We start from the raw sequence: 288358 nt of genomic DNA on the forward strand, positions 1-288358 counted from the left end.
TGAGGGGATGCCCTTCAATTGGGGAATGGCTGAACAAATTGTGGTATATGTTGGTGATGGAATACTATTGTGCTAAAAGGAATAATAAAGTAGAGGAATTCCATGGAGACTGGAACAACCTCCAAGAAGTGATGCAGAGCGAAAGGAGCAGAACCAGGAAATCATTATACACAGAGACTGATACACTGTGGTACAATCAAAGGACTTCTCCATTAGGAACAATGCAATGTCCCTGAACAATCTGCAGGGATCTAAAAAATACTATCCACAAGCAGAGGATAAACTGTGGGAGTAAAAACAATGAGGAAAAGCAACTGCCTGACTACAGGGGTGGAGGGGATAGGACTGAGGAGGGACTCTAAATGAACACTCTAATGCAAATACCAACAACATGGAAATGGGTTAGAAACGGGAACACATATGATAACCAGTGGAAACATGCGTCGGCTATGGGAGAGGGAAAGGTGGTGGGGAGGGGGGAAGAAAATGATCTTTGTTTCCAGTGAATAATGTTTGGAAATGACCAAATAAAATAATGTTTAAAAAAATATTAGTTCAGTATACTTATAGGGGTAAAGCAACAGAATATAACAATAGTTAAAACCCAGTACATTAAAATGATTCAGTATAACAGAATAGAATTGAATACATTAAAATATGAACTTAAAACCAACAAAATTAAATCTTAAAGCAATCAGCAAAATGCAATAAAATACAGAGATTTTTATAAAACATTGGAGTCTGAAAAGCCTTAAAAATATAACCTCCAGTCTCTTTAAAGTTCTTTTTTTTTTTAATCCATTTAGATTCCTTTTGTCAGTACTGTGGTATCTCCCATAGTGGAGAACATGGTTTTTAGGAATCTCAAATTGGGCAGGTCCAAATGAAAAAGAGTTGCAAGAAGATGAATTTCTCTGCTGAATCTCAGGTAATATAAGTAAAAGGATCAATGCACTCAAAAAATATCCTTTGAAATGGGAAATGCACTGCTCTCTCATAGAATACACCATACTTGTAATCAACTTCCTGTTTGGAAAAGTCTCTTCCTTCTCCTTGTTCACCCCCCCTGATGTCCCCTGCCACATGGAGGCTAATTATTGCCTAAGGAAAGAATACCCCAGTTTTTACCAGTTGGTTTGTGATTCCAAAGACATAGTGACAGCTATCAGCAGCCTGGGTTCTGAGGCTGACCTGGGTTGATCTGGATTGGAGGCCAGAGAGTTACTGGGGCTGGGGCTGGGGCCAGGAGCGTGATCTGGGTTATACAGGCCTGGAGCTGATGACTGGAGGCAGGAGAGGATGGCTGGAGCAAGCTGAATCCAAATCAGTTTTGCTGAAAAACCTTGACAGAAGAAACATGGCTTTAAAAAAAATTATCTAGTCTATCTTTAAAAAAAATTGAGAAGTTCTCATCCAATCTTGTGGTTGCTATTAACTGTAAAAATTAAATTATATCTCTAATAATAAAAATATTATATTTTATAAGGTTTATTAAGGATTATTAGAAATCAAGGATACAAAATAAAAACCACATGCCCATAGCTGATTAGCCAATTCAGAATCCTCACGCTTAGCTTACTGCTAACTTCCTACATCATTGCAATTGAAGAGAAGACAGCATGGGAGGAGATACTGCCAGTTAAATACCAATTGTGATCTCGCCAACGTGGAGACTCAGGTGAGATTATAGGGAATTCTGGGAAATACCAAGGACTTCTTGGGATTGAAGTCTAGGGTTCAAAATCTCCATTTATACAGTACAAATCCAGTACTCTTCTAATCCATATATGTATTGCCCAATTTATAGTATAGAAATTTTTTCTTAGATATTTAAAAGAAGGAGTTTAAGAGGCAGCTAAGTGGGTAGAGAACTGGATCTGGAGTCAGGAAGACCTAAATCCAAATTATAACCTAGGACACTTCCTAGATGTGTGACTCTGGATAAATCATTAACAAAAAGTATTCTGCCTCTGATCCTCAACTCAGGTTGTTGTAAAGATAAAATGAAATTACACTTGTAAAATACTTTGCAAATTTCAAGAGAACTCTATAAATACTGTTAATGTAATACAAAAATTAATGTATGAACCAAAGCTATCATTTTGATAAGTAATAATTATGGAATCTGATATCCAAAGATAGTTATTAGATTCTTTTATACTAAAGGAAATTAAATAAAAAACGACTGAAATTTGGAGTTGTAATACAGTCAAAATATTACGAATTGAAAAGAGCAAGAGATGACAGCAAAGTATTATCAGAAGAATACATGTCAGAAGAATCATTTCAAAATTCATATGCCTTAGTATTTGAACAATCTCTGATGGAGCTATTTCAAAATGAGTGAAATATATTCAGATGATTTTCCCCACCCAAAGAACCCGACTTAAGCAGATACAGGCTAAACCAATCCAACCTGTTTTTTCAGTACTCAGATCTACTGGGAAGCCAACCAAGAAGGAATAACAATCATTTAAGCTAATAGAAACAAAAGCATATAAGGCATATCCAGGCAAAAATGAAATGGAAAGGATCACCAGAGTATTGCTCTGAAGAAAAAACAGGCAGAGTTAGTGTGAGGCAGGCGGAACAAAAAAGTCAGTTTTTGATTTTGAGAAATGAAGAATGGAAACAGACAGCTTAAAGTATGTCTGGGTGGAAGAAAAAAAAAGGTGGATTGTCTTTTTGTTTAGTTTGTCCCGTAGAGGTGTGGTCTGACTAAATGCCAGAAATACCAAGATAAATTTCTGGGAATAGCACCTTGCCACTCTTCTGCCCAGGACTTAGTCCAGACTGAATGTCTAAATATGAAGTGTGGCTGTGTGTGTGTACAGAGTCAAATTAGGGGTAGAGAAATGTTTTAAAGGCCAAAATGACTCTCCAATGGCAATGTTAGGTTCTTTGGATAAGGAAAATTACCTGAATTATCTCAATAGCCTCAGAGGGTCCATTTGATCTCGAGACTGTCCTGCAAGTCTATTGTAGAGGCAATGTCAGGTTACTATCAAAATCAATATAAAGCTATATGCCCTACTAGTTTTTTTGTTTGTCTGTTTGTATCTTAGAATCAATGCCATGTTTTGGTACAAAAGCAGAAGAGTAAGGGCTGGCAATGGGGGGTTAGGTGACTAGTTCAGGATCACACAGCTAGGAAGTATCTGAGATTAATTTTGAACCCAGGACTCTCTGTCTGTTCTCAATCCACTGAGACACCTGATGCCTTCATGTCCTTCTAGTCTTAGTGAAAAACAAGGATCATAGATGTGATCCTAGAAATGACATAGTCTAGATTTTATAGATGAGGAAGCTAAGTCCCAGAGAGGTTAATTGATTTGCCTAAGGTAATTGACACAAGTAATAATTAAGTGAGTTGGATTTGAGCAGGTCCTTTGACTCCAAATTCAATTTTCTTTCCCTAGTACCAGAGACTAGTAATTTCTGATCTTAATATCTGGTCTTAAGATGTTAAAAATAATTGAGAACCCCTCACCTCCTCAAAGACATTTTTTTCTATATGTGATTTATTTGTCAGTATTTAGTGTTATTATTGAAACTTCTTAGTATTATTATGAAAATAGTTGTCAACTCATGTACCCTTTGACCTCTAAAGAACCCCAGACCACCCTTTGAGAACTGCAGCCCAAGACCATAGAGTTCTAGGATTGTAGTCTCTATGCATGCTAGAGTGGGAAAAATCTTTGAGATAATTTTGTCCAACCCTTAACTCATATATTTCTCTGTCTCTCTCTGTCTCTCTCTGTCTCTCTCTGTCTCTCTCTGTCTCTGTCTCTGTCTCTGTCTCTGTCTCTGTCTCTGTCTCTCTCTCTCTCTCTCTCTCTCTCTCTATATATATATATATATATATATATAAAGGGATCAAAATGTAATGGATTGGACTAGATTATTTAGGAGTAGGGTCGCCAGGAATTTAGTCAAATTCAAAAGAGATTTATTTTAACAGTTTATTTATAAAACATAGAAAGACTGAAAGTAAGAAAATCGGAGAGGATAGAGTAAGATATCTAACCTACGCACTAAGTCTTTTGCTCCAGCCCCTGGCTCAACCCAGGCAGGGCTAATTAGTCCTTAGCTGGAGGGGCCTTGGCCTTGAGCCAAAGACCTGGGGATGCAGGAAGTCTCTCTCAAGAGGGTAGGTCTCTCCTGAGGCTAGTCACTTCAGAAAATCCAGGAAAGGAGTCAGCCTTTTTCACTCACCCCAAGTGATAGTTCTAAAGAAAGTAGAAGCAGTCCGAGGTCTTCAGTTGGAGCTCCTACAAAGTCAAGTTGAAGATGCCAGACGAAAAAGCCAAAAAAGACTTCTTTACAGGAAGTTCTTGGCATTTTTAAAGACCATTTTGTTTTTGTCACTTCCTGTGACTTCCTTCCATTTTACATGTACCAATTACAGCTAAAGCTTTGCTTAGGACTGCCCGGGGGGGGGGGGCAGTCAGTTGATTCTGATTCATCTCCCACTATCACACACATGAGTCACAGAACTCCCCCACTCAAGTGTAAGTGGTATATATATGCTTCTGGTGATTAAATCTAAAAATAGACAGGGGAGAGTTAATTTAATCATATATGTGTGTGTGTGTGTGTGTGTGTGTGTGTGTGTGTGTGTGTGTGTTAACTGAGACAAAAGGAAGTTATGTGACTTACTTGAGCTACTAAAAACAAAAGACAGTAAAAGGTTAGAGCAGCAACTAGAATCTGGGTCTACCAATTTATACTTTGCCCTGTATTAAAAAAGTTTTAGATTTATAACATTATGTATAATTATATATATTATATTATCATATATATATATGCATATATATATAAATTAAATAGATGGTTGCTACATAGTGTTCACTGGGACAGTAGGGTCATCAGAAAGGACTCCCTGCAACAAAATAAACCCACAAAAATCAACAATGTTTCTGCATCACCACATAACACTGAATACCCCTGGCTCGAACTGCTTAAATACCAAGGAGGTTACATTTTACCCTTTCCCTAGGTTCTTCATGTCTTTAAAAGGGTTGGGAGTATTTTGGTCCTATACTAATGACTCCAACCCTTACAGAAAACATTCTCATGGGCCCTGGCTCTTTTTGGCCTAGTCAGGTTAATTTACACAAAAGAATATTTATTTTAAAAGTACAAAAACCAAATACACAAATAGCTTAATTTAGTTTCTATGGAATATATTTCCAATTCCAAGTCCAGACTCCACTGGAGGAGACACCCAGGGCTTCCTGCAGAGTTGATTGACTATGATAGCCCACCCACAATCTTAGCTCCAAAGCTGCTGTGGCTTGAACTCTCAGATCAGTAGGCATCTCCGCTGCCACCTAAAACTGAAAAGGACAAATGAAACAAAACAAGACAAACACCAGCAGGCCCATTTCTTAGCTGAGATAAAATATGGGGGAAGAAGGCATCCCCTTTTCCCAGTTTAGTCCCTGGTACCTATGCCATGGGTGAACTGTGGCATTCACCTGGATGTAGCTTGTAGGAAAGAGCGCAGGAAAAGAGAGACTGTCCCCAACATGGTTAGTTTTAAAAACAGAGCATTTTCTAGCCATGAAATCAATCAGAGAAAGCTACTCACGCCCACATAGTAATGGAACTCAGGGAAGCGGATTGCTTCCAATTTAGGTGATCTGGGCACACAAAAAAATAATATCTGTATGATAACAACAAAATCCAAGAGGCAATAATAGAAGGAAATAACAGCCCAGATAATTACAAAATGCATAAAATGTTTGAGAGTCAGTATAACAAAGTACATTCAATATGTTTTGTAGACTCAATTATAAAATAGTCCTTTAAAAAATAAAGGACAACCTAAGTGACTTGAGGAATATACAGTACTGATGGCTGGGTTGTGTCATTATTATGAAAATGGCCATACTACATACTACAAAGTTAACTTACAGAATTAATAGTAATACTATACCAATCTAATTATAAAGGTGATATGTTACAAAGCCATAAAATGGTAACAAAAGTAATTGGAGGTACAAAAGATCTAAAATAGGGGTTCCTAGACCTTGTTTTTCATCATGGACCACTTTGGCAATTTGATGAATTCTGTGGATCCTTCTTGGGAATTTTTAACATATTAATACATAAAAACAAAAAATAAATTTTAATATATAAAATAAAAACATAAGATTATAAGAAACCAATTTTATTGTAATAGTTATTAAAATATTTTTTACACAAGTTCAAAAACTCCAGGTAAGAACTCTCTGATCTAGAATGCCATAATAATGGTATTAAGAACAGTTTAAATTTATAACATGTAAATTAAATAGATAGCTGTCTAAATAGTAGACCTTTCTCAATGCAGGGCAAAATATGAATAGATACACCCAGATTGTAGTTGCAGCCCCAGCCTTCCAGTGCCATTTGTTTTTAGCAATTCAAATCACTTCACTTCCCTTCCCTTTGTTTCCATTTCTATATATAGATTTCACTCTCTGTCTCTCTGTCTTTGTGTGTGTGTGTCTATCTCTCTAACTCTCTATCTTTATAAAAAATGAAATCAATGCCATTGAAATAATTTTTAAAGGGTAGAAAAGAAAGAGGAATACTACTTCCAGATATCAAACTATTTCTCAAAGTAGAAATCCTCAAAACCATTTGTTACTAGTTTTTTTTAAGTAGAATGGTTTTTAAAAATATGAACAAAATACAAATCAGATCTCAGACACTTTTTAGATGTCTGACCCCTGGACAAGTCATTTAACCACCACTGCAGTGACCTTACTGCTCTTCTACCTTAGAATCAATACATACTACCTATTCTAAGACAGAAAGTAAGGATTTAATTAATAAATAAATAATACCAAAATAGACAAGGAAGAATCAGAAATCATGAAATTCAGTCAAGGATGCTCTGGAGTCAGGTCCTACAGACCTGAAAAATCTGATTATTACATATTCAGTGTGGGTATTTTCATGTAAGAAATTGCAAATGATACAAATCAGGGCTTGATTTATTGTTTTATTTATTGTCTAGAATTAAGATAGGGATGGGAAATGTTAATTAAGGAGATTTAACTTAAAACTGTGTGTTTTTTCAAAGAGCTGGTTATTAAACACCAACATATCCCTGAAATAGGACAGTATTCAATAAAACTGAAAACATAAGTTACTTCTAAAAGAACTTCTGATTTAGTAAAAAATAACTGAAGAGCAGCCTTTCACATTATACTCATATTAACATTTTATGCAAGTTCTCATAATAAATTCAAAATATATGTATATAACCCAAATATTAAAGATCATGAGAATATTAGAAAATAAGTTAATCATAAACCTTTCATAGCTAGGAGAAGAGTAATTTTTAACTAAATAAGAGATAGAGGCAGTTAAAAAATATAAGTGTTTCCCAACCCCCCTTATTTCTAATGTCTTCTTTTACTATTTATTCTTTATACAGTTTGTATATATTTATTTCTTGATGTTCTCCTCCATTAGACTATAAGTTCCTTGAGAGCAGAGACTGTCTTTTGTCTTGTTTTTGTATCCCTAGAACTTAGCACAGTATCTGGAATGTAGTAGGTGTTTAAAATATGTTTATTGACTGACTAGACAATTTTGATTATATGAAATTGTAGAGCTTTTGCACAAATACAAGTAATGCACTTAGAATAAGAAAGAAGTAGTCAAATGGGGGGAAAGTTTTATAAGTATCTCTAATAAGTATTTGTGTTCCAATGTAAAGAGAGACAAAAGAATATAACACCAAAAGTCATTCCTCAATAGATAAGAAATCAATGTCTCAAAAGAATATAAAACTACTAATAGCCATATAAAAGAATGCTTCCGATCACTTATAATGAGAGAAATTAATTTCATAACTAACAAATTGTTAAATATAAAAGATGAGAATAGTCAATATTGGAGAAATTGTGAGACTTGAGTATGCTAATGCTCTGTTAGCATTAATACAATTATTCTAGAAAGAAAATTGGAATTGTGAAAATAAAGTGACTAAAATGTCCATATCTTTTGACTTAGAAATTCCACTGCTAGTAAAAAAAAAAATGAAGTCAAAGACAAAAAAAAGTTGATATACACCAAAATATTTAGAGTAGCTTTCTTTTTGGAAGAAAAGAACTGGAAATAATGTAGGTGCCCATAGATTGCAAGGTGACTAAACTAAATGCAATGGAATATTACTAGAGTGTAAGAAAGGAGAGATGTGATAAATACAGAAAAACTTAAGACTCAGTGAGATTTATACTACATAGAAAGGGAACTAAATTATGAGCCTACTCTACTTAGTTTTGGAGATAGTATTAGGGAGATTATGCCCCCAAGGTGTTGGGAAGAAATGTTTGTGTTTTATTTTTCTTTTTGCTAAATCTTTGAAATTAAAAAAAAAAAGCTTAACTGTATTAAGTAGTTAAATTGAACTAGATCCTAACAATAGGGAGAAGAATTCAGTGAATGAGGACTTTAAAAAGCTCATGGCAGGAGAAATAATACTCCACAATAATTAATAATAATATAGCAGTTTAAAGTTTGCAAAGAACTTGACATATGTGAACTCATTTCATCCTTACAACAACCCTGGGAAGTAAGGTATTATTCTCATTTTACAGATGAAATGAGCGTGACTTGTCCAGAGACACATAGTAAATGCTTGATGGAGAATTTGAACTCACATATTCCTGACTCCAAATACAGCACTCCATCTAGCTGCCTAAAAAAGTGCTCAGAATGCCTTAGAATAAGAAAGGTAAAGAGTAATGGAGGAGAGGGTAAAGGTAACCTGTCTGGCCCTGGGTTAGAGAGGCCTGAGCATGCATGCGTCACCATTTTTCATAACTATAAAAGAGTATTCAATGGGGCTATGTTTTATATTGGGAATTGTCTATGGCATAAAAAAACAAAGGAAATCAGTCATTTCTAACAGAGTGATTTCAGCAAAAGGGAAAGGTCAGATATAAACTTAGGAAGAGAAGAGTTAAGTTGACGTTAAAAAATGTAGAGAAAGAAAAGTAAATAACTCCTTGAAGGTAGAGATCATATATTATATGAAAGTCCTTTTCTTTTTTGCTCAAAATGAAAGTTCATTGTTTCAAGGAAGAATGAAGACCATTCTATAGTTTCTCCATTTCAGGGACACCACCACATGATTATGTCTAAAATTCAAACACATAGGGGTCAGTTTGGTTCAACCACAAGCTTTATTGCAATTGGGAAAACTTCAGTGAGTCAATAAATTCAAAAAGACATTACACAGAAAGTCATCTAGGGAGAAACAAGTTGCAAAAACAAACTCTTTGGGTAAATTTTTACTTTATGCTCTCATTTTACTAGATTTAAGTTTATTTTAACTACTTTCAAACTCCTCATTATTGATGATATCTTCCTGCAAGCTAGAAGCTCTTTATCCAAAGATGAAGTTGCAAATCTAATTAAAATACAATTTTAGGACCCGGAAAGACAACAATGTTAGATGCAATGCAATCCAACTCATTTCAGTCAAGCAAACATTTATTGAGAGTCTAATGGGTATAATGTATTGCACAGTTTCTGACTATAAAAAATATGGCATTTAACTAGTTGTCATTTTTTAATTCTTTGAGTAATGCTAACCTTTTCTATGTTCTAGCTTTGGCCATGGCATAAGGAAGGTGCATAGATACACAAATCTGGGGCCTGAAAATCACATCTCCCTGGAGCACTTTCTTTTCCCTTCTCCAACATCAACAACAGAACTGTGGAAAGGTTTCCTTGGCTAGTGATAGATTAAGCTTGCTGTAGTTTATATTATTTATAAAGATAAATTTTTATAGATTTTGCTAGAAGCAAGAGCTTGGTATTTTGTTAACTTAGTCTAGTAAAAAGTCATTTAAAAAAACATCATCCACCTTTGCATGGTCTATTGCCCCTAAGCTAGACCCCCTACTAAAGCTTAATATACCCATGCCCATAAACTGTTCAAAGAAAGGGAAAATATGATTTGAAAAGAGAGTAGCCTCTGCTAAACACTTTTTAAAGGTAAACTTAATTATCATTCTCAGATTGATCTATTAAAATACATGTATGAGTTTTAGGGGGATTAAATGCTCCCCAAATTTTTAATTTCCTTGCTTCGTCTTCATAGCTACAAATGAACAAACAAAAAATGACACAAACACTTCTGGGACATGAAAGAACAGAAAATAAAGTATCTCAGGGCATCATGAGATTTTCATTGATTTATAGAAAAATCACCATAATCAGAAAATCTTGATTTGAGACCTTCCTCTGCCACTTAATAACAATAATAATAACAAAAAATAATTAATAATAATGTTTACTCAGTACCAGGGATCTGTGCTAAGTGTTTTATAAGTATTATCTTATTTGAACCTGACAACAACCCTGGGAGGAAGATAGTATTATTATTATCCCCATTTTATAGATGGGGAAACTGAGGCAAACAAATTAAGCAATTTGCCCAAGATAATGAAGCTATTATCTGAGGGGGCAAATTGGAACTCAGTTCTACCACTCTATCCACTGTACCACTTTGCTACCAAGTGCCAATGGTGTGACATTGATCAAATTATTTAATTTCTCTGCATCTCCATTTCCTCTCATCTGGAAAGAAGAGATAGTAATATTTATATTACTTACCACATAAGTTGATCTAAATTACAAATAACATGTAAAGTACTTTATATCTTTGAAGCATTATATGAATGCAATGAGGGGAGTTGTGAAGGAAGTCAGTGGCTAAGCAAAGTATTGTGTTCTCCTTGGGAACTACATTGTCCAGAAGACCATAGAAAGGCTCACAGAGCTATAGCAGTCTTGCCAATACGGGTTACAGAACCATGGAGTTTGAGGATACACGAGAGAATGGTGGCAGCAGGAAATCAAGGAAACCAGGGTACACCCACCAGATCAGAAGTGGGACTGCAAATTCCTAGGTCTGGGAACCCAGAGTTTATAGTCCTTTACATATGGCTGAATGATACTTATTGATACAGGGAATACTTAATGTAACTAGATTTTCCAAAGTTATCAATGATCTCTTAGTTGCTAAAGTCAATGGTCTTTACTTTCTTCTGACATTTTTCTCCTATCTGAACCAGAGATTTTATCTCCCTAACCTTGCACTTGCATAGATTATCCTCCTCTATCCTGGGATATATTCCCTCCTCATCTCTGCCTCTTAGACTCCTTGTTTTTGTTCAAGGGTCAGCTAAAGTGTCATCTCTTCTGTGAAGCTTTTCTAATTCCTTCAGTTATTATCATTCTCTCCCTCTTCAAGTTGTCTTGTATTTATGTAACTGTGTGTACATATTACATCATCCCAGTAAAATGTAATAAGCTCCTTGTGAAGTGAGACTGTTTCACTTGTCTTTATATCCCCAGTACTTATACCATTGCTTAAGGAATATCTGTTTAATTGAATTCAATTAAATCAAATCCATCATATCATCAGTGTTGGCATAATAAAACACCTTTAAACCTCACAATATGTTTTTTTTCAAAATGTTCTAATCAGAATGTTCACTCTTTCTTACCAACCTGTTGTTGAGCTTTTCCATAATTAATTAGTTTGGTCCCTAGATGAGATACACAGCCCCTAAGTGGTCCAGGATGGGAAAGCTTTCCAGCTTGGTAGTATATGCCAGAATCTGTATTGTACTGGCATCTCTTTCAAAATGCCAGTCCAGGGGGGCAGCTGGGTAGCTCAGTGGATTGAGAGTCAGGCCTAGAGACAGGAGGTCCTGGGTTCAAAACTGGCCTCAGACACTTCCCAGCTGTGTGACCCTGGGCAAGTTACTTGACCCCCATTGCCTAGCCTTTACCACTCTTCTGCCTTGGAGCCAATACACAGTATTGACTCCAAAACAGAAGGTAAGGGTTTAAAAAAAAATGCCAGTCCAGGAGGAGTCAGCAGAGTAGGATTTCAATGGAAGACTCAGTCTCCATTTATTCTGAAAAGTAATGAAATTTTCTGCCAGAATATAAGATGATACAACTTTATTTACTTTTGATCTATATTAAAATGTGATCTTAAATCATAGTGTAATTAGAAATATTTCTTTAGCAAAGCATTTTTGCATGCCATGTCTTAAACTAACATTATCTTCACTTCTTTAGTCCAGAAATTAGTTCTAAGACTCCAAATTTAAGCAGATTGTGCAATATGCTAGTTTTTTTTGTTTTTTTTTTTAGAATAGAAGATCTATTTAAAATCTTTTTTCTTCCAGCAGATATGAGTCATCTCTGGCCCAAATCATTTAAGTTTTAGCATACAAATTAAAGCACACATTCTACAGTTTGTTGTGTGGTTATTCTAATAATCTGATTTTTTCTTAATAGAAAAATAAAAATATATTGCATACAATCTAACAGTTTTCAATATGAAATAGTCAGTTTAGTAGGAATTAATGGCATCATCTATGGAATTTATTATAAGCAATGTATAAAAATTTGTAGAATTTGAATGAAGGGCAGGTGGTTCAGTGGATAGAGGGTTAAACTATAGATGAGAGGTCCTGGGTTCAAATGTGACCTCAGTCATTTCCTAGCTGTGTGGTCCTGGACAAGTCACTTAACCCACCACCACCACCATTTCCTCACCTTTATTGCTTTTCTGTCTTAGAATCAATATACAGTATTGGCTCTAAGATGAAAGATACGGGTTTTTTTTAATTATTTATCCATAAAATATCAAAACTCCAGAATAAATAAAAATGTATAAAATAATTTGAGGTTATAATTTAAGTGTCAAGTGTAATTATGTGTCATACAACATACAATATGTAATTGTAAGGAATTTTATATCTATGAATAACATTTGAGTAGCTCATCTCTTTCCTTTCCTATCCCCCTCAAACTCCTCCCTCTCCTGCTCCAATCAGCTAGAATGTGGTCAAAGAACAGAAGTTTTTTTAATCTTCATTTTCTCATTCAAAATAGCTCCAAAGTAAATGTCACCTTTTCTCATAGTCTCTGTAATATTACTTTGGTACTAGTATACTATTATTATGTAACTTCTGTCCCAAAGCCCATTGGTATGGGACTCGCTCTTTTTTGGCAGAGATGAATGCCCAGCCCTACTTGAGAGGCAGGATGGAATTGGCAACTGCAGGACTCTGGCTTTCTTGAGTCCTCTTCTGCACTCCTCAAGCTTTGGGTTGCTTTAGGATCATCTGTTTTCCAGCTCAGAAAGAGAAGATAGAAGAGGCCAACCCCATTTCAAGTTTCTGAAGGAAAAAAACTCTGGAAAAACATGAGGGAATCTGGCAGTCTCTATAATATTCCTAACCCAGCTAGCTACTTTTTTTTTTAAACCCTTACCTTCCATCTTGGAATCAATACTGTGTATTGGTCTCTAGAACTGGCTCTCAATTCACTGAGCTCCCCAGCTCCCCTCACCAGCTAGCTACTTTAGACATTTCTGGAAACTTCCTCTTGGGTGAAATCTAGATCTCTCTCTGGGTTGCGCTGAGTTATCTCTCTCCCAGTGGGGGAGCTCCTTCACTCTGTTTTAGCTGATACATATTCTCCTATGTATAACTTTTCTGATTTCTGCTTTGCTATGGTTTGTATAAATGGGTTTAATTCATTGTGAAATCGATATCTGGTAGGAAAGAGTTCAAACCTTGGATATAGATATTGGGGCTCTCCTTTCAATAATGTAAGACAGTGATCAGAAGTTAGATGGAACTCAATACCTGCAGACTAACAATGTTTAAGGGAGTAGATAGATATAACTGTAGCCTGGTAACCTCTCTCTGAGGAAAGCAGAGTGGTGACCACTGACCCTAACTTACTGCTTCCCCTCCTGGCAGGAATTAAAATCTTCCTGGGAGAGGATGGAAGGAAAAGAAGCCTGAGGAGCCTTTTCTGCCTCTTTTCTAACCATACAATGACAACCCCGCACCTACAAGGGAAATATCCCCTCACCATATATGAGTCTCCTTATAGGCAATTCTCTTGCCACAATTACATTTAACATTCATTAAGCATCAAAAAGAGAAAAAGGGATCCAGTCATGGCTAGAGAGCTGGCTTCAGTGAGAAAGACTTATATTTAAGTTTTAAGGCTAACACACACTGGCCAGGCAAATCATTTACCCTCTGAATGTTCCAGGTAGATTCTGAGTGAATTAGCAGAGAAAATTTCTTCATTGAAGATTCCCTATGCCGCTGAAATCCCAAGTCTCATAAAAATGAAAAGAAACAAAAACAAATACAGATAAACAAAACCCAAAGTAAACCAACAAAAATAGTGTCTGCCTAATTCTCCAGCAAAGATGGAACAAACATGCAAAAGGATGCACGGTGTATTGTTTCTTGTTGACTTCAAACTTTCTGATGCCTATTACTGACACCAAAGTGAGTACCCACAATGCTCCCAATATTGTGTATGTTACTCTAGCAACATGTACCAACACTTTTGCACATATAAGCATTCTCTAATACAAGAAATGATTCACAGAAAACAAAATTTTTATGCTCCAAGAGGCCATATAGCAAGGAGACAGCTAGGTGGCTCAGTGAACTGAGAGCGAGGTCCAGAGACAATAGGTTTTGGATTCAAATCTGGTCTCAGACACTCCAGACCTGTGTGGCCCTGGGCAGTTCACTTAACCCCCATTGCCCAGCCCTTACCAATGTAAAAATAGACTCGAATCCAGGATTTCAATCCCCAGAAATCCTTGCTCTACTTCCCCAGAATGCCCTCTAATCTCACTGAGTTCTCACCCTGGGCCGAGAGCAAGATGGGGTATTTAAACCTGGTTGTGAATAGGCTTTGCCTCTTTTGGACTTCCATTTTGGAGCAGACGCATCTCTTTCATGATGTGAGGTTATCTTGTCTAGGCCTCTCTGGCCTAGGCATGTGCTTTCTTATTCTGTATTTTCTTTAATCCTTAACCTTTAATAAACCTCATAAAAATATAATACTCCTTGCAGAGAGAGAAACTAATTTCTACCTGCCTCCGTCTCCCCTAAATTTTTAATCTTTACACCATTCTTCTGCCTTGTAAAGGGTTAAAAAATAGAAAGGATACAAGTCATTATATTTATTAGGGATAGCTCCATTAACATAATCTTGTTCTAATATACACAGATTTTTATTGGATTTCAGCCAGCTGTGGTACTCCCAGTAGATGTTATTGGGGTCTTCTGTTGTTCAAGGATTTGCTATTTCAGTAATTGCCCTTATCTGCTATTTTGTTTTGTCAAATATACTATAATAGCATGTATAGATGTTGCTAGGCAATGAATCTAGGAAGAAGATAGATAAATACCAGAGCTCATTGTAAAGTGAAGTGAGCAGAACACTAACAGTAATACTGTTACAATAATTTAACTGTGAAAGACTTAGCTACTCAAATTAATACAACGATCTACAATAAATCCAATGGACTGATAATGAAAAATGTGATCCATCACCAGACAGAAAACTGATGAATTCTGAGTACAGACTAAAGCATGTTTTTCCCCTACTGTTTCTTCTCTAGAGTTTTTATTTTTGCAATGTGACTAATGTGGAAATATTTTGCATAGATGCATATGTAGAATAAGTATCCTATTTATTGCCTTCTCAATGGGAGAGAGAGGGGATGGAGCAAGGGCAAGAATTTGAAACTGAAAATAAAATTAAAAAAAAATAAAAATAAATAAGTGCCAAAGCTCTTTTCATCAAGTTTGTGAAGAAGCATGACACAAAATTAACATTGGAATGGGAGGGAAAAGACCCGGATTCTAGTTCTGACTCAGCTTTCTTATTATTGTTTGATCATTTCAATTGTGTCGACTTTTTGTGATCATTTGGGGGTTTCTTAATGAAGATATTGGAGTGTTTTGCCATTTCCTTCTCCAGATTATTTTATAGATAAGGAAATTGAGGCAAACAAGGTTAAATAATCTGCCTAGGTTCACATAACTAGTGTCTGAGGACAGATTTGATCTCAGGTCTTCCTCTCTGTGGGGCTGGTTCTCTATCTGCTGGGATACCTAGTTGCCTTAGCTAAACTACCAACCAAGTATATGTGAGACTGAGGAAATGTTAACCTTCTTTAGCTCTAAGTGGTCAGACTAGATGACCCCTAAGATCTGACATTCTATGACTTTTATCATGAATATAGTTTAAGAGGTAGCTTCAGGAGAATAAGGTCTTTAAAAAAGGAAATCACTGAGCCTTCATTTTTCAGTTGAAGGTAAATGGCGAAACTGCAGGAAAAATGCTAAAGTAAATGTTAAGTTTTTCTTTTGGACCCTTTCAGCTACCTACAAGTCTCTTTTGGCTATTACCAGTGCCCTCTATCCTCAATTAACCTGTACTGTCCTGTTTTCCATACTTCATTAGGTTCTGATTCCCTTATTCTATAAATAAAAAGGAATTTGAAGTCAAGACATAGTTCAGAACCGTGGAAAAGGTACCAGTTTACCATATACCAATCAAATGACCAATGGGTAGCTTTATAGAACCAGACAAAAAAATAGTAAAATTCATCCTTGGGAATAAAAAATCAATACTGTCAAGAGAAATGATGGAAAAAATATGAGTGATAGGGACCTAAAATTATTAGATCCTATATTATAAAGTAATGAGCATCAAAACTTTCTGGTACTGTTAAGAAAATATTTGTTGATCAATGGAACAGATTAGGTAAACAGATCCAGAAGCAAGTTGATAAACTTAAGGAAAGCAACTACTGAAATAAGGATAAGATAATTCAACAAAATCTGCTAGACAAACTAGATAACAGTGGTAAAAATGAGGTTTCAATATCTCATGCTATACATATCCCACAATAAATACCAAATGAATATATGAACTAAAAAAAGAAAAGTTGATATCATTAACAAATTAGAAGACAAGGAGAGGAAATATCTCACGCATATGTGGTTACAAAGAATTTTTAGCTAAACAAAGGATGGAGGATAAAATGGACCATTTCAATTATATAAAATTTTAAAATGTTGCATAAACAAAATCAATGTTTGGTTTTATTATTTTATTTATATTTAATTTATTTTATTATTCATATGATTATGCCACACTTAACAAACTTGATGTTAAAAGAGCTCTGGTATTTTTATTTTATTTTTAGTTGCAAATTCTCTCCTTCCTTCCACCCATTGAGAAGCCAATAAATATGATAATTATTATACATATGTAATCATGTAAAATAAATTTCTACATGTCATGTTGCAATTTTTTAAAAAGCAAGAAAAGAAAGTGAAAAAATATGCTTTAATCTGTACTCAGAGTTTATTAGTTCCCTTTCTGGAAATGGATAGCATTTTTCATCATGAGTTCCTTGGAATTGTCATGGATTATTTTACTAGATATAAAAATAAATATTCACTATATTTATGTAACATAAATGTAAATAAATTTATTTTTAATTCTTACCTAGACAAGCAGCTAAGTGGCACCATGGATAGAGTGCTGGGCCTGGAATCAGGAAGACCTGAGTTCAAATGTTGCCCCAGATACTTACTAACTATGTGATCTTGGGCAAGTCACTTAAACTGTATTCATCTCAGTTTCCTCATTTGTAAAAGGAGGATAATATTAGCACCTCTCTCCTAGGGTTATTGTTTGAATCAAATAATCTATTTGTAATGCATTTAGCACAGCATCCAGCACATAGTAAGCATTATATAACTGTTAGCTATTATTATTAGGCAAGGAATACAAGGCATAACGGACAATTGTTACTATGTAAAAAAGAAAAGCTTTGGTATGAACAAAGAGAAATTGTTAACTGGGAAAAATCATTGTAGTAAATTTCTCCAGAAAAAGTAAGACATCCAAGATATATAAGGAATTGACTCAAAATATATAAATAAAAACAAGGACCATTCCCCCAGTAGAAAAGACGCCAAAAAATATAATGTCTGAACAGTTTTTAAAAAGAAGACAAACTATCAATAATCCCACAAAAATATTCCAAATCACTAACAACAAGAATGCAAATAAAAATAACTCTAAGGTTTTACCTCATACCTATCAGATTAGTAAAAATGACAAAAGAAGAAAATGTCAATTGATGAAAGGGCCATGCAAAGGCAAGCTTCTTTAAGAACTGTTGGAGGAGTTGTGAATTGATTGAACCATTTTGGAAAGCAATTTAGAACTATAACACCCAAATCCCTAAACTATGCATATCCTTTGATTCCACTACAAGGTATATAAAGAAGTTAGAAACGGAAAGAAAAGATCCATTTGCATAAAAATACTTATAGCATCATTTTTTGTTATTGATGTTTTTGTTGATGAAATAAAGAACTAGAAACAAAGTGGACCCCTGTCAGTTGGTGAATAGATAAGTAAATTGTCCAAGATGAATTTAATGGACTATTCTTGTATCATAAAAAAAGAAAAAATTACAAATTTAGAAAAACAGGGAGATGGATGAACAGAAGGTATAGGGAAATAAGCATTATCAAATGAACAGTTGAAATGATGACTTCAGTAATACAAAGGGAAAATAGTTCAAAATACTTCAGAAGTCCAATCAAACACTGGTCAACCTTGATTTCAGAAGATTGATAATGGAACATTCTACTTAGTCAGAGTGATGACTGACAAGAAATGGAGAATGATACATACATTTTCAGACATAGTCAATGTGATCATTTGACTTGCTTGACTATACTTGTTATAGAAGAGAGCTTGTACTTGGGATAATATTGAGTTAATAAATAGGAATACAGATGCAAAAAAAAAAGAATACAAAGAAAAAAAGCATCAAAATAATGATTTAAAAATTCACAGAAATAGTCAAATAAAGAGTAATTTTTGTTGTTATTTAGTCATTTCAGTCATGTTCAACTCTGTAACCCCATTTAGAATTTTTTTGGCAAATGGCTGGCTATTTCCTTCTTCAGCTCATTTTATAGATGAGGTAAGTAAAGCAAACTAGGAGAGACTTGCCCACAGTCACTCAACTAGGAAGTGTCTGAGGCTAAATAAATGAACTCAAGTTTTCCTAAGTCTAGACTTGACACCATCCACTGCAACACCTAGTTGTTCACAATTTTTTTACAATTGTGCTAAATTTAATATATGCTTAAAACACACTATATATGAGAAATTCTTTTTTCATATACAATTTTCTTTTTATTCTTTGTGCATTTAAATGTTTGTATTAGTTGATATTTGTTAAGTTTGTGATAAGAAAAAAAAGAAAAAATTTTAAAGGAAAGAAAACAGATTCTGAATTAAGAGAACCCACTTTAGATCCCACTTCTGATGACTTCTACCTGTGTGTCCTTTGGCAACTCACTCAAGGCACTCAGGTTTTTCATTAGCAAAATGAGAGAGTTAGACTAAATGGCCTCTAAATTCCTTCTAGAACTCTGATGAGATGATTTATAATTTTCATGAAATATAATGGCATGGCCAGTGGATATAGTATTGAAACCAGAATCAATGAGACCCAAGTCTAAATCTAGTTTCAAATGCTGATATAACTGTGTGACCCTGGAGAAGTCATTCACTTAACTAAATTTCACTATCTGTAAAATGGAAACACAATAGCACCTGTCTTCCATAGTTATTGTGAGAATCAAATGAGATGAATCACTTTTCAAACTTTGAAGCACTATATAAATGCTAGTCTTTATTATTATTATCCTTCAGATATACTGATGATTTATTGGTTTTAGTTTTATTGTGAGTGGGGGCAGGCTATAATGTATTTCTAATTATGACTTTTGATGGGAAGTGGTAGAAGGGATATTATTAAGTAAATATAAAATTGGAAATTGAAGTGGGCTAATTCTGTGCAATGAGCAATAAATAATAGATGAGGGACCAGAGTGTTGATATTCAATAAATTTTAAAAGACCTAGAAGAGGAAAGTCCACAGCACAGTCAGTAGATCCTCAGTGATGAGGATGAAGAGGATGGATCAGCATCACCAAAAACAGGAAAGCTTAGATGGATGTACAATAGTTTGCATGAGTGATGATAATACAAATATCAATAAGGCAATATATGAAATGAAGTAAAATATGTCTTTAATTATGAATTGAGAATGAATGACATTGTTCTTTTAATGAGCATATTGAGAGGAGTATTGGTCATTGAGTTAATAAGGAGATATTTTAGGAGGCAATGGGTAGTAAATATATTACTCTAAAACACAACTAGTACTCATCAAATACCTACAAAAATGAAAGAATCTCTAGTCAAATATGCTTAAATTTCTTTTTTATGTTTTTTTTCAGTTATGTATAGAAACAATTTTTTACATTTTAAAATTCAAATTTTTCTCCCTCCATACCTTTCTCTCCCTTCCCCTGAGGCAGTGAGTAGTCTGATGTAGGTTAAACCCATACTCTCATGTAATACATATTTCCATATAGCTCCTGTCATGATAGAAGACACATATACATACAGTAGAAATCTCATGAAGAATAAATAGTGGGAGATGGCATGCTTTGATCTCTCGGCTTCCAATAATTCCTTCTTTGGCTATGGATAGCATTTTCTTCATGAGTCCCTGGTGGTTTTCTTGGAGACTTGCTTAGCTAATAAAGATTTAGTTCAGCACAGTTGATCATTGCATAATATTTCTGTTACTGTAAAATTTTTTTCTCATGGTTCTGCTCAGTGTACTCACATTTCAAAAGGAGAAACAACAAATACATATATAAAAAGTACAAACATCAAAAATGCAAGGTGAATAAATACAAATTAGTAGTTAAATACAAGAACTTGGAAGGGATTTTGAGGGAGAACTAGCAATTGGGAAGATCAGAAAAGGTTTCCCAACAAGATATGGTCCTTGAGCTGAATCTTAAAGAAAGAAAATGAATCTAATAGGAATGCTTTCCAGGTATGGGGGCAGGGGAAGTATTTTGTGCAAATGCATAGAAATGGAAGATGGAGTGTAGCATGTGAGGAACAGAGAGATTAGTTTGGTTGGTTTGCAGAGTATGGGAAGGGGGTAATGTTCAATGACTTCCCAAAGCTAGAAACATAGATTGGGGCCAGATCATGAATGGATTTAAAAACTAAATATTGAAGTTCATATTTTATCTTGGAGGCAACCAGTGCAGCTGAGTGAATAAGAGAGTCACATGCTCAGATTTCTGTTTAAGGAAAATGACTTAGGCTACAGTACATATGATGAGATAGAGTAGTGGGGCCCTTGAGACAGGAAGATCAATTAGGAAGCTATTGTAATAAATCTAGGAAAGAAAAAAGATCATGAACCCTAAACTATGGTAGTAGCAGTGGGGGAGAAAAAAAAAAGGTTGGAAGGGAGGAATGTTGTGAAGCAAGAAAAAAATATTTGGCAACTGATTAGACAAGTGGAATAAAGGAGAGTGAAAAGCAAATGCTAGGTCTGTAGTGGTTAATCTATGACATACATGCCAAAGATGGCATGCAGAGACCTCTCTGTGGGCACATGTAGGCCCCTGGCTTGGCCAGCTGGGAGCCTGGCCCTTCTCCTCAATGCAGTGTTGGGTGGGGCACTGCATGCAATTAGGGGATGGGGCACACAGTTGTGGGCAGAGCATGGGCACCCAGAATTGGGGGTGAGGGGTGGGGCATGGCATCGAGTCCCTGAAAAGTTCCAAAAGGTTTGCCATCACTATACTAAGTCCATTATGAACTAGGAAGATCAGAAATATGTTTGTATCTTCAACAGAAATAAGTCTTGAAATAGGGGAAGGATTTGGAGTGAAAGATGATGAAGAGAATTTGGGACATGTTGAACTTGCAGTGTGTCCAGGGCATCCAATTAAAAATGTCCATTGGTCAATTAGAATGATCCCTGAAGCTCAGAAGGAGAAAATGGAATTTAGTGTGTGTGCCTGTGTGTGAGTGTTTGTATGTAACAGAAGACTAAGCACCCAATTCTGGGATTATGCACAGGGGACCCACATAGATGTTTGGGGAGTCTGTTTCTAGATATTTGTGATACTGTGGAGTTAAGTGATCTGGATCTCCACTTCAGAGCATGTACACAGCTAAGCCCAGTTCACCAGACCAAACATAAGCATCAACCTGCTTGACATAACCCAACAAAGAATCTACCCAGTAAATAGAGCAACGTGTTCCACAGAACAGGAGTAACTTGTCCAGCAGTTTTACCACATTTGATTGTGAAGTTAGTAGGGTGAACATGTTATGGCAACTGTTTTAAGTTCGAACCCACTCTCCCTAGGGACTGAATTAGTAGAGGGAAGAGTGTGGATGGTTTGAGGAAGATGTTTGTATACTTTGGTTCCTGCTATGCCTTTTCAGAAAATGTCTTTATAAGAACAAATTGATGTTAATTAGTTAAATTTATAGTGGGTTGTTTTTTTTTTCCAGGTAAACATGGTGGCAATCTAGACACAAGACTTGTCCTCTCCTCAGCACCCACCGATAAAGACTACCTCAAAAGACCAAAAAAAAAAAAACAAATTCATAAGAATGAAGGGACTCTACAGTAGGGCGCAGCATTGAAGGTACATGGGATTTGGGCATTACCACACTATAAGGGGGTGAAAAATCTTCCACCAAAACGTGAACTTATCTCCCTCCACTACCCCACCTACGGAGCCAGAGTCAGAGTCAGCATGTGCCAGAATCAGCAAGTATGCGAGGAGCACCTCTAGAGTGAGTAAGGGGCACTTCTAGGTCCTTGGGAGCTGACTAAGACCACCAAAGACCTACCCCTGAAAGCAGCTACACCTGAAACCCCAGAATGCTAAAGGGCGCAGACTGTGGGCACCCGCGGGGAGATAGCACAGAGAAGGGCAGCAAACAGCAGAAGCTACGGAGATTTGAGAGCTTGCCTCAGGCAAAATCCTTGTTCCTTAACTTCATACACAGAAAGCCTGCCCATCTCACTCAGATTTCTTACTAAAAAGGGAAGGATAAACCTCCACAATGATGGCAAATTGTACCCAGGAACAGCAATCTCCCTCCAACAAAAACAGAAAGAAGAGAATTACCCTGGAAATATTTTTTGGAGGAAAAACCCAGGCTACAGAGGAAATAGAGGAGGAAATTCAAATAAACCCAAAACCTTCCAAAAAAAAAAAAAGGAAATTGTCCACAAGCTCTGGAAGAATTTAAATTGGAGCCTATCAAGAAGATGGAAGTCTTCTGGCAAGAAAAGTGGGAAATAGTTCAAAGAGAAAATCAAAGATTATAGCAGAAAATCAAAAGATTATAACAGAAAACTAGGCCTTAAGGACCAGAATTGGGCAACTAGAAACCAATGATCCTGCAAAACAGCAAGAATTAATAAAGCAAAGTCAAACGACTAACAAAATAGAAGAAAACATAAACTATCTCACTGACAAGATGACAGATCAGGAAAACAGATCACAAGACAATTTGAGAATCAGTGGTCTACCTGAAAATCCAGACATAAACAGAAATCTTGACATCATACTACAAGAAATCATCCAAGAAAACTGCCCTGATGTTCTTGAACAAGGGGGCAAAATAGACATTGAAAGAGTTCATAGAACACCCTCTACACTAAATCCTCAAAAGACAATTCCCAGGAATGTAATTGCCAAATTCAAGACCTTTCAATCCAAGGAGAAAATTCTACAAGAAGCCCAAAAGAGCCAATTCAGATATCAAGGAGCACCAAACAGGATCACACAAGACCTGGCAGCTTCCACACTAAAGGACCCCAAGGCCTGGAACATGATATTCAGAAAGGTAAGAGAATTGGGTTTTCAACCAAGAATCACTATCCCCTCAAAACTGACTATATGCTTCCAGGGGAAAGTATGGGCATTCAACAAATGAAAGATTTCCAAGTTTTTGTAAAGAAAAGACCAGAACTAAGTGGAAAGTTTGATATCCAAACACAAAGATCAAGAGAAAAATGAAAAGGTAAATAAGAAAGAGAAGGAAAAGAGAAAAAATGATTTTTATTCAAATTTTCTTCTTTAAGGGCTACAACTAGATCAAATTATATATGTTAATATATGGGGGAAATGTTATTTGTAACTCTCAAAAATTATATTCACTATTATAATAATTAGAAGAATCATTCAAAGGAAAAGATTGGGGTAATAAGTGCTATAAGATGGTATGCAAAAAAAGAAAAAGGGGGAATCAAAGATGTCACCAAGAAATACTTGAAGAAATAAAATAAATAGGATAATCTTTGTCACACAAAGATACACATGGGAAGGGAAGGGGAAGAATACTCTTATAAGAAGGAGAAGAAGAGAGTGCTAATAGGTAATACTTAAACCTTACTCTCAGTGAAATCAATTCTGATAGGGAAGAGCATCTAGATCCAGTGGGGTCTTGAATTCTATCTTATCCTACATGGAAAGAGAGAAGGGAAAACTAAGGTGGGGAGGGGAAAGGAAGTACAAAAAGAGAGGGAAAGAGAGAGGGGAGAGAACTTAAGAGACCCTAAAAAAACATGAAGGGAACAAAAAGGGAGGGGTGAGAAAGGGAAGCATATCAAGGGAGGGGAATAGGGAGATTGACTAAAAGCAAACCACTGGTTTAAAAGGATATAGTAAAAGAAGAAAGGTCAGAACTAGGAAAGAATATCAAAATGCTAGGGAAATCAAAAGTGACAATAATAACTTTGAACATGAATGGGATGAACTCACCCATAAAATGTAGATGAATAGGAGAGTGGATTAGAATCCAGAATCCTACCATATGTTGTCTACAAGAAACACACATGAGGAGAATAGTTACTCACAAGGTCAGAATTAAAGGGTGGGGCAAGACCTATTGGGCCTCAAGTGACAGAAAGAAGGCAGGAGTTGCAATTATGATATCTGACAAAGTCAAAGTAAAAATAGACCTGACTAAAAGGGATAGGGAAGGTAAATACATCCTGATAAAAGGGAGTTTAGATAATTAGGAAATATCACTAATCAACATGTTTGCACCAAATGGTACAGCACCCAAAATTCTAATGGAGAAACTAGCATCCAAATTTTTAAAGGAGAAACTAGTGGAATTGAAGGAGGAAATAGATAGTAAAACTATACTAGTGGGAGACCTGAACCTACCACTATCAAATTTAGATGAATCAAATAAAAAAATAATAAGAAAGAAGAAAAAGATGTGAATGAAATCCTGGAAAAATTAGAGTTAATAGATATATGGAGAAAAATAAATAGGGACAAAAAGGAATACACCTTCTTTTCAGCAGCACATGGTACATTCACAAATATTGACCATGTATTAGGACATAAAAACATGGCAAACAAATGCAGAAAAGCAGAAATAATAAAAGCAACCTTTTCAGATCATAAGGGAATAAAAATAATTATTGGTAAGGGTACATGGAGAGCCAAATCAAAAATTAATTGGAAATTAAATAATATGATTCTCCAAAATCTATTAGAGAACAAATCATAGAAAAAATTAATAACATCATTGAAGGAAATGACAATGATGACATCCTTTCAAAATCTATAGGAAGCAGCCAAAGCACTACGCAGGGGAAAATTTATATCCTTGAATTCATATATTAACAAATTAGGGAGAGCAGAGGTCAATGAATTGGACATGCAAATCAAAAAACTTGAAAGTGAACAAATTAAGAATCCCCATAAGAAAACTAAATTAGAGATTCTAAAACTTAAGGAAGGAATTAATAAAATTGAAAATCCAAGAGCTATTGATTTAATAAATAATACTAGAAGCTGGTATTTTGAAAAAACAATCAAAATAGACAAAGTACTAGTCAACCTAATTTTAAAAAGGAAAGAAGAAAACCAAATTGATAGTATCCAAGATGAAAAGGGAGACCTCATCTCCAATGAAGGGGAAATTAAGGCAATCATTAAAAACTATTTTGCCCAATTATATGGCAATAAATATGCCAATCTAAGTAATACGGATGAATATTTACAAAAATATAAATTGCCTACATTAACAGAAGAAGAAATAGAATTCTTAAATGATTCCATATCAGAAAAAAAAATTGAACAAGCCATCAAAGAACTCCCTAAGAAAAAATCCCCAGGGCCTGATGAATTCACAAGTGAATTATATCAAACATTCAAAGAACAACTAATCCCAATACCATACAAACTATTTGACAGTAAGCAAAGAGGGAGTTCTACCAAATTCCTTTTATGACATAAATATGGTACTGATTCCAAAGCCAGGAAGGCCAAAAACAGAGAAAGAAAATTATAGACCAATCTCCCTAATGAATATAGATGCAAAAATCTTAAATAGAAAACTAGCAAAAAGACTCCAGCAAGTGATCACAAGGGTTATTGATCAGGTGGGATTTATACCAGGAATGCACGGATGGTTCAATATTAGGAAAACCATCCACATAATTGACCATATCAACAAGCAAGCCAACAAAAATCACATGATTATCTCAATAGACGCAGAAAAAGCATTTGACAAAATACAACATCCATTCCTATTGAAAACACTAGAAAGCATAGGAATAGAAGGGTCTTTCCTAAAAATAATAAACAGTATTTATCTAAAACCATCAGCCAGTATCATCTACAATGGGGATAAACTAGATTCATTCCCAATAAAATCAGGAGTGAAACAAGGATGCCCATTATCACCTCTATTATTTAACATTGCACTAGAAACACTAGCTGTAGCAATTAGAGAAGAAAAAGAAATTGAAGGTATTAAAACTGGTAATGAGGAGACCAGGCTATCACTCTTTGAAGATGATATGATGATCTACTTAAAGAGAATCAACTAAAAAGCTAGTGGAAATAATCAAAAACTTTAGCAAAGTTGCAGGATACAAAATAAACCCATATAAGTCATCAGCATTTCTATATATATCTCCAACACATCTCAGCAGCAAGAATTAGAAAGAGAAATTCCCTTTAAAAGCACCATAGACAATATAAAATACTTAGGAATTTATCTGCCAAGACAAACACAGGAACTATATGAACACAACTACAAAACCTTTCCACACAATTAAAACTAGATCTAAACAATTGGAAAAACATCAATTGCTCATGGGTAGGACAAGCTATCGTAATAAAAATGACAATCCTATGCAAATTAATCTACTTATTCAGTTCCATACCTATCAAGCTACCAAGAAACATTTTTTACAGAATTAGGAAAAACAATAACGTTCATTTGGAAGAATATCAAGGAAAACAATGAAAAAATGTGAAGGATGGGGGCCTAGCAGTACCAGATCTTAAACTGTACTATAAAACAATGCTTATCAAAACAATGTGGTACTGGCTAAAAGACAGAAAGGAGCATCAGTGAAATAGACTTGGGGTAAGTGACCTCAGCAAAACAGTCTATGACAAGCCCAAAGATCCCAGCTTTTGGGACAAAAATCCACTATTTGATAAAAACTGCAGGGATAATTGGAAGACAGTGTGGGAGAGATTAGGTTTGGATCAACACCTCACACCCTAAACCAAGATAAACTCAGAATAGGTGAATGACTTGAATATAAAGAAGGAAATTATAGGTAAATTAGGTCAATACAGAATAGTATACATGTCAGACCTTTGGGAAAGGAAAGATTTTAAAACCAAGCAAGACTTATAAAAAGTCACAAAATATAAAATAAATAATTTTGTTTACATTAAATTAAAAAGGGGTTGTACAAACAAAGCCAATGTAACCAAAATTGGAAGGGAAGTAACAAATTGGGAAACAATCTTCATAACAAAAACCTCTGACAAAGGTCTCAATTACTCAAATTTACAAAGAGCTAAATCAATTGTACAAAAAATCAAGCCATTCTCCAATTGCTAAATGGGCAAGGGACATGAATAGGCAATTTTCAGTCAAAAAAATATAAACTATTAATAAGCACATGAAAAAGTGTTCTAAATCTCTTATAATCAGAGAGATGCAAATCAAAACAATTCTGAGGTACCACCTCACACCTAGCAGCTTGGCTAACATGATAGCAAAGGAAAGTAATGAATGCTGGAGAGGATATTGTAAAGTCTGGACATTAATTCATTGCTGGTGGACTTGTGAATTGATCAAACCATTCTGGAGGGCAATTTGGAACTATGTCCAAAGGGCACTAAAGACTGTCCTTTGATCCAGCTATAGCACTGCTGGGTTTGTACCCCAAAGAGATAATAAGGAAAAAGACATGTACTAGAATATTCATAGCTGCGCTCTTTGTGGTAGCAAAAAATTGGAAAATGAGGGGATGCCCTTCAATTGGGGAATGGCTGAACAAATTGTGGTATATGTTGGTGATGGAATACTGTTGTGCTCAAAGGAATAATAAAGTGGATGAATTCCATGGGAACTGGAACAACATCCAGGAAGTGATGCAGAGTGAAAGGAGCAGAACCAGGAAAACATTGTACACAGAGACTGATACACTGTGATACAATGGAATGTAATGAGCTTCTCTATTAGTGGAAATGCCGTGAACCTGAATAACTCAGAGGGATCTATGAGAAAGAACACTATCCACATCCAGAGGGAAAATTGTGGGAGTAAAAACACCGAAGAAAAATAATTGCTTGATTACATGGGTCGAGGGGGGATATGATTTGGGATACAGACCCTAAATGAACATCGTAGTGCAAACATCAACAGCATGGAAATAGGTTCTGATCAAGGACACAGGTAATATCCAGTGGAATTGTGTGTCAGCTATGGGAAGGGTGGGGGGAGTGGAGGGAGGAATAGAATGTGATTTTTGTAACCAAGGAATAATGTTTGAAATTGACCAAATAAATAAATAAAATTTATAGTGGGTTGCTAATTAACAATATCAATTTTATTGAAGAGTTAACTGGTGACTGATATTGGAGAAAACACACTAGAATGTGAGCTTACACCAATAGCATTAGAAGGGCAAATGACTGCCCTACAGTATTATGACTAAGACATTAAGAATGAGATGTAGCTGCTCTTCAGTGACCCAAATCATCTGTGTAAGTGGGAGATTAAAAAAAAAAAAAACTTCAAGAGTCTGGGTTATATATTTAATACCTAAATCCAAATCCACTCTATAAACATATTTTCTTCTAATTATAGCATCAAAGGACCTCTGCTGCCTTCATTGCCATTGGAACAAATTGTTCTCATCCACCCATTCCACATGAGAAAGTCTTTACATGGTTGGGGTATACATCCCCAAGACATTGATGAGTTTTAAACCTGTAGATTACCCCCAACTTGATTTAGTCTGCCCACTGCAATTGTTTTCCTGGAATATAGCCACTGGGAATGCCACAGTTTCTTGGAGTCACAAGTGAGAGCTGGATGTAAACTAGACACCAAAGATAGATAAGCAGCCCTGAAAAAGTTCAGCAAGCTCTCACACCAAAGGTGCCAGTCCTCCCAGAATACCCCATATACCATATTTAAAGCAATAGCATTTACAAAATTGGCATGGTAGGAAATGTAGTTACAAAATATTGCCCTCAACAACCCGTGGCTCTCTCTCTTCAAAAATATACACAGCATCCACAGGGAGAGAAGAAACAATCAGTAAGTACACAATCAGTAAGGCATACAGAAAGGAAACATAGCCAAGGCAATTCATATCTATAGTCCTAAAAGACTTTGATGTTCTTTGTCTCATTGTGACCAAGCTCTAAATGTTCCACAGTGCCTGCTTCATCTGCCTTTGTTGCCATTAGAACAAATTGTTCTCATCCACCTGTTCCACAGAAGGAAGTCTTCATAGGTTGGGATAGACATTCCCCTAAGATACCGATGAGCTTGAGACCTGCAGATTACCCTCAACCTTGTTTAGCCTTCCTGTTGAGACAGTTTTCCTAGAATATAGTCACTGGGATTGTCATAGCTGATTGAAGCACTCAATTCTCAATTGCATGAAGACTTCTTAGTCAATAGACAGCTCAACTCATTGCTACTAAGTCTAATACAAATCCCTCCAGCTCTTTTCAATTTACTATGGTTTACCTACTCCTCCCATATATAGTTAAGCTAACCATTGTCTCATTATTGTTGTTCTATGCAAAGAGTTTGACACAAGTGAAGGATTCAACAACAACAAAATGCAACATTAGGAATATATAGGGCCCCTGTGGCACTGGAAAAGGTATAGCTATTAGTACCCTTACTGAAATTCAGATGAAAGTACTAATGTCCTAGTCATGGTATCAGCAAAGGGCAAGGACAGCAATGTTTCTTATATTGTTGCAATCATCATCAGACATGTCTCTCCATCAATCACTTTCTTGGCATTTTCCCCATCCCTTAGACAAGTTCCTAACTGCCCATCAGGATCATCGTCTTTGTATCTGGGTCTCAGACTGGCTTCAACTCCAGAGAACAAGATGCCCCTCCCAAGTTCAGTTCATAATCTCTAATCTTATCACTATGCTAACTCAAGCCTTGACTAATACCACCTCCCTCAGCCTCCTAACCTCTCTGATTGGAGAACTTGAAGGTGGAGTACCAGGAGTAACCTAATGCCTTATACTCCATGATATATACTCTCTTCTTTCCATACTTTCTTTCCATCCTCCTTTTGTATGTTGTCTCCCCTATTAAATTTTAAGTTATTTGAGGGCAGGGACTGTCTTTTTATTAATTATATCCCTAAGGCTTAGTACAGGAACTGGCAAACTGGTAGATGAGCAGTAAATGTTTATTGGATTATTGGACTAGAAAATGTTCAAATACCTGGAGATTCCCACCCAACCCATCTGAGTCAGAAGCATCTCAATTAGTTGTATATTGTTTGTCCTTCATTTTTTAAAAGAACCATTGACATCACAGGGTGATGTCTTGATCTGCTCATAAACTGGATTTTAAGTGAGGCAGAGTTGCACAAATTTGTCACTTTGGCATCTTTTATTGTTTGATCAAGCTCTAAGAACTTCAGCTGCTTTCTTGACCACTGGAACATCGAATGGTGTAATCGATGGAATATTTGGTCTGGAGTCAGGAAAACTCTGAGTACAAATCTGACTCAGATACTTATTAGATATGTAACCCTGGTTAAGTCACATAACTGTGTGCCTCAATTGATTATAGAGTCAGTTTCTGAGTCTCATACTGCAAATAATGAACTCCCTTTGGTTATATAGCTACTGCTTGCTACAAGCTGAATATAGAGCTGTCTCTGCAACTAGAAAGAAGGACTTCAAAACATACTATCATTTCTATGTGCCAAAACACGGCTTCATGTGAGGCTTAAAATGGATTTTCTTTCTTTAATTCAAGAAAAACAGAATAAGTTGGCACACAGGAGTTTCTACTAATTGTCTTAACAACTTCAAAATTGAGCAATGTAGGAAATGTAGACATCATACAAGTAGGTCTTCCAAGAGTAACAAAGAATGTTCTATTACCCAAGGCCAAACTGTTTTGGAAATGAAATTAAATTAAAACTCAAGTAAAAAAAAAACTCAATTAGATTTCTAGCTTCTGTGTAGCACCCTAAATTAGCTCTACTCATTAAAAATGGACAGATAAGAATTAACCCAGATCTTCTCCCTTCAGGGTAAAAGCATATTTCTCCACACCCAAAGTTAATCATAAAAGTTGCTTAATAAATATGTCATTTACAAAACCAGAACGGTACCAGACATTTCTAAAATGTTTATTTAACAAAATTGTTTCCTTAGCCCAAGTTAAGAAAGTCTTCAGATAAATAAATTCAGTAAGGCAAATTATAAAGTATAGCTCCTTTGAAATTTTAAAGAATTAATTTTCAGGCTTTATGAGCTTAATTCTATCTCTTCCTCATGTTCCATTTCCTACAAATGGTAATAGATTGCTGTTCAGGTACTTTGGGCATCTGAGTAAATATTTCTGTGCCTGAAAGAATTAATCTGAACATGGACTGGAATCCCCGAAGACCTCTAGTTCAATCCTTTTTAACAGCATTCCTAAGAAATGGCCATCTAGCCTATTTAAATATCTGACAGGGAACTTATCTACTAAGGAGTCCATTTCACTTTGGGATAGTTTTAATGTTAGGAAATTTTCTTTATATAGTGGAAGCTATTCTATGTTCTTAGATACCATTCCTAGGAGCTTGGTATGGAGATAAGTACCCAAAATGATTACAGAGCTAGAGGACTTGATTCCCTGAATGTATAAAAGGAAGTGTCTTCCCTCTCACCTCAAGCTCTTCTCTTTCTAATTTTAAATCCCATCAGAACTGTTTTAAGATACTCCTCAAGGGTCTGGTTGGGGGGGAGGGGAGGAGGGAAGAAGGGAAAAGAGCAATTTAAGGCCAGGTTCCTTGAGATTGAATGTGGTTTTACTGTGTGCCTGAGAACAAGTCAGGGGCTAGGTACAGGAACTAACATCCTCAGAGCCCAATAGCAGTTCCTCAAGGTTATTTTGAGCCAAAATATGCATCCCTACAACTTCTACCTAGTAAGTAGAAGTAACCAGGTGTGTTGGACATATAAAAATTTGAAGATGATTACCCTAAGTCTCCTTTTCTCCAGGACAAACAGTCCCAACTCCTTTAATCTATCATGGTATGAATAGTATGAATTTAATATAAGTAGACACACATGCACACACACGCACACTCACACACACATCTTTTGGGGGACCATGTCTGTGACATAAGTAACCAATGAAGAAATTTCCAATGTCATATGACTTTGCATCTTAGTCTTTGAGAGTTGCCTGGGACATTGAGAGACTGAGCAATTTATCCTTGGTTCACACATCTAGTATGAATCAGTGGTGGAACCTGAACCTGAGTCTTGCTCATGACCAGACTCTGCTAATTAGTTACAAGGTTGTTTTTATTTTTTGTTCTTTTTGGAGTAGGAGATAAAAGGTGAGGTGTCAGGGTGGATGGTGGATAGTGGATGATGATGATTAAAAATAACAAAGTAGCATTAATCGATCCTTTTAAAAAATGTACACTAAAAGGGAACAGAAAATAACTGGAGACAGTCATCTTTGAAACTGTATTTAATTTATCATGTATAAACAAGATGAATATAATAGAGATTCAGTTTCATAGAAAATTATTTAATCTTTCCTTTATATATAGAAATGTTTATATTTATTTTTCTAAAGTTCTAAATAATAAAAAATGCAAATTAAATGTCACTTTGTGTTGATTTTCAGAAGTTACTCCAGAATTCACCAGTCTCGATACTACAGAATAGTACAATTATGTAAGTCTGTGTATGTATGTGTGTGTGAGTGTGCATGTGTGGACACTTTTAGATGGAGTGCATGGGGTTTTGAAGGAGGAATAGCACCTCTGGTGTGAGAGCTTGCTGAACCTTTGCAGAGCCGCTCATCCATCTTTGTTGTCTGCCTTCTCATGCAATTCTCATTTGTGACTCCAAGAAACTGTGGCAGTCCCAGGACCATCTCAGCAGGCAGACTAGACTACATTGAGGGTAATCTACAGGTCTCAGACCCTTTGGTGTCTTAGGGGAATGTCTAGCCCAACTATGTGAAGACTTTCTCCTGAGGAATGAGAGGGTATGAACAATTCGTTCCAATGGGCATGAAGGCAGCTTAAAGCAGGCACTGTGGAACATTTAGAACTTAGTCTGATATCAAAGACACTAAGGTCATCTGATGCCTCCTGGCATCAGTTAAATAGTCTTAACTTTTGTCTTGCCATTAGACTTCAATGATTTTGGAAGAGAAAGTGTGACTGATGACTTTGTGCAACTGTCTCACTTTAAATCCAATTTAAGAAGTCAAGATATCACCCTTAATGTCATTGATCCTCTTTGAAATGAAGGACAAAAAACAATTCTAGGAGAACAAGTAAGTTTTGAAGTTTATGTGACATCTTCCATCTGGGTGTCATGTGACAATATTCCAGGAGCCCAGGAGTTTTTCCTTCCTACCTCTTCCCTCCCAATGACAAGTTATTCACTGAATTGTAACCACTGAAGCCAATGAATCAGACACTTGCTGTGCTGAAAAATATGACTGGTGAAATAATTGAAGTATCCCTTAGAGGCATTTTTCTTCTGTCTTGCCTGCTAGTTGGAGAAATACACCCCCCCCTCCCCATTGAGTAGCTTTTCACAAGGCCTTCTTCCCTGAGGGGAAAGGAATCTAAGCAAAAAATCTTTTTTCTGCTCCTGTGGTCCGAAGAGATTGGCCACTGTTATAATCCAACCAATTTTGTTCCTTCATCCCTCTCCTCTCTTTTCACTTACTGTGATATCAATTCAATTTTATAAGGAACAAACTAGTAGTTACTCTTATTAAACATCAGTACTATCTTCAAAGGTTGAATCTGGAAAATGGGTCAGACTGTGAAAAGCAAGAGATGTATCCTGCCCCTAATGAAAAGCATATAGAAAGGTAGCAAAGTAAACATTTATCCCACAGAAGATCACAAACCTTAGATCATGCTAAAATCATATTAATTATCCAGCTCAAAGATGATTTATCAAGAAAGTTTAAACCAAGAGAGATTAATAACCTAAAATGAATAAATAAAATCTACTAGAAGTAGAGATCAACCTTCAGGACAAGGAGCAGCAAGCTTGAAATGAAGAGGAAGGGTAGATCCCTATTTCAAACACTACCTAAATCTCATTTTAGCTTCCCTTTAAGCTATATATATATGGTCATTGCCTTATACCTTCTCTGATCTACATTTCACAAGTGGGTAAAGGTAGATAGATGCGTGTGAGTGTATGTGTATATAGATAATGAGGAATTCCACTTGGTCCTCTCAGTCTTTATCCAATGCCCAACATCTCTATTTAATTTGCACATGTATATATTATATGTTATGGCTATTTCTATAGAATTTTATTTTCAAAAGTAGAATAGAATAGAACATAATAAATGCATGGCATAATATGATGTAAAACATGACATGGCATAATATAATTTTAATAGGAAATTAAGATGGTTTGATGCTATTTTTAATAAGTCCGAGCACTATTCAGTGAATTAATTCATTGAATATCCAGAGGATCCAGAGCACCACAGTAGTTAACACATAAACAACAATGAATCAAAGGAAATCTAAGGACCTATCCTTATCTTTGCAACTTGAACTATATAAATATTTATAAAGCATACTTTGAAAAAATTTTAGTAAAACTTTGGTGTGTCTCCTGTATGTGTTAGTAGTGTGTCATAGGCACCAAACTTTGCTTGTGGCTGGGATCAGATGGAGTGTATGCTGACCACCCTAGAGGAGTGTGGGATCTGTGAGAAGTATATTTGCAAGTAGAGGAGTCTGACTCCCAAAATGACGCAAAAAATATTTAACCTAAACAAAGAAAATGGGATGATCAGAATAATATAGTCCTAAAACTAGAAGGAACACCAAGAAAGCACATGTTGTTTCTTGGATTCAAGTAGATAAAACATCCTCAATTTTATAGATGAAGCAACAGATGCCTAGAAGCCCAAGGTCACTCTGCTTGTAAGTAGAAGAACCAGCTGTAAAATCTAGTACTCCTTCTCCTAATACAGTGTTACTTTTCCATCATAGGCTACATTAAACAATGTTTAGTGTCCAAAGGGAAATGATAATTCCATTATCACCTTGTCAAGCCACATCAAGTACACTGGAGTCAGTTCTAAGTACCATACCACAGGAAAGATGTTAATTAAGGTGCCATTAAAGCATATAGACCAGACTTTAAGAATTGGTAGCACTATGAATACAGATAGTAATCCTGTCATTCACCCAGAAATATGCCACACTTCTGTGAAACAAATTCTTTTCCTGTTAATATAACATAAATTCAATAAAGAAACTAAAGATAGCATTGTACATATCAGCCCCTCTCTTCCATTATGAACTTGAAGGAAGATCAAATTCTAGGAAGGGATCAAAGGAAGACTCTTCTGTCCTCTATATATATCTGTGCCCTCCTGGACTCAGAGAAGACTAAATCTTCATGAACTATTTATTGAAGGCCTAGGGTTCCACTAAAATACTGGATCTATTGCTTCCATTTTTCTGAAAAGCCTTAGCTGGATCTCAATAACAATTCAAAGTATAAGGAGTTATAACTGCTATCTACACAGTCTCTACAGTGCCTAAGGGCCTCCAAAAAAGAATTTTCTTAAGGGAAAAAAAGATTTCTATAAGGATAACAAATTTTAGCAAAGAGGCCTTAAAAAAAAAACCTGTGTTTCAAACCCAGAATTTAAATGCACAACACTGATTTTAATTCACAGAAGTAAAAATTAGTATATATTAAAAAACAAATATTATACTTTTCCACTTTGATACTATTATATAATAAGATATGTAGAGTACTCCTTTCAATAAATGGAGATCTATGCAAAGCATATTGTGAATGTCTGTTGTACAACAGATTCACACATGATCTGAGACATCTATATAACATGAGTTTGGATGCTAAGGCTACCATCAAGTCATGATATTATAGGCCAAAATATGAGAAAAAAAGCAAACACCACCTATCTTATACCCACCCAGAATCTCAGTCAAAAAGTTGTTGAGATACAAGGAAAATCCAAGATTGGGCAGAAACAGAGCAAACAGGGTATAAGCAAGAGTATTGGTAATCAACACAAGTCAGAGAAGGACACCAATTCCAACTTAAAAGGACATATTGAGTTCTTATTTAATCAATCGTGCATGTCTTCTGTATTTTATGGATCAGTTGGCCCTGCCCTTTTATTGGGCTTTGAATACACAAATGTATACTTCAAGTAAGAAACCACTAGGAGGAATTCTGGGCAGCATGAAGGTATGGATTTGGGGAAATATGTCAGCTATAAAAGCCACTCAAAAAGAATTGACTACTTTGTGTCAAGTTCACAAGATCCAACCTCACACAACTCCTTAAATATGAGGCTATGGTGAGTCACATATCATCAGCCTTATGTGAAGGGAAATAAGGATTTTTGAGAAAGGACTCATAAGATGACCTGATCCTAGCGTATGAGAGAAGAGAACCAGAGTAGATTGATTTCAAGGACTGCAAAGTAAAAATATCCTGTGTCCTAAGACCATTGTTATTTTTGGTAACTAACAATATTATCAGAAGAGCTACCTACTTTCTTCATTGAGGTTCTGTTTAAAAATGCATGTGTTCTGTTAAATTTTTTTTTCTTTGATTATGTTGTCCACAATTTTTTCCAAATCTTTATAAAAGTGCTTCACAATGCCTTTCAGCATGAATTCTATGTCAGGATGGAAATAAATGTGAAAATATCTCCTCAAACAGAATTTTTGCTCTTTAGCTCTATAGATGCTAGGTGGTTTTCACTCAATGGATTGTAGAGGAAATCATTTTTACTATGCTACTGACATATTTAAGTCTCATAATTACTTGGTTTATCTCTAGCTCACAGATACAATACTTGCCTTCCAGGTTATTTATACCATCAATACAGTCTCTATACTTCCCACAGCAGATGTATTCTTGAGCTTTAGACTACTCTGTTTCTACCACTCCCACATCAAATTTATCCTGAAAGAGTACCTTTGGGTGAGTGTTGAGGAATCATTTGATAGTACAGTATTTGTTTATGGGGTTTTTTTATTCACAAATTCTTGTACTTAATATCTTGTAGAATATAATTCTCATCTTATAAAAATTTACAGTCATATTCTGAATTGCGGTTGAGGATGTCTAAAACTAAGGGTCAATATGAAAGTTGCTCCAACCAACTAGCATTGCAGCCTTTCTACTTATTCCTTTTCTTTCTAGGACAGAATCTCATGGCAGATGGGAGGGAAAGAATATGAGGGTCAGGGTAGAGAATAGGGGAAATAGTAACAGTGGCAAAGGCTTTGGAAGTTCTGGGACTTGAACCATAAAGACTCCACCTTGAAGTCTTTAGATCTAGGTTCTCCAGATCTTCAAGTCAGTATTCATTTCCTTTCCTTTCCCTCTTTGTCTTTCCCAATGAGAATTATTAGAATGAAGCCATACACGTATGGCTTTTGTATTCCATAGATCTACACGTTTCACTTTGTTCCGTGACCACAAGTAGATTCCCCAGTCAAGCCAATCAGGATAATGAAAGAAACCAAAGAAGGGAATTTGGATGAAATTCTGCATACCTATCACCACTTCTGGAAAATAATTTAAAGCTGAGACTTTTCTAATCACTTCTGGAATGGTAACATCGTCCTAGTGTATGAGAGAGAACATCTGAGTACAGTCAAGATAGAAGCAATCTAACTAGCTAAACAGAGAGAAGTTTAAGACTGGGAACCATGCTCTTTTTTGTCTTTGTGTCCCAACCAACAGCCTTTGTTTCTAGGCACTTTCCCAACAATTAAGAAAAGCTTGGATACTCTAGCAGTGAAATCTTCAGACTTAAAACAAAAGATCAGAGACATCATGTTTTCTTGTTTCTGGTATTATCTCTTGTATCTGGTGTTATTTGAAGCATGGTGCCAGGGATACCTTTCTGTATTTTCATTCCCATCCTCCTTTCCTGTTAGGCTATCTTTGGATCCTCATCTTCTGTGGACAATATTTAATTATGTAACTAAAGTATTTAAGTATAATTTTTTCAACTCTTTATGCTCTAAGACCTCTGTTAGTAAAATTTCCATAAATTTTATCTGTTAATCGTTAAAAATATGATACAGTTATAAATGTCCAAAATGTCTTTCAAGAAGAAAATCCTATATGATAAAAAGTGAGACTTTGGGGGGAATCGGGGAGGTAGAGGGACATTTGTTTAACAATATTAACAAAAATGCCATTTATTTCATCAATGTGGGTCCTCCCTTCAATTCCTGTTACCATTAATATTAATATCTCTGCATGCCTTCCTAAACTATGATTCTTATTTGTGTAGCTCCATAGATATTCCATAAGACTTCACGAAGTTTTTGTCATTTTGACTCAGCCATGTAGGAAGCTTGTATGTGAGGACTAATGGGACTAATGCTAGACACGCTGAAGGAAATCCTTTTATTTTTTTAATTGAATGTTAGTCTTGGAAACAAAAAACTGCCTAAGTTCAAAAACTGCTTCAGACACTTAAAAAATAAGGGGTTTTTTTTATGTGTTTTGTTTTTATATTACAAGCATGAACAGATTGCTTCCCACCCAATGAGAGGTATCTTGTAACAAAGTTAGAAAATAAGCAAAACTAATGATTCAGTAACCTCAACTGAAATTGCAAGGTAAAATTCTGAATCTGAAAGCAAGCCTCTATAGCTCTAGTTTTAATTTGTTAAAATATATCCTTTTTGTTCTCCTTCCTACTCCCATATTCTATTGAGGGTAAAAAGAGGTAGCGAAAACAGTCAAGCAAAAAAAAAAAATCATTCATTAGGTTTAAAAAAAAAATACTTATGCCTCATTTTACACTCTACATCTGCTACCTCTCTGTCAGGAGATAGCATGCTCATCATTTGGTCCTCTAGAATCATAGATTGTCATTGAATTGATCATAGTTCTTTTAACTTTCAAAGTTGTTCATCAGTATAATGCTATAATTATTTTGTACATTCTAGTTCCACTCATTTCATTCTTCATTTCATTTAGGAGTCTTCAAAATTGTTTCCTTTTGTAATATTAATATTATTGAATAAATTTTCCCATTTTTTTACTTCAGTTTGCATCAGTTCATACAAGTCTTTCACTGTCTCTTTGGAATTATCTGTTTCCCCATTTCTTACAGCTAAATAGAATTCCATTGCCTACATTTTCCACAACTTATTCAGCCATTGTTCAATTGATGAGATTCCTTTTAGTTTCCAGTTTTCACAAAACTGAAAACAAAATTGCTCTTTTAAATGTTTTTTGTTCATTTAAGACTGTTTTTCTATTGTTCAATCTCTTGTGCCTATCTGGGTGTAGCCATGGTTTACTTGAGACAAAGAGCACAAACAGTTTAACTTTTTATGAATATTTACAAAATCAAAAATAGGCATCCCTGCCTATTTTTCCACATCCCGTCCAACATTTATTCTTTTCCTTTCTTGTCATCCTTGTGAAGTAGAATCTCAAAATTGCTTTAATTTGTATTTCTCTAATTAGTAATGTTTTAAATTATTATTTTTTTCACATGGCTATTGATAGCCGGGGTTTCTACCCTTGAGAACTACCTATTCATATCCTTAGATCATTTGTTAATAAAGGAACAGTTCTTATTTTTATAATTCAGATATTTTGGAAATGCTTCCATTATCATAGAAAATTGATATATAGATTTTTCCCACAGTTGTTTCCCTCTTACTATTAACTTTATTTTATTTGTTGTACAAAAATATTTTCCTTTTAAGTAACTGAAATTGTCCATTGATCTTCTATGATCATCTATTTGTGTTTATGGTTCCTGAGCTTTTCTCCTTTCCAAAGCTTTTCTTGTATTTCTTTAAGTTATTTATAATGTAATCTTTTATATCTAGGTTACATATCAATTTGAGTTTATGAGGTGTGAGATATTTGTCTTAATCTAATTTCTTCCACCTTGCCCTCCAATTTTCCCACAATTTTTTTTTGTCAAGTAATGGATCTTTATCGTAGTAGCTGGAGTCTTTGTATTTATCCTATTTTAAGATTCTAGATACATTTGCTTCTTTGTGGTATGTAAGTAACCTGTTCCATTGATCAATTTATTTTTAGCCAGGACCAAATTGTTTTGAGAATTATTGATTTATAGTATTGTTTGAGATTTGAGATTATTAGGCCCCCTTTGTTCCCACTTTTTGTCATTATATCCCTTGAGATTTTTGGCATTTGCTTCCATATGAATTTCATTTTTTTAAAGCTCTAGAATGTAATCCTTTGGTAATTTGATGAATATAGGTTTGTAGCTATTTATTTACATAGTTGTATATCTTGGTAGGTTAGCTCTCAAGTATTTTATACATTCTATAATATTTTTAAATGGAGTTTCTCTTTCTATCTCTTTCTTAGGGATTTTATTAATTCATGCTGAAATATATATATGCTGATGACTTGTATGAATTTATTTTATATCTCATAAGTTATTCATTACTGAAGTTGTTTCAATTAGTTTTTAGCTGACGCTTTAGGTATATCATCATACCATCTGCAAAAAGTAAACATTTTGTTTCTTTTTTATCAATGTTTATATCCTTAATTTCTTTTTTTTTTAGTCTAGTGCTTTATCAAATAGAAGTGATGATAATGGACATCCTTGCTTCACCCTTGATTTTACTGGAATTGATTCTAGTTTATTTCTTTTTTTTAGGATAAATTCATTTATTCATCAAGAAAATGAATATTGGGCACTTTCAATCTATGGTCTAAAGCAAAGATTTCAAACACAAATTAGATTAAAATATAATTAGGAAATACTTAACTAAGTGAAAATGCAATAGAACATAGTGTTGGTATGTGGTTATTTTAAGTCATTATTCAGACTTAGGGCATCCTTAGATCACTGATCTAGACCAATGTCAAATTTAGGTATAAATTGATACCTGTAACCACATTTTACCTTAGAAAGCCACAGATTAACATTTTCTATGTTGTACTTCATTTGCATTTATTTTGTTTAATATTTCTTAATTACATCTTTTTTTTCCTTTTAAACATTATTATATTTGGTCATTTTCAAACATTATTCATTGGGGGAAAAAAAAGATCATTTTCTTTTCCTTCCCCCCCCTCCCACCAGCCCTCCCATAGCCGACACACATTTCCACTGGGTATCACATGTGTCCTTGATTTGAACCCATTTCCACGTTGTTGGTATTTGCATTAGGGTGTTCATTTAGAGTCTCTCCTCAATCAAATCCCCTCAACCCTTGTAGTCAAGCAGTTGCTTTTCCTTGGTGTTTTTACTCCCACAGTTTGTCCTCTGCTTGTGGATAGTGTTTTTTCTCATGGATTCCTCCAGATTGTTCAGGGACATTGCATTGACACTGATGGAGAAGTCCATTACTTTCGATTGAACCACAGTGTATCAGTCTCTGTGTACAATGTTTTTTCCTGCTTCTGCCCCTTTCGCTCTGCATCACTTCCTGGAGGTTGTTGCAACCTCCATGGAATTCCTCTAGTTCATTATTCCTTTTAGCACAATAGTATTCCATCACCAACATATACCACAATTTTTTCATCCATTCCCCAATTAATGGGCATCCCATCATTTTCCAATTTTTTGCCACCACAAAAGAGCGCAGCTATGAATATTCTTGTACATGTCTTTTTCCTTATTATATCTTTGGGGTAGAAACCCAGCAGTGCTATGGCTGGATCAAACGGCAGACAGTCTTTTATCGTCCTTTGTGCAAAATTCAAAATTGCCCTCCAGAATGGTTGGATAAATTCACAACTCCACCAGCAATGAATTAATGTCCCAACTTTGCCACATTCCCTCCAGCATTGATTACTTTCCTTTGCTATCAGATACAAGACAGCATCCCTGTTTCAAAGCAGCATACTATTATGTTGTGTATGAGGTGTTGGGGAAGGTAAGATACCTAGGACAAGGAATCAGTTAAGATGAGAGTTACTGCAAGTATCTGTACACTGGAGGCACAGCATGCTGAAGAACTTCCTCAAATTGTCTCAGTGTATTAGGGGAACCAATTATACTGGCTCTCCATCTGTTGTCTGTCATCCTTGTCATATCACCAACTTGCCTCCTTTCCCAGCCATGCATTTTCCTCAACAATATCTTTTATATTAATTACTTCTATGGTGTAACTCCTTGATAGCCTACTTCTCCCCATTTTCAGCCTTCTTTGTTCTTTGGATTATTTCTAATTGGTAATAGCTAATAGCTAACATTTACATAGTGCCTTAAGGTTTACAAAGTGCTTTACAAATATTATTTCATTTTATCCTCACAACAACACTGGGAAGAAGATGCTATTATCATCCCCATTTTACAGATTATTTTGATTCATTTAATTTATTTAAGCCTTGATTTCTTCAGCCATAAAATAAGGATATTAATGCCCATATGCATATATCAGAGGATTGACATAAGATTGCCATGAGATTAGATATGTAATGAAATTTGCAAACATTAAAGTGATAATAATATGAGTATGATGATAAATATAAATTATATTTATGTAATGCTTTAAAGTTTACAAAACTCCATACATACATTATCTCATTCGATCATCATAATAACTGTACACTAGGTACAATTATTTTGTTCATTTTATAGGCAAGGTAACTGAGAAGGTTAAGCCATCTACTCTGGGTCACATAATTAACAAAGCATTTGAATTTGGTTTTGAACTCAGGTCTTCTTGAATGCAAGCCCAGCACTCTTATCTATTGTCACACATATATAAATGTCATTATTTTGTTGTTATTATTATCTGTTCTCTTCTTTTTTGATGTTCAGATGAAATGCTTCAGGCACTTGTCACTGTCTTGCTATTATATATATATATATATATAATTTTTATATATGTGCATATATATATACACATATATATATATTTTTAAACCCTTGCCTTTTGTTCTTAGAAATAATACTGGTATTGGTTCCAAGTCAGAAGAATGGTAAGGACTAGACAATGGGTATAAGTGACTTGCCCAGGGTCACACAGCTAGGAAATATCTGCATATTTAATGTTGTACAGATTATTGCATAGATAGATAAAACAACTGCCTTTGCAGTTGAATAAAAGTGTTAAGATGTGCACTTATCCTTCCAGGCTCATGGAAAGCATTCTCAGTACAACTGGAATGGCCAACAAAACAAATTGGGCTGATGTATATCTTTCTGTTTTCACATAATTCTGCTCTGTCAATTTCTATAGTTTGGAATTCTTTCATTCGGTGTAGTTTAGAGAATGAATTCTTGATTTGGCAACATCTCTTTAAGACACTATTGCCAAGTTTTCAAAGGATCAATGTGATATCTGAGTGGCTGAGAGGCAGAGTTTTGTCTCTGATAATGATCTGATTCCATTACAGTTAATGGGTAACATCTCCAGAATATTTTGAGGATGATATTTGTAGTAAAGGGTTTTACCACCTGTCAGCTTCCTATAATTATAATGTAGGCCTTAGAGGTAAGATGCCTTGTTTTAGGAAAGCTTTCAAAGTTATATCTTTTTTAAAAGTGACATAAATAAATGATAAACCTTAAGCTGAGGGGTAGGGGAGGAGAGGATCAAGAAAAACTTCACACAGGAGGCTACAACTGAGCTTAACCTTGAAAGGAACTAAATATTTTAAGAAGCAGATGTAAGGATTCTAGAAGGTAGAAATAAAAAGAAAATGCATTCTGGGTATGAAAGGCAGCCTAAAAATTGGAGTTATCCATAGCTACCATGTTTCCCAACTTCATGAGGTAATTTTTTACTGGAGTTGGTAGTTTTGAGGCCCTTTCAGACTCCTTTTATGGAGGCTTTTTTCTATCATCTAAACTCCTCTAAGAAAGAGCAATATCAAATTCAATGTATTTTTGACCATTGCTCATTTTCAGAAGGCACAACTTTATCAACCAGAATGTTTTTCTTATTTCTCTTCATCTACTGAATTTCTATTACCATTCCTACACCTATACAAATGCTACCTCCTCTACAAAGTATAAAGGCAGCAAAGTGATGCAGTGGTTCAACTGCAGGACCTGGATTCAGGAAAACCTTATGACTTGTGCAATCCCAGGTAAGCTACTTAGCCTGTGTTTGCCTTGGTATCATCTGTAAATTAACAATAATAATAGTACAGATCTCACAGGATTGTGAAGACCAAATAAAATAGTATTTGTAAAGTGATAAGTACAATGCCTGGCATATAGGATGTACTTAATAAATTCTTGTTTTCTTTCTTATTTACTGATTCTATTGTCAGTAATAACCTTCTTCCTTAGACTTGACACAGCACTTTGTTTTGAGCCTCACTAATATATTTCTCCATTAGTATTGTTTTTGTCTAACTGCTTAGATAGAAAGTTCCATGAGGACATGGATATGGTATACAAGCATGCTTCAGAGATATAGTGGGTTCAGTTCCAAACTACCACAACAAAGTGAATATTAAAATAAGTAAAGTCACATGAATTTTTTGGTTTCCCAATGCACATAAAAGTTATGTTTACACTATGCTATAGTGTGTGATGGTGTTATATCTGAAAAATGTGCAGAATAATTAAAAAATACTTAATTTCTAAAAATGCTGACCAATATCTGAACCTTCAGAGAGTCACAATCTTTTTGTTGGTGGAGGAGCTTACCTGGATATTGATAGTTGCTGTCTAATTAGGGTGGTGGTTGCTAAAGGTTGAGGGACTACCGCAACTTTTGAAAATAAAACAACAATGAAGTGTGCTACGTGGATTGACTCTTTCTTTCACTTGAACACTTAGAGACCAGTGTACAGTTATTAATTTGTCTAATTTCAATATTGTTGTATAAAAGGGAATAGGGAAATCCCAGGAGAAGGAGAACAATGGGGGGAGGGGGATGCCAGTCAATGAAACAATCAAAATACACAAAACATTTATCAATTAAATCCACTGTTTGATATGGAAAAATTCATAGGGCCCCAGAATAATTACAATAGTAACATCAAAGATCACTGATCACAGATCACCGTAATAAATATAATAATAAAAAATTTGAAATATTGTGAGAATTACCAAAATATGACACAGAGACACAATGTATTATTGGAAAAATGGAGCCAATAGACTTGTTCAAATGGGGTGCCCCAACCTTCAGTTGAAAAAAAACATAATATTTGTGAAGCACTATAAAGTACAATAAAATGAAATATGGCTCTCTAACTTCTGGATCTGCCCAAATGTTTGTTAAGTGGAATAAATAAAATGTCAGCAAGAATGAAACTGCTTCAATTACATGGAATGTCTCTTCATTGTTATCTTTTCATCTTTTAATTTGGTATTTTCAAATGCATTGTTTTCTAATATGGAAAAGAAAAGTCTATATAACAAAAGTAAGAAAATGGTACTATGAATGAGAATTGTGTTAGTGCAACAACTGATCATAACAAATAGGATGTTTCTGAGAAAAATTAAATTATAAATGCCCACAAATGTCCCTTTGTTTTTGGTCCATTGCTCCAGATTTACAGTTTTACTAAGACTTTCTCGAGAAAATAATCACCATCTGCCTAGTTAGCCTGTTTCCTTGGTATCCTGCCTATTCTAACTATTTCAGTTTCTGTTATGTTTCAAGTTATACACTCATTAGGGATGGTCACAGCTGTCATCATATGAAAAAAGTGCAGATATTCAAAGATCATATAATAACATCTTAGTGTTTCATTAGCTGCAAAGTTGACCTCTTTATTTTTACTTAAAGACACAAAAACTATCAAAAGAGACAAGAAGATGGTGAGAATAAGTGTAAAAATTATATAAATATAAGCTCAGAAACTTGAGTATATCTTAATATAAAAGTGAACACATGTTTAAACAGACAGACTTTTTTTCAATACCTTAGAGTAAATGTGGGAAAAACTACTTAATGCTGGCAAACTATCTCTTTGGAATTTAAAGTAGATATATTAGTCTTTTCTGATGACTTTTCATATTTGCTTAGCCGTTAGTATGTGGCACCTATAGAGGGTCAAGAAGATTCATAAATGCATATCTTTTCTTAAAAGCTATTATATAATGAGTTCTTCAAAAATAAGGAAAAAACAGTTTTTTGTTTCTTTTTCCCTTTCTTTGAATGTCTAGTTTCTGGAACATTGATAGCACTTCTTAATAAATGCTTGTTAACTTGGTTTAACTTTGTCACTATTTAGTGAAATTTAGATAGTTTTGTATTGGTGAGTAAAACCAGTGCTCTTGAAAGTATAAATTGCTCAGTTACCTGTGGTTACGACTTCCTATGCATATGCATGTTAATAAAACAAAGGGGAACATGTTGAGAAAAGATCAATATAAATATTTTAAGCCATTCGACTCTAAAGACTCTGAATTAGATATAAATTCAGAAAATATGTAACGTGAATGTGAAGTAGAATCTCAGTCAATTTTCATTTCCTGATTGGTAAAGGATCAATGAAGAAACAAACTATCCATCTCTGAAAGAAGGGTACAGAATTAGAGTACGGAATGACCTATTTTTGAAGTCTTTTTGCAAAGAGCTATAGATAGTTTAGGTTTCTTTCTGCCCTTGAGAACTGCCTGTTCATATCTTCACCCCATTTATCAAATGGGCAATGACTCTTATTTTTTTCAAATTTGAGCTAATTGCTTATCTATCTTGGGTCTTTATCAGGGAAACTTCACACTTGTTACTTGCAAAAATGATAAATGTTGATGAGCCTATGGAAAAACAGGTATATTGACATATTCCTGGTCTACTTATGAATGGAATACAATCATTCTGGAAAACAACTTGGAATTATAGGCAAAAAGTTATTAAATAATCCAAACCCTTTGATCTAACTATACCACTGTTGCGTCTATATACAAAAGAGATCAGTGAAATAGGAAAAGGTCCTATAGTGCAAAAATATTTAGAGCAACTCTTTTTTTTTTAATGGCAAAAAAGAAAACTGGAAACTCAAGAGAAATCTACCAGTTAAGGAATAGTTGAATAAGTCATTATATAGGAATTTGATGGAGTTTTACAAGAAAATAGATGATTTCAGAGACATTATTTCAAAGATAATATGAACTGTTTTAGAGTGAAGTAAGCAGAAACAACAATTTACACTACGTCTTCAGTATAATTAAAAGGAACAATTCCGAGGACTTTTGTAAACTGAAAAAGAATGAAATGAGCAGAACTAGAAGCATTTATACAATAACAGTAATACTGTAAAAACAATTTTGAAAGCTGTGAAAACTATGAAGTGTCATGTTTAGGATTCAGGACTAGACACATATTTTTGTACACAGGCAGCGAAGGAATTTATTTGCTTGACTATGCATACTTATTAGAACAGCTAGGTGCCAAAGTGAATAGAGAGCACTTGGTCTTCAAATCCAGACTCACACATTTACTAATATATGGTTCTGGACAACTCAATTAACCCTGTTTGCCTCAGTTTCTCATCTGTAAAATAAGCTGGAGATGGAAATGGCAAAGTACTCCAATATCTTTGCCAAGAAAACCCCAAATGGAGCCATGAAAAGTCAGATACAACTAATAATAAAAACAAAAAAATGCACATTACAATGAATTTTTAACAACAAAAAAGCATTCAAACAGCTACCAATACACATCTTTCTTAATTAAAAAGATACTCATTCTTTTCTCTTTTTAAATAGTGTGGGAAGTGAAAGGGAGGGAAAATAACTTTCTATTAATTTTCTTAAAAACAATTTTTTTTAAATTGGAAAATTCTGTTTGTACAAAAATATTTGTAGCTGTTCTTTTTGTGGTGGCAAAGAACTGGAACTAAAGGAATGTCCCTCAGTCAGGGAAAGGCTGAACAAATTGTGTCATATGCTGGTGATGGAATATTATTGTGCTATAAGGAATGATGAACAGTATGATTTCAGAAAGAACTGGAAAGGCCTGTGAACTGATGCAGAGTGAAATAAGCAGAACCAGGAGATCATTCTACACAGTAACTGAAATGTTGTAGAATGGCCAAATGTGCTAGACTTTGCCACTAACAACAGTACAATGAGCCAGGACAATTCTGAGGACTTATGAAAAAGAATGCTATCTACCACCACAGAAAGAACTGTTAGAGTAGAAATGCAGATGAAAACACATGGCTTATCAGTTGTTTATTTGGGTATATATTTGGGGGGTTTAGTTCTATAAGATTATTCACTTACAAAAATGAATAATATGGAAATGTGTTTTGTGTGGTAATACATGTGTAACCCAGGTTGAATTGCTTGTCAGCTCCAGTAGGTGGGAGGGAAAAAGGGAGAAAGACAATATGGATCATATAAATTTTAAAAATTTATATGGAAATTTGTTATTAAAATAAAAAAATTAAAGGGAAAATAATTTAAAATAGAGAGGTATTGAAGGGGTACTATAGATGTAGAGTTATATGTATTTTCAGATGAAATCCCTATAGCATTAATTTTACTTAATTGTTTTTACTTTGTTACAAGAGATCTCTCACAGAATGGAAATGATCTTTATTTGTCTATAATGCAAAAACAAAACATTTTGGTAAACCTTTTTAAAATTACATACATATAATTCATCCTTACCGATGTGTTGTGTTAGATAGTTGACAAATTAAAAAGCTAAGAGACTGATGTAACTTTTAACACAAAATTAGTCAGAGGTTTAGTCTACATAGTCACATCTATCTAAATATTTCAAGACTAAATTCCATGTCTCTACTGAAACACTTTTTTTGAGGAGTAAAAGGAACTGTGACATCAATATACAGAATTCATGCGGTGGGAAGGTTTTTTTCTACTTGTAGCTTGGAAGCTATCCTACAACTCATAGTCTTAGAGAATTGCCTAGGGTTCTGAGAGGTTGTGTGGTTGGTTATATTTCATAAGCAGAATTTGAATCCAAGTTTTCTTTACTCCAAATTTAGTCCACTGTATATTGTGCAGTACTGCCCCTTATTTGCTGAATATTTTAAGGAAACATGCTTTTTGGTGGAAACTATCATTAAAACTAAACTTGTCTAAAAAGATAGAGGAGGAGGATAAATTGGCATGTGAAAGTGCTTTGGGGAAAAGGAAAAATACCATTAAAGCACAAGATGTTATTAAAATCATAATTAAAATCTCTTATTTATATTAACTGAATCACCAAAGTATCACTAAAATTTCTCTTAATTTTTGCATTGTATAGGCCAATTTCAGGTCAAAGAGAGCAATACAAAAGTTAATTCACAAAGAAGTGCAAATTACTTTATCTATTTCGTTTACCTCACAATGAATTTAAAATGCATTTTATCAAAACTATCATTCTAAAAATGTTTTGTTTACTGGAAACATTTAAATAAATAATAAATATGTGTATGCACACACTTATATAAGTCTATAATTTCACTTTTGAAACAAATAGCAGGCTAATAGCAACATACACATCTTCCTTAATTAAAAACAAAGACATTCAATTCATTCATTTGTTTAAAGGGATAAAAATGCTTATTTAGGCTTAATTAATATCTCAACTTCAATTTATATTTTAAAGATTTGACCAAAAAGATGATCAACTTGCAATTAGAAAATTGACAAATAATGGGACAAAGGTTATGGTTTGTCACTGATGATTAGTTGTCTGACAGAGACGTTTTAAAAACATTTAAAACAACAATAATATGATAGTCACCTAGATATGAAGCCACATCACAGATCATTAAAACTACCATTTGGATAATTAGAGGAAAAGCAGAGTGTAAATTGGGGTCATTGGCATATGAATGCTCATAAATAGAAAATGATAAGAAGCATTTAATGTGTAGGTAAAGGAGGATTTCGATTTTAATAAAATTAGATGTGCAATTTAATCATAAGCCCTAACCCTGGAATAGCATGTTCAAATTAGAAAATGTTTTGTGTCATTAAAAATAGTGTCACAATCTGTGAATGTTTTTTAAAGGAAAGTTGAAAATTACAGAGAAGAAATATTTAAGACTTGTTAATTTTTGCATGCTTGTTAGTAATCATTTATTAAGTAATTACTATATACAAGGTGAAAGGTAGTGTGGTATTTGGATAGAGAAGCAATCTCAGAATAAAGAACCCCTGGATCCAAGTCTTGTTTCTGATAGGTTCTGGCTTTGTGACTATGAACAAGTCAGTTCCCTTCTCAGCACCCCAGGCAGCTCTCCTAGATTAAAAATTATAAACACATTGCTCATCTATATCCATAACAGCAATATTAGAGAGTTCTCCAACTGATGAAATCACAGGGCTAGATATCACAATATCCCATCCTCCACACCCCCACAAAATGAGCAAAGCTTTGAATTAGGCATAAGGATGAAAAGGCAAATGAAAGCTGGTACCTATGCTCAAAGACATTATGTTCTACTGGTAGGTGGAGGGGTGAAATATGATATTCCACATGTAAATGAGTACAATCAAAGTTATTTGAAGAGGAAGAGTTTTCTAGAGAGCTCTAGGATCAGGAAAGATCGGCTATAGAAGGTTATACCTGAATGGAGCTTTGGAGGAATCTGAAAACTCAAGGAAGGAAGGAAGGAATTTCAGGTAAACATATGCAAAGACACAGTAACAAAAAACAGAATATCATATATAGGAAAGAACAAATCATCTTGTTTGGAAAATATGGAGTATGTGGAGTGGTATGAAATATTTGGAAAGGTAGGCTGGAGTCAGAATGTACAGGCTTTGAAATATCAAATTAAAGAGTTTGTATTTTATCTAATAGGTAAGAGTGAACCAAATGAAGCTTCCTGAGTAGTGGGGGAGAGAAGAGGGGTATGATACATCATTTTTTATATTCGTTTAGGAATATTCCTTTATTCTAGACAAAGATTGGGCAAAGGTTGGATCTGAGAAGGAAAGAGACTTGAAGCAGGGATACCAATGAGAATACTTTTACAATGATTACATTAAAGTGAGTGGTGATGGGAGCCTAAACTGGAGTAGTTAAAGTTTCATATATTGTTAAATATAGTTATTCATATCAGTTAAAGTTTCATATATTGCATTACAGAATGGTTGTGCCATTTCACAGCTTCACCACCAATGTATTAATGTATAAATATATCCACAACACCATCAAAAATGACCATTGCCAGTTTTGGTCATTTTTTCAATTTGCAGAGTGTGGGGTGAAACTTCAGGATTGTTTTAAATTGTCTTTCTTTTATTACTGGCAATTAAAGGATTCTTTCATATAGACGTCAATATTTTCTAATTTTTTTGACAATTGTTCATGTCCTTTGACCACTCATTTATTGGGGAATGGTTATTATTCAGATATACATATATCTACATATGTGTACAGATGTGTGCATACACATGTGCATTTGTATATACAAACTGTTTATATAGCTTGAATATCAATCCATTATCAGAGAAATTTGGCGTAATTTTTTCTCTCATTCTACTTTTTCCCTTCTTATCCTCAGTATGTTAATTTTGTCTGTGCGGAACTTTTTGAATTTCACATAATCAGAGTTAACCTATTTTCCTTTGTAATTGTTTTAATCTTTGGTTATGTCTTTAAAAAAAATAAGAGAGGGAAGATTTTGTACCCTGAGGGCAGTTTGGGCTTTAGGTATGGAGAGGGGGAAAGGGAGGAGAACCCTCCTTCCACAAAGCAGGGTTCAGGGGAGACAGTAGATGTAATGGGTTGGCTCAGAGAGAGGAGAGAGGGTTCGAAGATTTTCCCCCTTCTGCATTCCCTCCTTAGCTAAAGCTGCTCTCCCCAATTCGCTCTTGTCCTTCTTGTCCCCCCTCCACTACTTGAGACCAAAAGGTCTCCCCTTGATCCATTCACTAATACTCAGCTTGGGGAACAGATAACTTTTAATGTTAACTCAATCAGGTAATACAAAAGGAATAATGGACAGGGAAGAATGGGAAAAGTAAAGTGGAGAGAAGGGGTCCCTATCTCTATCTAAATACTTTTCCCTCCCTCCTTGAGTTTGGGAGGAACTCAGGCCTTGGTAGCCTGAGCCCCCTGAGAGAAAGTCAGGTTGACTCACCCCTGGGCAACAGGAGCTGAGGTAAAGCCTGCTCAGGTTTCTCTTCAGAAAGTCCCTTCATTTGGGAAGTATTGGGGGGAAAGATTTCCAGTCACCAGCAGGAAAAATGAGTAACCTTCAGGAGAAATTCTTTTTCCCACCTTCTCTCTTAGGCTTCTCAAGACTAAGAGACCCTCACTGTTCTCCAAGCCAGAGTTTTCTCCTCCTTCGGAATCCACCCCTGGGGCCTCTCCCCTGTCTAAGTGATCAATTTCACATACTCTTCAGTCTGGCACTTTTTCTCTAATGCCAGCCTCTGTCACAAATCCTCCATTTCCTGTTGTTCATGTGGTAATATCCTGGCCCATGCCAGTTACTTATCTTCTATGTCTATTCTAATCTATCTATGCTGCTTATTGTTCCCATCTAACCTCCCCCCTCCCAAACTAATAAATCTTATCCTAATCTGTCTATTTGTTAATCTAATTTCCTATCTTATGCTAAGACTGAGTTGTGGGAAGAAGGTTAGGATTATGTGCCAACAAAATTTTCACAATATAACAATTTCTTAATACAAAAGTCATTCCTATTGCAATCAATATAAAATTTAAATCTTAAGTAAAACTGAACTATCCTATGTCTTATATGATGCTAATTCCAATGTCACAATTCATAACAATTATAGGTATATATATATATATATACATATGTCCATATATATATATAAATATTTACTTGTATCTAATGAAATCTGATTTATTCTGTCCCTATGTTACCTCTCTAGTTACAATATTCCCTTTTTCACCCTAAACTATGCTGTCCCTGTCTATTAATGGTTAGTATTTTAACTCTTCCTTCTATCTATATTGCTGGATTAAATCATTATTATGCTATATATGTATATATATATGTCTGCTATTTGTACACATTTACATGTCACATGTTATTTATATACATATATAAATATATATCTTCTGGTACTAGAGATCTATTTACAAATATACAATTTATGGGTTGTCCTTATTTATGGCACAGCCCCTAACATCAGTATAAAATTTGTTCATGTTCTATATATGTCAAGGTGGATGCATATTTATTCCAATGTGCATGTGGATGAACTTCCCTATATGTGAAGTTGATGTGATCGGAGATTAATCTTACATGACCCATTTTCCCGAAGTTCATTCCCCATAATGTCTTTGATTCAAAGTTCTATCCAATTATCTATGTATCTTGTAAAGATTAAAATTTAGGGGAGATAGGGAGACTAAGGCAGGTAGAAATTAGTTTCTCTCTGCAAGGAGTATTATATTTTTTAGAGTTTTATTAAAGGTTAAAGATTAAGAATATACAAGTAAGAAACATGTGCCTAGGCCAGAGGCCTAGACAAAATAACCTCACATCATGGAAGAGACGCCTCTGCTCCAAAAACGGAAGTCCAAAAAGAGCCAAGCGCCCCCTCAAAAGCCTTGAATGAGCTTAAATGCCTTCTCGATCTCGGCCCAGGTGAGATTACAAGGCATTCTGGGGAAGTGGAGCAAAGGCTCATGGGGATTGTAGTCCTGTATTCGAGTCTATTTTTCACAATCTTCCGTCCTTTGGTATTGCTTGAAGTTTGTCACAGGTCCGGGGTGCCTTCTCCTTTACAGGATACATACTTGCCTATTGTCTCACCTTAAAAGATGATCTCAGGTATCCAGAACTACAGGATCATGCATGTGTGTAAGATTAACATGATGAATGTGAGTGAAACTTTATATAGGATGTTTGTGCCATCCTCATGTGTGCAAGCGAGATTCTTTTTTTTTTTAATGTAATGAATGTAGGTATCTTTCTTAATGTGTAATTGTAAGAAGATTATTCTATTCCTATGTGGTTGATTGTAGAAGTTAATGATATTTTAGTTTAGGTTTGATATTGAAATTCATATATAGGCTTAATAATTCTAAGGCATTCTAAATTCACCCAAATAAACTCCCAGGTTCTGCAAGGAACTGCTTCTCCTGTGTTTCACAGGCAATGCTAATCCTCCCTGATCTAACTAACCCAAATTTATACTATCTGTCTTGGGCATTATTCTGTTTCAGTTTCACTGTCTCTGTTCAGTATCTCTATTTCTTCTTGTTGGATTCATGGGCTCTATGTTTATTTATCAAGGGTTGTTCTTGGGGCATTTGTGTTTGAACTGATTCTTGGGCTTCCATTAAGTTGTCTTTCAGTATGTTATCATGGGCATAGTGATGTTTAACATGAGATACATGAAGCCAAGAATCTCTTCCTACTACTTTGATTGATGTAGGAGTGGTGAGAGCTACATCGTATGGACCAATCCATCTGGGCTCTGTGGGTTTGTCTTTGGCAAATTTTTTTACATATACTTTGTCCCCTGGTCTTATGTTATGTAATGAGAAATCTAGCGGGACCCTTTGCACTAGTAGTCCTAGCCTTCTCAGTTCTTCCAGCCTATTTTGCATCTGTGTCAGATAGGTGTATAACTGGTATTCCCCTCCCAGCATGGAAAGATAAGATGGTTTAGTGGTCCTTCCTATCCATACTGGCTGTCCATACAATATCTCATATGGGGAAATATGTAAGTTTCCTCTGGGTTTCATCCTCAGATAGAACAGTGCAAGTGGCAGAAGCTCTGTTCATTTAAGATGAGTTTGAGCACAGAGTTTAGCTGTCGTGGTTTTTAACTCCTTATTCATTCTTTCCACCTGTCCTGAACTTTCTGGTCTATACGCATTATGGAAATTACCCTTTATTCCCAGAGACTTATACACTTGTTGTAAAATGCTGGACGTAAAGTAACTTCCCCTGTCTGAGTCTATGGCGTCTGGAATGCTATATCTAGGAACTATTTCTTTAAGCAATGTTTTCACTACCATGCCAGTGTTGTTTTTCTTTGATGGATATGCTTCTGTCCATCGAGTGAGTCTGTCCACTATGACCAAAACATATTTATATCCTCAGTCCCCAGGCATGTTAATAAAACCAATCTGCAGACACTGAAAAGGTGTATAAGCTAGGGGTCACTCTCCCAGTGACTTGCATTTGAAATGACCTTGATTAAACTTTCTACTGATGCCACGTGTCTGACATACTCTTATAGCAGTTGTTGATATCCCTAGAGCTTCCAAAACTGGTGGACCTCATCCAGCATGGATTGCACTCTGTAATGACCTCTGGAGTGAATCACATTGCATAGATGTTGGTACAGCCTTTTGGGCAAGATGGGCTTTCTGAAAAACAATTCTAAGGGACTTATGAGAAGGAATGCTATCCACATCCAGAGAAAAAACTATGGGAGCAGAAACACAGAAAAAAACCCAACTACTTGATCACATGAGTCGATGGGGATATGATTGGGGATGTAAACTCTAATTGATCACCCTAATGCAAATACTAATAATATGGAAATAAGACTTGATCAATGACACATGTATAACCCAATGGAAATGAGAGGTGGCTACAGGAGGGGAGATGCGAGGAGGGGAGGGGAATAATAAGAATCATGGAACCATGGAAAATTTTTCTTCATTAATCAATTAAATAAAACTAAAAAAAATCTTCTAGGGGCAGCTAAGTGGTTCAATGTATTGAGAGCCAGGCCTTGAGATGGAAAGTCTTGGGTTCAAATGTAGCCTCAGACTTACTAGCTGTGTAGTTCTGGGCAAGTCATTGAACCCCCATTGCCTAGCTCTCACCACTCTTCTGCATGAGAATACACAGAATTACTTCTAAGATGAAAGATAAGAGTATTTTAAAAAATACATTTATCTATGTCTATGAGAGGCATATGATTTCTTTCCTTTCTAATGATTACTGAGGTAGGGTTTTTTCTTAAAAAGCCCTTTCTCTTTTATCTTAGAATCAATACTGTGTATTGGTTCCAAGGCAGAAAAATTATATAAGCTAGGCAGTGGGGTTTAAGTGACTTGCTCAGGATCATACAGCTAAGAATTGTTTGAGATCAGGACCTCCCTTCTCTATGCCTGGCTCTTAGTACAATGAGTCATTTAGTTTCCCCCTAGAATTTTTAATATTAAGTTACATATCCATTTAGAATGTATTGTGGAATATGGTGTAAGATGTTGGCCTACGCCTAATTTCTGACAGACTATTTTTCAGTTCTCCCAGGAGTATTTAATCAAATAAGTTTTTTCCTAGGTAATTATCTTCAGTAATTTGTTTCATTTATTTTGAGTTAGAAGAGATTCTAGTAACCATTTGATTCAGTCTCCTAATTTTTCAAATGAAAAAGTTGAGGCCATGTTAAATAACTTGTTTAAGATTAAAGGAAAATGGCAAATGTTGAAGGGGATGTGGGAAAATGGAGACACTGACATTCTTTTGGGTGAACTATAAACTGATCCAGCCATTTTGGAGAGCAATCTGTAATTATGCCCAAAGAGTTATAAAACCGTACATGCATTTTGACCCAGCAATAGCAATATTAGGTTGATTTCTTAAGGTGATCAGGAAAAAATGAAAAGAACCTATATATTCTAAAATATTTATAGTAGCTCTCTTTGTGGTGGCAAAGAACTGGAAATAGAAAGAATACCCATCCATTGGGGAATAAGTTGTGGCATACAATTGTGATGGAATACTACTTTGCCATAAGAAATGATGAGCAGGATAATTATTTTAAAAAACAAGGAAAGACCTACATGAAATTATAAAGAGTGAGCAGAACCAAGAGAATATTATATATAGCAACAGAAATTTTCACTTAAGAATGATATCTGTATGTCCACCTTGTAAAGATTAAAATTTAGTGGAGACTGAGGCAGGTAGAAATTAGTTTCTCTCTGCAAGGAGTATTATATTTTTATGAGGTTTATTAAAGATTAAGGATTAAAGAAAATACAGGATAAGAAACACATGCCTAGGCCAGAGAGGCCTAGACAAGATAATCTCACTTCATGGAAGAGCCGCGTCTGCTCCAAAACGGAAGTCCAAAAGAGACCACAAAAGCCTTTGCAATCAGATTAAATCCCTTCTCGATCTCAGCCCACCTGAGAATTCAGTGAGATTACAAAGCATTTTGGGGAAGTGGAGCAAGGGCTTGTGGGGATTGAAGTCCTGGATTCGTGTCTATTTTTTACAACCTTCAGAGAAAGAACTGATAAATAGAAATGAGCAAGACATAATTTTATATATACATATATCTTTTTGTTAAATGAGGCCTTCTCTAATGGGGGCAGGGGAGGAAGAAAGGGAGGGAGATACATAAGAACTGTAATGTGACAAACAAGTAAATTTTTAAAAAATGTATCAGAAAGGTAGTAAGTTGCAGAGTAAGGATTTGAACTTTGACTTCAAATCCAGTGAAGTTTTGACTTTATCAATAAAGAAAGAAGATTGGTGCAAGAAATATGGAGATAGAATTAATAAGATTTTATGAATGGTTGAATAAGAGGAAGTGACAAAGTAAAGTTTCCTTATTTGTAAAGTGAGGAGATAATTCTTAGGCCCATTCCAGTTTTAAATCTATGATTCTGTGAATCAAAGATAACTCTGAAATTGTGAACTTGTGTGACTAGGAAGAGAGAAACAGGAAAGCTTCGAGGAAGAATGGGTTTATCTGAGATAATAATAAGTTCCATTTTAGATATAGGTAGCTTGAGATGCTTACGTTTGAGATATCTAGTAACCAGCTAGTGATGCAAGACTATAGCTTATGAGAAATATTAGGGAAATAATAACTGGACTAAAGGAAAAATCACAAGGTTTCCAAGAGGGAGTGCAGAGAAATAAGTGAACCCAAACAGCCTTGGATACAAACCTAGGGTAAGGAGTCAGGAGATGGATGATGATGATACAAAAAAGTAAATTCAAAAGGAATAGTCAGACAGGAAGGAAGAGAATCAGGTCAGAGAAGTATCATAAAAACTCAAATGACTAGGGACGTCTAGGTGGCTGAGTGGATTGAGAACCAGGCAAATCTAGCCTCAGACACTTCCTAGGTATGTGACCCTGTACAAGTTACTTTATCCCCATTGCCCAGCCCTTACTGCTCCTTAAGAAAAGGCTCAAAGAACAGAGTATCTGGTAGTAAATGGTCAATATTGTCAAAAGCTTTATTGAGCTAAAAAGAGGAAAGGTTGGATGGATGTCTTTAATTATTTAATTTAATAATTAAGTTAATTGGATTTAATCACTTTAATCACCTACTGTGAGAACATTGGTCACCTTAGAGAAAGCAGGGTCAATTGAGTAATGAGGTCAGTAGCTAGATCATAAGGGATTGAAAAGTAAATGGGAAATTCAACATGATACAATCAAAATGAATAAAAAATAGAAATAATTTTACTCATATTATGCATCTATTTTTATCTTAACTGTTCATTTTTAGAGCTACAATCTTTCAGATTTAAGGCAAGTGACTCAACACCAAAGAAGTACAAAAATGTCCCTGTTCTGTTTTCAAAAAAGGGAAGTAAATAGAATATACAAACTATCCCAGCAAAGTTGACTTTGATTCCTAAAGGGAAGAATAGAACATTTTATAAAAACATAAATGGCAAACATTTAGAAAGAGAATCAATAATCACAAAAAATGGGCATGACCTGATGAAGACAGCTCATGACTCTGAATCCATCATCCCTGATAAAGCATCACACCAAGGGCTACTAGATCTACCCCTACTGCCATTTTCCAAGGAAATACCCCTGTAGAGAAGTTATGCACCATATTTACCATCCCTAGCACTACCAACTACTACTGAAAGTTCCTGTGGAGTCCCTGCCTCTTCAACAGTCACAGCTACTGAAGAAAAGAAAGGAAAAAAAAGTTCTCACTACCAAATCCCTGGCATTGTCAAATGGTTCAATATCAGATATGGATATGGCTTTATTAATGGAAATGAATTTAAGGAAGATGCAATGTCATATGTCTTGTTGATGTACCATAATAACTACTTCCATTTCCCCTGCAGCTGAAACCCATCTGTGTTGTTGTAACCTCCTTGAGAGGATGAAATTTCTCATTTTTCTATTTATACTTCCAGTGCTTACTACAATGCTTTGCTTATTATAAATACTCAATAGATTTTTATATAAGAAAGTGAATTTACTCATTCTTCAAGAAAAGATCATTACAAACTAAACTTATTTCCTATTTTTTTTGGACAGAGTTACTAAACTGATGTCAATAGAATTATGATTAGATTTGCTTTCCCATATTTAGTATAAGGTGCTTCATGATATTTTTATGGAAAAAAATTAGATAAATATGGGCTATTTGACAGTTCAAAGTGAGGGAACTGTATATGTGCTAAACATAGTGCCAGGTACTATGCTAAGTGCTTTATAAAAAAAATACCACGCGATCCTCACAACCCTGGGAAGTAAGTACTATTATTATCCCTACTTCACAGTTAAAGAACTGGAACAAAGGTAAAGTGACTTTTCCAGGGTCACAGCTAGGAAGTATCTAAATCTTGATTTGAACTGGTCTTTCTGACTACATTCCCACTACCCTATCCACTGTGCCACCGAGTATAATTAAATGGATTTGGAACTGGATGAATGTCAGACTCTAAGAGTAATCATTAATGGTTCTTTTAAATGTCTATTTATTGTCATTCTGAACTTGAAAAATTCCATAGATACAAGCATTAAAAAAAAACAGAAAAAGAGGAATCTCAGATCTCAATTATCTACAGTTTATTTTTTTAAAGATTATAATCTATTCAATGTGTTCATTCCAAAACGTCCATTTTCCTCTAAACTGCTTTCTTACTCTTTGTACTTTTAAAAAATGCTTCATTGACCATCCTCATTTTTTGATGCTTCATTGACACACATCATTATCATTACCCTCTTTTCCACTGCCTACCCCCAAGAAGCATAGTCAAGTAAAATAAATCTATGCATTGCCCATGTATGAAAATCTGACTCATTCTTCATCTCCAGTCTGTCTTCAATAGGGTAGTACAAGGATTTGTGTTAGGCCTACATTGCTTAATATTTTTATCAATGACATGGAAAAAAATGTGAGGATTATCCTTATCGAATTTGCCTAACCACTGGAAATATAATTAGAAAAGTAAGATGCCCCAGATATCAACAGTGGAAAATAGAGAATGAATAATGCAACTGACTTTGGCATAGACAATCACCATTTCCTATGGATGATTAACTAATACAAAAAGCAGCTTTGTGACTAGAGAGCTGAGTCAGGAGTCAGGAAGTCATGAGTTCAAATCTTTTCTTAATTACTCACTAGCCATGTGAACTTGGACAAGTTATAGAACCTCTGTCAGCTTTAGCTGATTCATCTGTAAAATAAGAATAATAATAGAAGCTACTTCTCAAAGTCATGAGGCTCAAAATGAGATAGTATTTGTGAAGTGCTTCACAAAACTTAAAAGCAATATATAAAATACTGATTTGTATGCTTTCTTTCTCACCTCCATGAAATATTTTTTAGAATAATCTATATATTTGTCAAGAACATCTTTTATGAAAAGATAAGAAAGGAAAAAGTGGGCCTGTGTGTATGTATAATTATAATAAAAAAGTCTAGAAGACACAAAATAAATGAAAGCCAAGGATAACCGCACTTTATTTATTTTATTCATATTTTATTTTTCCCTAATTACATGTAAAAACAATTTTTAACATTCATATTTTTAAGTTTTGAATTCCAAATTCTCCCCCTCCTTTTCACCCTCTCCTTCTAACTCTTCCTTCCCCTCCCTACTCTCTGAAATGGTAAGCAACCTCATATAGATTTTACATATGCAATCATGTAAAACATTTTTCCACATTAGTCATTTTGTGGAAGAGATCTCAAACAAAAAAGAAGAAGAAAAGTGAAATATAGTATATTTCAGTGTGCTTTCAGATTCCATCAGTTCTTTCTCAGAGGGCAGATGGCATTTTTCATCACAAGTGTCCAGGGTTGTTTTAGATCACTGCATTGATGAGAATTACTAGGTCATTCACAGCTGTTCATAAAAAAATATTGCTATTACTATGTACAATGTTCTGGTTCTGCTCATTTCACTTTATATCAGTTCATGTAAGTCTTTCCACTTTTTTTAATCCTCCTCCTTGTCATTTCTTACAGCACAATAGCATAAGAATGCTATAGCACAATGGGGTACAGTAACTTGATCAGGGTCACACAGCTAGGAAGTATCTGAGGTCAAATTTGAACCCAGGACCTTCTATCTCTAGACCAGGCTCTCAATTCACTGAGCCACCTAGCTGCCCCCTCTGCTTTCCTTCTAATTGTAGTTGTATTTGCTTTGTTTGGACAGAAATCTCTTAATTCAATATAATCAAAATTATCCGTTTTAAAATTAAATTCTTTCCTTATCCACTGATCTGACAAGTACTGGTAAGTACTCCGTACTCTCCTAATTAGCTTATGGCATTAGCTTTTATTTAGATCATTTACCCATGTTGAACTTATCTTGGATATGGTATGAGATGTTGGCCTATTCCTAGTCTCTGTCATATCATTTTCCAATTTTCCTATTTGTCAAATTTCCAATTTGTCAAATAGTGAGTTCTTGTCTCAAAAACTTAGTTCTTTAGATTTATCATCCACTAAATTACTATAGTCGTTTATTCCTGAATTTTGTGTAGCTGCTTTATTCCATTGATCCACCACTCTTTTGCTTAGCCAATATAAAATTATTTTGATAATTACTGTTTGGTAATACAGTTTGAGATCTGGTACTTGTAGGCCACCTCCCTTCACTTTTTTTTTCATTGATTCCTTTGCAATTCTTGACCTTTTATTGATAAATTTTATTATTATTCCTAGCTCTATAATATAATTTAGGGGCAGTTTGATTGGCATGGCACTTAATAAATAAATTAGTTAAAGTAAAATTGTCATTTTTACTATATTTGCTTGATTTACTCATGAATAATTAATATTTTTCCAATTGTTTAGATCTGACTTTGTGTGAAAAGTATTTTGTAATGGGATTCATACAATTTCTGGGTTTGTCTTGCCAGGTAGATTCCCAAGTATTTTATGTTATCTATCATTAATTTAAACAGAATGTCTGTTTCTCTCTTGCTTCTGGGCTTTTTTAGTAATATATGAAAATACTAATGATTTATGTGTTTATTTTGAATCTTGTAATTTTGCTCAAGTTGTCGATTATTTCATCTAATTTTAAATTGATTCTCTAGGATTCTCTGATTATACTATCATAACATCTGTAAAAAGTGATCATTTTGTTTTTCCACTGCCGTTCTAATTCCTTTTATTTCTTAGTCTCTTATTGCTATAGCTAGCATTTCTGGTACAATCCTAAATATTAGTGGTGTTAATGATCATTCTTGCTTCATTTCTGATCTTATTGGGAAGGCTTCTAGTTTGTTCCCATTAAAGATCTAACTTGTCCCCATTATAGAAAAAACAGTTTAAAAATATAAATTTATTTGTCAAACATTATGGAAGAAGATGTAGAATATTGTGAATAATTTTACCTCAGATAAATATGGAGAAACAGTGAAAGAAAAAAAAGTTATGGGAAGTTTGGTCAGATAACCAATTAAGACAGATTTAGACGTGAAATTAAAAGGAAGAAAAGATACAAACAATAAAAGAAAAATATCTGTCAATGGTTCCAAAATTTTTTTATTAATGACTTTGGAGTTACCCCATCTGGACCCAAATATCAAAGCTCCCAGTGGTTTCATGAGAAGATAGGAATGGGACTAAAATGTATAGAAGACTAACAGCTGTTCTAGACCAAGTATGGACAGAGAGGTCCATGTAGAAATTATCAAAATTTAAGTAACGTTGAAAGACTAATTCAAAACATCTGTAAAAGGAGACGATATCAAATAGTTGATATCAAATTGGGGAAAGACTATGTTAGATTACTATACTAGAAGGTGATCAATTGATATCAATTAGCTGCCAATCTAAATGCCTTCTTTCCCACCTCTATAAAATATTTTATAGAATAATCTATATATGCATCAAGGACATCCTTTATGAAAAGATGAGAAAATAATAAGCAGGCTTTCACAAAGAATATTCTGAAACAGATCACATTTTTACAGTTACACAAATGGATTGAAAGATACAGAGAGCACAAGACCCTTTTACAATTACTGTTAATTTATTATTTTTAAAAAATAAACCCTTGATTCGGGTAATCAAAATATGTTCTTAAATCTCTTCAATCAAAGTATCCCCCATATATAATGCCAATTATATTTTAATAGCAATTGCATACATTTCAAATTAAGACCGTAGGATTTAAGCAATCCCTAAGCTCAAAACTGAGGTGGGAAAACCAGTGCCTAAAACATTAGATTCCTCTGATTTTGTCCTAGCACAGACACATCAGGACTAAAATCAAACTTTACTCCTGACAGTGAATGACTAAGATCTTGGCTCTAGTTACTAACGAATAAAACATGAAAGGAAAATAATTCATAAGGAATAAACAAAGGGGGGAAATATAATTGTTGACAAAATAACAACCATCTCCCAAAGTCAGGACAGTTGTGATATCACCAAGATCATAAACAAGTCACAATGGATCCTGGGGCCTTAGATAAAAGCAGGTCAGTCATTCCCCCAAAACTCTTACCTCTACCAGATTATCATGTTTAACCCTAGTAAGTTTCCCAGGAATTATAGCTATCTGATTTCCTACATCCAAAAGATCCCTAAAAATCTGAACCTTGCTTCTCACTCATTAAAATGTCACCAGGACACATGGCTTCCAATCTCCTTTCAGTATGATGGTAAAAAAATCAAATGGTTTGACAAGCAACTTCCCACCCCTGTCATTCTTGAAATTCCATAATATCAGAATACAAATGAGTTGCAGAAAAAGGAGGCCACTTTATCCTCTCTTCCTTCCTATTCTCCCAATATTTCCTAGGTGCTAGGTGCTAGGCATGCTAAACATGTGGCCACAAAGCCCTGTTTTAGCAATCTAATTTTTAAAATTATCAGAACCATTAATCCCAAGAAGACAGAACCTCCTATCTATTCTTCTATAGGAAGGGTCAACTGGGAGGAGGGGGTAGTACAACACTACTTGGGCCTTCTTAGTATCAAAGAGGCCCACTCAGCCCCCAATATACACTCTGGGTCCTACTTATAAAGAAAGGTAGGGGCTGGCAGCAAGATGTATGGTGAAAGTAAATATACAGAAATCATCCTTCCTTTAGTATCTTCCTTCTTCCTAAATCTCATCTCAAATAATTTACATTTCTGGAGCAATAGAAAAAAAAGTTCCTACCATCTAGACAAAGGATTGTGAAGGTGAATGGACTCATTTAAATAGGCACAGAAGAAACCCATGCTAAAAACAAAACAATTTAAAAGGTGCTCAGAAATGGATTATCAAAAACCTCAAAGAAAATTTTCAATAGAATAGAAAAGATCATAGATAGTATTATTTTCCATAGACTACATTTACCAAAAGAACACAATGCACCAACCTACCACCTGTTGCAATTACTCCCCAATCCCTTATCTTAAGTGCAAGGTTTCTAAACAATTTTATTTCCAACTAAGTCTCCAAGGGAAGAAAGGAGGGGAACAAGCATTTATTAAGTGCCTAATATAGACACTGTAAAAAGTGTATTACAAATATTATTTAATTTGATTCTCATAACCATACGAAGTAGGTCCTGTAATCCCTATTTTATAGTTAAGAAATTTGAGGCAGGTGAATTAAGGAACTTGCCCAGGGTCACACAGCTATTAAGTGCCTGAGCCTGGATGTGAACACTCTAAAGTCTTCCTAACTCATGACCCCTGGCCCACCTTTCTCTATCCACTATGCCACTTGGCAAGGAGAGCAAATCTTGTAGAGAATGGTCACATCAACATCAGGAGTAGCACCAGCTGCTCCTTCCCATATGATCCGGGCTCCAAAGCCATCATAGAAAGAATTAACCTTTTTGGAGACTCGATATAGAAACTGTCTCTAGAGGTATTGCACTTCCTCACATGATAAGTAGATTTATTTACTGAAGATTCAAAAAAACAAAGTCCACACTATCAAAGCACATCACAATGTCAAATGGTTCAGCCTTAGAAAGGATACAATTTATCTGAGAAAATGGTATTCAGGAAGATGCATTACCTTTTGCTTTGCCATGATTCCCTAAGATCCACTGGGTTTTTCTCTCTGACTTACAGATGAAATATATTTTCTATATACCAAATACACAGAAAAATCATTATATAGATATATATATAGCACATTATACATAATATAATATATGATCTCTCCTTGTTAGAATGTGAGCTCCTAAAAAATGGCACTATCCTAAATATTTTATCTATTCTTCAGTTGTTAGCACAGTGCTTTGCATATAGTAAATGCCTATTAAATGCTTTTTCATTTATTACCCTTGAAAAAGCAACTGAAATGCTAGGAAATCTCAAACCATATGTTTTCTTCTCATGTAGTCAGTTCTGTATCAATTGTCTATAAAGTCATTGAGGATATCCTTGATAAGAAGGAAACAGACTTTCATAGGCAATTTTGTGATACAATTCACTGCGAGGAAAAAACTTGAAATGCTAATGTGTTTGAAAAAAGTATTTATTGATAAAACAAAACAAAGCCTGTTTTGCATGTTTTCTACTTATTAAGATGTCAAGATCATATAAAATTTCCTTAAATATGTCAATATATGTATATCTTCATTCAATGATCTTTTGAATTTCAGCATCAGGCAAAGTATAAATCATGTATATGTCAAAGGTATTCTCTCAGTATTATAGTGGACACTTCAGTGCAAAGTCCAAATGAAAAATAGATTCCCTATAAGTGGGATGGTTCTTCAGATGATCCTATTTGCACATAATGTTGTGTTGGTCATATCAATATCCAGCACAACACAGGGCCTCCTCAAAAAATTCTATAATTATTCAAAAGGCATTGGCTTATTCATCCACATAAGATAAATCAGATGAATGCAGAATATCTATCTACCAGATTATGATAAGCAGCTAGATTAACATTTCATTGAATAAGTCCATCAATTTGTATCTCTTAGAGATATATCTTATAGATAGATAATAAATGGTAGAGTTAAATAATGATAATAATAATTTTAATAGCTAGTCTTTTCATAGACTACAGTTTGCAAAGAATTTTACATGAGGTACCTCATTTGATCCTCGCAATGATCCTTAATGAAGGTTATATTTTACAAGTGAGGAAACAGACAGTGGTTAAGTAACTTTCCCAGAGTCACATAGCTGGTATTATTTTTTTAGTTTAGTTGCCAAATAGAAAGGGATAGATTGCATTTGGAATCTGCCTCCTTTCACAAAAAATCAATAATTTTTTAAAAATCATTTTTAGCATCAGGATTGTCCTAGTGATACTATCTCTATAGCTATGAACTATATAGCACCAAAAACTCAGGAAAATAAAAATTTCAGGTGGATCTGTTCATGGGCATGAGGGCTATAAAGCAGGTTGTAACATATTGCCAACAATGATCTTCATGGGAAAGTGGCTTAAAAGATAATATGAAGCACACATTTATTAAAGAAGATAGACTAGTGATAGAATGAGAACAAAGGATAACAACTGTTTAGTGTGAGTGTGACTAATATCCATGAAATATTTAAAGAACCAAAATTAGATCTCGAGGGCCTTGGGATACATTCTTTATAGAGGATTTATGGAAAATAAATAGAGAATGCATATAGCCAAGAATCACACAAGATGAGAAGAATCTGATGGGTTCTCTTCTGCACTGATGAAGGGAATATCCACATCGATGACATCATGTATTCTTTGAAGAAACAATAATAATAACCAGTATTTTTATTAAACTCCACACACATAAAGTAGTTTGAATATATGATCTCATTTTTATTTTGTAAAGTAGGTTGGGCAAATATTATTATCTCTATTTTTACAAAGAGAAAAATAGGCTTAGAGAGGTCTTGTTCAAAGGTCAGACAACTAGAAGTTGAAGCCAAAATCCAAACTCATGTCTTTTGGCTTTAAGTCTAGAGAAGCGTCTTTTCAAATCACAATACCTCTTATGTTGTCAGGAATATATTGTATGTTGCTATAATCATATGACATTGTTGGGGTCATCATTCATCATGACCTCTTCAAGCAAAGAGTGGATATATTATTGGGGAGATCATGGTGGGAATTCTTGTTTAGGTATAAGCTTTCTTCCCATTAGAAGATCTTTCAGAGAGATATTGCTACGATTCTGTGACTTGACAGGTGGTTAAAGCCATATTAGATGTGTTTGAGCTAAGGGTAAATTGAAGTCTCCCTCTCTTCCACCCCACCCCCAAAATATTTATATATGTTTAAATTAATGAGCAATTGCTTGACTGATTAAAACATCTTACATTTCTGTAGCACTTCAACCCTCAGACATAGACAGTTTAACAGTGGTAATCCTCATTTGTATAATGAGAAAACTGAGGCCCAGAGACATTAAGTGACTTCATAACTACTAGAAACACACCTGAAATGAAGTCTTCTGAGCCAGGATTCATTATTCTTTCTGTTATATCAAAGTAAATGACAATTCAAGGAAGATTTCAAAGGTAAAAGAAACCACGAAGGCAAGAAAGAAGGCTGTTGCCAGGCAGCCAGCTATAATCTACTGAGGGAATTTAGAAGCTGGTTGTATATACTAAAACCTTGGATTTTTTTTTCAATATGTTAGAAAAATTATTTCTTCTTTATCTGCAGTCCCAAATAATGGACTCTGGTTGGGATTTGCCATGTTTTAGGGATACCATAATAAGCTATGCCATAATAAGGTTATACCATAATGATAGCTTAGCCTAATAGAAAATAAAGACCATTGTCTTTGAATTCTCAGTGCCTACCATAAATCCTTGTACATAGTAGGTGTTGAATAAATGTTTGTTGAATCCTTTTGGGAGAAAACATTTCTCTCCTGAAGACTAATTGCAATTAAAAAAAGAAAAGGTTCTGAGTAATAGAAAATTTATTACGCTATTTCATTTTGGCACAATACTTTGAAATGACTCAGCTGTCAATTTTGAGAAATGCTTGGTAATTGTTTTAAGAAACTCTCTTTGGCACCCTTAATAATTTCAAGAAAAATAGCACAGTTTATATTAATGTCAGGGTACATTTTGCTAATGTATTAACTAATTTTAAATGAGTGTATGTCAAGTTTGAGGAATAGAGTAATGTTTAAAGAGTATTGAATGCAAACATGTCTTTTGTGAACATCAGGCAAACTGTTTCAGACTTTGTGTTCTTTTCATTTTTGTTCAATTATATCCCTATTGAACCAAATATGTCACTTGATCATTTTGAATTCTCATCTACTCTGCCTTAGCAACATAAAATAATGTGGTAGAGGCAAATAACATCTTTGTTGATAAAAAGAAGGATCAACAGTTATGATCTAATGCCTGGAAACTTGGGGTGTGACACTTACTCATTACCACAACAGGAATGTCACCTTAATGTAGTGCTGTGATGCAAGCAAAAGAAATATTTACTGAATTGAATGGAATGGAATGTAGCATAGTGAGGAGACATTGTGTCATTAGAACTATCTGAAGATCTACTTAATACTCTCTCTCTCTCTCTCTCTCTCTCTCTCTCTCTCTCTCTCTCTCTCTCTCTCTCTCTCTCTCTCTCTCTCTCTCTCTCTCTCTCTTCCCCGCCCCCCCTTTCCCCTTATTTGCAACCAACTGCATGAGAACTATAAATAGGACTTTTTAAATTAATTCAACAAGCATTTATTAAGTGTTCACAAAGTGTTAGTCACTGTGTTGAGTGCTGGGAATACAATCAGCAGATAGTCCCAACTTCAAGGAGGTTGCCTTCTAATGGGAAAAGATACACAATAGGGATCCCAAAAGATGTTGGGAGTATAGAGGAGGGAGCTATCCATACAACAAAACTCTAGAGAGTCAGAAGTGCAGCCTGGAGGGAAATGAAGTTATAGGAGGCCTGAGAGTCCTTTTTAAGTTGGAGGTTCTGAGAGGGAGCCAATCAAAGGAAGAGACCACAGAGACAACATTGGAAGAAATTAAGGGGAAAAGAAGCTTCCAGAGTGTCAAAATCTCTAAGGCATACATGAAAAAGAAAGTCCAGCAAGTTATGAGTGTGGTCTAGATAATACACTAGACAACAAACATCTCGGGCATCTAGTCCAAAAGTTAGGACTAGTCAAATGAAGTTTTATATGGTGCCTTCTCCTTCTTCCAGTTTCCTATTTTGCCTCTGTTTTTCCTTCATGACAACTTTTCTTCCTTGCCTCAGACAAGTAAATGTTATCATCAGTATTATAATTGACATATGTTTCAAAATTTGTTCTCTGGTTCTTAATTCACTTCAGTTTCAATACTTCTAGGATTCATTATTTTGTTCATGGCTACTCTTTCCACTGACAGAGGTCACTACCTTTCCCTGTACAACTTAGTAGATGGTTTTTGGGTGTTACTGTAGCTAAAAAATTAATCATCCTGGAGTCCTTACTCTAAACAATAGACAGTCTGTTACAGGGCTTTTAACTCTAACCCTTGAGCTTATGAGCCATTGGCACAGTCATTAAGAACCAGGAATACCTTTTACACTAGGAAAAGGCATAGAGTAGGAATTCAGTAGAGGTGATTAATTTAATTTACACTAAAGTACATATGAGGGCTTAAAATCTTACTGTTCCCAGGGGAATTTTCATAAAAGGCTTAAGTGGCAGAATTATAGACTTAAGCCAGGAAATAGGGAAAGGCTTTGGAAAGGAAGAATCAGAATTCTCCTATCTTTCTCTTGCTGTAGTATATACCACTAGACAAGAGCCTATTCCAACAATCTCTAGATAAGTCTGAAACTCTCTTTTTAGCCCTACCCTTAAATTTGCTGATTATTTCACTTGAGACTACAAGGGAGGGAAATGAGTTACTGATTTTTTTAAAAATGTGGTGCATCAAATCCCCTCTATCTTAAATTAAGACCCTTGCCTTGGTTAATGGAGATAATCGCAGAGTATGAAATAAATTGTCCTCTCTACTTTTAAGAAGGTGTGGATTCAGAAATAGTCTTACCTGTCAGACACAAGAAAGAAAATTAGTATCAATACCAATCACAGAATCCCAGAATTTTAGAGTTATAAGAAGCCGCAGAGATCATTTAGTCCATTTATTTCTCCCAGGCCTTCCTGTCTCCATTTTATGGACTAGTAAACCTGGGCCTGTGTAGGCAAAGTACTTAGCCTAAGATCATATGATAAGCAGCAGATCTAGAACCAAAGTTATCTGATTTCAGGTCCACTCTTCTTTCCACTATATCAAACCTCTTCATATATTGCCCCCAGCCATTACAAAAATATTATCTAAAGGGAGTGAAAGCAGAGACAAAAAGAAAAAGAAACATTCAAGTCAGGGACCGTTAGGCTACAAAAGAAAGAAAGTCAGCAATGGTACTTCAAAAAGGTCATCCGATATAGCATACACATGTCTAGGTCATAATTACCTGCATACCATGGTTATTCTTGGAAGTAGCTGATGCTCATGAGATTTATGGAAAGTACGGGGAGTGAGAGAGAGAAGTTCTTGCTCAAGCAAGTCTGGTTTCCTCTCTGATTTCATAGGCAGAGAAATGATAGGTATTGAATAATGGGAGAGCCTAGACGAACCAAATAGTACTAGGTATGGAACAAGCACTGGGGATGGAAGCTTCCATAAAATGTCAGCACAAGGATGTTATACAGATAAGGTGGGGGGGAGGGGGTAGAGGGAAATGGGGCATGCATGCCTAGCTACATGGGATCTTTCGGGAATATATCACTACCTTGCATTCATTGGTATTCTGACTCTATTTTGAGTTCAAGTCTTAGATCCTCTGAGGTAGTCCAGGACTTCATAATTCTTGTCATTCCTATTTCTGGTGAAAATACACAACTAGACATTCAGCCCTTGAAGTCTAATTTTTCTTGTCTGTATGACTAGATAATAATCTTTGCCTTTACCTACCTCACCAGATTATTATGAGAATCAAATTACATAATCTATGTGAAAATACTTTGCAATCATATTGTGAGTTATTATAATCATCTGAAATTCCAGGAGTTAAAATTATCAATAGCAAGCATAAGCACATAGTTAATAATTATATGATTGTATGCTACTATGGGAAATAGAGGTGCTAGGGGAAAAAACATAGAGGTGTATTGAAAAGAACATACTAAATGGATCTATATTCTCTGAACTGGACTGGAAAACAGCATATTGCTTAGGAGTTGAAATAAATTTTTATGTCAACTAGAAAGTTGTAGGAGTAATTGTATATGTAAGTATTACATTTTAGCAACCTTAGGCCTAAATTAGCTTTTTCTTTTAGCGATGCCAAGCTTTGAAAGCCTGATTGTTTCACTGTATTCTAAAACCTACTTGAGAAAAGGTCAAAAGTAAACAAATAAGGCAATAACACATTAGAGTTCCTATCTGCTTTAGGAGATCAAGAAAATGAAATGACACTGGAGTTCTTTGTCAACTATCAGAACATTCTGGTGCTTTGATTTTCCATGCAAAAATAAAATTCTGACCTATCACTTTTCCACCCTGTAAAAACACCACAAGGACCTTCAGAAATAGAATGAAATTCATTTTCATTGGTAAGCACAGAAAAAAAAAATTACGTTAGAAAGAACCTAATTTGCAATTCTAAACAGAATTATAAACTATTCATAGGCAAAGCAAAAGAGAGAACTGAGAAATAATTGGATTAAAGTGAACAATGTTGAGCCAGTCTCAACTCATTTTAATTTTATTTTACCTTATATTCAAAAAGTACTTTATTTTCTTAATGAAGTGTTTTCATGTAGTAACCTACATGAACAGTAACCTCATTTCAATCTGCAAGACACTGACTTAGATAGTGAGAGGATACAATGATGAATATGATGAGGAGTATATAATCTAGCAAGGGGTAAATAAGAGACACACAAATAAATTTCAAAGTAGAATGCACATGAGAACTAAAGAGTGCCATACAGGTTTATTGAAGGTATTGATCATATCTGATTGATCTATCAAAAAAATATCAGAACAATTTTATGAAATAATTAAGGCACATATTAATAATAGCTAACATTTACATGGTGCCTACTTTGTGCCAGGTACTATGCTAAATGATTTACAAATATTATCTCATTTGATACTAAAACAACCTTGGGAAGTAGGTTCTGTTTTATAGGTGGGGAAACTGTGGCAAAAAGAGTTTAAGTGACTTGCTCACTTGTAAGTGTCTAAGACTTGATTTAGTCTCAAATCTTCCTAACTTCAGATCTAGTTCTCTATCTATTATATCACTAAGTAGACTCTGTATTATTGATCATTGATGAGGAAAACAAAGACTTCTACCTTTCAAAGTCTCTCATATGATTTTGATTTATGTAAAAGAGATACCAGAAAAAGGTCCATGAGGTGGCATATTGTTCTACAGAATCAAATGCTTAATAGTAAACAAATAATAAGCAGAGTAGGGATGTGCATTTTTTTATATCTTTCAGTCAAATATGATGGTAAAAATATGGTCAGCTGTGAAATATCACTTGCAAAAGCATGTTTCATCAAGGACACCTTTAATGTATCTGTTCATTCTCAAATATTTTTATATAGATTGGAAACTAAGTATATAGAATAGTAATTATTGATATTCTCTCAGTTGTTTTTTGGGAGGAGAGGGTGAAATAATAGTAAGTTGTAACCCTTTTTTCCCTTTCCCTTTGACATCCTCCCCTCTTCATATACCTTGAGAACTGATCCCTCAGTGCTGTCAGCTTAGAACTCCTATAGTTCATTGTTTTTCCCATCTTTGCTTTTTTTTCAATGCCATTTCCTTTTCCTCCAGCAATATATCCTGGACTGTGATGTGAGATTCTATATGTAGAAATTAGTTCTAACAATCTTTATAGACCTTTACCTTTTTATTTATTTTTTGATAGTTATCTTCTTTTCTTCCTTCTAGGCTTATTCTTGCATGACTTTTGTTTGATCAGTTGCTTGTCAAGCTTTCTTAAAATTTTTCTTTTCATTGCTTCTCACTATTTTATGAGGTGACATCACTCATAATGTTCTGCTCTCCTCAGTAAGATTTTACAGATGAATATATATATATATATATATTAGTCATATTTGAGTAATTTCAAGTACATGTTATCCCCCTCCCCCCCCCCCCATGTTTAATCTTTTAGGTCAGTATCCATTTTAATCCTTGCTCTAACAATTCAGTGGACTACTTGTTCAAAGATGACAGTAGTGTCATTTCCTTTCCAATAAAATATGATCAATTTGTTTGTTTAATGATCCTACTTGGTGTTTGCCATATCTGGTGCCTGACAATTATTTCCTTTAAGAAAGAATTTATGATATAGGGATAGGGCTTCTATTTAGTCTACAAGTCTTTGGCTTGTTTAATTTCTTACTCCTTAAATATTTTCTAATTTATTGTTATCATTATTGTGGTCCTCATGTTTTCCTTTCTTTGAACTGATGTCATAGATATACCAAAGTATATGTTAATTTAAATTGAAGGTGTTGAGAGAGTTTTTATTAATTTCTCCTTTTTTATATTTAAGAGGAAAAGGAACAATAATATTTTTCAGTAAGAGACCCCCTGCTGTGCAGCTTGGCTTTTGGTGACAGTTAGAGGGGTGTGGCTGAGAGTGGTTTGTACGTTGCAGACCATTGGAAAGGGCTTTTGGTCTCTGGGTCTCCTGGGGAGAGGTTGTGCTGCTAGCACTCTCTCTAGTTGGAGTCAGAGAAATGAAATTAAGGCCTTAATAGCCTTATTGATTATTAATAACCTGGGTAGATACAATAGATAGATAGTGGTTATATTATTAGACAGTGAGAGTAGATGAGTAGGCAAGGACTTTGGCCTAGCAGAAAACATTGTCCTCTGAGGCAGATAGATTTAGGGTTTTTTAGAGAAATTTAATTAGGATTGGGATGTTGGGTATACGTACAAGCTATTGTAAGATTACTTTCACTTTCTTCCTTCCTATTTTCTATCCATATTTACTACTAATAAAAAAAGTGTTTTGTGTTTAAGAAACTGTGAAATGACTTTTGTTTACACTCCTACCTCTCCCAAAATTTAACCCTTCACAAAGGCCAAGTTCTCCATAAAATTTCTCTACATCTTAATTTTCTACAACAGATGTTAATACATAAGCCATGATTATTTTCATGATTGTCTTTTTTATGCCTATTTTTTATAAACACTGCATTAGGAAATGATCAAATGTCCATTGAAAGTATGTTTTTTGTTGCCTTTGTATTCATGATAAAAACCAATCCCACCAAGGCCCTTATTTTCTATGGAGACCTTGTGAGCCCTCATTCCAAATAGCTGCAACTTCTGTCTTTTGGTTTAGGTTACTGTATGATGCTATGATGAATGTGATTTAGCTCTTCCAGTAGCTTATCTATTTATTGGTCATTGGACAAGGACCTTACTTTTAGAGTACCAAAAGCTAAGCAGATGTTTGTAGATGGTTTGAAAATTATAATTTTTAGCACTGCCTCCTTTCCTAACATTTTGCCACCATTACTACAGAGTTAGGGTTAGGAGTGGGTTGGGTGGGAAAGGAGGTTTAGGATTGAAGATTATAAGTATTTTGTATGTTCTTTGTTTCATAGGTTTCCAAGATCAATAAGGTGGTGTAGTTACCTTATTTAGTTGTTGGGTTTTTCTTTTTTTAAACAAATAATGGCACAGATAACCCTTAATGAATTGAAACTTTAAACTTACCTCCCAGAATCTCTTAAGTTTTATTTAGTCAGTTCTTAATTCCTTTACAATCATAACTCATCTTTATTTTTCTAGGCACTTCACAATTGTATCAAGAAGGTATGACCAGAAAGTAATAATTAGAAAGGAAGTATAATTCCTTCCATTTGGGAAAGGGGAATTAAAATGTCGAGTCTTATTTCCAAGCTGTGTGACACTGGACAAATCATTTAATCCCAATTGCCTAGCACTTTCCAGTCTTCTGCTTAAGAACTAATATATTTAGTATCCATGTTTAGGCCAAAGGTAAGGGATTTGAAGTAAAAAGCTAAAGAGAGGATTTTATCATTTAAACAGGTGAAGTCTGTTCTTTTCCTTCTCTAGGAAAAACTTCTAAGTCCATGAGGACTCAATGTATAAACTCTCCTGGTAAGCTCCTCGAGGGCAGGGGATGTTTTATTTTTGTCTCCATGTTTTCAAAACCAAGAACCATACCTGGCTTAGCATAGGTGCTTAATAAGAGTTTGTTGATTTATTTTTTACAAATGAGATAAAATTTGTAAAGTACTTTGCAAAACAAAATGTCTTAGTTTTTTTGGATGATGTTCTTTATTATTATTATCATTAAGATAGAAGAGGAAGAAGAGAAATAAAATGAGGAAGAGTGCTATTGTTTTGGGCCTATACTTTTTACAAAAATGTAGCTAAGATATCCTTGCAAGTATCAAGATAGTTTGAGGTGAAAGTAATAGTAAATAGTGTTGTGGTAAATTTAAGCAATGGGGCCTTCCAGTAATAGAATGTCTAGATCTTCCAAAAAACACTGTTAATTTTAGGAGGCTTGATTGATAAGGGCTCTAGAAAAGGACTTTACACACAGCAATATATTTTTAGGTGAAATGGTTTGGGAAAGATGTTTGTAAAATAGAATAACATTGCTGCATTTATCGAACTGCTTAATGCTATACAGATTTCCCAGATTAATGGGGCATTCCCAAACTAAAAATATAGGACACTGTATCCAAAGGTATTCTGTTGTGATTTTTGAGGATTATACATTTTTAATCATGGCAGATGAAGGGAGACAATATAAAGGGTGTGACAAGTAGGAGTCTGGTTAAGATTAACATCCTTACTGAGACAATTATAGTAATGATCCTTTAAAAGATACTCATTGATCATTACCTGAGTCATGGCTAGCCTTACACTTAAGGCTTTCCTTGCAGTTGACTTTATATAGAAGAGCAAACACAGAGCCCTGGGATCTAAGTTAATGAGAGCTGATAGATTCAGATATGAAATAAGCTACAGAAACTTATCTCTGCTATGGAGAAGGTTGTGTATCTATAAGCACTCCTGAGGAAAGCATGTGCTTTAGGATACTGTGTGGTCTTGGGAAGAATCACATGTTACAGAGATAGCTATAACTACAGAAAGTACATAGAGAAACTCCTTGACCACCTGAACTAAGTTGAGGAGTTGTGGGACCAAGAAGGAGCTGAAGTCAAGACACAACAAAAGGCAGAACCATTACACGGTACAGCAAACCTGGATTTTGTCTTTCATCAGTAACATGAATTATGTGGACTAAAAAGGTTCAGAGGGAGGCTGACTTTCTTTTTACTCCAAATGCTTTCCTCCTTTGGGTGAGCCTCAACTCTAGAGAACTGTATAGATCCCTGAGAGTTGGAGCTTAAAAGAGACTATTTATAGACTATAATAAGATGGGTGTCCTTTGTATTTGAGTTTTCTGTCAGGAAAGATAATATACCCTATATCTGATGTATTGTAAGCCAGTATTTTTAGGGGATAGCACCATCATTCTTTTATTAAAGATCTAGACATAAGCTATATTTAATGTTCCTATGGAAAACCCAGGGTGAGACACAAATCATAAGAGCAGTTTGTGAGATGGTCCTAATATTGAACTTGGTCTGTCTAAACTTAGTGCTATAATTCTGGGCTATGTATGGATATTATTTATCCTAATGAATTTTATTATATTCTACTCTAAAATAGCTCTACTTCTCTAAGGGCTAGAAATGTAAGGGGTTAAATTAAAGGGTTGGACTAAATTATTTAAGAGTATTATCACCAGGAATTATTACTCAATTCCAAATGATTTTATTTATGGTAACTTATTTACAAAAGGAGAAAGAGAGAAAGTAAGAAAATCAGAGAGAGTAGATATTTACTCAGGCCTGGTCGGAACCAGACAGGGCTTAAAAAGCCCCAGCAAAGGGGGCCCAGAGGTAAATTAAAACAAGGGCTTTAGCCACGATATCTCCTCCAAGACAATTTAAAAATTTGTTCAAGAAAAATTTTCAGGGAAAGAAACTTGCAAACTCCTTGAATTCATAAAATGAACTGTTTGGAGAAAGATGCCTGAAGAAACCTACACTACATCAAGAAAATACAGAATGAACTTTGGGGGTGCAATTGATTGACCTGAAAGAGGTTCAACATTTATTTTGAATGTAAACTTTTATGCCAAAGGGGACCACCCCCTAATTGGCTTTTTGTCAATGTGAATAGCAAAACATTGGTTTTGCTTTCTCTCTCTTCTATTTCCCTCTTATCTCTAACTATTGTAGTTTCCTTTTAGAAAGTGCAATATTGTATACACCTGTAGTTAGAAGAATTTTAGAAGAATAAGCTGATTATGTTAAATGATCAATTGGGGAGATTAGTTTCTCAAATAATCACAGAGGAGATTGTGAAGATGGGATTAACTCTTTCTTGCCCATTTTTAGATTTAATCACCAAAAACATATATACCCTACTTATCCTTAAGTGGGGGAGATCTGTGACCCACAAATGTGATGAAGTGGGTGATGAATCAGAATCCACTGACTGAAAATTTTTAGACTATAATTGGTCCATGTACAAGTGGAAGGAAGGCACAGGAAATAGCAAAAGGAATGGTCTTAAAAGTGCCAAGAACTTCCTGTGAGAGGGGTCTTTTGCCTTCAACTTGACCTTGGAAGAGCTCTGGCTGAGGATTACTTCTTTTAGGAGAAGGCCTTGTGTCTAAAACCCTTATTTTAATTAACTTCTGGGCCCCCATTGCTGGTGCCTCTTAAACCCTGCCTGGTTCCAACCAGGCCTTAGTAAACATCTACTCCCTCTGATTTTCTTACTTTCACTCTTTCTCCTTTTGTAAATAAATTACCATAAAAAATCATTTGAAATTGAGTAATAATTCCTGGTGACTGTACTCTTAAATAATTTAGTCCAATCCTTTAATTTTAACCCCTTACATTCTGGCCCTTACAATTCCCAGTTTCCATCAATGACAGAAAGAGGGATCTAGAGATAGGGAGTCAAAGGAACTGGATTCACATGTAACTGCTTTTTACTAGTTATGTTATCTTGGGCAAATCACTTATCCTCTTAGGGCATCAGTCTCCTCTCTCCTCACCTTTGAAGTGAGAAGTTTAGGCAAATTTCTAAGGTCCCAAAATTTGTAAAACTAAATCATAATCATGACCCATCATGGCCCAGGACCAAGGATCTGATTTTACAAGTTTCATCTTATAGGACTCTCATACAAATTTTTTTTTTTGCTTCATGCTTTCATGCAGGGTTTTGCTTAAGAACATCAGAAATTTTATTTCCTGTCTAATTCTGAACTAACAATTTTCCAGATTTAAAAACGTGGAATAATGACTTTTTTATTCTCCAATTCCTTAACACTTTACTTTCTATCCCTTATGAAGACTTATCATTTAGTCATGAATTCACATAACTATATATCATTTATCCATATATCAAACTTAGCTTTGAGATTAAGCTTTCCAAAGCATAGTTTTCACTTTGACTTCCAGCTGTTCAAAAACAAGAGTGGCTTTCCACTGACATCAGGCTAGAGCCCTATTTCTTCTTACTGACTTTAAAGGTCCCTAGTAAGCTCATCACATTCAAATTTATTTTCCACTATGGGCAATTCCCTAGGTATATAATATTGCCAGAAAGATGTCTTTTTCACAATGATGTGATTAACATATTATAACCAAATTCCATTGTAAAGTAGTTAACTCATTTGTAACTTTGGGTGCTTTCTCTCCCTTCCCATAAAAGCAAGTCTAGCTCACATACACACACACACACACACACACACACACACACACACACACACACACACACACACACACACACCTTTTTTTCCTCACAATTTTTGTAAGCCTTAAGGTATATTTACTTGAGCTTCCTTGAGGTTCTCCTTCTAAGTCAGTGTTACCCTTCTGCAAATATTTTTCTTTATTAGGCTCTACCTTCTTTTAAGTTGTTCCCCATGCAGCTATATCCCTCATTTTTTATAATCTTTTTTTTCTTTCTCCTAAGAATCATTTGCAATGTCATTGTCAGAATATTATCTTTAAGAATAGACCCATAACTCAAGCCCCTTTTAAAAAACATTTTATTTTTTGCCACCAGAATGAAGATCTCTTCTTTCTTTTCTTTAAAAAATTATACAGCTACTCTTTTTTTTTTAAACCAATTTCCTGATACTACTCTACCCTCTAAGACACCAAACTCTTCCTTGTAAGAAAGGAAAAAAATTACACAAAAGCAAAAAATATATCAATCAATATATCAATCAATGTGGGCAACATTTAGTATCTATATTGCATCTCCTCCTATATAGAGAAGGGAGGTATATTGTATCATCCATCTTCTGGAACTAGTTCTAGTTATTGCATTTCAGATGGATTCAGCTGCTTTTTAGTGTTGCCTTCCTTAATGTTATTGTAGCCAAAATGCATATCTTTGGGTTTTGCTTTTTATCATTCTGCATCAGTTCATCCACATTGCCCACAACTCCTCATATTTATATTCTCACAGAATGATAATAGTCGATTACATTTATAGGCTATTAATTATTTAAACATCCCCTCAATCAATGAGCACCCACCCAAAAATTTTTTTTCCACAACAAAAAGTACTATATGAATATTTTGGCATATATATAACCTGTCATTAACTTCTTTCAGGTGTGTTCATCCAGAACTAGAATTTATTCCTCTCTATAATGCTTGGAAGTTTGTTAAATTGAACTAAAGGACTGATTTTGCCATTTCCCTCCCATGGTTTTATTTTCTTTTCATCTAAGTGTCTTCTAAATATATTGGCCCTCCAAATTTGTGCCTCTGAAGAAGGTGAAATAAGGATTACAATGGAAGAAGGGCCTCTAGGAGAAAAAAAGCAAAGACATTGGCCACAGTTAATGAGATAGTTAAATTTATTAATATAATTAAGAAAACCTTGGAAATGTTTGTATAGGACTATCTATGCACTAAAACTAGGATCATGTTCCTCAGATGTTCTAAATCTCTTTAAAATCCTCTTTTATTCCTTCGTATTTTTCATATAACATTTGTCATAAAACACCACAAATCTTCTCCATCCTTTTAGAGAATCATTTAGTGGAAAGAGCACTGCATTTTAGTGGGAGAACCTGGGATCAAATTGTTACTTGCTGCCTGTATGACTTCAAGTAAATCAGTGAACTTTTATGTATCTTAGCCCATTTCTGACATTCTTTAAAATTGAAGTTTATGATCCACTACTAACCTTGTAGGAATGATGGAATTGTAGTTACAGCATTGCCAATGAAATTACTTCTTCAAATTGACACTCAATGGTATCAATACATGTTTTATTCCAGAATGAAATTAACCCATTATTCAAGATGCTGCTGAGCATGGAGATTAATTCATATTGTAAACTCTTATATGTAATTCTTTTTCACCTGTTCAAATTCAGATTTCTCCCTATTACAATAAACAATGTTTGCTGTGTTTATGTAATATGGAAAATTATTTGCTTAAAATTTTTAATCTCATTTTGCAATTTCTGGTGTACAATTTCCTGTGGATGGTTTGTCTTGTTTCTTAGTACCTCCCTATTTAATATTTTCTGTGAATTTCATTAACAGATTGTTTTTAACAGATGTTACAAAAGAACAGACTTTAACACCCCCTCTTACTACACCCCAGGACCTAGATACTGACACACAGTTGCTTATTGTCACTTTGTTTGTTGACTTGCAACAGGTTTTCTCTCCTGTCAGTATTACTTATGTCTTAATCAAGTAATTCAAAAGCTTCTGAGTAAAGAAACCAGACAAAGAAGGAGGCCAAGGGGAAATTAACAACAAAAACAGAGACACAGTGTAAATAAACACAGCTAAAAGATAAGGCCCCAGTGAGCATGCACATACACCCATGGTGGTAAAAAAAAAAAACTCTAAATACTCAGAACATGAGACAAAGAAAATCTATCCTATGGAATTTCCTTTCAGTCAGTTTGGAAATTTCACTTAAACATGAATGAGTATATAGTTTACAATGTTATGCAAAGGAAAAAAATATATTTTAATTTTTTAAAGAAAAAACATGCAGTATTGGCTTTTCTGTTTAAACTATGTAATAAAGTCTTTAAAAATATTTTTGAGGGGCAAAATCTAAACTGTCAATGTTTTTCATTGTGAAGATTGTGACACCAGAGTGTTGTGAGGACAGATATATTTATTAGGAATCCAAGACTTTGGGCTGGTAGTCATTATTAGAAGAAATGTCAAAATACATAGTTCACAACATTCCTGAATGCAACTAGAACTAGATTAAAATGTAATTGGGAAATATTTAACAAAATAAACAAAACCACAATAAAATGTAGATAAGATTACACAAAGTCAATATGGGGCCTTCTGTGATCTTTATGTACAGATGAGTGGTCTGTATTTCTATTTGAATTTGATTTTACTTCAGTAGTGTGCTAAGCTTTATGTAGACTGTAAAATAAGACAATTCTTCCTACTTAAAGTGTGGCAACACATCTAAAAACATAAAGAGAAAACTATAGGGCAGTAGTGTTGAATTCCTGTTTCTTGTTTATAAGTGCTAGAATGCCAATGAGAAAAAAAAAAATCTGACCCTATCCTATGGGTTGTGTGTGTGCCATGAGAAGTGTTATTTCATTACTTTTTCAAGGGCCACAGAGATGCTCCATCCCTCTTGCTCACTATTCTCAACTACTTTATTCCAGGGTGGCTCACAGCCATGAGTAGAAGCTCAGTACAGTACTTCCCAATGTGCTTCCTTCCATCTCTTAGTTAGTAGGACTGGGCTAAACTTGTCTTGTTTCAGATCTTTTTCTCTAGAGTTAACTCCTACTGGTTTGAAAGGCATTATCCTTCAATGAATACCCAAATAATCTTTCAATAGCGTCACTTTTTATTCTCTTCTCTGTATCCTAACTCCAGCCCCCAAAGTCCTGGCCCATTTGCTCCTGATTTATTTTATGGAAGGATGATACAAAGGGTAAGATAGTTGAAATAGACCTCAGGACAAATGACAAGTGAAAAGAATTAATGGATAAAGCCTCCCATAGGCAAATTAATGAAATGAGTAGTCTTTCCTTTGGTGCCTACAGTCATGCCTTTCTGTATCCTTTCCTCTTTAGGTCCTTTTCAACTCCAGGGTATCAGTACTCTTCTGCTGGTTACTCCACTCAAAGAGGAACTTCACCTAATAAATGAATTCATACTAAATTGTTAAGGATTTAATGTCATTTTGCCTGTGTGGTTATTTCTTCAACTAAGTAAAGTCACAATTCTTTATCTTTGGTTATAATGGTAGAAAATTTCTTCTTCCTACTGCCAACTAGGTGATGAGTATCTTCAAAATTAGCCAGGCTAGACCTTGCACAATAGATACACAGTATTGCTGAGCCCCTACTCTAAGTCTTTCCAGCTTGGTAAGGACCTGCTAGAACTTGTGATATCTGGCATAGTGTTCAAGACCCTCTCCATGCCAAGATGAGGCATGGGAGAGAACTTTAGTGGTGGTATGCAATGATATCTCTCACTATTAGTCCTTCTGGCTTGTTTCAGCTTGCAGAGCTGATTTTCACTCTTTTATTTGTCCTGGCACATCTAATAAAATGGTGATGCCTGGTACTCTTAGGGGTAGGGGATAAGACAAACAGTTTTTTCGTTTAGTGTTTTGTCTGTGGTGTTGCCTTCTCTCAACTCTTCCTGTATTGTTAAATGTCTTTCTTAATAAGATCAGAAAAGGCACAAAGAAATTGAGCACTATGGACTGAGAGAGGAGATCCCAAGTCAATATGCTAACAAGCATTTATTAGTGTGCTGGATACCGAGTGAATACAAAGAACGGGAGGGGAAGAGTTGGGGGGACTAGGGAAACCCAAACTAAAATAAAACTTTCCCTGCTCTCCAGAAGCTCATTCTAATTGGGGAGACAGCATGCAAACCACCAGGCACAAACAAGATACTAGCAGGATTAAATGGAAATAATGGACAGAGGTGAGGGTACCAGCATTAAAGGGAGTGAAGAGGTAGGAAAAGGAAAAAAGAGGGATTTTTAGCTGGCACTTGAATGAAGCCAGAGAAAGAAGAAAAGGGTGAAAATTTCAGGCATGGAACATACGTGAGTGATTTTCAATTGACAGTCATAGTGATTTAGATCTGGAAAGGAATACGTAGCACATCTATCTTTTACAGATTAGACAACTGAAGCTTGGAATGATTAAGTTACTTCATTACCCAAGGTCACAAAAGCAACCAGTGTTTTGACCCTGGTACTCTTTCCACTGCAACCTTTTGATCCTCCACGACCCTACCTTGAGTTCGGTTTCCTTCTTCTAGCTTCCTAAAGTCCCACCTAAAATCACTCCTTCAACAGAAAGCTTTTCCCCATTCCCTTTAAGGGCTTTGAATATTATTTCCACTATTCATTGTGAGCTCCTGGACAACAGGAACTGTCCTTTACTTTCTTTGTATCTGTAGTGTTTAGCATAGTGCCTGGCATTGAGTGGGTGCCTAATAAATATTGATTGATTGATTGGCTCCTTATTGCTTTCACATGGGGGGGGGGGGTCCTAGGGGCTCGGGGAAAAGGTTTTCTGTAACTTATTTAATAGTATCTTCCTTCCTCTGAGTGTTGCCAGGAGACCCCAGGGTGTGGCTCATTTCAGTCTTGTCCCACCGTCAGCGTGTTCCCGGGAACCTTAAACTCTCCTTTACCCACTCTCCTCCTAAGTCATGCATCCTCTTCCTCCACTCCAGGGCTGGGTCCCACGTTCCCTGGTTCCCGCCCCCGGCAGCTGGCAGCTAGCAGTCAGTTTAGGGATGGGACTAGGGCGTCCGGGGTTGGCCCGAGGCGCACTGGGGAAGGCTGGGAACAAAGCGACTTGTTGGCCGCGGGAGCATTTGAACAATGCCTCGGGAGGCGCGCGCTGCCGCCGCCGAGTATGAGGCGGGCAATTCGGAGTGGCCGCTCGCCACGCGCCCGGCTGACAGGAGTGGGGGCTGAGCCGCGAACGCGCGCGCGCCCACCTCTTCCTTCCCTCTCCTCCCCCGCCCCTTCCTTTTCCTCCTCCCATCAGCTCCACTCCCGGACTCTCCCCGCGCCCAAAGCTTTCTAAGGGTGCGCCTGCGCAGAAGCCTCCCTCCTTTTTTTCCCTCCCCCCCCCCCAAATCCCCCAGTCTTCCTTTCCCCCCTCTTGTCTCCCCTCCCCGTCTCCCTGCGAGGTCTAGGTTGGGAATCGCGACTCGGAATTCTGCTTCTCTCCTTCCTCTGCATCCACCCCCCAAACCCTTTCTCCCTCCCTCCTTTCCACTCCCGCCCTCCCTCCTCCGGCCCCGTGGAGGATGAAGCCGCGGCGGCAGCGGCAGCAGCGGCAGCGGCAGCGGCGGCGGCTGCGGTGGGGGTGGCCGGAACTGGGGCGGTGAAGAGGCGGCCGTGGTGGTAGTGGTGGCGGCGGTAGCAGCGGCGGCGGTGGCTCTAGCCCAGTTCCCCTTCTTCCCGTACTCGTTAGTTAGTTACAGAGCCGGGAAGTTTTCTTTTGGGGGTGTGTGCCTTTTGTGTGCGTATGTGTATGTGAGTGTGTGCGCGCGCGCGCGTGTGGAAGGTCTGTCTGCGGGGGCGTGTGCGCGCCTCGGCCGGGGGCAGGGGTCGCGGTCTGTTTTTTTTTCCCCTCCTCTCTTTCCGTAGGGGGCCAGGGCCGCTCCGGGGCGCCCGGGCTGCAGCCCCAGGGGCTCCTCCGGCCTGAGGGCGGGCGGGCTCCGTCCTTTTGTTGTTGTTTCCTTCACGGCCCGAGGAGCTGAGGGGGGGCCCGCCGGGGAGGGGTGGCCAGGAGCCGGGGCCCTGTGGCCCCCGGGGCTCCCGGACGGGCAGGGCCAGGCAGGGCAGGGCCGAGCGGGCTACAACATGATGGCGGCCGAGGCGGCCGGGAGCGAGGAGGGCGGTCCGGCGACCGCTGGGGTGGGAGGCGGCCCGGTCTCGGCCGCTGACCCTGGCCCTTGCGCGGCTCTGTGTCGGGCGAGGACCCCGGCGACCCTGCCTTGCCTCTCAACCTCCTGTCCGGCGGCCGGGGTCGGAGGCCCCGTTTTGTGCTCTACTATGGTAGCTGGGCCTGGGGCTGGTGGTGCTCCTGCAGTCCCCGCCGGCCCCTCGGGGGACGCTGCCTCCTCTAAGGGAATCCCGGCGCCCCCCGACTCTCTCGTCCCGGGGGGCTTCCCGCCTCTGCCGCCGCCGCCGCCGCCGCCACAGCCGCAGCCGCCTGCCCCCCTGGGAGGGGGCCCCGGGACTGTGGACGAAGGCGACTCCTTGGACGGACCGGAGTACGAGGAGGAGGAGGTGGCCATCCCTCTCAACGCACCCCCGACTAACCAGTGAGTTCGCAGCCGGGCGGGAGGGGGGAGGCTCCGTCGTCCTCTGCAGGAGATCCCCTATAAAGCGCTGACCCCGGCTCGTCCCGAAACTAAGACTAAGTCAGTTCTGGGCCGTAGTTGTGGGGGTTCTTTACTTGACGGTCACGATCCCCCGTTTTTGGTGCATTGTAGGGAAGGTATAAAGTTTGAAAGGTTGGATGTAGGGCGGAATGCTTGTCTGTGAGAACAGGATGTGAGTCTTTCAGCCCCAGGTGGTGAGGGCATAGAGCTCGAGGTTGCAGCAAACTTGATCCGTGGGGGTGGTTTCAAAGTTTGAAATGGGTTAATTGTCGAATTAGTGTTTGATACTACTGCTTAAAAATTGAATTGGCTATTGAAACGATAGATAACTCAAAAGAATGTAAACCCAAACTTCACGACTTCCACTAAAAGCACCATTTGAACTGAATACATATTTTATCCAGGCATCTAAATTTTTAGTACGAGTGTGAAGGAGGCAGGGAAGGAGATTTGTAATTTTTGGATAAGAAAATAATTTAAAGAAGTAAAGACTAACATTTGTTGTAGGCGATTCAAATTTTTGAATTAGTATATTGTGTTATCCTTCCTCCATAATACAATTCTTTAATGACATCCATTCAGTAAGTACTTGTTGAATTGGGTAGAGAAGTAGAAAAGTTTATGTTTCCTTTCAACAACTAGAACATATTGGTAGATTGCAATGTTTAGTAATCACTTAGAAATTGAATTATCAATCTCAGGAGAATTTTTTTATGAATGGTATTGGGATTGAATAAGTTAAGCAATATTAATTTAATTGCTTTGTCAAAGCATTATTTCCTCTCCAGTCGAATTCTGAATTTAAAGAGATATAGGACTTGGGGTAGAGAAGAAAACTTTAGGAGTGTAATATCTTAGCATAGTAAATATTCTTATAAATCGTCTGTATGGATTTCAATTGAAATCTTGAATCTTCCTAGACTTAATTTTGTGCCAAAAAGATTTAGTTAAAAATCTGCAATGAAGTAATTGGAACATGTGACTTAAGATTTTTATTTTAAGCTACTTTAGAAGCGTTTAAGTGGATTATTCTTAAAATTAATTAGGAAAATATTCTGTAATGCTCAGCATAGTGAAGCAGGAATTAAATCTTATTTATAAAGCCATGATAAAAACTTATATTTCTGATTACTCAGTACAGGGTTCAGTTTTAGGATCTAATTTTACCGTTTTAACGTAGCAGATATATGTGTTCCAAATTTGTGTGGTAGAGATAATAACTTAAATTCCTAACCCTATTTTACAGTTGCATACTGATGAATATCAACAGTAGAAAACTGAGTTTGCAAAGGCTCATTTTTTTGGTCAGAATACACATAAATTGAAAAGCTCATATTTAAACGATATTGAGTCAATGGATGAGAGAATAGTCTTTTTGAGTTCTTTATTCCCTTCAGAGATTTTTCATTTCTCATTGAATGATGTGAAAATAGATTATTTGGGGTCCATTTTTGAAAACACAAAAATTGTATTAATTTTTTTTCCAGCTACGTTTCAGATTGCAGAGACATAAAGGGATGTTTTTAAGATAGGTTAGTAATTCATCTTGTAAAGTGAGAGGAACTCTCTAAAAATTCACATGATGAATATTTGTTTCAAGAAAATGAGTTCACTTGTGAATATTTTAATAAGACTTACATTTGGTAAAATTATTACTCTAAAAATGTCAACTTATAATAATAGCTAGCATTTATATAACATTTTACAGAATGTTTTATAGTTGACAGTAAATGCTCAAATATTTGATGTTTTAGTGTTATTTTTGTCTTTATCTGAAATAAGCCATATTTTGAAGTGTAATCTATTGTTAATTTGATAAAAGAGACAAGTAAGCTGGAATTTTAGGATTTTTATGCTATTGTTGTCCATACCTCAGAACTGGCCTGTAGGTAAGACTTTTTGAGATAAAATATTTTTGATATTTCAGTAACCATACCTAAGGAAGATAATTCAAAATGACTCTTAACATCAAACATTGTTGTGAACAATAATATTTTGTAGAATTTCCACCAAATTTAACTTTTTGTTTGTGCTTAAAATTATGAATGACAGCTTGTAGTTCAAATCTAGCCTCAGATCACTGCTGGCTGTGTGACCTTGGTGAAGTCATTTTTTCATCTTTCCTCATCTGTAAAATGATAATAATCTAGCACCTACCTCCCAGATATGAGGATCAAAAGAGATATTTGTAAAGCACTTTGCAAACCTTAAGGTACTATGTAAGTGCTAGCTATTATTATGTATATATTTGTGTTTTCTTAAAGTGTTCAAAAAATTGATCACTTGGTGGCCAAACTTGATAAATAATGTATCAATCAAGCAACAGGTATTAAGTGCCTATTATGTACTAGATACTATTTTAAGCATTGGGGATACAAGTACAATTTATGCAAAAATCTACTCTACATATGCTTATATTCAATGTGGGAGAAGACAAGTATATATGAAAGGAAAGCTTGGGGAATGGAGTAAATATTTATGTAGGACCTACTATGTGCCTAGGCACCATGCCAAGTGCAACAACAATATGAGATAGGTGCTATTATTGCCCCCCATTTTATAGTCAAGGTAAAACTGAGACAGAGGTTAAGTGATTTGCCCAGGATTACACAAACTTCTAAGTTTCTGAGACCAGATTCAGGTTCTAGCTGCCTAATATATAATACTGTGCAGTTTAATGTCAAGTTAATAAACACATATACACACATATTGACTAAATACAAGGAAGGATTGACACTAGTGATTAGAATGCTAACAAAAGACTTCATGCATAATTTGTCTCTGTTCTTAGCTTTTATATGACAGAGCCATATTTGAAACTTTTCCAATTTTCCATTAATTGCCAGAGCTCCATTCATCTGGAAGAACCCTGGTTTATTTCTACACTCTGGTAAGCCATTGGAGGAAGATTTTGGTGTCTAATGAAATGTGGTTCTACATATTCACATACAGCTGCTGCCATTATATTTTACTTAGAGCTATGTATTTTTTATGAATTTGGGAAGTGATCCTTATTTGATTTGACTTACTCTGTATGCATTGTTCTTGGGTTAGTTTTGTGATAAGAGAATCATACATTTGGAGCCTGAAGGGACCTTAAGGACCATTTAAATCAGTCCTCTAATTTTACTAATGGAGAAAACTGAGCCCTAAAAAGTGGTACATGGTTGTATAGTCAATATGTAAGAGGTGGGATTTGAACCTAGGTTTCTCAGATTCTCAATCTACTATTCTTTCTATTACTCTTTGCTTCTCATTATAAGTGATATTAGGATCATACATTTAATGATGCAAGAGACCCTTTTTTCTAGCACTTTGGTTTTACATATATAGAAACTAAGGCACAAGGAGGTAAGGGTAATTCCTTATTCAGACTAAATCCCCCATTAAACTGAGAGCAGGGACCATCTTTTGCCTTCTTTGTATCCCCAGTGCTGACACATACATAGTAAAAGCACTTAATAAATCCTTGTTGATTTGGCTTTTGACAACTTCCCTAAAGTCACACAAGTAGTAAGTGATAGAACACAAGATTTATATCTGATACCTCCAATTCCAAATTCAGCATTTTTCTCCATTGTAGCTATTTCTTTTTTTGTAGTTGCTGCAATCTTTTTCACGTCATTTCCTCTCTATTCCTATCAAAAACAACTTATTATTTAAAGTCATTTCTTCACACTGCTGTTGTTAGAGCCTCTTAATTTTTCTCTTTCTTCAGTCCATTTTTCCAATTATCTTGCTATCTGACTAATTTTCCTGATTCATCATTCTGATAATATTGTTCCTTAATTAAAGGAAAAAAAAATAGGTGTCAGCTGGGTTGCTCAGTGGATTGATAGCCAGGTCTAGAGATGGGAAGTTCTAGGTTCAAATTTGGCCTCAGACACTTCCTAGCTGTGTAACCCTGGGCAAGTCACTTAACCCCCATTGCCTAGCCTTTACTGCTCTTCTGTCTTGGAATTGATGCACAGTATTGATTCTAAGACAGAAAATAAAGGTTTAAAAAAATGTCAATGGCCTTTCCTTGTTGTATAGATAATATGTAAAATCTTCATCCTGGCAACTGTGGGCCCTCTACAGTTGAGCCAACAATTTAACTTTCCAGGGATAACTATTTTACTTAAAGACTATTTGTACTTTACTTTTGTACAATACTGTGTATTGGCTCCAAGGCAGAAAAGTGGTAAGGGCTAGGCAATGGGGGTCAAGTGACTTGCCCAGGGATCACACAGTGTCTGAGGAAGTGTCTGATGCCAGATTTGAACCTAGGATCTCTCACCTCTAGGCCTGGCTCTCAATCCACTGAGCTACCCAGCTGCCCCCTCTAATTAGATTTTAAGCTTTGTGAGAGGGGGCTTTGTCTTATGTATTTTATATTAGTGTATATTATGGTGTATAGTAGTAAATAAAATATTTGATATTAATTAATTTGCATTTCTGCTTAAATAACATAATTGTGGTCATCAGTAATAGCTGTGTTAATTTCATTAAGGTTTCCAGGCTTCAATGATTACCATTAGTTCTGCAAAATAATTTTTCCTTATTTTTCAGTTTGGGGGCAAATTTTTAAGAAAATTTTACTAGTGACTAAGATAGAAGCAGCAGAATGGTTCCTGATGTTGCCTAGATGATTGGTGTTCTTAATACTTAAAGTGTCTGATTAGATCTTGAGTTTTTCCTTTATTAAAAAGTGGGCTGTTTGATTTTCTGACTGGTTTGCTCTTTTGTTTAGAGTTAAGTGTTAAAAAAGAAAAGAAAGTTCAAGCTCATGGGTTTCAGCCTCCTATGGGGAGGATGACTTCTCTTTGTTATACTGTCAAAGACTTTACCCATTAGCTTGGCTGGCTGTGGGCTTTGATCCAGAAGTACACTGTTTGAATGGATCAGTACAAATCTGTTACAATTACTGGAAAAACAGATTCAGAAAAAAGCTCAGCCTTTGCATGTGAAGTCTTGGACTTCCTGGACTCTGGTCTTCCCTGGACTTGTTACAATATCCTCCACAGTCAGGAGAGAGATTTCTAAAGTGTAGTACAGAACATGTATTCCCCTGCTCAGTAAAGTTCAGTGGCAAGCCTCAGTTTCTTCATTTGTAAAAGGGGCATACTAAAAGCACCTATTTCACCAGGTTTTTTTGAGCCCTTCACAACTGGCCTTCAATTAACAATAACAATTTTATGCCTGGCTCCTTTATGGGGTAGGGTATTCTTCACAAAAACAAACAAAAAAAAACCACAACACAAAAAAACCAAACAGTATCCAGGCCTTTTTAATTGGGCTTCACCTGGAATGCACTCCTTGGGGGGAAGTCCTTCCTGTATCTTTCACAGAACAAGAACAGGTAGCTGAAGAGGGAAGGATTAGGGGTTGACTTGAGACAGTTCGATGTGAACTACTGTAGTTCCATAGAAGGGCAAGAGCATAGTAAGTACTACTGAGAAGACTCGAGTTTATTTGGCTGCCATAGGCCTTCATAAAATTTTGACCAATTATGCTGATTTTATTTCCCCATAACCATGAAAAATGCTTTAATGATTTTTGTTGTTATTTAGTAATTTTAGTCATGTCCAACTTTTAGTGAACTCTTGGGTTGTTTTTTTTTTCTGGTCAAAGATACCCAAGTGGTTTGCCATTTCTATCCCCAGTTCATTTTACAGATGAGAAAACTTAAAAAAAATAACAACACCCACCCCCCAAACCCCCCAAGATTAAATGACTTGCCCAGGGTCATGTAGCAAGACCAGATTTGAACTCAGAAAGTCTTCCTTACTCCAAGTCTAGTGCTCTATCCCCTGTACCATCCAGCAGCCCCTAATTTACATGAAGGCTATTTCTAGTTTTGGGATTGCATTTTCTGATTGTTAAATTTCCTCATTTTGTTTAGTACAGTTTCCTGTACTCAATATTCAGCATGCTATTGGTTGTTGCTTAGGCCTAAAACTTGCAAGTGATATGTGGAGTTATAAAAGAGGTACAATAAAATTTCTTATCTACAAATATCTTGAAATCAGGAGTTAGTGAATAGAGCTTCAGATTTGGAGTCAGGAAGACCTGAATTCATATCCTGCCTGGGACAATAACTAGCCCTTAACCTACTAAAGTTTTTGTGAGGATAAAATGAGATTATATTTGTAAAGTACTTTGCAAAAACCTCATACCAATATATAAATGCCTAGATATTATTATAATAGTGATATACGTAGAAATCTCAAGCCTGAGTTCAACTGTGCTTTTTATTGCTTCCCCCCCTTCCCATGTTCTCTCATCTAATTATCCTCCTCTCCTCCACTCCTTCCCTCCTCCCCTTCTTTCTGCCATTTTTATAAACATCTCTTACTTTCTTGGGAACTCTGAAATGGATAAATTATTGATCCACATTATGAGATGTGGTAGAGAGGCAAACATATAAAAGTTGTTATAATTCAGGATTTCAATGGTTGTCAAATTATGTATTTAAGAGGATTTCCTTGATCCCCTTTTTTAAGGTTTAGGAGATAGCAAGCCCAATAGCAGTATAGAAAACTAAAAACACTGTTCATCTTTTCTTGAGGTTTCAGCTCTGTCCCTTTTTATGCATTCCTGCTTTTTTATTAACTCCACTTATTTGAGCAATCTCTTAATCTTAGCAAAACTTTTTCAGAGTATGGAGAAAGAAGCTGTGTCTAGCATTAGTAGAGTAATATTTTTTAAAGCAACAGATGCGCCAGTAATTTGATGATTCAAAAAGCAGTAAGCACCTACTATGTGTATCATGTACATATCCCCTCTGTAGGGGATAAAATGACAAAAATTATAATCTCTATCCTCAAGGAGCTTTATTTCTATTGGAGGAGACACCATGTGTATAAAGAGTGTATATGTGTATAAAAATAAAAAGTGATTTTGGGGGAGAGGACACTGGCACCCTGAAGATTAAGAAAGGTCTTATGTGAAGTTTTGAAGAAAACCAGGGAATTTAAGAGAGATGAGAAGATAGATATTATTGGCATGAGGTAGAACCTGTTGAAATGTGTACTTGAATTATTTAGAAAAGTAATAGCCTTTTAAACAAACATCCTGTCTTATTCCTCCACAGTAAAGTTCAAACTCTTTTGGGCATAGTACTTAGGTCTTTTCTCTGTCCGACACTGCCTTCCTTTGCATTATTTCAATATGTTTTATTTATTTGATTATGTAAACTTAGGCCTTTGCATGAACAAATTGATTTGGCTTCTCTAATAACTATTATCTGTTGAGAAAGGGGGAATTTCATGTCTGATTATAGTCTGATAGTGAAGCTCCCCTTTCCTCCCTTATTTTATTCATTCATTCTTTAATTTGTATTTTTTTATGTCCTTGACAGTTCCCAAGGGCATCCCATTTTCTAACACATAATTATAGTTAAAACAAACCAAGACATTGACCGCATCAGATTACTGTGTTCCTTAATTGCTCCTATATTGCACTACTCTGCTGAGCGATGAGGGAGTAAATCTCAGTACATAGATAGGAGTTCTGATATTTCATTGTTTCTCTTTTTCTTAGCAAGATTGTTGTATTAAATGTTTTCTTGGTTCCATTTCTCTCAGTATGAATTTATACAAGCTTTATTTCTTTGATTTCTTAATACTCATTTTTTTCTTAACACTCAACACTATTGTATTTCAATCATTAAAGTACTAAAGTAAGTATTTTTGTGAGTGACCCTCATGACTATGTGTGGCACTTTTCCCTCTGATCTCATTGGGTTATATGTGCAGTAGTGATATCATTGGTTCAAAGAGTATGTACAATTGACTTTACTAGTATATTTGCAAATACTTTTCCAATATTTGGCCCAATTAAAAACCCTGTCAGTGGTCCTATAGCCTCATCAACGTTTATTATTATCATTTCTTTATGAGTTGGCATCTTTGTCAGTCTTACAAATATTAAATAAAAACTGAGTTATTTTAACTTACATTTCTCTTACTAGTGGTTTGGATCACTTATGAAGTAAATGATTGCATTTTAGAGGGAAAACCTGTTTATTAACTTTTTTGATGATTTATGTTTTGGAAACTTGCTTTTATAATTTTGCCTTTTTTAACCATTGAACTTCCTGCCTTTTATTCTGTCTGTATCATTTTTTATCAGGGATGCAAATCTCCCCTTCTCCCTCCCAAGCTGGATGAAATTATTAGTCAAGTCAAATGAAAGATTAAAAAAATTTATATAATCAACACTTTATCATTTGTCTTGTATTATGATTTCTGTCTCTTATTTCAGAACTCTTTTCCTAGCCATAGTTGGGAAGTTTTCATTCTCTAGTTTTTGATACAGCCTTTTATTTTTTGATTGTGGGGTTTGGGGGAGCTTATTATACATATATTCTACTTTGTCTTTTCAACTTTATCTCACATTACACCTTTATATGCATCTCCACACTTTAGACTAACTGGACAAGTCTTTGCTCCCTAACATTTTCCATTGACCTACCTTGATCCCTTTGCTTTTCTTGCTGGGGGCATCTGGTTGACACAAGTGGATATAGCTCTGGGCATGGAACCTGGAGACCTGAGTTCAAATGGAACTTCAGACATTCACTAGCTGAGATAAATCACCTAATCTCTGCCTGAGTTTCCTCACCTGTAAAATGGGAATAATAATAGCACTTATCTCAGAATTGTGAGGATCAATTTAGCAAAGTATCTGGCTTATAGTAAGAACTATGTAAATATTAGCTGTTGTTATTATTATTATTACTCCTCCCTTCTTTAAAGTTTAGTTCAAATGCTGCCTCCTCCATAAAGCTTTCTCTGACTTTCTAAACCCTTTTGATATATTTTCCCAATTGGAACTCATTTAACAGTTTTCTGGAGTAGGATAGAATTTGATAGAGCAATCCTTTAGAAGCTTGTAAAATTAACAGGTTTATGTGTTTACTTTTGCAAAACTTAGATAAATTGTCAGTTTGACAAACCCTTCTTACAAATTAGGAAAGGAACATACCTTTAGCTTTCCCTTGAATGTTTCTAGTTAACATCAAGGCTCCTGAATGAGAGGTACTGAGTTTCTATGGGAAGGCATATTTAAAATTATGATAAAATCTATGGGAAAATATTTCTGTATACATATTTTTCAAGGTAAACCTTGTGTGTTAACAATGTATTTTCAGTTCCTAAGATTGCATACTTTATTTAAGATGCTAACCTTAAAAGGTTTTTTTTGAAAGATAGTTAAATCTGTTTTTAAGTATGTTCTCTCCATTTACTGCAAGAAGATTAGAATATTTTGAAAGTAGATTTTTTTGAAATAAATGAGCTTAAATGGATAAGGTGAAATTGTGAAATGTATGACTTCCTTTTGAAAAGTTATCAGTGAACTTTTCTGGCATCATAGACTTGGATTACTTTGTAAAATTCAGTTCATTAAATAAATGTTTTATTATTAACGCTATAATTAGCTATAGGGTTAGATGTCTAGTAATGGAAGTGAGACTGGACTGGAGGACAGAATGTGAGATTGGACTCTTGTCTCCCAGGTACTTAAAGAATATTTGAAAGATATGTTTAGGAGACAGTGTCGTGATGGTATCTAGAAAGGATTGACATGGAAATACTAGGGACTAGTTGTGCTATTTTTAAGTTGCTTAGTCCAGTAAATATAACAAGAGTCTGGATTGGAGTGGTGTTATTGGGAATTCAAAGGAGGGAACATATATTGTCACCCGAGTACAAGCACTTAACACCTTACACTTGGAGTATTGTAATAACCTGCTGGTTGGTCATTTTGCTACATACTACTTCCCATTCCAATCCATTTTCCACTTAACTGCCAAGTTGATCTTTTGAAAATGCAGGTCTGTCTATTCTATCCCCCTATTGAATTAAATTCTTTTGGACCCCTTCCGCCTTCAGGATTAAATATAAAATATTGTAGCATTCAAAACCTTTCTGGCACTTGTAGCACTTTGACTCATTCTTCCTACTTTCTGATCAAAGTGGGAGAGTTGGAATATTCTTGTTTTCAAGTTTTTCCCCTACCACTGTCACTGAGCAACCAGCATCTCCTCCTTTAAGCCTCATGCAATCTACATTTCCTACTCAATCAAAATCTTGGTAGCTGTTTTCTATCTACTTCTAGGATACTCTTCTTTCTGCTTTAATGAGTTTAATACCTGACTCAAAATCTTACCCAGATCCTGCCCTTCTACTAGGGTACTTTAGTATACATATTGATTGTCCCTTAAACACTTTAATCCCCTTAATTTGCTAATTTCTCTTGATTTCTTCTTCCACTCCATTTTGGGCCCTGCACCAAGATGGTTGTACCATTGATCTTGCTATAACTCCCAAATGCTCTACTTCCATGTTTTTGAACTTGGATAGTCCCTTATTTGTTTACACTCTTAGCATTCTCCCTTTGTCTTCTAGTACCAAACTTTGTACTTTGTTCCATGACCTCCAATTCCTTAACTCCAGACTATAGTCCCCAGACTATTACTCTTGTACTATTAGCTACACTCTCCTCTTTACCTAACCATTTTTTCCTCTTGGTAAATCAGTTCAGTGCTCTATCATCCTCTTCTTTTGATAACCTTGCCCTTTTATATCACTGATTGTGCCTTGCTATGCCTCAAACTTTACAAAATTCCCAGTTCATCATACCTCATATTTTACTGAAAAATTGAGACCAGTAGGAGCTTCTCTTCAGCTGGCCTTATCCTGTATCATTCAAATGCTTTCTACCAATCTCTTCTTTCATCCCTGTCTTAAATAATGAGGTGGCCCTTCTTGACAAAGTCAACCTGCATAAGTAATCGTATTCTGTCCTGTGTCCTCTTAACAGATTGCCCCCTCTATTATCTCCACCATCTCTTTTGCCTTCAATCCCCTCTATCTTCTGGCTGCTCTCCTATTGCCTACAAACATGCCTCTATCTCCCCAATCCTTAAAAAAACCCCACTTAATCCATCATCCCCATTAGCTATCATCTCCTATCTCTTCTGCCTTTTGTGGTGAAACTCCTTGAGAAACTACATATGTGCTTCCACTTCCCTTCCTCATTCTCTTTAGTCTGATTTGGTGACCTCAATGGTCAACTGAAACTGTTTTCTTCATGTTTACAAGTGATCTCCTAATTGCCAAATTTAGGCCTTTTCTCAGTTCTCATTCTTCTTGACCTCTCTGCAGCTTTTGAAGCTGTTGATACTCTTTTTTTTCTCTAGATATTTAGAACATTACTCTCTTCTCAATTTCTAATTGTCTTTCACCCTCTTGCATTAAATCAGTTGTCAAATCCAATTGATTTTACTTTTGTAACTTCTTGTATACCCTTTTCTATCCTCTGATATTTCTACCATATTGGTACAGGCCCTTATTTCCTCCATCCTGGTCTAATATAATAGCTTGTTGGTTGGTTTGTCTGCCATAAGTCTCTCCCTACACTCCAGACCATCCTTCACTCAACCAGAAAAGCTACATTCTTCCTTCCATAAACTCCTAGTGGTTCTCTGTTACCTCTAGAATCAAATATAAAATCTTCTGTTTGACATTAAAAGCCATTCATAATCTTAATTATTCTCCCCCCTACCACCTTTCTAGTTTTCATACACCTCATAAGATCCCCTTATATTCTTCATCCAGTAACACAGGCTTTGCTGTTTCTTGAACAAAACACCCCATCTAACTGGGCATTTTTCACTGGCTGTCCTTCATACGTGGAATGACCTCCCTCTTCATCTCTTCCTTCTGACTTCCCTAGCTTCCTACATGTTTCAATAAAAATCCTACTTTCTAGTAAAAGTATTTCCTAGTCCTTTTTAATTGTTACTTTTCCTCCATTAATTTACTTTTTGGTTCACATGTGAACTTAATGAAATCTTTTGCTTTTCTTTGTATCTCAGGCACTTATCACCTGCTTGGTACTTTGTAGTGCTTATTAAATGTTTGTTGACTATTTGCTGAATATTGAAACATTGAGAAGGAACTATAGGAAGGCTATGAAAGTTGATGACAAAGGAGTATTTGATGACTATAGGAATGGGAAAATAATTGATCAAAAAGATTTATAAGAGTATTGTGAATAATCTAGGATATCAACTTTCACTGCCTCTACCAGTGCTTCCTTAATATGACATTTATAATAAAGATTTGAGTTAAGGCCTTGGAGTCAAAAGACCAGGGTTTATTAAATATTACCTGATACTAGCTATATGACCCTGAATTGATTCCTCCATATCCATCTTCAAAAAATTTTTGTAAAGATAATTTTATCTTACCAATTAAATGTAATAATTTTCCACATGAGTTTTCTGAAGTTATAAGATCCAATTTATCTCTCTTCATTCCTTCTCTCTCTTCTCCTGGAAATGGTAAGTAAACTTGATCTGGGTTATATATAGATTATCATGCAAAATGTATTTTCATATTCATTTTTGTAAGCTTTTCATTCTTTGTACCCCAAGTTATGTTGCTGTTCCAGATGGAGGGTGACAGAGTGGAAATACTGAATGGTGGCAACTGAATTACTTAACCTCTTATCCATAATTCTTGTTTTGGAGAATTGAGAATTGGAGAGAATCGGGGAAATGTCTAGTCCTTCATTTTGTTGATTTTATAATCCAGAAGGCTCCTCCTTTCTCTTTACAACAGATAAGATATACACTTACTTTGCTGGTGGTCTTTTTTCCTTAGGCAAGATGACCAAATGCTACATGAAGTAGTGTTTCTAAATGCCTTTGGTCTCAAGGGAAAAAAAAACCCCCAAACTCCACCAACTCTTTTATCTGTCCAACTCTTTTATCTGTCCTTTGTGTGCTATCTTTCCATTTAGCTGCAAATATCTTTTTATTTCATTTAGAGTGAAAATATTAATATTGATATGATTCCGTCCTGTCCATTCTTTTTTTTATTTTGGATAAGAATCTCACATTTAAAGCATCAACCCTTAAGGTAGTTCTTTTAGGAGATCTAAAAACTGTGATTCTTAACACCTTTTGCAAGTGTAGAAGTGGGAATTGTATATTTCTTTAATTATTTGCCATTGGCTAAGAATGATTCTTTATTGACCAGCCTTTTGGTGATTCCCTTCAATAATTAATTAGACTGGTCCTCAAAAAAACAGATATTTTGTCTCCAAGATGCTAACAAAGTCCTTCTGACCACCTTGGTAATAACTTATTAAAGTTTGCATTCTATTGGTATGTTTTCACCCCAAGGAGAAAGGTTAAAATAATGACTCATTTAGGTAAGTTTGATGATTATATCCATAACTGATAATTTGGGGTTATTATATCCCTAAGATAATTAGGTAGCTGTCACGGAATACATACTTCTTGATTTGGTACCATTAAATATTGAATAGTTTGAATTGACTGTGTAAGAGGATTTGTATTCTTAACAAATTATATTCTTAACAATGACTATACAATGTGTTTCTTTAAAATTTTCAAATGAATCTGTTTCCAGATTAGCTCATTTCTGATCCTACTGTTTCTTCTAATTCTTCCTTCTCTCTGTAGAAGTACTTACCTTAGAGATTTTAACTTGAGGTCTGTAGGATCCCCAAGAAGACTATGGATTTCAGAGATTCTTGTCTACTTGGAGAAAGAAATTACATCTTTATTTCAATATAATTGGTTTCCTTGATAATCCTATTATTTTATGCATTTAAAAACATTCTAGAAGGGGCCTATAGGCTTTAATGGACTTCTAAAAAATATTCTTGACACAAAAAAAGGCTAAAACCCTCCTGTTCTACTGTATCATAGGAGTAGGAAGGCATGAGGGGAAGATTTCCAACAATGACTTGTTTAAGTGGAAGAGGTACCTGGGGGGGTGGGGGCAGGATAGAAGATTTTTAGAATTATTAAACATGAAACTGGAATGTATCTGAGATGGAATAAAGGAATACATCAAAGAAATTTAGATTGAGAAACTGGGAAGTCATTGGTCTTTTATTTGCCAAATCTAGTGGCCTTTTTTTAATCCTAGTCTTTAAAAAAAAAAAAAAAACCTTACCTTCCATATCTTGGAGTATTGATTCCAAGGTGGAAGAGCAGTAAGGGCTAGGGCATGGGGGTTAGGTGACTTGCCCAGGGTCACACAGCTAGGAAGTGTCTGAGGCCAGATTTGAACCTAGGACACCCACCCTCCCCCCATCTCTAGACCTGGATCTCAATATACCGAGCCACCCACCTGGCCCAGTCCTAGTCCTTCTTGACTCTTTGCAGTGTTCAATGTTGTTGTTCAACTTCTGGATAGACTCACCCATCTAGATTTTCTTAATAGTATTCTTTCCTGGTTCTCCTATCTGTACAACTTCTCCATCTCAGTTTGCATCATTAAACTCATGTTTCCCAAGTTTCTGCCCTACACTTGCTTTCCATTTCACTGTATTCTTAGCTGGTGATCTTTTTAAGCTCCCACAGATTCAGGTATCATTTTTATGTAACTGATTCCCAGATCCATACACATATCTGTAGTCTGCCTTTTAGGCATCTCCAATAGAATGTCCTTTAGAAATTTCTAAACACATTTTGTACAAAAAAAGAATTCACATGCCCTTTCTTCCTTCTCATTCCTAATTCTTATCCAGACTTTGATTCACTTTCCCATTCTTACCCAATAAGTTGCCAAATCTTATAATTTCTAACTCCATTCACACAGTCACCACTCTTTATTCAGACCCTCATCTTCTCTCATCTTGGACGTTGTAAAGGCCTCATTGGTCTCCCTGTTTCACATCTCTCTCTTTACTCCTTCCTCTATTCTGCTAGTGATGTGAATTTTCTATGATTTTAGTCTGGCCAGATTAAGGCCTCTGTTGGGACATTTAGAGCTCTTTTTAAGTTGGCTCCTTCTCAACTTTCCAGTCTTTTCATATTTATTCCCCTCTACCAACTCTATGGTCCAGCTTCACTGGCCTAATTGTAACTACTTCAACAAGACTCTTAGTGAACTAGTCTAGCTTATTTTCTAAGGTGTGTGTGTGTATATATATATATATATATATATATATATATATATCTGATATCTGATTTAAGATTCATCCTACACAGCTGCCAAAATAATCTTCTGTAATACTGATTCAAGTCTATCAATTCTTTGCTTAGGGGAAGCCTTTTCTAATTTGGTTGCTCTTCAAATTATATTTACTTTATTAAAACTTGAGGTGTGATGAACTGTTTTTCTTTACATTCTCAGAATCTACTTTAGTGTCTTTCTTAGATGCTTATTGAACTGAATTGAATCATTTGGTGATCAGAATAATTGGTAAATAAGTTGAAATATGATAGGAGAAGTGTGGTCATTGGAATCAATTAGTAAAAATTAGACTTAAATTATGAAGGAGAGATTTGACCAGGAGTTGATCTAAGATTGTAACTTTGAGATCTTTAAAAGAAAAACATTTTAAGGCAGTGATTTTATTTCAAAGGCATGAATGATACAAAGATAAAATTGTATTGGCTTTTCATCTACTTCAATAATTGATGATGTATATATAAATGTATATATATGTGCTGGAATTAATCATTCCTTCTAGGTTTTTAAAATTTTATACAAATTTACATACATTTTATCATGTTTTATAGGTAATATTTACACATTACAGTTTTCCATTATTTACAGATTTGATAATGATAATAAAATAATGAGATTTGGGTCAAGTGCAGCCTTGAGCATTTTAAAATTTCTTTGACCTATAATTTTATCATTGGAGTTCATAAGTTTGTAAATATCCATGTGGATCTGTAATCCCATTAACTTGGAAATTCCTTCCAGCACTAAATCTTTCCATATCTTTCTATTCTTTGTCCTCTCCTCAGTTGGTGTCCATTCAAATATACTGCAAGTTTTCTTCAATGTTTGACTGTCCCAAGGGTAGTATTGAACCACACTGTCATCTGTTATTCTTCTCATGTGACCAGCCTCTCTTTCCTTTCTCTCAGATGGATCCTTGATTATATCTTTTATTCCTCCTTTTCTTCAGTTTCTTATTGGGTTATATGTAGCCTTTTGTCATCCTCTGTGCTGTCTTCTTCATTGCTATCTGTATAATACTCATTTTTAATTCTGTGAACTATTGTATGCTGTGTTGCTAATATATAGGAATATGAGTAGAATGCGTATATTAAAAATGTGCTTTTGCTTTCATAGGAAATTTGGTGTCTTTACAAGGCCTTTGATATTTCCAGAAGATAATCTTTTTAGCTCTTCTCTGCCTTCTCTGACTTCCATTTTGGGCCCAGCTTCTCCATCTGTATTATCTATACCAGATACACATACTGATGGTGATATATTCTTACTAGAGGTTTATGCCACTGTGATTTAGGAAATGTAGTGGAATGTCCAAGTTGAAGGACTCTCTGTGGATAATGTTTTCTAGATGCTACTTTTTACGAGTGATGCTATGATGATTAAGCTCCAGAAGATCCCAGGACCTTGTGTATACTAACTAGCTACATGTAAAGGCCTAATAGACGAAGAATGCCCATTATAACATGCATATGGATGGAGAGTCTTGTAGAGCTTGTCTATCATTTCAGTATCATTAAATTGTTGTTTAATTTGTTCACCATGGAGTAGGATAATTTTAGTAGTCAGTTATTTTTTGGCATTAGAATCATTGATAGTTGTTGGATTCTTTCAAAATGTTTTAAAATTGCAGTAGGACAACATCGTTCCTTAAGTCAGTACTTCTGACCCTTTAAATAGTGTTTTTTGTTTTTTCCTATCTATAGCACATCATTCTATATATCAGACCTCCTAACTAATCTTGTATTCAATGTTTTTCATTCAGTTTATTTGGCCTTTTTGGTCCTTGAACTGGTAATAACTAGTTACTAACTTGAGCAACCTGATAACCAATTAATACTCTCACACTAAGTGTTTTTCTGTACTAGTAATTAATAACTAACATTTAAATAATGCTGTGAGTCTGCATGATATAATGGTAAAAAGCCTATATTTGAATTGGAAATACTAAGGTTCAAGATTTCAGTCCGATATTCATCTGTCTTAAGACCATAAATTGCTGAATAGTGATTACTTTGCACTGATAAGAAGTGTAAAGGATAATTTTAGCGTTGTGACTTAGTCTAAATTAATTTGGTCGCCAAGGAAATACCATAATAAAATACCTGTCAGCTGGAAGTTTATGGTGATTTTAGTTAACATAGAGGAAAGAAATAGAGAGAGGGGGGGGAGTGGGAGGGAGGGAGGGGGGGAGGGAGGGGGAGAGAGAATTTAAACTTCTCTGGCTCCGGCTGAGCCAAGGCAGCTTTGGCCAAGGGGGCTGCTTCCCCTGAGAGCCAAGGGAGAGGGAATCAGTCTTATCACTCACCATGTGACCGTCTCAAAGAAGCTGTCTGAGGGAGCTCCTCCAGGCTCGAACTGAACTCAGCCTGCTCACAGGAAGTCACCAGCCAGAGCCACCTCTCCCGGGAAAGAGGGCGATGAGAGGAAGTGACTCAAAACATACAGACTATTTTACTCACTTTCCTGCATCTCATCTGTACCAATGGTAGCTTAAGCTTGACTTAGCCCAGGGGTCTGTTAGCTGTTTCTGATTTGTCATTTTTCTCTATCAAAGGCCATCTTCTTAAATACTTAATCCTTAAGTATTATTATAGACATTCCTGATTTTGTTAGACAAAGTAAGGTGGAGTAATGTAAAGTTCCCAAGACATCTCTGATTTTGTTAGACTAAGTATCTTTATTGTTACAGTCAGGAGAGAGCTAAATCCAATCTTTACAGAAGAGTTTCCTCTTTTAGGAGCTTACTGTTGATATCATGTCATATGACTGAATCCCCCACCCACTTGATATGATTACTTTGCACAAAGACTTTGTTATATAATTGAACAAGTTTTCTTCATTAGTTCTTGATTAAAGAACTTAAGCTCCTTCTCTGACTTAATGGTTGTTTTTCTACTTGTACATACTAACTTAAATCTAAATTTAAGAGCCCTGGCTCTATCAAAATGAATAATCTGAGAAAACGTTTAGGAAGTTATTCCAACTTGTTGACAGAATTTAAGTGTTTGTGTGTGTGTGTGTGTGTGTGTATGTATACACACATTTTTTTTCCCCTAGGTACCTCTTCCACTTAACTAAGTCATTGTTGGAAGTTTTCTTCCTTTCTTTTTAGTTGTTCTTTTAAATAGTTTACTTAGGCCCTAATTCATAGTATAGCATAGATCTAGACTTAAATACTTTAGACACTCTAAATACAGTGCAGTCATTTTATAGAAGAGGTCTTTTTTTTGCCTAAGGTCATATGTGTAATAATTATTAGAGAAAGACTTTAAAACTCAAACAAAACTAAAACATTGGACCAAATTTGAGGCAAATCTTAATTTTATCTCTTGATTAAAAAACCATTCTGGTTACATCATGAGAAAATATTTTTTATTCTTTAGGAGAAAATGCAAACTACTGTTTGGCATTTAAACCTTTTCGATGCCTTTCCCCAGTTCTTCCAGGGTGATTATATAAAATTCTCAAGTTTATATTCTTTGCTGCCGCCAAACTGGTCCACTTGCTATTCCTAATGTACAAAAACCTATTCCCTGTCTCTTATGAGTTTCTAGAACTTTCCCTCTATTCTTTGAATGCTTTTTCCCTCTTCACTTCCACCTTCTAGAACCTCAGCATAAAGCTTATTCTATGGGTCTTTTCTTATTCTCCCAGTTATTAACACCTCCCCCATCATTGTATTTCATATATATTCTATATTTATTTATCTGAACATGTATCAATCCCACCAAGTAGAATAGAATGTAAGCTCTTTGAAAGCAGGGATTGTCTCACTATTTTGGGTTTATTTCCTGAGCTTAACATTGTACCTGGTACTTAGCAGGCTTCCAGAAATTATTGATTGATTAGTTTTTATTTTGCTACTATTATTTTTATTATCTATTAAACGCATTTAAAATAAATTACTGATGAAAATTTGAAGAATCTCTTCTTACCCCATGTTTAATGAAGCTTGGGACCAAGGACAACCCCCATCCCCACTCCCCATTATTACACATTTAGCAATATGGAAATTTTGAGTAAGCATAGTTAATATATTCTCTTAGGTAAACTACATGGTTCTTCCACCTTTTTTATGTCTCCTTTTCTTGGAATTGCAAGAATATGCCTATTTATTTTTAGTGCAAGGAGATCGTGATAATATGTATGTATGAGTGTTGGTTCCAGAGACAGAAAACCTGAATTTGTTTAAGTTATGCCAGCTGTGTGACCATAGGCAATTCACTCTATTTTTCCTGAGTCTTTGTTTCCTAATCTGTAAAATGGGAGTAATGATTACAATAGTATTTACTTTGTAGGGTTCTTTTGAGGCTCAAGTAAGTTGAATTTTAGATAATATAATTTTTAGCAGTCAGGTTATTTTCTAATAATAGGACCTTTCCCCTAGTAATATATTCTTTTTTAACAAAAGTATTAACTCCATAACTGATTGGTGTTTGCTTAGAATGCTCTTTCCTCTCAAGACAAGTAAGGCAGTGTTAGTGATCTCAAAACATGTTCATTCTTTAACTCCACTTATCCATTGATTCCAGAGATTATTCATAATGCCCTTGTATTTAAAGTATAAAGTAAAAAAACATATGGGAAAGCATATTTTATTAGGAGCTGAATGAAGTAGGAACTTGGGCTGAATTAGTAATAGTTTTGTTTTTTTTTTAAGCCTTTACCTTCTGTCTTGGAGTCAATACTGTATATTGGCTCCAATGCAGAAGAGTGGTAAGGGTAGGCAATGGGGGTCAAGTGACTTGCCCAGGGTCACACAGCTAGGAAGTGTCTGAGGTCAAATTTGAACCTAGGACCTCCCGTCTCTAGGCCTGGTTCTCAATCCACTGAGCTACCCAGCTGCCCCCCTGAATTAGTAATAGTTTTAAGCAGGGAATGAATATTATATTAGTCATACTTAGTTGCATTTTTCAAGCTGCTAATTGTGAGAAACTGAACTTTGATATTGTAGGGGCCTTTTTTTTTTAAACCTTACTTCCGTCTTGGAATCAATACTGTGTATTGGTTCCAAGGCAGAAGAGTGGTAAGGGCTATGCAATGGGGGGGTTAAGTGACTTGCCTAGGGTCACACAGCTGGGAAGTGTCTGAGGCTAAATTGAACCTAGGACTTCTTGTTTCTAGGCCTGGCTCTCAATCTACTGAGCTACCCAGCTGCCCTCTGTAGGGGCCTTTTTTTGGTGTCATCAGGCTCACTTTTCTTGCTCCATATAGAAACTGGGTGATGGGAGGAAACGTCACTATTCATTCAACAGATAATTATTTCAAGCTTCCATTTAAAAGGCTATAGCTTGATGTTAGTGATAGGAAGAAGAGTAAAACACAAAATCACTGTCTTGTGTGCAACAGTCTAGTAAGAGGATAAAGCATGTATAGGACAAGCAAAAACATGAAGATGAAAAAGCACAGGTGGGTTCAGGGTAGGTTTTACATGTATCATTGATCAATATCTATTTCCATTTTATTAATATTTGCATTAGGGTGATTGTTTTAGAGTCTGCATCCCCAATCATCCCCATCAACCCATGTGATCATGCAGTTGTTTTTCTTCTGTTTCTACTCCCACAATTCTTCCTCTGAATGTGGATAGCTTTCTTTCCCATAAGGCTCTCAGAATTGTCTTGGATTGTTGCATTACTGCTAGTAGAGAATTCCATGACATTCAGTTGTACCACAGTCTCTGGGTATAATGTTCTCCTGGTTCTGCACATTTCACTCTGCATCAATTCTTGGAGGTCATTTCAGTTCACATGGAATTCCTCCAGTTCATTATTCCTTTGAGCAAAATAGTATTCCATCACCAACAGATACCACAGTTTGTTCAGCCATTCCCCAGTTGAAGGACATCTCCTCATTTTCCAATTTTTTGCCACCACAAAGAGCACAGCTATAAATATTTTTGTACAAGTCTTTTTCCCTATGATCATAAGAGTCCTTTTGGACTGGGGTATGTAGGATGCAAAAGAAAGAAGGAAGAGATCAGGCTGAAATTGTAGAAGACCTTGAAAGTCAGTATAAAGTAAGAGTCTGGACTTGACATAATGTTTGTTGTAATCATTATTGCTACTTTATATTATCTCATTTGAGCCTGATAACAACCCCATGAGGTTGATATGACAGGATTATTAATGTCATTTGAAAGATGAGGAATCTATTCTACCAAGTGAAGTGGTCATCATAGCACTGTCCACTGTCAGGCCAGATAATGCTTTGAAATGTGAAGGCCAGTGCTCAGCTCCCTGTATTTAATTGCTTTGAAGGAGACATTGAAGATAGTTTAATAAAGGAATGATGTATGTAGAGTGATGTTGTAGAAAAATTAATCTGGAAATATTTGTTTAGGACTATATATGCTAATAGTCCAGAGTGAGGTAGTCAGCATCTCAAAACAGGAATAGAAAGGAGATGAATTCTGGAGACTTTATTAGAAATTAAATTAATAGGATATGGTAACCACTTTTGATGTTGAAAGTGAAAGAAGAATTGAGAAAACTTAGGGTTTTGAACCTCAGCCATTGATGCTTGAAACAAGTGTTGATGTTGGAAGGAGGGTGACAGAAATAGGAAAGTTAGGAGGGAGGAGGAACAGTTTTTTGTTGTTGTTGTTGTTGGGGTGGGGTATGAAATCCAGTTTTAGAAATTCAAGTAGGGTGTTAGTCAATTAGAAATGTATGTGTGGGGCTTGGACAATTTTGGTTTCAAATATGATTCATGATAGTTGAATCACATTCAGCCATGTGATTTATTTATGATTTAATTATAAGAAAAGAAATGAGCATTTTAGATGAGATTAGTTAACAAAATATCAGGAAATGTTAAAAGACATAAAAAATAGACAAAGGGAGAGTTAGTCCTATCTTCACACTTCTAATAAATGTCTTTTTCTTTTTAGTATTTTTGCTAATATTATAGATATGACTTTTTTTCAGTTCTCTATTTAGGATAGAAATGACAATAGATTTGATATATAGTGTGAGTGAGAGTTGAGGTTGTGAACCCTGGTGTATGTACTTAGAAAGATGGCAATGTTCTTAGGGAAAAAAATGATGAGCTTAATTTTGACATGCTGAGTTTGAAATGTCGATCTTCCCACCAATCCCCTTTTCCTGAGACTAAGCAATCTGATAGGGATTTTACATATGCAGTCATGTTCATATTTTTCTGTGTTATTCATTTTGTAGAAGAGATCTCAAACAAAAAAAATAGTGAAATATAGTCGGACATAGGCATGTAAAAGGCACTCTACCAAAAATAAATGTGTATCTATAAACATATCTATAGAGGTGTGTGTGATGTGTGTGTGTGTGTGTGTGTGTACACACAAACACTTGTTTGTTAGTAGTGTGTGCTTGAGAGAGACAAAGAGACAATACTGCCCCGGAGGAAAGAATCAGTCAGGAGCAATGAGTGGAGTTTGCAAAGAACCGCATTTAGACTTGACTTCAGAAAAACAAGTTATTTCATAATGAGTAGACCTTTCAACAAATAGAAAGGAACTGCTTCCAAGACATAGTAGGTTCACTCTCATTGGAAGTCCTCAATGATAGGCTAGAAGGTGACTGTTTAGTTTGTTTAGGTAGAATTCATTTTTAGGTATGGTTGGATTTTTTGACTACTGAGGTCTGTGTCTTCCAACTAAAATATACATATATATAGATACAAAATTAGGTATCATTATTGTACCCTGAGAGCAAAATATGTAATTATCCATATAACTAGTAAAGGAAGTGCTCACATTGATGAATGTACAATTACATGAAACTTACACACTTTATGGTAGTTATAAAATGAAACCTGACAACCAGACCAAGGAAAAATATGTGTAGTATTCTTCAACCCAAGTATATAGCATTCTATTCTCCTCTCTTCACTTTGTTTTCTGTCTTCTTTCCCCTCTCCCAAGTTTATTTGTATAGTCTGTGCCATTTTGGAAAGAATTGTTTGGATCCAAGGATCTGGATTTTAATTTTGGCTATGTGGTTTGCCTACTGTCTGATCTTGGATAATTTCATTTAAACTCAGCAGTCCTCAGTTTTTTTCATAAGTGAAATAAGGAAATTGGAATAGGTAATAATAACTAGATTCCTTCTTGTGTTAACTTTTGGGATGTAGAATTATAAAATATTTTCCAAACTTAGAAAAATAATGAAAATATTTTCTAATGTCTGATGCATTTTACATTTCAAGAAGGTTAGTGTAGCCTTTTGTAATAATATTCTTGATATTTTACCTTCTATTTTTACATTTGGAAATAGACTTTGAGTGTACGTGACAAATTTTCAGTAGTGGATTTAGAGAAGAAGCAATACTATGATTTTAAATGTTAGCAGTTTTTTAGCTATTTTTCCCTTTCACATGATTGTGAAAAAAAAACTTTGATTACTCTTGTGTACTCAAATGCAAATTAAATATCAGAAATTATAGAATTATAGAAATATCTTTGCAAGTCAGAACTCTTAAAGGATCTCATACTAATATTGAGTATAATTATTTTAGGTCATTAGCAAATATTTATTGTGACCTTTTGTCAGGCTGGATGAATTGCTACTGTAGCTGACATTTATATAGCATGTAATGGTTTGCAAAATACTTTAGCTATTCTATTTAAAGTTCTGTTTGAACTTAACAACTGAATCTGATAGGTAGTATAAATATTATCTTTGTTTTATAGGCAAGGAAATTGGGGTAAATCACTTTTTACCTTCTTGAGCCCATTGTCATATAGCTAGTAAATAGAAAAGCAGGGACTTGAACCAAGGTTCTAGGAAATATTATGTCATTAAAAGAACATTTGATTTGGATTCAGAAAACCTAGCTTTGAATCCTGTCTCTTTTTTATTTCCCATGTGTTCCCATTTGTTTTAAATTTCTAAATTTTTGTGTTTTATCATATTGATAAACCTTTTAAAAAAACTTTTAAAAATTCATTGTCAGATACATGTAGAAACACTTTCTTTTAAACCCTTACCTTCTGTCTTGGAATCAATACTGTGTATTCCAAGGTAGAAGAGTGGTAAGGGTTAGGCAATGGGGGGTTAAGTGATTTGCCCAGGATCATAGAACTGGGAAGTGTCTGAGGTCGGATTTGAACCTAGGACCTCCCATCTCTAGGCCTGGCTCTCAATTCACTGAGCTACCCAGCTTCCCCCTGTAGAAACAATTTTTGACAATTGTTTTCTGACATTTTGTGATTCACATTTTCTCCTTTCCTTCCTCCCCTCCTAACTGAAGTAATAAATAGTCTGATATAGGACATACCATTGCTTTCATGGAATACATATCTCTTTACAATGAAATACTCATGAAGGAAATAAAGTGGAAGATGGCATGCTTTGATCTACAATCAGACTCCAACAGTTCCTTCTTTGGTTGTGGATAACATTTTTCATCATGGATCCCTTATGGATATTTTAGGAACCTGTTTTGCAGATAATAGGTTAGCCTGTAACAGTTTATCATTGCTTATAATATTTCTGTGACTGTATTGTATACATTGTTCTTCTAGTTCTGCTCACTTCACTTTGTATCAGTTCATTTAAGCCTTCAAGGTTTTTTTAAACTTATCTTGTTCATCATTTCTTATGGCACAATAGTATTCCATTCCAAACATATACCATAGCTTGTTCAGCCATTGCCTAAGTGATGGACAACCAATAGTTTCCAATTTTGCCACTTCAAAAAGAGGTGATAAATTTTATTTTTTGGTACAAGTGGGTCCTTTTACCTTATCTTTGATCTATTTGGGATATAGACCCAGTAGTGTTATTGCTAGTCAAAGGGTATGCATAGTTTTATGCTTCTTTGGGAGTGATTACATATTGCTGTCCTAAGCGTGCTTGGATCAGTTCCCAGTTCGACCAACAGTGTATTAGTGTCTCAGTTATCGAATATCACCTCTAACATTTATCATTTTCCTCTTTTGTGTTAGCCAATCTAATAGGTGGAGGGAGGTATTATCTCATCTGTTGTAATTCACATTTCTCTTATCAATAGTGATTTGGAGCATTTGTTCATATGACTATAGAAAGTTTTAATTTCTTCATCTGAAAATTGCCTTTTCATATCCTTTGACCATATTTCAATTGGGGAATGCTTTGTATTCTTGACTCTGCTCTCTCTATTTTGCTAAGAGACATTTGCTATAAAATTTCCCCCCAAAATTTGGTGTTTCCGTTCTGATTGTGGTTGTATTGGTTTTGTTTGTTCAAATTCTTTTTACTTTAATGCGATTCATTTCATTTTTTGTAATGTTCTCTGCCTTATTTAGTCATAAATTCTTCTCTTATAATCGTTAAGTCTTACATAAACTTTTCTGCGTTCCTCTAGTTTGTTTATGGTGTCACTTTTTATTTCTAGAACATTTTTACTTTATTCTGGTGTGAGATTTTGGTATATGTTTTTGCCATACTGTTTGCCAATTTTCTCAGCAGTTTTTCTTTCCCCCAAAGCTTTCGATCTTTGGGTTTAAGTTGTTATGGACATTTATCTACTGTATGTTGATTGCCTAATGTGTCCCATTGATCCAGCCCCACTACCAGATTGTTTTGATGATTCCTGCTTTATAGTATAGTTTGGAATTTGGTATGGCTAAGCCTCCTTATTTTTTCCCATTGATAATCTTGGCCCTTTGTTTTTCTAGATGAATTTTGTTATTTTTTCTAGCTCTATAAAATAATGCGTAATCTTATTGGCATGGCGCTGAAAAAGTAAATTAAGTAGGATTGTAATTTCTTTTATATTGGCTGGGCCTGTCCATGAACAATTAATGTTTTTGTGAAGAATGCTTTATAGTTGTGTTCATATAGCTGGTGGATTTATATATCCAAGTACTTTGAATTGTTGATATTTTGAATGAGATTTCCTCTTTTATCTCTTGCCACTGGATTTTGTTGGTGGTAAATAGATATTTATGCTGATGGTTTACATGGTTTTATTTTGTATCCTGCAACTTTGTTAAAGTTGTTAATTATTTGTTTTATTTTTGGTTGATTCTCTAGGTCAGTGATAGCAAACCTTTTAGAGATCATGTGATGTGTCCTGTCCCCAGGAGACCCTTTGTGTTATGCCCCTCTCCCCAAATACTCCACAGAGAAAAGGGAGAAAGCCTAATCATTGGGCTGCTGGGTGGTGGGGCAGGTTGAGTAAGGAATGCCCTCAGCAAGTGTAGATGGGGGAAGGGGAATGCTGGAGTGCTCTGTTCCCCTCCTGTGAGCTGCCTACCTTATCCCTTGTTGGGTTCTCATTGGGCTATTGGGCAGAGGGGGTGGGTGATGTGAAAAAATGTCATCAGGCTCAGTGGAGAGGGGGAGGGGTACAGCTCTGCTCAAGTCCCTCTGCCTTTCTATTAATGAACTCTGGCAGGGGCTGGCCTGTGTGCCCATAGAATATGCCTCTGCATGCCATCTTTGGCACATTTGCCATAGGTTCACCACCATAGTTCATGGTATACCATCAAATCATCTGCAAAGAGTGATATTTGTGTTTCTTCATTGTCTATCCTAATTCCTCTTTTCCCCTTTTATTGTTATAGCTAGCATTTTTTAAATTTTCAAGGATTTTTATTTTATTTTTATTTATTTATTTAGAACATGTTTCCATGGTTATATGATTCATGATTTCCCCCCACTCCTCTTCCCTCCCCTCTCCTGGAACTGACAAGCAATTCCACTGAGTTATACATGTATCATTGTTCAAAACCTGTTTCCATATTACCTATCTATAATAGAGTGATCTTTTAAAGCCGAAACTCCAGTCATATCCCCATTGAACCATGTGATTGATTGTATGTTTTTCTTAGGCATTTCTACTCCCAGAGTTCTTTCCCTGGATGTGGATAGGATTTCTTCTCATACATTTCTTGATGTTGTCCTGGATCATTGCATTGCTGTATAGCTAGCATTTCTAGTACGATATTGAGTGGTAATGGTGATAATGGGCATCCTTGGGCATCAGGGCATCCTTGATCTTTTTGGGAATTGTTTAAGTTTATCCTCATCACATATAATGCTTGCTAGTGGTTTTCAATAGATACCATTTATCACTTTAAGGAAAGTGCCATTTCAGTGTTTTCTAACGTTTTTATTAGAAATGGGTCTTGTATTTTGTCAAAAGCTTTTTCAGCATCTATTGAAATAACCATATTATTTCTGTTGGTTCATTGATAGTTATGCCAATAGTTTTCCTAACATTGAACCATCCTTGGCATTCCTAGTATAAAACCCACCTGGTGGTCATGGTATATGATTAACAAATATTCTTTGAGTCCAGCCATCCAAACCAGCTTTAAATCAGTCTGTGTTATTAATCCATATTTTTCCTTCATAAGAATAGTATAGCTTTGCTAGTAAGGAATTGTCAGGAAGATTTTTTTGTTTTATTAAGAGATCTGGATCTATTGATTTCTTTAAGTGTAGGAAGCTCTATTGAACAAAACTTCTACCAACATAGATGGGCCTCCACTCAGCAAGTTATGTTTTTTGAATTTTCTTGGGACACTGAGAAATTAAGTAACTTTAGCTGCCTGTTAAAACATTTTTTCTTCTATTGGGCCTAAATGTACCACTTTGTAAATTTGAGTCATTGTTTCTAATTACGTTTTTTGGAACCAGCAAACAAATACAGATGGTTCTTACTATATGTAAATTCATATTACACACATTTGACTTTTCTAAAGAATTCTGAAAGAAACTCATTTCAAGAAATACCTATGGTGATTTTACTGTGCTCTCTATCTCTCTTTCTTAGCTCCTGCCCTTTTGCTTAACTCTTGGTAGCCACCCCTTCCCCAACAAAACAAAACAAAAAAACCTCCAAATGAAAGCAGATGAAGGGACAGGTGGAGAGACCACCAACACCTCTGCTGCTGGTTCTGGGTGTTGAGAGAGGAGACCTTTGCCCAATCAGGCTTACCTGTTCTTGTGTCTGCCTAGGTATGTCTGTGTTTGTCTATCTGCTTGGTAGCATTTGTCTATCTCTGGCCTCTGCGTGTAACCCATTCTTTCATGTCTGTGTTGGGACCCCATGTGTCTTTCCCTAGCCTGTCCTTTTGCTTGTCCTAGCCTGGCTAGGCTCCCCTGTAGTCTCCCCTCCCTAACTCATTTTTTTCCCTCATTTCTCTGTCCCTGTCCTGCACTTTGTAAAGGTTAAAATTAATAGTTGTACGATGATCATATGAAATTATGTGGTTGTCAGTGTTTATTATATCTTGAGTCATATTGAAATGTGAGGAGGATAGAGAAGTTATCTATCCTATCAACCTAAATGTTTTGCTCTGGGTCTGCTTAATCCAGGTAGAGATTAATTAACTCAATCAGGAAGGCTGGTAGTGAGTAATTATGAGGCATCCTCCAAGATGGAAGCTAGTCTCTCCAGAATCTAGGAAAGAGGTCAGACTTTTTATTCAGCCAATGAAGTAATCCAAGAGTCAGAGACCTAGTAGAAGCCAAGCTCCATGCCCACTATCCAGGCCGTAGTTTCCAGCAAAGCTCCCTCAAAGACTATTTTAAGACTATCTCCAGAAAACAGTCTCTTCAGACTATTTTCTCAAAGACAATCTGCCCTGAAGGAGTTCAGGGCTTGCTTTTTATGGTGACTTCTTGTCCCTTCCCCTCTTCACAGGGGCCAATCACAGTTTCCAAATTGTCTTGCACTGCCCAGGGGGAAGTGTCTGTGGGATCAACTTCTCGCCTTGTGAAGGTTAAGTTCTAATCAAAAAGATTCACAGGTTTCCCTGATGATTGAATCAAAAAGGTTTGCAGTTTCCTGATTTGACTGAATTTCTAAGGCTATGAATTCTCTAAGTACCTTGCTAGCTTCTCACCTCACACTAAGTAAACAGAAAAGTAAACAAGGGGGAATTAGTCCAGTCCTGTTTTCAGTCTAGTGATGTACTAAGTAGGGGTATTTGTTAGTGTTAACACAGGATAGACAATAGAGTAAAGAATTCTCTTTCACAATTCCCCTGTGATCTTTTGGCAGACTAGTCTCCTTAATGGATCATTTTAACATAATGAGAAACCACAATAGTTAGAGATAAGAGGGAAATAAAAGGAGGAGGGAGGGAGGGAGGGAGAGAGAGAGAGAGAGAGAGAGAGAGATATTAGAGAGATATTAGAGATATATATATATCCCTTTTGGCATGCAACTTTACATTTAAAATGCTTATGTTTAATCCCCCACAGTTATATTGAAAAGTTCATGCTGGATCTTCTGATACTGTGGAGGTTTTTCTTGGGGCATCTTCATAGCATCTTCTTCAAACACTTCATTTTCGGGATTCAAGGAGTTAACAAGCTTTTTTCCTGAAAATTTTTTTGATTTTTTTTTTTGGGACAATTATACAGCTTGCCCTTGAACTCTGTTCCTGCTCTTTCCATTCATGGGTGTGTTGCCCCTTTCCCTCCCTTCTCAATGTTAGTGGACAAATTTGTGTTTCTTAAAAATCAATCTGTGGAAAGGTTCACTTGCATAAAATGAGAACTGTGTATAATTTTTCACATGCTAATGCTTAATTATTTGAAGCTAACATTCATGTCTCTGAGTTGTTTTCTCTAGGCTGTAAGGGTTAAAATTAAGTGATTGGACTAAATATATGAAAATGTGGTCACTGAAAATATATTACTCAAGTCAGAATGACTTTTTATGATAGTTTATCTACAAAAAAGAAAGTGAAAGTAAGGAAACCAAGGGGGGGGGAGGGAGAGAGGGAGAGAATGAGAGAATGAGAATGAATAATTACTCTGGGCAGGGCTTCAGAGAACTCATCAAAATGGGGTCCCAGATGTAAATTAAACAAGGGTTCTAGCCATGAGGCCTCACTCACCTACATGGCAGTCCTAAGGAAAGATCCAAGAGCAGTCAGAGGTCCCAAGTCAGAACTTCTCCAAGGACAAATTTTAAGGAGAAAAAACTGGTCACAGAAAGTTACCACCATTTTTAAAGACAGTTCTTTGCGTCACTTCCTGTGCCTTCCTTCCCTTTTTTCGTGGACCAATTGCAGCTTTAGCTTTTGCTTCGGACTGCCCAGGGGGATGTCAGTCATTTTTGATTTGTCACTCACTAACACATATGGGTCATAAACCTTCCCCCTCCCATCCCCCCCCCCAAGTATTTAAGTGGGGGTAGATACATTCTTGATGGTGAAAATCTAAAAATAGCTAGGGGAGAGTTAATCCCATCTTCACCAGAGGAAACATCAGTTCTTTCAGCTGATCCTCACATAAGATTTAGAATCTCCACATCATCTTAGTTACTGTCTTCTTACAATCTGTCTCTTCTAAAAAGTGACACCTTGTACTGAACATGATTTGCTATGTTAGGTGGGATCAGAGGAGTATAGAATGGGAATATGACTTTTATTTTGTACATAAAACCCTTTTTAATAAAAGCAACTCAATTGAATTCCCTTTTTTTATTGTTTGCAACATGTTGTATACTGATGTTTTAAAATCCAGATTCAACAGGAAAACATTGTATACAGTAACACCAATATTATAGAAAAATCAAATGTGAGAACTTTTCTACTAACAGTGATACAATGATCCAGAACAATTTTAAGGGACTTATGAAAAAGAATGCTAACCTCCTCCAGGGAAAGAACTGTTGAAGTATAGAAATGCAGATGAAAACATGAGTTATCACTTGTTTATTTGAGTATATGTTTTAGGATTTTGGTTTTATAAGATTCTTCACTTTCAAAAATGAATAATATGGAAATGCTTTATGTGATAATACATGTATAACTCATATTGAATTGCTTGTCAGCTGCAGGAAGGGGAGGGAAGAATGGAGGGGAGACAATTTGGATCATATAACTTCAGAAAGCTTAGGGGGAAATTTATTAAAAAAATTTTTAAAAGAATACTTACAATTTAATGCTCCCCCCTTTCTATGTGGGTTTGATACTGTAGTAAGCAGAGAAACGACTGTTTTGATAGAGACACATGACACAGGATCACATGAGAGCCTGGGTCAAGATTCAGGGGGGGGGGGGAAGAAGCGGTCCAAATGAAAACAGTCTACTTGCTGAAGATTTTTGTTGTTACTGTAATTTCCACCTAACTATAAGATATCTGGCCCTTGGGAGATACCAGCTTGAGAGAACAGGCTGCTGGCAGCTAGAGTTAAGATCAAGAAAAGGACTATCAATCTCTACTGGGACTGGATTTGGACTTTACCCCTGGGATCTTGGCCCATATCTGGACTCTGTTTATGAGATTCTGTTTGGGGGGGACCATAACTTATTTAGCTTAGGAAGTTAGCCAATAGAATAGTTATTAAGGGGAATTAGTTTTGGGGATAAGATTAAGAAATTTCCCTTCTCCTTGTTATCTTCATTCCTATCCTATTTCCCATTAATAAAATCAAAATATTTAGATGTTTATCTCTTGTTTCTTCCCTTTAAACGTCCCTTAATAACAGTTGGCAGAGCTGGATAGGTTATATTATTGTTAATTGTTTGTTTAATTGTAAGATTAAGTGTAGTGAATATATTTAGGGAAAATTCAGTTGAGCCAACATTCTAAAACCTCTCTGAGCTGCCAGGAGCTCAGAAGGAAGGCCTAACAGAAATCTGGGGGCTTGGCTTGCCTAGGGGAGCTGTTTTGACTGTACCATGTGCTCCCAGTGGCCATTTTGAAAAATTTTTTGTAATTTTGTATAGTTTATAACAGCTTATATATTGTATGTTTATTGGACACTGTAATACCACCTATACTGTTAATAATTCTATATATTACTGGTTGATGTAAACATATTCTCAGACATGCTAAGCACAATCTTATTGTTAATGTGGGAGTACATGCTGTACATCCCTTGTGTTATATGTTAGTTTCCCAAGCATATGTCACCTGATATTGGAGTATGATTGGATGAAGTCAGTCATGGAAGTCAAGCTGATTGATGTATTTGTTCATCTTCCCTCAGTGTGGTCTGTTGTTTTGTCCTGTAAAAGTCCCTTGCACCTTTGTTTGGTTTTGGAAAATGGCTAAAGGTAATAATCACATGGTTCACTAAGGATTCTGAGTTAAAGGTCATGGTAATCCATATGAAATACCAACTTGACAATATATGGAACATTATAAAACAACTTACATATAAACCATAGGTGTTGAAACAATGCTGACAGTAATAATGACAATGAAAGCAATAATAAAGATAATAATACCAACAATAATAAACTATTAAGCAGACTAGAACAAGAAGAGACAACAGGAAAGGTCAATCTATGTCCCCTTAGAGATCTACCAATAGTAACAAAGAATGAAATACACAAAATAAGAACCCATAAGATATTTTCCCCAGAGGACCTTGAATCAATAAAGAGAAGATCCTCAAATTTTAGTGATGAACCTAACCAGTTTATTAAAGAGATGCAATGGGCCATAGAACTTTATGACCCAGAATGCAGTGATTTTGCCCTCCTTATGAAGGAAGTACTCACCACATGATCTTCTAAGGGAAACAGTGTCAGGTCTCAGGCTGGAGCCTCTCCAAGTCAAGTTCCACTGCCAAGTCCCTCTCACAGGAAGTAATGTGAAATATAAAGGCAGTTCTTTATATTATTTCCTGTGTCTCACATGTACCAGTGGTGGCTTAAACTTGATTTTGGACAGCCCAGGGGGTCAGTTAGTTGTTTCTGATTTGTCACTTGCTAGCACACAACAGGTCATAGACCTTCCTACCCCACAGGGAGTATACATTCCTGGTTGCTAAAATTCTAAAGACTAAGCAGGGTGGAGTAAATCTAAAATTCACAGTGTCCTCCATAACATGACTTGTCCAGAAACAAAATGCTAGGCAGGAACAAACGGCAGTTATTTTTTAGGAAATATAGAACTATAAATGCTACCTACTATGGTATTTAATATACATGCCATATTACTCTATGAGTGGCCTTTGTGTGTGTGTGTGTGTAGACATATATAAATATAATAAATTGTGTTGGTGCCATTTGCATATGCTTATTGTCTACAGAACCAGTGCACAAAAGGATATACATTTTTAAATTGTGATACCCTACTAAGTTTTTTTTTTTAATGTAACATTTTACTTCTACTTTTTAAAATATTTGGAAAGCTAAGGTCAGTTATTCACATTAATTAAAGTTCCTCATACATCACAGTTGCTTTGGGATTTTCTGTTGTTAAAAGTAATGACTTATTGAAAGAATATTGCCTCCATATCAGCTGGAATGTAGTTCACATTCTTACTAGAAAGTGGAAATATGCAAATCTTTAAGACAGTCAATGAATAAGAAGTCATTGGGGATGGAGGTACTTGGTATTGTCTTGCCAAGCCCTAAGTGCTTGCCATTTTTCTTCTCAAGATAGCCATCTTTTGTCATTGTCAGCAAATATTTGATTGTCTATTATGTTCAAGGGACCAAGGATGCAAAGAAATAAATAACATGTTCCCTTCCCTCTAAGACTTCATGGTAGTTTAGTTGGCAAGACAAGGCATATTCAGTAAAATGATAAAAGCAATAACAAAGTGACTCATTTTAAATGCCAAATTAGTTTTTATAATAAATCGCTATTAGAAATAAGGGGAGGGAAGAGTTTATTTTGCTCTAAGTACCACAAAAGGGAAATTCAATAAAGTTTTGGGGCCTGCTTTGGAAAAGGAACTTCTCATTCTGGGAAGACTGATGAATAGGACATGATTTTTGCCTTTATATTGTATTTTTATTGTATTATATTTATTGTAGTTTATAGATATTTTTGCATTGGGTAAATTGTGGAAGGTACAGAGGGTAAGTTGTGGAAGGTACAGAGGGATTCCAAGATGGCATAGCATGAATAAAAATGCTTAGGTGAAGAAGCATAGGATGAGATTAGAGAATAACAAGTTATCATTTGACAATTAATTGTTAGATTATATATATAACTAGAGTATAGGGGAAATATTATGAGATAAACCTGCAAGATAGATGTATTAAATCCTCTTGTTTTCATGGAAGAGTCTTCACTTCCAAGATAAAGGATTTTGGAATCATTTCTATAGGCATTGAATAGAGAACTTTTGAATTGTTGATTCATTTATGTTACATCCCTTGAGACACACATTTATGACTTTGAGAACTAAGACTTGAATGCCTCTGCTCAGTATAGTTTTTAAAGAAGTGATTTAATAACTACAGAGGATCTTTGTAAAATGCCCTAAAATTACACCCTGATATAAAGACTGTGGCCTGTCAGTATTTTTTCTAGTAAGATTATTTGAAATAATACATGTGCTAAATAACCTGAAATCTTGTCCCTATTCTTGGATACCTTTGTACTTGAAATGCAATTCTTAAGTATTGTTGTAAAGTTCTTTTAAGATAAGTTTTAGGCAAAATATAATGTTTAAAAAGCCATATTTACCTGCACCCTAGCTTCATTTATACATTTTCCCCATGATTTTCACTCTCTGGTGTTGTGGAAATTACATAATAGAATACAAACTTTTATAAGTTTCTTTTTATGGTTTGATTTTGCAATTTTTTCTCCTAAGCAGATATAGTTTCCAACATTCTTGTTTAGTAAGCTTCAATGTTGCTTTTTAAACGGGAAATAAAAAAAGAAGTGATTAAATAATTTCTAAATGCTGAGTGATTATGTCACTTTTAATTTACTGTATAGCCTGCAAAAGCCAAAAAGCTATTGAAAATTAAGTGTTTGAACATTCTTTGAGGCATCTGAATCAAGTCAGATGTGCACACTTAGCAGAATGAATAGTTTAGTAGCAGTATAATTGTTGACATATTTTGCTTTTTTATTTCTTAAGGGCTTTTGAGCTTCTAGCATGAAAGGAAACTAATATTAATCTGGAAATGAAATGGTTTAGTCAGATTAAAATCTCAATATTGAATAGAACAGCTGCTTTAAAACTAAACCTTACAGAAAATTCATGGGCCTAAGCAAAGATAACTTTTTTTTTTAAAACAAGATACCCCTCACCTCAAATGGAAGTAGTATTTTTTTTAACCTTTATAACTATTGATTTCAAGGCAGAAGAATGGTAAGGGGTAGGTAATTAGATTTCAGTGACTGATAGTGTCCGAGGCTATTGGAAATGGTATTCTTTATCTGACTTTCCTCTCAATGTGAATTGTTGGCAACTTTCCATCTGCTTTGGTTTAAAAAGTTTAAATCCTAGATTGAAAACAATAGCTGCAACTATTTGGAACACAATGAATTCACAACTCTCCCTATTTTATAGAAGAGGAAACTGAAGCTCAGAGAGGTTAAATGATTGACCCATGGTCACACAGATAGTATTTGGGCAACATTTAAACTTGAGTCTTCTAGATTCCACATATGACATTTAATGCACTTTGCTTTTCCAAGGTCTTTCAGATATGAAAATTATAAGAGCTTGATGAATAAACTATTTATTATGGGGGAGTGGGGAGATAAGGAGATATACTCAAGAATTTATTTTCACTTGACTTTTGGAATTGATGGGATTTCATGACAGTAAACTATCAAGTTTCCTTTTTCAAACTTGAAGAACTTTTACTATGGTATATTGTGGTTAACAGTGGCTTGAGGCCAGGTATTTATGGAATTCTTATGCACTTGTAACTTTTTTTTTGTGATGAACTTGGTTTGTCATATCTATTAAGCTTACAAAAAGTGACTTTTTGATTCATGGATTTTATTTTTCAAATTACATGTAATCACTGCTTTTCAGCATGCAATTCCTAAGTATTGCTGTAAAGTTCTTTTAAGATAAGTTCTAGGCAAAATATGACACTTAAAAGGCCATATTTACCTGAACCCTAACTTCATTTATAGATTTTTTTCCCCATGACTTTCAGTCTCTAGTGTTGTGGAAATTACATAATAGAACACACACTTTTATAAGGTTCTTTTTATGGCTTGTTTTTGCAATTTTTTTCTCCTCCAGGCAGATATATTTTTCAACATTCTTGTTTTCAATGTTTCAATTTTTTTTTTAATGGGAAATACTTGGAGAGGGTAAACAATTTGATTTGGTCCATAAATATATTCTATGCAAAAACACTTCCATATTATATTGGTCATTGTTGTAAGAGCACACACTCATACAAAACCAAAATCCCAAAATAAAACCATAAATAATGCTGATGTGAAAGATGGATTATGCTTTGATATGCATTCGACTCCAACAGTTCTTTCTCTGAAGGTGGATAACATTCCCCCTTACTTTCTTCAGAAGTCTCCCAGATCATTGTATTACTGAGTAGTCAAATTTTCAGTTGCTCAATATACAATATTGCTGTTACTGTAGACAGTGTTCACCTTGTTCTTCTACTTATTTATTAACTCTGCATCAGTTCATGTAGGTCTTTCCATCTCTTTCTGAAATCATCCTGCTTATCTTTTATAGCATTTATTTTATCACCAAATATACCAGTTTGTTCAGCCACCCCCCCCCCCCAATCTATGGACATTCCCTCATTTTCCAATTCTTTGTCATCACTAAAAGAGCAACTATAAATATTTTTTGTACAAGTCCTTTCTCTTTTTTATGATCTCGTTGGGATAGAGCCCCTGTAGTGGTATTACAGAATCAAAGAGTGTGCTCAATTTTATGGCCCTTTGGGCATAGTTTCAAACTTCCCTCCAGAATGGTTGGATTAGTTCACAACTCCACCAACAATGCATTAGTGTCCCAATTTTGCCACATCCCCTCTTATAGTTTGTCACTTTTCTTTACTGTCATATTGGCCAGTCTGAGAGGTGTGAGGTGGAACCTCAGTGTTGTTTGTTGTTTTAATTTGCATTTCTCTAAAAGAATGATTTAGAACATATTTTTCATAAGCTTATTGATAGCTTTGATTTCTTCATCTGAAAATTGCTTGTTCGTATCAATTAACCATTTGTCAATTGGGGAATTCCTAGTATTCTTATAAATTTGACTTAGTACATTATAGATTTGAGAAATTAGACCTCCTTTTAAAATTTGGAGGCTGTATTGTTGCATATATGTTTAGTACTGATATTACTTTATTTTCCATTGTACCATTTATCAAGATGTAATTTCTTCCTTATCACTTTTAATTAGATCTAGTTTTGCTTTTGCTTTGTCTGAGATCATGATTGCTACTCTTTTTTTTTTTTTAACTTCAGGTGATACACAATAAATTATTCACTAGCCCTTTATCTTCACTGTGTGTATCTCCCTGCCTCTAATGTGTTTCTTGCAAACAACATTTAGTAGAATTCTGGCTTTTAATCCATTGTTCTATCTGCTTCTGTTTTATGGGTGAATTCATCCCATTCATATTCACAGTTATGATTACTAACTGTGTATATCCCTCCTTTTGATCCTGCCTCAATAACTTTTTAAATAGCAAAGTATATTGTTTTTTAATTGATGAACTAAATGTCTTATAAACATCTTAAACTTGATAAATCCAAAATTGAACTTATCTTTTCTACTAAACCTTTCGTTCCCAATTTTCTTATTACTGTTGAGGTTATTACCATTCTCCTAAGTCATTCAGGCATTCAGTCAATGCATAATCCTTAAATCTTCATTCTCTCTCCCTGTCCTGTCCCCAGACCAATTAATTGTAAAGTCATCTCAACATATTATCCCATCATCTTATTCCAGGACTACTGCTTGAGCTCCTCTGCCTTAAGTTTCTTCCTGCTCCACTCCATACTCCATTCAAGCATCAAATGAATTTTTTAAAGCACAAATCTGACCACATTATCCTAATCACTTTTACTTCTGGGATTGAATATAAAATCCTCTGTTTGGTTTTAAAATATTCTTTCAACCTGGCTCCTTCTTACCTTTTCAGAGTAATTATGCTTCTGGACACTGTGCAAACCAGTGTTTGCTTCCTTCATCCTTTCTTGCACAGGATACTTCATGTCTTGACAGAGTCTTTTCACTCGTTGAACCCCATAGTTAGAACACTCACTTTTATCTCTTGGCTTCTCTAACTTCCTCTAAAAGAGCTCTTTTCCAGTCTTCTTTATTAGTTCCTTTGCTTCCTGCATATATCTTGTTTGAACATAGTTAGAAATTTGTCTCCCTCATTTGACAATGAAATCACCAAGAGCAAGGATGGTTTTTGCTTCTTCATATTAAAATTCCTTGCACTATTCAAAGTTCCTGGAACATAAGTGTTAAATAAGTGTGAAATTGATCAGCTCAAGGTAAAATACAGTAACTTTTTGTAATACATTATTTGTATTTCCCTTAAAGCACTAAAGATGTAGAAACATTTATATAGCTATCTTATTGTATATTTACTTGCATTTTCTACATTTGCCATTACTAACATTTTTCTTTATGCCGTTGTTTTTAAAGCCCATTCTTTTCCCTGTTCTAGTCTTTAATGCCTATTTTCCTCTTCCTTCAGGAAACCAATACTCATAACAAAGAAAAAAGGAGGTGCATTTTTTATCTCTTTTTCTAAGTTTCATTTTATTCCTTCTCTTTCATTTTATGGTTCTTTTTACTTATAATATTGTAATTGTGTATATTTTTCCTGGTTCTGCTGATTTCATGTTATACCAGTTCTTAAGTCCCTATACTTTCATCCTTTTTTATAAGATAACACTATTCTATTATGTTCTTGTATTCTAGTTTGTCTCATCATCTTTGTTTTTCACTCTTTGCTACCACAACGAAAGTGCTGTCTTTGTTTCTCTTGAGTTATATATCATTCACTTTTTAAAATGTAATTCAAAATTGCATTCCAGGATAGTTGAATCAGTTCACAGTTCCTGTATTAGTGTTGCTATTGTTGCTGCTTTTTCAGTCATTCAGTTGTGCTGGACTTTTCATAATTTTGTTTGGGATTTTCTTGGCAAAGACACTGCAGTGTTTTGGAATTCCTTCTTCAGTGAAATAAGGCAATCAGAAGTTAAGTGACTTGCCCTGGGTCACATAGCTAGTGAGTGTCTGAGGCCAGTTCTGAACTTAGGTTTTCCTGACTCCATGCCCAGAGCTCTATCTACTGAGCTAGTTATCTGCCTCAATGTACCAGAAGCATTTTTATTGCTGACCCCATCTTTTGTCAGTTTCTATGGTTCGATGGTTTTGAGATGAGAACTACTGGGTTTTAATTTGTATTTCTCATTATTGATGATTTGGAATAGTCATTCATAAAATTGTTAATATGTAATGCAGTTCGAAACTGTTCATAACCTTTTACTACTTAACTATTTTCAGATTGGCTCTTCATTCTATATTTGTGCTAATTCCTTATATGGCTTAAATATCTGTCTATATTTTTTGACTTGTCTTAGACATTTGACTCTCCCCAAATGCCAGTTCCCCTTATTGGTTACATTGATTTTCTTCATTCACCCAATTTTAAATTTCATGTTAGCCTGTTAATGTTTTCAATGATATAATATATTTATTGATTCTCAGCATCTTGGCTTAGAGGAATCCATGAGTGTTGGAATAGAAAGTAATTTAGATTAGTGGGAGAGAGCTGCTGTAGTCTGATCTTGGATTCTATTTGTATTGTCACTTGATCAAATTATTTATCTTCTTTGGATCTAATTGTCTATAAAATGAAGAGGTTAAACCAAATGATCTCTTGAGGTCCCCCCCCCCCCCCAGAGTTTTCTCCTATTTCTTTATTGAAAGCATGATTTTAGCCAGAGTATCGAAATGTGACATAAAAAGGTTTTTTGATAATATATTACACAAGTAGTTGTTTTAGTCTGGCCAAAGCTATAATCTTTGCCACCAATATATCTTATCCTTCCAGGCCTCATTTTTTTAACCTTTACCTCTCCAGGGAGGAATTGGGGTTGCATCAGGGAATACCAACAAAAAAGACATATCCATTTTATTGGGGTTTGTGAAATGAGAACAATGGCTCACAGTGTAAAGGGCAAGATGAATCTGAGGTAGCCTGGAAATGTAGATATAGATACATATTTCAATCTTTTATTCTTTGAACATAAGGATAAAGAAAACCAATTATTTTAAAGTACAGTTATAATTTTTTTTTTAAGTTCACAGATCCTAGGTTAAGAATGTCTGTAAATTAGCACAAGCAATATAACAAATCATTCCCACCATTTGTTGTAGCCCATATCAATTATACTTAATACTAGGGTGGGAGGGTCTTGAATTCTGATAATAGTATACAGTTGGCAATCTGGTTCTATCATTATTGTGAGGTGGTTATTGTATTTAAACTACGTTTATAAATCTTATAACAATTTACAAAAGTAATTACACTTTTTAAATGCTTCATGGCAAATATTTGCTGTAATGAGTAGAGGTTGTCCTGAAATTTCCCTCCCATTTTCTTATTCAGCATAGACTGTCATTTTGGTAAATGTAAACAGTATTTTAAAGTATGTTATTCAGGAGTTGAGTGACTTGGAAAGATTGGTAATAGTTTAAATATTATGATTAAAGCTTGAATTAAAGATTTAACTAGAGAACACATTTTGGCCATTGGTTATAAACTGATTGGGAGAACCTTTTGATATGTTGGATATGATGTAGAAGCCTTTATAATTCTAGCTACCTGAGAGATCAAGGCTGAGGTATCTCTTGAATTTGGGAGTTAGGTGTCACAATGGACTGTATCTAAGTTCCTGTTTGCTTAAGGAGAGATGAACCTGCCTGTGATAGAAACAGAACAGATCAAAGTTCCCATGTCAGTCAGGAGTGGGATTAGCCTGTGATTATTATATTATTATTATTATTATATATATTATATATTATTATATTAGCCTTTGCAATTCTACCTGGCCCAGATGAAGGGGCTTAGCATTTTAAAAAGTCAAAATAATACAATTTAAATAAATTTTTGTGTAATTTGTTCTGGGTCAAAATTAGTTACTGTAAAAGTTGAAAATAAAATCTGGACATTTAAAGCATTTCTTCTAGCAATGTTATCTTCATATTTGCCTTTTTTTTTTATCATTGAAGTTTCTTAAATTCTTTTGTTTTTCCTAGATGGTATCATGGAAAACTTGATCGAACTATAGCAGAAGAACGCCTTCGTCAAGCAGGGAAACCTGGCAGTTACCTAATACGGGAGAGTGATAGGCGGCCAGGATCCTTTGTGCTTTCATTCCTTAGCAAAACAAATGTTGTCAATCATTTTAGGTAAGTTTTTGCTACTGTACAAAATGTCATGGTTTTACTCTTTATGTTTAGTCTGTAGATATGTTCTCATATCCAATTTTTTTTGAAACTATGAGTTTATAAGCTAATTATTTACATTATAAATTTGTTTTTAGTTCAAATGATTTATTCATCAGGACTTAGTAAAGAGTAGTAGTGCGTATTCGGTTTATTTCTTCTGTTATAAAACACTGTTGACTATGCATTTATTGAGATTATCTAAAACATTTCGTATCACGGATTTAAAGAATCCTTGAGTTAGTTAGTTGGTTAGTTAGTTAGTTAGTGTGAGTTAGGTTATATAAGATACCTACTTGGTTCAGTGGATATAGTGATCAGGTTCAAATATTCTATTTTGTAGTCTTATTTAGATATTTTAGCTGTTTTTAAGTTTGAGGGAAGAATAAGGTATACCTGAGCCAGAGAACTTCTGATATTGAAATAGTGTAGTTAAAATTATAAATCTTAAAATAAGTTTTAATAATATAAAACATTTAATATATTTTAATTTTATTAGTGTCTATTATATTTGCTTCTAAGTTTGCTTACATGTTTCTATAACCCAATTATTAGCAAAAAGAAAGAATGATTTACGTTATAAATCCAAAATAAAGGATGAGATATGGAGGAACAGCTATTTTATTAAAGATTTTCAAATATTTTAATGAATTGTTTATTTTGGTTGGTGTGCTAACATTGACCATATGTTGTACAATTTGTTTAACAAAAATTAATACTTCCAAAATTAGTGTGTGAGGATACGAGTAATAATTTTAATAATGAAAATTAATGATTTTTGAAATGAATGAAAAATTTAATGAAAATCATTAAAAATGAATTATAAAAATAGTTTATTTTTGCTATTTAGTTTTCAAAATCGAGTTAAGTAAATTAATGTATTGATTTATTAATATACTATATTTGATTTTTTTTTTTACTTTACAAACAGGATTATTGCTATGTGTGGAGATTATTACATTGGCGGAAGGCGATTTTCTTCATTATCAGATTTAATTGGTTATTACAGTCATGTGTCTTGTTTGCTTAAAGGAGAAAAATTGCTTTATCCAGTAGCACCTCCTGAGGCAAGTAAAACTTTAGAATACAAATTTTCAAAGCTTGATTAGTTGACAAAACAAAAAATTATGGATTTCAGCTTCTGTTGAGTATATTTATAAACCCTTTTCTTGCTAGTAACATTAGAGCAACAGGATTAAATTCATATTTGTATTTATGATCACTATTGTTCATAATGATAAGTGTGAGATACTTTGAGACTCTAAGGACCTGTTGAATCATTAAGAAATAATTTATATTCCATGTACTTCTAATTTTTAATATTTCATTATTTTTTTTAACAATTTGGGATTTTCTTTAACTATTAATGTATTAATTATATATGTATTTAAGCCTCAAATGTAGACCCATAAATTTTAATTTAAAGAGACTTTTAGGAGACCTATTTACTTCATTTTGACACCAACAATGGACATGTAAGTTTAGAAAAATGGAACGACTAGTCTAGAATTATATACTAAGTAAATTTTGGTGATAGAACTTGAATCGCCAAGTCTAGGTCTCATTCGACTACCTCATATTACCTATACAAAAAAAAAGGGGGGAGTTTATCATATCAGCAAAAACTTATTTTATATGTGTAGAAAAGGGATAATTTTGTAATGAACTAGTAGATATTGATTAAGTAAAACACTGAATAGGTAAAATTACCCTAACTGGCTTTTCCATTTATTTGGACCTCATCAATTTTAAGGAGAGACATTTATTTTATGATTTCTGGTTATTTTCAACTTCCAAATTCTGTTTCTAAGACTTCTTGAATTACAATTTTAGCTGTTTGTTTCTTAGTTCCTTCTACCCTCCCAGCTCACTTATCCCTTTCAACGATGGGATTTTAGAGAATATAGCTTCTGAAATACTTTGATTTATTTTGAAGGATATATGATATTTTAAGTGTGAGTACTTCCTCTTTTGCCAAAGAAAAGCTTCTTGGAAGTCTTCCTCTTTGTTTTACATATCTTTTGAGGGCACCAACTCTCTTCATCTGTTGGTTTTTATTCCTGGTACCTAAGTGTTCCATCTACTTTGTGGATGCTCATGTATATGCTAAGTAGTGTTTGAAGATACTTCTCCCTTATGCCATTGCTGACATTGAAGGTGATGCAGCCTACCACTACTAACCCTGCATCTTTACCTTTTGAGTAATCTGCAATTCTAATTATTCCATTACTATGGTTAACAGCTTTGCCACCAACATCCCTGGAGTTGAAAATAGTCTTTGCATAAGTGAATAATTTGGAAGCACTATATTTAACATTTTCACTTCTTTCTGTTCAGTCTTAGTCTCAGTTTATTGTCTGGAGTTCTTGTATAAGACATACATTTTGGTCCACTCATTTGAGACCTGCTTGCCCAAATGTGTTTCATAATTTGGATACTTTTTTCCTACTTGATCTTTCACTATGAATGGTGAGATCTCTTCCACATAACTGAATTTAGTTCATTGAAGCTGCTTTTGTAAGGGCTTCTGAGCTGTTTGCAATTAGTATACTGTTACCTGTTAGCTTTTGAAGAACCTCTGAGCATCAGTAGTAAATACTTGTTTTGCTTGGACTCTTACTGCTTCTGACACTAGTGACTAACTTTCCTGTCAGTATTCGTTAAACTCCTGAGTAGTAGTAGTTTGTTATGATTATAATATGATAAATTTATAGTTGGAAATTATCCTAGAGGTCATCTATCTCCTTTTACAAAGGAGAAGCCTAGGGGTTAAAGCAGTTAAGTGGTTTGTCCAAAGTAACAAAGGCAACATTTAACAGTTGTTTCATATCCTATTTGGAGTTTTCTTGGCAGAGATACTGTAGGGGCTTGCCGTTTCCTTCTCTATCTCATTTAAGAAATTAAAGGCAAACAGGTTCAGTAAGTGACTTCCCTAAGATCACATGACTAGGTAGTGGCTTAGGCCAAATTTGAACCTAGGCTCTATCCATTGAAGCAACTAGCTGCTCAGGATGTAGCAGTATCAATATTTACATCCAAATTCTCTTGACTACAAAGCTAGCACTTTAGCATATATAGTTGTATATCAATATTTTATGATTTTCATGCTAATATAAAGAGATACTGTGAAGAGATACTGTGTCATAGGAAAGTTTTCAAGAATTTTTTTTACAAATGCTTTCTTAATAGTCACATCCTTGACTGAGAAGCATATTTTTCTATAGCCTACCTGCCTCATCACTTATGTTTTCCAAGGAAGCTCTTTTATACAGAAAGACTTTTCACAAATACCTTTATATAGCTTTAGGTTGGTAGTTGGTAGTTCTTTGGTACCTCTTTGGGGATAGTAAAATCATGATTCCTTTGTGTTTACATCCTTATTGTTTAGTAAAGTGCTTGGTTCATAGACTTGTTGGGTGATTAGGGAATCTTCCTTTCTTTGAGCCATCTTGAAAATTCATCCCTGAATGTCTTTAACATTGTGTTCTTTTAGCATGAATTTTTTCTTTGTATGCTTGGTCACATTCAGATGTTCTTTGCAATTCCTCTTTTAAAGTGCTGTGTACACTTTTAGCGACTTGGTGATGGTTTGTATGTTAGTTTTCAGAGGACTAGAATCTTAACCCAGATTCTGAAAGACTTATTTTCCTATGTTAGCTGCTGGCTAGTGTAACTGTAGACTCACCATTTATGTCATTGTGAAATCACAGTTTACGTTAATGGAAGGAATAAAGTTTTTTTTTTTTTTTGGGATAAACATACGGATCGTTGAAGCATTGAAGGATGAATTGCTCTGCTTTTTCACGTGGTATCACTTGATTGTCTAGAGGTGGTATAATCCAAATATGGTGGTTCTGCATTGTTTATTGTTAAGATTATAAAAAATGCTGGCCAGATACATATGCATTATATTTTTGTGGACCTTTTGCCAATTTCATTTATAAATGTTTTTCGTTTCATCTGATTTAGTTGGATTTCATTTTAAGCTTTGTCTTGGATTGTTTCTAACTTGTTCGGAGAAAGTTTTTTTGATTTACAGGTGTGAAACTTCTAACTACTAGTCCTTTATATCTTATCATTCTTTGATTCTAGAACATATTTTTCATCATGGATTTTGTAGATCTCTTTTTTGTAATTTTTTTTTGTAATGCATCATAGGTTCATAGATATAGAACTGGAAAGAATCTTAAAAGGTTATCTGGTTTAACTTTTTGGAGATTAGGTCCAAAGAAATTGTAACTTAGGGCATACAAGTTGTTAGGGCTTTTGACTTAGGTCCTTAGATTCCGAATCCAGTAGACCTACCTGTGGAATACAAATTGCCATTATTTTAATAGTTTTGTTTTTCTTAAACATTAAGTACAAGTGAGGAATAGCCAGATTTTCAATGAAATAATGTATTGTTACATTTGAATGTAGTTTTAAAAACAAATAAAAAAACCCTAACTGTGCCAACTCCTTTTATTTAAGAGTTGTATGTCAGTTTTCCTTTTATTTTTTACTTTTTTTTGCTTTTATTTACAATGAAAATATTATTTTGGTTTGGGTCATTTTCTCTTACAATGTGTAAACATGTCAATAGTTGAAGAGAGATTGGGTCATGAAAATACCAGCAACTAAATTTAATAGTTTTAATATATCTTTTAAAAAGTGTGAGATTTACTAAAGAAATTTGACTCATATCATCTGTTAGGACAATAAAAGCCTAGAAACCACTTTTTCTAGGACATATAGCATGTACCATATGGTAAGCATTTAATAAATGCTTCCTAGCCAAACATCTAATCCCTTCCCAGACAAAATGAGGACAGTCAAGGACAATACTGGTTTTAAATATAAATAGTAAAGGTGAAGGGTAATAGAAGATTATGTATGAGTGAATAGTGTATGGAAAAAAATGTTTGGTGAGAGAAGAGAGGTGGTTAAGGAAGAAACTGGGTGACATAGTAAACAGATTTATAAATGAAAAACTGTAACTCTTATAATAGATTATTTTTACCATTACTGATAAATACACAACATTTGGACTTAACCAATCCAGGTCCTAGTTTGTTTGTTTAAAAAAAAAGTATGGAGGAGGAATGGAAACAGCTAGGCTAGACCAAGTATACACAGGGTGGTTTTATGTTAGAGTTATCACAATTTTGGAGCATTAAGGAACTAATTTCAAAGTATCTGAAAGAAGACACCAAAGATGTGGGGAAAAAATACTGGATATTATTAGTACTCTAAAGAAGAGATGATAATATTTTCCTTCTAGAGGATGAAAATATCAGTAACTACCAGTCCATATACCTGCTTTTTTATCTCTACAGAATTTTTAAAAGAATCAGCTATACCTGAATCACGGATATTCTTTATGAAGCAATGAGAAAGAACCAGGCAGATTTTAGGAAGAAATATTTTATAATATATCTCATTTTCATGATCACAAATTGGCTAAAATGCTATAGAGAAAGAAAACATTTTACTTTTTGTGTATAAAAATAATTGGTTTACTAGAATATAACAAGACTGAAGATTCTCAACGAAGGTTATCCTGCGAGATGTCTCCTGTGCATTTGTCAAAAACAAGGTGTCCTTGTAGGAGATAATATCAAATATAATACTGTTTAACCATTTTAAGTGAGGCATAAAACAAGATATCACATTCTTGCCAAAGACATTTATTGCTTGGTCATCTTTTATTCTTGCTATGTGGCAGGCATTTTTTTTTAGATTATAACATTTTTCTTATTGAATTTTCTACACCTCCTGCATAATTCCTCATTTGTAATGTATTTCATCCTGCTCATGACAACTATGAGAAGCCTTTACAGTGCTTCCCAACTTCATTTCTATGAAAGAGTTAAAGTGTTCAACAATTTGTGTAATACTGTGAAAGTAGTTGCAATAGGATCTGATCCAATTCTTTTTTTTGTCAATGAGGAACTTTGGTTTGAAAAAACAATAATTCGTTTTTAAAAATTCCTTGTTTTACCCTTTTAGCCAGTGGAAGACAGAAGGCGTGTACGAGCAATCCTTCCTTACACAAAAGTACCAGACACAGATGAAATCAGGTATCTTTTATGTATGATCTCATGAGTAGACTTAGTCATGTGGTGAGCATTATTTTGAAATCTAGAGGATGTAGGGCTTTCAGCTTATGCTAGAAAGATTCTAAGATTCTAGTGGTAACTTTAGAATAGAAACTAATGCAGACTATCTTATCATGTGCCCTTGTTCCTTAATCTCTGTTTTGGCTGACCTCTATGCATTATGAGAACTGAGTTAGAAAAAGGAAAGAAAGTCTGGTTTCATTGTGTTCTATCAAGGTGGCATGTAATACTTCTTTTTATTCATCTTCCCATTGATCTATGTATCCAGATGGTTAGGCCCAACGCTGAGTCCAGGTGATCATTTCCTTCCAGTTAAATTAATTTAAGATAGTGTTTTAATTATTTTAAACATACTTCATATGAGTCACTGTGGCATAAATAGAAAGCTATTCTCATATACAAGAAAACTGAACAATTTATTTTAAGACTATAAACTCTAGCAAAGTTGCTTTGGTAATGAGAATTTCCTCATAGATGTTATAGGACTAATCTTTTGCCCCATGCGTTTGAAGAAATTCAGAACAAGACATGAATTAAAACAGAGAAATGCTTTTTGATTGAGGCCTTCTCTACCACCAAATTCCATTGGTTTTCAGTTAGCCTCAACATTTTAATTTCTTTCAACCTATTAGGATTTTATTTCCTATGTTGATAAAATGATAACAATTATTCAGGTAACCCTTGAGATCATAGATCTGACACTGGAAGGAACCTTAGGCTTTAATTTCCTTATTTTGCAGATGAGTAAACTAAGGCCAGGGAAAGCTATGACTCCTCTAAGGTCACACAGGTATAAGCCTCAGAGAATGGATTTGAATTAATTTCTCTGATGCCAGAAGCACTTGTGTTTTCTGGTTATTACATTTCGAAGGTGCCTTAGTGTAGCAACAAGCTTAGAGATGAAGTTAGAATGATTTGTTACAAGAAGTAGTTCTGAAATGTCAAAATGTCCCCCATATAAATAGCTGTAATCTTGTAGCAGCAATTTTGTTTTTTTCTAGTCGTTTAAAACAAGAAATAGAAAAAGTTGGCTTTTCCCAGATGATATTTACAGACACCATTACTATTTGTCTAAAAAAATAGGGAAAAATTTTGTGTTTAAAAAGGACAAAGGTAACAATGTAAAGGATACATATTTTAGAAATTTGAATTGCTTCTGTGGCAAATCTGAGAGCTAAGAAGAAAAAAATACTTTATATATTAAGTAGTATAAATATATAGACATATGATAGTTTGAGCTCATCATTATTGAGCATGACATCCCAATGAAGCTCTCAAATAAAAGAAAATCAGAGGATTAGTAAGCTTTTAAGCACTTTTGAGGCTCCTTTTCAGGGACAATAGGAATAAAATGTGAGGATGATATCAATATTATTTCTATTAGTCTTGTGGCTGTCTGAATTGAACAGTTTAGTATAGGCTTAAGTGCCAGCCACATGCAGGACATGTATACTAAAAGCTTTATGGTATAGTAGAAAGAAGACTGAATTTGGAGTTAGGAGATTTGGTTTTTTGAATCTTTGTTTTACCATTTGACAACTTTATGATAAATCACTTAATCTCTTTTATCCCAAGTATTCTCAGCTTTTAAATAGAAATAGTAATAAGCCACAGAGTTTGTAGGATTTAGTTGAAGGTCAGAGGAGATAGTGCATATAAAGCATATTGCATATTTTAAAGATATAAAAAGGTTTGTTATTAACTATTAAAGGCGACAAATTTCAAGTACTTTGTAAGTCATGGAATAGTAGAAGGAGCACTTTCATCTAGAGTTAGAGGACCTAGATTCATATTCCATCTCTGTTACTTCTGTGACCCTGGGCAAATCACTAGGCTTTCCTGGGCTCCATTTTTCCTTATCTGGAAAATTAGAGTTTGGACAAGGACTGATATTTTCTTCCAGCTGTAGATCTATGATCCTTAAAGTCTTAAAAGTCTTAAATACAGATACATAGATCTTTTCTTAATTTTGCCAAGTAGATAAAAAGCTTTAAGTCACAACCTTGTCATGTCATGAAGTTTAGTACCTTGTAGAATAGATTTGATAACATACAAATTAAGTTCTTTAATGTGAACAAGGATTTCTGGACTACTTATTTTTAAAATGAAATTAATCAATTGTTGCCGAGTTTCAGTATTTCAGTATCCTCATCTAGCAGGTATTTTTATAGACCAACCAGAATTAGTTAATCTTATCTTTTATATTATGGTTAGTTAAGAAAATAGTGACTTTATTATCTTAATTCTTTATATTTTTATTCATACTTAAAGGAATTCTCATCTGCTTCTATTAAATTCACTTTTACAATTCTATTATTTATAAAGCCAATATAAATAAACTTTAGTGAGAGTTTGTTGAAGTTATTAAAATCCTAGGTTTAGTACCTATTCATAAAACCACAGTGATCACTCTGAGTATATCGGATTACTGGTTTTGGAGGGAATGAATTATTGCAAGATAAAGTGCACATAATACTTAGAAACATTAGAAAAATAAAGCCTTTAACAAACTTTTTATGGAGATTTTTTTTGTCAGTTAAAGTGCATTATGTTAAATCTCTAATGTATAATATCATATAGACCCTTAGGGGAAAATAAAGTCAGCCCCTTATCCTTGTAATGACTATAAAGGCTTCTAGATATCATCAAGGCTATTAAAAATATTTTGCATTTTATAGCTTCTCAGAACTTGAGAGTTGAAATTGGTGGGCTCAGTACTCACCCAATGCCACCATAAATTAAAGGAGTCCCTATTGTCTATGACATGCTGAACAAGCTCTCATCTGTCATCTAACCTAGGGGTGTTAAAACATGTGACCTACAACATTCCTAAATACAGTACAAATCAGGTTAAAATGTAATACTATTTAACAAAATAGATAAAAACATGTAAAACTGTGTCAATATGTGACATAGGGGTGTTTATACATGTATTAGTGGCCCTCGTGTCTATTTGAATTTGACACCACTGATTTAACCTCTGTTTAAAGACCTTGAGGGAAGGTACTTCTCATTTAAAAACAAAAGCAACAAAAAACGAAACAAAGCTGGTTCACCTGTGCCTACAAAATCACGTTTAGTTTAGGAGGACAAGAGACAGAGGACAGGAAGGGTATGAAGATAGACAGGCATATTAGGATATTTTGGTTTGGAATCATTAAACTTGAAAGGGAATGTTATTAAAATCTATACAATCATGAAGGGTTATGAAAAATATAAAAATAACTCCTGGTGTAACTGTGAACCAACTCTGGCATAGTAAAACTAGTTAGCATTCCTTGAAGTAAATACAAATAGATGAGAAATTCAAGGAATTTACTCATTTATATATAACTAATATAGAATTCATTACCTCTGAGAGATTCTTTGGCTCTAGGTTTTAGATTTGGTAAGGATTTAGAGATCATTAGACCAAACCTCCTCTGTCATTTTAGAATTGAAGAAACTGAGATCTGGAGAGAATGGAATAACTTCCAGGTTTCACATGCAGCTAGAAAATAAATAGAGTCAGCAATAAAACCAATATCCACAGACTTGAAATTTTTCATTGTGGTACTGGCTGAAGATATAACACTATTGTCTGCTCTGTTATGGGAAAATATGCAATTTGGTGCATAATCTTAACCTTTGAAGATGTTAGAAAGGTTAAACATGCTCTATTGTAACATTTTGCTTTGGTGCTACTATCAAGAGAAAAAATAGTAGGATAAGATGGACCATCAATATGTGTGATAGTTCATGTTTTCATTAGAAAATATTTAATGTGCTCAACCTGTTAAAGCAATAGTTATTGCTTAAAATAACTATCATGGATTCTTTTTAAATGTTTCATTGGGGCCTTTTAAAATGTCCTTGTTGTTTTCCCATGTTACCTAGTAGAAACCTCATCCATTTAAAAAATAATTTTATTGAATTTTTTGTTTTAACATGTTCATTTTCAAACATAACCTCTTTTCCCTGCCCAGAAAGCTATATCTTGCAACAATGAGAAGGAAAAATAAGGATTTAGCAAAACTAAACCAAATCTGACTATGTACTGTTATACAAACATACTCACCAAGTTCTGCTAAGAAGAGAAAGGACCTTATTTTCTTATCTCTTTTTCAAGACCAAGTTTGATCATTATAGTTAATTACATAGCCTTTAAGTGTTTTTTCTTCATTCTTTTATATTATTCATTTATATTGTGGTGATCACTGTGTATAGTTTTTCTGGTTCCGTTTTCTTCTCATGTACTTCTATGTTGTTCATATCCATAATTTCTTATGGTCTAGTAATATTCCATTATATTCATGTACAGTGATTTGTGTAGCCATTCTCTACTCATTAGGCATCTACTTTATTTCCAAGAATCTTCTTGAAATTGAAAAGAAAAATAGAGTGCCAAATTGATAATATCTGAGAGCATACTCGTCATTCTTCACTTGAAGTTTACTCCTCTGCCAAAAATAGAACACTTGCATACATGTACATGTATTGATGATGATGATGATGATGATATTAATGATATTTCTCTTAATCTTATGGCTATCTGAATTAAACAGCTCAGCATATGCTTCTCACACACACACACACACACACACACACATCTATACAGATTGCCAGTTCTCTGAAAATTATTAATGTTTTGATCCCAACTCTTCCTTTTGGTCATTTTAATATGGTACACATCTTTTATTTATATAATTTTCCCTAATCTAGTTGGCTGGTCGTATGGTATAAGACTTTAAAATTTTCTTTTGTAATTTTTTTTACTGTGACTTCATTTTTAATAACTCCAACATTTCTGTCCTTAGTTTCCTAAAAGGAGATATGTTCATTGTTCATAATGAATTAGAAGATGGATGGATGTGGGTTACAAATCTAAGAACAGATGAGCAAGGCCTTATTGTTGAAGATCTAGTAGAGGAAGTGGTAAGTGATTTTTTAAAAAAATTTTTATAGAGTTTCAAGTAGTTTGTAAAAAGCCTTGGGAGACTGAAAATACATGAAGGATTTTACCTATGATGACTGAATACTATTTAATGAGAAAATTTAGTTCTACTTATGGGCTGCTTTACCAAAAGGTACAGAAATATTATTTTTTATTAGTATTCATATATAAAGACAGTTATGATATTAAACTGTTGAAGCATGTTGCTTAAGGAATCAAATAACAGAAGCTTTTCTATGTTTTTGAAACTCAACTTTTGTATCTAAAGACCAACACCCATGTAAATTTTCTTATTTTACCAAACTTCAGATAATTGCATATTGAAATAATTCCTCAAATTTACCTCAAAACTTTGAAGCAGTTGTATATATCAGTACTTCAGCTTCAGATTGCTGTCTTTAGTATTTTTCATGCTTTTCAACTTTACCATTTTAAATATCTTCATTTGCATGTTACATGGCATATATAACCTTGTTTTTTGGGTTCATGTGACACATATGCCTGGGAAATGTCTTTTATCATAGTTGTGCAAATTATTGTTTTAAATCTACATTTGCAAATGTATGACTATAATGGAAAGAGAATCTGAATTGTCTCACCTGTGATATTAGCTGTGTAAATCATTTTCTAAGCATATCAGTCACTTTACCTCTTTGGATTTCTCTATATGTCGAGTGAAATCATCTTAATTTTTTTTTAGCTTCAAAATTCTACATGTAAATGTAATGGGAAAATTATTTTATTACTAAAATCTTTCCATTTATTTTCCAAGTCTCTGTACATAAAACGAGGACGTAACTTAAAGGGATGTTGGGTAAATGTAGTTCAGGTATAGCAAATTTCTATTTGCACACTATTAAAGTACAAAAACATTATTCATAACAAGTTTTTGAAATAAATACTTTACCAATATTTCTATTATGATAGAATGGCACTTTAGGACCATTTAGGCTGAGAAGTATGAAACTTGCCATATTATACCACAGACTAAGTGATGTGCTAGATCCTTCCTTCTGATCTCAGCTCTAAAAATAAGAGTGGAGACAAGACATTTTGGTCATTAACCTCTTTTTTCCACCTAGAGATGGTGGCAAACTTTTTGTTTTACCTTTGGGGTTGCTAGCCAGAGATTAGAACCTCTCTTTTCACTATAAAATAGTTAATATAGAGACTTTAAATTGTTCTTTTTTTGGTAACTAAAAGAATATTCTAAAGGTTGAAAACCCTGTGGTAAGATTTCTGAATAAGTTGTATTTGTCTAGCAGCAGGAATTGAAGTTGTTCTGCAAATTTTTACATACTGTCTTCATCATTTAAAAAAATAGACACATTTTTAAATCCTTGTTAATAGGGATTTGAAAAAATAGTTGTTAATGAGTAAAAGAATGGAAAGATGATATGGACTTAAGAAACTAATTACTTATATGGAGCAAATAACACAGTTTATCTATTAGAATTGTTTTCATTTAGAGTATTAATGTGTGCTAGCTAACTTTCATAGAAGAGAAATGCTAAAATGTTTTAGAAAGTATCAAAATGAGATAAATGTACCTCCTAATATATTTAAACAGATAAGAGATGTGGATAATTGTCCTATATTATATCCGAGTTCAGTAAAAATTCAAAATAGGTTAATAGTTCATTACATAAAGCGTAAAATATTTCCTTTTTTAATCAGGGTCGTGAAGAAGATCCACATGAAGGCAAAATGTAAGTTAGTGTTAAATTTTATTTTTCAAAGTCATCAAATCATAAGAAAGCCCCAGTAAAAATATGATAATTTGAATTTTGACTAGGCTAAAATTTTCTTTTTATTAATGCAAAATATAAATTAATATTAATTTTATTATATATTATAATATGTTATATGTTATATATTTATATATATAATATATAATAGTATTAATTAATTAAAAAATTGAGGGTACGAGGGAATCATTGCTAAAAGGGATCTTGAAAGATGATTTGATTTGGGGAAAATGAATATCATATGCTTTAAGATAAATAGTTTGTTTTAGGATATTGTAAGATTTAAATTGTCTACGAACATGGCCAGCTGTCTTCATTATCTGCTTCTAAACCTAAGATTGCCTCTGCCATCTCTGACAGATGGTCTATGTATGTGGCAGGATGTTCCCCTTTATCCTGCCTGACCTTGTCAAACTTGGCCCATGCACTAGGTTTAGAATAGCATTGCTTAAGGGCCTGCAGCAAATCCTCTCTGCTGCACCTTCTCAGATAAGACATGCAGGTGGGATTTTCAAAGTCCATATCCCCTCTTTGATCTACTGTTGGCCAGCTAGTCAAATTATTCTCAGACCTAGTTTTCTCCAAAAATTTCCTTTCTTCATGGGGGTTGAACAGTTCTGATAGCAGAAATTCGACATCTTCGAAGTCTGGATCAAAGCTCCTGAATGCCCATTTACGCTTCTTGTGGGATTTAAAAAGATTGTCCACAAATTTTGGAAAACGGGACTTTCTGGACTTTAGTTTCTGTGTGGAGAATTGTCTGGGCTTTTGAGTGAATCACACCAGCATTAGTTGTTAGCTTAGTGACTTTCTTCAAAGGACATATTTTCTCTGGGTCACTAGCAGCCTGGTTTTCATTTTCATTGTCACCTTCTGTTTCCTGAGGTGCATTCTCTGATTGCCCATTGTTCTTGCCCATAACTAGATCTAGCCCTTTTCCCTTGATGAGTTGTTCAAACACAGCCTTAATCATCTTGTCTAAGTTGTTGTCAATGGCCATAATCTTCTCTGCCTTGAAAGGAACCATGAATCTGAATACTTTCTTGACTTGGGATAGAGTCTGCAACACAGCCATAAAGATTACATATACTTGTGCCAGGACTTGCCAGAGAACTAGTTCATATTGAAATGGCAATTATAACACAGTCATTGTCAAATTTCCTACATAATCCACGGTTTCCACTACCATTTGAGTTAATTTGCTGTATAGAATATGGTAAACCCAAAAGCAGGTAATGGGTGCCATAATCAATCACAAACCCCAAAGCCACTTGTTTAAACATATTTACTTTCTTTCCTGCCTTGAAAGGATGGGGTTCGGAGTCAGACTAAGGGTGCCAATTGAAATAGAGAAGGTAAACTGAGGAAACTATTTAAATTCTTGCATCCTGGCTTGTCCTTTAAAACCTCTCTCTCTTCATGTCTCTATCACAGTTTTAACTCAATATGAGAGTTATAAAAGTGGTCCCGTTCATAAGATACTAGCCTCTAAGTCAAAATGACTGTTAGCAGCTTTTATTTACAACAAAGCAGAAAAAGTGAAAGTGGGAAATGTAGAAAAGAAACAGAACTTTAACAAGCCTACCAGCCCTAAGTGCTTCTCTGGTGAAGTATTACACAAGTCTGTCTAGTAGTCTCCAGCAATCCAAAAGGGAATCCAAGGAAAGAATTTCTCCACAAGTCAAGGAAGGGATATCTGGAACCTGTCTTTCCACAAGCCAAGGCAGCAAAGAGAGCCAAGGAACCAGTCTCTCCAGAAACTGAGGAAGGGAATGCCATCCAGACCATGTTGTTTTCTTTTTTCCATATCATTTGCTGTCTCTCTCTGTCTCTGTTCCCCCCCCTCCCCCCAAAACCAATAGTAGTCTTTCCATTTACCTAATACTGGCTAGGGGGGAGAGGGGCAGTGTTTGTGGAATCCATCTCTTATCCTCTGAGGTTGTAAACTCTTCTCTAAGGATTCACAAATTTCTGACTGAATTAAAAGGGTGGAGCTCTCTAAGTACTTGATTGAGTTAAGATAAGTTTCCTTTCCCAAGCTCTAGGAATGGAGACTGGTGTTTTTTTTTTTTAAGTCATAAAATGATATTGCAGATACTTAGAGTTTTTTAAACCATCAAACCAATTTTCGACAATGTTTATCACAAGTAATTTTCTTTTAGGTATTTTAAACATTTTATATTTTCATTCTTTTAAAAAAAAATTTCCCTTTATGTAAAAACACAGAAAATCAAAAATGTATTGTGTTTTGCCTCCTTGGCTAATTTTATCTCAAAACTATTTTATGATTATATGTCCTTTAACTTTTCTGCTGCTCTTAAAGAGAATATTTCCATTCATGTTTTCTTTTGAAAAATGCCTTATTTTTTATTTTTTTAAAAATTATTGGTGCATTATAGTATTATATCAAATACATTTCAGCAAAATCAAACAAAATATTGATGGTGTCTCATAATATAGGTAGTATTTCACATCAGTAGTTTTCCAGTTCTGCAGTGAATGAAAGGGAGGTATATTTTCTCCACTTTTCTGGGAGGAAGCTTGGTCATTATGATTATAGTGCTCAGTTTTTGTTGTTGTTTTGTGTTTGTTTTTTTTTCTTTCTACTCATGTTGTCCTGCTTACCTTTTTCTATCTTCTATTTAACTTATGTTTACATCAGTTCATTTAAGGTAGGGAAGGGAAGCAAACAAGCATTTATTAAGTACTTAACATGTTCCAGGGATGGTACTAAGTACTTTACAAATATGATTTCATTTGATGATTAACAAATTCCTGAGGACCGGTAGGTGGCTTAGTGGGTTTAGAGCCAGGCCTAGAGAAGAGAGGTCCTGGGTTTAAATCTTGCCTCAGATACTTTCTAGCTTTGTGAACCTGGGCAAGTCACTTAACCCCCCATTACCCAACCCATTCCACTCTATTGTCTTGGCACCAATACAAAGTATTAATTCTAAGACAGAAGGTAAAAAAGACCTCCCCTGTTTCTTCATATTTAATGTTTCTTATTGTATGATAATATAACATTATATTATTCATGTTTCAAAGTTCAGCCATTTCCCAAATGATACATACCTATTTTGTTTACAGTTTTTTCCTGTCACAAAAAGTGATCATGTAAATATTTTGGTATTTGTGATTTTTCTGGCTCTAACCTACTTGGAGTAAAACTTCTTGGAGTGGTTCTCTGGGTCAAAGGATATGAAAATTTTAAATACTTTTTTAAAAAGTGTAATAAAATATGTAAACTGAATGAAACTATTTACTTCTTGAACTAGAGAGGATGAACTGAGAGGAACCAGTTTCCTCACAATGGCTATGGCTCTCTCTTTTCTGGCTGGCTGTGTCTAGAGAGGCTGCTGCAGGGGCCTGAAACTGCTGTGAGGGAATCTGAGGCTGCTTATTGGTAATGGAGGACAGAGAAATGCTGCTGGGGGAATGCCACCACACACACATAGGGTTGCTGCAACACAGGAGACACTGCTTTGGGGGAATCTGCCTATTGATCCCTAACAATGGCTGATCTATTTCCTAACCTCCTTCCCCCCTCCCTCCCTCCTCCCTGTTCCAACTGTCACCCTTCTCCTCCCAATTCCCCCCCTCCCCCCCCCCCCCCCAGTGAATTATAAAATCTAAGGTTCTTTCTCAAGGGGTTTATTGGGATAACAGGATGGGAAACTGAGGTAAGGGGGATGAGGAAGTCCCTAGTCTAACTGAGGTAAAATTGAGAAAATAGTCTAGTCACGAACTGTGACTCTGAGACAGAGAGATGGAGGACAATGGCTTTTCAAGATCTTTCTTCTTCTTCTTGTTAATTTCAACTGTCCAAAGTCAGAGAACTTCAACTAACCAAGTCAGCTCCACCAGAGTCCAAAAGCCAAGTCAGCTTCACAAAAGTCTCTCAGTCAACTTCAAACTCCAGAGAGCAAATGTGTGTCCCCCAGGTAGAGACCAAAAAGTCCCTCTGATCAACTCCAACTGCTCAGAGCCAGAGAGCCAGAGATTAAGTTCTAGAAGCCCAGTTTCTCTTCTTAGTGTGGCCAGCCAAAAGCCTCCAGGGACAAGTATGATTTCCAGTCCCAGACACAGACACACAAAAGCCCCCTCTCCCAGCTCCAACTGCCACCAACCCAGGGACATTCTGCTGGAATCCTGGAGTTTTGCATTTTAGAGCTAGATCTCCAGTCCTGCAAAAACTTCTCTCTCATATCTCTATCACAAAAGCATAGTTCCAAATTGCTTTTTATTATAGTTGGACCAATTCACATCTTTACCAATAATACACTAATGTATCTTTCTTCCCACAACCCCCTCTTTTGCTTTGGATTTTTTGTTAACTTAATTGAGTATGTGATGAAACCTGAATTGTTTTCATTTGCATTTCTCTTATTTGGAACAATTTTTCATATGATTGGTTCTCAGTGGTTTGATTTGTTTGAGAAATGCTAGTTTATCTTTTTGACTGTCCATTTGGAAAGGGCTCTTGGAAGGGGTGTGTGTGTGTGTGTGTGTGTGTGTGTGTGTGAGAATTCTTTGTTCTGGATATCAGACCCTGTATCAGAGGTATTGGATGAACTATTTTTTCCCCCCATTCAGCAGTTTTTCTTAGTTACATTGATTTTGTTCATGTAATAGCCTTTTTAATGTGATGCAGTGAAATTACTTTATCTTTTGAATTTTTTAATTACTTCTATCCCTTGTTTGACTAAGAATGTTTCCTTAGTCATAGGTGTCAATATATCTTCATTTTATTTTATTTTTCAAAGTTTTATATGTCATTTTTTCCTTTTATTTATTTATTTATTCATTCATTTATTTTTAAATTCATTTCCTTCCATCTTAGAGTCAATATTATGTATTGGTTCTAAGGCAGAAGAGTGGTAAGGGTAGTGAAATATCACAATAGAATTAAAGGGGTTTTAGGGAAGAAACATAGAAGGAACATATTATATATATATATATATTTTATTTTATTCAAAACAATTTTTTACTAAAATTTTTTATTAAAACAAATTTTATTAAAGCAAGTATGGGGAAGGTAAGAAGGGGAGTGATCTTAATTATTTTATCCTCTAAATTATAACTTGTAACTTGAATGATAGTTTCTGCTCCAGGAAAATACTCTTATTCATCTAGGTCCAAAGAGATTGTCAGTTGTGTGAATTTTAAAACTATTCCACCCTAATCAGACCTTACTTTAGAAGATCTGATTTAGCTATTTCCTGATCAATAACAACAGAGATACTTGGACTAACAGAATCGGGTCTTGGGAACTCTACATTTCTCCGCCCTTAGTTTAACAAGATTAGGAAGGTCTGCACCAAACTCAAGGATTAAGTATCTGAGAACAATGGCCTTCAACAGACATGTGCAGAAAAAAGTGGACAGACCCCTGGGCTGTCCTAAATCAAGCTAAGCTATAATTGGTACAGATGAGACGCAGGAAAGTGACATAAAACCTGTATATAAGGCATGTCACTGGCTCTCTTCACCCTCTTTCCCTGGAGAGGTGACTCTGGCTGGCAGTGTGCTAGGCGTTCCGACATCTTGAAGTGGTGGCAGTTATTTGTCTGGGTTTGGTGGTGAGTTTGCCCTTGAGCTGATTCAGGTTCGGGCATCTTGGCTGAGCCCTTTGGAGTTCAGGCAGATTCTTTTCCTCTTTACTCTTCAAAAACCTTACTTTCTAGATGTCCTAATCTTCCCGCCTGGTACTAGACAGGCGGGAGAAATCTTACTTTTTTCCCTTCTTCTTCTTAATCTCCTCAATTAAATATCAATTAAATCACCATAAATTTCCAGCTGACTTGAGTATTTTATTATTTGGCATTTTCCCTGGTGACCAATTAAATTTTGGATTTTAAGTCACAATGCTAACTTTATAGTTACTGTTTCTCTGGGATTCTATTCCACCAGCTCCAGGGAAAATTCTAATCCCATGCCCTGTCAATCAGTCATGTCCTAAGTTTTATTTCCTATTTTAACACTAGGCAATGGGGGTTAAGTGACTTGCCCAAGGTCACATCACGAGGAAGTGTCTGAGGCCAGATTTGGAACTAGGACCTTTAGGCCTGGCTCTCAATTCACTGAGCAACCGAATTGCTACCAACCCCCCATTTTTTTTCTTTTAAACAAAAGATTTTTCTTAATTATTTTAAAAAAATATTTTTAGATAAGAGTCTTCTATAATTTGATGTTAATCTTAACTTGGTTTTGTGAGAAAATGTTCACCAATTTATTTTTCTTAAATGTTTTTCGTTGTGCCTTAAAACCCTTTTCAATAGACCTTCTGTTCTCTTTTCTGTCATTTATGGAATGAACCTGCTTTAAGTATGTCACTGGTTTCAATTTTCTTTCATATGTCCCTTCTGCCATCATCATTACCAAGTTAGTTTTGTAGTCATGTCTTTCTCTTTTAGCAACTCATTTTGTTTTAGTGGATCATACTTCTTCCATAAGATTTTTGACGTAAGCAGATGTAATTCAAAGTTTGATTCCTTTGTTGTTAGTTTTTCTAGGATGCATTCTTACATTTGGACAATAAACTATTAAATAATAGTGTCTTAAACTAGCCTAGATTTCCCTTTCACAGATATATGAGCCATATTTTTGGCTGTTCCTGACTTTAATAATCACCAGAGTGATTAATTTTTGTATCACTTCATCTAGGTAAACTAGATACATGTGGAACATCTGTGTGTCTTTAGGATAAAATATCACCCCTTGGCTTGCTATTCAATAACATCCATAGCTTTGTTCTATCTTCAAAAGTTAATCTCTACTACTCCTTTATGTGTTCTCTTCACTTGTTCTTGCGGCATAACACATACCCCTTTACCTCCATTTTTCTTAAGCCATTGTTCCTTCTACAGAATATGCTTAACCATCTTCTTTCTGTTACCCATTCTCTTTTAAATGACTAGCATAGATGAGTGTTCTGTTAGGCTTTCCTTGTTTATTTCACATATTCTGTCAGAAGTTTGAGATGAAATATAGAATTACAATGTCAGGGAAGCCGGTGGAGGAGAGAACATCAGGAAAGAATAGTATGAATTTCCCACAGTGTCATAATTAGAGAAGGCAAGGCGGATAAGAATTTTTGCCTGTTGGGAAGTAATTATTCACATTGAAAATATTTTCTGTAGCGTGTTAGATAAGAAAATCAAATTTGCTAGTGGGAAGTAAAATAGAATCATTGAATACTGTAATGATTAAAATGGTTGAGTCCATAAACTATAGAGATTAAAATAGTGGAGGATATAAATTGTAGTCTATATAAGAGTGGATGAGCAAGTTGTGACGGCAGGAAATATGTTTTCACTACAGTGTTTTGTTTTTAAATCAAATATAAGGTGGTCGCCAGGGAAATATTCCCAATTATTCAAATATACCCAAGTCAGCTGGGTTTTATAGAGATTTTAATTAATACAAATGAGGAATTAAAGAAAAGGAGAGAAAGAGAGAAAAAGGGGAATAATGAGAAAAGGATAGGCCAGCCCAGGGCAGCCCTGGCTAACCCAGGCCTAAGCCCTTAAGAGAAAGATCAGTCAGGCCTTAATCACTCACCACAAGATCTGTCCAACAAGGATTCTAGTGACACCAGGCCAGCATCATCTCAGCTGCCTCCACCAGCTCAATCCTCAATATCTACCAATCACAGTAGACATTTTTCAAAGGACAGACCATTCTTAGTTCACACCTGAGTAGACTAATCTTTTGAGTAATTTACACCAGGAAAGCTCTGAGTAAGTTTCTCACCTCTTTGCTCCTTGTAAGTTCACAAGTTGTCTAACCTTTATAGGTACTTAGCACCCTTTTGTCCCAATTATTCAATAAACCCCAAATAGGCATAGTTTAAGAACTTTTGTCCTACTATAAGTATGGGTTTAAGTATCTTTCATTAATCAGCAAGGAGTTTACAACTTTATCTTCCCCTAGGGCAGACTTAAGTAGGGGTGGAGTAGAGGTCTCACATTCCTGATCTAAGTACCTTCATTGTTTAAAATGGGGAATAGTCTTAACCCAACCTTATGAAGTAAGGTCTGAGAATTTTTAAGGTTCACAATACCTAGTTTTATTTTATAATTTTGATAGTATGGGAGCACTTAGGAAAGAAATGGCTGGTAGTATTACCAACTTCTGGAGATTGACTTAGGCACAAATGACTGTACCAAAAACTGAAGACTAAAGCATTTCCTTCACAGATGCTGACTAAAGGCAAGAAAAGGGGAGACTAGTTATTTGATGTGAATCAGCTAGTGAACCCTATGATAAGCAAGACTCTTACTTGAGAAAAGACTTTTAAAAGATGGTTTTAAGAGAAACCTTGTTAAAAGCAAAGATTCCATCCTTTTAAAATTTGGAAGAAAATAAATGGAGTTATTTCACATCCATGGTAGGGAGAAAATCTTTACTAAATAATGAATAGACACACTTGCAAAAAAATAAAAATTAAAAAATTAATTTATTTAAAAATAGATTAAAAATATTTGGATTTCTGGACCATAGCTTAAAAGAGAAAATAATGATCCTTTCATGTTGAATGGAATTTCAGCATATATCTAATAAAAAAGGAAGAAAGAAAATTGTCTAGGTTTATCAGTACTGTAGCGTACTTACTCAGTACTGTAGAGAGCTCTGATTCTCTATGAAAATATTCATGTTATTCTTACAGTATAGGAAGAATAGAGATGCCTAAAGAAGGTAGAAATAAAAAGTATATGCCACAAGTGTTCTGTATGCAAATGTACATAGCCTGGATTAAAAGAAAAGTAAATTAGGTATCTTAAAACCAGGAAACAAATACACATCATTGATACGTGATAAGCAAGGTTCTATTACTAGAGCTTAGCTTCATCTTTGCCTTTGGGATCTTTCCTTCAAGGTTTATGTCAGATCCTTCCTCTCTTCCTTTCCTAATGTCCCTCCTTGTTAGTTTTCTTTTCTGCCTTCCCAAGTTGTCATCATCTTTTTTTTCCCCTCTCTCAAAATTTTACTCCCATTGAAACTAGGCATATTTTTCATTTTTTGTCTTTTCTCTGTGCCTAGCAAAGTCTCAGGCACATCATAGGAACATATAAGAGCATCATAGTAAATTATATTTAAAGTAGTCACTGGATTATTCCAAAGTTCTAAATCTTAGTTTGTAGTGGATCCATTAGTCACCATTCCTTCCACAAACAACGGTAGTATTTAAGTAGGAATAAAGGAGGTAATTGGTCAGAACAAGCTAAAGATAGCATTTATTGAAGTAAATTAAAGTTAGTGGGAAGCAGATTTTGGCCTGTTCAAAGATGTGAACTTCAAAAGTGGAATGGATATAACAAATTGTTCTATATTAGGAGACCTTGGGTAGAGGGATTCAAAACTGAGGATGGGGCTTGTTCAGTTGAGACTGGCTCAAACATTTGTGTTGGGGATGTTGAAGAAGAGATTCTGGGTCAAGTAGCATTTTACTTAGAAGACTTCTGTAAGTTGACTTTTTATCTTATTGATTTGTGTTTTCTTTGAATAAGATTTATTAGTGAATTAATTTTTAGCCTTTATCCAACCATATTAAAGCAACAAAAATAACTTTTGAATTTTCTCTTTATTTTTAAGATGGTTCCATGGCAAGATTTCCAAGCAAGAAGCTTATGCTTTATTGATGACAGGTATATATATATGAGTGTGTATATATATATAATATATATATATATATATGTATGTGATATATATTCTCACTGTTAATATGTACTTTAAAAACATAAATTAACTTATTTTTGTGACTTTCAGATATTTTATTAGTGTTTAATTGATATATAAATAGTTATTTCTCTTTGTTTCTTGGCAATTAATAATAATTAAGTGATGGTGTGACATTGGCTGCTGTCTAGCTGAGTGGTCACTAGCAAATTTGATAATTTGTCAGTTATTTACAAAATGAAGATCATAATTTCCAATTCCTTTTTCAAAACATTCTTTTGTGGAAAAAATGCTTTGTAAACTGTAATGCACTATATAGACAAATCTTCATTAAGACTGTACTGTTCATTTATTGAAAAACTTGATTTTTATGAAATGCAGCTCATAGGGGAGTAAGGAAAAGAGTCCATTGAAATTTTAAAGCTTTTTAAAATTTCATTTAAAGCTCTCCAAAAATCTCAGTCTCTCCCTCCCTCTCTCTCCCTCCCCTTTCTCCCTCCCTCTCTCTCTCCCTCTCTGTCTCTCCCTCTCTCCTCTTTCCTCTCTCCTCTCTCTCTCTCTCTCCTCTCTCTCTCCCCTCTCTTTCATTCCTTCTCTCCCTTTTCTTTCCCCCCTCCTCCCCTTAGAATCACTATTTTCTAATTAGTCTCAAAGCAGAATGATAAAGACTGGGCAATGTGAGTTAAGTGACTTGTCCAGGGTCACTAAGATAGGAAGTATCTGAGGCTACATTTGAACCTAGGACCATGATGGCAAATCCTATGGCATTAGTGCCAAAGATGACAGGCAGAGACCTCTCTCTGGGTATGTGTTGTCCCCTGCCAGAGGTAGTTACTAGAAAGGCAGAGGGACTTGGGCAGAGCTGCTCCTCCTCTCCACACACAACTTTCATCACTTTCCTCTCTGCCCAAGAATCCAATGGAAGAGCTTCTTCTTCCCCTAAGTGGAGTGCCTGGGCCACTCCTTCCCTTTCTCCCATCCCTGTCATGGGTAAGATGACTAAGGGGTTGGGGACAGCACAGGACTTGGTGTAGGGAGGAGACTCAGTGTCTAAAGGGTTCACTATCACTGACCTAAAACCTTCTGTCTCTAGGTGTGGTTCTCAGTCTAGTAAGCTACCTCACTGCCCCCATACACACCTCCTTTTACCACTATGTTCTAAGATGTCCCCAGAACTAATTATAATTATAGTAGTTTAAATAATTGAGATTTACTTGCAAATGGATTAAATTTTGGCATTTCTAAGAAATTCTAATTATTGAGACATATTTGATGAATTTTGATGTTCTGTTTTTCATTACCCAAGTATATACACTTAATCTGATTACCAAAAGCATCTCCTTAAGAAATACACATAAAAATGATGAGATAATTATGAACCAATTATAATGTGAATTTATTTTTTTAATTTTAAAAATTAAGTGGAATTCTTTTTTGAATGGTTACTTTATTATAATTGAGACATTTATAGAAGCTATTGGCATTCTCTGAAGTCACCAGGTAAAAGTGTTTGCTTTTTAAAATCCTTATCTTCCATCTTAGAATCCCTACTGTTTTAGCTCTAAAGCAGAATAGTGATCAGGCAATGGGGATTAAGTGAATTGCCCAGGGTCACACAGGGAGGAAGTGCCTGAGGCCACATTTGAATCCATGACTTCCCACCTCAATGCTTGGCTCTCAAACCACTGAGTCACCTAGCTGCCCCTGGTAAAGTGTTTGTATTTTAATAGTACTTGGGTACAGTTAAGAAAGGTTGCATGTCATAGCAAGAGAATTAGATTTAGAGTCAGAAAATATCCAGAGGGATAAATATCCAGAGGGATAAGATGGTGGAAAAAATTTTGAAAATTCTTAGGAAAATGATTTTTTCAAAAATTATATCTGCATATAATAGACATCCAATTTATGGAAAGTTCTAGGATGACTGAGGAAATAAAAATAATTGGTATTTTATTATATTTTCATAGTAGGTCAAGTTTGCAGTTTCCTTGTGAGGCCATCTGATAATACTCCTGGTGACTATTCACTTTATTTTCGGACCAGTGAAAATATTCAGCGTTTTAAAATATGTCCAACACCCAACAATCAGTTTATGATGGGAGGCCGATACTATAACAGGTGAGTTAAAAGAAATTTGAAGGTTTTTCTGTCTTTGGCAACCTGGAGTAAATTTTTGTTATCTGTGTTTTCAACTCTGAGATTTTAAAAATTAGCATATTTTCCTGGGCTTTAAAGTCACATTGCCTTTAAATACTAATTAACATCTATAGCAGGCCACATGTGGCCCCCACTGCACTTCTGGAAGGGGCACCTCTTTAATTGGTGGTCAGTGAGAGGAGCACTGTATATGGCAGTGCCACAGACTATGGCATCACTTATGTACAGTACTACTTCTAATGACATAATCCTTTGTGCAGCGCCTTAGAACAAGGCGCCTTGCAAAGGATTATGTGGCTGCACAATGGAAGACATCAGCATGGTGAGTGGCGATCAGGGGTAGGGGATTCCCCTATACTGCTGCCCAGTTAGGGTTAGGGTTAGATTTTTATAGTCTGGCCCTCCAATGGTCTGAGGGACAGTGAACTGGTCCCCTGTGTAAAAAGTTTGGGGACCCCTGATCTATAGCATTTCTCAAATATAGATAAATTTGTAATAATCTTTTCATTACACTTGAATCTTATGATTTTTTCTTTAAAGGCAAAGTGATAAGTTATGATAAACTTTAAGTAAAGTGCATATATTCTTTTGATTTTTTTAAAGTAATGACTTTTTTCTTTAGGAAAAAGTTGGCTAAAAAAGCTTTAGATGCCAAAAAATGTATATAAGGAATTAAGATTTTAAAAATATAATTAGATAACTCCTTTTTGAATTCCTAATTTATAAGTTCTTACTTTTAGCTCAGATGTCTAAACTGTAAGGAAATTACAAATCAGATCTCTTAACAGTCCTTATAGCAAAACTCAAGGTGAAACTGCTAGCCACTATAATGATTAGGAAAATCAGAGTATAGGAAAACATAAGGCACCAACATTTTTTCTTGAAAATAAGAAAATATCCTCCATTTTATTTCTTGTGATAAGTGAATGAGTAGAATTTCTCATACTTGATATTCTTAAGAAAATGACACTTTTCTCTTTCAGGACAAAGGCCATTCTTAAATTATTTTTGTCAGTTATTTCCTTAACATAAGGCATTTTATTTCTTTCCAATTTCAATTTTTATTTAGCTTGGACTCTTAGTGAATAGCATCTGGTTTATCAGATTCTCCTAGTTGACAGAAATTCACCTTATACTAAGACATTACGTGGAAGATATAAGACTAGACATATTCTTACATACTTCACACCTAAGCTGGTTTTCAATATTTTCTGTAGTTGTAATCCTGGTTCTAAATACCATTACAGAAAATCAGACGATTGCTAGTTTGAGCATTTCAGGAAGATTAATTAAATTTTCCTATTATCCAATTTTCTAGTGGTGTGGAAAGCAAGCTAACAATTGAAAACTTACTGTGTATTCTTAATTAAAGCTCCCTTTAGTGAATATTTAAGATCAAATGATATAAGTAGCTACTTATTTGGAAGTATGTATTTACTAATTCAGTCAGTTTCTAGATAATCCTGATGTATCAAAGCTTTACAAAACATGGAAATTGTTTCTAATTACCAGAAGCAGCAAAAAAGGACACTATTGAACAGTGAAGGAGAAGAATTTGATTTAAATTTCTTTATTTGTCATTTGTATTCTTTAAAAGCATACAATTAATTGCTTTACTCACATACCTAATCTTTATTTTTCAGACTTCATTGTCATACAGGTTGCATTTCTAAAATTAAAATAGATTATTAAGAAATTGTGAACTGAAATGTTTTTTATTTTTTAGGAAATTCAAATTGTTTTGACTTGAACATATAGGTAGTATTTATGAAAAGTAATTTTTAACAACTTTGTTAAAAGAAGCTATTTGTTAGACACTTGGGAGTTTATGCTGCAAATTTCCTTGTTTTTTTGACTTCAGTATCCTTTAGAAGTTCATCTAATACAATCATAACTTTATATTTTCTATTAAAGGTAAGCTATCCTTATTTCATGTTTAGTTGAAGACAAGTATAAATGGTACCTAGATCTCCAGATCACTGTATGTCTTTTTTAACTAATACACCTTTTAAGATAGGATTATCTATGTTCTAAATAACTTTGTGGCTCACATTTAGGGAATAATAGGATTAACCAGTCAAATATTTATCAAATGACCAAAGTGAAAGTTACTGTTTTCACAATAAAAGAAATGCCCCTTGGAAAAACAGGACTTTCTGGACTTCAGTTCCTGTGTGGAGAATTGTCTGGGCTTTTGAGTGAATCACACCAGCATTAGTTGTTAGCTTAGTGACTTTCTTCAAAGGACATATTTTCTCTGGGTCACTAGCAGCCTGGTTTTCATTTTCATTGTCACCTTCTGTTTCCTGAGGTGCATTCTCTGATTGCCCATTGTTCTTGCCCATAACTAGATCTAGCCCTTTTCCCTTGATGAGTTGTTCAAACACAGCCTTAATCATCTTGTCTAAGTTGTTGTCAATGGCCATAATCTTCTCTGCCTTAAAAGGAACCATGAATCTGAATACTTTCTTGACTTGGGATAGAGTCTGCAACACAGCCATAAAGATTACATATACTTGTGCCAGGACTTGCCAGAGAACTAGTTCATATTGAAATGGCAATTGTAACACAGTCATTGTCAAGTTTCCTACATAATCCATGGTTTCCACTACCATTTGAGTTAATTTGCTGTATAGAATATGGTAAATCCAAAAGCAGGTAATGGCTGCCATAATCACAAACCCTAAAACCACTTGTTTAAACATATTTACTTTCTTTCCTGCCTTAAAAGGATGGGGTTTGAGTCAGACTAAGGATGCCCAAGATTGCCCAACACCTCCAATTACCATAAATAACCCAGTTAAAAAAACACCTAATACAATTTGGCACCCCAGATGGGACCCGAACCCACAATTTAATGAATTAATAAATTTCTATAATATCTAATTACCCTAATAACAAGGACAGTTTGTTGTATTTAGAAAACAAGGGAAGGTGGAAAGGGGATTTGGGATAATCTAAACTAAGGTCAATCTACCTAAATCTACCAGATCTAAATATCTCTTCACAGAGATTTCTTCTGAGTGAATTTCCCCCTCTAGTCCTTCCTAACTCCCTAAATCTCCAGTCCTGTAAAAGTTAAAATTAAATCTCAATAATAATATTACATTTTAAGAGATTTATTAATGATCATTAGAAATCAAGGAATAGGGGGCAGCTAGGTGGCTCAGTGGATTGAAAGCTAGGTCTAGAGATGGGAGGTCCTAGGTTCAAATCTGACCTCAGACACTTCCCAGCAGTGTGACCCTGGGCAAGTCACTTGACCCCCCATTGCCTAGCCCTTACCACTCTTCTGCCTTGGAGCCAATACATAGTATTGACTCGAAGACGGAAGGTAAGGGTTTAAAAAAGAAAGAAATCAAGGAATAAAAAGATACAAATAAAGACCACATGCCCATGGCTGGTTAGCCATTCAACCCCACTCAACATCATCAATGCTGCTTCTACATCAGAGAGAGGGAGCCTCCAAAGCCCACGCCCTTTATCTTCTGTCTACAGTAAGTACATAATGACAGGAAGTCAGTGGACTCTTGGGATATGTAGTTCTTTTTTAGGGTAACAGATTTTTCAATTATATAGTCTCTGATCTTAATTAAAATCTTCAACTCAACCCCCATTAGTTGAATTTAAGGAAAGGGTCTGTGTAAGGCTTTGCTAGGTCCAGGGAATGTCTTAGATCAAAAAAGGATCCAGACCCGATCTCACAATCACTGCAAATGGATCAGGTTCACCAGGAACTGCCTCTGAAATACAGCAAGCAAAACGACAAGCAGAAAAGGACAGGGTTAGGAAATTTCCAGCCACCATGTCCAGAGATTCTCCAGAGAAACACAGCTAACAGCCTTGGTCCAGCCTAACCCTCCTTCAAAGTTCCAGAATCTTGCTGGTCTCATGCTATTTTTCTCTGCAAACTTATACATTTACCTTAGGACCCAGGACCTCCTGTTTTGGGCCCATCTCTCAATCCACTAAGCCACTTTCCTACCCCCTCAACATTTTTAAAATTACATTTTCTTTCAACAATTTTGTCCTCTGAGAAGTATCACAGTCACAGAATACATAGGGATATTCAGATGGAATTTTTCATCTTTGTCAGTTTAGGAGGCATCAATTAAAAGGATGTCTTTTTAGTGATAACTTGTGTATTAAAGAACATTTGGAATTCTGTTTTAGCAAATCATCTTTTTACTGTGACCTCAAATCTTTAGTACTTAGAAATATTTCCCCATCTGTCACTGACTTTTTTCTTTGTAACAAAAAAAAAAATTGGAATTGCAGTTCATTCTTAAGGACAGCATGTCATAATGAAAAAAGCACTGAAATTAGAAAGTCTAGATTATGGCCTACTAATTTCTTAATTTGTAAACTAGAAACAATAGTGTGTCACTAAGGCACAGTGTTGTGGAAAAATATATTCTATAAACTTTAAATGCAATGTTAGATTGTGGAGAAAACCAATTTACTTCGCTATTTATTGTATTTATGATATGTTGAAACCAAATGTTGAAAATAAATTATACACTATGTAGTACTGTCCTTTAATTTCAGTTTTTTTATTTTTGTTTTTTCCAATGAAATATGAAGAGTTACTTGTAGTGTTTCAAATCAAATTGTATAACCCTTTCATGAATATCTTTTACTGAGAATAGAGTAGTAATTTTTGTGAGAAATAAATCTAATTTTTCTTTACCTTTTTTACCACCTCACACATAGGTCCTTCAGAATGCAATTACAGTCTAAATGTGCCTGGTAATTAGAGAAAATATATAGAGGAGTTTTGATGATACCAATGATTAATTTAACATAACTTACTGATTGCTAAATAAATGGTGTGCATCTAGCAGTTCTTCCATTCCAATCTCATGGAAGAACTTTCATAAAAATTGAAAACTTCTAATCTTCCTTCCACAGTTTATAATATCAGCTAATGCCAACTTTTGTATTTCAAAATTTTGGTGGTGTTATTGACAAAAGGAGTCTTGATTTGGATTATTCCACCATTTTGAGTTTTTTTAAAAATTCAGTATTATTATGAACATGCATTTCATTAATGCTTTCCAAGTTGTCTGCTATGAATATCCTGCTAACATAATATAACTCCATTATTGGCATGTGATATTTAAGATTGATTTTATAAATTAAAACTTCCCTTTTTGGGAGGACAACACTATGCAAATTGTCTTTTACAATTTTTATATTCATAGCATTGGTGACATCATTGAACATTATCGAAAGGAACAGATTGTTGAAGGCTACTACCTTAAGGATCCTGTCCCAATGCAGGTAAGGGTTTTATGTTCCAGGGTACCAGATAGTATTTTTAAGTTTGTTTGTTTTAAGTTCTTTTTACTGGTATATTTAGATGTACAATTCACAGCTATGTTCTTGAACTTAACTGGAAAAAAATTCAAAGTTGAATAAAGAGAATATTGTAGGTTGCTTAAATAACAACAAGTTTATTCTAGATAAAGAAAAAATAATCCTCGTTGGTTTCCAAGATTTGAGCAGTCATAAATTCCTAAAGAGACTTGTGAAGTTCACAAGTTTTGTCATCCTAGGCAATTTTTTCTTGCTAGTTGACATAATTTATGTCATTCCCTAGATTTTTCCCATTAAAAAAATATCTTTGAATGGGTTCTAGTCTAGACCTGTGGTTTCTGGTTTTTTTTTTGTTTTGTTTTTTTAGAGATTTTTTATTCAGTCAATTTAGAACTTTATTCCTTGGTTACAAGAATCATATTCTTTCCCTCCCTCCCTTTACAAAGAAATGCAAAAGACATTTGCTCTCATGGAGCACCCAGAGCATCATGAATTTGTTCCAGAAGGCAAATCTAGTGCCAAAAAAGTGAAGTACCAAATTCATTTTTCCCATAAGGAATAATGAAAATCAAATTAATTCTTTCCAGGAACCAGAAAGCCCAGATTTTATAAAATATTATTGCATGTGTTTGACTAAATAAACTTTAAAAATACATAAACAAAAATCAGAAACAACAATTAGATTAAATAAATAGTTTTAACTTAAATTTACCTTTATTGAATGGAGTTCATGGCCAAAGGGGAGTCTCTTTTCTGACTCTTAACACTGAATCCAGCTTGAGATTCACCAGGTGTAAGCTTCACAAGAAACAAATCCAATGATTGTTTTTCTCTGCATTTTAAAATTCCTCTAAAGTGTCAAATTGTCTGGTCATTTAACAAATTTACAATTCTTATTTAAGTTTTATCTGGGTAATATTTAAAAAAATTTTTTTTTGAAAAATTTATTTAGTCAATTTAGAACATTATCCCTTGGTTATAAGAATCATATTCTTTCCCTCCCCCTCCCCCTTCCAGGAACCAACACGCAATTTCACTGGGTTTTACATGTGTTTTTGATCAGAACATATTTCCATGTTGTTGATGTTTACACTGGGATGATCATTTAGCATCTACATCCCCAATCATACCCCCTCAACTCATGTAATCAAGCTGTTGTTTTTCTTATGTGTTTCTACTCCTACAGTTTTTCCTCTGAATGTGGATAGTGTTCTTTCTCATAAATCTCTCCAGGTTGTTCAGGATCACTGCATTGCCACTAATGGAGAAGTCCATTACATTCGATTGTACCACAGTGTATCAGTCTCTGTGTACAATGTTCTCTTGGTTTGCTCTGCATCAATTCCTGGAGGTTGTTCCAGTCCCCATGGAGTTCCTCCACTTTATTATTCCTTTGAGTACAATAGTATTTCATCACCAACATATACCACAATTTGTTCAGCCATTCCCCAATTGAAGGGCATCCTCTCATTTTCCAATTTTTTGCCACTGCAAAGAGTGCAGCTATGAATATTTTTGTACATGTCTTTTTCCTTATTATGTTTTTGGCATATAAATCCAGCAGTGCTATGGCTGGATCAAAGGGCAGACAGTCTTTTATCGCCCTTTGGGCATAGTTCCAAATTGCCCTCCAGAATGGTTGGATCAATTCACAACTCCACCAGCCATGAATTAATGTCCCACTTTTGCCACACTCCCTCCAGCATTCATTACTTTCCTTTGCTGTCATGTTAGCCAATCTGCTAGGTGTGAGGTGATACCTCAGAGTTGTTTTGATTTGCATCTCTCTGATTATAAGAGATTTAGAACACTTTTTTATGTGCTTATTAATAGTTTTGATTTCTTTTAACTGAAAATTGCCTATTCATGTCCCTTGCCTATTTATCAATTGGAGAATGACTTGATTTTTTTTTTTGTACAATTGATTTAGCTCTTTATAAATAGCCGTTTGTCAGAGAATTTTGGTATGATGATTTTTTTTCCAATTTTTTGCTTCTCCTCATTTTTGTTGTATTGGTTTTCTTTGTACAAAACCTTTTTAATTTAATATAATCAAAATTAATTATTTTACATTTTGGGATTTTTTTTTCTAGCTCTTGCTTGGTTTTAAAATCTTTCCTTTCCCAAAGATCTGGCATGAATACTATTCTATGTTCACCTAATTTACTTATAGTTTCCTTCTTTATATTCAAGTCATTCACCCACTCTGAGTTTATCTTGGTATAGGGTGTGAGATGTTGATCCAAATCTAATCTCTCCTATACTGTCTTCCAATTTTCCCAGAAGTTGTCAAATAGTGGATTTTTGTACCAAAAGCTGGGATATTTGGATTTATCATAGACTGTCTTGCTGAGGTCACTTACCCCAAGTCTATTCCACTGATCCTCCTTTCTGTCTCTTAGCCAGTACCATATTGTTTTGATGATTACTGCTTTATAGCATAGTTTGAGATATGGGACTGCAAGGCCACCTTCCTTTGCATTTTTTGTTGTTGTTGTTGTTTTGTTTTGTTTTTTTCATGATTTCCCTGGATATCCTTGATCTTTTTTTCTTCCAAATGAACTTTGTTGTGGTTTTTAAGTAAAGAAGTTTTTTGGTGATTTTTTTGAGGAAATATTACCTATTTCAATATTTGTAGCCTAAGAAAACATTATTAGAAATGGAAATTGTGTATGTATGACTATATATAAATTTACATGTATATGTATATTTCCTTGCATAAGTATATCTTTTTAGTATAAAATGATACTTTTTTTTAAATTAAAGAAAATAACAAGCCATGGTATAGTCATGGATTTTAACCTACCAATCTCGGTGATACCTGAGGTTGTTTGCTTCCTTAAATTAATACTAGAACTCCAATTTTTACCAAAACTTTGTATTCATACAGATTTGAAGCCAAAGATTTCTGGCATATGCTTCCTCAAAGGATTATATGACAAGGTACAACCTATACCTTTGAGAAAGCTTTTCAACATCGATAGTGAAATAAAGGCTAGTCAATATAAATTTATTCCATTTTATCTCTTTTGATAGTTGTGGAAATGATTATTGTTACTAGTAGTAATCTGGGAGAGAGGGGAAGTTGTACCTGGTTTTTTTGTCTGTTTTAGTTTTATTATGCTGATTTCACATTAAGTCTATTCCCACATTCCTTCCAGTAAGGAAGCTAACAACCTTGTATATACTTATTCATCAATGAAACTCTGTCTATGTCCTTTCATAAATATACCAAAGTTTATCATGTTGACATTCTTGACTACTCAAGGTTATAATGGAATTCAGGAGTTATCCTTCTTCCTATATGACCAGCCTGTCTTTTCTTTCATTTATGTATTTTAATTACATTTTTATATTGTTTTGCATGTCTTATATATGTTTATAAGAAAAATTGTGAATGTGAATTTTATTTCTCAGGTTATATGGTAAATTAAATCCTCTTAAAGAATTATTCACATTTATGAACACCCAAAACTTCTAAAAAATAAGAATTCTTTATATGTGAAGCCTCTCCTTGATTTATTAATTTTGCAAATTTAAGCTTTGGCTTGACTTTAAAAAGTTGAATGCACACATATGTTTCCTTTCTAAGTATCTCTTTACATGTATGCTTTTTTTTAAAAATCAGCATCAAGAACAAGTACTTAATGATTCAGTTGATGGCAAGGAAATCTATAATACAATTCGTCGCAAAACAAAGGATGCCTTCTATAAAAATATTGTTAAGAAAGGCTATCTTCTGAAAAAGAGTAAGTATGATTTTTCATTATATTTCTTAATATTTTATGTTTAACATTTTGAAATGGAGTTATTAATATATTAGACAAAAAAGGGAAGTTTGGTAAAGTATACTTTTTATGTAATATTGATTGTTGTCAGTTTTACTATTATGAAACTTTAAAAAAATACACATTGGGTGCATGTGGAGGTAAACAAAGACCCTCTTAAGTGGCTTTGGCCCAGTTCTCCAACTTGAGTTTTGAAGAACAAATCTGTATGACCTCCAAGTCTTAAAAGAATATACAATAGTTTTGAGTGGTAGGACAACTGTGTTTCCCAAGAGTTGAAGGGATATTGCACTTTTTTAAGTGGAGTGCTATGCTTTTTATCCTTGGTTCGTAAAGGTTTTACTCATTTAGGCACTGAACTAGATCTTTTTACAGTTGTCTCTGAAACTAGAGAAGTTATTTTCATCTTAACAAGGAACTTTAGAAACATGTAAGACAATTTGTCATATCACCAAACACTTTGATTAGAGGATGTTAAGAAATTTCTAGGCATTTTTATTCATTCTGTAAGAATTTTCTGTATCCTGAGTATCAAAATTCAAGATGAAAATTTATTAGAAGGAACAATGGTTAAGATTTTAGTTTTATGTAAGGTTTTGAAAAATTTATTGAAAACTTCATTTCCATTTCCAGTGGTTGACTTTTAGCTTTTAATTTTTATTGGGAGGAAATGAATATAATTATACTTTCTTTTGGCAGGCAAAGGAAAGCGTTGGAAAAATTTATATTTTATCTTAGAGGGAAATGATGCCCAGCTTATTTATTTTGAAAGTGAAAAACGAGCCACAAAACCAAAAGGATTAATAGATCTCAGTGTATGTTCTGTCTATGTTGTTCATGATAGTCTGTTTGGCAGGTAAGATGATTTTTCTTCTTGTTAGTGTTTTTTGGAAATTTCATATAATTTCTCCCTTCCACCTCCTCTCCTGACACTCCCGCTCCAAGTGTTTAACTACTTAATCCTTCTGTGTTTCTCTGTCACTTTGTTGAAGGGGGTATATTGTGGGCATTGAGGGTGGGGACAGTGTATTGTATTTTGTTTATTCGTTTTTTTGAGAATCAGGGCTCCCTGTCTGGACCAGTCTGCAGTGAATGAATAGGCTGCTTTACATTAGCTGTGGCCCACCTACTCTAAGGGTTCCCCATATTGATGCTAGTCTTAGAGTGGACTTCTTATTGATTTTATCCCAACTAAAACTTAGAACTTTCAAACTCAAGTGATCCACCAGTCATTGACTTCAAGAATGTAATCTAGTCTCCTGTCTGCTTCTATTTTAGGAGTGAGTTTATCCCATTCATGTTTATAGTTATGATTACCTTTTATTTCCCTCATCCTATTTTCTTTTGTTTATCCTACACTTTCTTTACTCTCTTTATACAGCACTTTCTGAACACTGTTTCCTTTAATTTACTCTCCCTTTTAATTACTCTCTGCCTCTGTTACTTCCTTTCCCACCTATCTCCTCATTGAGTAAGTAAAATTTCCATACCCAACTGAGTGTGTGAGTGTATGTGTATTATCTTATCCCTTTGAAACAATTCAGTGAGAATAAAAATTCAGTGAAACAATTCAAGTGCTGCCTGCCGCTCCCATTTGCTCCCCATTTTCTCATCTACCATAAAAGCTTTTCCTTATGTGCCTTTTTTGTGTGATTATTTTTAATTATTTTTTCCTTTTTTAAAATTTATTTAATTGATTAATTTAGAGTAATTTTCCAGGATTACAAAAATCATGTTCTTTCCCTCCTCTCCCCCCAATCCTCTTCCATAGTCGATGCTTAATTCCTCTGGGTTTTTACATGTGTAAGGAAATAGGTCAAGACCTATTTCCATATTATTGATATTTGCACTAGGGTAATCATTTAGAGTTTATAACTCCAGTCGTAGCCCTATTGTCCCATGTGATTAAGCAGTTGTTTTTCTTCTGTGTTTCTGCTCCCACAGTTTTTCCTCTGAATGTGGATAGTGTTCTTTCTCATAAATCTCTCCGGGTTGTTCAGGATCACTGCATTGCTACTCATAGAGAAGTCCATTATGTTCGATTGTACCACAGTGTATCAGTCTCTGTGTACAATGTTCTCCTGGTTCTGCTCCTTTCACTCTACATCAGTTCCTGGAGGTCATTCCAGTACACATGGAATTCCTCCAGTTCATTGTGTCTTTGAGCACAATAGTATTCCATCACCAACAGATACCACAATTTGTTCAGCCATTCCCCAATTGAAGGGCATCCCCTCATTTTCCAATTTTTTGCCACCACAAAGAGAGCAGCTATTTATAATCTTGTACAGATCTTTTTCCTTATCTCTTTGGGGTACAAACCTAGCATTGGTATGGCTGTATCAAAGGGTAGGCAGTCTTTTAGAGCCCTTTGGGCATAATTCCAAATTGCCTTCCAGAATGGTTGGATCAATTGTGAGATGTTTTTTTCCTCATTCTCCCAGTGCATTCCTCTTTCTCTCCCCTTCTTTTGTGTGTTTTTTAGGGTTTTTGTTTTTTTTTTTAGATTATTCCAACATTATCTACCCATATCCATGCCCTCTGTCTATTGACTCTTCCTAATAATAGTAAAATTTTTAGTAGTTAATATGGTTTGTCTAGTGATTGTTTCTTGATGTCTGTGGAGTTACTAACTTATACTTGCCCAATTCTTATTTGTAAAAGAATTAAAAACTTGTGAGTTTTTGTAATTTTCCCCCATTCGTTAGTTCTTCTTTTTAAGGGGTGCTTATTTTCAATGAATTTTTTAACCTCCTTTTCTATTTGGCATGTACTTTTTACAAAGCTACTTTTTTCTATGAAGTTTGTGCCTCTTTTACCATTAAACCAATTTTTTAAAAGTATTTTTGTGCTTGTTTTACCAAACTGTTAATTCTCTTTCCATAATTTTCTTGCTGACCTCTCTTTCCTTTCTCAATTTTTCTTCTAAAACTAACCTCTTTATTTCTTCTAGGAATTTTTATTGGACTTTGTATCCTATTGGCATTTTTTCTTTGATTGTTGTAGTTTTTTTCACATTATTGTCTTCTATTTTTTGTCTTGATATTCCCTGTCATCATAGTAACTTTTTGTGATTAAATTCTTTTCTACAGCTTATTTCTTGACTTTGAATTTTATGTTAAAGTTGGTCTCTGCTTACTTTGGTGTAGGGAGGCACTGACCAAACTTTTATGCTCTTTTGTGTTGCTGTTGTTAGAGCTATTTCTGAGGGTTTTCTAAGTTTTCATTGCTTCTAAGGTAACATGATCTGGGGAGAAGTGTCACTGTTTTCTTGGTCTGTGCTTCCTTCTTTTGAAGTTTTATCAGATACCCTGCTCCCTTGTGACCAACCAGAAGTGCTTCTCTACATGCTGGAACTTATTATGAGCAATAGAATTGCTAGTCAAGGCCAGCTGCACATACTGCCAACCAAGGGTCTTTGATAATCTTTCTGACCATTTGTCTGACCCCCCCCTGACTGTCTCGGGACTGAGAACTTGCAAAGTTAACTACTATTACATACATCTCCACTACCCCCATTTTTGTTTCAGTCTGACCTATTACCTTGGTGTTACAGACCTCTTCTACTGACCCTACAAGGTTGTCTTGGCCAAAAAAAAAGTCTCTTCCCAACTTTTTGTTGACTGTTCAACTCTAAAATTCAATTTAAGGCATTATTTTAATTCGTACTTAGAGGGGAATGTTGGGAGAGTTCAGAGCTGAGTTGTTGCCTCTATTCCACCATCTTGAAAGTATTTACTTTGAAAAGTTTGAACATTTGTATTAGTAAGGTAATATTATAATTATATTATGGTTAATTTTGATTTAAAGAAGTCTTCAATAATTATTTTTTTGTTTATATTTTTTAAGGCCAAACTGTTTTCAGATAGTAGTTCAGCACTTTAGTGAAGAGCATTACATCTTTTACTTTGCAGGAGAAACTCCAGAGCAAGCACAGGTAAGACATTTTTCTGTATTAGAGTATTTCATGTTTGGTTATTTGGAGAAAACTTCCTTCAAATAATTAAAGGAAGACAAGGAATTTGCTCCTCATGTTTTATTCCAAGGAATAAAAAGAACTTTTATAGATTTGTGAGAAATTTTCAGAAGAAATGCTTGAGAGGAGTTTATTGTAAAGAAACAATTAGCAACAGGAAATTTATTCTTTTTCTTTCTTTCTTTTTTCTCTTTTTTTCTTTTCTTTTTTTTAAACCCTTACCTTCCGTCTTCGAGTCAATACTGTGTATTGGCTCCAAGGCAGAAGAGTGGTAAGGGCTAGGCAATGGGGGACAAGTGACTTGCCCAGGGTCACACAGCTGGGAAGTGTCTTGAGGCCAGATTTGAACCTAAGACCTCCCATCTCTAGGCCTGACTCTCTGAGCTACCCAGCTGCCCCCTCTTCTTTTTCTTAAAAAATGAAGTTATATGGTTTCATTGTATCTATGCTCCAAAAAAATTCCTTTATATTCTCAGCATAGTATAGACAGTAGCATACCAGTTGGCTTTGCTAAAGAACATTATGTATTTTTTTCTTTAAGACCATGTATTTAAATAGAATCCTAGTAATTAGGAAGAAAAAAATGCATGACATATTATACACATCCTAAAAAGTATTTTTTGGTTCCTCCTATATCTCTTCTAATTTTATTATTATAGCTCAGAATGTTATTAAATAGCTGGAAACATGGAGTAAGTACCTAGTCATATGTGTTTAAAATAATAGTGTATTACATTTAATGAAGAAATAATATTTTTGGAAAATCTTTTATAACATCAGAATTTTTTAAATAAAATAGTAATTTTTAAGTAGTCTTGTTATCAAGTATATAATTCAAGTATAGCTCTACTTTTGACTACTTTGTGAATATTTGATGCTCTGTGGAAGACGTAACCAGACATTGGTTGGTTAACAGGGAGAGGATGGCTTTGTCTAAAACTGAAGGTACTAAAAAACCTAAGGTACATTATTTCTGTGCATAGTGAGAATTATTCTCTAGGTATGCATCTTATCCTAAGTCTATGTATGACACTGATTCATTTCAAAAAAAGAAAACATGATAATTTTTATCTATAGAATATGACTAGCTTATCGTCTTCAATGGGACATTTGCTTTTCATATTCAAGTTTTCTCTTTTGGGGCTTTGCAAAACTCAGATAATTTAAAATACTTTTTATATATGTAGCAGTTGTACAAACATCAAATCTGTACAATATCTCTTGAGAGATATATATATATATATATATCCCTATTTTGCAGATGGGAAAAACTGGGGCACAGAAAACTTAGTTGACTTGTTCAGTGTCGCAAGTGTTAAAAAAGTGGAGTTAGGAATAGAAACCAGCACCTCTGGATCCTCTGCTTTAATCACTTTACCATGTTCCCTCTTTCTATGTGAAGATATTCCTCACATCCTGAGGACAACTCTGTGTAAGTTTCGCATGTCACATAATTATGTGGATAGCCAATTGTGTAATTTTCTTCCATTGCCTTTACATTCTTTCTTCCCATGCTCCTTTGTAATTCCTCTGCAGTATGTGATTATTTTCAGATTTCTATTAGATAATTAGTGACCTTTTGAGTTTTTTGTTGAATTCCTTGTTTTAAACTCTCTGCCCTACTGCAGTGGTTTTACCTTGACAATTGGCACAGTTCACTGAAACTCACTGAACCAGCATCCAAATTTGACATGTTTAATATAAAGAACAAAAACCTTTCTAAAAATCTGTAATCCAATGTCAAATATTTGTACTTCTTGTTTTTTAAATAAGTATAGAGCTGTTATTTCCCTTCCCCAGAGCATCTTCTATTTGAAAGTTGTTGAAGTAAAACTATATTTAAGTTAAGTACCATGAGAGCTGCTTCAGCTTATAGTACATTAAACATATTGTAGCCTTTCAAATTTTGGTAAAAAAATGTTCTTGTAAAAAAAGGAAAACAAAAAGCAAACTTCTGAAATTCTAGCTCTAATTATAGTAATGTATTTAATAAATTATTTTCTGTATAACAGTTTAATAGTGCAAGTTACAATGCTTATCACATATCAGTCCTCACTCAGTTTGTTTTGTTATTTGACATAATGTAGTTGTGTGTCTGTGTATATGTGCGCGCGCGCGCGCGCGCGTGCGCGCATATATACATACAATTGCACACACACGCATCTGGCTCTAATATTTCCAAAATTATATTTGTTTAGGTGAAATAAGAACTAATTCCTAAAGAAAATAAAAATGTGGGGGCAGCTGGGTAGCTCAGTGGATTGAGAGCTAGCCCTAGAGACAGGAGGTGTCCTAGGTTCAAATCTGGCCTCAGACACTTCCCAGCTGTGTGACCCTGGGCAAGTCACTTGACCCCCATTGCCTAGCCCTTACCATTCTTCTGCCTTGGAGCCAATACACAGTATTGAGTCCAAGACAGAAGGTAAGGGTTTTTAAATAAATAAATTAAAAAATATGTAATTTTTTGTGAAATTTAAATGACCATTCTCTTTTTAGTACTTGATATTTGCTCAGAAAGCCTTTTGGTGGGCAAGATCTTTAAAAGAAGAATTAATATGGGAACATTTTGTATATATGTGTATGTGCATATGTCTTTAGTGTGTGTGTATACATATATATGTGTGTATACAAATCAAAGTACAGTTGAAACTAAGGTAGAAACAAGAAAAAGAACTTTTACCATTGTTAAACTAATTTGTGTTAAACTAATGTAGCAGTTGTACAAACTAATTGTTGTGTTAAACTAATAAATATTGAATTGCCAAATACACATTTTTAAAATCTATTTAATTTGAAAAATTGCAATTGTTTTTCGTTTTTTGGTAGGAGTGGATGAAAGGTTTGCAGACATTTTGCAATTTACGGAAAACTAGTCCAGGAACATCTAATAAACGCCTACGTCAGGTGAAGCATTATAGTTTTCTTTTGGCTTATAAATTACAATTTTAAACCTAATATGTTTTGGGAATTTCATTTAAATATAACTTTTAAAGATCGTCTCTTAATATAGTGGTGAAAACCTATGTATTTCAGATATGCTACAGCACTTAACTTGAGGGGATAACATTTTGTTCACTTATTTTTATTTTTCAATGTTTTTAATTTCTGGCTATCATCTTTATTTCTTTGAGAGGCCCTGAGTGTGCTCTTCATAGATGTTTACATCTACATCTCTCTTAGCTCTTAATTTGAAACAAAAACACTTGACACTTCATTAGTTCTTACTTGATGGAAATCTATTGCCAATGTCCAAAATTCAGAATTTTGACTAAATATCCACTATATTTAGTAGATTTTAGATTACTGTTTGATTCAGATTGCTAGTTACTGAATAGGAATCATAAGATTAAAAGTGATATAGATGTGTCTCAGCTGTGTTTGGTTTTGGTGCCTTTCTAAAACTTTTCCATATATACTAGAGAAAAAACTCATAAACATAGTATCATTAATACATCTTTTACTGTGCTCAGTGCTATAAAAAGCATTATCAATAAGGAGTCTTTTAAGAAACAATTTAACTTTAATTGATGACTGAAAAACCTAATCCTAAGAAAATTGGTGAGTCAAAGAATAAGTCACCAAAACAATATGGAATTTCATCAGAGAAAATCAGACATTTCCAAGCTTCTGGAATGAATGAACACAAAATAGTCATTAGGCAAAAATTTATATCTCTTAAGTATTTTTGCCTTTGGCAGGACAGGTGAAGAGAAGGTACAGGTCAATGAATTAGCATGTAGCTAGAGAAAAAAGTCAAAAAAGGCATCAAATCAAACAAATTTTAACTAAAAATTCAAGTAGGTTTGAAGTATAATTTCAAAAATCAAAAAAGTAATTTAACAAATTTGAGAGCATAAAAAGCACCATCACATATTGAATTAATAAAGCCAGAAGGTTTTTTAAGTACCATATAAAATTTCATCTCACTTAAAAGAAGGGAAAACCAAATAACCATTATGAAAAATACAAATTGAGCTTTTACAAGTGAAGAATAAATTAGAAGAATGATAACTTAATTGAAAAAAGATTAATATTTATAAAAATATTTTTAAAGTAGATTAATAGGAAAAAATGAATAAATAGGTGAATTATATCAGATTTGAGGAATATTTCTTACTTAGACTTCTAAATCTCTAATGATATGAAAATATTTAATAAAATATTAGCAAAGTTGCAATGTGGAACCTTTAGAACAGTCTAGATTTAAACCAGGAATATGAAAGAAGTTCATTAGTAGGAAAACAACAACATAATAGACACATATAATAACAGAAACAATAGAAATTCCATAATACTGTAAAATGATAAAGAAAAATTGCCAGTAGTTTAGGAATGATTGAACGGAATATAGTATATGAATGTAATCAATCTCAATCTGAGAAATTGGAGACTTGTATGAACTAATGAAGTAAAGTGAACAGAACCAAGAGAAAGTTCTAACAATTATTTAAAAACAAGCAACTTTGAAAGCCTTATAAACAGTGATCACTGCAATAATCAACCATGATTCCAGAAGACTGATGTATGTTAAAGTGTATTTCACGCTATTTGAGAAAGAGATGTTGGATGTGAAGGTGATATTGATATGTCTTTTAACTGTGACTTTTGTTTCCTTAACTGTTTGTTAGGAGAAGATCTTCCATACTTTCTTCTCTTCCATTTCTTGAGGGACTTTTCTATGGGAAAGGGGGTCAGGGACTTGCAAAGAGAAAATTTTAGAAAAAAAGAAAGTCACTATAAAATTTAGAATGGAAAATAATTCATAGAAAGGAACAGAATGATATTCTGGAGGAGACATATAGGTCAACTTTGAAACCAGTATGTTGAATTTATTATGTCTTATAAAATATAATTTATTTTATATACTTATAGTAATCTTAATTTTTATATATATAAATATAAATAAATATATAAATATATATAAATATATTTATATATATAAATATATTTATATATATATAAATATAAACAATATATAATCAAAATATTTGTTTTCGTGAACAATATATGGGAAATGGGTTGTGGTTAATTGTCAAGATTGTAACAGAATTTTTATTGTAAAGATAGCAAACACTTAAAAGAAAATAAGTTGGAATTCTTTCTGTTTTAGGTAGAAAGTATTAAAAGTAATAATAGTGACAATGGTAGCTAACATTTATGTACTCTCAAGGTTTGCAAAATATTTTATATATCTCATTTGAACAGAGAAATTGATCAGCATCTTTTTTATAGTCTGTTTTATTTTATGTTGTACCTGATAATAACATTCCCCAAAGCAAATATAATTAAAGGCATTCTTTTCATTTAAAATGGAAAAGTCTCTTTTAAAATAGAAAAAATGTTGAAGTTTTGTTTAAAGTGATTGTTTTCTAGATCAGTTATGTAATTGTTATTGAACTGGAATTTTTTCCCCCTTTAGGTTAGCAGTCTTGTTTTACACGTTGAAGAAGCTCATAAACTCCCAGTAAAACATTTTACTAATCCATATTGTAACATATACCTGAATAGTGTTCAAGTAGCAAAAACACATGCAAGAGAAGGACAAAATCCTGTGTGGTCTGAAGAGTTTGTTTTTGAGTAAGTCTTATTTTGCTATTCAGTCTTAAGTTTTACTGTTGTCAAAAACATTTCTCGCATAGCTCTGTATATATAATGTGGAGAACCCTCAAATCAAGGCCGAAAATTGGGGAATATTTTAGTGTTGACTTTTTTTTTAAATGACATTCATCTGTTGGGTTAGCTTTTTTGTTTGTTTTACACAACTAAGCTTCTTGTAGGATTTTCATGCTACTACTACTTACCATCCTTCCCATCTCCTACAACTACACTGTAGTCTTAAAAGATTTAGCACATACAAACAAGTTTATCCACATTCTTCAGGTTACTAGTGTTGTTTAGTTGTTCAATCATATCTGACTCTTCATGACATTATCTGTGGATTATATTGCCTTTTGAGTTTTGAGGTTTGTCACTGCTTTCCCCAGAGGAGTAAGGCAAACAAAGCTTATGGCATTTGCCCAGGGTCATACAGCTCATTTGAGTGTCTGAGGCTGGATTCAAAACATGAGTCTTCCTGCCTCCAAGCCCAGGACTTTATCCACTTAGCTTCCTTGATGTTTATTTACCATTTATATTTATGAATTATTACTAACTTGAGAGATATCAAATGTAAGGAGGATTGGGAGATGAGTACCTCTTTATAAAGATAGCTTTCATGTATCATATAAAATATTTCATTCCTAATTTTAAATCTTAACAAGGGTGGGAAGAATGAAATTGTTATAATGCCAATGTCTTTGTATCGGACCATTTTTCTTCTTTTTTTCTTCCAGTGATCTCTCACCAGATATCAATAGATTTGAAATAAGTTTAAGTAACAAAACAAAGAAGAGCAAAGATTCTGACATATGTAAGTTGATGTAGGGAAGTATACAGAAATAAACTTCATAATTATTTTATTTTTTAACAGGTTTGGTCTTCAAAGAAAAGGGGTTATTAATGTCTTTATATATATGGCTATTTTAATTTCATTGTGCTCAGTATTTTATATTCTTTTGCATAGTTCAGACTAGGTGTAGAAATAACTTATAGATGTACTGTACTTTAAAATGCTTACTGGTTATTTTGGCCAGGATAGAAAACATAACATTCAACTTTATTCTTTGTCAAGTAAACAATCCTTGTTGTATGGTCATCATAATTGTAGCTGAAACATGAGAAATAAATGATCACAATTCACATTTATAAAAGGCTTTTAGTTTTATTCCCCTACCCCCAACTACCCACCTCAGTTTCTAACTGCTACCCAGTAATGTATGTGGGGCAAGTATTAATATTATCATCCATATTTTAAGATGAGAAAATTGAGATTTAGAAAATAGATGTGATTTCATTATTCTTATTCCAGAACTCCTCTGTCACAAGTATTGTATATCCTGCATTGTAGTATATTCATATGAAAAATTAGTTACATGTATAAGAAATGTTTGCATTAATGTCAGAAAATACTTCTGAAATTTTTATGTTGAATAATGGAATGGATATGGCTTGATATTGATATAAACTATAATACTTCATCTTGAGTATCACCGTACCCAGTTTTTCTTTCTTTTTTTTTAATCCTTACTTTCTGTTTTAGAATCAGTACTTAAATATGGGTTCCAAGGCAGAAGAACAGTAATGACTAGGCAATTGGGGTTAAGTGACTTGCCCAGGGTCCTACAGCTAGCAAGTGGCTTAACTCAGTTTTGAACTTGGGACCTCCCATCTCCAAGTTTAGTTCTCTCTCCACTGGAGCCACTTAACCTACTGCTTCTTTGTTTCATTCTGACATGTTTTCTCATTTGTTGAAAATCCCCTCCTTTTTTTGTGGGGGGCAACTTTATTCCTTAGACCTTGAGAGAAGAATCAAATTAATTATTAGGTTTTTTCAGTCATGTTTAATTCTGTGCTATCAAACTGGGATCTTGGCAAAGCTATGGGGTGGTGGGGTAGGTTATCTTTTGTTTCTGCTCATTTTACAGATGAGGAAACAGGCAAAAGGGAAGTGACTTGCCCAGGCTTACATGTGTAGAAAGTGCCAGAAGTTGAATTTGAATTCGGGTCTTCCTGATTGCAGACCCAGTGCTGTATCTACTATGCCACTTCTTTGCCCAGATTAATTACTATTGGATATTTAAATTAGGAGTTAAAGTTTAGAATGTAACATACTGGATTATAGGAATTCACTAGAAACTTGGAGATATTCTGTATGTAGGCAGAAAACACAACTAGGTTAAGCACAGTGGTTGTTGGTGAATAGCATTGTTAAAGGGCAGGAAACTAGTACATGGAAAAGAAAGTAGAGTAAGTAATGAAAATTTGTGAGAAGTGTGAAGTAAAGGGGATTTTACTTTGCTAGCAATTCCAGTGCATGTTTTTAATTGACTCCAACAGCTTGATAATTATTTCTCCTTGAACTTGGGAGCAAGTGCTAGTATCAGCTCTTCTGCTTAAATAGATGTGTTCTTCAGTATAATTTTAAATTTCAATTAAGATGATTATGTTTTCAGTATTTTAAACTGCTATTTCAGATGTTTGAACTATATTCCTTTTGGAGCTTTACATTTTGACCAAATTGCTTAATGTTTTAGAAATACATTATTAAATGTATTTCTGATCTCTTATCAAAAGGTTTTGAACCATTGATTAACCTTACTTAAAAGAATAATTAGAATCTGTTCCCTTGTAAGACCTCCTGAGCTTTTCATTTGCCTTTTGAGGGTATAACTTAGCTTAGACCATTTTATTACCATCTGAATATAAACTGTTATCTTGTTTTATTATTAATTGAATGTTTGAAATTGAATATTGCAAATCATCATTTAATAGGAAGATACTAGTTTTTTTCATTTTACTTTTGATTAATTCAATTCAGGATAAGGACAATTTGCAATTTGCAAAGCAGTTCCTTCTCTAGTTAAACCAAAAGACCAAAATTGGATAAAAGCACACAGAGGACCCTAATACTGTGGGTTGGTGAATTTTTTGGAATTAGGCTCAAGGTTGAGCTTGTAGATTAAATAGTAAAATCAAAAGAGGAGAAAAAACCACAAATTTATATGTTGCATTTTTCTTCCTACCTTATGTGGGAAAATTCAATGTAAATGGTCAATAAAGAATGTTGCTATGAGCTATATATAGTTTAAAAGAGCATTGAAGTTAGAATTAAAAGATGTACATTTACACAGGCTCTACTTATCAGGCACATGACCCTGGAGTAAGCCATTTAACTTATAAACCTCAGTTTTCATATCTGTAAAGTAGAGATAATTTTGTTCTCATTTATTGCCTTATCAATTTTGTGGGAGGTGTTTTGTTAACTATAAAGTGCTGTGTAAATGTGGAGTCATAGTTACTGTTCCACAATGTAAGACAAGCTAACACTTAGGACATTACAAGTCAGAGCACATTGCAGTTCATCTAAAATGTGTCAGAAGGTAAATGGCAGCTGTTCTTAGAACATTAACTTTTAATGTTAAGTTTAACTTAAATCTATTACTGACTTGTAGTCTGTATACACTGACTTGTATTTTGTCCCCACAAAAATCATTGACCTTTGTGCTTAGTTCTTTAAAAAATAAAATCATTTGCCAAATGGTCCAGAAAAAGTACTTTCATTTCTCCTAAATAGGCAGGTCTTTTATATCAGAGTATTTTGTTAATAAAACTTAGTACTAAGACAATGGAGATACAATACAAAATCAGAAATTTCATAAACATTAACATCTTTTGACTTTGAACAATATTTTTCTTCCTTAGTGTTTATGCGCTGCCAGTTGAGCCGGTTACAGAAAGGGCATGCAACAGATGAATGGTTCCAGCTCAGTTCTCATATACCATTAAAAGGTATTGAACCAGGCTCCTTGCGTGTCAGAGCACGATATTCTATGGAGAAAATCATGCCAGAAGAAGAGTACAGTGAATTTAAAGAGGTATTAAATTGCTTTACCAGCCTAATTATCCTTGAAAGCATTATTTAATGGAAACATTAAAACATCTAATAAAATATCCATTAACTTAAATATAGTGATTGCATATTTTAGTGGCATGCTGACAACCAGGAAAGGTTATAAAAGCCTTGCAGAGTTGTAATGTTGGACTTTAGTGACTAGAACATACAGGCTATACACTTCCATTTTTAATGAATTATTAATTGTTATGCCACTGTAGCCTCAAAACAATGTTCTTTTTCAGCCTCTCTAAGACTATTTGATGATATACACTTTAAACAGTTTTGTATTCTGATATTCTCCTTAGCTTATTCTACAAAAAGAGCTGCATGTAGTATATGCTTTATCACATGTATGTGGACAGGACCGAACACTATTGGCTAGCATCTTACTGAAGATTTTTCTTCATGAAAAGCTTGAATCGTTGTTGTTACGAACACTAAATGACAGAGAAATAAGCATGGAAGGTATAGTATGGATTTATTAGTGCCATTAAAAAATGAAATTAGAAAACTATTTGTAGCATTTCCTGCTTTTTGACAAAATGTTTACTGTTTCATTGTGTTTCTGATCCCCCTACCCCCAATTATGAAAGATGATAACCACCCCTCTTATGTTGGCTAGTATTAAAACTCAGAAATTTTCATATCTTTAGTGTTACATTGCAGTGAGTAACACTGTTTAGAAATTTTTTGAAATGAAAGTTAATTTTAGGTAAAAAAAATTTATATTTGAAAAGATTGACCCATAGTGCTATTGAATTAATCACTTGAAATTTTTATCTCCTACTTCCTTATTTTGGTTTCAATATTATCTTACTGTTATCCCAAACTGTAATTGAAGCATTTTGATTTTCTCAATACGCTTTCATAGTATACTGTATAGATATTCCGTACCAGTTCCCATCTCTTCTCTTAAAGGAGCTTGTTAGCTCTGTTAGTCCAGGGGACCATGCTTTATTCTCTGCTATGCTTAGCATAATGCCTTGCTGCATTCTAAATGTTAATTTGTCTAATGAATGAATGCATCCTAATGCATGAATGCATCTGGATATCAACTGTGTATTAAACTCCAATTTTTAAGTCCTGTACTTTCCAGAAAGCAAATGTAGACATTCCAGTGAAATTTGGAAACCTCAATGCTGTTAATGAAATTTTTCCCCACCACTCTGATTCCATCAGAATTTACTGCTGGAATCACTTTTTTCCCAGATGATAATGATGTAAGTCCAATCAAGACCGTGCCATAGCAAATTTAGAAATTAAGTAGGCTAAAGAATGTAAAAGTTTTAGGAGTATGGTATATGGATTGGGAATGTAATAATTATAGCATCATACACATTTTAATAAAATACTGCTATAGCACAGTAATTGTTTTGTATTTGGGATAATAAAATTTATAATTTTTTTCCTAAAATCACCATATTACAGATAAAAACTTTATAAATTTTATTATTTTTTAAAGCCAAATAATAACCCAAACTTTTTTTACTTTTATTCAGTTATAATTTGCATAACAGGTAAACAATAAAAAATTGATCTTTTGAGGATTAATTTTGACAAGCAAGTTGGTATGTGGTTAGAGACCTGGATTCTAGTTCCTGTTCTGCTGCCAAATGACAATCTGACTATAGCCAGGTCATTTATCTTCCATTCTGTGTTTCTTTATTAAAATAGAAATAATAATTCTTGCCCTATTCATTTCATGATAGGGAGGAACAGGTATAATCTATGTTAAAAATGTTATCACATAGTGTATGATGCTATAGGAACGAGATATTTTCATGATGCAGCTATCTAGCTTTAAATGAATATAACGATCTGGTAGTTGTGAATGTTGTAAGTTGGCATAAATTAGTAGATTTTAAAATATTTTAAAATATTCATTTAGATGAAGCTACTACCTTATTTCGAGCTACCACACTTGCAAGCACCTTGATGGAACAGTATATGAAAGCCACAGCCACACGTTTTGTTCATCACGCTCTGAAAGACACTATTTTAAAGATAATGGAAAGCAAACAGTCTTGTGAAGTAAGAATTTAATATTTGTAATATTTTCCTTGTAGGAATGCCAAATAAGTATTGATTGCATAATGTGTATTATAAGGGAAATATGTGAAATTTCCAAAATAAAATGAATACATTATGGCATTTATATTGTGGCAGCAGTACCTTGAAAAATGAATGCCAAAACAGGATTTTAAAAAATGTTTTATTAAAAAGTTAAACATTCCACTATAAAATTTTTTTATTTCTGTTTTGTATTTTCCTTGATGCATTATTGACAATTTTAAAACAGATTTCTGAAAGTGTTTTCTTTTGAAGATTTGAATAAAATATTGGTTTTCATAATGTAAATTAATGTAAATACATTAAAACCTACTATTGCAGGAGGTTTATTTATGCTCTTTTACTGAAGAGGGTTTAGTTATTGAGGGCACAGAGTGTTGGGTCTGAACTAGTAGAACAGGTTGCTTATGCAGACTTCTCAGGGCATTTAGTATTTTATTGGACATTAATTCTGTCTAAATTCATTCCAACATCTTACAATTTCTCTGGCTCTCCCTTTCTAGGACACAGTGATTTAGTGGAAAAACCATATTGGGCAGAAAACTTGTATCTGAATCCTTGCTACTTCACCTACTAGCATATGATCATACATAGACAAGTCACTTAATATATGTACCTCTGTTTCTTCATCTGTAAAATGGGGATAATATTTGCAATACCTGTCTGCCACACAGTTTTTGTCATATTTAAAATTGTACATAAATGTAAGTAAGAGTTGCTGTTTCTCTAATAAGATGGTACTGGTGTGGTATTTTTTTTTTTTGGAAGAGCAGAGGTTTATGGACTTGTGATACCATCAGCATATAACTATCCAACAATGCAGATTGGCTCCTTATGTTCAATTTAGAGAAGTTAAGTGACTTGTCCATGTTCACATTGGAAGATTCAGGACTTTAATAACCAAATTTTCCTGACTCCAAGGCTAACCCATTCATTATTCAAATGCCACTTTACTTCTTATTAAATATTTTTAAACTCCTGCTGGGAAATTAAAGCTCATCACATCAGATAAGTTCCAGACTTGGTTCCAGATCTGTGATTTCTGTCACTTACATACTCTTCTTTCTACACCACACACGGCCTATAGGATTTCATCACTTTTTGCCTAAACTACCATGATAACTTTCTGATTGGTCTTCCTACCTGAGGTCTCTTGGTATATAATCCATCCTCCACTCAGCTGCCAGATTTATTTTCCTAAAGCATAAGTCTGATAATGCCACCTTCCCCTTGCCTTATTAAACTCCAGCCACTCTTTATTACCTCTGAGATGAAGTCTTCTGTTGGGCATTTAAAACTTTGTAATCTGACCCTTTTTTCCCTTTCAGTCTTCTGAAAAGTCTTCTTTCTCCTTTTTGTTATCTAGGTAGTTCTCTGTACACATTCCATGTCCCTTCTTTGTGCCTTTGTACTGTCTATCCCTCATATGTGGAATGTTCTCTTTATATCTAAATTTTTGGCTTCTTTGGCTTTCTTTAAGACTCAAATTTTATCTTCTAGTCCCCTTTCTCTATAGTCCCTTAGTTGCTAAAGGGCCTTTTCCTCCTCAAATATTTCTTCTTGTTTACTCTGTTTATATCTTGTGGGTACCTAGTTAAAATTTTGTGTCCCCATGAGAATATAAGCTCCCTGAGAGAAGGAACTTTTTTTTTAACCTTTCTTTATGTCCCAGGATTTAAGCATAGTGACTGGAACAAAGTAAATGTTCATTGACTAGGGACCTCCTGTGAGAAAACTCCTCCTACCATTGAAAATTGGCTGTAACTGGTAGTTTTAGGAAAGTTGTCTGGAGCACAAAAATGTTAAATGATTGCTCAGGGCCAAATAACCAGTACTTTTTAGAAGTAAAAGGCTTTTAATAAGTTAAAATGTGGGTTTCACCAGCTTTTCTCTACCCTTTATGTCATTCTCTGTGTGTGCCTAGAAATATCTAAGATCCCAAATCACGTAGGAATAGTTCCTAAATCAGTACTATATATACCCTTGTTATTTATAATTGAGAATGGTCATAAATTCTCTTCTAAAAACTTCTAGGGAGAGGATCTATATTGGTATGTCTTTTGTTATTGTAGTCAACACTTGTGTAGGTAGCTTTTATATTAATAATAATTGTCTAGAGCAAAATACTATCAGATGTAGAAGTCTTTATTTAAAGTTTCACTCATCAAGAAACATTCATGTTGGTTCTTTTCTTCTATTTAGTTAAATCCTTCAAAGTTAGAAAAAAATGAAGATGTAAACACTAACTTAGTACACCTATTGAACATACTTTCAGAGCTTGTGGAAAAAATATTCATGGCTGCAGAGATTTTGCCTCCGTAAGTTAATATTTGTTTAACTATGATATTGAGGGGGTTTTACATTTGCCTTAGAAGCATGTGCATTTCTTTTCTTTTTAAAAAATTTTAAACTCTTACCTTCTGTCTTTGAAAAATTGATGCTAAGTATGGGTCCCAAGGTAGAAGGGTGGTTGGAGTTAAATGTCTTGCCCAGGGTCATGCAGTTAGGAAGTGACTGAAGCCAGATTTGAACCCAGGCTCTCCTGTCTTCAGGCCTTGCTTTCTATCTATTGAGCTTACCCATTTGCCCCGAGCATGTGTAATTCTAAAATAAATCTATAGTTAAAAGAAAAATAAAACCTTACCCCTCTGTGAATGACAGTGGTTTTTTCTAATTATAGTGTATTTTGTTTATTTGTATTTAATAGTAAATGTCTTATTTATAGCTACTTAAAAATAATATAGTCTGTATCTGTGAGTTGGAAAGGTAAATAGTGGATAATGAAGTTATTATTAGCTTTTTGTTTCTAGAGTGTCTCCTAACAACCTTTTTGTTGGGAAAATATTATCTACCATGTCATTAAAAGAAAAGTGCCTCATTTTCCCGAAACAAAATAAAAAAGTAAAATTTTCCTAATTTGAAACAGAAGTAATCTAAAACTAGCTAACTATTTCTTTAAGGAGGAATTTGGACAATTTAAAGGTAATGATTATAATCAGTATAAACCAAAAATAAAAATTATGAACGCTTAACTGGCTAATTTTTGCCTCCTGTTTACCAAGTAGGAATCTTAAATGGTATTACTATCATAGTGTTTTTGGGCAAATGGGGTCTTCTTGAGACTAGCAGCATATGTGCAGGAATTTAAAAAGCTTTTATCCTAATAGATTGAACTCCTTTAGAGCAGAGATTTTTGCCTTTTTTAGGTGTTTGATAGCTATTTGTTGATAGAATTCAATAGAAAATAGATTTCATATCATTATATTAAGAAAATTCTAAGATGTAGTTACTATATTATGGAAATATTTTTAAGTGCCTATATGTTAATATAATTATGTTATTTTGTTAGGACATTGAGGTATATTTATGGGTGTTTACAGAAATCTGTACAACACAAATGGCCAACAAACACAACTATGAGAACCAGAGTTGTTAGGTAAGAATTTTCAATTCATTTATTTCTATAATGTGTAACTTTTGTAGGAAAGAAACAAATGTACAGTTGATAGGAGAAATTAGGAATAGAAGAGATACATTAAAAAAATTTTTTAAAACAATTACATAGCTTGACTTCTTAGTGCTCTGAGCATTATTTCTGAATCATCAAGCTTATGTTAGAATTTAACCTATTGCTTTTTTAATGGACTTCTAGAGGCATTTTAGGTACCTTATTTGAAATTTTTAGTCTTGAGTTGACTTTAATTCATTTCAAATTTTCATCTTGTAAATGAAGTTTAAAAGCTTCATAGAAGATTTTCTTCTCTCAAATTCTTTGTGAAATGACTTTCTTTAACAAAATGGAAAAAAGGCAGGCTAATCTCCCAATAGGGGAACAACATGCATTGCCTTTTTATAGTCTTAAGTTGTTGCTTATTGATTTGGAAAGACATAGCTTGCTCTCCTCCCTCTCTCTTGCCCCAGTAGACCTCTCTTTCATCTTTTTTGGGGAGAATGGGTGTATCTGAGTGGATAAAGAATTATCCCATCTAATCCTATTACTGCCTCTACTTTTAAAAATAGGGACCTGATGTTCTTACAGGTTTTCTATGCTCACTGAATGCAGATTGGATGTGGCAACATCATCCACTTCTAGAAAAATTTCTGTAAAGTAAAAGTTAGATGATGAAGTCTTCCTGCCTCCATCCCCTGCAGTTCTCTTATGATATATCATTGTAGTACAGAAGTAAACTTGGATTTTGAAAGCCAGGAGAATGGATCTGTGTCTATGTTGGGACTAAATAAATTTAGAGAGGCTAATCAGTAGAAGACAGATGATGGATCCTCTAGTTATACATTATTTTATGAATATATTTATATATTCTTATGATATATAATATAAATATGAATATATTTATATACATTATAAAGAGATCTCTTGAAGTGTTGAAATAGATTTAGCACAATTTGCATTTTCTTATTTCTGTTCATACATCTCAGTGGGATGAGTCTCCATTACTAAGCAAGGTTTGGAAATGTCAGTCCTTACCTATATATACTTAAAAGAAAGGATTATATAGGACTTTAGCTCAGAAGGAACCTTAAATATAATTTAGTCTAGTACTAACTGCCCATTTTACAAATGAGGAAACCCAAGGTTCAGAGAGGTGAAGTGCCCTTTCCAAGGTTATATAGGTAATAAGTGGCAGCCCTAGAAGTAAACCCACGTTAAACATCCTTTTCATCATGACATGCAGCCTCATCCTATTCCAAGAATAGAACAGATTTAGGTTACTGGGAAAAATTGTTGGTTTGGTAGACAATGCTAAAATTCTATGATCCTTCTGGTCAGAAGGTTTTGGGTGGCAAAACATAGTTTCTATTAGCAGTTTTCTGTTTTCCTGAATTGGGTTTTTGTTTCAGATTTTCGGAGAATCACAGTTGTCTCACATTCAAAGTCAATATTAACTTTCTGTTGTATGGTGGTGGTTTTGAATGTATATGTGATGAATCTTATTTCGTATTTCTTTTTTTTTATCTTTTTTTCCCTTCTCTTTTAGTGGTTTTGTTTTTCTTCGACTTATCTGTCCTGCTATCCTGAATCCACGTATGTTTAATATCATCTCAGGTAAATATCTCTTAATGAATTGTAGATGTGGAATGTAATATAAATTTATCCAGACAAGTTTGATAGTTAAAATGTTTTTACTAATACATGCTATTGATGTCAGGAAATTAGAGTAGAATGCTAGTTCTTTGGAGAGTAGCTTTAATTCCCTTATCCCACTTCCATAATAGGATATAAACAACCAGAGCATAGTATTTAGTATCTGTCTAGCACATAGCAGATACTTAAAATGTTTGTTAAGAGCACCTTACCTACTTCCTTCTAGCTTCCTTTTTTGCCCCTCTTCTCTCATTTTCTGAAATAACAGTTTTTAGTAGAGGGAACCATTCCATTTTTTTCTTACATGTCAGGATATGTATGAAAAAATTTTTTTGATTGTCTAAAAACCATTACTTATTGGTAAATTACTGAGGACTGTATTGTATTATTGTGAGCTTCCAGACTTGATAATATGATTAGATAATAAAAGGCATCGTTGGTAGCAGCAATAGAATGGATTTCAGTGCTTATGAATGAAGTCTTGGCTCTCCCATGTACTTGCTCAAATAGTAATCTTAATCTCTAAAGGTCCAGTAAACCATAGACTATCTTATTAAGCATATTTCCTGGGGAAGTTGCTTATAAGTTTAATCATCTTTTTAAAAGAAAAGTCAGTAAAATCGATCATGTGGGATATAGTTTGTTTTTCTGAACCTCTGATTTTTTTATGACATTGACATATTTTGGGAAAAAATTAATGTTTAGTTGACTAGCAGTCATTTGTTTTTGATAGTGTTTTTCTTTAACTGCTGCTATGGAGATTAGAGGGCAGCTAGTTGGCATAGTAGATAGAGTTCTGGGCCTGAAGTTAGGAAGACTTTTACTTCCTGAGGTCAAATTTGGATTCAGACACTTACTTAGTTGTGTGACCCTTTTGAAAGTCACTTAACCCTGTTTAACTCAGTTTCTTCATCTGTAAAATTAGCTGTAGAAGAAAATTACAAACCACATCAGTGTCTTTGCCGAGAAAACTTCAAATGGGGACACAAGTCAGACATAACTTGAAAGAATTGACAAAATAGAAATTGGAAGTGCTTTAATTTTGAAAGAATTAAGTAATTTGGATAATCTCTTGCATGTAATTATATATCTGTTCAAGCTCTATCTTTAGACTTTATTAAAAAACAGTTAAATTAACTGGTGATTTGTGAAATTATATTAAAAGCATTTAGAGATAAGAAAGCAAAGATCACACATTTAAGAGGGCTAAACACAACTTTTTATCTAAGGGCTTCACCTTAATATGCCTTATAGAGACATATGTCTCTCATGTTATCTCTAAAGTAGTAATTCGTCATTCCTGCCATTGAAGATGTTTAACGTCTGTTGAATTTGACATGACTTATAGCAATTGATGAAATGTCAGAAGTTCCCGAATTAGAACAGGGATCTGCAACTTCTTCCTGATGACATACTTTATATTTGAATATGGAAATTAGCTAATCTGCAATATTATTGTCTGAATATATCCTCCCCACCCTCCACCCCCCCAATTTCAGCATTTCGTAACAAGGAGGTTATAAGCTGGCTCTGAGATTCCCCTTGGGAAGAGAGTATACTAAAGATTACCGGTTTAGAATTAAATCAGTTGTTGGTTGACAATTCTTGATCAGATTTCATATTTGCAATAACTTATTTGGTAACAGTAATACTGTCAGTTGTTTTCACATTTCTTTAAATCATAAGATTTTCAATATATGGAGTGTTCTAAAAGGACTTTTTCACTTGAATTTTTATTTTGATCTTTACATTTTGAATGAAGGAATGCTAGACTTTTGATAGTAAAGGCTTGTTAAAAGTCCGAATTTCTCACATAACAATGACTTAACCCTTCTGACTTAATATTCTGTTGTCCTTGTAGATTCTCCATCCCCTACTGCTGCACGAACACTGACACTGGTAGCTAAATCTGTGCAAAATTTAGCAAATCTCGTCGAGTTTGGTGCCAAGGTATAAATATTTTAATATTACAATTTTACAAAATTTTTTGCTATTATGGGGTAACCCATTCAAAGTTATGGACATTTTAGTTACTTAATTACATTATTATTTGAAGTCCTTAACAGGTTAACCGATTTATACCACTACCAACAGTGGGCCTCTCTTGCTATATTGAAAAATCTTTGCTGATTGATTAGTAGAAAGGTGAAGTCTTAGAATAATTTTTAATTCACATTTCTTATTGTTAGTATTATTCGTAAATTCTTTTAAAAGTATTTACTCTTTCTGTGGGGGAGGGAGGGGAGGGAGGGGAGGGTGAGAGAGAGAAAAGGAACTGGGGTAGGCAGGGCCAGGACCAGGTGGGCTATCTGAGGGGTCTGGAGAGGCAATAAAGCAGGCAGCAAGAGCAGAGCTGATCAAGAGGCTTTTCTGAAAATCCTTGGAGAAATGTGGCTTAGAAATCATTATCTAGGCTATCTTTTTTTTTTTTTAATTTGAGATGTTCTCATCCAATCTAGTGGTTGCTAGAATGGTAAAAGTTAAATTTAGCCTCTAGTAATAAAAGTATTATATTTTATGAGGTTTATTAACGATTATTAGAAATCAAGGATACAAAATAATAAGCCACCACGTGTCTTGGGCACTATTAGCCCACTCAGCCTAATTACTACATGTTGCAATCTCTGAGTAGAGGAAGAGGGTACAGTAGGCCTTATAGCCAATTTAAATACAAATTGTGATCTCTCCCAGGTAGGGATCTCAGGTGAGATTATAGGGAATTCTGTGAAGTACCAAGGACTTCTGGGGATTGAAGTCTGGGGTCCAAATCTCCATTTTTACACTTCCCCTTATTTTGTAGTTGCTCTTTATTATCTTATTAGGTTTTTTTTTGGAAAAGGAGTAATTCTCTGTTCTTTGAAAACTTTCAGTGCTTCTTACTCTATTAAGCAATGATCCATCTTAGTTTTTAGATATATACTTTTGATGACATTATTTCAAAACTTAAACTTTTTTTATTCCTTTTTTTTTAACCCTTACCTTCCTTCTTAGACTCAATACTGTGTATTGGTTCCAAGGCAGGTTCCAAGGTAAACGCTAGGCAGTGTGCATTAAGTGACTTGCACTTGCCCAGTGTCACACAACTAGGAAGTGTCTGAGGCCAGATTTGAACCTAGGACTACCTGCTCTAGGCCTGGCTCTCAATCCACTGAACCACCTAGCTGCCCCCCAAAACTTAAACATTTTAATGCTTTCTAATACAAATGAGGGTCAAACTTTATCAAATTTATTTTCCTACATTCAAAAGAAGCATATCCTTTGTACCTTAAATTACTTTTTTTGATCATTTCTTTTGCTAATGTTGAAATATCCTTTTGTTCTTGGTATGAATATACTTTGGTTACAATGAATTTTTTCTACAAATATTGCTACAGGCTTCTTGTAAGGAATTCATTAAAAATTTTTTTTCATCCATGTAAGTGAAATTGGTTTATAGTTCTCTTTGTTGTATTTCTCTCATTTTAGTATCATAATTATAATTACCTCCTAAAAGTAGATTGATAGAACTTTTTGTCTTTTTTAGAATAATTTTTGTAACGTAGCTACAAGTTACACTTTTCAATAACTCTTTAATAAAATTCACATGCAGAACCTTCTGGAAGTTCTAGAGCTTTTTCCCCTCAGCAATTTGTTTGTAATTTGTTGTATTTCTTTTTTCCATGATCGGATTAAGATATGTATTGTTTTAGTTCTTTTTATCATTTCTCCTCTGTTGTGAATTCCCTTGTTCATTTTCATAAGGTAATTTTCTTCTTTATCAAAATAGTTCTAATAGTTTGTTGTAAACTACCCCCCCCCCCCAAAAAAAAAAAAGGTTAGGGTTGCTGTTGGAACAGTGGTACAAGTGGCTGCTGTAGTGTGTTCACTTTTCTACCTTTAATTCTTTTGGTTTCCCCTGTCCTTTCTGTAGCTACAGTTTCTCAGTCTCTGCTTATGATAGGGTGGAACTGAAGAGAAAGCCTTTGGACAAAGTTGGGTCGTAGTCATTCATCTTTTTCTTGATATTGATGAATTTTCTCATTTTAGAAACTTATTTGATATGAAGAGAGAATTGGCAGAGGCCTTTTGACTTCTTTTCAAAGCAATTTATTCTATGTCAGGCAACTAACTATCATAGTAGAGAGTATGGACCTCTCTTTCCAGTGCCATACTGCTAGATGTTTAGAAAGCATTTGAAAGTCTGTATTTGGTGCTTTTGAAGAGAGAGGTCAAAGATAATATGGTTGGGAGTTATCTTTGTAGGTGATAAGTCAAAACCATGTCAGTTAATGATTCTACCAAGTGAAAAAATGTAGAAAGTGGATGAAATCTTTCCAAGGACAGTATATTGAATTACAGAAAAGATGCAGAAAAAGTTTTTAGGGAGGTGGGAAATGAATCAAGACGACTTTTAGTTGGACGTGAGATAGGCAGAGGGTGATGGGAGAAGCTTGAGTCCAGAAAGGGACCATGTGGATTAGCATCTGCTGCATCAATATCAAGGAGAAAGTGTTGTATTCATATCATAGGCTGTGTGTCTGCAAGAGCCCTTCTTCAGAAGTGAAATCCAGATTTTAAGAATTGCAGTAAAGGCTGGCAGTGAAAAAATAGAAGTGTTGGGCACTTACTGTATCACCTGCCAACAATAGATCATCTCATTTTTGGAATATGGCCAGTTCCTGCCAACAATAGTATTTAATGTCAAGGTCCCTGTTTTATAAGTTAATCCCATAAATTTGATTGAACCTGCCAAACCCTTTGGCAAACTTCCTCTCAGTTTTTAGGGCTGTGAGAAATAAGATACCATGTATCTCATGAAGAATCAACTATTCAGATTTCAGACAGGAGATGAAAAATCCTTGATTTTTAAAAAGTAGGTGGCGGGGTTTGGGGAGATGATCTTCTCAAAAGGATCTTCACACCCTGTTGTTAATAGTTACTTCCTGTTCATCAATCTTAAGATTGGTATTTATGGTTGCTTGGTTTTATTTTCCACTTTTAAAACTTTAGTGTTTTACTGCTTATAATTTAGTTTGAAAAAAAAATAGGCCATTCACTATTACAATTTAAAGACATTTAATTTTTCTTTGAAGCTGTAGTTTTAAGTGCAACTTAAGAAACTTGTGTAAGGTTACCTTTCCTAATTTTATTTTAGAAATCACAAACATCCCTGAACATCAAACCTAAGTATTTTCTTTAAGTAAAAAAATCAAATACCCATTGTGTTTGTGACTCTTTATGATAGAATAAATAGTCATAAATAGATTAGTAAGAATTGTCATCTATATGACATATTAGATAATACAACTTTTATTACATCTAATTTGTAGGGGGTTGTAAAGACTATAAAAGCTGTTATTTTTACTTTTTTCTAGGAGCCTTATATGGAGGGAGTAAATCCATTCATCAAGAGTAACAAACATCGTATGATCATGTTTTTAGATGAACTTGGGGTATGTGCATACTATAATAGTTTAATAGATAAAATACATTTTGTTGCTTTACACAGTATAATATAATCTTTTCTTCATAACATGCAGTTGTGTGTGCGGCTCTTTCAATCAAGATTCATATGATAGGAAAATCAAAAGAAGGCTGCTTTGAGGAGCCACCAGGTATAGAGGACAAGTTCTAGATAAACTCAGAATCAGGAAAGGCCGATAGGGCTGAAATCTTGCTGACACTTAATAGTTTTGTGACACTGGGCAAGTCATCTGATTTTTCTGAGCCTCCCCTTTCCTTAATTGTAAGACAGATACTACAATGACTTTCTCTTAGGATTGTGAGGAAAAGCTCTAGATGATGACTAGTAATATAGATTGCTTGCTGCCTGCTCTGCAATTTAGGGAGATGCCTGGGGCTTATGACTGCTCACTGGTGATGCAGCTTTTTTATATCAGAACCCTGGTCTTTCTGATACCAATTTATTATTTAGGTCTCAAGTTAGCTTTTAAGAAAGGCTCATTTCTTGAGAAGACCTAGGATTTTTGTACTATTTTATTCTTAAAATACCATGGAAAAAAAAGGAGGATTATTTCACCAGATAGTTACTGGCTACAGTAGAAGTGAATAGTATAGTACACTGTGTAAACAATAAATTTTAAGACTTTGCATTTTATCAGGAATAGGGTAGTTGATTTGAGGTATTAATTACATTGAATTTGAAGAGATCACCTACTACATCATTCGCTAACAGCCACGACTTTAAAATTATACCTATATAGAGGCTGTAAACAATTGCCATTCTAAATGCAGTTTTATGATTCTTCTTAAAGAATGTACCTGAACTTCCAGACACTACAGATCATTCTAGAACTGACTTGTCACGTGATCTAGCAGCACTGCATGAAATTTGTGTGGCACATTCAGATGAACTGCGAACACTCAGTAATGAGCGTGGTGTACAGCAGGTAGGTTTGTACTACAGATGATTTGGGGGAGTAATTTTTTGTAATTAGTACTATCAGTATTGAGCTTCTAAGCATAAAAGAAATAAAATTGCTTGTGTTTCGATGAATACTGGCTTATTGAGAATGCATCTATAAAAATGCCTTTAAGATGTTTGTTTAATGTATTTACAAAATTGGTGCCTTATGCCCGTGAAGAAATTAGGTTTCATCTGTTTTGTGTCTAATATGCCCAATTTAAAAAACAAATTTAAGAGTTTCAATTTTTTAGTATTTGTTATGTTTGCATTTTCTTCATTTGGACATAGTCAAGACTATATTTTTAAAATGTTTTTTGACATAAGCTTTTAAAATGAATTGACATAGAATAACCCAGAGATTATATTATGGTACCTTTTAGAGCTGACGTGCCACCTGTACCCCTTCATTCCTCCAGTGCTGGGCAGAGGGGTGGGTAAAGTGAGGAATGTCCTCAGCGAGTATAGAGAGGGGGAGAGGAGTGGCCCAAGCTCTCTGTTCCCCTTCAGCTGCCTGTGAGCCTCCCACCTTACCCTCTGTGTGCTCCAATTGGGCTACTGGGCAGAGGATGTGAAAAAATGTCAGGCATGATGGAGAGGGAGAGGGGAGCAGCTCCACCTGAGTCCCTCAGCCTTTCTAGTAACAAATGAGTTAGGGGGTCAGGGAGTATCCACAGAAAGTGCTCTGCTATGCCATCTTTGGCATCTGTACCGTAGGTTTGCCATCACTGTACTATGGTATGAAAATGTGGGACCCCGGGAACCTATGTGGCACAGTGGATAGATAAACTGGGTCTGGAATCAAGAAGACCCAAGTTCAAATGTGACCTCAGATACTTAATAGCTCTGTGACCCTGAGCAAGTCATTGTGCCTGTCTGTCTTACTTTCCTTATCTGTAAAGTGAGAGGATAATAATAGTATCTACTTCCAAGGTTATTGGTGAGGATCCAAGGAGATAATTGTAAAGGGTTTAGCACAGTGCTTGGCACATAGTAAATGAAACATATATTAGCTACTACTGTTTTTAGCAAGCCCTGCCTCATTGGTTTGTATACTCTTTGTATGTTTATCACTAACCATTTATGACAGGTAGATTTGTCTCCTAGCAGGAAACTATTTTGCCTTGAATGTCAGCCCCAAATAAATACTATGTGATTATCGATTCACTTGGAATAGTTACTTTTCTACATTGCAACTCTGGATTTCTCTTATTTGGCTGACTTCTTTTCTTTTCTTTTTTTTAATTTCACTGATTAATTTAGAGTATTTTTCCAGGATTACAAAAATCATGTTCTTTCCTTCCTCTCCCTCCATCCCCCTCCTGTAGCCAATGCACAATTCCTCTGGTTTTAACATGTATCATTGGTCAAGACCTATTTCCATATTATTGATATTTGCACTAGGGTGATCATTTGGGGTGTATAACCCCAGTCATATCTCCAGTGACCCATGTGATCAAGCAGTTGTTTTTCTTCGGTGTTACTGTTCCCACAGATTTTCCTCTGAATGTGGATAGTATTCTTTGTCCTTCAGAATTGTCCTAGATCATTGAATTGCTACTCGTAGAGAAGTCCATTACGATCGATTGTACCACAGCGAATCGGTCTCTGTGTACACTGTTCTCCTGTTTCTGCTCCTATCAATCTGCATCAATTCCTGGAGGTCATTCCAGTTCCCATGGAATTCTTCCAGTTCATTATTCCTTTGAGAACAATAGTATTCCATCACCAACATATACCACAATTTGTTCAGCCATTCCCCAATTGAAGGGTATCCCCTCATTTTCCAATTTTTTTGCCACCACAAAGAATGCAGCTATGAATATTCTTTTTTTTTTTTTGCACTGAATGTGATGACTTTATTGATGGTACACAAGATAGGATTCTATGTTCCCCACCACCCCCACCCCACCACCCCCCGCCTCACACACATACTATAGGGGTGGTTCGGGGCAGGGATGTGAATGGGGCATGGGATGCCCAGCATGGGAACATAAGTTCTTATGGATGTGGGATCCCTAGTGGTGGAACTACTCTCTTTTTTGGCTGGGGATGAAGATCCATAGCTTTTCACTTTACTCCTTAGAGGCCATGCACATCATGAGTCTGCTACACGGTGGCTGTAACCATACTCATTGTCCTACCAAGAAATGGGCTTGACAGAATGGTTGTTGAGGACAATGCCAGCACCAGCATTGAAGGTAGAAGAGTGAGTGTCACTGTTAAAGTCACAGGATACAACCTGGTCCTCTGTGTAGCCCAAGATGTCCTTTAAGGATCCCTTTGCAGCTTGCTTTACCACCTTCTTAATATTTGGCAGCTTTCTCCAGGCAGCAAGTCAGATCCACCACGGACACATTGGGAGTAGGAACACGGAAGGCCATGCCTGTGAGCTTCCCGTTCAGCTCAGGTATGACCTTGCCCATAGCCTTGGCAGCATTGGTGGAAGCAGATATGATATTTTGGACAGCCCCATGTCCGTCACGCCACAGCTTGCCAGAGGGGCCATCTCCTGTCTTCTGGGTAGCGGTAATGGCATGGACTGTGGTCATGCGTCCTTCCACAATGCCAAAGGTGTCATGAATGACCTTGGCCAAGGGGGCCAGGCAGTTGGTAGTGCAGGAGGCATTACTGATGATCTTGAGGGAATTATCGTATTTCTCATGGTTCACCGCCATCACTAACATTGGGGCATCAGCAGAAGGGGCAGTGATAATAACCTGCTTGGCTCCACCCTTCAAGTGAGCCCTGGCCTTTTCCATGGCGGTAAAGATGCCAGTGGACTCCACAATGTACTTGGCTCCAGCACCTCCCCATTTAATGTTGGCGGGATCCTACTCCTGGAAGATGGTATGACTTTTCCATTGATCACCAGCTTTCCATTCTCTGCCTTTACAGTGCCCTTGAATTTGCCATGGGTGGAAACAGTGAAGGTACTTAGCTCTTCCAATCTTCACAACTGTGGGTTTTAAAAATAATAACTAAGTATTATATTTTATAAAGTTTTATTGATAATAACTAAAACAAACAGAACTGCCTGACTTCAGCCCAGTCACAGGTTCAAAAAAGAGGACAAGGGAGGGATTACAGCCACTTCAATACAATCACACAAAATGTGGAGATACAGGAAGGGACTTCTGGGGGATGAAGTCCAAAGGCTCAAAATCTACATTTATACATATCCCCCTGTTATCCTATTTGGGAAACCAGTTTCCCCAAAAGGATTATGGAAACATAACTTAAAAATTGCAATATTTTGTGAATAAGAGGAAAATAGAACAAAACCAATGATTACTAGGTTGACAAAGCCATTTTGGGGCAGTCCCCTTTGGCATCAGAGTATACATTCAAAACAAAGGCAATTCAACCCCCCATAGTTAAATTGACATCCCAAAGTTCACTCTGGATCTTCTGGTACAGCATTTGGTCTCTGCAGGCATCTATCTTCATGGCATTCTGAATTCTGGGAGGTAGCAAGTTTCTTATCTTAAAATTGTTCGAATTTAAATCAAAGTTCACAATAATAACTTGGCCCCCCTGAGGTGAATAATAACAAACACAGGGATTACTCAGGAATGCATGGCTGTGTTATGAGGTATATGAATCAATTTGCAAAAAAAAAAAATAGAAAAAACATGAAAAAATCCAAATAAAAGAAAAATAACTTGTGAATATAATACAAAATGTAAAAGTTTTATGTCTAAAACAATCTAGGTAAAGGAAAAACAAACCTTTAACAGGTCCTTGAATCAGGGCCCAATTAAAATGATTTAAGCAATGATGCATTTACCCAATTAGTAACCAGGATATATAGAAAGTTTACCACAACACACTATGAAAGACAGAAAAGGGACTAGATTATAGGAGCCAAATTTGAGATAATTAGTAGAATGTGGGGCAAGGAAGACCTGCCTTTAATACATGGTAAACAGCCACAGACCCCAAAGAAGTTCAAGTCCTCTTGCCTTGGCTCAAAATTACCTCAATCCCACCAGGATTGGTTGGTCTCTTTGACCTTGTGATCAATTGGACTATGCAATTTTGTTTTGTGCTTCTTTGGCACTGTGCAATGGCTCTTTTTGTATTCTTTCATCCTGGAATCAGACAGAATCATTAAGCAAAGTCCCATTAATTTTTTTTAAACATCAAGGGCATTGTTTTTATAGTCTAAAGCTTTTTGGGCATGCACTAATATTAGGACAAATTTATTTAAAACTTACATTACTGCAAAATAAAAAAAAATTAAAGAAAAATCTAAGTACTGGTGATGTGCTTCAAATACAAAAAGGAGAGAAAAAATAAAACTCAGATACTATATTGCACATGCAATAAAAAAAAATCAAAGGTTATTTTTAAAAAAAGTTTTAAAAATAAAAAAATGTATAGCTTAAAATCAGTGACACGCTGTCAGCCATGTGAGTACAAAATGATTTTCAGAATAAAACAGTAACACAGTAGATAATGTATATTCAAAGAAGCACCAGAGTCCCCCAAATTTACAATAGCCCAGTTAATTACAATAGCAAACAAACCCACTATTATATTTTATATATTTATATATTTATATATTTATATTTATATATAATATTTATATATATTTTATATTATATTATATTGCTGTATGACATTTAAAAAACCTATGAACTGATAGATATTTGTCACAATTTTTATAGATGTAGCAAATGTTTCAACCATGACAGACATATTTTTAAACAAAGTAAAACTTATTTGGGATAGAACATCATCAAGAAATCTAGATTTTTCTGTTGGACGTAAATTAAAATGAAGAGTTTTGCAAGAGCTCTTTTTTCTGACTTCCTGATACATATAAACACCTTGGAAGAAACATTTCTTTGTTTCTCTACCTTTAATACAACATTCTTTATTATATTACATTAATACATATATATGTATATATATAATATCATCCATTCAGAAACTACTAGTTATGTAAAATTATTTCTGAAGATCCCTTAAAATTACAATAAAATTCTTAGCTTATTAAATTCTCTAAAGGTTGTATATAATTTAACCAGTTTTGTTGAAATCCATCCATCATCATCATCTACGTGACAATTAACAAAGGCCACATGTGATCTTTAATGGATCCAGTGACAAGGGTTTTAGACAAGATGTTCACGGGCTTATACAGTGATATTTTGCTCTTTGGCAAAGGTAAAGGTACAAGATCGATATAGACAAAACATAGCTTAAAATGATTCAGTATTACAGAAAGATATTGATTAAATTAATATAGATAAAAAAATTAAACCTTAAAACAATCAATAAATACAATAATATAAACAAATGAGGAGGTGTAGACAGGCCGTGCAGTCAAAATCCTTTTGGCCAATCCCAATAGACTTGTTTGCTGTTACAGGAGGAGAATAAACTCAAAATAGTTAGCAGTAAGCTTCCAGATCTCTTTTACAGTTTCCTTCCCCTTCCCCAATATTTATTATCCATTTAGATTTTCTTTGTCAGAGTCTGAATTTCCTCATAGAAGCACAGGGCAGAATCTCCACTCTGCATGTTGAGAGCAGTTAGGACCTTTAGAACTTTGTCAAAGTATTTCAGGTTGGTTTGTAGCATAAGCAGCCTAGCTTGCGGCATATTCTTGAGGAGAAGGTAATAAAGTGGGAAATCAATGAAATTGAAAACTCCTAGGAAAAGAATTAAGCAGATCCAAACTGCACTTTTTAGCTCTACCAACTCAAACTTGTTTCAGTTTCAAGCATACTTTACAATAGCATTTTTTCTGAAAGATGCTGAATGGGGTTCTTTTTTTTTCCACACTGAAAATTGGCTAGGACAGGCTAGAAAAACAGCCTTGGAGTGTGGAAAGGGATTGGGGTGGAAAGATTTTTAGATGTTACCATCTGAGGAAAAAAATGGCTGGGATTGGCATGCTCTTGTGGCAGGTCTGGTCTCCACAAGAGGAGACACCAAGCTGGGTGGAGTGTGGTGAGGAATGTTGGCTGAGTAGATGGACAGGAGAAACAGCAGGCAGTGGCAGGCGGCAGGGCGGGGCTGAAGCACAGGCATACCCTGCAACGGATCCTCATGGTGGGCAGCAACCAGGCAAATTTACTATATTTACTGTAAGGCTATCTGCTCCAAAAAAAAAAATCTTTTTTTTTTTAGAATTTGTAATCCCTTTGTGGCAAGCCAAACTGTGGGTTTTACAATTAATAATTAATAACTAATTGTTATATTTTATAAAGTTTTATTAATAATAACTAAAAGAAAAAGAACTGCCTGACTTCAGCCCTGTCACAGGTTCAAAAGAGAAGACAAGGGAGGGGTTACAGCCATTTAAATACTGTCATGCAAACTGTGGGGATGCAGGAAATATGGAATTTTGGGAAATTCTAAGGGACTTCTGGGGGATGAAGTCCAAAGGCTCAAAATCTACATTTATACACATCTCTTTGGGGTAGAAACCCAGCATTGGTATGGCTGAATCAAAGGGTACGAAGTCTTTTAGTGCCTGTTGGACATAGTTCCAAATTGCCTTCCAGAATGGTTGGATGAATTCACAACTCCACCAACAATACATTAATGTCCCACTTTTGCCACACTCCCTCCAGCATTCATTACTTTCCTTTGCTGTCCTGTTAGCCAATCTGCTAGGTGTGAGGTGATACCTCAGAGTTGTTTGATTTGCATTTCTCTGATTATAAGAGATTTGTAACATTTTTTCCATGTGTTTATTGATAGTTTTGATTTCTTTATCTGAAAATTGCCTATTCATGTCCTATGCCCATTTATCAATTGGAGAATGGCTTGATTTTTTGTACAATTGATTTAGCTCTATAAATTTGAGTGATTAGACCTTCATCAGAGTTTTTGTAAAGAAAAATTTCCCCAAATTTGTTGCTTCCCTTCTAATGTTGCTTGCATTGGGTTTGATTGTACAAAATCTTTTAAATTTAAGATCTTTTTATATTTTTTCATCCATATCCACTAGATTGCCATATTTCTTGTCATATAATTGGGTATAATAATTTTTAATGATTGCCTTAATATCCTCTTCATTAGAGGTAAAGTTTCCCGTTTCATCTTGGATATTGTCAATTTGGTTTTCTTCTTTCCTTTTTTTTAATTACACTGACCAATACTTTGTCTATTTTGTTAGTTCAAAGTACCAGCTTCTAGTCTGATTTATTAAATCAATAGTTCTTTGACTTTCAATTTTATTAATTTCTCCTTTGATTTTTAGGATCTCTAATTTAGTCTTTATCTGAGTATTTTTAATTTGTTCACTTTCTAGTTTTTTTAATTTGCATGCCCAATTCATTGACCTCTGCCCTTTTAAATTTGTTAATATATGAACTCAAGGATATAAATTTCCCCCTGAGTACTGCTTTGGCTGCATCCCATAGGTTTTGAAAGGATGTCTCATCATTGTCATTGTCATTTACTTCAATGTTGTTATTGATTTTTTCTATGATTTGTTCTTTTAATAACCTGTTTTGGAGATTTGTATTTTTTAATTTCCAATTAATTTTTGATTTATCTCTTCATGTGCCCTTATTAATTATTATTTTCATTGCATTGTGATCTGAAAAGTTTGCATTTATTATTTCTGCTCTTTTGCCCTTGTTTGCATTATTTTTATGCCCTAATATATGGCCAGCTTAAAAGAAGGTGTTTTCCTTTTTTTCCCTATTTATTTTTCTTGACACATCTACTAATTCTAATTTTTCTAAGATTTCATTCACTTCTCTTACCTCTTTCTTATTTATTTTTTGGTTTGAATTATCTAGTTCAGATAGAGGAAGGTTTAGGTTTCCCACTAGTAGAGTTTTTCTATCTATTTCATCCTTGAGATCCACTAGTTTCTTCTTTAGAAATTTGGATGCTATGTAGTTTGTTTTATACATGTTGATTACTGATATTTCTTCATTGTCTTTATTGCCTTTTATGAAGACGTAATTACCTTCTCTATCTCTTTTAACTAGATTTATTTTTACTGTGGCTTTTTCAGATATCATGATTGTGACTCCTGCCTTCTTTTCATCAGTTGATGCCTAACAGATTTGGCTACATCCTTTTACTTTCACCCTATGTGTATCTACCTTCCTCATGTGTGTTTCTTATAGACAGCATATGGTAGGGTTTTGGATTCTAATGCACTCTGTTATTCGCTTGGGTTTTGTGGGTGAGTTCATTCCATTCACATTCAGAGTTATGATTACCAGCTATGTATTTTCCATCATTTTGATTTTTACTCCTGGTCCTGCCATTTCTTCTTTCACTATTTCCTTCTACACCAATGTTTGTTTTTAATCAGTCCCCCTAGTTCCCACCCTTATTTTACTTACCTTTCTACCCCCCTCCCTTCTTTTCCCCCCTTATTTTCTTTGTGGTCTTTTTAAAACTATCCACCCCCCACCCTCTTCCTGCCTTATACTGCTTCCCTCCCCACCAGTCCATTTTTTACCCTTCTATTCTCTACCCCAATGGATTGGATTGTTCTTCCCTCTTTGGGTCAGTTTCAAAGCACGTAAGAGTTGAGTATTTCCTATTTCCAACCTCTTTACCCTTCAGGTGTATCGATGTTCTCACCCCTCCTGCCATGAGCTTTTTTGTTATGTATAAATTCATCCCCTTTTGTTTCTTTTCCCATTTCTTTTAGTATTAACCTCTTTTTTTTTAGCTCTAGCTGTGTGTGCGTGTGTGTATATATAAATAAATATATACATGTATATGTATTTATGCACATATATATGTATGTATATATATATATATATATATATATATATATATATATATATATATAACTATTTATGTCTTGTTATTTCATTCTATACATTTTGTCACTATTACCTCTAAGTGAAATTCTAGCTGCCTAGGTGGTGATAACAGTTTTTAAGAGTTAGCAATGACCTCTTTTCTTATAGAGATACATATCCTTTTAACTTAATAAGTCTCTGAAATAAAGGTTGTTTTTTTTTGTTTGTTTTGTTTTGTTTTTCTTCCCCCCCCCCCCCTCTTTCTTAATTACCTTTTGATGGTTCTCTTGAGTTTTGTTCTTTGGCATCAGATTTTCTGTTCAGGTCTGGTCTTTTCTTCACAAATTCTTGGAATTCTTCTATTTTGTTGAATGAACATACTTAATCCCTGTAAGAATATAATCAGTTTTGCTTGGTAGTTGATTCTTGATTGTAGACCTAGTTCCCTTGCTTTTTGGAATATCATATTCCATGCCTTTTGGTCCTTCAGTGTGGTTGCAGCCAGATCCTGTCTTATCCTCACTCTGGTTCCATGGTATCTGAATGACTTTTTCTTGGCAACTTGTAATATTTTTTCTTTGGTCTGATAGTTTTTAAATTTGGCTATGACATTCCTGGGTGTTGTCAGTTGGGGATTAAGTTCTGGAGGTGATCTGTGGATTAGTACAATTTCTACTTTTCCCTCTTGTTCTAGAATATTGGGGCAGTTTTCTTGAATAATTTCCTGTAGTATTATGTCCAGGCTTTTTCTTTTGTCATGGTCTTCTGGTAGACCAATGATTCTTAAATTGTCTCTCCTCAAGATTTTCGAAATCTTCTGTTTTATGAATGAGAGGTTTCATATTTTCCTCAATGTTTTCATTCTTTTGGTTTTGTTGTATAGTGTCCTACTGCCTTTTATGGTCACTTAATTCTAGTTGTTGTATTCTGGTTCTTAAAGACTGGATTTCATCCCTGGCTTTTTGGTCATCTATCTCCTTCTGGTCTGATTTTCTTTGGAGGTCATCTTTCATCCTCTTTGCCTCATCTTTCTTCTCCTTTGCCTCATTTTCAAACTGATTTTGGCTTTCAAGACACTATTTTTTTATTTCCAGATGACTTATCTTAGTTTTTAAGTTCTATTCCCAATTATCTTCACCCTATTTTAATTGTGTTTTGAATTGTATTTTGAGTTCTTCCAAAGCTTGTATCCAATTCCCTGGGATTTCTGATTTATACTTTGCTGATCCCTCCACTTCTGTTTCGTTTGCTCTTTGCTCATTGCCTGTACAGAAGTAATTTCTTTTTCAGTTGTTTGCTCATATTTTACCCTTCTTTGCTCCCCGTATTTGTCTGTGCTCTTTCTCCTCTCTTTTTTTGGTTTTGGAGCTTTCTGTCAGTCTCCCCACTTGGGAGCTTTTTGACAGATGGTCTCTCCTTGCAGACTGTGGGAGAAGGGTGTTGTTATTTGAGCTTCCCTGTCCTCTGGAGGCCTTTCATTGGATTAAATTAAAGTCCAGCAGTCTGTGGTGGAAAGATGTTGTAATTTGAGCTTCCCTGTCCTCTCGATTAAGTTCAGCTGGGTTGGGCTGGATGTGCCCTGAGGCAAAAATCTCCTGGAAAGCTGGAGCAATATGGAGGTTCTTCGCAGCTCTGTCCAGGCTACCAGCTCTGTGCTCCCTCTCCAGCTTTTTCCCCACTGCCTGTGCTCGACGATCTGAGCCTGGCACAGCCCTGACTGCACGGTACACCCTATAGACCAGCGCCTTTGTCTGCCCAGAGGTTCTTGCTGCCGCTTGAGGCTTAGTGCTTTGGGGGTGGGGGTGGGGGTCCTGGAACCTTCCTTCTGCCTTCCCCTTAAGTCCGAGTGTTCTCAGATTCTGGCTTTTGGGGGCGGCGGGGGGGGGGGGTGCGTACCTTTTAAGTTGAGTACAAAAGGAGGGTTCCTTGGTTCTGTCTTGTTTTTAGGTTTGATTTTTCAGTCTCCTTGGAGCAGTCAGTTTGTTGATTGGTAAGGAAGGGTTTTCAGAGGTCTGAACTTATGCTGTTTCTAAGCCACCATCTTGACTCTGCCTCCTCCCTTAATATTCTTGATTTTTTGTTCTTCCAAATGAACTTTGTTATGGTTTTTTCTAATTCAATAAAAAAGTTTCTTGATAATTCAATGAGTATGGCACTGATTAAGTAAATTAGTTTGGTTATGATTATCATTTTTGTTACGTTAGCTCGTCCTACCAATGAGCAATTAATGTTTTTGCAATTATTTATATCTAATTTTAGTTTTGTGGTTGTGTTTAAGTAGCTCCTATGTTTATCTAGGTAGATAGATTCCTAAGTATTTTATATTGTCCAGGGTGATTTTAAATGGAATTTGTCTTTCTAACTCTTGCTGCTGAGATGTTTTGGAGATATATAGAAATTCTGATGACTTCTGTGGGTTTATTTTGTATCCTGCAACTTTACTAAAGTTGTTGATTATTCCTACTAGCTTTTTAGTTGATTCTCTAGGATTCTTTAAGTAGACCATCATATCTGCAAAGAGTGATAGCTTGGTCTCTTCATTGCCTATTTTGATGCCTTCAATTTCTTTTTCTTCTCTAATTGCTACTGCTAGTGTTCTAGTACAATGTTAAATAATAGAGGTGATAATGGGTATCCTTGTTTCACTACTGATCTTTTTGGGAATGCATCTAGTTTATCCCCATTGCAGATGATGTTAGTTGATGGTTTTAGATATATACTCTTTATTTGTTTTAGGAACGATCCTTCTATTCCTATGCTCTCTAGTATTTTTAATAGGAATGGGTGTTGTATTTTGTCAAAGGCTTTTTCTGCATCTATTGAGATAATCATATGATTTTTGTCAGTTTGCTTGTTAATATGGTCAGTTATGTGGATGGTTTTCCCAATATTGAACCATCATTGCATTCCTGGTATACATCCCACCTGATAATAATGAATAACTCTTGTCATCACTTGCTGGAGTCTTTCCTAGTATTCTATTTAAGATTTTTGCATCTATGTTCATTAAAGAGATTGGTCTATAGTTTTCTTTCTCTGTTTTTGACCTGCCTGGCTTTGGAATCAGTACCATATTTGTGTCATAAAAGGAATTTGGTAGAACTCCTTCTTTTCAAATTATATCAAATAGTTTGTATAGTATTGTGTTTGATTGTTCTTTGAATCCTTGATAGAATTCACTTGTGAATCCATAAGGTCCTGGGGATTTTTTCTTAGGGAGTTCTTTGATGGCTTGTTCAATTTATATTTCTGATATGGGATTATTTAAGTATTCTGTTTCTTAAGTTGCTCTTAGCAATTTATATTTTTGTAAATATTCATCCATATAACTTGGATTGTCATATTTATTGTCACATAATTGGGTATAATAATTTTTAATGATAGCCGTAATTTCCTCTTCATTAGAGGTGCAGTCTTCCTTTTCATCTTTGATACTCTTAATTTGGTTTTCTTTCCTTTTTTTTATTAAATTTACCAGTACTTTGTCTTTTTTTTTCAAAATACCAGCTTCTAGTATTGTTTATTACTTCAATAGTTCTTTCACTTTTTATTTTATTAATTTCTCCTTTGATTTTCAGGATCTCTAATTTAGTTTTCTTCAACTGGAGATTTTTAATTCATTCCCTTTCAAGTGTTTTAAATTGCATGCCCAATTCTTTGGCCTCTGCCCTTCCTAATGTGTTAATATATGAACTCAAGGATATAAATTTCCCCCTGAGTAGTGCTTTGGCTGTATACCATAGATTTTGAAAGGATGTTATCATCATTGTCATTTTATTCAGTGAAATTATTAATTGTTTCTATGATTTGTCCTTTAACCTATTTTGGAGAATAATTATTTAATTTTACAATTAATTTTCTATTTGACTCTCCATGCACCCATACTAATTTATTATTTTTATTGTGATCTGAAAAGATTGCATTTATTATTTCTGCATTTTTGCACTTGTGCCCTAGTATATGATCAATCTTTGTGGATGTACCATTACTGATATTTCCTCAATTGTCTATACTCTCTTTTATCAGGATGTAATTGCCTTCCCTGTCTCTTTAAATCAGATCTATTTTTACTTTGCCTTTGTCAGATATCATGATTGCAACTCCTGTCTTCTTTTTCTTAATTTAAGGCCCAATATATTTTCCTCCAGCTTTTGATTCTTATTCTGTGAGTTTTTCTACCAGCGCCATGTGTGTTTTTTAGACAACATAGTAGCATTTTGGTTTCTAATCCATTCTGTTTGCTTTTGTTTTGTGGATGAGTTCATTCTATTCACATTCAGAGTTATGATGACCCATCTCTGTATTCCCCAACATTTTGATATCCTCTCCTAGTTCTGCCCATTCTTCTTTCTCTGTGTCTTTTTAAACCAGTGGATTGCTTTTCACCAGTCTCCCTAATCCTCACCCTTATTATAATTCCCTTTCTGCCCCCTCCATTTTTATTCCCTTCTTTTTGTGTGTCTATTAACTTCTTTGCCCCCCATTTCCTTCCTTTGTACCCCTACCCCACCCTATTCCCCTGAGAGTTAAAAATAACACTTTTCCATATAATAATATAAACAATTTGATCTTGTTGAAGACCTTAAAGAAGAAAATTTAAATTAAAAAAAAATTTTTCCCCCTTTCCTCTCACTTATTTATCTTTTTCGTGTTTCTCTTGATCTTTATGTTTGGATATCAAACTTTATATTTAGTTCGTGTCTTTTGTTTACAAATACTTGGAAATCTTCTATTTTCTTGAATGCCCATACTTTCCCCTGGAAGTATATAGTCGGTTTTGATGGGTTGATGATTCTTGGTTGAAGACCCAATTCTCTTCCTTTTTGAATATCATATTCCAAGCCTTATAGTCCTTTAGTATGGAAGCTGCTAGATCTTGTATGATCCTGACTGGTGCTCCTTGATATCTGAATTGTCTCTTTTTGGCTTCTTGTAAATTTTTTTCCTTAGCTTGCAAGCTCTTAAATTTAAATTTGGCAATTACATTCCTTGAGGTTGTCTTTTGAGGATTTAAGAGGGTGTTTTATGAACTCTTTCAGTGTCTATTTTGCCCTTTTGTTCAAGAACATCAGGGCCGTTTCCTTGGATAATTTCTTGTGGTATGATGTCTAGGTTTTTGTTTATTTCCGGGTTTTCAGGTAAACTAATGATTCTCAGATTGTGTTTTCTAGACCTGATTTCTTGATCTTCTCAGTGAGATATTTCATGTTTCCTTCGATTTTGCTTTATTATTTCTTGCTGTTTTGTGACATCATTGGCTTCTAATTGCCCAATTCTAGTCTTTAAAGACTGGTTTTTTGCTATAATCTTTTGATTTTCTGTTATAATCTTTTGATTTTCCTTTGTGGTTTAATCTATCCAGCTATTCATGGCTTCTATGTGTTTAATTTTGGTCTCTAATTTATTTATCATTTCATTTGATTTCTGGACTTCTTTCTCCAATTGAAAGTTCCTGCCTTATAAACTATATTTTCTTTTTGAGGTATTTCCCACTTTTCTTGCCAATATTCTTCCATCTTTTTCATAAGCCCCAATTTAAATTCTTCAAGAGCTTTTGGCCAATTTCCATTTTTTTGGAAGGTTTGGATGCATTTATTTGTTTATCCTCTTCTGCTATTTCCTCTGTAGTCTGGATCTTTTCCTCCATAAAAATTATCCAAGGTCAAAGCCTTCTTGTTCTTCTTTGTGTTGGGAATTTTTTTTTCCTGGACATTGTTTTCTATGCTGCTTTTTCCTTTCCTTTCTGAGTGAGATGGGCAGGTTCTGTATGGAGCTAAAGAGTGAGGTTTTTGCTTGAGGTCACCTCTCGAGTCTCTGCAGCTTTTAGTGTTTGCAGCCCTTCTCTGTGCTATCTCTGTGCCCAAGGTCTGCTCTCTTCCACCTGATGGGATCTTAAGTCTAGCTGCTCTCAGGGGTGGGTCTTTGATGGTCTTAGTCAGCTGTTAAGGACTTAGAGGTGCCCTTCTCTTGTTCACTGATTCTAGCACACTGAGTCTAGCACACTGACTCTGTGGAGTGGGGGAGGGGAGATCAGCTCACATTTTATTGGAAGGTATTTCACCCCCTCATAGTGTGGAAATGCCCAAATCCCAGGTACCTTCAATACTGTGCCCTACTATGGAGTTCCTTCATTCATATGAATTCAGGTTTTTTGGCCTTTTCAGGTAGTCTATATCGGTAGGCAATGAGGAGAGAAAGAGTCCTGCGTCTAAACTGCAGCCATGTTTTCCCACAAGTGGCTGACTTCTTAAATGTCAGTTTAGGTATGAACATTTCATCCTGGGATTATCTTTTGAAAAGAACATTGCCAGAGATTTTTATTTAACTAGAGTGGAATTCTTTTCCCAGAAACCTCATTCAGATGTGAAGAGCAGTGCTATATCTAAGAGTTCATTGAGTAACATATTTATGAAAATTCAAGTTTCTTTTGTGAAAATTGTCCTACGCTTGAGTCTCAATTGTTAATGCATTTTCCATACTTTGGGATTCTGAAGTGTAATAATTTCCGCTTTTTTCTTTCTTTCTTAGCATGTCTTGAAGAAGCTCCTGGCTATTACAGAACTGCTTCAGCAAAAACAAAACCAGTATTCAGTGACAAATAACATCAGGTAGCAGCCTTCGCCTTAGTATTCTGCATGGATTCAGCATGTTCAACATGGTAATTCCCATCAGTATCACTTTCTCCTTGCTCTTGCCAAAAATAGCACACCTTTCCACATTCCCAGGGATGTGTGAACTATGCAAAACAAAACCCAAGATTCTGCTGAGGGAAGAGTAGTGCCAGCAGCTTTGTAAGCTATCTGTGCAGGATATTTGCACTTTTTTCCACATGGGATAAATATTAACAACCTCTGAGCCTTGGTGTACAGATCACCTTTCAGAAAGTAAAATGCTGTGACTGTCTTTTGAACTTTGAAAATTTATTTTCAATACATTCAATTGCCAAAGTTTTGCTGTCTGTTGGAAAAAAGAATTATGTCGTCAACTGACAAGAAAGAAAAGCCTTCTCTTTTGACAGACGAGTATAACTGGATTGCAAATTTTTCTTACTGTAACTTCTTCCTCGTTGGGAGATGACTGTTCAATCACTTTATTTGTATTTACAATTTCCAGAGTTTGACATTATAATAGGAACAATCTTTGTTGTATACTTTTTTTTTTATACTGTACTGTTTTTTCTTGCCTGGATTGTGTTGAAAGAGAATGTTCAGAATGGAATTTGTCAGCTTTATTTTTGAAATGTGCCATTGATTTTGTCTGTTTGGATAATTCTTTCATCAAAGAAATTGAATTCAGATGAATCTCAATGCTTTTGTAAAATGTTTACAACAGTAAATAATTTGAATTCAGTAAATTTATTGATCATTTTATCAGTCATGCATGCCTTCATTAAACCATTTTATAAAATATAAATTCGTTGTCTTTTATGTAAAGCCAAACCTAAGCATTACTTTTGTTTAAAACACTCAGCCATTCCGAATTTTGTGCTGTTTTAAATTAGATAAACCACATTTATTGTTCATTTAAAAAAATTCTCATTGGTTGAGAGCTGCACTTCATGAAGGGATATTTTGTTTGACTACATAGTTTTATTTATTGACAAGATTTGCTTCTGTATTTTTGTGTGTGATATTCACAAAAACTAAGTTGAAATAAAGTCAAAGGGGTCTTGTGTTATTTGCTGTTTCTCCATTCATTTCTTGGTCTCTGCTTTTGTCTAAATGTGAATCACCTTAGACTTTCCTTTTCCTCTGCTGTCTCTTCCTCTTGTTTATCAAACAGTGAAGCTCCCCTGGGGGGGGTTGATGAAACTCGGTTGTCTCTTGGTTGTTCGTTAATGTATCTGAGCATTTACTCTGCAGTAGTGTTCCTAGATGTCATCCTGTACTCCCAAGTTTTCCAGCCTTATTAGGGAGATTAATTCATTTAATGGAAGCCTTGTGGTACAGTTGGGAACAAGCACTGGCTCAGATGTTGAAGACAAGAATTCGAATTCCACATCAAATCTCTTAGTGCTTAATTTTATTCATTTGAAAAATGAAGGGGTTAAACTAGATTTTAATATTGAAGATCCTTTATAGTTCTCAATCTATGATTCTATGAATTATGTTATCACCTAACCTACATTTCTCCATCTTATCCACAGTGTAGTATGAGACTGTCAGATGATTTGCTGAAATCTACAGGAATACCTATAGAATTCCTTTGATTAGTAACAAAAAAGGAAGAGGTTAGACTAGCTTTACCTGTTCATGATGAAGTTGCTTTATAAAGGTCTGAATACCTTTAAAGATGTGTGTGAGGGGAGAAGAGGATAAAACATAGTAAAGCATATTTGATGTCTTCTCAAAGTGGATCTTAGAAGTGCTTTTTCAGCTCTTTTCCCTGATTGGGAGTAGGAATTGCATATATTGGACTGATTTGACAGGGTGAGTTTGAGGGAAAGCTAAGCATATTACTCAATATCTATTCTGAATCCAGTAAAACTGAAAGTTGGGAGTAGTATCTCCTTGTCATTCAACTTAAAAGTAAATATTTGACCCTCCTCCTTCCTGTTTATTTTCTTCAGGCCATTGAAAGGCATAGCTATAACCCCCTCATCTTGCCTGGGTACATCTCTTCCTCAGCCCTCACACTCTCTTCAAATGTATGTTTTTATTGATTAAAGTAATTCACATTAAGCTGAGTCATTTGTCTTTTAGAGGACCTTTTCCTCAAATGGAAATTACATTTAGAATCATAAATTCTAGCAGAATATATCAAAGGATCTTGTCTTATCATAGATCAGCTAATCCAATCCTTTGATCTTAAATGAAACTGAAGTGGATAGGTAGTGAGTTGCCCAGTCACAAAGGAAGCAAGTTTACAGAACCAGGATTCAAATCTAGACCCAGGACTTTTATTATTTAGCTTTGTGTTGTTATTGGTTTCCTATAGAGCAGCCAAGGGTTCTTAATCTGGGATTTCATTGATTTGTTTTTTTAACAAAACCCTTCCCTTCTTCCATAGTATAGGAACGTTCTAAGACAGAAGCGTGACATGGGTTAGGCAAATTGGAGTGAAGTGACTTGTTCAGGGTCACAGGTAGGAAGTGTCAGATTTGAAACTGAGGCCAGGTCTTCCCAACTTCCAGTTCTGGCACCCTTTGCACCATGCCACATTCCTGTCCTGGTTTCATGGACTATTAAAATGTTTTTGATATTGTGCTTGCTTTCTTTTCTAATCTTGCACATTAAAAAACATAAGAAGGTGTATGTTCTTCAATTGACTGCCACTGCCCATGGATTCATGATGCAACCCCAGCTACTGAAGGAGGAAGTTTGGTGCAGTGGGCAAGTACTGTTGAAAGTCAAGAGGGGCCTAGGCTTGAATTCCAGTTTCATCACTCCTAGCTGTGCAGTAGGCCTCTGGATCTTTTTCCTCATTTGTAAAATGAGCTTATTGGCTAAAAATCTGTGGAACCTTGTAGCCATCGGTCTATGAAACATAATTTTCCTGACTACCTTCTCCCCTCCATCCTCCTAATTTGCCAGGTGTTCAACTATGGTTTATAAGGTTTTTTCACTCCACTGAATTTTCTTCATCCTTCCATCAAAGTGGTCATTTCTCATCATTTAGCTGATAATTCTGCGCTTCCCTCTATACTTTGCCTCAGTTTTTTCTTGTTGATTAAACAGTTTTAAAAGGTATATTTTTATTGTTTTTTAACTGATGGGAAATGAGATGAAAGAAATTGGATTGCTGTTGGGCAAAGCTGCTCAAACCTTACTGATTTTATCTGGCAAAGAATGTTTTGAACTGGAAAGGATAATGAAAATGGCTGATTGGGAGAGGTACCACAGAATCATGAAGGGCCATTTTCCCTACAAAGGGTAAATGTTGCAATAATCCAACTAATAGGACAGGGACTTACATTCTAGAATTTTGCCAGAAATCTTATTAGAGACAGTGATCATCTAGAAGAGATAGGAAATGATCAAGATCACATTACCCTCCAACAAGGATTGCACATTGGCTTTAAATGCACCAGAAACTTTTTTCTGAAGGAAGCATGTTTATTCTTAGACCTGGTTAGGCTTTAAACTACAACACGAAAATGGCACACATGAGCCATTTGTGTATGTGATGAGGAAAAATTGAAACCATGATGAAGACAAATCTCAAAACCTAAGTGAACTACAGCATAAAGGTTATGCATTACAATTTTGCTGTTGAGTCATGTTGAGTATGACACCATCTCGGGTTTTCTTGGCAAAGATACTGGAGTGGTAAGCCATTCCTTCTCCAGCACGTAAGTGACTTGCCCATTGACAGATAGTGTCTGAGGCCAGATTTAAACTTGGGGGGAAGGGGGGGAATGAGCCTTAACCACTTCAGGCATATATGCTAAATTGAGTATTAGTAAAAATAGTCAGGTCATCCCAACTAGATGTGAGAATATTTCATTTTATTTATACCCGTCTATTCCAAAAGAAAGAGGCAATGAAAAAATACCAGGAATAGAAAACGTTTAATTAGAGGGAATTATTTTCACTGTACACTTTAGAATTAAGATAATCACTTGGATTCTTTCTCCTTGGAAGTGGCAAACTTTACAGTTCAACTTTAAATGCTCCAACATAACACTTGGTAACATCCATCAAGTTACAGAGAATCTATAAGATCATCATCAGTCCATTCTTCCTAAAAAGAAAAGAGCACATTGGTCATTTAAGAAACAAACTTATTCACTACAAAATCAAGCAAACAATGGAATTTCTCTAATCTTCACTCTTGTGCCATGTGATACAGATAGTTGTCCCCAACACAGTTGTGAAAATTTTAAATTCAACAATGATCTCACTAAATTTGAATGAAAAAATGACTATAGAGTTGAAACTGTATCTGGAATCTCTTAAAACCTTCAAGAAATGGTAATCCGGGCTTTGCAGAAAAGACCTCCAGTGACTGAGAACCCACTACTTCCTGAAGCAGTGCTTTAATTATTGGAAATTTTTAATTATGAGTTTTGCCTTTCATGATATCTAAATCTGCCCCTGCAATATCTACCTATTTTATTGTACTTTTTATGTTCTAAAGGCACCCCAAAAAGGCAAATCTATCCTTCCATGGCTTTCAAATATTCTAAGACAGCTAGCAATGTTCATCCTAAGCCTTTTGTTCAGGCTTCTAAATATTCCCAGGTCCTTCACCCAATCTTCAGTTGGAAAGAATTCAAGTCCACAACATTATTCCGGCAGTTTTCTCTTCATGGTATTTTACAATTTCTAATAATGCCCTTAAATGGGGTATCTAGAACTTAGTCACATTTTACTGACGTGACAGAGCAGAGTAAAACTATTGCTTCTTTACTCCTGGGCATTATATTTGTTTTTACATACCATAGGTTGAATTATTTGAACACAGAATTCACTAAGACTACAAAATCCTTTTCAGGTAAATTATTGTCTAGCTATACCTCCCCCATTTTATACTTAATAATTAAAGTTTAAAAAGTCAACCTCACAAGGGTGAAGGCAACATAGAGATCCCTACAAAATTCAATCTTTAATTTTACCCAATGCTCTCTAGCCTGTCAAAATCCTTTTGAATCCTAACTTTGTATTCATTGTACCAATTATCTACACCAGCTTTAAATTCATCTAAAAATTGATATTTAGTCTAAGACCATCTAAATCACTGATAATTAAATGGGCGTAATGCTAAGTAAGCATAGATCCCATAGTGCTAGAAGTTTAGGGCAAACTATTAATGTGATTCTGGTTCCTACCATTCAATTGACTTCCAATCTACTTAACTACAAACTCTAGCTGGTAACTCCATCTTTTCCACTAGAATCTGAAAAACTAGCAATTATTTTGCTAACATCTAAATAAACTAGATCTACAAGTTAAATAACCCTGTCAGAAAAGGAAATAAAGACAGTTTGGTATAACTTGTTCTTCACAAAGCTATGTTGAATCTTTGTAGTAACCACTTCCTTTTCTAGATGGTTTACTAGCCACTTTTTTGGATATGTTCTCCAATTTTGCCAGGAATTGGTTAAGACCTAAGACCTAGTTATTTTTTTAAATACTGGGACATTTACTCTCTTCATTCCTGCAATAATTTCCCTTGTTTATCATGGTCTTTCAAAGCCACTAGAGTGGCTCAATCCAATTCTTTCAGTAACCTTTTCATGCAGTTAATTTAAAATAAGGTTACTAGAATTAATCAAGAGTAGCTGGATTCTTTATATTATTTATGCTCAAGTATCAATTCTCTATCAACTATTAAGTGTTTTGCCCAACTCGGTTCTAAGATGATCCTTGCACAAAGAAAATAGAAGACCTGAACGGCTATTCTTGTCATTATTGTCCCATACACTTCTAAGCATCCTCTTTCCTTTATAGAGATAAAAAGCATACAAAACAACCGATTTTCTTATTCTTAATATTTTTTTTAAGATCATGACATACTTTTCTATTTCTCTACCTTCTGTACTTGATTTCTGAGTTACCTGTTCATCCAGATAGGGCCCTTAAGGCAACTCTCCCCTTTTTTTTTCTTAGTAGAAATGTTTCTCTTTATGTATTCAACATTTTTTTTCTTGAGAGCTTCTCATCCTTCTGGACCCCTGCCCCCTAAATTAGACTACGGGCTCCTATACATCCTCCTTCTAAAGAACTGAGTTCTGTTTTCTCCAAATGTAGGATACAACTCGGCGCATTTTCAACTTTCCTCTTTCACAAACTTTAAAGTAGTGGTTACTTCCTCAAAAGTTCCCATCATTTCCTCCCTAACCAATTTTCCAGTTACTGAGAATCAGATCCAGAGGAGAAGCTTCTCCCTTCTTAGATTTATCCACCTTTTAAAGAATAAATTTATCATTAAGTCTATATATTAGCTATTCAGCTTTTGAGGAATAACTCCAGGAAAAGTCTAGCTGGTTGAAGTCTTTCTTCACTATTACATGATGCCTCTTTGCTGGGTCAAATAAGTTTCTTTTACTTCCTTTTTTTGCAGTTGATTGGCAGTATATTCATAGAATAATTTAACTTCTGTTTCTGTCTCCTCTGCCCTTTCTGGCTTTCTCCCCTTATGCCTTTTCCTTTTCTGTTCCTAAGAAAATCAAAGAACTTCCCAACTATTAAATCAACTGCTCAACTCACCCTTTCATCTGGGCACAGGATACTGTTGATTACTATTTTTCTCTTCTGGCCTTCTCGGTATTATACAATATTGGCTCTTTCTCTATTACTACTGCTCATTCTCCTTTGGTAGATCCTTAATTCTGTTTTTTGCCCTTTAAATGTGGGTATTCCTAGGAATCTGTCCTGGGCCTTTAACTACTTTCTCTGCAGTCTCTCCTTTGATAAACTTATTTGTTCCCATGGCTTTGATTGTCACCTTTATGCATCTGATCGAATCTATATATCTACTCCCAACTTCTCCCAAGAACTCTGGTCACTTTTTCCCAACTTCTTGTTAGGTAGCTAAAATTCAACATCTATGGGTAGAAACAATTCAGTTTCTACCCATAAAAAACTGCCCTTTGTCCTAATTTTCCCTTCAATAATATCTTCTTGCTAATACCACCGAGCTTAGTCTCTCCTTTTCCTCACCTCCCACATCCAACTTCTTGATAATTAAGTCTTTGCCCCTCCTAACTTTGCAATATATCTCAAATAAGCTCCTTCCAATTTATTTGATTATAAGCTTCTTAACAGGGTTTATTTAATTATTACATTTACCTATCTCTGCAGTGCCAGCTTTTAGCATGCTCCCTTCAAGGCTTTTTGTTGGGTTAAAATGAACTACTACCATTTATTGAGGCAGCAGCTGGAGTCAGAAAGACTGGAATTCAAATCCATCCTCAGACACTGACTAGAGGCATGATCTTGGGCAAATAACTTAACCTCTAAATGTGTCAGGAAGCTCTCTGTAATTTCAAGTTGTTGAACATTGGCTAATCTGCATTTATAGATTCAGGTTTCCTCTCCAGACTTCCCTATACCAATAAAATCATCAGACTCCCTGGCACATGATTTTTTTAACATGGACCTGTGATTTCATAGTTGTAAGGAGCTACACAAGCAGACTGGCATCTACTCTGCAACTGATAAGTGAGGGTGACTCCCCCAGTGTGTGTCAGAGAACTTTGATCTTGCTGACCCTCAGACCAGCCTTCTAGCCACCAGGCCATGCTGCTTTTTCACAACATAATAAGTATCTAACTTTATTTACCAGAAAACTGATGAAAATACAGTTTATCAGATGTGTTTAATACTAAGAACTTAAAAATAAAAACCTACTAGCTTTGGGTCATGTGCAGCTGAGGCCAAAATTCTTGTCCTGAAGTGACATAACACAAAAATGTGTGAGGAAACTTATAAGAAAAAGTGAGGGGGAAAATGGCTTAAAAAATATACACACATTGTGACTTGGGTAATGGACTTATAGTACAGAACAAGACACATTCCTTTTTGGTGGACGTGTGGCTTTATTTTGTTTGACCAGGTTTATTTGTTCCAAAGGCTTTATCTTTTCCCCCCCCTTTTTGTAATGGAGATAAGAATTTTTGGGAAGGAAAGAAAAAAGTCAATGAAATGTTTTTTAAATGCACAGAGGTACAAGGTGATCTTGAGGAAAGAGCTAAGCAGAGCAGTTTTGAAAGTTACATGCTGAATTTAACATGTACTTTAAAAAAAAGCAAATTGTACAAAACAGATTCTTGGTTCCACATATATTCTACTTTCCCTGTCCTATTCTCTATATAGAAATGTTCTTTTTGTGTATGTTGTGTGGGAGATACTCAATAAAAAAAAATATTAAAATAAGCACTCATATCCTTCCCCCTTTGCTTGTGGTTTTGTTATTGAGTCTTACCTGGCATCAAAACCATAGAGCATGAAAAGAGTTGCATTACATGCGAATAATTTTTAGGATATCAATTCGCCTTTAGAATATACTAACCTCTTCCAGCTTAGATTTCTTTGAGACATACTCATCATCTTCATAACCTTTCCTCTTCTTTCTGAAGTAAAGGAAAAATACTTCTAAGACTTCAGTAAGATAACAAAATTACTTTATGTCTTATCCCAATATGTCTATGAGTAAAATGTACAATAATCCTGTAAAAAAAAATAAGTCTTCAAAGTAAAAATGAGTAAGTGTGAATTAGCTATTCTGTGCTTTGGAGCAGTCAATTCAATTCTATAAGCTAAGATAACTAACATAAGAGTACCTAATGGCAAAGTTGTTTAAGCCCACTATATAATCTATTTAGGAGAGGTTCTACTCAATGCTGCAAATAGTCTTCTGAGATTGCTCTGTATTTTTTTCTGCAATTCCTTCTCTCTATTTTTCTAGCCATTAAAAAGCAGATGAAGAAAGCTACAAGTTTGAACTTCTGGGCTGAATTTGAGAATTCTGAAAAATTCTGGTCACAGATACTACAGCGTCTCTGTCTCTCACTCATATATAGAAATATATGTGTGTATATATATATATACACACACACACACATACACACACAATATATATACATACACATATATAATCTCCATCTATCTTCACCAATCTTTTAATGTGTCATAAATTTGCTCCAACTCATAACTACAGTGAATAAAAGTCAGTCACACATACATGATCTGAGAATAATAAGCCTGTTTTGCCTTTCACTTCAACAATGTTTCCATCGGCTTTTATCCATGTAGCAAATATTCATTACTGCTGATGTGATCAGGAACCCAAATAATTTCAAATTAAGTGATTAAAATCCAACAAATAACTGTAATTAGATTGAAAGCTTATTCTCTATTCTAAATTAAGAATCCCACCTAAAATATTTCAGAAATGTAATGTGTCTGCATGTTTTATTATGACAATCTTATCATTCCTTGTCCCAAACCAATCCCCCACACTTGGCCTTCTTCTATAATGACAAAGTGATGTTTGAAAAGATTCTGTTTTGCAAAGATCATGCATTAACAGCAGACTTTAAAACTCAACATCCAAATCAATGACAGACACTCCATTATCTCCCTAATCTTTCCACAAAAGAAAATTTTGCAGAATTTCTCTTTCCAGAAAGTACATGTAGGCAGAAAAGCTATCAGAAATAATTCTATCTTGGTATACTTGTACCACTTTCCTTCCAAAAGGGATGTTGTATAAAAGTAGCCCTGTATCAGAACCTCTGGAAAATACAGAAAGCCTAAAAACTGTAATAGTTTATATCCTGGCCCATGCTTTTACCAATTTACAAGAAATATAAATGATTGCTTTAAGAGTAAAGTAGACCTTATCTGTTCCTAATGAATATTCTTATACTGACTTACGCATTTATATTAAATGCAAGTTCAGCACTGTGACACTTCTCTAGTTTCTGTTTGAGGGCAGCAACTTCCTCAGGCCTTGGTGGTTCATACTTCTTTACTAAGTTTTTCATGCCTAAGGAGATATGAAAGCATTTAACTTAAACACAAGAAATCCCATTGCCAGAAACGAGAAAAGAAAAATCTTTCTTAGAATTGTTTCCAAAATATCACATGCACACTTGTCAAAACAAAAAACAAATATACTTCAAACTATATCAAAATCCAACAAATTACATTATTTTTGTCAATATCATGAAATAGAAAATGATTGTTTAGTAACTATTGCACAGACTAAATTTTAGTTGTTTATATTACATATACACAACTGATATTAGGATATTATTTTAGAGTTCTTGCTGAATTATGGATCTAAACTTATCCCTTGAAAACAATGGTATGGAGCATGCATGCTCTGTGCCCCACTCCCCAATACTTATTTCAATTCCTATTAACATTTCTTTGGTTTGAAGCTCTTCTCCTAATATACCAATACTGCTACTTCTCTGCTCCGTCTTTAATACATGTGCTGAGCAAAGGATGTTCTTTTCGGCTCTACTCGGGAAGCAACTGGAGAACTACCCAAAGGTTCCCCAAGGGTAGAAGGAATGGGCCTATAGGATTGCCTCATAGGCCTACAGGTACAGGAGGTCAAAGGATCACAAGGTGCAGGAAGGACCACCAGGAATCAGTAAATTTGAATTCAGCTCTTCCCTTCATCATTAACTAGCTGTGTAGCTTTGGACATATTAATTTTCTGGGTTTCAGGTTGCTAATCTGTAAAATAGGGGATCTGGATAAAATCCAGAACAAATACATCTCTAAGGTCCTTTCCACCTTTATAAAAGATTTCTAATTCATATATTCTGTGGTTCATTTTTCAACACAATTTAATGCATATTAATGCACTATAAAGTGCCTCGTATTCAGGTGAGTCATCTCAGGATCACAGGTTTAAATCCAATGCAAGCTAATTAACTACTATTGTATGTTCCACCGCCACAGACTGCATTCCTGACACTGGTTACTTAGTTTGTAAATGCTGTATATAATGAGTAAGAGTGAAAGGATCAATGTAAACTTATTACTAAAAGAAAATCAAAGCACACACCCTACTGAAAGGATGAGGCATTCTTTATGCATAGAAAATAATAGCCCAGCAGCTTAGTAACATCCATCATGCACTGATGACAATCTGGGAGAGAAGGTTCTTTCTCCCAAAGAATGTATGTGGAAAAATAAGATTGGGAAGAATATCCCCTACACCTTTCAAGTAAAAGGTAGTAATTTTATCAGGAGTTAAAAAAGTTCTAAGGCAAACAAAAAATACAGTTTAGAATAAAGGCAAATAACTATGGGTAATAAAATTCTTTTATATTGCCAAGAAGACTAGCTAGAGTGAAAAAAAAATCTCTTAAGTGAAAAAAAAATCTCTTAATTGTGTATGAGAATCTCTAGGCCTATATTCAGTTCCTGTTCCAGAGTGTCTGTCTGTCTCTCTCTGTCTCTCTCTGTCTCTCTCTCTCTCTCTCTCTCTCTCCATATGGATTTTAACGTGTTTATCATTCATTTATACAATGAATAAAACATTCAATTAAGTCACTATCATAAGTCAAACATTCTTTAGGAAGACAATTTTGATGATGTAATTTTAAAAAAATGTCTTATTTCTAAGAATATATTGTATTTTCAAGTTTCACACCTATATTCCGTATATATATATACATACACATATTTGGTGTGAAAAAAACAAGACATTTTAGAACAAAAAGTTCTATTCCCTTCCTCTCTAAAAAGAAAATGTTGGCCTAATCATCATTTAAGTCCTTTCCAATTTTACAATTCTTTCAATGATTCCTAAATCCAAAGAATCAAAATCATAGTTCACTTTCAAAGTGAACCCTCTAGTGGTACAACTAAAGACCTACAACTTAATTTGACCTATCTAGGCAAAAGTTCCAACTTCAACCAAGATCAGTAGTAAACAAGGCACAAAATATTATATTTACATACAAAATTTAATATTATATCTATAATTTAATAAGAACATTCTCAGCAATATAAGGCTTTGCTGAGGCTAATAATATCATACTAATACCCATTCTCAACTAATTTTAAACTTAAAAAATTTAAGGATGTTCAAAAAAAACCTATATTGCACCAGGTCAATGTAGTATAAAGTCTGAAGAACTTGGAAGAAAAGTTATTCAGTACTTACATCTTATATCTCATGAAGATGTAGAGACTGGTAAGTTTCGGCTGACTATCACTCTTATTAGATCTTTTATAAACTTAAACTCAAAATCTTCTAACTGATCATAATTACTGCCTTTCTCACCCTCCATTTTGAATTCTCTTAAATTTATTTTTAATTATCACTATGACCTCTAGTCTGTCCATCCATCTGTCCATATTCTAGCTTCTCTTTCCCTCTCTCACAATTAGCTTAATTATACACTATTCTCTGCCACCTAATTCTTGGCCCTTTTATGTTTACCCTCTTCTCTCTAACCCAAGGTGTTGACCATTTTGGGAGGAAATCACGTAAATATTGTCAACATGGGACCACTATAAATTCCCATTATCCACTCTCCACTGGGCCCATATTGCTACAATTTCAAAAATTTTCTTCAGTCACTTTCTACTATCTTGAGGATAAAATACAAACTTTTTAGCCTGGCACCAGAGGCCTTCCACAATTTGGCTTCTATCTTCACAGGTTTATTATTCCCTTTGAGGTACTTTACATTTTAATCGTATTGTTCCCTGACTTTGACAATTCCATTTCTTATAATGATGTAATTAAATAAGCTGTCTTCCATTCTGAAACATACTTCATCATCCCTACCCATTGGAATCCTAAGAAAAAGCTTTTCTTGATACTTCTAGGTGTTAGTGCTTGTTCCTTCTTCAAAGTATCTTGAATTAATAATAATCCGTATGTATATTATAACTTTAGTATACTATAAATTTCTTGAAGGCAGGGACTATTTTTTTTCTTTTTATGTCTGGTGCCCCATGATAAGGCACTCAGTTATTTGTTGAATGAATCAAATTGTTTTATCCCTATTATTTATAATTGTTGGTTCTCTTTTGGACTTCTGTGTTTCTCCAAAGAACATACCATATAATACGGTCTATTATACCTAGCTATGTATCTTGCCTCTACTAGACAGACATTCCATGAGGCTGTGGTCTGCTCCTTATTTCTAAACTTTCTATCTCCTCCAGGGCCTAGCACAGTCTTTGGTACATAGTAAACGGTTAATAAATATTTGTTAACTAGAGTTTATTAAATATAAATATTTTTGAGTATTGATATTCTTTGAGCAGTAACTTGTGTAGTTTAAGAACCTTGATTTCCAGGCTGGAAAACCAGGTTCAGAAAAGAGAAAAAAAATCGATGTGATAGAGACATGAAGAGAGAGAGGTTTTGCAGAACTTGTGGGCCAAAATGCAAGGACCAAGGCTGGAAACCTAGTTGTCAATCGAAAAAAGGTTCCAATGGAATGTTCCCAGGAATGGCAGTTGGGGTTTTGCTGGCCACACTGAGAAGAGAAACTTGGCTTTTGGACTTTGTCTCTGTCTCTTTGACTCTGGGTAGTTAAAGCTGATAAGAAAAAGAAACTTGGCTTTTGAGTTGGTGGTCTATTTAAGAGTTGAGCTGGCCAAGAAAAACTGAGAGACTTTGTTTTTCTCTGGGGTTGAAGCTGAGAGACCTTGCTGAATTTTGTAAAGAAGAAGAAAGAAGACTTTGAACTGCTGTTGTCCTCCATCTCCCTAACCGTCTAAGAGCCACACTTGTGATTTCCCAAACCCTCAATTTTACCTCATTTAGATTAGGGAAATCCTCTTACCTCATCCCTCTTACCTCAGTTTCCCATCCTGTTATCCCAATAAACCCCTTGACTGAGAAAGCAACTAGAGTATTTTTATAGTTCACTCAGGGAGGGAAGAAGCCTAAGGCTTCAAGAAGTTTGGGAGGTGAGGGAGGCCAAAAGGAGAGGGTTGGTTAAGGGAGAGGGTGAGGGAGGAAGGAGGTTAGGAAATAGATTGATCCATCAGTGATCAGTAGAGATCAATAGGCAGAACCCTAGAGCAAACCCCAGAGCAGTCCCCTATGTACCAGCATCCCTGTGTGGTGGCATCCCACAGCATTTCTTATTCCTACCTCCATTACAGATAAGCAGCCTCAGGTTCCCTTAGCAGCTCTCTCTAGTCACAGTCAGAGAACAGCAGTCATTGCAAAGAGTAACAGTTTCCCTTCAGTTTTCCCTCTCTATTGTAAGAAGAAACAGTTCCTCTCAGTTTACCCTCACTATTTCAATCAGTAATAGTTTCCATCCAGTTTATTATTCTATTTCAAGTGGCATCCTTAGTCTGATTGTATCCAACAGTCCCAGAGGTAGGAAAGATAGTAAAGATGTTCAAACAAGTAGTTTTTGGTGTGGTGGTTTTGGCAGCCATCGCTTGCTTTTGGGTTTACTGACTCAAATGGTGGTGGAAACTGTGGATTATGTAGGAAACTGGACAATGTGTTACAATTGCCTTTTCAAAATGAATTAGTTCTCTGGCAAGTCCTAGCACAAGTATATGTACTCTTCATGGCTGTGTTGCAGACTTTAACCCAAGTGAGGAAAGTTTTCAGATTCATGGTTCCCCTTAAGGCAGAGAATGTTATAGCCATTGACAACAACTTAGACAAGATGATTAAGGCAGTATTTGAACAACTCATTAAGGAAAAGGATTTAGATCGTTAGTTATGGGCAAGGACAATGGGCAAACTGAGAATGCACCTCAGGAAACGGAAGGTAGCAATGGAAATGAGAACCAGGCTGCTAGTGACCCTGAGAAAATATGCCCATTGAAAGAAGTCACCAAGCTAACAACTAATGCTGGTGTTATTCACACTAAAGCCCATAGACAATTCACTCCTTAGGAACTTGAGTCCATTAAACGTCACTTTCCAAAATTTGTGGACAATCCTTTTAAAGCCCACATTAAAGCCCACAAGTAGCTGAAGAGAACATTTTGGATCTTTGATCCAGATTTCGATGATGTTGAATTTCTTTTATCAGAACTTTTCAGCTCCCATGAAAAAAGGCAATTTTTGGAAAGAACTAGGTCTGAGGACAATTTGACCAGCTGACCCACCGTAGATCAAATAATGGATATGGATTTCACCAATCCAACCTGCATGTCATACCTTTAGCAGTGCAGAGAGGATTTACTTCAAGCCATTAAGCAATGCTGTTCCAAACCTAGTGCATGGTCCAAATTTGACAAGGTTAGGCAGGAAAAAGGGGAACATCCTGCCACATACATAGACTGTCTGTCAGAAATGGCAGAGTGTAAACCTTAAAATTCCTTAGACTTATAAATGTTGGAAATTTCACCATTGAGAAATTTTATACTTGGAAAATTTCTTACTGATAGTCTATTGGAATGTGAACCCCATTGGCATGGGAGATTCCTCCTCCTCCCTTCTTAAGATTACTTTAGGACAGAAACCTTTTGCTGAACAATGGAAAGGACTTTGACCTATGCTTAAGCATAGAACAGGAATTTCTTTGAGTCATGATTGATTTTAGAATTGATACAATGGAGATACTTGGAATCAATCTCCACCCTACTCAGTCCTAACAGGATTGAGGAAGGGCTGCAGCATAGATCAAAATTTAATTATTCCAATCTCTACCCTACTCAGGTTAACAGGATTTAGAAAGGGCTGTAGCAAAGGATCAAAGATTTAATTATTTGAAAATATGACCTTCAACAGACATGTGCAAAGCCAGAGACCTCTGGGCGGTCCTGGGTTAAGCTAGAGCCTCCATTGGCACAGGGAAATTGATGGACAGTGATTGGTAGATGTGAGAACTGAGGGGAGGGAACTTGGATGGTTTCCTTAAAGATAGGGGGGTCTGAAGACTCAGGGAAGAGGTTGAGGAGTTTGGCTGAGTGGTTGGAGTGTGCTCTGAGAAGCTTGCTCTGAAGGAAGCTGAAGGTGGGGGCCTCTGAGACTGTTTCTCCATTTTGGTCACGTGAGTAATAGGGACTGATCTCTTTTCTTTGCCCCAGCTATCTAAGGGCTTGGGCCTTTTGGCCCAGCCTAAACAGAGGGGGTATTTAAGCCCTATTCCCTTCTTTCCCTTTTCTCTCTCCCCCTCTCTCTCTATCTCTAATTCCTTTCTTCCTCCTGTTTGTAATTAAACTCCATAAAAGGTTGACTGCTGACTTGAGTTTTCATTTAGGAATTACATAGCTGAATTCCTTGGCGACCTTAAATTAATATATATCAGTCTTTTAAAGTGATTTCCTTGTCACAAGAGGCAATCTTAGGTTTAGAAGCAGATAATGATGAGCCAGCTGGCCATGTATGTAGACAATTTCTGAAGGGATGTACACCCAATTTGAGGACATTTTTTAAGAACTACTTCCCTAAATATGATTCAGTTTCCCTAATTGAATTGAGAGAGGCTGCAGGTTACCTACTTGAAAATAGTTCAGATCAGAACAAGGAAGTTAAAGACTTTAAGGAAAAGTTAGAGAGGACTGAAAAAGATTTGAAACAGAAGGAAATAGAAGAAATTAAAAATTTGAACACAGTCAGAACATACACAAAACCTGTTTCTCAGAAACCTAGTTACCAGGCAAGATCAGGGCAAAAAGAAAGGAGGGAGTGTTTCTTTTGCCATCGTAAAGGACATTTGATTAGAAACTACTTCTTTAAAAAGAAACAGGAGAGTACTAACAGAGACAAACATAATCAAGAAACTAGGCACAAGAAATCTACTTGCAGTTCACACTGCAAGTTGAAGTCCTCACTACAAGCACCTGATTTGAGGGAAATGAAAAAGACAATAGAAACTGGAGCTAAGCCAAAATATTCAGAAATGGTTAGAAGGGAATTATGAAGCCAGGACCCTAGTATGACACTTGGAGGTAGAAGAAATTGTGATAAAGAGGCTACACAGGGATACCGATACACAAGGGACTGCTCTGGGGTTGTTCTGAGGTTCTGCCTATTGATCCCTACTGATCACTGATGGATCAATCTATTTCCTAATCTCCTTCCTCCCTCACCCTCTCCCTTAACCAACCCTCTCCTTTTGGCCTCCCTCACCTCCCAAACTTCTTGAAGCCTTAGGCTTCTTCCCTCCCTGAGTGAACTATAAAAATACTCTAGTTGCTTTCTCAGTCAAGGGGTTTATTGGGATAACAGGATGGGAAACTGAGGTAAGAGGGATGAGGATTTCCCTAATCTAAATGAGGTAAAATTGAGGGTTTGGGAAGTCACAAGTGTGACTCTTAGACAGATAGGGAGATGGAGGACAACAGCAGTTCAAAATCTTTCTTCTTCTTTACAAAATTCAGCAAGGTCTCTCAGCTTCAATCCCAGAGAAAAACAAAGTTTAAAGTCTCTCAGTTTCCCACAGTTATGAGTTTCCCAGATAGAGAATTTGGACTAGATGATTCCAGGTGGGGTTCATTACTCTTTCCCTTTCATTCACACGAGCTCACATTCATCTTGGAGAGGTCTAAAGTATCTCACATAGGAATTTAAGCATAGCAGGATCTTAATAAAGGCTGGATGAATAAAGACTAGAACAATTTATTTCTTCTCCTTCTCCAACTGCTCCAACAACCTGAGTCATTATCCTAAATTTTGGAGGATTCTTTAGGTGTGGAGGGATGGCTTCATCTCAAAACAGAAAAGACCTCTGAAGGACAAGCTAACTGCTATCATTCTAAGTTCATATTAATAGAGGGGTCAACAAATAACAGGGCCTGAAATTAGTCATTTCTTCTGAAAATCAGACAATTGGTTTCCCAACCTCTTTACAAGTTAAAAAACTACTAGGAGGGAGGGAGAACTATTTAAATCCAATTATTTCCCTTCCCTGTTCCCTAATAGATGTAGTTGCCCCAATTTAAGTAAAGCATGTCCCAATCTGTCATACTATGCTTGTGGACAAGGTGGAGAATGTAGGGTATATAATAAAATAAACACACATATCTGGAAACCACTTGAATAACCAAATCCAAATAGGCCAAAAGGCAGTATATAAGAAAATCTGAGGTGAAATGCTTCAGGGACTTATTCTTGGCCCTACATTGATTATTATTGACTTGGCTGAAGATATAGATAAATTTATATATGATACACAAAACGAGGAGCTAGCCAATACTGTGGATGATAGAAATTTAAAAAAATTTTGACAGTGTAGAGCCATCATGGCACACATGCCTCCACATGCCTGAGGGGGCTGCTCCAATTCCCCCTCCACAGCTCCCAAGGACAATGTTCACATGCTTGCTCCTCCACCCAGCAGCCCAATCATTGTGAGCTCTTTCTTCCTCTGCTGTCTGGGGAGAGGGGATGGGGGCTCACAGGCAGGGAAGCATGTTTAGACAGCAGTTCTGAAAAAATATCTAGGGATTTCAGGGAAAGGAAAGTTCAATTATGAATTCTAAGTGTGACACAATATTAAAACTAATGGGATTTTAATGCAAGCTCCTTTTGGGCAGGGGATTTTCAATTTGTCTTTATACCCTGGCAACCAGCACAGTGCCTGGCACATCATAGAGCCTTGATAAATGCTTGCTGAATGATTAACCCAAATGTATGTGGTCATGTCTGAAAATATATCTGCCTTCTTGAAGTAGTAAAAGATAATGTGGGGAGAGAGAAAAAGAAGAAGGGGGGGAGTGAGGGGGAGAGAGGGGGGGAGAGAGGGGAAGAGAGAGAGAGAGAGAGAGAGAGAGAAAGAGAGGGAGAGAGAGAGAGAGAGAGAGAGAGAGAGAGAGAGAGAGAGAGAGAGAGAGAGAGAGAGAGAGAGAGAAAATTTAGAATGAAGACAGTCTAACTATATGCTGCCTTAGTTAAGACTACTATTGGAGTACAGTAGGACTTCTCTTTACCCTAGGTGTAGGAAATGCCTCAAATATCTCTGACTGCTGTAGTCTCTTTTAATTTGCTCTCACTTCTTTAGGGTGTGGGTGGGACTACAGAGCACCAAGCCTAGGGGTAGGAGAGGAGAGAGTATGTATCTCTGGGGTCAGCAGGTATTTCTTTACACACAAGGTTTCAATCATCTGTGTGGTAGGTCTTAGTACATATCCCCTATAGATATAGGGCCTTTCTCTATCATGTAGCTATCAAAGGTCAAATTTTAGGAAGTATATTATTCATAGTAGAGATTGTGGCATATAAAGATGTTAAGCCCAGGCAAGAGAAAACATGATAGGTACCTTAAAGTATTTATCAGAAATTTTAGAAGGAATTGTAGCAGCCATCTACTACAATATCTAAAAAAGAATACCTATAACACCCTAACAACTGGTCATCCAGCCTCTGCTTAAAAGTCTCCAGTGAAGGGGAATTCACTGCCTCCCATGGCAGCTCCTTCTACTTTTTGATAGCCGATTTCCTTGCAAATTTTTCCTAAACTGATCCCAAGTCTACCTTGTTGCAATTTTCACCCACTAGTCCTGTTCTGGCCCTTGAAATCTAGCAAAACATAAGAAGGTCCTTCAAGTACTTGAACACAGGCTATCAAATCTCTTCTCTAGGTTATATACACATTCTGGTTTCTTCAACAGATATTCAAATGTCCAAAAGACCTTCCTCATCTAGACTTCCTTCCTCTGGAAATTCTTTAGTTTATCAATATCTTTCCCAAACTATGGTACCACTGGGTTTGATTAGAGTACACAAGGACTATCTCCTTACTCTTGAAAGCTCTGGTTTTTAATGCAGTTCAGGATAGTGATAATTTTTGTTGGCTACCACATTATACTGTTGACTGATAGACCCCTCAAAGATTTTCTTCAGAAAAACAGGACAGAACATCTTGTACCAGGATTCAAAAATTGACTTCAAAAGTGCAAGACTCAACATTTATCCTTATTAAACTTAATTCCACTAGATTCAGTCAAATAATCTTTTTTGGAGTCTATTATACAATATAGTAGCTTGGCCTTCCCAGCTTAATGTCATGTTAACTTAAAAGACTCATGTGGATGAGAAATTAAACTTACTCTGTTTGGCCCCAAATGATAGAAATAGGACCACTGCATTAAAGTACAAGAGAGACAAATTTTGATTAACATAATAAAACTTCCTAACAATTAGTCACGCAAAGATAGAATTAGCTGCCTTATGGAAGTATAAAGTTCTTTTTTCTATGAAGGGGATAGATGTCTACTTCCTGAAGTAAAGTAGAAAGAACTCTTATTCAGGCACATAACAACCTCTGAGAATCCTCTGAATTCTGAGATTTTGATTCAATGGATTTATGCAAACTAAAATTAATCTTAAACATAACTTATATAAGGTGTCCAAATAGTCTTAGTGCAAATTAAGCCTTAGCTTAAATTTTATTGGGAAACCCTGTATTTTTAGCATGTATAATCTCTTAAGTGAATTCCATGTTTAATATCTGCAATGAAAAATGTTTCTTTTTATGTGTCTTGTTTGCCACAAATATATAGTTTATGCCTGCAATATAATCATTACAAATCTAATTTAAGTATTGTCGCAGGAAATAAACACAATGCTTTGAGAAAAATATAGTCAAGTTAAGATTAAGATACTACCTTTTAACATGAGCAATTTTTTCAAAAAGTTTCTTAAATGATTTACTTACATTTCATTGTATCTAATAACTGTGACAAACAGGTTCGATTCTCTTTCAGCATAAGACTTTCTGATAAATAACTAAAAAAAAGGAAAAAAAAGATAAAATTGCAGACTAATCTTTTGGGTAATAATTTGCAACTATTATTGAAAAGAACCATGTATGTGTGAGAAACAAAATCTATTGTGTTCATGATGGTGGGCAAATGTACCATTATTTTCTTACAATCTTCACTATGCTATGTTATTTGGAATATCAGAAAAGTAATGCTGGTATATAGCTTCTAATAGTCCAAATATTTATAGCAACTGTAAGAAATCAATTTCTGTTCTTGGCAAAAAAAGGCCTTCCAATATTATTAAAATAACTCAAAATGTTAAGAGGCAGAAATAAAATGCACCAAGATTATCTTGGACCTAAGTTATTCTGGTAATAGACTGTCATTTCATCAGGGTGGAGGAGATTCCCTCTACAATTACAGATTGGTAATTTTTATGATAGGCTTATGGGACAAAGCTAAGTGATTTGCCCACGTTCACATAACCAGTTCCAGACTTGAACCGAAGTCTTCCTGACACCAAAGCCAGATTTCTATTTACTACCTTACCAAATTTATTACTACCCTGTTAATAGTCTGAAATCTTTTGCAGCTATCTATAGCTTTTATATTTTGTAAATCTTAGCAAAGAGAAAAGTGAAACACTAAGAATATTAGGTTTTGTCCTTACTTTTTTCCTCTATCATTTCTAATCCTTCAGAGCATTTATTCATTTGCCCAATGAAAACTGAGTCTCTTACATACTGCACTGTGCATGTCAATGGCCAGAAACATCTGAATTTGACATTCAAGGTTAAAAGGATCTGAAGCTATTTAAAAAACAACTACTTAACATAATCCCAGCTGGAATTTATTTTTTTTTTCTGCTCAGGAATACAAGGCTAATTAGAATTTATAATGCTTTATAACTAAACATCAACTGTGACTTCTTTGAAATGATTAAGTTGTAACTTATAAAAATAAAAGCTTAAACACAGGTAAGCCAAAAAGCCCAAGGCAGACTAATAAAGCATAAATAGAGATCTAAAGAATATGACAGGAAAGAATGAAAAACATTAAGGAAAAAGACCAACTCTTTGAAAACATGGTAGTGGATAATAGAAGAAAAACAACATACAAAGGAGAGGAATGATGTAACTAGAACATTTTTGCTATTTAATCCCCCCTACCCCAATAAACTTTATAAATCAAATAATTTTTTAAAGTTCTATCATATTTTCATTGGGTATTAAAAAAAATAAAGTTTATAACATATAGCATTTTCCTTCCAAATTCCATATAGCACTGATTAGTGGAACCGAACATTCAGATATTCCTCAATTTTATGAGTTAATCACTTGGAATATGGAACATATTATCTTGTAGAAGTAGCCTGAGAAAGACATCTTCTACCATATATTACAGTAATTTCAAAATGGATAATATATGATCTAAATATTAAAAATCATACCACAACAAAATTAAAGAGAGCCAAATCAAATACTTTTAACAGTAATAGTAAGAGTTCTTAACCAAAGGACAGAAGTAATCACAAAAAAATGAAACATGAATTTTTATTGCTGAAAATGGAAAAGCCTTTGTGTAAACAAAATTAAAGCAACTAGAATAAGAAGAAAAGCTAATAAATTGGTGAGAGGGGGATCTTTACATCAGGTACCTTTTATAAGAGTGTAAGATTAAGATATATCCTAACACAAATATACAAAACTAAGAAAGATTCTCCAATAAATTAGATGGTCAAGGAATATGAACAGTTCTCAAAAATATTTAAAACTATTAATAGCCATACAAAGGACTATTTTAAATCACTAACAATAAGAGGAAGGTAAATCAAAACAATTCAGAGGTTTGATCTTCCACAACCAGCAAACTGGCAAAGATGACACAAGACAGAAATAGTCTGATGGAAGAGCTATGGAAAGAAAGGCACACTAATATACTCTATACTAGAGATGTTGTGAGCTGGTTGAACTGTCTTGCAAAGCCATTTGCAATTAGGTGAAGGAAAGAACTAAAATGTCCTTAACTTTTTTACCCACAGATCCCATTGCTAGGCAAATACCTCAAAGAGGTTAAAGGAAAAAAAAAATTCCATATACATAGCAGTACTTACTGCAGAGGCAAAGAAATAGAAACAAAATAGATGCCCACTGATTGGGAAATGGCTAAACATTAATGTAATAAGAGTCTGATAAATAAGAATTCAGAGCAACATGAAAAGACATATACGAACTGATAGAAATTGAGAAATAAGCAGAACCAGGAAAACAATTATACACAATGATCATGGTAATGCTAACAGAATCACCAAAAATTAAAAGCAAAAACCATGCAACTGAATGCTGTATAATTAGAATGATCAGATTTGTCCTTGAAAAAGAAATTTAAAAAATATACTTCCCTTCCCTCTGCAGAAGAGAGAGAATGCTACTGTGGAATGAAGCATGTCATAACATTTAGGCAGTTTTGCTCAAACTCCAATCAGTTCCCTTTGTGCTTTCTTCTCAGGATAATCAGAATGTATGAATGTAATAACAGTAATATCTAGTATTTATAAAGTGCCTACTATGTTCCAGGTACTCTGTTAGCACTTTACAAGGATTATCACTTTTGATTCTCATAAAAGTCCTGGGAAAAGAGGTGCTTTATCATCATCCCTCCATTTTACAGATGAGAAAACAGAAGCACAGTGAAGTTAAGTGATTTGCCATGGGTGACTCAGCTATTGAATTTCTACAACTGGATTTTAATTCAGGCCTTCCTGACTCCAAGCCCAGTACTCTATCCACTACACCACTCAGTTGCCTCTATTTAATCTACATATGCTATACTGCTCCTAAAACCCTAGATAATAGACTGAAATAAATTCCTACATATGCCATATCATAAACCTATTATAAGCTTTGTCCATACTGGCTTTAGATTGAACTGTTATTAACTTGGATCAAAGAATATTTCTTATTTTTAAAGAAAACTTTGGAAAAAAATTTGATCACTTAATTGCTTGTTCCACTGTTTTAAAATGTGTTATTAGATCAACCCTCAAACTCAGGGATATTTTAAAATAGTACTTTACTTAAAAAAGTGGGTAAATAAAATGACAAAGAGTGTACCTAGAACATAAAATCAAATTATACCTTTCCATGTTAATTCCAGCCCTAGAAGCACTGGATAAAATGGTAGTCAGAGCAATCTGTGAAGGTGTATATAAAAGGTAAGCATCTGTCAAAGCAATTCTATTTAGAAAGTCATCGGCTGTTTTCCTTAGAACTTCTGGGTTTTCTAGTATTGGATAACGAGTCTAAAAAGAAAAGAGCAGGGATTCATTTATTTTAGATCATATTAAAAGGAAAATACTTATTAAAGAAGCACCATTTTTTGCTTAACAACGAAAAGTAATTTAATAAATTTCCCATGTAAAACTGTATGTTTTATTAGAAAATTGCAAAGAACAAACATTACTAAGGTCTGTAAATGCTTCAGTAGTTTGTTTTCTACACTATTACTCCCTAAAGCAGAAAAAAAAAAGGCCAACATGTAATACTTATAAAATATTTTACTTATAACAGATGAATAATTTGAGAAATTGGCTTCTTCTGAAAAGGATTATTTTAGGAGACTGTTTTTGAAAGATAGATGTTTGACCTCAGACTCTGGGCAAAACACTTGACCCCCATTGCCTAGCCCTTTCTGCTCTTCTTCTTTGGAATCAATACATAGTACTGATTGTAAGACAGAAAGTAAGAGTTAAAAAAAAAAGTAGGCATTATACGGCCCCTAAAAGAAATACCACATATAAAACAATTGATCCTTTACTTCCATTTACTCTCCCTTTATGTTACATTAAAAGGAACAAATGGGTAAAAGCCACCATGTACCACCAAAGGTACTGATATAGTTGTTTATTCTATGATACTTGCCCCTTGCCCAACACAACAGACTAGAAGAGTTCCATGGTATATAAAATACAAAAGTTCAGAGATAGTTAGTGCTATAAGATTTGCAAAGTACTTTACATAAGTTTCACAATTAGGTCCTATTATTATCCTCATTTTCCAAATGAGAAAACTAATTTCAGATAGAAAAGTCATTTGTTCAAGGTCACACAAAGCATAAGTATTAAGAGGTAGGATATGAATTTGTTTTCCTGACTCCAAAACTGACTAGTTAGTTAAGCATTTGTTAAGTGGTCATTTGAATAATGATGTTCCTATTACCTTAAAGTTGGCCTCTATGGAGTGCCCTAAAATTAATCTTAGACTGATGAAGACTTCCCAATTCTTTCCAAATGCCAAAAAAGACTACTTTTAGGAAATCTACTGAAGATATGGATAACTATCATGGTCAACCCATGACTTTAAAGTAAATACTAAAACTTGGGTTGATTTCAATAGGCCAGGGAACCAACAAGATTTTTCTCAGGATTGTAGGTATTAAAGTAGAAAGAATACTTGAGGAAAAAGAAACCTCTCATATTCTAAGAGAGCAAGTTAAGGCACTAAGATAAGCTATTGCTTGATGGATTCAGACTGCTCCCAGGATAATTCCAAGGTGCATCCCTTCAACATGTTCTATCAGTTGTAGCAAAAAGGTAATTAGATAAGTAATTATCTAGTATATCTGAAAGTTGAGATTATTTGTGATCCTTAATTTTAGTCCAATTTAGTCCAAATTTAGTCCAAATGCAGTACAATTGCACTATGTAATACAATACAGAGTTTTCTTTTAAATGCTGGTTTATTACCCTTGCTTTAATATTATAAGGTTCTTCCAATGTTTCTTAATAACTGTATAATGTTGGAAAATCTGAAAGCAGATTCACTGTAAGGATCAGAGAGAATCCCTAATTTGTATATAGTTTAAGTAGCCCTAATTAAGAGATGTTAATGCTTCTATGTTTTTAATTAAAAGATAATTTAAAAAGAGTTTTAAGTAGTATCTTTTCATATTAGTGCCATATTACAAACAAAACATTGTATTAGTTTATTTCTGAATTTAAGACTTACCTTTAAGTCAATGAGAAAACCCTCAAATGGCCGGTAAGGATTGTGCACAATAAGGTGGAAATTAAGCTGCTGAATAAGTAAGAGTTCATATTCCAAAATTTGTTCAAGTGCCTTTTCCTGTCCAAGAGGACTCTCTCTTAGATTTCCAACAAATTGTGCACTGGACACATTAAATTCATCTACTTTACATGCCAAAAATGCACAAGTGAGCCTGTAAGGAAAAAAAATCCATACATTTAAAACTCCTAAAAATTTTATGTTGGAAAATTCAATCTCTCTTATGACCTTTATAGTAAAAAAACAAAACAAAACATCCTTTTCCAAAATTAAAACAAATAAAATTTTTTAAAGTGCTGTGCTCATTACTTACATTATTATCCGAGGGTGATATTCCATCACTGAGTTATTGAGGTAAAAACGCTTGAAATACATACATGCTGTACCCTAAGTTAAGGAAAATAATTATTCTAGTCAATTATTTGTAACTAAGTTATCTTTTAAAATAAAACATCCCAAATTAGCTAAGGGTTTTGATTGGTAAAAATGGATTTGGAATGCAGTGCCATAATAACAAAAATCTCTGAATAACTAGAAGCTCCCATAGCCAACCAATGACTGTCTTTAAAACAATACATGAATTTATACAGTCCACAGTCTTCCTCTTATCCTTACTATGTATCTACAGTAATTTATTTTAGTGAGATTGCTCAGTGGACAGAGCACTGGTCTGGAGTCAGGAAGACATGAACAAGTATGTCCACATACTTTTATTCAGTATATTCTAAAGAAATAGCATGTTGTTCATTAGAGATAAAACACTACACATGCTTTTTTTTTTTCAACTTGCTTTAGGGTTTCAATGTGCCCAAGTGTCTCCATTTGTAAAGTGGATATAACTTTGTAGTCACTGTCCAGAAGCGAGTTTAACTGAGAAGGATTAGTATCAATCAATCAACATATATTAATCACCATTACTCTAGATGCAGAGGGGGCAAAATCACCAGGCTGAGTTGTAAATAGGCATAGAATGGTTTCCATAAATACATAGGTATTTACAAAAATACATACACCCAAACAAATAGGTGATCTTAGGTACAAATAGTATCAGAGAATTACACCTTTCAAAGGGTGGATGAGAAACATGGTCTGGATCAGGAAAAAAACTTTTGGTACTGGGAGAAAAAAGAGAATTCCAAGTTTTAGGAAGAGTTCAAAGATAATTCATAAATCAAAATACCTGTAACCTTATCTGTTATGGCTGAGCACATAAATAACATTAAGTATATGGAAAAGAGATTATTTTGTCTAGTGAGCAAAGAATATGGTGTTTATTTTAAAAAGGCTAGGTTTGGATAATTTAGAATTTAGGAACTGTCTGACTCAATTAAGTTTGTTTTTTAACCAATATACTTCACCTACCGTGATCATAACTTACCACCACAGATCTTGGCATTGTAGGCTTAAATATGGAACAGAAATCTAATAGTCTTTTTTCATAATATTTGCAGATGATCAATTCTTCATGAGGCTCAAGAAAGACTGGATCATTTGCCAAAACCTTTAAGAAAAAAAGTTACTAAATAACTTTATTCAATCAAAACATCTAGTATTCTTTTACACAGAACCAAAATTGAAATTTGCATACAGCCCAATAAACTTAGAGGCACTACCTAATCCCATATTTTTCCTTCACAACAAATACCAGTTTTGCTACTAAGCAAAGAGAATATGTGGTATAGTAGAAAAAGCACAGGATATAGATCAGACTTGATTAGAGTTCAAAGGGACCTTACAAAGTCATTGATTCAAACTCCTCATTTTACAGAAGTGTCTGAAAAAGATTTTAAATCAGTTTTTCCTGTTGAAATCCTTATCTGCTACTTCATCACCTTCATCATTACAGGTCTTTGAGGTAGGAGTAAAATAATAAAATAGTATAATAGTATGGGTGATATCTTTTGACTCACATTAAATGGGGTTAAGTGAGGTAGAGCTACTACTTTTCAGGAAAATACAGTAGATGAAGTGGTTGATGCACACACTGTGGAGAGCTAGCTCAATGTTTGGGAGACTTCAAAGAAAAGTGCAGGAGAGAAGAGGCTGCCTATCAAACTGAAGGTCTGCAGAGCCATTGTGATGACCTCACTGTTGTTTGCCTAGGAAACCTGGACAGTATAACTCACTCAAGGGAAGAGGGAGTTCAAATCAGGACTTTTTTTTAGCTTTTGTGGGGAACAAGATAAGGAATCAATTAAGAAAGAATAAAGGGACTGCCCTGGGGCGGTGAAGGTTCAGTTCAGTGAAAGTTCAGTTTAACATGAATTTTAATGGTATCCAGTCAGGAAAAGTTGTGAAGACTTTTTGCAATTGAAGTCAGCTGTTACTGGGTAAAAAGCAGAGGTAAATAGTGGAGGGTAATCCAGGGATAAATGGCTAAATGGCAATAGGACAAATGGATAAGGCATTCTATAGCAGTAGACTGTGGAATTGAAAAGGCTAACTACTGGCTGGAGAGGGGAAAAAATGAAGTCAGAGCAAGGGAAATGGCCTGAGAAGGTATTGAGGGACTAGAGAGCTTGATGGGGGCAAAGAATAGGGTTTAAAAGGTTGAGCATAGGAAAGATATCTTAGAATAATAGGTGATAATGGTCAAGAGAGAGGGGAATGAAAGTGTTTCCAATTAGGAAAGTACAATAATACTTCTGAATAATAATGAAAAGTGGTGTGACCATGCCTGTAAGTATCTGACATGGAGGGAGTAGGACATAGGACTTAATTACAGGTTACTTTGGGGGTGAAACTACTCATTCATTTACTCTATTAAATGGATAGAGTACCCAGAGTCAAGTAAGGAAAACTCATCTTCCTGAGTTCAAATCTGACCTCAGACACTAGATATATGATCTCTTTGAAGGTTTCCTTACTGGTAAAATGAATAGAAGGAAATGGCAAACCATTCTAGTATCTTTGCCAAAAACAAAAACAAACAAAAAAAAAACCTAAAAGGGGTCACAAAGGGTTGAACTTGACTGAACAACCACCCTACCAAGACTTCAACCATATTGATCTTTCTGCTGTTTCTCACATATAACATTCCATCCCTTTGCCTTTACACATGTCTGGAATGCGCTCCCATTTTACTTCTGCATCTTGAAGCCCCTGGTTTCCTTAAAGACTCAGCTCAAGTACTACCAATTGCATAAGGCCCTTTCTAGTCCTCCTAGCTCAGTGTGATTTCCCCTCAAGGTTACTTATCACTTTTTGTACATGTAGGCAGTCTCCTTTTAGGGTTAGGGATCCAGGAAAGGGCAGGGTGTTTCAATTTTGTTTTTAGATGCTCCACATCTAGTACCTGCTTGTCATGGTAAGGCCTTAACACATACTTAACTGATTCCTGCTATCCTAACAACAAACTAAACAGGCATAAAAATCTTCAATAGTTGGTAGGTCACAAGGTAATGAATTCCTCCTGCTGTGGCAGTCCATGGTCTACTCTTATGGAAGGAAAATACTATATAATCCCACAATCTAAAATACTTAACTTGGTGTCAATTTCGAGTCACTTCTTCCAGTGTAGAACTGACTCAATGCCAATTTAACAGGCACAACCCTTAAGATAAAAAAAAATCCCCAACCCTCTGTAAAATAACCTGAATGTAGATGGGAATAAGAATTCTTGAACGTGAGTCCAAGCTCCGTAATTCGAGGAAAGTCACTTAACTTTTCTGAGCTTCCATTCCAGTTTGGTAGTGCTGGGTTTGGACATCTCTAAGATGCTTGCCAGCTCTTATATCTCAAAAGTAATGCTAGCTAGCCAATATTCCAATGTTTCTACAGCGCTTTAAGGTACGGAAAGTGTTTTGCAAAAGTCTTATTTAATCCTCGCAGTAACTCTGGGAGAGAGAGGTAATTATCTCCATTTAATAGGCGGGGCAATTGTGTCAGGTACGTGGAGAAATGACTCGCCCAGGGTCACATAGTTGCCTATGAGTCTGAATTTGAACTCGGGTCTTCGCAACTCCAGGAATGTGCTCGGGGGCTCTCAACACTGACTCAGAGGCCGACGAACGCCGGGGCTGAGCCCGAAGGCGCGGGCGCGCGGGCCCGGGGCTCACACTAACCTTCCCGTTCGCCACCACTTTGCACTTGAACTTGCGGTTGGCGTCGGCCCGGAGGCGCCCCAACTGCTCCTCACTGGAGAACGTCCAGTGCCGCTTCTGGCTGCTGTTGTGATACATCGAGGACAGCTGCGGAAGGGTCCAGGCAGCAGCCCGGGAACCCAGGTACGCGAAGACTAGGAACACGAATCCAACAATTTAGGATCTAATCCAACCGTGAACAGAGAAACGCAGGAAAGCCTCGCGAGACCGACTCCGTAGCTGACCACGCCCCGCCACGGCTCTCCTCTCCTCTCCGGCAGACGTGCTGACGACACAGCGTTACTGCTTCTGCGCTGCGAGGGGGAAGGGTCAACCTGGGTTTTTTATCACACTAATCGCTAACTCGGATAGTGGGAGGGCGCTCTCTTGTGGCGTCATAAGCCTATTTGTGGCCGCAGCCCGGCGGTGGAGGACCTGGGGCTCACGGTCCGCGGGCTAATCGTTTTCTCTAGAGCCTCCACCTTCCCTCAGTGCGCTTGCGCGGTGTGTTCTCGCCTCCCCTCCAGACTACCTATATCTTTCTTCTCTCCAGCTTTCAAACTCGGTAAAAAAGAGCTCCACAGTCAGACGAAGCGCAAAGTAGGACCAGTTTGGGATGCCTACGATCCCATTAGGTGGAGAAAGGAATTTAGGGTGTTGAGGTCTTCTTTGGATGGAGAAGAGAGATTTCCCCCTCCCAGAGCCCACGGGAAAGGAATTTTATTATGCAAATAGGAGCGACCAGTTGAAAAATATTGATTATTAAGTGACCAGTATTCAGAGTTAGAACCAGCCATATGTGTAATGACCTGGTCAAAGGGTGAGGGTGGGGGCGTCTCGAGCTCAATTTACTGAAAAATGAGGGAAAATGAGGTCTCTCCCAGCTCTCCCATGAATTGCTGATTGGATGCATTAATAGCTGCCCTGAAAGTTGCTTTTCTTTACAATGTTGATGTTATCATATCAATTGTTTTATTGATGCTGACTTAAACAGCTTAGGTATAGTGGGGCTGGGCCTATCTAGTGTTGAAACAGTTTAGGACTGAAAAATGAAATGAAATTAGTCACTCCTAGTCCATTTAACAGCTAATAGGCGTTAACTATATCAGGGGAAGAAAGGAGCAGGGAAAAACACTATTTCTTTAGCATGTAGCTTTCATTCAGTTCGTTGATTTTGCTGTCTCCGTGTTGGTTATCTTGCAGGTAAACATGTCTTATTGGCCTAAGGATGGTCTCATCTGGTGTCTTTGCTATTTGTACTCAGTTGACTAGGAAGCTATTTAACCAGTTCTTAAGGATAATTTTGATCTGCTTTAAAAAAACAAAACCCCTTACTTTCTTCTAAGAATCAATACTGTGTATTGGTTTCAAAACAGAAGAGTAGTAAGGGTTAGGCAATGGGGGTTAAATGATTTGCTCAGTCACACAATGAAGAAGTATCTGAGGCCAGATTTGATGAGCCCAAGGCTTCTCCTCTCTGGGCCTGGCTCTCCAAGCCACCTAACTGCCACCTTTGATGTCTCTTAAGGAAAAACTAACCTAACTTCCTGGGGGGATGGGGGTGAGGGATAAGAAGAATTTAGGATATTTTCCCCACCACATCAGGTTTTTCTGAAGCAGCCTCCTGACATTTTTTTTTAATTTTATAGTATTTTATTTGATCATTTCCATGCATTATTCATTAAAGACAAAGATCATTTTCTTTTTCTCCCCCCAACCCCCGTCGTGATTCCACTGGGTATCACATGTGTTCTTGATTCGAACCCATTTCCATGTTGTTAATATTTGCATTAGAGTGTTTGTTTAGAGTCTCTCCTCTGTCATATCCCCTTAACTGCTGTAGTCAGGCAGTTGCTTTTCCTCAGTGTTTCTACTCCCACAGTTTGTCCTCTCCTTATGGATAGTGTTTTTTCTCCTTGATCCCTGCAGATTGTACAGGGACATTACACCGCCATTACATTCAATTATACCACAGTGTGTTTATCTCTGTGTACAATGTTCTCCTGGTACTGCTCCTCTTGCTCTGCATCACTTCCTGGAGGTCGTTCCAGTCTCCAAGGAATTCCTCCACTTTATTATTCCTTTTTGCACAATAATATTCCATCACCAACCTATACCACAATTTGTTCAGCCATTCCCCAATTGATGGGCATCCCCTCGTTTTCCAATTTTTGGCCACCACAAAGAGCGCAGCTATGAATATTTTTGTACAAGTCTTTTTGTCCATTATCTCTTTGGGGTACAAGCCCAGCAGTGCTATGGCTGGATCAAAGGGTAGACATTCTTTTATCGCCCTTTGGGCATAGTTCCAAATTGCCCTCCAGAATGGTTGGATCAGTTCACAACTCCACCAGCAATGAATTAATGTCCCTACTTTGCCACATCCCCTCCAGCATTCATTACTTTCCATAGCTGTCATGTTAGCCAATCTGCTAGGTGTGAGGTGATACCTCAGAGTTGTTTTGATTTGCATCTCTCTGATTATAAGAGATTTAGAACACTTCTTCAGGTGCTTGTTAATAGTTTTGATTTCTTTATCTGAGAACTGCCTATCCATGTCCCTTGCCCATTTATCAATTGGGGAATGGCTTGATTTTTTGTACAATTGCTGTAGCTCTTTATAAATTTGAGTAATTAAACCTTTGTCAGAGGTTTTTATGAAGATTGTTTCCCAATTTGTTGTTTTCCTTCTGATTTTAGTTACATTGGTTTTGTTTGTACAAAAGCTTTTTAATTTGATGTAGTCGAAATTATTTATTTTACATTTTGTGATTCTTTCTATGTCTTGCTGGGTTTTAAAGCCTTTCCCCTCCCAAAGGTCTGACATGTATACTATTCTGTGTTTACCCAATTTACTTATGGTTTCCTTCTTTATGTTTAAGTCATTCACCCATTTTGAATTTATCTTGGTGTAGGGTGTGAGGTGTTGATCAATTCCTAATCTCTCCCACACTGTCTTCCAATTTTCCCAGCAGTTTTTATCGAATAATGGATTTTTGTCCCAAAAGCTGGGATCTTTGGGTTTATGGTATACTATCTTGCTGAGGTCACTTACCCCAAGTCTATTCCACTGATCCTTTCTGTCTCTTAGCCAGTACCATATTGTTTTGATGATTACTGCTTTATAGCATAGTTTGAGATATGGGACTGCAAGGCCCCCCTCATTTGTGTTTTTTTTTCATTATTTCCCTGGATATCCTTGATCTTTTGTTATTCCAAATGAACTTAGTTATGGTTTTTTCTAAATCAGTAAAGAAATTTTTTGGGAGTTCCATGGGTATGGCACTAAATAGATAAATAAGTTTGGGTAGGATGGTCATTTTTATTATATTGGCTCGTCCTATCCATGAGCAGTTAATGTTTTTCCAATTGCTCAAGTCTAGTTTTAGTTGTGTGGAGAGTGTTTTGTAGTTGTGTTCATATAGTTCCTGTGTTTGTCTGGGGAGATAGATTCCTAAGTATTTTATTTTGTCTAAGGTGATTTTGAATGGGATTTCTCTTTCTAGTTTTTGCTGATGAGCTGTGTTGGAGATATATAGAAAAGCTGATGACTTATGTGGGTTTATTTTGTATCCTGCAACTTTGCTAAAGTTGTTGATTATTTCGATTAGCTTTTTGGTTGAATCTCTAGGATTCTTTAAGTAGACCATCATGTCATCCTCAAAGAGCGATAACTTGGTCTCCTCCTTGCCTATTTTGATGCCTTCAATTTCTTTTTCTTCTCTAATTGCTACTGCTAGTGTTTCTAGTACGATGTCAAATAATAGAGGTGATAATGGGCATCCTTGTTTCACTCCTGAACTTATTGGGAATGCATCTAGTTTATCCCCATAGCAGATGATATTAGCTGATGGTTTTAGATATATACTGTTTATTATTTTTAGGAACGACCCTTCTATTCCTATGCTTTCTAGTGTTTTTAATAGGAACGTGTGTTGTATTTTATCAAAGGCTTTTTCTGCGTCTATTGAGATAATCATGTGGTTCTTGTTGGTTTGCTTGTTGATGTGGCCAATTATGTGTTTGGTTTTCCTAATATTGAACCAGCCCTGCATCCCTGGTATAAATCCTACTTGCTCATGGTGGATGACCCTTCTGATCACTTGCTAGTATGCTATTTAAGATTTTTGCATCTATATTCATTAAGGAGATTGGCCTATAGTTTTCTTTCTCTGTTTTTGACCTGCCTGGTTTTGGAATCAGTACCATGTTTGTGTCATAAAAGGAGTTTGGTAGAACTCCCTCTTTGCTTATTATGTCAAATAGTTTGTATACTATTGGGATTAACTGTTCTCTGAATGTTTGATAGAATTCACTGGTGAATCCATCAGGCCCTGGGGATTTTTTCTTAGGAAGTTCTTTGATGGCCTGTTGGATTTCATTTTCTGATATGGGATTATTTAAGAATTCTATTTCTTCTTCCGTTAGTCTAGGCAGTTTGTATTTTTGTATATATTCATCCATATCACTTAAATTGGTGTATTTATTGCCATATAATTGGGCAAAGTAATTTTTAATGATTGCCTTAATTTCCTCTTCATCAGAGGTGATGTCCCCCTTTTCATCTTTGATGCTGTTAATTTGCTTTTCTTCCTTCCTTTTTTTAATTAGATTGACCAGTACTTTGTCTATTTTGTTTGTTTTTTCAAAGTACCAGCTTCTTGTCTTATTTATTAAATCAATAGTTCTATCACTTTCGATTTTATTAGTTTCTCCCTTAATTTTTAGGATTTCTAGTTTGGTTTTCTTCTGGGGGGTTTTAATTTGGTTGCTTTCGAGTTTTTTTTTATTTGCATTTCCAATTGATTGATCTCTGCTCTCCCTAGTCATAACCTCTTTTCTTTTTTAGCTTTAGTCATGTATATGTATATATATATATATATATATATATATATATACATATACATGTATATGTATTTATGCATGCATATATTTATATACCTATTTATGTCTTGTCCTTTCATCCTATACAGCTTGTCACTGTTCCCTTTGAATGTAGTTCTTCTAGCTGCTTAGGTGATAGCAACAGTTTTTAAGAGTTGCCAATGACCTCTTTTCTTATAGGGATACATATCATTTTAACTTATTGAGTCTCTTAAAAAAATTTGTTGTTGTTGTTGTTGTTGTTTTTCCCCTCTTTTTTAATTACCTTTTGATGATTCTCTTGAGTTCTGTGGTTGGACTTCAAATTTTCTGTTCAGGTCTGGTCTTTTATTTATGAATGCTTGGAACTCTTCTGTTGTGTTAAATGACCATACTTTCCCCTGTAAGAATATAGTCAGTTTTGATGGGTATTTTATTCTTGGCTGTAGGCCTAGTTCCCTTGCTTTCCGGAATATCGTATTCCATGCCTTTCGGTCCTTCAGTGTGGATGCAGACAGATCCTGTGTTATCCTCACCGTGTTTCCATGGTATCTGAATGGCTTCTTCTTGGCAGCTTGTAATACCTATTCTTTCATCTGATTGTTTTTGAATTTGGCTATAACATTTCTTGGTGTTGTCAGTTGGGGATTAAATACAGGGGGTGATCTGTGGATTCTTTCAATCTCCACTTTCCCCTCTTGTTCTAGGATCTCGGGACAGTTTTCCTGGATAATTTCCTCTAGTATTATGTCCAGGCTTTTTCTTTTGTCATGGTCTTCTGGTAGTCCAATTATTCTTAATTTGTCTCTTCTTGAACGATTTTCTAAATCGTCTGTTTTGTGAATGAAATGCTTCACATTTTCCTCAATTTTTTCATTCTTTTTGTTTTGTTTTATAGTGTCCTGCTGCCTTGTGAGGTCACTTGATTCTAGTTCTTTTACTCTGGTTCTTAAAGATTGGATTTCATCTCTGGCTTTTTGGTCGTCTTTTTCCTTCTGGTCTGGTTTTCTTTGAAGATCGTCTTTCATCCTCTTTATCTCGTCTTTCATCTCCTTTGCCTCATCTTTCATCTCCTTTGCCTTGTTTTCCAGCTGGATGATTTTGGCTTTCAGGACACTATTTTCTTGTTTTAGTTCAAGTTCCTCTGTTTCCAGATGACTTATCTTAATTTTTAAGTTCTTTTCCCAATTGTCTTCAGCCTCTCTTAGTTGTCTTTTGAGTTCTTCCACAGCCTGCATCCAATTCGCTGGGATTTCTGGTTTATCGTTAGCTGATCTCTCCCCCCTGTTCCATTTGGTGAGTAGTAGCTGTCTATTGTAGTTTCTTTCTTCTGTTTCTGTTGTTTGTTCAAATTCACCCCTTCTTTCCTCCCTGTATTTGTCTGTGCTCTTGTTCCTCTCATTTTTTTTTGTTTTTTGGGGGGACTTCTATCAGTCTCCCCTCTTGGAGCTTTAACAGAGGATCTCTTGGTGTAATCTCTTGGGGAGGGTTGTTGGGGGTTTGAGCTTTCCTGTCCTCTGAAGGCTTTTGATTGGCTTAAAGTCCAGCAGTCAATGAGGATGGATGGGGAGCCTGGGCTTCCCTGTGTTCTGGAGACTTTTGATGGGATTGAGTTCAGCTTAGTTGGGCTGGGTTTACTCTGAGTTTTAAACTTCCTGGACGGCTGGAGCAGATATGGAGGATCTCCAAAGCTCTGACCAGGCTGCCAGGTCTATGCTCCTTCTAGGCTGACATCTTGACTTCGCCTCTAGGTTTCTGTTTTTTCAGAAGACCCTGCTCTCTAAGGGGGGGATGTGTCGTGGCTTGCCTGGGTTCTGAGGGCTCCTGATGGGATTAGGTTTACCTGGTTTGAGCCGAATGAGTCCTGATGCAAAAAGCCTCCTCCTCCACAATCTGTGTTGAATGCCTGGAGACTGGCCCAGGTTGTTTTCAAGGTAAGCCCTTCACTGGTCCTGAAGTTTTTGTTCTTTCAGAAGCTCTGAGGGCTCCTGATGGGATTAGGTTCAGGTGGTGTGGCCCGAATGATCCCCGAGCCAAAAAAAGGAAGAAAAAAAAAGCAGCAACCTCCTCCTCCACAGTCTGTGTTGAATGCCCAGAAACTGGCCAGGGTTACTTTCAAGGTAAGCTCTTTGGAGCAACCCCATTGCCAGCCCTGAGTTTTCTGTCCTTTCAGTAGCTCTGAGGGCTCCTGATGGGATTAGGTTCAGTTGGTTCTTTCAGAAGACCCTGCTCTCTAAGGGGGGAGGGGTCATGGCTTGCCTGGGCTCTGATGGCTTTTAATGGGATTAGGTTCACCTGGTTTGGGCCGAATGAGCCCTGATTCAATAAGCCTCCTCCTCCTCCACACACAATCTCCTCCATACACCTCCACACACAAAAACCTCCACACACAAACAACACAATCTGTGTTGAATGCCTGGAGACTGACCCTGGTTACTTTCAAAGTAAGTTCTTCGGAGCAACCCCCTTGCCAGCCCTGAGTTCTCTGTCCTTTCAGTAGCTCCGAGGGTGCCCGATGGGACTGGGCTCAGCTGGTGCCCCGAAGCTGGGACCTCCCTTGAGACCCAGATGGAAGGACCCAGCCAGGGGGCCACAGGCTTCCCCTTTCTCTCCATGCTTCCCTGCCATCTGTGCTGGGCGCCCCGGAGACTGGCTCAGGTTGCCTTCAAGGTGAGTCCTCAGAGCCCTGAGGTTCCCGCTGCTGCCGTGGGCTCAGCACTCTGGGTTGGGGGGGGATGGGTCCTGGGACCTTTTTTCTGTCTACCCCTTAGATCCAAGTGATCTAGGATTCTGGCTTTTGGGGTATGGTACCTTTTGATCCAGGTCCAGGAGGAGGTTTCCCCAGGTCTATCCTGTTGTTCAGCTTGAATTTCGGTGGCCTAGGAGCACTCTGTTTGCGATCAGTAAGGAAGGGTTTCCGAGGTCTAAACTTTCGTTGCTTCTATGCCTCCATCTTCTCTTGACATTTCTTAAAGTAAAAATAGATTGGCTGTTATATCAATCAGAGATCTCAAAATTGCTCATCTTTCTGTGTTGTGCTTATTTAAAAAAAATGTTCTCCAAGTATTCATTTTATACCAGTTGATATATTTTCGGTGTAAGGTATGTGTGTATATGTATATATGTGTGGGTAATGTATGTAATATGTGGGTAATGTGTGTAATGAAGGGATATAGTCTGGGATCTTTTTCCACCATTGTGGAAAGGAAAGGCATTGTCAGGAGAAGAGCTGTGAGTAATGGGCATTGTAAGATCCAGAAATACCAAGGTCAGTCTGGATTCAGAATGAAAGTCACTTTCCCTGATTATTTCCAAGAGAAATGGTAGCCCTTAGTTTATACTCCCTGGTTTAGTCCCCTCCTGCCAAATTCTGGTTCTACAAAGACCATTATCAATCAGTAATGTTAAAATATATGTGAGGAGGTAAAAGGGAGGACCCTGATGTGACGGGTTAGAAGTTGTTAGGGTTAATAAACAAAACCCCTCCAGGGACTTCCCTCCCTAACTAGGCAGAGGGCTGGTAGTTTCTCTCTCTCCCAGATAGTCTCCCAGTTGAGAGTGGAAATATTAAAAGGGTTAACTCTAGGGGGTTCCCCTAGAAGTTTATTTGTGGCCCTAGTCCTAGTGAATTGACTAGTTGACTTGTAGGGAAACCTCCTTCCTTCAGTTAGACAATGTCTGCTCTGACACAGTGCTAAGTGTGATGGCTATGAAATGGCAAGCAGGAGTCTGGCCAAGTAGAGACACTGAAGAAAAGTAAGGATTTACTTTTTGTCAGGACTTGGCTTATTTTATGCCTGACTTTTCCTCAGTGTCTCCCTGGTCAACTCCAGCTAGGGTGAGAACCAATGACTGCCACCCCAAGATTTGACAGTACTTGGGGTTAAAGAGAGATTCTCACCCTTAAGTAAATCCCTCACCCTAAAGGCCTTTTCCCTCCTTAAATATTATCTGACTGCATCTTGTCTCAAAGTGGTTTAATGAGCAGGGTAGAGGTTGGGGATAGAGTAGGAACAGGTAGCCTTAATCTAATGTAATAGTAGTATGGAGTCTCTTTAGCCTAGCCAAAGCCTAAGGCTCCAGCCACAACATTCTTGATTCCTCTCTTCTTTCTAAGTCTGCTAACCTAATCTAAATGAATCATTGCCAAGTCTGCTGCAGAGAGGGTAAATTGTGTTTTAGGCTTCCTTAACAGACTTTCAGGACTCAGCCCTTCAAACCTCTGTAAAGTTCAGCTAGCCCTATTTGTTGGATCTAGGAGAAACAGGTACAATTCTAGGTCTTCGAGGTTCAAAGGACAGGTTGGGAAAATCCTCAGGTATTTAGGGATTCAAATCCTGAGGCAGGGAATGAGCTTCCTTGCCCCCAGAGTTCAGGAAATGAACTAACCCTTCAGTTCTTTCCCAGAGTTCTTTTCTGTTCCTTCCAACTGCCACTCCTGTCCGTCAACCTCTCTTCGTAACATTCCAAATCTTCTTTCTATGCAAGGCTTACCTTACAGTAGTGAACCTATAATTTAAAAAAATAGCAAATGAATGGGAAGTTATTCAGATTAGCCAAAGAATACCCAAGAATAAATTAATTCTTTAGCTGGAAGTGAGATGAGATCTCAGCTCAAACTAGGAAAGAGTAGACTACCTTTCTGGGGATGGCAGGAAAGTGGGGATGGCAATAAAATGGATGTAATCATTTATTTATTTAATATTTTATTTTCTCATGTAAAAGTTTAAATTTATGTTTTCTGCTAAATATGAGATTCTAAAGTAATGTTGTGGTCACTTATTTAAAAATATTATAGCTAGTGTCAAAATGACTTTTAGTAGCTTTATTTACAAAGAGGTGGAAAAAGTGAAAGTGGAAAAATGTAGATAAAGAGACAGATTCTAATAAGCCTATCACCCTTCTCCTGAGAAGCCAGGCTCAGCCCCATCAGGGCTTCCCCAAGACTCTGTCTCCATGTGGATTTCCTGGTAATCCTCAGCCAGAAGTCCTAGTGTTATATTCAGCCAGGGCTCTACCAATGCAGACTCCTCCAAAGCCAAGGCAGGAATCTCAGTCACTCACCAAGCAAGCCAATGCAGGATCCAGGGAAAAGATCTCCTTCAATCCAGTAAAGGAATCTCCGGAGCCAATCTCTTTAAATGCCAGGAAGGGAATGAATCTCTAGAATTAATCTCTCCAAACGCCAGGAAGGGAATGAATCTTTAGAATCAATCTCTCCAGAAGCCAGGAAAGGAATGCCTGTTAGACCATGTTGGTCTCTTTTTATAACTCTTTTTTTCCACATCATTTCCTTTCACTTCCTGTCACTTCTCCTTCACAGAAACCAATAGCAGTCTTTTAGTTTGTCTAACACTGCCCAAGGTGGGGGGAGGGGGCAGTGGCCTTTGGAATTGTCACTCTGGTAAGTGACTTGTGAACTCTCATACTTAATGGTAAATTGGGGTACTTTAAGTTCTTGATTTAATTAGCTAAAACTAAAGAAGAGGAGAGTTAATCCTACCTTCACATCCAATTACATATGATAATTTTTAACATAAGTTTTCAGAAATTATAAGATCCAAATTGTCTCTTCTTGTTTTCTTCCCTAATCCCAGAGATGGTAAGTAATTTGATCTGTGCATGTATAATCATGCAAAAATTCCATATTGGTAATTTTTACAAAAGAATACTTAGATAAAACCAACCCCCCCCCCAAATAGAAACACATTTATGGCACCACCCTTTATGTCTAAATCATATACCCATTTTGACCTTATCTTGGTGTATTGGATGTGAGATATTGGTTTAATCTCAGTTTTTGCCATACTGTTTTCTAGTTTTCCCAGCAGTTTTTGTGAAATTATGATTTATTATCCCATAAACTGGGGTTTGGGTTAAACACTAGATTGCCAAGGTCATTTACTCTTGCATATTGTTTATCTAATCTATTCTTCTGACCCACTGTTCTCTTAGCCAATACCAGACTGTTTTGATGATTACTGCTTTACAGTACAGTTTGAGATCTGGAACTACTAGACCACCTTCCTTCACATTTTTTTTCACTAATTCCCTTGATATTCTTTACCTTTTGTTCTTCAGAGAAATTTTTATTATTTTTTCTAGTTCTATAGATATAATTATTTATGGATTGCTCTAACATCATTTTGATTCTCTGTGAATCTTTATGTTTTGTCTGTTTCTTGTAAAAAACACATTAATAACTTTTTCTAATATTGCCCCCTACACTCCTTGGTTTTTTTAGTGAATTCATCCTATTCATTCATTTTATGATTAAGTATATTTCTCTCCATCATATCCTTTTCATATTCTTTTTTCTCTCTCCTACCTAATTGTTCCTTAGTAACAAGAAAAAGTTGGATAAAGAGATGAAACTTGAGGAAAAACTAGTAATTTGTAATGAATGTTTTTTCCCTTTTTCTTGCCTTTTACCTTTTACCAAATCAAGACACTATTCTCTGATTCTTTTTCATCTCTTTTTTATGATCTACCTTTTGAAGATGTAATTATATTTCTTTTTTTACTATTTGCATTGCAGAGTTTCTTTTATATTTGTTTTCTCCTGTTTGCATAGCAAAGTTTCTATTCCACTCTCCTAGTGGGCAGCACCAGTGGTATCAATATAGTAGAGGTTCCTAGTCACTAGGGACAGTCAAGCATTATCTATCTGTTCTTTAGAGATTGTTTCATTATTTTTCTCTAAAGTGACCCTTACATCTATGACAAAAAATTAGACATTTTTATGTTATTCTATCGAAAGGTATTGAGGATAGCTGCCTTGAGTATTCTAAACTATATCAAAATGGAGTTCAGAATCTTAAAGCCTTATAGTATTATAACTTCAGAAATAATACATTTTAAAATATAATTTTATTTTTTCCTCAATTTCATGTAAAAACAATTTTTCGCATACATTGAAAAAAATTTTTTTTGAATTTCAAATTCTTTCTTTTCCCTGAGATGGCAAGCAATCTGATACAGATTTTACATGTGCAATTATATAAAACAGTTTTTTCCATATTAGTTATTTTGTGGAAGACATTTTAAAAACAAGAAGAAAGTGAAATATTGTATATTTTGATTTATATTCAGACTCCATCTTTCTCTGGTACTTCAGAGTTGCTTTAATTTAGAAATGTTTACATTTTTCAAGAAGTTCTTGAGGTAAAAACTTCTGTAACAGAAGAGATTATAGTTATTCAGGTAGTTTCTAAAATTTCTCATCTTTGGAAAAGAAGCTTTTCAAGGAGCTTGGTTGATCATATAGTGAGCACAAGGAATATCAGGATGGACATCTCACATTCTAGTTTTAGTGTACCCATTTAATGTTTAGAAATCTAACAGAAGGTCCTAAGCATATTCAGTGGACCTCATTAGTAGGATTTATGGGAAGATATCAGTAACAGTCACACAGCATGATAAGACTTGCTTTCTGCACCACTGGATAGAGTACCTGAAAAATCATAAGTCCATTAAAGCATTGAAAAAAATGTCATTTTCAGCTATACTTAAGCATTTTTATTATAACTTAATAACTGTCAACAAAACCAGTCAAATGAACATAGACATGTAGGAGCAAAATATTATTCCATATCCATGGCCTTTAACAGGGCAGAATCAGATTAGCAACCAACAAACAAGCAAAAAAGATGCTTTTTTTCCATGTGACCTTCTAAATTTGCCCAAAGTTCTACCACTTTTAGCTTTGGAATTTAGTAGGTTTTAAATGGATTTGTATTTTGTTAATTTCAGCTGTGACTATATGCATTTGAAAAATAATATGCATGAGACGTTGATTTTATTTATAAAAGATTTGTGTGCATAATTGAAAATATTTTATTTGTGTTCTTTTTTGAAAGTTGCTGACATTTTCCAGTAACATTTCACTACCCCATAAGAGAATCCTCCTTTATAATGAGTATAGCTAAACAAAACAAATGGACATATTGGCCATATCTTACAACATATGTCATTCTGCTGAAAAGAAGGAAGCCCTTTTTATTATTGTCAGCCCTTTGAAATTAGAGTCTGTCACTGTACTGATCAGAGTTCTAATGTTATTCATTGTTCTTTTTCTTTAATTATTGTGGATAAATTGTTTTCTTATTTCTGTTTGTTTTGGTATTACGCCATATGAGTCTTTCCAAAGTTCCTTTGAATTCTTCATGTGCATAATTTCTTATAGCATAGCATATAATATTAATATTTCATATTTATTTCATTATATTAATATGCTATAATTTGCTCAGACATCCACCAATTGATGGTCATTCATTTTATTTCCAGTTCGATGCTATAATGCAAAGTGCCACTAGAAATTTTTTTTAATAAATGGGACCTTTTCCTTGGTTTTTATTTTCTTGGGTTTTTTTTGCCAAATGGTGATATTGTTGCATCAGATGATATGTACAATTTAGCCATTTGTCTGGTATAATTCCAAGTTAATTTCCAGAATGGTTAGACCATTTCATAGTTCTGCCAAAAATGCTTTAATGTGAGACTTGCCTACACTCCACATCCAGACCTCTTCCCAGGCAATTAAGTTCTCAGGGGCTGGACCTGCCCATAAGAACAGCAAGACTAGGGACCCCAGGAGCCTGGGGAAGTGTGGGGATAGGGTGCCAGAGTTTCGGGAGAGGGGGCAGTGCCACAGAGAATCAAAAAAAGCCCTCATGCTAAAATCTCTTCAGTGCTCAATACAGAGACTTCCCTATAACTACATACCCAGACCACTTCCCAGGCAAAACACACACACACACACACACACACACACACACACACACACACACAAAACAGGAAGAAAACATTGACCCTTGATGATTTTTATGTAGAAAAAAAGCAGACCAAAGAAGAGACCAAAGAAGATGACAAACACACCCAAACCTTCAGGGAAAATGAAAATTGATCACAAGTTCTTGAAGACTTTAAAATCTGAGATTATCAGAAAAATGGAAGAGATGTGACAAGAAAAGTGGGAAATAGTTCAAAAAGAAAATAACAGTTTAAAAGACAGCATCTTCCACTTGGAAATTGAAGCCCAGAAATCAAATGAAATAATAAGCAAATTGAAGACCAGAAATAACCTGCTGGAAGCCATGAAAAGCAGGATAGATTAAACTGAAAAGGAAAATCAAAAGATTTTAGCTGAAAACCAGTCATTAAAAACTAGAATTGGGCAAGTAGAAGCCAATGATCTTACAAGAGAGTAAGAATTAATAAAGCAAAGTCAAAAGAATGACAGACTAGAAGGCAACACAAAATATCTCATGGGGTGGGGGTTGACTGTGAAAATAGATCTCGGAGAGACAATTTGAGAATCATAGGCCGACCTGAAAACCTGGAAACAAACAGAAACCTTGACACCATACTACAAGAAATTATCCAAAAAAACTGCCCCAAGGTTCTGCAACAAGAGGGCAAAATAGACATTGAAAGAGTCCATATATCACCCGCTACACTAAATCCTCAAAAGACAACCCTCCAGGAATGTAATTACCAAATTCACTAGCTTCCAAGCTAAGGAGAAAATATTACAAGAAGCCAGAAAGAGACAATTCAGATATCAAGGAGCACCAATCAAGATTACACAGGATCTGGCAATCTTCACACTAAAAGACTACAAGGCTTTGAATATGATATTCAGAAAGGCAAGAAAATTGAGTCTACAATCAAGGATCACCTATCCATCAAAATTGACTATATACTTCCAGGGGAAAGTATAGGCATTCAACAAAATAGAAGACTTCCAAATATTTGTAAAGAAAAGACCAAACAGAAAACAGACAAACAAAAACAGAACATTTGATATCGAAATACAAAAACCAAGAGAAATATGAAAGGGTAAAAAAGAAAGAGAGGGTTCTTATTTTTCTTCTTTAAGGGCTTCAGTAAGGCCAAATTGTTTATATTATATGGGAAAATATTATTAACTGTCAAAATTTGTATTCACTATTATAGTAGTTAGAAGAATTATGCATAAGTAGAAATTGGGCTACTATGTGGTTTAAAATCATATATAAAAAGAAGGGGGAGGGAGAGAAGATGACACCAAGAGAAACTTGAATGAATAAGAAAATTAGGATAATCTATATTACACAAAAAAGCACACAGGAGTGGGAGGGGAAGAATACAACTATTAGGAGAGGAAGAGAGTGCTAAAAGTTAATACTTAAACCTTACTCTTAGTGGAATCAATTCCAAGAGGGAAGAGCATCTAGATGCACTGGGGTATTGAATTCTATCTTACCCTATAGGGAAATTGAGAGGGGAAAACTAAGGGGTGGTTTGGGGCAGGGTGTTAGAAAAAAAGGGGGGGGAGGGAAAGAATGGGGGAAGGGAATTTAATAGACCCTAAAAAATAAAAGGGCAATAAAAAGGGAGGGGGAAGAAAGAGAGGGTAGGGAGGGAAACAAGACAAGGAAGGGGGAGTGTAGGGTAGGTTAAAAAGAATCCAAAAGAATAATAAGAGGAATAAGAAGGGGGGGGATAAAGGAAAGTAAAATAAGGTTGAGGATTAGGGGGATTGATTTAAAACAGAACACTGGTGTAGAAGGAAATAATGAAAGAAGAAAGGGCAGGACAAGGAGAGAAAATCAAAATGTTGGTGAATACACAGGTAATAATCATAACTTTGAATGTGAATGGGATGAACTGAGCCATAAACCTGAAGCAAATAGCAGAGTGGATTAGAAACCAAAAGCCTACCATATGTTGTCTACAAGAAACATGAGGAAAATAGATACGCATAGGGTAAAGGTAAGCGATGGAGCAAAATGTATTGGGCATCAACTGAGAAAAAGAAGGCAGGAGTCACAATCATGATATCTGACAAAGCTAAAGTAAAAATAGATCTAGTTAAAAGAGATTGGGAAGGTAATTAACATCCTGATAAAAGGCAGTATAGACAATGAGGAAATATCTGTACTCAATATGTATGCATCAAATGGCATAGCATCCAAATTTCTAAAGGAGAAACTAGAGGAGCTCAAGGATGAAATAGACAGAAAAACTATACTAGTAGGAGACCTGAACCTTCCTCTATCTGAACTAGATAAATCAAACCAAAAAATAAGAGGTAAGAGAAATGAATGAAAACTTAGAAAAATTAGAGTTAGTAGATATATGGAGAAAAATAAATATGAACAAAAAGGAATACACCTTTTTAGCAGCACATGGTAAATTCACAAAGATTGATCATGTACTAGGGCATGAAAACATTGCAACCAAGTGCAAAGGAGCAGAAATAATAAATGGAACCTTTTCAGATCACAATGTAAAAATAATGAGGGTTCATGGAAAGGCAAATCAAAAATTAATTGGAAATTAAACAATACAATTCTCCAAAATTGGTTAGTTAAAGAACAAATCATAGAAATAATTTCATTAAAGAAAATGACAATGATACATCCTTTCAAAATCTATGGGATGCAGTCAAAGCAGTACTCAGGGGGAAATTTATATCCTCGAGTTCATATGTTAACAAAGTAGGGAGAGCAGAGGTCAATGAATTGGGCATGCAAATTAAACTAGAAAGTGAACAAATTTAAAATCCCAGTTGAAAACTAAATTAGAGAAAAAATCAAAGGAGAAATTAATAAAATTGAAAGTCAAAGAACTATTGAATTAATAAATAATACCAGAAGCTTGTACTTTGAAAAAACAAACAAAATAGACAAAGTACTGGTCAATCTAAAAAAAAAAAGGAAAGAAGAAAACCAAATTGACAGTATCCAAGATGAAAAGGGAGACCTCACCTCTAATGAAGAGGAAATTAAGGTAATCATTAAAAACTTGTGCCCAATTACATGGTAATAAATATGGCAATCTAGGTGATATGAATGAATAGTTACAAAAATATAAATTGTGTAGATTAACAGAAGAAATAGAATACTTAAATAACCCCATATCAGAAAAAGAAATTGAACAAGCCATCAAAGAACTCCATAAGAAAAAATTCCCAGGGCCTGATGGATTCACAAGTGAATTCTATCAAACTTTCAAAGAACAACTAATCCCAATACCATTCAAACTATTTTGATATAAGTAAAGAAGGAGTTCTACTAAATTCTTTTTATGACACAAATATGGTACTGACTCTAAAGCTAGGTAGGTCAAAAACAGAAAGAAAACTATAGACCAATCTCCTTAATGAACATAGATGCAAAAATCTTAAATAGAATACTAGAAAAAAAAACTAGCAAGTGATCATGAGGGATATTCATTATGATCAGGTAGGAGTTATACCAGGAATGCAATGATGGTTCAATATCAGGAAAACCATTTACATAATTGAACATATCAATAAGTAAACCAACAAAAATCACATGATTATCTCAATAGATGCAGAAAAAGCCTTTGACAAACTACAACATTCATTCCTATTGAAAACACTAGGAAGCATAGGAATAGATGGGCCTTTTCTAAAAATAATAAAGAGTTATATACTTAAAACTATCAGCAAGCATCATCTGCAATGGTGATAAATTAGAAGCCTTCCCAATAAGATCAGGAGTGAAACAAGGATGCCCATTATTACCTTTATTATTTAACATTGTAGTAGAAACACTAGCAGTAGCAATTAGCAAAGAAAAAGAAATTGAAGATATTAAAATAGGTAATGAGGAGACCAAGCTATCAGTCTTTGCAGATGATATGATCTACTTAAAGAATCCTAGAGAATCAACCAAAAAGCTAGTGGAAATAACTTTAGCAAAGTTGCAGGATACACAATAAACCCACATAAATCATCATTTCTATATACTTCCATATCATTACATCAGCAAGAATGAGAAAGAAATTCCCTTTAAAATCACCTTAGACAATTTAAAATACTTAGGAATCTATCTGCCGAGACAAACAGAGGAACTATATATACACAAATAGAAAACACTCTCCACACAATTAAAACTAGATCTAAATAATTGGAAAAACATTAACTGCTCATGGGTAGGATGAGCTAACATAATAAAAATGACAATCCTACCCAAACTAATTTATTTATTTGGTGCCATACCCATCAAAGTAAAAACAAAAAAAAACCCTTTTTTTTTACAGAATTAGAAAAAAACAATAGCAAAGTTTATTCGGAAGAACAAAAGATCAAGAATATCAAGGGAAATGATGAAAAAAATGTGAAGAAATGTGGCCTAGCAGTACCAGATCTTAAACTGTACTATAAAGCAATGATCATCAAAACCATATGTACTGGCTAAGAGACAGAAGGGAGGATCAGTGGAATAGAGTTGGGGTTAGTGACTTCAGTAAGACAGTCTATGATAAACCCAAACATCCTGCCTTCTGGGACAAAAATCCACTATTTCACAAAAACTGCTGGGAAAATTGTAAAACATTATGGGACAGATTAGATTTAGATCAATATCTAACACTGTACACCAAGATAAACCCAGAATGGGTGAATGACTTGAAAATAAACAAGGAAGCAATAAATTAGGTGAACACAGAATAATATACTTGTCAGATCTTTGGGAAAGGAAAGACTTTAAAACCAAGCAAGAGTTAGAAAAAAATACAAAATGCAAAATAAATAATCTTGATTACATTGAATTAAAAAGGTTTTGTACAAACAAAACCAATGCAATGAAAATTAGAAGAAAGCAACAAATTGGGGAACAATCTTTAAACAACAACCTGTGACAAAATTCTAATCACTCAAATTTATAAGGAACTAAATCAATTGAACAAAATATCAAGCCATTCCCCAATTGATAAATGGGAAAGGGACATGAATAGGTAATTTTCAGATAAAGAAATCAAAACTATTAATAAGCATGTGAAAAAATGTTCTAAATCTCTTATAACCAGAAAAATGCAAATTGAAACAACTCTGAGTTATCACCTCACACCTAGCAGATTGGCCAACATGACAGCAAAGGAAAGTAATGAATGTTGGAGGGGGTGTGGCAAAGTTGGGACATTAATGCATTGTTGGTGGAGTTGTGAATTGATCCAATCATTCTGGAAGGCAATTTGGAACTATGCCCAAAGGGCAATAAAAGACAGCCTGCCCTTGGATCCAGCCATAGCACTGCTGGGTTTATACCCCAAAGATAATTAGGAAAAAGACTTGTACAAAAATATTCATAGCCTCGCTGTTTGTTGTGGCAAAAAATTGGAAAATGAAAGGATGACCTCCAATTGGGGAATGGCTGAATAAATTGTGGTATCTGTTGGGGATGGAATACTATTATATTCACTCAAAGGAATAATAAACTGGAGGAATTCCATGTGAACTGGAAAACCTCCAAGAATTGATGCAGAGTGAAAGGAGCAGAACCAGGAGAACATTTTACACAAAGACTGATACACTGTGGTACCATAGAATGTAATGGACTTCTCTACTAGTAGCAATGCAATGATCCAGAACTATTCAGAGGCACATATGAGAAAGAATGCTATCCACATCCAGAGGAAGAACTGTGGGAAAAGAAAAACCAAAGAAAACCAACTGCTTGATCACATTGGTTGATGGGGCTATGACTGGGAAAGTAGACTCTAAAATATCCCCCTACTGCAAATATTAATTATATGGAGTTGGGTCTTGATTAATGACACATATTAAACCCAGTGGAATTGTGTGTCAGATATGTGAAGGTGGTGGGGAGGGAAGGGAAAGAACATGAGTCTCATGGCAATGGAAAAATTCTAAATCATCTAATTAAATAAAATTTTTAAAAACTTAAAAAAAAAAACCAATGCTTTAGTATGTTCTTCTCACAGCCTTGCTAACATCAACTAATTTTCATTTTATTCAATTTTGACAGTGTGATGAAACTTCAGGGTTATTTTAATTTTCATTTCTCTTATTAGTGATTTGGAGTTTTCTTCTATGTTCTGGTTGAGAATTTGTATTTCTTTTGTTTTTGAATATTGTCCATTCATATTCTTTGACCACTTTAGCTATTACAAAAACAACTTTTTCTTAATGTTTTATATTTCCATATATCTCTAGAACATCAGATTTTTATCACAGATATTTGTATAAAGATTTTTTCCAAGCAAGAAATAAACATTTATTAAGTACTGTGCTAAGAGGTGGGCATACAAATATCAAGCAAAAAGAACACTCTCTGCCCTTAAGAAGCTTACATTCTACTAGAGGAAGACCACACACATACATACAAGGTAGAGAGTGGGATGTGAAGGTACCCACATGAGGGCATGATGTCAGGCATGAAGTTTGGAAAGTCAGAAGAAGGACCCAGAGACAAATAGTGGTTGGCTGACCTGGGCCCTCCAATATGGTGGACCTTGGGAAGAACTCAGTAATGGGAGAAGGGAGTCAGCATGGTGGAGGGGTATTTCTGGCTGTGGTATCTGGATGTCAAGAGGATTTCTCAAGGGTGAGGGCTGTAAACCTTAAAATTTCTTAGACTTATGAATGTTGGAAATTTCCCCATTGGGAAATTTCATACTGGAAAAAATTTCCTACTGATAGTAAGAAACTCTATTGGAATGTGAAACCCTAGGCATGAGAGGGTCCTTCTCCTCCCTACCTAAGACTACTTTAGGACAGAAACCTTTTGCTAAACAATGGAAAGGGCTTTGACCTATGCTTAAACATAGAACAGGAAGTTCTTTGAGTCATGATTGATTTTAGAATTGATACAATAGAGATACTTGGAATGACAGAACCAGGTCTTGGAACTTACAATCTCCACCCTGCTCAGTCCTAACAGGATTTAGGAAGGGCTGCAGCATAGATCAAAATTTAATTATTTGAGAATATGACCTTCAACAGACATGTGCAAAGGGGCAGACCTCTGGGCGGTCCTGGGTTAAGCTAGAGCCACCATTGGCACAGGGAAGACATGGACAGTGATTGGTAGATGTGAGAACTGAGGGGAGGGAACTGAGATGGTTTCCTTAAAGATAGCGGGGTCTGAGAACTGAAGGGGGTTGGAGAGGTTTTGCTCTGAGAGGTTGTGCTCTGAGAAGCTTGCTCTGAAGGAGGCTGGAGGTGGAGGCCCCTGAGACTGTTTCTCCATTTTGGTCACATGAGTGATAGGGACTGATCTCTTTTCTTTGCCTCAGCTATCTAAGGGCTTGGGCCTTTTGGCCCAGCCTAAACAGAGGGGGTATTTAAGCCCTATTCCTCTCTCTCTCTCTCTCTCTCTCTCTCTCTCTCTCTCTCATACCTTTCTTCCTCCTGTTTGTAATTAAAAACTCCATAAAAGGTTGACTGCTGACTTGAGTTTTCATTTAGGAATTACATAGCTGAATTCCTTGGCGACCTTAAATTAATATATATCAGTCTTTTAAGGTGATTTCCTTGTCACAGGGCCTTAGACACTCAGAGATGATCAGTATGAGATGGCTACTAGAGTAGCCATTCACTAGAGTGAAATGGATAGACCATTAAAGTTAGGATAGAATCAAGAAGATCTAAATTCTAATTAGACCTCAGAAATTTACTGTGTGGCAAGTCACTGAACTATTCTGCATGCTTCAGTTTTCTCAAATCTTACAAGGTTGTGAGTAAAGTGCTTTGTACAGTGCCTAGAACACTGTGGGTAACAATAAATGCATGTTCCCTTTTTTCTCCTCTCATGGTGACAAAATACAGAAAGTCAGCAGCAGAGCAAGGAGGGGAATATTGATTTCAATGATAGCTTTCCTTCTTAACCTAGCCACATTCATTTTCTTTTTTGCAAGAGCTTTTAAACTTCATGTAATATATAAATTGTCTATTTTGTTATATATAATCACTCTATTACTATCCTTTAGCCATTCTTGTAAAAGATACTTTCTTCCCTTCCTGAATTTTTTTATGATGTTATTTTTTATGTTCATGTCAAGTATCTATCTGAATCTTATTTTTGTTCCTTATAGTGTTAGACGCTGGTCTCAGACTAATTTTTGCCAAAGTGATCCTTGGTTTTCCCAGAATCTGTATCTGTTTTCATGGGTCATTATGGTATTCATCATGTAGTGTCTAATCTTGTACTTTGCTCAATCAGTCAATCAACAGGTATCTATTATGCCAGGAACTGTGCAAAGTTCTTGGGATAAAAATACAGATAATTAAATTTAGTAAGCTCACTAAGAGTTTACATTCAAATTGGAGGGGATAGATCAAATATAAATATATATGGAATAACTACAAAGAAAATACATATTAAATCATTAATATAAACTATTTTAGAAAAGGAGGGAATTTGGAAGTGGGGGAGGATTAGGAAAGGCTTGAAATAGGGAGTGCTTGATTTGCATCTTAAAGAAGAGGATTCTATAAGGTGAAGTGAGGAGTAGTGTTACTTGAGTAAGGAACAAAGGGAAATCCAGTTTGACTATTATAGAGTATAGGAAGGGGAAGCAATGTATAGTGAAGCAGACATGCATGATTTTTGCTTACATTTATGAGCAACCTGAATTTGTTGCCTATAAGGCACCTTCTCTAAGCCAAAGGTCCCCAGCCTAAACTGGTGGATCTCTAAGTTTTCCATGCCCCTTTCTCCATGGTTTATTTTTGTGAAATTATACATTTTTACATAAGTTTTCCAAAGTTATATGATTCAAATTGTCTCCCATCCTCCCTTCCCTCCTGCTTACTGGAAGTGGCAAGCAGTTTAGTTTGAGTTATACATGTATTATCATGCAAAATACATTTCTATATTTTTCATTGTTGTAAGAGATTAATCATTTACCCCCCCCCCCAAAAAAAACCCAGATAAATTAAAATGAAGAATCGTATGCTTTGATCTTCATTCTCACCCCCAAAAGTTCTTTCTCTGGAGGTGAATTGTCCTGGATCATTGCATTGCTGAGAGTAGCTAAGTCTATCACATTGGATTGTTCCACAGTATTGCTATTACTGTGTATAATGTTCTCTTCGTTCTGCTTATTTCACTCTGCATCAGTTAATGAAGGTCTGTCCAGCTCTTTCTGAAATCATCCTGTTCACTGTTCTTTATAGTATAATGGTGTTCCATCACCATTATATGCCAATTTGTTCAGCCATTCTCCAGTTGATTTCCAATTCTTTGCCACCTCATAAAGAGAAGCTATAAATACTTTTGTATAAATAGCTCCTTCTCCCTCATTTTTATATCTTTTTTGGGACACAGACCCTGTAGTGGTATTACTAAATCAAACATGCATTCTTTTATAGCCCCTTGGGTTTAGTTCCAAATTGCCCTCTAAAATGGTTGGATCAGTTAACAACTCCACTAGCAATGCATTAGTGTCCCAATTTTGCCATATCACTGCCAACATTTATTTAATCAGCATTATTAACATTTTTTTCATCGCTTTCTTAAGTCTAGAGTCTAGACCCCCTAGCTTGCTCATTTTTAAGATGTAAATGCTCACACTGTTAATAGTTGGCTCTAGCCAGTCTGTTTGACGTGACTGGTATAGCCCTGGATCAAATCCTCTTTTAGATATTTAGTTACTAGCTGTGTGACCCTATCCTAATCATTTAACTTCTCTTGTCTTGGATATACCTCATCTATGAAATGAGTGACTTGGCCTTGATGACAGCAAAGGTCTCTTCTCCCCTAAATCAATAATCCTATTATGATAATGAAAAATAGCTTCTCCTTATCCCTGCTCTCAGTAGTAATAGAATCAGGATGATTAAGAAGGTATAGTAAGACATAATCAGTATGAGTGAGGCCAGTCCTGCTTATAAAGTAAACTAGTAATTTTGTTTATCCATGTGCTCCATGTGGCTAACTATGAACTGATCTTGCCCTGGCCCCAGGCTTAGGTACTGCCTGAGGACAGTTGAGATGGTCCAGACTAGTTAAAAACTGGTTTGATTGTTTCTTTGGCTCGATTGTTTCTCTGTTGCTGACCACGGTTCTGTTCAGATGTCACCACTTCCCCCAAATCCCCAGCCAACTTAATGCAGAAAGCCATAGAATATTCCACCCCCCTTGCTTCTTCTCCATTCAGTGCTTTGCCAAGAATTACATCCCTCTTCCTCCCTCCTTGTATTTTATGAGAACCCCATCCTTGGGCAGGCCTACACTGGTTCTGTGCAATGTCTCAAGTTGCAATTCTCTTGCTTAGTTAAAGACCCTTGTTGCTACTTCAGTTGGCCTCCTTTTTTCTGGTGACCCTCGTTGTATTAATGTAGCCTCAAAATAGAATAATCATAGACTTTCCATCGAAAGGAACTTTGCTTTAAATCTGAAAAGTGCTTAAAATGCTATTTAGTCAAACTCACTTTTCTACAGATGAGAAAATGGAAGTCCACAAAAATGAAAAGGTTTGTTGGAGGTCACACAAGAAGTGACAAAGTCAGGATTTAATTCCTGGTCCCTTGATTCCAAATCTAGTATGCTTTCCATTACCAAGACACTTTTCAAATATTTTCTGAGAATTGAAAAAGTTTTAAAGTTAAATAAAACACAAACAGTAGAATTCCATGCTTCTTAAACCCTGACATAAAACTGAGCCTCCAAGCTACTGACATATATATTTCTGACTTTTGAACATTTCATTAGCACAGCTTGGTAAAGTTTTCAAAAATGATTAGTCCCATCCCTCGACCCTGGCCAAATCCTATTTGGCATGCCAAATTTGCATTGGTTCCACCCATCTTTATTAGTTTTAACTATATTCCCACTAGTCATGCTGTCTTCTGCTTCCCACGTCTGTATCCTGTGAGAATACAGGAGATTTCTCTGTAATAGACATACTGAAATTTTTTTTTAAGTAGATTACTATTTAAAGCAAAAAGGAAATAGAAAGGAGAGATGGGATATATTAGATCCTTTGGTTCTATTCCAAATATGATCTCAATGGATTCAATTTTATTTTAGTTCAAAAGCTATTAATTATGTATAGAAAGACTTAAAACATGAAAAAGAAGAGCAGTCTGGGATTCTGTAGCCTTTATTCACCACAAATGGTATATAATTAAATAAGTAAAGATAACTTCCTCTTCTATTCCTGTTTTATGCTGTTCCCTTAGATGATAATCACCTTGAAGGTAAAAGCAATTAGCATTAAGTGAGGTACACTCAAACTACATTCAGAACCTGTGTCACCTATGGAAAATACAGAGCAATTAAAATATGTGTCGGAAGCCAACTTCAGAGAAATCAACACCTTCTCCTCTCCCACTCCCTAATATATGCTATATATATATATATATATATATATATATATATATATATAGTAAATGTATAATGGTATCTTGTTTAAATCAAATGGAGAAAATATATATAGATCATCAACACAATAGAAATTTAACAGACATAAAAAATTTTCTTGATAAGTTGGATTTTTCTGGTTGAAACAATGAAATATTTCCACTGCCATTTGGAACAATTTTTAATTACATAAACCATACATTTTCCAGTTTTCTTGATTTTGTTGTCATTTTAGAGGATGACCATAATAAAATAGAACTCTTTGACAAATTTTTAAAAAGGTAGCACTGTACCTTCACATTTCAAGGACATATTCCTTCTCTCTGTTGGGTTGTTTGTGGGATATGTTTGTTGTATTCAAACAAGATATATCAATTTTTTAAAATGAGAAAATATTAGGTGTGCTAAAGCTCAGGCATATGACAAACACTAAGGAAAATAAAATAACTTTAAAAGAATCCAGATTGGGGAAAAGGGGAAAATCCAAGAAGCCATATTGGATGAAGAGAAGGCAAAACTATTAAACTTTTATTTTCCTTTTGTTAATTCCTTTAAGGAAAATGTTTTGTTTTGTTTTTTAATCCCTTACCTTCTGTCTTGGATTCAATACTGTATATTGAATCCAAGGCAGAAGAGTGGTAAGGGCTAGGCAATGGGGGTCAAGTGACTTGCCCAGGATCACACAACTGGGAAGTGTCTAAGGCCAGACACTTCCTGTAGTTGGGTTCAAAAATCAAATTCCCAAGTATAGGAAGGGAGAAGGAAAAAAAAACCTAAAAACGATTTTTTTGTCTATATTATTAGATCTTTGGTATTTGGGTGAGGGAGGTGATAGACAATACCTAGAATATTATGTTTACTTATAGGTACAGTGTTTTAGGAAGGACATTGATAAGCTGAAAGGTTTCCATAGGAGGATGACTATGATGTTGAAGGACTTTAAAATAATTTTATATGATGATTGATTAATGGAATTTGGAACAGTTAACTTTGAGAGAAGAGAAAGATAAATTTCTTTTCAGATATTTAAAGGCTACCATATTGAAGACGGAATAGATTTATTTGAGCTCAAAGTACAGAACTAGTAGCAATGAATGGAAATTGCAGAGAGGATACTTTTGTCTTGATAGAATAAAAAACCCTTTCCAACAATTATGGTTGTCCAAAAGTGAAATAGGCAACCTTAAAAGTTGTGGAGTTCTCCATCACTAAAGGTCTTCAAAGAAAGACTAGTCAGTTGCTGGTTAGGTAAGTTATAGAGGTTTAGTTAAAGTAGTTAGAGGCTGAACTCAATGTCTTCTAAAGTCACTTTCTCCTCTGAGATGCTATGATTCTGTGAAATGTTTTCAGTATTTGTTTTCTACTACTTGATTTCCTTGAAATATTCCAACTTCATTTCACCTCCAATCTCCTGCCACTTTGATCATGACATTTTCCCTTCCTACAATGCTCTCCTCTCAGCCTGTTCAAACCTTACTTAAAGCCAAATCTCAATGGCTTTTTCCCCTGCAGCATTGTAAGAACACTCTAGGACACTGTGATCTTTCTTTTGAACTCTGATGAATATTTACTGTCTCAATCACTCATTTGGCTTTTATCATATTGATGATAATTCGGTTATTTTAAAAAAGTTTTTGTGTTTATGTCCTCTCCTTTCACCTTGATTATAAATTCTTAGAAGGCAGAAAGCATGTCTTATGCTTCTTTACATTCCCCATAGCACTTATCTAAGTGCCTGGCACACAGAGATCATGCAGTAAATATTTGCTGAATGAATTTGTTGAACGCATACTTCTTATTCACCTCAGGATTTTTTTTTTGTTGTCAGTGAAACATCATTACCTGAAGTGTAACACTGACATTTTCATAGCTAATTTAATTTTCACAAATATTGAAATTCACATATTGTATACCAAAAAGGGAACATTTGTTTCAAAGTTCTATTAAATTAAGAAAACTACATTAATAAACTAAAATGCAAATCATGTAATTTACATTGAATCGAGTGGTAAAATGAAATATAAACTGGAGACAAACTTAAAAGTGAAAAGTTCAACTAAATTATGAACTGAAGGAATTGCTTGTTGAACAAATTGTCCTGAGGCTAAAAATTTGAAATGCAATGTTAATTTTACTAAATTTCCTTTTTGAAACTCATTGTGAGAGATATTGATTAATTGCAATAGTCAATCAAATATAAAGTTTATAGATGAAGAAAATGTTTTATTTTGCCACTAAGAATCACATCTTCTTGAATGTTCAAGTAGAATTAACCAAATAGTAAAAATAATAAAAAAAAAAAAAGTAGGTAACTTCTGATATAATAAACAAGTTAGCTTGTTGGTTTAAATTTTCCACCTTTGTTTTCCAGTATTTTCCAAAAAATCAGTTTCATGAAGCTATTTTCTAAGAATTTATATTAAAATGTAAATAGTGAATAATTCACATTTCAATATTACTAATTTTGTGGCAAACTGTTTCAAGCCAATAACCTACAAAATCCATATTTCTGCTATAGGAGATTATTGTTGACACTTTATAAAAGCTAGCAAATACAGCTTAATATCATGTTCTATGCAAAAGTGAAATTTTAAAAATTTAATTATATGAAATTTTCATTTACATATATGGCAAAAAAGGTTATGTTTTGAATAAAGTATATTCCAGACCTTTCTCAAATATCAGTACAGTAGATGATTCTCCATTTTATTCAAAGATATCACTGGTAGGTAGCATTACTGCTATTTATTCCTGCTTCCAGAAGGGGAAAAAAAAAACATCTTCAACATCTTCAGGCATAGTCTACATGCCAATAGCAAACTGGACCAGGATATAAAAACTTGGTCAGCCTGGCACACCACAGTTATCCACATGGTGGAGCCATGTGGCTGGAACCTGGAAGCACTGTTTGTTGCTCCTATGATTTTAAGGCAACCCATGGTGAACCCAGCTGACCAAATATTTTGTGGCCAGATCCAGTTTTTCTCTTGTCATATAAACAAGGTCTCATGTTGTTTAAAGCAGAAATTATTTTCATAGGATTTAGAGTTGGAAGGGACTTTAGAGATTAAGTCCCCTTCACAATGAATGAGGAAAAGGGGCCAAGAAAGAGATGAACTGAATTTGCCCAAGGTCATCCAGGTTGTTAAGTAGCAGAATTGGGTTTCAGCTTAAAGTCTGGTTAGACTCTATCTAGCATTCTTTCCTCCACACTTTTATCACACTACCCCCAAAACAGATTGCTTCAGTTGGGTAAAACTGAAGAGTGTAGATGCTACAGAAAATACACATCTACTCTTTCAACACACCGTTACCCATGTGCACACATGCCCTTCCTCACTAGTCTAATTTCATATCCTTATCTTGTGCACATGCTTAGCTAGTTCTGGAGCCACTAGGGGCTGTAGAAGAATTTCATCCCTTCAGAATTTAAGAGATCTCAGCTTGGATTCACCATTATCTTACTGCGTGATTTTGGAGAAATTTCTTTATATCTTTTGAATTTCATTTCCTCATTTCTTTGGATTAGATGTCCACTCAATTCCCTTACCAATATTCTATTCTTCATTCTATACTTCATTTTGCTGATAGTTTCATAGAGATCTTCTACATGAATTAGAAGAACTACAGTTCCTCGCTTCTATAATTTATTTTTAAGTTAGGGAAACCAAGGCTGATAATGCTAATGGTGCTGCAGATGCTAAAAGTCAAGCAGAATTGGTTTTCAGGGCTGGAACTATAGATATGAAGAGGAAGGGCTATGACTTGTGGGATATAGGCAAAAGATTTCTCAGCTCAAAAATATACTCCCCCCTTCCCTAAGGTCTCCAACAGTGTCTAAAATGTCCTCCATTACCCTGATTTAAGACTATGATCTCTAAGAACCATCTTATAAAACAAATTAATTAAGTCATCATCATTATAGCATAATGTGAGAATCATGAAAATTTGGCTGATAATCGATCATTTATTTCTATACCATTCCTCTCTCCCCATTTCACTGATAAGAAAAGCAAGATTCTTGCGTGCAGTTGAATTGAATTGCCTACATGTTGCACACAGCCATGTAGTTGAAGATCTCAGGCAAAAACTCAGATCTTATAACTCCCAAACCAACATTATTTCTACTGTTTCCCATGAAACCTCATAAAGAAGTTGTCAAGAATTAGCAAACTACCCAACAAAACCCTGAGAGATTGTGGCACAGAAAAGAGTTTGAGTGAGAGTTGTAGAGCTGGAAGGTTAATTTGCTGCCTGCTAGATAGCAATGAGGGTATTGAGGTTATATGAGTGTAGGGATACATGTGTGGAGCATCATGTTTGTGGGGAGGAATAGTGACTTCTTTCAGAATTGGGAAATGGGACATCACAGAAGGTGCGCTTTAGCCCACCTCACACTTTTGCTTCAGATGGGGCATGATGGTCAGTTAGCCAACAAGGGGCTCAATGATGAAGAAGCTTTAATATCCAAAAATATTTTATATTTAATCCTACAGGTAACAATTGAGTAGGAGAATGACATTCCGATATTGTAGGAAAACCACCTTAGAAGCTGGGTGGAGGATGGATTGCAGAGGGAGAGACTCGAGGTAGGGAGACAATTCCTACTCTATTGCAATTGTCTATCCACAAGACCGAATCAGGGTGGAGGCTGGTTGAGTGGAGAGAAAGGGACTTCTGTAAGAGATGTTATGAAGGTAGGATGACAAGATTTGACAACAGGTTGGATATAATGTTTTGGGGATTTTAGGAAAGGGGAAAGGGTTTCTACACAAGGGAAAGTCACACTTAAATAACTTGAGTTTATTAACAGAGAAGGGGAAGATTTTGGGGAAGGATAAGGGGAAGGGTAGCATCTGACTTTTTACCCACTATATTGGACTATCTAAGCTTACGCTGTCTCACTATCTTAACTAAAGACCATTAAGAATAAATCTCACAGTAAACCCAGAAATCTCACACATACAGAGTCAATGGATGGTCAGGTATCAGGAATCCCAGTTGGGCTGTCCTGAGATGGTCCCAGCAAGGTAGAGGTCTTTCCCCAGTCAATCTGTCCATCAGGAAGAGTGGACATTTTCCTCTCACCCTCAGCCAGTTGATCCTCAAAGGCCAGTTGCTTGATAGGTGGTTTGTTCAGGGAGTCTCAGCTACACACCTTCCTTCTTCACCTTCAGCTCCAGACTGAGTCAGTTGGAAAACTGCTCCTTGGAACTCGGACCCAACCAGCGCAGGAAAGATTCTAAGTCTTAAGACCTGCCTTAAGACATTCTTGCAACTTTCTACCTTCCCTTGCTACAATGGAGAAGAGGGGTCTGTGCAAAGGAGGAAGTGAGAATGATGTTGAGGTTGGGAGCTGGCGTGACTGAGAGAACAGTGTGGCCTAGAGACATTAAACACCCAACCTTTTACCCCCAATACTACTACGACTATGCTTCTAAGGGTGGCCTGAACCAAATTAAAATGTAATTCGGAAATATTTAACAAAATAAAAATACAATAAAACATAGATAATTTGAATTTTTTTTTGGTAAACCCTTACTTTCTGTCTCAGAATCAATACTAAGTTTAGGTTCCTAGGCAGAAGAGCAGTAAGGGCTAGGCAATGGAGGTTAATTGAACTTGTCAAGGATCACACAACTAGGAAGTATTTGAAATCAGATTTGAACCCAGGATGTCCCATCTCCAGGCCTGACTATCCACTGAAACATTTTGTTGCCCCAATAACATTACATTTTAAAATTAAGTCAATATACAGTCCACAGTTTGAGGAAAAGGTAAATTTGGGTATTTCAGTGAGTCTATAAGTATCTTACAGTGTAGAGAGAAACACTGTGATTCAGGCACGGAACTAATTGAGAAAGAAAAAACAATATCCTGAGGTTTGATAAATAGCCAATACCAGAATCTTTATTGGGTGATAAACTTGGAATGGAAATTAAAGGAGAGGTTGCTAAGTGATCATCATAGAGAGATTGGCTGGAAGTGACACCGGGAAGCAAGGAATATTCTGATTCCTCCACTATAACCAATGTAATCCAGGGGTGCAAGTGAAAGGGAGCCTGGTTTTAATGAGAGCTAAAATAGTGGGGATAGGAAAAGGGGAAAATTAAAATGAAAGTAACTTTGTTAATAATGAACAGGCATTCCAGAAGAGTAGAAGAGGCACGTAGAACAGAAGTGGGACATTTGGCAGAGGAGGATCAGAGTCCACGGAGCAGGTAGCAGAAAGTTAGGGAATGGGATTTGCGCCATGCCATTGGCTTCAGCATCACTGGGATAAGGGAGAATGGGAGGGAGTACTACGTTAATCCTTGAGAATTAAGGCCAAAGTATCGCTGGTTGGAAAGAGGTCCCTACAGAGGGAAGGAGGTGACTCAACTGTTCAAGAGCTGCCCTTGAAGTTCGATTTCTTGGCAAAATCAGATAAAGATACGGCCTGAAAAAATCCTGGAAGGAAGCAAGATGTGGTGGTTCCAGTTAGGTCTCTCATAGGGGGTTGCTCCAGGAACACTAGACGGGGCATAAACTGGCAGCTGGGAAGATGGGGGAGGAAGCGAAAGTGAGCATGCAGAAGAGGAGCATGTACTCCAGAGCCTTAGGATCTAGGTGGGAAGAGAGAATTTGGACATTGGCTTCAAGACAAACCCCAGCATCTTCTGAATAAGTCACAGCTCTTGTGACAGTCCCACTGTTCTAGACAATCTCTGCAGCTCTCCCTCATTGAATGAGGAGATGGAGTGAGATTGTCCCCTATTAGCTACTATTAATACCTCTTCTGTATAACTGGGGAGAAATTTGTCCCATTATAATGACTCACATTTACATAGTGCTTTAATTTGTCATAAACCCCTACGGCATGTCTGTATAGGTATTTCTCTTATTTTACAGATGGAGGAAGCAAGGTAAGAGTAATGAAATCACACACCTGTTAAGTGTTAGAGCCAAGACTGAGCAAAACCCAGAAATCTCTCAACTCCAAGCCCATTTGTCAGTCAACCTTCAGCTTACTCCTGAAGAGGAAAGTTAGATTTCTAAAGCTTGCTTTCTGGTGAATTGAGGAGTGGTAGAGGATTCTACTAATTTGTACAAGACACTAATAGAGAATGAGCCAGTTCAAAGTGTTCTAAACTGAAATGGTACCCATGATTTCAAAATCCATGATTCCAATTATGTGCATGCTTTTTACATAAATGACTATTCCAATTAAGTTTATGAAATATTTACCATTGCCTATTTTTACCACCCAGTCAGATCTCTAAAGGATAGAATGATGAATAAAATTGGTCCCTGCTCATAAGATCATATTCTATTAGAAGAAATAAAAACTTTTCCAAATACCTACGATACAGAGTGGTTCAAAGAATGCATTAATTGAGGCAGAGTGTTGAGGAATCAGAGGAGACAGAGATGACTTCCTCATGTTGGGAAAGATTTCATGGAGAAAGAAGCATTTCAGATAGATTCTGAAGGATATATATGAACAAAGTATTGGGGGAATATGAGAGAAGCATTTCAAGTATGAGGAAAAGAGTGAAAATGGAGGCTTGGGAAATGTAGAATAGATGAGAAGATTCATAAATTGTCCAGTTTAATTGAAGGGCAAGGCACACAATAGGGAGAGGTGAGAAATAAATATGGAAAGGTAAATTGGGGTCTGAATGTGGTTTAGATTTTGTTTGGTAAAAAATAGGGAGCCATTGAAATGTTTTGAGCAGGTAAGTAAAAAAGCTATGTTTTAAGAAGGTAGATTAAGCTAAATATACATATATATTTATGTATATATATATATATATATATATATATATATATATATATATATATATATATATATATATATAAGAGTTGTCAACCAGATTAAAATATAATTGGGAACTATAAACAAAATAAATAAAAATAATAAAATATAAATAATATTACATTTTAAAACCAAGTCAATTCAAAGACCATAGGAATCTTTATGCACTAACTTGAGACCCTATTTCTATTTCTTACCAATGTTGGCAGTTAGATAGTACAGTGAGCCCAGCCTAGAGTTAGGAAAATTCATCTTCCTGAATTCAAATCTGGCCTCATACATTTACTAGCTCCATGACCCTGGGCAAGTTGTTTAATGCTATTTGCTTCAATTTCCTCATCTATAAAATGATCTAGAGAAGGAAGAGCAAACCACTCTAGTACTCTTGCCAAGAAAACAAATGGAGTCATGAAGAGTCCAACAATACTGAAAACAATCACTAATGTATAGGATTGATTCATTCAATTTTCTTTGTTTTATTCTATGAAAATATTCATTTGTTTGTAACATTTAAAATATTAAGATATTTAGTTAACTCCCTCCCTCTCTTTCCCCAACTAGAGAAGGCATCATATGACAAAAAGATATATGTAAATATTGTGATATTTATTGGGAAAGGAAATGGGAATTGGAAAACAGGGGGTAATGGGAGGTCTGTAGCAGGGGTATGGAGGAGTTAAGGGGAGAGAGGGTATATTGCTTGGTGATGCAAGGGAGGGAGATGCCCCCTGCTGAGAGGAAGCAGCAGGGGTCCGATAAGGCCTGTTTGTCCTGGACTGACTGAACTGAAGTTCAGCTCCCTCTATGACCAGAAAAGATAGTCCACTTATCTGACTGCGAATTCAAATAATAAAAAGTTTAATAACCAGTTGGGATTGGAGTTCTTTCCTCAGATTCAGAGTTGAGGCCAGGCCAGAGGCTGGCAGAGGGTTCTCCCACTCCCTTCTACTCTATATCAGTCCAGTTTTGTCTAATTTAGAATTTTAGCAGTAGACAGAAAGCAAACAAGAACAGGTCTAATCTTCAGAAGTGATTGGGCCTGAATCTTTGGGCTGAACCAAGAAGAGGTGGCATACCACACCAGACTGGGCTGAACAAGCTCCTTCCTCTTCCAACACCAGGAAGCAAGTCTCAACCTGGCAGGAAGGAAGTGTTGGTCCCAAGACCCAACTGCCACTCCTGGCAGGAAGGAAGTGCTAGTCACAAGACCCAACTGCCACTCCCAGCTGCCCCTTCCCCCACCAACTGTCAGTCTTATTTCCTTTCCACAATATACAAAACTATGACTTATTTGTATTTATCAATTTTTTGTTTGGAGATAGACACACACAAGTCATTCTTCAAAGAATATATCTGTTACTGTATGCGATATTCTCTTGGTTCTGTTTGTTTCACTCATCAAAATTTCATTGTTTCAGTCTCCCACAGGGTCTGATGATGTTTTTCAGGGCTCAGAGCACTGTGAGCCACCTTTCACTGGTGTTTGGGCCCTCCCTTTGGGCTTAAGTAGGGGCTTGGAGCCTCATTGTCTAGGCACAGGACAGACTACCTGACCCTTGGGCTTGGGGCCTCACTATAGGCTTGTACTAGGGCTTGGAATGTCAAGGTGTTGGCATGGGGGTGCGTTGATATTAGCTTAGGCAGGATCTTAGGGTTTTGAAGTTGGCTTTGGCCCAAGTCCAGAACCTGGAGCAGTAGGCATAACCTGTGGGGGTTTGCCATTGGGTAGTGCAGGTACTCCTTGATGCAGTCTTGATGTGTAGCCTGTGCTCCCTCCTTACCCCAGTGAACCAGACCCTCTCTGCCCACCTTTCATGTTGTTTTCTGCAAGAAAATTGCTTTACTTCATCCCCTTGTTGTATCTCTCACTCCAATATTTGTTTTGAAGTATTATTTTAAGGTTGGTTGGAGAGGATTTCTCAGACAGGTTTGAGTTCTTCCTGCCTTGACTCTGCCATCTTGGCTCTGTCCTTTCAGCTTTAAGTCCATGATTCTATGTTAGATGAGGAACAGGAATAGAGATCAAGTGGCTATTCCTTGTATGGAACAATATTGAATATATACAGAATTGTTTACATTTTATCTTTTCCATTAGAATATGAGCTCCTTAAGAGCAGGGGAATGTTGACTTTCCTTACATTCCCAGAGCTTAATTTAGTCTATATAGTAAGCATTACTAAATATTTTTCAACTAATTGACTTACCTAAGGTAACACACCTCTATCATATCAGAATATAACCAAGAGATTCCCATTCTCTTGTCTGGTACTATTCAAATTACATTATGAAAGGAGATGATGTATAGCTTGCTATAAGCCTATGAAAGTAACATGTTCTCCTAGGAAAGTACCATGCTATTCCCAGGCATACCTGTCATGATTGCGTTAATATTTATTCTGAGTAGTTTTCAGTGTTCACCATGTCAAAAAAAAAAGATAGCATGTCATTTTTGTTCTTTCTTGATGCCTCTATTGCTTTAAGGGAATATAGTTTTAATATTCAATAGTGAATAATAAATAAATCTATTAAACATGATATATGACAAGAAATCTATATATCATAAATTCAGAATTTTATTGTTACCTAACATTCTGATATATGTGTCAAATAGAGAACACAATGGATTCTCCTACCATTTACTCTTTCAGCTCTCAGAGTATTATAGCACCACAGGGTTGATAGCAGGACGGCTCATACTAGATGTTTGCTCTGATGCTACCATATTCTTTTATCTTTTCTGTAGGATAGATAATCTGATGAGCAAAGACCTATTTCCCTTTGGCAATGTGGTGCTGCAAAAATCTGCCTTCAGGTTTCCTCCAGATTCCTATCTCAGTCTATCAACTCTTCTTTCAAGTAACTGATGGGACATGGCATAGTTTTAGTTTAGGTTGTAATTAAGTATTAGTCATCATATGTTTCATAGCATTGAGAACATGCAGACTGGAGGAAAGAATGGATGAAGAAATGAACACCAGGAAGAAAAATGCAGATGATGAGGGATACTCTTTGGCTTACTGCTAATCTTGGACTTCTCCAGTGCTTGGTGGTTTTTTCTCTTCTATGAAGTTTTTCCAATGTGGTACAATGCACAATACTCAATTTGCAGTCAGAGAACCTAGATTAAAATCCTAGTTCTGTCATTTGTGACCTATGTGATTTGGGGCACATTGCTCCTCTGGGCTTCCATCTCTTCATCTGTAAAGTAAGGAGATTGGATGAGGTGAACTCTAAATTCATGTTTCTCTGACTCGTGGTCTATGCCAATCATTTGTCAAGTAATTATGTCTATCTCCTTTTAACATTTATTTCTTTTTGTAATATTGTTCTTTGTTATTTCCCTATTGGGTCATAAGAACCTTATGTTATAGAATTGTCCTCTTTTGTAGCTCCCATATCATATAGCACAGTATTTCGCACATAGTAATGACTAAATAAATGCTTGCTTTGATTTCAAATGTAGGTTCAGGAGGAAAAAACATGTTCTATGCTTGAATGGTTTCCTGAAACTAGATCAAGGAATGGGTCACAGAAATCAGATGTGGACTGAGCCAGACTGAAGTCACTCCTGGTCATGTATATCCAATATTACAATGAAATGAGATATTCATAGATTATTTAACAGTTAACAAAAGGAATTTTACTTAGTACAGAATGAGAAAAATATTCAACTAGGATTTTCAATAAGGACACTCATTTGAGCCCAGATTCTCAGTGTTGGTCATGCTGCTAGTCTATGATCAGAAGCTGAGAGAGGGAGCCTTTGTATGGCCTTTTCAACTCAGACAAACAGGAAGCTGCCTCTAGAACTTGAGCTAGTGCCCTGAAGGCCAATTAAATATCAAGGAGAATTTAGTACTTCTTTTAAGAAAAAGAGCTAGCTTAACCCAAATAGCCCTTAAGAAAAGGTAGCCCAGCCAACGTAGTGGGGCCCTAGGAAATACTGCTTTTATGATACCTGGGCACAAATTATATTGCAGTTGGGTCAAGCATGGAGACCAAAGGAAGGGATTGGGGTCAAGAGTCAAATAGACTCTGATAGATGAATAATGGTAGAAACTTATAATTTTTCCTTAGGGTTTAATTTTTCAGAAATAAATTGCTATAACCCAAATATGCCTGACACATAGTATGTGCTTAATAAATGAGAAAAAAATACAGCTCACTAACTCAGCTAACACTATGAAGTAACCACTTTTGGCTATCAAACCCAGTCATTTATCAAAAGGGATTTTCAGCCAGAAATGTGTGCTAAAATATATGAACTATGAGTGTTGGAATTTGAAGTAGATTACGTCAATGCAGGGATGTAGTCAAGTTAAGTGGATGTGATAGAGTCACATTGTTTCTGTCATTTTTCCATTTAATTGGATCAGGCTTCCTCTGGGACTAGCTTTTATGACCTTGATTGAAGCCTTTGATCAATAATGTCTAGATTTATATGTAGACGTGAAGAATGCCCTATTTGAGTACAATGATCATGGCCCTACCTGTGGCTGAAGTAAAGAAAAGGTAAAATGAATGAATGAAGATATTTCTCATACGATCTTTAGAGGTGCCTATATGGCTAATTATTTTAAGTTCCCAAAGATAAACCAGGAAAGAATGAAATTCTTGTTTATGAGTCCTTAGAGATTTGACAGTGAGAATATCAAACAATAGACATTCAGTCAGATTGTTTTTGAGCACCTGGACTCCTTTATCTGGTACCTTACATTCCAAATCAAAACAAAAATCATAAACATTAAGCCAATCCTGATGTTTTCTGGGAGAAAATGTTGCCAAATTAGGTTCTGCCCACCAAACGCATCCCAACCAAATTATGGGAATAATGTACAGTCTTAATAGTATGTGAAAACTTTTCCTTGCTAATATTTTTCTTTTTCAATATTGAAGTTCTGAGATTCTTAGCCATCACTATTCAGTACTTTAGAAGAGTGGGGAAAAAAAGAAATCTGCTTTATTTGAAATTTCTTATGATCTCTCCCTATCTAAAACTCACCTTTCCTGAAAAGTATGGCAAAATTCTTTGTGCCGAGACAATGCAAAACACACTATATTATATGACTTTCTAAAGAACTATTCCTTACAAAGCCCTCATTTTATCCACATGCCACCCCTGAGGTGAGGTGTATGCAAGCTCATATGATTCCAGCAGTGGATGGTAACTTGGACTAGATGACCTCAGAGGTCCCTTCCAATTCCAAGATTCTATGATTCTGTATGGCAGAAACACTGAGGAAGGGCCTCTCTCACCGAATTTCATTTCTTCCTTTGCCAATAGCTTTTAGCCAGTCTCTCCCAACTCAAAAATAATTTTCACAGGCTTCTCAAAATGACTTGCAACCTTGGCTTCTGTGACACTGTACTGTCATTACCGAAAAGCTTTAAAGATTGTCCCGCAATGGCTTTATGACAGTTCATTCACGTCTCCAAGGGGGAAAGGAATTGAGCTCAGTGAGTTCTGATACAGAGTTCAGTCTGACGTACTCTTCCTTTTTATTCCTCCCCTTTTCCCTGCCTCTGTTTGATGAGAACATCAGGGAAGGTGGTGGAAGTAAAAGTTTTACTTTTTTGTTTCTGCATGAAATCTAGTGGACAAAAAAAAAACAAGAAATGCTAGTCAGTGGCATACTAAATTAAGAAAAGAAAACTACAGTCCTTTCTTTTCTTCACCACTACTAAATGTCCTCATTATCATGGTGCAAAGAAAACAAAAAAAGCCAGATCCTGCCCTCAGTAACTTGCAATATAGTTGTGGAGACAAGGCATGCATATTAAAAGATAATTAGCAATACATGATAATAAACAGGGGCAGCTAAGTGGCACCATGAATAGAGCACCAGGCTCTGACTTCAGGAAGGGAGGACCTGGGCTCAAATCTAGCCTCACTTCCTAAAGGTGTGACACTGCACAAGTCACGCAATCCCGTTTGCCTAGTTCTTGCTTTCTCTCTTAGAGTTGTTACTAAGAGAGAAAGTTAAAAAAAATACATGATATGAAACAGTAAGTCCAAATAAGAGGTGGTGGCAATAAAAGCTTTAGGAAGTCAAAAGAGAAAAGTCACTCGAATGCTTCTGCAGGTGTGTTTTGCTGGGAATGATGTCCCAATAGAGGGTGTATGGTACAGAGATAGGAAGGAACCGGATGGAACCAATGAACATTTCTCTTAAAAGGAGGAATTCTTCCTGTCTGTATCATAAGGAGAATTTGTTCAAGTATTTGTTTTCACTAGAGTTTGCAAGAGAGATGTGAAGAGAGAGATGCTAGTATACACACTTGGTACATGTGCAAATGGGTTTTTTTCTTTGAACATTGCTCAGCTAGGAATATAAGTCAAGTAATTCTCTCATGGGCAGATTCACCAAGAAATGCAGAAAAAAAGTGAAAGAATGGCTTTCTGCAATGGACAAGACACATAGTCCTCCAAATAAAGAGAAGAGCTTAGCCCTAAAATGTTTATCACCATCTCTATGCTATAGCCAAATTGAATAGTTGTAAGTCATTCCTTATGTCTGGAATGCCTTTTCCCCCTTAATCTTTGTTGTTGAATTCCTACCAGACTTTAAAGTACAACCTCACTACTATATAAAGTCAATGAAACCTTTCCTCATATCTCTCTACAGGGGACCTTTCCCTCCTTGGAATTCACACAGTATTTTGCATGTGTTCTCTAATTCACTTGATGCATACTGTTCCCTAACCAACTGGGGGTTCCGAAAGTCCCAAAGTTGAAGACAGTTTCTTAGGTCAACATTTATTAAAACCACAGCTCTCGCTCGAATTCTTATTTGAAAACTTTTTGCTCCAATCAAGCCATAAAATACAACTCAAACATTAATTAAAAGAGTAATAAGGTAAATATCATTAAATTCCTCCCTGTGTATATTGTGGCATATTCAATCTCACATTCACACTATAAGCAGGAGAGAGCACACAAAGCCTAGACAACTCCAATTGCTAAACCTGCATCCTGGCTGGAAAATCCCTCTGCCTCTGATACTTGCTTATAGAACTGCTGCTTGCTTATAGAACTGATAATATCTTTGCTTGGTCAATTGATGACACCTTATGGGTGCCTTCTCTGTTGTGTTGTCATTTGCTCTTTCTCCCCCCTACCTCACCCCCAAATTGCTACTGGCTTCTGCTCCTTTCACTGACTTGCACTACTAGACATTTACTGCTCGGAGGGGGATTGCTGTTAGCTTCTTTGTGAGGCTATTATAGCTCTTTTGTGAGTCAAACCTATAGCCCTACCTTTCTAATAAGCAAGTGCTCTTCAGACCAAATTTTCTTTTGAATAACATTGCTTCAGCAACGCAATGATCCAGGACATTTCTGAGTGACTTAGGAGAAAGAACTCTATCTACATCCAGAGGAATAACTGTGGGAGCAGAAACACAGAAGAAAAACAACTGCTTGATCACATGGGTCGATGGGGATATGATCGGGGATGTAGACTCTAAGTGAACATCCTAATGCAAATATTAACAATATGGAAATAGGTCTTGAATGACACATGTAAAACCCAGTGGAATTGTGCATCACATATGGGCAAGGGGAGGAGGAGGAGGGCAGGGAAAGAACACAAATCGTGCAACCATGGAAAAATATTCTAAATTAATTAAATAAAATTTTTCAATTAAAAATGAATAACATTGCTTCCTTTTCAGCAGAAATTTTGCCATGATATATAAGTTGAAATGGAAAAAAAAAACTTCATTTCAATTCCCATCATGCTCCTGGGAAACTAGCACTAGATTCATATATATTTCCCTGGATCATCAATTAGCAAGGGGTAGAATGGAATTGATGAACGTTGTCTTACTCCTTGAAGTCCTACCCAAATTAGTACTCTTGTTATACGTCTCTCTCCTCCAGCACTGAGCACAGTGCTCTAAATACAGTGATGGTTAAGAAATACTCATCAAATTGCATTTTATGTATACTTTTCTACTCCCTCACGAGACCTGTGATTTCTTTTATGTTCATAGCTTTGGCCAGTTATGATCAACTCCTTTTTTGAAACTTAGTTTCAAAACTAAGTTTGGGGCACTGAGAGATTTAATGACTTTCCTAGAGTTTTACAATGAGTATGTATCAGAGGAAGGACTTGAACACAGATCTTCCTAATTCTAAGGGAAGCTGTTGTTCCACTGTCTAAATCCACATTTTAATTCTGAAGGATGATTCTTCCTGACTTGACTCTGAACTCTATCCACTGTACTACTTAGTTGTCCAGTAAGGATAAGGGGATACATGGATATATTTATAGATAAGAAGTGGCTAAAATGAATTTTGTATCCTTGACCCCCAAAAGATAAATTCCCTTTGTAGCTGGTTCCTTAATGGGGGATCACAAGGGAGAAGCTGAAATTATGGAAAGGGAATGATTTGGTGGACTGGATTTATATAAACTCTCATCCCCACTTCTTATGACCAGATTGTTTCTACTGCAATATATTCTTTCTTTTGGATAAAACCCTGCCTGCACGGTGTCATGCTTTAGTGCTAGGCCTTTACTACTAGAAAATAAAATAAATTTGAATAGATCAATTGATGAAATGTGACAAGATGGAACAGTCCCCAAGACTGTCCAAGCAAATGTGTCTATCCACAAATTGGGTGTTCTGGGGGTGATAGGAGGAAGCACTGGATTTACCACCACATTAGATAGATGGGTAGAGAGTAAAAATACTCTTTTCCATAGTGTAAAAATTAAAATTAATCTAAAATAATAACAAATAAAATATTTTAAATTATTTTACATTAATTTTAATTTTTACAATAGGGGGTTTAGGGTATGACTTTTAAAACACAGATCAGACAAGAAGATTGATGGCCAGGCTTTGGGAATATTATCCTACCACAATTTTGGATGTCCTCAAAAAGTCTTATTCCACCTGCTCATTTTGAGAAACCTAACTTTCTATCTAGACTTGAGGGACTGTTAAGATGAGTTTCCTTATGGTGAAGGTGAACTTCCCTCAGACTTGTTCTGCTCTAATCACAATATTGGCAGGGACTGGAATTCCTTTTCTAGTTACCATGCCTTAGAAAGAGGAAAAGATTCTGCTCAACAGAGAAGAGCTATTATGGACAGCCTCAGACACTAGCTGTAGGACCCTGAGCAAATCGCTTAATTTCTGTTTATCTTAATCTGCTATGAATGAAATGGCAAACCACTCCAGTATCCTTGCCAAGAAATCTTTATAGACAACAACAGTAAAAGCAACAATCTCCACTTTTAAAAATGAAGAAATTTAGGATCAAAAAGATGATGAAGTCACTTGCCACAAGAAAGTGGCAAAACAAGGACTTAGTCTTAGGTCTTCTCCCAATTCCTACAGCTCTAGAACTACTCCCACTACACTTGTGAAAAAAGACATTTGAATACCACAAGCTGTGGGGAAAATAAGCAGTTATTTATGTCATCATAACAGCAAAAAAAGTGAGAAGTAGCTGAGAAAAACAGGAATAAAAGCCATGTTCCATAATTCATTTACTTGGTTTTATCTTAAATCTTTCCCTTTTCCATCCCTTCCAATTGGTTCTCATGGAGCTCTGGCTCCCTTCTGATGACACAGCCTCCATGGCCACCATTTTCTAGCACTGCCTATGCTTTTGCTTGCTCATACATACCAGATAAGATAGGGGATTTGGAATACTCTTCTCTCCATTACCACTTCTAGGCTCTCCTTCTACAACATCACTCAATATTCTTTCCTCATTAGATATTCACTCAGTTCATATCTATCACCCAATCAAAAATCTGTTAACTGTTTTCTACCAGTCTGTAAGAGACTGCCCCACTTTTCTCAATTATTTCAGTGCATGGCCCTTCTCCTTGCTAAGACAAATCTCACTCTATGCACAAGTAATCCCATTCCATTCTGTCTTCTCCAGCCAAATTTGTCCCTTTATCATTTCTTCTCTCTCACTTATCTTCAACTTCCTTTTCTACTGGCTGCTTCCTTACTTCCTGGGAACATTAACATCTTTTCCATCCTGGAAAAACAAACAAACAAACAAACTCACTTGCTCTGTCCATACCCACTAATCCTTCTCTCCCCCACCAATCTTTCTCTCCCCCTCAACTCCTGTCCCCATGCTAGAAGACTTGACCAACTGTAACTTACTACCACGATACTCACTGCCTGAAAGGCCAATTTAATTTTCACTCTACTCCCAGAGTTTCTCAAAACTCTTAAGGGATTTGTGCTTAAAGGGTCTGCAAAAGGCTCCAACTTCTACCAATAGTGCTTCCCCAAGTGTAAAGGGCATCCTCTGTACTCAGTTTCATTTAGCAACCAATAGTCAGATTCACTTTTACAAAGAAATATTTACATCAAAAGATACAACATGGATATATAAACTCATTCCTCCAATGTGGGAGGCATAATTCCTACCTCTACCACCACTTCATTCTCTGAAAAGGAGAAGTCATAGTTTCATAGTTTAGGTAAATTCCTATGGAACCTCATCCTGCTCGAGTATCAGGAAATGCTGGCTTCTCAGTGCTTTCCTCTTTTTTTGGTGTGTATTTGGTTTGGGTGAGCAGAACATCCCTTACTCTGTCATCTTAGCTCCCAGCTATTCCTTACAATCTTAGTTCTTTTCAGATTATTCATTAGAGCATATTACTCATTAGTAATATACATGGAGTCCTAAAGCCTTAAACTAATTTTCATGGATGAATTATTTTTGGTAGTATTTGGAGTGGGATGGGTGAGGAGATAGGAGACATAAACAGTGTTTTAATGCTTATAAATTACAATATCAAACAAAACTATATTACTTATTTTTCATAAACATATTGTCCTTTATTTGAATAGTATTTATGAGTGGCTCCCCCTTAGCCTCCAGATGTTTTTTGCCAATTCCCCCAAATGACTTAACTCTGTTGCCTACTAGTAGCTTGAAAGGAGAGATTACTTAATACTTTGAATATCAGACAGGTTTTGTTTGGTTGGTTTTGGTTTCATACTCAAAAAAGGACCAAAATGACATCCCTATGTCAGGGTCAATGTACAGTGTGTCTAACTGTGGTTGATCAGATCAATACAAGCTTGGAAGGCTTTACTGCAGGTCAGGCACAAATAGCCCCTCTGAACATTTGGAATGGAGATCTCTCTACATTTATGAATCTCCTATTGCAATTTTGCTTTGCTCATGGAGCACAGTGCTTCTTGGATGAAGATATGCTATGCTGGATGGTCCTTTGCTAGTGTCTATCAAATCTCATAATCAATACCAAAGTTCTTCAGAGAGATCTTTAGATATTCTCGTATTGTTTCTTCTGACCTCCTTGTGAGCTCTTGCCTGTAAAATAGTCTTCTAGGTAAATGTGTGTTTGACATTTGAATGATGTGGCCAGCCCATTCGAGTTGCCCTCTCTGCAGAAGACTTTGAATGGTTGGCACTTCAGTTTGGGAAATAACTTCAGTGTCTGGTACTTTATCTTGGCACGTGATCTTCAGAATCTTCCTAAACCATTCAATTTCTTGGCATGGGGCTAGCAAGACTCTCCAGGTTTTATAGGCATACCACAATGAGGTCAGCACAATGGCTTTGTAGATCTTCAGTTTGACCTCCCCATCTGTGTCTACATCCTAAGAAAGTGTAGTGCCAAGGGAAATAAACTTATCCACAGCATTGAAATTCTCCATTTGCAGTAACTGATGGTTCCACGTATGTGTGGAGCAGTGCTGACTGGTGGAGAACTTCTGTTTGCTTGGAGTTAATTGTCAGGCCAGAATTCATGCAAGTGGCAGAGAATTGATCCGTCCTTTGTTGCATCTCAGGCTTAGAGGCTGCACTGAGTGTACAAATATTTGCAAACAGAAAGTCATGTACCAACTCTCCCTCCACTTGAGTCTTGGCTTGCTAGCTGACCTTCATGCAATTTTCTTCCTCATTAGAGGCATCAGACAACATGACTGAAAATATCATGCTAAAAGGCATGGGAACAAGCACACAACTCTGCTTCACTCCATTGGTGACTGGGGAAACATGGAGACATTGTCCATTATGCAGAACCCATGTAAATATGATGCAAGATCAGGTATTAATAAACAAAATGTCAATTATGCCAAGTATTTACTTTTTAAGAAAATCATTCATAGGTTTGTTAAAAGGACTTTTTTGGTTATTTATAAATGTGTTTACAGAATTTAGTTATGTTTTTATTATAGATGCATGTGAAAATTTTATTTCTCAAAATAAGGATGCTTTTTGCTGTTTCTGTTTTTTTTAGGAAACCAAGAGCTTTCTTACCTGATTAAGCATGCTCTAACTATATTGAATAGGTGTCTTGAATGGCACTAATTAACATAAATGAGCTTCTTGAAGATTTCAGGAAAATAGTGATTAACATACAACTCCTAGGAAACCATTGATTTACCTATCAGAGAATATTATTTTCTTGGGTTTTCTGTGTGATATTTTACATGTTTAAGTGAAAAATGGAATCCTATGAAGGTGTTGTTATAGCAATCATTTCACACTTGTTTTTACAGTTACCCAAACAGTTCTGGAATTTATAGATCAGAGCTTAAAGGCATTAGTGTGTTGGAAGAAAGGGTATAATTGTTAAATATGCCAACTGGCAATTATGCTGAAGTTGTAGAAGAAAGTACACTGAATAGGAAACTTGCAGCATATCATTCATTGATGAGGAAAAGGAATAGGCAAACCTCCAATTCATTTGGGTTTGCAGATGTCCCAGGTGATTACTGAAGAGAGGACATAGCCATTGCCAAGGAATATAGCTTGGGGACCAAAAGACCTACCTGTAAGTTACATTAATTTGACTAGCTCTATACTCTATAATTGTGATAGGTTTACTATCTACTAGAGTAATTCTCTCCCTTATATATGTTAGGCTAGTTTTTTTTCTCAAAAGGTAAAGAAACTGTCCTCAAGACTTGATTGTCCCAGGAGGCTAAGATCCCATCACTATCCAATGGCTCCAGGCCATGTTGACATGGATTCCAAAGCCTGTCCACTGTCCTAGCATTTCAGATTTGTCCCAAGACCTTATGAATGACGCTGTCCTGCCCTGTGAGATAGAGCTGGGGGAAGAGTGTACCTTGGGGAAGTGCTGTATCCTTTTTGAGTGTCCTTTCTATTGCTTTCTTTTGTTAACTACTAAATGTCCCACGATAGTCTCATTTTGTTCTAATACCATACATAAACCACCAAGGAACAGTTCCTAGTTAGGTCCAGACCCTGACAGAAATGGATATGAATAGGAAGTTGCCTTAATTTTCTTCCACTAAGACTCTACTTCAATTCTTTATCTTGATAAAGAAGAGACCCCTATGTACTCACTGGTTATGCTAGTGGAACAAATGGTCTGTCAGATACCACCATGCTGTGAAGGCTTCAAGGCTACTTCTAATGGGTGTATGGCTATTGTTGAGAAAATAGTTGTGCTATATTGGAAGCGGCTTATCAATGAAATAAATTTCCTTTGGTGCATTGGTGGAAGAACCCTATAGCCATACCCTGAAAGTCACTGATTCAGAATACCAAAGATTTTAAAGAGGATGAACTTATTGGCCTACTTCATTTATATTGTAGAATGATCAAAACCAGATTTTTGCCTTTTAAAAATATTGACCCAAATGTTTTTATTATTGTCATTTGCCAATCTCCTTGCTCCTTGCCCTCACTGTCCAAGGTAGCTATTTCTTATAATAATGAATGAAAAGGTAAAAAAAAGTTCAGCAAAACTAACCAATGCCTAAGCTAAGTCTGACATAATTTTCAATATTCCACACCTCTGCACACCAAGAATGAATTCTCGAATTATATTGCTACCCTTCTTAGAGTTAGAAGGAACATTGGGTTACCTCTAACTTTTGAATCTCAGAGAATGTATTTGTGGCATATTCATTCATTGGAAATCTTGTTGTATGGTCATAAGACCAACAAGATGGTGCTTTTCCCAATTCAGTTAGTTCCTTCTGAACCCACAAGGAGAGAGAGACAGAAAGACAGACAGAGACAGAGAGAGGGACAGAGAGACAGAGAGAGATCTTCTACAAGATACATTTTTAAAACATTTTTATTTGAAAAAATTTATTTAATTAATTAATTTAGAATATTTTCCAATTGTTACATGATTCATGCTCTTTCCCTCCCCGCCTCCCCTACTCCTATAGCCAATGAACAATTCCACTGGGTTTTACATGTGTCATTGATCATGACCTATTTCCATATTGATAATTGCACTAGGGTGATTGTTTAGAGTCTACTTCCCCAATCATATCCCCATCGACCCATTTTTTTTTCTGTGTTTCTACACTCACAGTTCTTCCTCTGGATGTGGATAGCATCTTTCTCATAAGTCCCTCAGAATTGTTCTGGATCATTACATTGCTGCCACTAATGGAGAAGTCCATTACGTTCGATTATACCACAGTGTATTAGTCTCTGTGTACAATGTTCTCCTGGTTCTGCTCCTCTCGCTCTGCATCACTTCCTGGAGGTCGTTCCAGTCTCCATGGAATTCCTCCACTTTATTATTCCTTTTTGCACAATAGTATTCCAACATATACCGCAATTTGTTCAGCCATTCCCCAATTGAAGGACATCCCCTCATTTTCCAAATGTTTTCCACCACAAAGAACTTGGCTATAAATATTTTTGTTCAAGTCTTTTTCCTTATTACACAAGATAAAATTTTCATAAATTAACACCAAAGAATGTCAGCATTTAATTTATACTCAGTATCCTTTTTGCTTTAGCCTTCATGCTCTAAACAGAGATGCAATCTAAATCAAGGGCTTGTGCCATACTGAGAGAGCACCATATGACTGCAGATACTTTGCCAGTGCATCCGATACATAATCCTACAATGAGCAATAGGCATTGATTCTTTTTAGCCACATAAAGAGGATAGGGGGAAGTCTACTGCTTTCTTCCTCAAACATAAATATATTTGAAATACCTTGCCTCTACCCTGCAATAAGTGGAGACTGATTTAGTCTAACCTGAGATGGAAGGGAAGAATGTATAGAAAAACTAGAGCAAGAGGAGACCATACGAGATTTGTGGACTCTAGATATATATTTTTTAATGTAGGCATGTATAAGTATGTATATTTAATAGACATTACCATATACTGGTATATGGTTTAATTGTAATGAAATAGAATGTGAAATTCCAGGGACAGAGGCACAAGGTTTCTGTTAAGAAGCTAACAGTTCTCAACATATAAGAACTGGTTACTGAAAAAGTCTGACCAAGATTCCCTAACCAGATAACCTCTGAACCCAAAAATTCAGCTGATAATCTCTGCTGAACCCCAACTCTGATAAACTGGCAAACAAAATCTAGTGAGATGTCTAAGCGAAATTCTGTTGGTCATCCCAGACTAGCCCTATAAAAAAGCAAGTCCTTTGTAACTTAGACTTGGGTCTAGTGTTTTCATCTTTACTGCTCAATTTTTCACTGTTCAGATTTTCTGTGATATTTTATGTGTAGGCTTATGATTTTTTTAAATAGGAAAATGAATTATTATTAGATTTGACACTGAGCCTGAATAACAGGGGATTGAAACTCAAAAGGGGCCAATCTTTAACCTGTAGAGGTTATTCATGTTAAGGAGAGAGACTGGCAAACCATAAAACTTCTGACCTTGGTTGATGTTCAGGTAGCTTTGGAGCCTTGCCTTGGGGAAATGAATTCACCAGCAAAGGAGGAGAATTCAGAGAAAGAATAGCAAAGAAAAAGAGGAGAAAAGCTTAAACATCAAAGATTTCAAGATGAAGAAAACTTTGTAAAAATTATGTTCTTATAAGTGGAGAAATAAACAAAAAGGATCCTAAAATTAGGAGGAAAGATGAACTCTAAATTATCAAAGAGATTATAAAATTGTCTTAAGAAGAAATAAAAAAGAAATAAAATCATGCCTGATGAAAAACAGAATCCTGTAGATACCCAAGAAAGTATAGAATAACAAAAAGAAATTCCAAAAAGATTCAAAAGAGAAATTAAGTCCACAAGAAAAAAATGAGGAATGAATGTATATTATAATTTTTGCTTTTATGGCAGAATTAAAAAAAATTCAATTAACAGACTAGGAAAATGGAATCCATTGTATAGAATATCTCTAAAGAAATTTAAAAAATACTAGATTTGGAATACAGAAAATGGAAAATTCGCATAAGAGAAGCCAAAGACAATAATTTTAAAATAATATATGATCTAAGTCAAAGCCATTAATTTTCAAAATATGATGTGCAAAGACAACTTAAGGAACATAGGTTTCCCCAAATAAGAATAACTCAAATATCATAAGTCAGGAAATAAAACAAGAAAGCTTTTAAATTCAGAAAAAAAGCATTAATTGAAAGAATCCAGCCTAGACTTTAGAAAGCAAAAAAGCAATCTTTGTTTCAAACTCTAAGAAACATAGTAGATAAATTTAACAGTCCTCTATAAACACCAAATTCTGCAAGCAGCTTGGAGGGAGACCTTCAAATATAAAGGAAGAAAGATTCAAATGATACAAGCTTATTCTCTACCCCATAAAAACCACAAGAGGAAATATAACAGTGTGCCCTGAAAAGGCAAAGGAGTTCACGCCTTCAGTGATGTACCTGAAAATCTGAGACTAAAGAGAGGGATTTTCAACAAAAGAAAGGCATTTAAGGCATCCCTACAAAACTAAACAAAACAAAGTAAAATGGCAGATATGAGCAGAATATTTGAGATCATCATGCTTTCACACAAAACAAAGATTAAAATTCACATTGTCAATAGAGATAAATAAAGAAATTACATCATACTTGAACCATAGGCAATGAACCATTATCAGTATTAAACATTTATCTACTGAATGATATATGCTCCAAATTTATAAATGAAAAAAAGTCTGAATTGCAAAGATATAATAAAACAATAATAGTTAGATTTTTAATGTTCTTGTGTCAGGGCTGGGAAATCTAACAGAAATAAAAACAAAAGGGAAAATACAGAACTAATCAAACTTCTGGAAAATCTGGAGCTAAAAGATTTATGGCATTTTCTGAATAGGAACAAAGATTATCCATGTTTCTCAGTACTTCATGATACTATTACAAAAATTGCAAATAAATGTAAAAAATTACTAACACATCCTTTACAGACCTTCATACAAAAAACAAACAAACAAACAAACAAACAAAAAAACCTAGTCAATTCAAGGAGACCAAAGGAAAAAGACACAGATTTAAGTGGTGACTAAATAAAGAAATCATAAATAACAAATAAGTAAAATAACATTTTGCATAAATAATTATTTGCTATATAACAGTAATAATGACAAGGTACATGTCAGAGATTTTATAATCTAGCTAAAAGCAATCTTCAGAGGAAAAGCTATTTCTATAAAAATATAAATGAACAAAATGGAAAAAGAATTACTATCTGAATCTATAACTGAAAAAAATTAGGAAGCCAACAAATAAACCTCCAAAAACACAAGGGAGGGGGGGCAGCTGGGTAGCTCAGTGGATTGAGAGCCAGGCTTAGAGATGGGAGGTCATAGGTTCAAATGTAGCCTCAGATACTTCCCAGCTGTGTGACCCTGGGCAAGTCACTTGACCTCCATTGCCTAGCCCTTACTACTCTTCTGCCTTGGAGTCTATTGACTCCAAGCTGGAAGGTAAGGATTTAAACACACACACACACACACACACACACACACACACACACACACACACACACACACACACAAAGAAGGAAATCTTAGAAATCAGAAGACAAAGTAATAAATTAGGTACCAAAAAGGCCATAAAACAGATAAATTTCATAGGCTGACGATGTCACTTTAAGAATTAAGTTAAGAATTAAAAAAAATTAAGATGTAATTTATCTTCCTTCTATTTAAAAAACAAAGAGTGTCTATGAAACAAAGACTTAGAAAAGGAGTGGCGGGTATGAGAACTACATCCTTAATGAATATAAATTCAAAACATTTAAATATTGTTAGTGGATTGGAAGTAATTTTGGAGTTCAAACTGAATTCCCGATTGGAAAGAGTGACCCAAACTATAAATTCAAGGCTTGGATTCCCTTCCCACTAAATATCATTTCTACATTCAGCACTGTTAGCAAATAATGAATAAAGCCATTTATTAAATTGATGGTAAAACAGAAACTAGAGAAAGTATATATACTAAACAATACACAAAGTAAATAGTGACATCTCCATTGCAAATAAGCTATTTCAGCTCAATCAAAAGAGAAAGTCTCATAGCTCACCCAAAGGAAAATTCCTTGAAATCTCTGTAATGTCTTAAGCTGCAAATATAAATATGATAGAAGTTGACCCCTTTACATGCGACTCTTTTCCAGGGTCTTTTTCTTCCTTTTGGGACCTTCACACAGATGCAGAGCATTGAATCTCTACTAATGAGAAGTGTCCCATATGAATGATCCTTTGAAACAAGGGCTCAATACAATGTGGAACACTGGGAAATTTTCCAATAAAACAAACAAACAAAAAAGTAAACAAAGCAAAGATGCCCCCTTTCTCAGCTTTTTTTAATTACATATTACCAAATAAGAATTTGGTAAGTGCTAAAATAGCAGTAAGAACTGAGAAAGAAACTAAAAAACACAGTAACAATTAGGAGACAAAAATATCCTTGTTTAATAATGATGAGGTGTCTTACTTAGAAAATCCTAGGAAATGAACAAATGACACTAATTGAGAAACTCAATAGTAAAAATGCCTACAGAATAGACTCAGAAAAATTAAAAGCATTTCTATGTAGTCAGTCAATAAACTTTTACCAAGTACTTGCTGAACTTTGAGGGAAGCCAAGTCATCAGTTATTGTTGTTCAGTTGTATCCAGTTTTATGTGATTCCATGGACTTTGTCCATGGACTCTTCTCTGCAAAAATGCTATAGTGATTTGCTATTTCCTTCTCCAGTGTGTTCTCATTTTACAGATGAGGAACTAAGGTAAATAGCTAGTAACTGTCTGAGGCTGAATTTGAACTCAGATTTTGCTGTTTACAAGCCTGATTCTCTATCCACTGTGCCATTTAGCTGCATGCTGGGCTGTCATCAGTTCTGACTTTTGACTTGCCATAGGACTTTGATGATTCTGGAAGAGAAAGTGAGATCTATGACTCAGTGCAGCTCTGCCTCACTTAAAGCCAATTTATGTACAAGTTAAGACATCACCAGCTATGTTATTTGTCCTCTTCAAAAATGAAGGACAAACAACAACAGTTTATTTAGTCTGTGCAAACATCTAGTAGTAGGGATACAAAGAAATGCAAAAGACATTTGCTCTCATGGAGCACCCAGAGCATCATGAATTTGTTCCAGAAGGCAGATCTAGTGCCAAAAAAGTCAAGTACCAAATTCATTTTTCCCATAAGGAATAATGAAAGTTAAATGAATCCTTTCCAGGAACCAGAAAGCCCAGATTTTATAAGATATTATTGCATGTGTTTTACTAAATAAACTTTAATAATACATAGACAAAAATAAAAAAACAACAATTAGATTAAATAAATAGTTTTAACAACTTTACCTGTATTAAATGGAGTTCATGGCCAAAGAGGGTGATGGGGAGGAGAAATGTTATTGTCTGAGAGAGGAGTCCCCTTTCATGATATCCCTGGGCAACAGCCCTTCAGGAGTTCTTTTCTATCTCTTTTCTGACTCTTAACACCACTGAATCCAGCTTGAAATTCACCAGGTATAAGTTTCACAAGAAACCTATCCAATGATGTGTTTTTCTGTGCATTTCAAAATTCCTCTAAAGTGTCAAATTGTCTGGTCATTTAACAAATTTACAATTCTTGTTTAAGCTTTATCTGAGAGAAAATTTTATTTAGTCAATTTAGAACATTATTCCTTGGTTACAAGAATCATATTCTTCCCCTCCCTCCCCTCCACCCACCCCTTCCAGTAGCCAGTGTGCAATTTCACTGGGTTTTACATGTGTCCTTGATCAGAACCTATTTCCAAGTTATTGATGTTTGCACTAGGATGATTGTTGAGAGTCCACATCCCCAATAATAGCTCCCCAACCCATGTAATCAAGCAGTTGTTTTTTCTTTGGTGTTTTTATTCTCACAGTTTTTCCTCTGGATGTGGATAGTGTTCTTTCTTGTAGATCCCTCTGGGTGGTTCAGGATCACTATGTTGCCACTAATGGAGAAGTCCATTACATTTGATTGTACCACAGCGTATCAATCTCTGTGTACAATGTCCTCCTGGTTCTGCTCCTCTCTCTCTGCATCAATTCCTGGAGGTTATTCCAGACCCCATGGAATTCCTCCACTTTATTATTCCTTGGAGCACAATAGTATTCCATCACCAACATATACCACAATTTGTTCAGCCATTCCCCAATTGAAGGGCATCCTCTTATTTTCCAATTTTTGGCCACCTCTCTATACATGTCTTTTCCCTTATTATCTCTTTGGGGTACAAACCCAGCAATGCAATGGCTGGATCAAAAGGCAGACAGTCTATTAGTGCCCTTTGGGCATAGTTCCAAATTGCCCTCCAGAATGGTTGGATCAATCCACAACTCTACCAGCAATGAATCAATGTCCTGACTTCGCCACATCCCCTCCAGCATTCATTACTTCCCTTTCCTGTCATGTTAGCCAATCTGCTAGGTATGAGGTGATACCTCAGAGTTGTTTTGATTTGAATCTCTCTGATTATAAGAGATTTAGAGCACTTTTTCATGTTCTCATTAATAGTTTTGATTTTTTTATCTGAAAATTGCCTATTCATGTCCCTTGCTCATTTATCAATTGACTTGATTTTTTGTATAATTTGTTTAGCTCTTTATAAATTTGAGTAATTAGACCTTTGTCAGAGGTTTTTGTAATGAAGATTGTTTTCCAATTTGTTGCTTCCCTTCTAATTTTGGTTGCACTGGTTTTGTTGGTACAAAACCTTTTTAATTTAATATAATCAAAATTATTTCTTTTACAGTTTGTGATTTTTTTCTAACTCTTGCTTGGTCTTAAAATCTTTCCTTTCCCAAAGATCTGCCATGTATACTATTCTGTATTCACCTAATTTACTTATTGTTTCCTTCTTTATATTCAAGTCATTCGCCCATGCTGAGTTTATCTTGGTTTAGGGTGTGAGATGTTGATCCAAACCTAATCTCTCCCATACTGTCTTCCAATTTTCCCAGCAGTTTTTATCAAATAGTGAATTTTGGTCCCAAAAGTTGGGATCTTTGGGCTTATCATAGACAGTCAGGGTGATATTTTTCAACAAAGTTTGGCACTTCTACCCATTTTGCACACACATTTTTTGATTAATGAAGTGGTGACCTCCTCCTGTGTTTTCTCCTCACCTGAAGAAAACAAGAAAAATCCCCTGCCACTAGCTGTTGCTGCTTCCTTTAAAATTAATCTCTTCTTTATGCTCCTTAACTAATGCTCAGTTCTTTGTTTTGGCTGGAGTGGGCATATTCTTTCTGAGATCTAGATTGAAGATTGCATTACCAACGAGTTCTGCAATTGGGTAGAGTGCCACCCAAATAGTGAATACTCTATCAATTTTTTTCTCATCGAAATATGTTAAATACCATATTTTGATGTTCTGAAACCACTGAGCACCAAGGTTTAACTGCATGTCCAGGATAAATTTGAGAAAATCAACAGAGTGAAGGCACTAGAATTAAGGGGTTTCAGGAAAGGCTTCCTTTAGGAGGTAGGATTTTACCTGGAACTTAAGAAAAGTTAAGGAAGCTATAACAGAGAATGAAGACTCATTCAAAATAACTAAAAAAAAATGCACAAAATAGCTGAGTCAATAGATCAAAATACAGCAAAAACATATTACTAGATGTTCCTCAAAGAAGTAAAAACTATTAAAAAAAGTATTAGGCTATCAAGTGCTCATATCTGGGTCTTACCTATATAATTAAAATGATAGCACTACTGAACTTAATTTACTAATTTGGAACTATACCTAGCAAACTCTAAAAGGGTTATTTTATGTAGCTAGGCAAAGTAATAAAATTTACTTATTGGAACAAAAGATCTGGACTTGCAAGATAAATGATGATGAAAGGTGAATGTGAACAGGGAATAATATCACTTTTATAATCCAAACTATATTACAGATTTTAAAATTCAATTTTATTTCATTTTCCGGTTTCCATTCTTTTCTGCTGACCACTCCCCTCGTTGAGAAGTCAGTAAAACAAACATAATATAAAAACATATCATGCAAAATAATTTCCCACTTTAGGAACTACATGAACATAATTATAAAACATTTTTATACAAATAAAATCAGGTGCAAATAATTGGAGAAATATTCATTGTTCTTGGATGGCCAGAGTCAATATAATTAAAATGGCAATCCTACCTAAGCTAACCCACTTATTCAATGCCATGCCAATTAAATTAACAAAAAAAAATTGAACTAGAATAAATAATAATAAAATTAATTTGGAAGAACAAGAATATCAAGGAATTAATGAAAAAAAAGTTTGCTAGATTTTAAACTGCTTTGTAAAATAGCAATTATCAAAACCAACTACTGGCACTTCAAGATCATTTAGCATAAGCCAATGAATTTAGAAATTTCCATTAGTGTTTTTCAGGTTTTTCCTATCTACCTTGAAAGCATACATATTCTTTGGGATTGAGATAGAATGTGCAAAGGTGCTCTCTCATTGTTATATCTCAACCTTGTTGATACTATTTATAATATTGGAAAAATATGTATTATCATCTTGTTAATAAACTGTTGTGCTTACAATAAATTGTTGTTTGAATTAGAGAAGATACAACCACCAAAAAACAAACAAACAAACAAACAACTATCTACTGGCTAAAATAGAAAAGTAGATCAGTGGAACAATATAGGCATTCAACAAAGAGCAGTGAAAGTTTATAATTACTTTGTGTTTGACAAAAGTAAAGATCCAAGCTTTTGGGATAAGAATATATTATTTGGTAA

The 288358-nt window shown here is 35.4% G+C and overlaps 2 protein-coding genes and 1 pseudogene across 2 annotated transcripts; 1 reads left to right on the forward strand and 2 right to left on the reverse strand.

Moving 5' to 3' along the window:
• Positions 1–84818: 84818 nt before the first annotated feature.
• On the forward strand, positions 84819–204095 carry RASA1 (RAS p21 protein activator 1). Its single transcript, XM_056824619.1, has 25 exons — positions 84819–85745; positions 126725–126877; positions 127845–127984; positions 132906–132972; positions 137808–137925; positions 139622–139653; positions 149287–149339; positions 151338–151488; positions 156732–156810; positions 160475–160595; positions 161334–161490; positions 164484–164571; positions 167437–167514; positions 170030–170187; positions 170943–171019; positions 173911–174083; positions 174409–174568; positions 175992–176134; positions 178376–178491; positions 179523–179609; positions 181171–181238; positions 183139–183227; positions 186632–186709; positions 187532–187666; positions 202947–204095. The coding sequence occupies exons 1-25, from the start codon at positions 85282–85284 to the stop codon at positions 203028–203030; spliced, it is 3069 nt and encodes a 1022-aa protein (XP_056680597.1). The 5' UTR covers positions 84819–85281; the 3' UTR covers positions 203031–204095.
• Positions 189756–193725, reverse strand: LOC107652018 (glyceraldehyde-3-phosphate dehydrogenase-like; annotated as a pseudogene).
• Positions 204096–206909: 2814 nt separating the features above from the next.
• CCNH (cyclin H) lies at positions 206910–233076 on the reverse strand. The gene is made up of 9 exons (XM_001362924.4): positions 232602–233076; positions 229916–230038; positions 228851–228924; positions 228481–228691; positions 226612–226775; positions 223426–223496; positions 212741–212852; positions 211374–211434; positions 206910–207101 (listed from the first exon to the last, which is right to left on the reverse strand). The coding sequence occupies exons 1-9, from the start codon at positions 232716–232718 to the stop codon at positions 207063–207065; spliced, it is 972 nt and encodes a 323-aa protein (XP_001362961.1). The 5' UTR covers positions 232719–233076; the 3' UTR covers positions 206910–207062.
• Positions 233077–288358: the final 55282 nt, after the last annotated feature.

This window comes from Monodelphis domestica, chromosome 3, assembly GCF_027887165.1.
Source record: "Monodelphis domestica isolate mMonDom1 chromosome 3, mMonDom1.pri, whole genome shotgun sequence".
In the NCBI taxonomy this organism is placed as follows: domain Eukaryota; kingdom Metazoa; phylum Chordata; class Mammalia; order Didelphimorphia; family Didelphidae; genus Monodelphis; species Monodelphis domestica.

What these genes read in the sequence shown, in the direction of transcription:
- RASA1 (XM_056824619.1), top strand. Translation starts at nt 85,282, where the DNA reads ATGATGGCGGCCGAGGCGGCCGGGAGCGAGGAGGGCGGTCCGGCGACC. An exon ending in AATGTTGTCAATCATTTTAG is followed by an intron (nt 126,878 to 127,844) that starts GTAAGTTTTTGC and finishes CTTTACAAACAG; the next exon opens with GATTATTGCTATGTGTGGAG. An exon ending in AAAGCAAACAGTCTTGTGAA is followed by an intron (nt 176,135 to 178,375) that starts GTAAGAATTTAA and finishes TCTTCTATTTAG; the next exon opens with TTAAATCCTTCAAAGTTAGA.
- CCNH (XM_001362924.4), bottom strand. Translation starts at nt 232,718, where the DNA reads ATGTATCACAACAGCAGCCAGAAGCGGCACTGGACGTTCTCCAGTGAG. An exon ending in AAGTGGTGGCGAACGGGAAG is followed by an intron (nt 230,039 to 232,601) that starts GTTAGTGTGAGC and finishes TTTTTCTTAAAG; the next exon opens with GTTTTGGCAAATGATCCAGT. An exon ending in GTTATTAGATACAATGAAAT is followed by an intron (nt 212,853 to 223,425) that starts GTAAGTAAATCA and finishes ATATCTCCTTAG; the next exon opens with GCATGAAAAACTTAGTAAAG.